Here is a 288,358-nt window from a genome sequence, read left to right on the forward strand (position 1 = left end):
TCTTTGGGGTGAATAAATCATAAAGAATTATTTATTCAAAAATTTTTTTTTTTTTCAGAACACTCTGAACTTTACTTTAAACAACAGAAAGTTGCTTGGTTTGCAAGTGACTTATGTGTGAGTTGTGCTTTATATGTCACAACATGACTGACAATAGACAATTGACCTTTTTTGCCTGGGAAAGTTTCCAAGTGAGACCACACCTGCGTGTTTCATAGATGGACATGGAAATATCCAAGAGTTTAAATTTCCCTTTTCTGGCCCAGTGTGTTCCAGTTAAAGGATTAGTCCACTCCTGAATTAAAATGTCATGATAATTTACTCACCCCCACGTCATCCAAGATGTTCATGTCTTTCTTTCTTTAGTCGAAAAGAAAAGGTTTTTGAAGAAAACATTCTAGAATTTTTTTCTCCATATAGTGGACTTCATTGGTGGCCAACAGGTTGAAGGTCCAAACTGCAGTTTCAATGCAGCTTCAAAGGGCTCTACACAATCCCAGACAAGGAATAAGGGTCTTATCTAACAAAAAATACAAATGTATATACTTTTTAAGCACAAATGGTGGTCTTGCACTAGCTCTTCACAGATTACGTGATCACACATGCGTCACGTAGGCGTAGAACTGACCCAGTGTTTACAAAGCAAATGTGCAAAGAAAGTCAAACGCAGAGATGAAAATGAGAGTCTTTCACTCTACCCTACCTTTTTGGACCAAAGTACACAGACAAAGAACTACCCGTGCCTGACCTTTCCAACGTGATTATGTAATGCGTTAAAGGTCCACTGAAGTGCCTTGAAACACGCAGTGTTATTCTATGTGGTGACGTACTTTTAACTGAAACAAAAATATATCGCCCAGCCCCGCCCACTTATTTTGAATAGCCAATAGCGTTCCATTTATATCTGCTCAGGCCATAGCCGGAGAGCTCGGTAAAGCCGCATTTGTAAGCTTATGACAGCCGCAGAATAATAAATTACCCCACAGATTCAATATGAAACTCTTGCTAAAACAAAATAGTGATCATAATCATGCTGAGGCTGTGTAGTTTAATACATGCCGATCACACATATGAGCGCATATGATCTGCTCCGTGTTATTGCGTCTCTGTGTAGGGGGCGGGACACTACGGACTCTAGAGAGCATTTGATTGGACAGAACGTTTGATGAGAAACTGAAGTGCACAGTGATATCATCAAAATCGTTGATTCATATTGGCGGAAGTGACGAGATTGTAAGTTTTGAATGCCCTTATCTTGTAAACGCAAATTTTGTTGTTGTTTTGAAGCACACTAGCTTATAGATCATCTTAAGGCTAATACATTCATACTAAAAGCCAAAAAACTTTAATTTTGATTTCAGGGGGACTTTAAGACATGCATGTGCAAAGCTAGTGCAAGATGAGCATTTGTGGGTAAAAAAAGTATCTAATTTTTATTTTTTAAAGAAAATGACAGCTTGTTTTTGCTAGATAAGACTCTTCTTGCTCGGCTGGGATCGTGTAGAGCCCTTTGAAGCTGAATTGAAACTGCAATTTGGACCTTCAACCCACTGAACCCCAAGTCCACTATATAGAGAAAAATCCTTAATCAAAAACAAATCTAAATCCAAAACCTTAATTTCTTTTCGACTGAGGAAAGAAAGACATGAACATCTTGAATGACATTGGGTTAAAACATTGTCAGGAAGTATTCATTCTGGAAGTGAACTTTTCCTTTAACCAACAGAAAGTTGCTTGATTTGAATTGAAATTTCCTGATAATTTACCCCCATCTCATCCAAGATGTTCATGTCTTTCTTAGGTTTTAGAGGAAAACATTCCAGGTTTTTTTCCGTACAGTGGACTTCAATGGGGGTCAGCGCGTTGAAGGTCCAGATTGCAGTTTCTATGCAGCTTCAAATGGCTCTACACAATCCCAGCCAAGGAATAAGGGTCTTATCTAGTGAAACGCTCTGTCATTAATACAAATTTATATACTTTTTAACCTCAAATGCTTGTTTTGCACTACTTCAAATTCACCCATTACGTAATCACGTTGGTCACGCTCCATTTCTCCTCCAACTTCAAAATCCTCAAAATCGTTGTTTTACCTTTTTTTGTAAAGGGTGTTTGACTTTCTTTGCACGTTCTACATCATGCGTGACACTCCAACATTACTTTGTAATGCGTGAAGTCAAACTAGTGCTAGACGAGCATTTGTGGTTAAAAAGTATACACATTCATATTTTTTTTAGAAAACGATCATTCATTTCACACGATAAGACTCTTATTCCTCAGCTGGGATTGTGTAGAGCCCTTTAAAGCTGCATTGAAACTGCAATTTGGACCTTTAACCCATTGAAGTCCATTATATGGAGAACAATCCTGGAATGTTTTCCTCAAAAACATTAATTTCTTTTCGACTGAAGAAAGACATAAACATCTTGGAAGACATGAGGGTGAATAAATAATCAAGAAATTTTAAAAAAATCATTGGAAAATAGAAAATGTTTATCAATTTTATATAGTGCAGTTTTGAACGCAGTGTTTAAATACCATGATTATCCTAAAAAGTACTTTTTTTTTTTTTTTTTTACACAGGATGGTTTTGCACCACCAGAAGATGAAGAAATAGATGAGCAGGCCCACTTGGACCAGGACGAATTCTGAGCATCCTTCTCTTCCACATCGACATGACCCTTCACCATTTCCTCTCCCCACCACTTTGAATGACTCCCCCTCTATCGCACGTTGTTAATACCCTCTCAGTTTCCTACAAATTTATGGGCTCACCATATATATCTCTTTGTCCTCCAGCGCTGGTTTATGCACTACATTAGATACAGTACACATCAACAAACACTTGCCGTCCTCATCCCCATCCAGACAGTAGCACCAACAACTACACATCCTAGCTGTCACAGCATGTTTTACATATCGACATAGAGAATGAACAAAAGAAAAGGTATCATAGATTGTGGGTAGCACAACGGACTGAAAAAAATGTAAATATCGTGTTGAGAAAGACATTTTTAAAGAAAAAAAAAAAGAAAATGAAGAAAAATGCCTGGAATGCAGTTATTCGTCGTGAGATTTTCATACACATTTCTTTAAGGTCTGTCTCGGCTCCATTCAGACTGAAATGCTCAGAAGCATGCCATCCATCTGTGTCTCCAGCTTCAGTCTGCCTCTCTCACTGACTGTACGCTTTTAAAAGGATAGTTCACACAGAAATAACTACTTTGTTATCACTTTCTCACCCCCATGTCTTTCCAAACCTGTTTGAATTTCTTCCAAGGAACAAATAATGAACAATAATGTTTCAACTGGGGCGAATAGGGACTGAAGCTTTCAAACTTCCAAAATACACCACAAATGTACCATTCATTCTACAACCAAAATATCATACGATTGATGACATGAAGGTGAGTAAATAATGACAGAATGAATTTTCTAGGTGAACTATCACTTTAAATGACTCCAAACAGCAGACACTATCAGGAAGAATCCCAGTAATATCCAACTTATGAATCTTTTGTATCTGCAAAGGTGTTGATGTCAAGTTAGTCAGTGATATGTCAGAAATAAATGCTGAGCTGTAGAGAGGACTTTTATACTTTTAAATGTGGATGAGCCAGTGACAGGGTAAATACAATTAAATTAAAAAAAAAAAAAAAAAAAAACGACATGAAAAAATGTCAGCAAGGCTTTAAAAATGTGTAAGACAACAGTAACCTATGGCACAGGTTGTTTTGCTTATACCCAGGGAGCATGTGAATGTTATACATTGACAACTGATGAGTGATTGTTTGAAAATCATATTTTTTTTTTCTGTTGTGCTTGATTGTGACATTATTCTGACACCTCATAGACTGCAACATAGAAACTCACCAAATGGATGGAAGGTCGAATCTCGTCGTATTCAATTAGTGTTCATGACACCATTGAGCATGAGGGACAGTACTCATTGTTACTGTGTAGATTTTATTTTAGTGGCAATCAAACATGTGATACTACTGATCAGATGATGTCATGTCGAATTGAACTGACGTTTGCTGCTAGTGTTGCTGCATTCACGTGTTTTGTTTTGTATTTATTTCGCTCAGCTATTGAATAGCATATGGGCTGTGCATTCATATCAGATTTGTAAAAGGCCCTGATCAAATTAAACAGAGGTTGCTAGATGTCATCGGTTTTGAATCTACTTCTTTCTGTGTTTGAGAAGCTGAGTCATCTTGTTTTGTCTCAGTATGGCCATAATTGTGTTTGCATAAATTGTTTTGACTAAATAAACTTTCGTGAAAATAGATTTTGTCTATGCATTTCATGAAAATGTGCTTAATTGCATTTAAACAAGTCAGGACATCTGCAAGAGTACAACAGACTATTGACCTGCAATGGCACTTACCACCTGTTACCTTCAATTCCAAAGTCAGTCAACCCAAAAACCAGATCAGAGGAACCAGGAGGTCACGCACATGAAAGCAGAGTAGCTGTGGAAAACTAGAAACTTCAGAGGTCACTGACCTCACAGGTGATAAACGCTCACTCTCTGATACTATATAGCAGATGGGACCCCTGTCTGTGAACTAACCTGTATGGCTGCCCTAAATAGTGACACTACATTGAGAAAGCCATTCCTTGTTTTGAGCGAATCATTAAAGTGAAACATGTCAGTGCCTTTGTTTTGTCTAATTGAACTATGGCCTAATCCTGGCTTAGTCTAAACCCTGTCTGTAAAACCAGGCATTTAAGTCATAATTAGGAGATAAAAAAATTGAAATTATGACTTTAAAAGTCAGAATCATGACTTAAGTCAGTTACAAGATAAAAAGTAGAAATTATGACTTATAAAGTCAAAAATTATGAGTTAAAAAGCAGAAATTATGACTTAAGTCAGTTACAAGATAAAAAGTAGAAATTATGACTTATAAAGTCAAAAATAATGAGTTAAAAAGCAGAAATTATGACTTAAGTCATAATTACGAGATAAAAACTCTAAATTATGGCTTACTTAAGTCACAATTACTAGATAAAAAGTAGAAATTATGATTTATAAAGTCAAAATTTTGACTAAAAGTCGTAATTATAAGACAAAAAGTTGAAATTATGAATTCTAAAGTTAAATTTATGACTTCAGTCAAATACAAAATAAAAACTCGAAATTATGGGTTATAAAGTCGAAAATATTAGATAAAAAGTATAAATTATGATGTACTTAAGTCACAATTACTAGATAAAAAGTTGAAATTATGACCTATATAGTCGAAATTATTCGATAAAAAGCAGAAATTATAACTTTAAAAAAGTCGAAATTATGAGATAAAAAGTCAAAATTATGGCTTATAAAGTCAGAATTATAACTTTAAAAGTCAAAATTATGACTTAAGTCAATTACAAGATAAAAAGTAGAAATTATGACTTATAAGGTCAAAATTATTAGATAAAAGGCAGAAATTATGACTTTAAAGAAGTCGAAATTATGAGATAAAAAGTCAAAATTATGGCTTATAAAGTCAGAATTATAACTTTAAAAGTCAAAATTATGACTTAAGTCAATTACAAGATAAAAAGTAGAAATTATGACTTATAAGGTCAAAATTATTAGATAAAAGGCAGAAATTATGACTTTAAAGAAGTCGAAATTATGAGATAAAAAGTCAAAATTATGGCTTATAAAGTCAGAATTATAACTTTAAAAGTCAAAATTATGACTTAAGTCAATTACAAGATAAAAAGTAGAAATTATGACTTATAAGGTCAAAATTATTGGATAAAAGGCAGAAATTATGACTTTAAAGAAGTCGAAATTATGAGATAAAAAGTCAAAATTATGACTAAAAGCTGTAATTACGAGATAAAAAGTTGAAATTATGACTTATAAAGTTGAAATTATGACTTATGAAGTCGAAATTATGAGATAAAAAGCAGAAATTACGACTTATGAAGTCAAATATATGACTAAAAATCATAATAATGCGATAAAAAGTCAAAATTCACGTATGAAGTTGAAATTATGACAGGCCTACTAAGTAAATAATAAAAAGGTTGAAATTATGACTTTAAAAAAGTTGAAATTATGAGATAAAAAGGTCAAAATTATGACTTGAAAAGTCACAATTACAAGATAAAAAGTCGAAATTTAGACATAAAGTCAAAATTATGACTTGATAAATCTAAATTATGACTTAAGTCAATTACGAGATAAAGATTCAAAATTATGACTAATAAAGTTGAAATTATCAGATAAAGAGTAAAAATTATGACTTAAGTCATAATTACGAGATAAAAAGTAAAAATTATGACTTATAAATTTGAAATTATTGATATAAAAGTCTAAATTATGACTTTAAAAAAGATGACATTTTGAGATAATGACATAAACATAAACATTCATAAGTCATAAACATTTTCTATCCATTTAAAAAAAAGTCAGTGAAACGGGCTTCCATAGATTGTAGCCTATTTGTGAATTTGTAAATAAACTAAATAATAAAAAAATAAAAAAATAATAAGATAAACGAAAACACTACCTTTACTAAACGAGTAGCTGTTTTATTGTAGGTCTAAACGAGAATCTGCTAACTTAACTTGTCTTAAGTATTTTATAAAAGTCATGCACAGCAGTTGACAAAACGAAGAAAAATTGCATAAAGGAAATAAATCATGCTTGTCGCCACAAAAGATTCGAAATGCATCAAGTGACGTTAAATGATTCAATGAATCTTTCATTACCTTGCCGCCAAAGCTTCGATTCACTGAATCAAATTTCTCACCGAGCCGCTACAAAAAACACCTGTCAGCTATCAGAGCAGATGATGGATACGTTTGCGTTACGTAAAGCTTGAGATTTTTTTAAATTAATTTCTAGGTGACAGGGCTAACTCTAAAATGGTGAGTGATAGAAAAATAACGTTAAAAACGTGTAAATGAACGTTACTGTTTGCCAATTGGCGTTGTCTGGCGAATCGCTGAAGCTACAGGGCAAACAACGACATGTTACGTTATTTGATTAAAGTTAGCTTCATATTCACTCTAGCCATTGTGAATTGTGCTATTTCTTTTTTGGACAAGGTTCGTTCATTCGGCCAAGATCGAAAAAACATTTTGAAAATCAAACCGCTGAAGAGAAACGCTGTACTCGGAATGCGAACAATACTGAAGTACGTGCGTGTGTTTGGAACTATTTCAAAATAACCTACGTAGATTAAACTTGATAAATTGTTATATTAATTCCATATATGTTTATTTTAGTGTCCGGTCTGACTCAGAGGTCAAGACTGAGAGCAAAGCTACACCATTCAAACGCTTCAGCTACGCTCTGCAGTCCACTTGGAGGAGTGACACAAGGTTTGACATCACTAAAAATGGTCAAGGTAATGAAATACATGAATTGGCTAATGAAAATGGAATAAAGTAACTATTGATTCTTTGTCTATGTAGGAAACATCTTGCCAACAATCCTGTAGGTAAGGCCGTTTTATGTATTCTAACAGGCAAGTCATTGGTTATTATACAGTATATTTAGCTGTTTGTTGTGGTAATTTGGCATCTCTACAGATGTGTTGTCAAGCATTGAGGAAAAGGAAACCAGAGATGAGCTGGACACCCAATATGAAGACATTTTTTCATTTGCTGACACAGGTAACTTGCATAAAGTTAATATAAAAGGGCTAACACAGATGAATAACAATGCACTGTGTCAAATGATAAAACCTTTTTTTTGTTTACAAGTAAAAGGCCTTTTAGTATAATTAGAAAAATATCCTCCTTCAGGTTGTGGTACATGTCTTATTACTTTGAAATGTGTTCTAAATTAAATGTAAGAATAGCTTATTCTAGTAATATTTAGATGGACTGAATCAACTCAGTCCATCTAGATCAGGGGTGCCCAACCCTGTTCCTGAAGATCTACTATCCTACAAAGTTCAGCTTCAGCCCTGAACAAACACACCTGAACCAGCTAGTTAATCTCTTAAGTAGCACTTGATAATTACAGACAGCTGTGTTGGAGCAGGGCTGGAGCAAAAATCTGCAGGTAGGTAGATCTTCAGGAACAGGGTTGAGCAGCCCTGATCTAGATCCATCAGAATTGCAAGATATAAACACAATTGCGAGATATGAAGTCGGAGTTGCTAGATATAAACTCACAGTTCTGATTTTTTTTTTGCAGAATTGCATGATATAAACAGTTGAGAGAAATAAAGTCAGAATTTCTGGGATATAAACTTACAATTGTGAGAAATAAAGTCAGAATTTCTGGGATATAAACTTACAATTGTGAGAAATACAGTCAGAATTGCGAGATGAACTCACAATTGCGAGAAATAAAGTCAGAATTGTGAGAGAAACTCACAGTTCTGACTTTTTTGCAGAATTGCATGATATAAACACAATTGTGAGAAATAAAGTCAGAATTGCGAGATGAACTCACAACTGCGAGAAATAAAGTCAGAATTGCAAGATAAACTCACAATTGCGAGAAATAAAGTCAGAATTGCGAGATAAACTCACAATTGTGAGAGTCAGAATTGTGAGAAACTCTTAGTTCTGACTATTTTTCAGAATTGCATGATATAAACACAATTGCAAGAAATAAAGTCAGAAATGCAAGATATAAACACAATTGTGAGAAATAAAGTCAGAATTGCGAGATGAACTCACAACTGCAAGAAATAAAGTCAGAAATGCAAGATATAAACACAATTGAGAGAAATAAAGTCAGAATTTCTAGGATATAAACTCACAATTGCAAGAAATAAAGTCAGAATTGCAAAATTAACTCACAATTGAAAGATAAACTCAAAATTGCGAGAAATAAAGTCAGAATTTCTAAGATATAAACTCACAATTGCGGGAAATAAACTCACAATCGCACGATAAATTCACAATTGCAAGATAAACTTACAATTGCGAGAAATGAAGTCGGAGTTGTGAGATATAAACTCACAGTTCTGATTTTTTTTTTGCAGAATTGCATGATATAAACACAATATAAAGAAATACAATTGCAAAAGATAAAGTCAGAATTGTGAGTGTTAAAGTCAGAATTTCAACTATAAACTTGGGTTGACTGTAAGAGCCATAAAAGTATAATGTTTATTTTAAAACATTTCTTCTGTTTCAACTGTTTTGATTTTTCTGATTAGTATTTTATGTCAGGCTTTAAAGGGCTAAACTTTTTTTTTTTTTTGTCATCGTCTATAACAGACATATTCATGGGTGAGAAGAAAATCACTTTTCCTGATGAAACATCTGCGACAAAGCCGTTTCTGCGAAAATATCGAATGAGAGATGAGGTAAAAAAAAAAAGGAAAGTAAAATATACTCATAATATTGGATTCAATTTAAAACTGATGCATTTTTTTTTTCTAACACAGTTTGGAAACATCATCCGTCGTGTCAGAATGAAAAATCCAATTTTCAAAAAGGCCACGTTGCCAAAAAGCCCAAAGAGACGTGTTGTACAGAGACTAAACAGTCTTACGCTCAACATCAGATGTTTTAAAGTTGGAATGTTGACCAAGACCTTCAGAAGATCTGACACTCTGACTGCGCAATGCACCGTAAATATTGATTACAAGTTTACTGAATTCATGTAGTATAGTTCAACACCTTATATACTCAGATATACTGTGTGTGTTTCATTTACAGTTTACATTGGATTACATCGAGATCGCAAATAAAGGTAAAGCTTGCGCACATTTCTAAACAACAGGCTTTCAGACACTCACAACTGATTCCTCAAGATTTAACATTTGGAATATGGTTTAAAGAATTAGTTTACTTTTAAAAAAAAATACATTTTCTGAAAATCTAATCCATTATGTAGGTGAGTTTGTTTCTTATAGAAACTGAAACTGTTTCCCACCACTGAATAAAAATTGTACCTTTTTATCTTACAGTTCTGACTTTTTTTTAGAATTGCATGATACAAACTTGCAATTCCGACTTTTTCCTCAGAATTGTGTAACATAAACTCTGAGACTGCGAGAAATCTAGTCAGAGTACCCAGTTATAAAGTTAGAATTGCAAGATATAAATTCACAATTCTGACTTTTTTCGCAGAATTGCGTGATTAAAAACTAAATTTAGATTTTTTTTTTAGACAGAATTGTGCATGATAAACTCACAATTCTGACTTTTTGAACAGAATTGCAAGATACAAACTACAATTGTGAAAAATAAAGTCAGAATTGTGATATAAACTCTCAATTGTGAGAAATAAAGTCAGAATTTCGAGATATAAACTCAATTCTGATTTTTTTCCACAGAATTGCAAGATATAAACTCACAATTGTGAGAAATAAAGTCAGAATTATGAGATAAACTGACAGTTGCAAGAAATAAAGTCAGAATTGTGGGAAATAAACACTTGTGAGAATATAGTCAGAATTGCAAGATATAAACTCAATGCTGACATTTTTTTCCCTTGTGAATTGTGTGATATAAACTCACAATTGCAAGAAATAAAGTCAGAATTGAAAGACATAAACTCACAATTCTGACTTTTTTCACAGAATTGCAAGATATAAACTCAATTGCGAGAAATAAAGTCAGAATTGGGAGTTATAAAGTCAGAATTGAAAGTCAAACTCACAATTCTAACTTTTTTGCAGAATTGTGAGAAACTGACAGTTGTGAGAGATAAAGTCAGAATTGTGTGATAAACGCTCAATTGTGAGAAAGTCAGAATTGGGCGTTATAAATTCAGAATTGAAAAACAAACTCACAATTCTAACTTTTTTTGCAGAACTGTGTGATTAAAAATTCACAATTGCGAGAAATAACGTCAGAATTGCAAGATATAAACTCAAGATTGCGAGAAATAGTCAGAACTGCGAGATAAAAAGTCAGAATTGCAAGATGTAAACTCAGTTCTGACTTTTCAGCAGAATTGTGAGATATAAACTCTCAATTGTGAAAAATAAAGTCAGAATTACGAGTATAAACTCACAATTCTGACTTATTACGCAGAATTGCATGACAAACTCATAGTTGCGAGAAATAAAGTCAGAATTGTGAGATATATGCACAATTCTGCCCTTTTTGCAAGATATAAACTTTTAAAGTTTAAAGAGATGAAGTTTGTATCTTGCAATTTAGAATTTTGTTTCTAAGACTATATGAGATATGAACTCGTAATTGTGATTAAAACATTCATTCTGAATGTGCAGTGAACATATGTTAACGATGTTAAAACAATTACAGGACGAATAGAAGCATCAGATTTGATCGGGTGTGAATGGTGCACCGTGCAAAAGCTGCCTGCCATGTTTCTACAGACGACACCTGAGATGTGCCTTCATCTGCAGTTCCAGCTTGACATGTTTAAAGATGATTCAAAAATGTGGTGTGACTGCCAGAACAGAAGTGAGTCGCAAATGCACCTTTTCTAGCGGTTGCTATGTGATAAAGTGTGACTGATGTTCTTGCTTTGAGAGTTAAATCATGTAAAATGGTTTCTGTTGTTCCCGCAGATGAAAACGAGAAATATGTTGTCCTTATCTTTGAGAAGGAGCTCACACTCCCAGAGCAAATCACACTTGAGGAAATATTCACAGAGATGGGCGAGCGGAATCATATCAGCTGTTTTCCAACTAAGCTGTCATTTGAAGAAGCCAGTAACAGACTGAAGACACATCAGTGTGGCCGAAAACACGAGGTGGGTCTTGATGGCATGCGGTTAAAATGTTTGTCACCTTCATTATAAAAGTCATGTGCTTTCCAGTTACCTTGCATTAGCTGATCGTTGACCAAGTAAATGTAAATGACTATTGATTATGGTGATTAACGGTGCACTAGAAATTACAATTTCTGTGTAAAAATGACTTTTTGCATTGACCTATCTGAACGTAAAAATGACAAGTACACTTCAGTCTTCATGCAATGTATAGCACAGTTTCTTTTTTTTATGTCCTTTCCTATAACATCAATTTTATTTTGCTCTGTTTAGTTCACTGTGCCTCACCCTGAAGAAGATGAACTTCCTGTCATGAGTCAGGTTTTTCAAACTTTTCTTTTAATTTTTATTTTTCCATTCTTTTCCTTTCCTATCCTGTCCTTTTAATTCCATTTCCTTTTTCTTTTTTTCTGTCCTTTTACTTCCTTTTCCCTTTCCTTTTCCTTATTTCCTTTGCTTTTCCAGTATGTCTCTTTACATCCAGTTTTCTTTCCTTTCACTTCCGTTTTCCCCTTTCCTTTAATTTTAATTCTGTCCTTTTACTTTCCCTTTTCTAGTTCTTTTTACTTCCATTTTTCTTTTTCCTTTCCTTGTCCATTTTTCCTTTTCCTTTTCACCTTCGTACTCATTTTCATTTCCTTTTACTTTCCTTTTGCCTGTCCCTTTACTTTTTTCTTACCATTCCTTTTCTTTCCTGTCCTGTCCCTTTACTTCCATTTCCTTTTTCTTTTTTTCTTGTTCTTTTATTCCTTTTCCCTTTTCTTTTTTATTTCCTTTGCTTTTCCTATCTTTGTCTCTTTACATCCATTTTCCCCTCCTTTTCTATTTTCATTCTTTTCACTTCCATTTTCCCTTTTTTGTTTACTTTTTTCTGTCCTTTTCTGGTTCTTTTTATTTCCATGTTTCGTTTTCCTTATTTTGTCCCGTTCACTTCCTCTTATTTCCTTTCCTCTTGCTTCCTCTCCTTTGTCTCTTTACCTTCTTTTCCCTGTTCTTTTTACCTTTCCTTTCCTTGTCAGTTTTTCTTTTTCTGTCTCTTATTTTCCCTATACTTTTTCCCGTTCTGTTCCTTTCCTGTCCTGTCCTTTTACCTCTACTTTTTCCCTCTCCTTTGCTTTCCCTACCTTTGTTTTTCTACATCCATTTCCTTTCCTTTTTTTCCCCTTTCCTTTTACTTTCCTTTTTCTGGTTCTTTTTTTTCCATGATTCTTTTTTGCTTTTACTTCCTTTTCACTTCCTTTTATTACCTTTCCTCTTGCTTCCTCCTCTTTGTCCCTTTACTTTCTGTTCCCTTTCCTTGTCAATTTTTTCTTTCTTTTAATTTTTCCGTCTCTTTTTAATTTCCTTGTACTATTCTTTTCTCTGTCCCTGTACGTTTTCCGTTCTGTTCCTTTCATTTCCTTTCCCTTTCCTCCTTATTTCCTTTGCTTTCTCTAACTTTGTCCCTTTACATCCATTTCCTTTTGCTTCCATTTTCTCTTTCCTTTTTGTTAATTTTTTATCTGTCCTTTTACTTTCCCTTTTTCTGATTCTTTTTATTTCCATGCTGCTTTTTTTCTTTTCTTGTCCTTGTACTTCCCTTTCACTTCCTTTTTCCAATTTCCTTTCCTCTTGCTTCCTCTCTTTTGACCCTTTACTTTTACCATTTTCCCTTTCTTTTCAACTTTCTTTCCTCTTCATTTTGCTTTTTTTTCCTTTACTTACCTTTTCAGTGTTTTTATTTCCTTTTCTCTTTCTTCCTTTGCCTGTCACTTTACAACCTTTTCCTTTCTTTTACAACCCTTACCCCTGTCCATTTACCTTTTCCTTTTTCACTTTTTACCTCTTTATGTCTCATTTTTCTTTCTTTTTTTCACTTCATTTTTATTTCCTTGTCCATTTTTCCCTTTCCTTTTTCATTTTCCTTTCCTCTTTCTATCTCATTTTCCTTTACTTTGTCCCTTTACTTGTCCCTTCCTTTTAATTCCCCTTTCTTTCCTTTTTCCCTTTGGATTTTACAAACCTTTTTTCTTATCCTTCCCCTTTCCTTGTCCTTTTACTTTTTCTTTTCTTACCTTTCATTTTCCTTTCATATTATCACAGAATCAATTAAATATAAACCTCTGAGCACCAGTTATATAAGAGAGCAAAATAAATCTGCCTTTGACATGTAACTTTCAGTTGTTTAGCTCTTTCTCTCAATGTTTAGCAGGGCTTTGTGCCATTTTCAGTCTCTCCTGATCCGCATCGATGTGAAATTGCAGCCCTCAGTGTCTCAGACAGTGATGAGGACGATTTAATAGAGCTTCCTTCATCCTCCAAACAGGATATCAAAAAGTCAGTTGGCTGGCCTAAACTGAGCTGATCAGTTCTTGTGATATTATTTTCTAAAAGTGCTCTTCTCACCATCTCTTTGCAGACTGGTGGTGTACCCACCTCCTCCAGCCAAAGGGGGTTTAACCATCACAGAGGAGGACCTCAACTGTCTTGAGGAAGGAGAATTCCTTAACGATGTGATAATAGACTTCTATCTAAGGTTAAAGAGATAGTAGAAGTGACTATGTTCTTCAGTCCATTGGCACTGTAAATGACACACATCTTGTTTTTTGGCAGGTATTTGATCTGTGAGCAGCAGGAAAAGGAGGATGCCTCCAAGTACCATGTGTTCAGCTCTTTCTTCTTCAAGCGCCTTACTCAGAAAGATCATAGAAGGCTTCCAGGAACTACAGGTTTATCGTATGTATGGAATATGGTCTCATAAAAAAAGTACATAAACATAATAGGTGTTAGCACTGCACTATATTACAGTATTCAAGAGCGCCGGCACAGTCGGGTGAAAACGTGGACCAGGAGTGTCAACCTTTTTGAGAAGGACTTTATATTTGTCCCAATTAATCAAATGTGAGTCGCTCAACAAAGCTGCACATCTTGCTCCGTGGTGATCTTTTAAAAATGTTCTTGCAAACTTTCAAGTTGTGTAGGTTAGGTAACATAAATAGCATATCTTAATAAGAGCCCCTCCTGTGTAATGTGTCCTCAGGGCTCACTGGTACCTGGCTGTCATCTGTTTTCCTGGCAAGATTTCACAGACCAGTGATTTGGACCTTAGCCTCAATGGGCGAAGGTATTCAGTGGAGTATCTTTGCGATCAATCTCCACCCAATCCCATGTCCCTCTTCTACTCTCCAGAATCCTCAAAGCAGCTCTCCAGATGGAGCCAATCCATAGGTAATTTAGAAAACCGAAGTGGTGCCAGAGCAAAATGGTGGTGTAAGATAAAGGACAAAGTCTGTTAGCTTAATTATTTTGCTTCTGCTGTTTTTGAGTGAGATAATATGCTAATCAAAACTGCTCCATGATGCAGGACTAAAGAATAAAGCATTTTTTATTTATTTATTTTTTTTAATAAATTTCTGTGTATTTGTTTTTTTTTTTTTGGTCACTGATTTTGTAGTGACTTAAAACACATTCAATGCAAGTTAAGATGTGTGTCATACTGTTGATTTGAACTTTTAGTTTGTAAAAGCAAATGTAAAAAATGAATGCAACTCTGTGGGTCATGGCCAGAATATTATATATTAATATAATACTAAATTCTGTTTCGAAAGTATTTGCGGCTATACTTAATACAAGCTAAAAGATTTTTAGAGCATTTATTGTCACAGTTCTTTTAAAATAAATAACAAAATGATTACTGTAACATGCATATAATAGAAAGTACACTGGACCAACATTCTGGAGGGTGTAAAAGCTGAAATACATGAAATATTCAGTAAAACACCATTTTAACGATAATATTTGTAAAATTTTTTGAAGTGTCATACTCACCATTGAGTATGAAAAAATGCCATAAAACCTGTAAAATTGTGAAATGTTATTACAATTTAAAAATTCTATTTAAATATGTTTTAAAATGTAATTTATTTCTTTTTTTTTTCTTTTCTTTTTTTTTATTATTGACGGCGTTTCAGTGCCATGTTAATTATTATTATTTTTTTTTAAATCTAATACTACGAGATTAAAGTCGTAATATTTCAACAAAGTACAAATTATTATAATAAAGTTGAAATGCTATGAACTTTAAAAAAAGAGGAAAAACACATTTATAATTGCATTTTGAGATAAATGGACAGAATTTGAAAGCTGAGCTGTTATTTTAAAAGCAACAAAGCAATTTCTCTCGGTGCTCCCAATCCAGGCCATTTGCATGCATAGGTTATACTCTCAAAATATTTCAAACTTGCTACGATTTTCTCTGAACATCTCAAATTTATTCTTTATTCTGGAAACATTTTTTTTTAATGTGGTATTTTCAGTATGCTTAAGAAACATTTCTTCTTATTGTCAATGTTAAAGACAGTTATTCTGCCTATATATGCTTAATATTTTAGCGGAAACCTTTAATATTTTAATTGGAATTCTTTGATTAAAAGTTAGAACAGAATTTGTTTGAAATAGAAATCTTTTGTAAAATTATAAATGTCTTTACTGTTAATTTTGATTAAGTTGAGTTGATGCATCCTTCCTGAAGAAAGCTCTTCATTTCTTTTAAACTTCCATTTTTCTTTTAACTGAGGGATAAGTGAAAATGATTTTCTGTTACAATTATGCCTCATTATGCATGTTTTCTCCCACAGATGACTTGGACAAGAGTTACTGCTTCCTTTCAGATGATGATGTTTCTGAATTACAGACCGTCAAGAACAGATCTGTCCTTAACAGTGAAAGCAATGTCTCTGAACAGTGAGTCAAGTGTTTTCCCCCATGTTTTCCTATTTACCCGTCACTAGATGGCAGTAACAAGTCGATAAAATGCTTCATTGCAGCCAGTCATTTGATGGACTGTCTGTGTTTGTAGGCCATGCATACTCATCATGGACTCCCTCACCTGCAGTGGAAGATCATCAGTGGTGCAGATACTCCAAGAGTAATTATCGTCTTCTGTTTCAAGTGCTTGATTATTTTTTGCACCTGTGCGTTAATAGCGAGCACACATTTTCTCTTGTGATTCTGGATACTGCATTAGGCAGCAAATGTCACCAATTAACGACTGTTTCCTATGAGACGCTCTCTTCCTCAAGAGGGAGTTTGGCAGCTCAGAAAGCCGAGTCCTTCACTGGACCACATTCAAATCTCATTGGAGACGTTTGTTTGCTTGAAAGAGTCATTTGTTTAAATCAATTCCAAGGACTCGTTGCTGACACACAAATGGAAATCTGCCCCCAAACTGAGCAAAACTCATGCATGTCAGCCGGCTAGTTAAATTTACCTTGGTGGCATATTTAAAACGGTGGACCTCGCAATAAAATTTAGCACTTCACAAACAAAAATTATGATCAATAAGCGTAAGACAACATTGCCATTCTAGCCACTTATTTTCTAAAAATCCAAGGTACTTACAAGAGGAATGGAAGGTCAAAATGGGCTCTGAACAGAGTTTTGGAAACAGAGTGATAAATGGATGGAGTCCCCACGTCCCACAGCAGGATAACTATACAGACTGTGGCATCTACCTTCTGCAATATGTGGAGAGCTTTCTCAAGGTATGTTGATTAGCAAATGTTTCATTCTAAAGTTTAGTTACAATTTTTTTTTCTTCTGTATTTAAAAACTGTTCTTACTCATTGTTTTAGGACCCACCACAAACTTTCCATCGCAAAATGGACCTGAAGGGCTGGTTTTCGCAGAGGACCGTCAAGAGGAAGAGAAAGCAAATCAAACGGCTCATTCTCAGACTTCACAGACAGCAAAATGCGTAATTGTTTAGGGCATACGCTGTTACTACAACCTCAACCTCTTCCCATAGGATTTTTTCATGGAATGAAATTAAATTAGCAAAAAAAAGGCTTGCTTTATTAAATTAAAAATATAAAAGTAATATATCATTTGCTTTGGAAATGGATTTGTTGTTGAAATTCAATAAAATAATAGCTGTAAATAGAATCTATCAAAATAAAATGGCCAATAAGATGCTGAACCCAAGTACAAGTTATTTTTAGGGCCCGAACACCGGTGGTGAGAGGACCCTATTGGAATTGCTCCGTTTATTATTATTATTATTATTTTTCCAAATGAATCGCATTTTTGAGGGCCTAAACATGCTCGAAAACTCATAAAAACTTTGCACACATCAGAACTGATGAAAATTTACACCTGATAACGGTGTGCACGAAAATCAGTACACACGTCGCACACCAATGCCTACAAAAAAGTCTCTTGGACCAAAATCCCAAACTAAACAGGAAGTCGGATATTTTTAATTTTCATTTTTTCAGGTGTCGTACTTAAATGAACACCTCCTAGAGAATTATTCAGATCAACACCAAATTTGGTCAGTCTAATCTAAACTCCTTTGCGATGTTAGATTGCAAAGATCTTGAGTTTTTGTTTAAGGGTGTGTTCGTGGCGGCGTGATAAAGTTTGATGTTTCGCCATGGAAATAGAAGTTGTTATAACTCAGCCATAAAATGTCCAATCTGCCTCGAACTTCACATGTGTGATAAGAGTCCTGGTCTGAACACATCTGAACGCCAATATTCTTCATAAGCATAGCGCCACCTGTTGGCAACAGGAAATAACTTGTTTTACACTAACTTAAACATGCAATGTCCAATCTGCAAACTTCATATGTTTGATGAAAGTGCTGGCCTGAACACATCTACATGCCAATGATCAGTTATAGGCATAGCGCCACCAGCTGGCAGCAGGAAGTTTGGCACATATAAATGACTTTGGCATATTTCTCCTATAATTACTGTATTAAAAGCATACTGCCCACAGTTCGCTGTTTTCCTAAAGCCACCGGTTGGCATTGAGCCCAGGTGTGAGGGCCTGTTCATTGCCGTTTGCAGCTTTAATTAAAAATGTTATTTGTTGTGAAAGACTCAGGGAAAGTTCACCTTACCCATAAGACCTTAGTTCATCTTTGAAAGACAAATTAAGATATTTTGATGAAATCCGAGAGCTTTCTTACCTTTCTGTGCATAGAGAGCATGTTTAGAGTCATGTTTAAGAACCAGAAAAGGACATTGTTAAAGTAGTCCATGTGACATCAAGCTACGACAATACCTTTTTGTGTGCAAAGAAAACAAATGACAGTATTATTCAATAATTTCTTCTCTTTTCTGTCAGTCTTTGACTGGTACTCTTGTGAATGTGTGGTGGAGACTGACATGGAAGAGAATAAATAGTTGAAGTCTTTATTTTTGGTTTTCTTTGCAATGAAAAGTATTCTTGAAGCTTCACAACATTACTGTTGAACCACTGATGTCACATTGACTATTCTATCAATGTCCTTACTACCTTTCCAAATATTAAACGTGTCAGTTGTGTTACTGTCAATGCAGGGTCAGAAAGCTCTCGTATTTCATCAAAAATATATTAATTTGTTTTTCCAAGATAAACAAAGGTCTTATGGTTTGAAATGACACGAGGTTGAGTAATTAATAACATCATTTTTATTTTGGGTGAACTAACCCTTTTAGATAAGCACTAGGCCCAAATTTAGGTACACATGCAATGAATAAATACTTTTTGTCCCCCAAGTACATGGCTTATACATATTCTAAACTCATAAGTTCCTCCAGACTCGCTTCTGTCTCTGCTGGAGGGCAGAGTTTTTGTCTGTTCATGCAGATGATCAGATTGGCATCTCGCACGATCAAGACAGATGACCGTCTGCCTCCCAATACTCAAATTGAAATGCTTGATGTATTTCTGTGTTTCATCCTGGGCAGGAATATTCGGGAGATAATGAACCACCTGATCCCTGAACACTTCAGAGTATAATATTCAAGACTGGGGAAATCAAATGTAGAAAAACAAGAATAATTTGTTTAAAATCTGTTGGCTGACCCAGCCTAATATTGCTATACAGTCATTCTTCAAAGAGTTAATGTGCACACTGTAGCAAGTGTGAGAATTACAAGCAAATAACTAAGATTTGTAAGACCAGAAAGTTAATTAAATTCTAGTTCAAAAGAAACGCCTAATAGCCTGTATCATTTGATCAACTTTGCAACCTTGAAAACGACCACCTGTGATGGCCTCACCTTCTTCCCCTCTCTTGAGATTGCATCCCTGCTGTGTTCTCCATATGAGAAACTTCCTTTATCTCCTTTACTTCTGAAGTGTTAGAGCTAATGAGACTCTTTGAGTGGATCATGCACTCAACGCTCAGTTATTACTTCAGTGCTTTGTGGAATTACCCATCTGCCAGCAGGCCAGCAGCATATGGAATGAGCTGTAATTTAAGCTGAAATGTTTTGAGGGATTGGTTACCACTGAGGGTACAAGGAGGGCAAACCCAAATACTGAATTTGCTGTTTGTGTTTAATTTTTTATTATTGATTTGTTGAAGCCAAAAGTTTACACACCCCTTTTAGAATCTGCAAAATGGTATTTTTTTTAGCAAAATGAGGGGCATCATACAAAATGCATGCTATTTTTTTATTTAGTACTGACCTTTACATATAGTCTACAAGAGAAAATAAGTTGAATTTATAAAAATGACCCTGTTACCTGAATGATTCACACCCCCTTTTTTTTGTTTAGTTATAGTTCATGAGTCCCTTGTTTCTCCTGAACAGTTAAACTGTTCTTCAGAAAAACCTGCCAGTCACAAATTATTTTTTTCACCATTTTTGTGCATTTGAACCCTTTCCAACAATGACTGTATGATTTTGATGTCCATCTTTTCTCACTGAGGACAGCTGAGGGACTCATATGCAACTATTACACAAGGTTCAAACACTCACTGATGCTTCAGAAGGAAACACGATGCATCAAGAGCCCCTTTCGAAGCTACAGGAGATACATGTTTCCTAGAAGACAAAATAAGTTAAATTTACCCTGATCTTCAAATTCAAAAAGTTTTCACCTCGGCTCTTAATGCATTTTTTCCTTCTGAAGCATAGTGAGCATTGAAATTATTGAAACTGAAATTATTGTTATTATTATTGGGCCTTTCCAAATCATACCCATTCTTAAAGTGTAGTAACATCTAACAAGTGATATGAATGCTCCTGCACTAAATTAGCTAAATGCAATGTACAAATCAGTTTTTTGCTTTGTCATTATGGTATATGGAGTGTAGATTGATGTGGGGGGAAAAGTTATTTAAAAGCAATTTAATATAAGGCTGCAACATCACAAAATTTGAAAAAAAAAAAAAATTAAGGAGTTTGAATACTTTCGCAAGGCACTGTATATAGTCGTTTCAGTACTTTGATTTATTTCAGTTTTATTTTCTCTCTCTCTCTCTATATATATTTAAAACAACAAAAACTATTTTTAATTTCACTAATATGTGTACATCTGTTTAATTAGTCAGCTTTTTTGGTGCTTGTTTACCTTATAAATTCACTGTGCTACTTCCAGGAATTGTTTGAAATTGCATATTCCGACTCGAGTTATGCATTATACTTTCTTGTAAATGTGGAAAACAACCAGAATATCTCCCAACCAGTATAACACTCCTCCTCGCCTCAGAGTTTTTCATTAGACTCAGTGTTTAACTAAACATTCTAAGGCAACAATATCATTAAGATGAGTCACAGTGTCTGGAAACCAAGCTGTTCTTCTGTTATATGTTCGCCTATGTTGTGTTACTGGCATATGTGCTCTGGAGCACAGCGTACGATTGTTTTTATCTCCGCAAAGCTCCTGGGAAATGCAAAAGTCAGTGTGGCATTAAATCTAATTAATGGTGTTTCTTCATGCTCCCCAGATGACAACTGTAAAACTCCTGTTTTGAAACACTTTAGTTGTTTCTGAAGAAATTGATGTTTAATATTAGTAAATACAAGATATCATTTTGTCAAACCTGGTCAGATATTACAATACTTCATAACTATGTGAGACTACTTTAACCCAAGCTGCTAGTTAAACTGCATAAACACCCTAAGCAACATTTCAGCATGAAGTCCTATAGAAAAAAACCTAAAAATTGTTTTTCTCATAGCTGCTTTCCTCAGAAATTTGATACAGTGCCACGTAGTGAGATATCAGGTGTCCTAATTAGATTTACAAACACAAAGTCTGCTTTCAATGAGGTATTACATTTCAACTTAGGAATACTTCTATAAGTTTTGAATTACAAGCCAATAAAATATTAACGAGTCTCCAGTTTGTATCAGTTGCGCACCTTTTAGTAACCATGACAATCCAGAAGGCAACTCTTCTTGACTTTCTCCTCATTTCTCAAACGACACATTTTCATCTTAAAACACTTTATCAACAATAAATTGAGATTTCTTATTAGAATATCATTTAATCATTTAATACATTGAGGCTTGGTTCATATCTGTAGGCCATTTTCCAATAGGAACGTGAGATATTCTTTGTAGTGTGTATATTTGTAAAGCCCCTGTTGAGAGAAATGTGCTTTTGTTAAGTCCCACAATGTAACGATAAAACGAAACATTTCTTTTGATTAAACTCAATTTATGTGTATTTTCTCGTTTATATACTACACACTCAATAAAACAGTCGTGATATTTCACGTATAACACATTACTTTCAAAGCAAACACTGTTAACAAGTGTTAAAAGTCATGTTATTTTAGTTATTAGACCGATTAGGCGAATGTAGAGGCTGTGTCTCAAAACCCTAGTGAGCTCCCTACCTAGGCCGCTTTTTGCGCCGTCGTGTAAGATGTAAACTTAAAAACGAACCAATGAGATGCAAACGCACTGCGCGTTCCTGTAACAACCAATGACTGTATGACGCCCACATGAGCTGTATAGATAGTCCGCTCCTTGTGTTTTGAGACACAGCCTGGGTCTGTCACAGCTACCGTGTCACCACTGAGGTCGCTGTTATTCCTGTAGACTTCAGTCTGAAGCCGGACACACTTAGAGGAAGGACAGCGGCTTTGAAAAAGGGAATATTTAACATCGAGGGAATCTGTCACCGCTAACCGGGACAGTCTGTCGCTTCTCTGTCCACAAAGACAGCTGCTCTTACCGGACTTAAAGATAATGTAAGTGACTTTAATGACTTTATTTATTGCGTGGTTTCTATTTAGAGCAGATAAAGGCTTGTTGTTTGTGTTAAGTTGTGTTTAATTGCTTTTACATTGGCGAGCTAGCATACTGCTAATGAATGAGTCTATATTATTAACAGTCGTAAGATAATTTTCAAGCATCATTTGTTTTAGTAACAAGCAAAATTGTGTTTAAATACTGGATTTTTGATACTTTTGTTTGGTATTTGCAAATATTACATGTAATAATGCTTTTAGTGTATCGGAGATAGTTATATTTACTCATAGTTTTGCATTTGCTTGTCTTTAGTTAAATTATTTAGTTTTTCAACAAAGACATTTGCTTTGTTTTGATAAGTTAAGTGTGTGAGCAAAGTTTTCCAGAAGATGAATAAAGGCTATATGTCATGGAAACTCGACTGGTTTTATGATTTGTTAAGGAGTTTTAACTTTTGTGTTGTGATGGGCCGAGTTATCGCATTTAATTGTGTTTCATTCACATGAATGATGGATGCTTTGAATACTGTTTTAGGTGATTGTAAACTTCGGTGTCTGCGCATGCGCGACTGCTCTGGTTAAATGTCGCAATGGTTCCACCTTTATAATCCCTCTTCGGTCTTTCCACGAAATGTGTGTAAACACTGACTTTAAAATTGCTATTTGCTATAATTGCTATAAAAATGCATACTTTTTATATATAAACTCATATCTGAGTTTAGATTATTATTAAAATGTATTATTTAATAAAATGCACTCTTAAATGTTCATTTTATTTAATTTTAATATTAAGCAATCATGAAATTAATTAAACAAAACATATATTATTTAATAAAATACAAACGTCTATTGATATATTTTATTAAAATATATAACTCATATCTGAGTTTACAGATATGGTAAACTCAAAAAGTTGCTTATTTGAGCTTCCATGTTTATTAATAATAAATTATAAATAACATTATTTCTTTAATAAAATGCAGTCTTGAAACTTATCAATAAATAAATTAAAATGTTTTTTATGTAAACTTTTATGTATTTTATTAAAACAGTATTTTTTTATATATAAACTCATATCTGAGTTTGTAAACTCAGACGTTTTTTGCTTCTATTATGATTAAGAATGATTAATAAATGATAAAATATATATTTTAATTAAATGCAATCTTAAAACTTTTTAATATAAATAAATAAATAAATAAATAAATGAAAAAATATACTATATATTTAAATATACTATATATTTAATGAAATGCAATCTTAACTTTTTAATATAAATAAATAAATAAAACAAATAAAATATATTGTGTAATAAAATGCAAACTTGTATTTATGTATCTTATTAAAATATATTTTAAAAAATGCATATTTTTATATATGAACTTATATAAACGAGTTTACAGATATGGTAAACTCCAAAGGTTGCACATTTGCGTTTTCATGTTTGTTAATTATTATTAATAAATGTTTAGTAAAATATTTAATAAAATGCAATCTTCTCTTATTGCAAATAAATAATGAAATAAAATGCATTATTTCATAAAAAAAAAAAAAGAGTGCAAGTATATTTGTCTGTATAATTCTGTATTTTTAGCTAAGCAGAATTATGAATATTTTTTATTCTGGTGTCATATAGAAGAAATAGAGAGAAATAGTAATTATTTAAAAATAAATATCATTTTAACTCTTTTTTGGGCTTTTTTTTAAGTATTATGAGAGTATTGTACCATATATCAAAAATGAATTGTGACATAAGTGTATTATTACACCCCTAATATGTGACCCTGGACCACAAAACCAGTCTTAAGTAACATGGGTATATTTGTAGCAATAGCCAAAAATACATTGTATGGGTCAAAATTATCGATTTTTCTTTTGTGCCAAAAATCATTAGCATATTAATTAAAGATCATGTTCCATGAAGATATTTTGTACATTTTCTACCATAAATATATAAAAAGTTGGTTTTTGATTTAGTAATATGCATCGCTAAGAACTTCATTTGGACAACTTTTAAGGTGATTTTCTCAATATTTAGATTTTTTTCCCACCCTCAGATTCCAGGTTTTCAAATACTTGTATCTCAGACAAACATTGTCCTATTTTAACAAACAATATATCAAAGGAAAGCTTATTTACCCAGCTTTCAGATTCAGAAATTTTGACTGATTTACAAATTTACACTTATGACTGGTTTTGTGGTCCTGTTTCCAACTGTTTTTTTCTAAACTGTTTTTTTAAAAATCAGAACTTTTTACAGGTGCTTTTCTTGTATTCTGAATTTTGCACATCATTGTGTTTTAAGGTTTTAAGGTTAACAGAAGTGTCTTGTTTTAACCAGTAATTTTATGAACATTTAAGATTTCAACTATTTAAACATTTTAAAATGGAAAAGGAATCTGTTTCACAAATGACATTTATAGGAAAAAAACACACTCAGCTGCCCTGTATTTCTATAAATGACATCCCTGCCTTTTTACAAAATAGAAATGTCCTTCCATCCCTGCTGAGGACACACAGTTATGCAAAATAAATTTTAACCGATCATCAAAGTAATACCTTTCAAAAAATTATACATAATCATGATTTTGATGCTTGAAAGACATATGTGACCCTGGACCACAAAACCAGTCATAAGTTTAAATTTGACAAAACTGAGATTTATACATCATATGAAAGCTCAATAAATAAGCTTTCTATTGATGTATGGTTTGTTAGGATAGGACAATATTTGGCTGAGATACATCTATTTAAATCAGAAATCTGAGGATGCAAAAAAATCAAAAAGACTGAGAAAATCACCTTTAAAGTTGTCCAAATTAGGTTCTTAACAATGCATATTACAAATCAAAAATTACATTTTGATATGTTTACAGAAGGAATTTTACAAAAAATCTTCATGGAACATGAACTTTACTTAATTTCTTAATGATTTTTGGCATAAAAGAAAAATAAAAAAATTTGACCCATGCAATGTATTTTTGGCTATTGCTACAAATATACCCCAGCGACTTAAGACTGGTTTTGTGGTCCAGGGTCACATATTAGTTTTCTTTACCAACTAGAACATGCATGCCAGCTAATAAACATTTGGCTTGATAAGAGTAGTTTTTTTTCAGGTCTTGCATATTAAAACACTCATTTGAATATTTATAGAACCCAGCAAGAGCAGAGTAAAATGTTGGCTTTGGAAGTCCCAACGACACTGGCCTCTTTGCATCCTGTTGCGTCCTGTTTTCCATATCCTCTCTGGCTATAAAGGGAGCAGGAGTGGAGGAAGGAGGGGGGAGGGATACAATATGTGTGCTACAGGAAACTCACACAGCACTTTGACCCCGAACCATTGCATATGACAGTGTCTGTACTGCTGTCATAATTATGTGCAATTACTCATCTCTCTATGACTGCCTCACTGCAAACATGTAGCTTCAAATAGACGGATGTTTATTCGATGAAGGAGCGATGCGCCAAAAAAATGTGGGAAAATAAATATCTGTTGTTGACTATCACATAATGCAGACGTGGAGTGTTTCTCACAGTTTCGCTGTTATTTTGGATCTGTTGATTCTTGTGGAATAGACTGTATCTGAGCCAGGCTTACATTGCCAAGATTGCTTTGAAAGGAGATGTGTGACAGATTTAACCTTTTTATTATATTACATTTGTATTATTTTATTAGATTTTTCATTACAAAAAGTGTATGCATCCTGTTTTTGCACCAATATTTGCATGTTGCTAGGCAACTTTTGTTTGGAGGTCCTAAGTTAATTTTCTCTTTTATCGCCATATCACTTATTTCAGTGTCTCTCAGGGATTTCCAACAAAGCCTTCTTCATTTTCGATGGCTATCTGCACAGAATATAGCCATAAAACATTTTTATTGTGCGTCTAATACAGCCCTGTTGTTGTGACGCGTAATTATTAAGCTTTTATCTAAATTAAATGTTGTGTAAGCTTATTATGATTAGGTAATTGTTATAACAGATATACAGATTTACAGGAAGACTCTGCATCTAGGTTACCCACAGTTCATCCTGATAAACATTACACCTTTTTTGGTAAATATGGAACTTCCTTCTTTGGAACTGGTGGAGCTATTGAGTTTACATGGTTATCTGGTAGCTGAAATGATTAACCATGTAGACTATAATACTGTATAGCTGTTGGCTCTTATTATATCATATTTGAATCCTGCATGGAAAATCTAAGTGTAGGGCATTGTGCTACATGAACTTTGGACTCATTTTGTTTTTAAGTACTTTTAAATTTCCTTTTTTCCACTGGATCGCTCATAATAGGGTCACATCTAATAAATAGTGTGTTACTGTGTTAAAGTCACAAGCAAGAGCTCGGATGAGTTGTAGCATGTATCGATCTATCAATGAGTAATCAGGCTGGTCGGATGGTAGCTTTCAAAATAACTAAGGAACAACATTTAATTATATGGAAATTAGCAACAACAACAAAAGGAGCTGTCTTTAATTAGAGCAACCTTCCTGAAGAGTTAATGCTGCGTTCAATCAAGTCCTCCTGGGACTTTCATAATTACGAGTTGACACTCGTGAACAAGATGGCAATTTACTTTTTCTACATAAAATTCAACTATTTTTAACTCTGCATCTACAAAATGACAAATAAGTGTGCGTCAATGTGTTTTTGCTTTTTTCTGTTTTTATTCAATGTATGAAGGTGATGTACTGCATCACTATACGGCGCCTTGCAAAAGTATTCATATTTTTTCACATTTTGTTTTGTCGCAGCATTATGTTAAACTGCTTTAAATTAGTTTTTCCCCACATCAATTTACACTCCATACACCATAATAATGACAAAGCAAAAACCAGATTTGCAAATTTTACAAATTTATTAAAAATAAAACACTGAAATAAGTACATTGCATAAGTATTCATACCCTTAACTCAGTACATATTTGAAGCAACTTTACAGCCTTAAGTCTTTTTGGGTATGATATGACAAGTCCTAGTTGTTCCAATCGTCTTCCATTATGGAGGATAATGGAGGCTACATGCTTCTGTGAACCTTCAATGCAGCAGATTTTTTTCTGAACTCTTCCCTAGGTCATTGCCTTAACACAAGTCTGTCCCTGAGCTCTACAGGCAGTGATCTTGACCTCAGGACTTGGTTTTTGCTCTGATATGCATTTTCAGCTGTTAGACCTTTTCTGAGAAGTGTGTGCTTTTCTAAATCATACTCATTCAAATGAATTTGCCACAGTTTAACTCCACTCCAAGTGTAGTAACATCTAGAAGCAGTATAAATGCTCCTGAGCTAAATTTCGAGTTTCCCAGAAAAGGTTATGAATACTTATGCAAAGGGATCTTTTCAGAGTTTTATTTCTAATAAATTTGCAAAGTTGTTACAAACCTGTTTTGTGCTTTATCATTATGGCGTATGAGATGTAGATTGATGTGGAAAAAAAAGTAATCTAAAGCAGTTTAACATAAGGCTGCAACATAACAAAACGTTCCAAAAAAAAGGAGTATGAATACTTTCGCAAGGCACTGTATATTATATGGTAATTATACAATAATATACAATTTTGTATATGATACTTATAATAAAATAATCATTTGATTAATTTGAACAAATTTACCATCAATAGAGACAATCTATTATCTTTGGCTTCATCCATTGCATCCAACACAATTTTTCACTGACACGCCCTCAACTCTGAAACTCTGTGCTTAAAGAAAATTTCACGTTTTTACTCATAATAACAACGTTGTGGTGACGTTCATGCGTGTTCAACTCGTAAATATGATCTATCCGACATGACTTGAACGCACCATAAGTTACAACCTTTTTTCAGCACACCTGTCTGCAATTAAGTAGCCCTGAAAACCTTGATTTGTTGATCCAGGTGTGTTGGATTAAGGTTGAAGTTGAACTCTGCAGTATGGCAGCTCTCCAGTAGCAGGGTTGTAGACCTTTGTTGATACAAAATTTTCCTACAAAACTCAAAATGGCCAACACCCAAGAAGGCCAAAATAGGTTTAGATACTGTTCTATTGGTCATGTCATTCTGAATCTAACAAGGCCAGTCTTTTGATTTTTGGCCAAACTGTTTTATATCTTTTGACCAGTAGGTGGTGTTGTGGCTAAACTACCTATGCACTTATACCAAGTTTGGTCAGAATTGTCAAATTTGTTGGATTGCTTTACAAAAATGGTTCAGTATATCAAAAAGCTTTTGATAGCTTTTTTTGATAACAACTTTTGATAACCAGAATACTTTAAAGGAAAACTGGACAAACTGTCTAGGACAAGTTTGATATAAGAGATGAGTAGATATTTCTGAAAAATCTTGAAATTAAACAATTTGTATGCATTCAACTCTGTATCATCCAAGGAATCAGAAAAAAAAGAGTTTTTAGATGTTACAGTTCAAAAGTTATTAGCAGAAACATTAATGTAAGTTTGGCCTGTTGGTGGCACTAAAAAAGTTTGAGTAGAGACTCCAAATTTGCTGTGATTAATTATGATACTGTCTTCTATCCGTGTGCCAAATTTCAGAACTTTCTCACAAATGATTCTGTAAGATTTATAACAAAATGTTAAAGCATTTAAAAAATACGGCATTGTACTACAAAATTCAAAATGGTCCACGTTTAAAATGTCTGATGTAGGAAAATTTGGTATCGTTTCATTCGCTACTCTGAATCTAACCAAATCACTCTTGCGATTTTTGGTAAAAGTGTTCAGAAAATATAAACAAAAATGTCACATTTTTATGTTTTTACCCGTAAGCTGTGCCAAAACTGCTTGTGACCTCAAGACACTTGGTATAACACCTACCAAGTTTGGTCAGAATCAGCCTCTTGTCCATTTTTCAACTTTGTTAAATTCGTTATGGTTTGGTATATCAAAAAGCTTTTGATAACTTTTTGCCAGCATTGTATGAAGATGATGTAAGCCAATTTTGGTAAAAATCAGATAAACTGTCTAGGACGAGTTTGAAAAAGTAGATTAACTCAAAAAATTGTGAGAAGTTTTTATATGCATTTGACTCAGCATGAGCCAAATAATCAGAGAAAAAAATTGCTTATAGACCTCACAGTTCAAAAGTTATTAGCAGAAAAATAAGTGCTAATTTAGCCTATTGCTAGAGAGTTTGAGTTAAAGACTCTTTGAAATATATGAATTTTGTTGTGGTTATTGATGAGACTGTCCTCTATTCATGTGCCAAATTTCATAATTTTCCTGCAAGCGATTCTGTAAGATTCATAACAATACTTTAAAGCATTCAAAAATACAGCATTTTACTACAGAATTCGAAATTGTCCATGTTCAAAATAGCTGACATAGGAAAATTTGGTATCATTTGATTTGGTATGCTACTCCAAATCTATCAAGATCACTCTTATAAATGGTCAGAAAATAAAAACAAAAATGTCAAATATAAATAAAAATGTCAAATCTCTTGACCAGTAGGTGGCACTGTGTTGAAACTACTCATGTGTACCATGTTTGGTCTGAATCTGCTAAAGCGTTGTGACAGCCTCATCCATTTTTTTTGTGAATTTCATCAAATTCGTTAACACACTTTATGAAAACAGTTTATTGTATCAGAAAGCTTTTGATAACATTTTACCAGCATTGTCTGAAGATGATCTAAACCAATTTTTGGTCTAGGACAAATTTGGAAAAGAAGTTTTCTGAGAAGTTTTTATATGCATGTGAGTCGGCATGAGCCACGAAATCAGATGAAAAAAAGACTTTTGCTTCTTATTCACTGTTCAAAGGTTATTTGGCCTATTGGTGATGCTAGAGAGTTTGAGTTAGAGACTCCAAATTTGCTATGGTTAATATTAAGACTGTCCTCTATCAGTGTGCCAAATTTCATAACTTTAGTGCAAATGGTTCTATGGACTGCCATAGACTCCCAGAGCGGGAGGAAAACCAACAGATACATAATTAATTCACTCACATGGATCTCAAGTTGGAGTTCACAAATGTTGGTTCACAACACCTCACCAAAAATAGTCATGAAATGTCAGGGTTGTTTTTTTTATGCTTATCCATTACTCATGGAAAAGTCAAGAAAATCCATTACTTGTGGAAAAGTCAAGTCATGGAAAAGTCTAACAGCTCCACAGTTAAATATATGTTGACATGAGTCCATGTTGGATAGACACACATTGCAAAGATGAACATAATCAACAGATCATTATGTTTTAGTGCATCTCATCTCAAACTCGAGCATTCTGTGAGAACTAACATGCCAGATAGTTTTCTGATGAGTAATGCTCCAGAACAGAAGCATATACCCAAGCCTTGTTCTAAAGTCTTTGTTCCTTTCAAAAGACTCATGTGAGACTCGAGTGATGGCACAGATACACTTCTGAGCATATAATGAGGTTAGTTAGCATGCTTGACAATTGATAATTGCGCCGTGGGGAACTCTTGGGACTGGGCCATCACCAGAGTGCCAGAGAATGGGAAATGTTGCCCTGGACCAAATCTGCAACAGTTATCACGTCGCACAGCAGACGTCTGTGATGTGAAGTCAGTGCTGTAATCTTGTCAGGTATAATAGTGCCCTTGTGATTGGCCATTATTGCTTTTGTAGACTTTGACAGCAGTTCAGTTACAGGTCATGTAGTCTGTGGCCCTCAGTGGATCTTGTGGATCTCATGGATGTCATCCACTGCTTCAGATAAATCACCTGAACTTAATAGGGAATTATATTGAACACTGTAAGAATGTCCGATCAGAGAGAGATCAGATAGGGCCACCAACTGTTCTCTCAAGAGGAGAGCCTCTGCAGATAAAGATGGCTCAGAGAGAAGAAGCGTCAATCCTCTATTACAGGATAAGCCCATACCTGAAGGGAATAACAAGATCATTGAAAAAACATATGGAGCAACAAGCCAGGAGACTAAAATACCTCAACAGAGCTGTTGTTGAAATGACAAGTCCTTGAACCACAGTAGATGGCACATTTATCTGAGAATGGACTCATTTTCCAAAACATCATTAGATGGCATAAAAGAACACAATTTTTACTTTTCGTAATAACATAAGACCAGTCAAACCATAGTGGTGTTTACTAAGGCATGCATCACAGTTAAAATTGTTTATACTTATGGAATTTGAACAAACTGCATGATTTTCAATAGGGGTCGATCAATTATCGGTGCCGATATTGGTCATCTTTAGGGATGTAACAATATCAAAATCTCACGATACGATAATATCGCAGTATGAAGTTAAAGGCATAGTTCACCCAAAAATGAAAATTTGATGTTTATCTGCTTATCCCCAATGCATCCAAGATGTAGGTGACTTGTCTGCAGTCTGCCAGCCTTATCATGGCAGTGGATGGGCACCAAACCTTTAAAAGTAAACAAAAACATGCACAGACAAATCCAAATTACACCCTGCGGCTCGTGACGATACACTGATGTCCTAAGACACGAAACGATCGGTTTTTGCGAGAAACTGAACAGTATTTATATCATTTTTTACCTTTGATACACAGCCACGTCCATCTGTCATGAGCACGAGTTTGGCATCAGTCACGTCACATGTGCACGCGCTTCTGGCCTAGCATCACAATATGAGGTCCGCGATACAATATTTATTGCAATATTTAAAAAGGCAAATGAAGAATTGGAAAGTTTTTGTACATTTTGTACATTTTAAAGTTACATTTTTCTAATTAATGCACTTTGACAGTTAATAATTAAGAGCTCAGATACGTTTTTAACTAAGAAAGCTTAAGCCTAAGAATTGACTTGTACCTAAACTTGAAAGAGGACTCAACCCTCTTTTTATTTGTGCTATTCTGTCTCAGTCTAAATTACATTCATACTGTTTTCATTCAAATGTTACCTATTTAAACTGCTAGCTGTCAGCAATTCATACTGCACTTTTAAGCTTTTATTATGACGAAAATGGCAGTAGAGCTTTTATTTAAATGGAGAACTCCAGCTTCAGTGAAAGCAGGCTTACAATAAGGCGTCTCACTACAAATCGAGTGAAATGCTGTAATCATCTGCTGTGAAAATAAAGCATAACTGGTGGTTGCATTCCCAAATGGTGCTAAACTCACAGTACATGCAATAAACAATCATTTCACAGTAAACTGATCCGTTCTGAGGTGTGGAAAACACTGGATCACGAGCTGATTGCCTGAATGAAGTGGACGCTTTACTTTTAAACGAGCAGCGAAAACAGACTTGATGAAGAGATTAAGCCATATTGTGCTTTTGTTTTTAGTTCATTTGACAGATACTGTGCCAAAGCATAATGGCCCAAAACACAACTTAAAAGACCTTTTATGTTAGAATAAGAAGTTTAAATGTATTTGTGGCGGGAGGAGCAAACGACAGACACAGTGGGTGTGGCATCAGGCCTCGGAGAGGCTTTTATTAAACATAATAAAATAAAACAAGTGTCCGAGGGGTAAAAGTGTCCAAAATAAAAAGGGGATCTGGTGTCCTCGAGTGCTGGGGGCAGTTTTCGGTAGGGAAGCGCTCCCCGCTCAGGTCCGGGGCGCGAGGGGCGGAGGCTTCTCTAGCGGCATCGTCCTCCTCTGCCTACGCGGCACTTCTGGGGGAAGATCCTCACGGGTGCGATCCTCACCCGGACCCGTGGGGTCCGGCAGCTCATCCTTCGGCGGCGCTGGTTCCCTCTTCACCCCTTCCTGGACCCACGAGGACACCAGCGTGCATGCACGGGGGAGAGACCGGTCTCCTGAGAAGAGGCGCGCTCAGCATTTAAACAGCGGCGGTGATGAGGCTTCGTTCAGTTCACGTGATCCTCATCACACGCCACCAGTCCGGGATGTTTTCCCGCCCCTCCTCTCCAATACACACCCACTCCCATCGGGAGCCTGGAGAAGGGCGGCGAATAAGGGACGGGGTGTTGATGATAATTAGGGGGGAGGCAGCCGATTGCCAAATTGCAGATAGAATCATTTAAAAGCATTTAAAGAAAGTTTTAGTCAGAGCCTTTGTTATTCTTAATTTTGACATTAATTTTCATTTTTACACCAGACATATCGGTTCAAAACATCGGTTATCGGTCTACTTGAGCTTCAATAATCGGTATCGGCATCGGCCCAGAAAAACATGTATCAGTCAATCTCTTACTTTTAACTCACAGATGATTAAAAAAGGATATAATTCCCATATGCTTTTGTTTAAGGGCTTGCTTAGTTGATTGTAGGGATCCCAGAGTTCTTTATGCTGACTTATTTCACTTAATTTAAGAGTCAAGTTAGCATATGTGGCCTGAATAACCAGATGTATTTCCAATCGATTAAACTGAATCTTGTTTATATCTCAAACCAGCTCTTGAGTTTAAAGTTTGAGTCATCAGATTGAGATCTCTCTCACAGGCATCTTGGAGGGTGTTTACACCTGGTATTTCATGATTGTACACATCCAATCAGTAAAGATGCATGAAGTGATGAAATCTAAGTACTTCTATAAGACTTGATTTTTCTATGAAGCATTGATTTAGGCCAGTAAGCAACTACCTGAAAAGGCCCAGCAACCAACCATAAAACCCTAGAAATTCCTTAGCAACCACTCAGAAAGCACTAAAGCCTTGTTTTTAATTTCTGACAGATGACAGAGGTTATTCATTTACTATGAGAATTAGTACAGGAGCTTTGTGACATTCCGACCAAATGGATACAATTTAAGCTTCAGATGCATTGAAATATTTCAAGTTTTTCAGCTTTCAGACCATATGTGACCACCTGACAGGGTGTCATGTATTCTAATCAAAACTGTAAGTGTGAGGTGAGAATTACCAACACTTTTGCACTAAAATAGTCATTTTCAAACACACTTTCTGTAAGTAGCCTTACTGTAGCTTCTCTAGAGAATGTTGCTAGAAATTGTCAAAGGGTTAGTTCACCCAAAAATGAAAATTCTGTCATTAATTACTCACCCTCATGTTTAATGAAATCCAGGAACTTTCCTCTAAATGTAAACAATGTACGACACACAGGCTTTTTTACATGAGCAGCATGCATTCACTTCAGAAGGCCTTTATTAATGGACTAGTTCACTTCCAGAACAAAAATTTACAGATAATATTCATGTCTTTCTTTCTTCAGTCATAAAGAAATAGTTTTTTGAGGAAAACATTTCAGGATTTCTCTCCATATAATGGACTTCTATGGTGCCGCAAGTTTAAACTTTCAAAATGCAGTTTAAATGCACCTTCAAAGGGCTCTAAACGATCCCAGCCAAGAAAGAATGGTCTTATCTAGTGAAATGATCGGTTATTTTCTAAAAATAATTTACAATTTATACACTTTTTAAACACAATGCTTGTCTTGTCTAGCTCTGCGATGCACATTCATACTCAGCACTCTGCTTCAAGACAGTTAGGGTAGGTCAAAAAACTCTCAAACTTCAAAATCATCCTACAATGCTGTTTTACCTTTTTATGTGAAGGGCTTTTGACCACCTTTTCACGTTCACTTAGTAAACTCTGTGTCAGTACTTCTGTAGCGAGTTTGATTTATTTTGATTTATGTGGGTGGGGCGATTTTGAAGTTTGAGGAGAAAATAAGATGGGAGTTTTTGGACATACCCTCAAACTCGCGGGTCCCATAGAAGTCCACCATATGGAGAAAATTCCTGAAATGTTTTCCTCAAAAAACATAATTTGGTCATACTTTATTTTAAGGACCAATTCTTACTATTAACTATTAGCTAAAACTTTTCCCTCAAAAAACTCCTAACTTGCTGCTTATTAATAGTTTAGTAAGGTTAGCAAGTTTAGGGTTGGGGGATCTAACATATGGTCATGCAGAATAAAGCCTTAATATGTGCTTTGTAAGTAACTAGATAAAAAAGTTTAATAAGTTTAAAAGTTAAAGTTTAAAAGTTAAAAGTTTTACATTTGTAGATGGATGGATGGACAGACAGACAGACAGACAGACAGACTGATTGATTGATTGATTGATTGATTGATTGATTGATTGATTGATTGATTGATTGATGTGGCTAATGTAACAAGTTGTTTTGTTATTATCATTACCATTTTCTGTACTAGAGACAACCTTGTCGACCTTCACTTGCAGGATTCTAAAAGACATTTTGTTTACAGTCACGTGGTTTGAGTTAAACAAAACAATTACGTTTCTGTTGGACAAGCTTTGCATACTGCCAGCTGGTGAGTGTTTAAACTTGTGTACGTGTCTTCCAGAGCTGCGGTGTAGCTGCGGGGTGCAATGGAGGATGGGAAACCTGTGTGGGCGCCCCACCCAACCGACGGGTTCCAGCTGGGCATGATAGTGGACATCGGTGCGGATGCGCTCACCATAGAACCTCTCAATCAGAGAGGAAAGGTAAGACGACAGCTTTACTGCACTTGAAATGCATTTAACCAGTGACCAAGCAGGCCATTGATTTTACGCCACGTTATCATGCTTTATGCGTACATAAGAGGGAAAACTTAGCTTAGTTGCTAAGCACCTTCGATGCCCTATCGCTCCACTGAGACCAGAGTACCTCAGGCGATCACGTGATCAGGGTTTCTGCTGACGTGCTGAGTTTTTCCCACCACACGCTTGATTAACTTCATGATGTGTATAAAAGGCCTCCAGGTATCTGAGCAATAGGTAAAATGTGAGAACATGTGTATGTGGAATAGTGCTGTGCCATGTAAGGGTGTCACTTTCAGGGGCTTTGAATAAGTAAAAAGCTCTACCTACTGCAGGTGTGCAGATCACATTACACTCAGGGCAGGTTCATTAGACCAAAAAAGCCACCTGTGTCTTAACTGCTTACACACTCCCTTAGAGACTGTGGCACTGTGTGGGATATTTCTGAAAATGAAAAGCCTCACAAAATCACATTGTGAGGACATTCTCATTATTAAATAATGTAATATCTTTTGTCTAAAAGTGGTGCAAGGTGTGTTTTGGGGTTAGGGCTCATCGATTCATTTAGATTAAACTTCCCTAATTTATTCAGAAATGTGTTAAAAATACAATTTCTACCAATAGACCAATAGACCTAGACCCAGTCCTGGCTATTGTTGGTGTCAGAAATGACAATGTGGAGCTCTCTAAACATGAGTGTAGGATAGTTGGCACGCAGATAAATTTTGCTCAATTAGAATAAAAAAATCCACCTCTCTGCTCTGATCTGATAAAAGATGTTATGCAGCACCTTCAACTCAAACAGATTATTTTTTATTAAAAAAAGACATAATTTATTGAGACCTTTTATTAATTATTTTAATAAGACAGAAATAATTGAACTCAAACCTTACTGTCATCATGTTTTTTCCCTCTTTTTTAGTCTTTCTTTTCTTTTTTTTGTTAAAACATGTTAACGTACACTACTGTTCAAAAGTTTTGCATCAGGGAGATTTTTAATTGCATTTATTTTATAAAAAAAAAAATAGTGAAATATTATATTTTAAAAATGTGATTTATTCATGTGATGCAAAGCTGAATTTTCAGCGTCTTCTGTATTACATGATCCTACAGAAATCATTCCAATATGCTGATTTATTATCAGTGTTAAACAGTTGTGCTGCTTAATGTTTTTCAGTATTCTTTGTTGAATAAAACGTTATGAGAACAGCATTTATGAAAATAGGAATCTTTTGTAACAATATACACTACCGTTTAAAAGTTTGTGATCAGTGAATTTTTATTCTCACTTTTTTGGAAAAAAATGTATACTTTTATTCAGCAAGGATGTGTTAAATTGATAAAAAGTACTAGCAAATACTTATATTGTTAGGGAAGGGTTGTATTTTGAATAAATGCTGTTGATCTTCACTTTTTATTCATCAAAGAATCCTGAAAAATATGAAGAAGCACAACTGTTTCCAACATTGATAATAAAATAAATAAATTAGCATATAAAAATGATTTCTAAAGAATCATATGACACTGAAGACTGAATTAATGGCTGCTGAAAATGCAGCTTTGCTTTTGAAATCAATTATATAATGTTGATTACATTCATTTAAACTGTAATAATATTTCACAATATTACAGATTTTTCTGTATTTTTGATTAAAGTAAATGCAGCATAAGAGAATTCTTTAAAAAACATTAGAAATCTTATTGATCCCAAACATTTGAACAGCAGTTAAAATGGTAAAATATTATTTATTGTACACGGTAACATGATATTCGCTAAGGGAAACAAATTTAGTTGGAATTTTCTGTGCTAATTTGGAAAACCTAATAAAGACAATGCTTAAATTATGCATCTGTCTTGATGAGCATGGTCCCATTTTATTTATAATTAAAATAACATAATATTGTATTAACATTACATTTAATATTAGTTCTTAATAATCCTTTGATATTATAAAAAAAAATGCTCAATAAAGTTGGCGTGAAGCAAAAGTTGCGATTTGTCTTTTCTTCCAGTATATCCAGGAATCGATTAGATTGTGGTCATTTGTTGATTGCTAAACTCATGCGAGTGACAGATTGCTGGGGGTGATTAATAATAATGTGTTTAATTTTTATAGCGCCTTTCAAGAACCCAAGGTCACTTTTACAAAATAATACAAGCAAAAAACAAATAATACAAGCAATTGGCAAACATTTGATTGATTTTTGTCCTGTCCTGTCCCTCATGCTGGTGCTCATGTCATTAAAAAAGAGAAGAGATGTTGTTGTGAGCGGGAAGGGAGGTTATTTTGATTAAAGATTACAAGGGCACATGAATAGGAAAAAGTGTGCCTGGATAAATGATTTATAATAATCACTGCAAGTCTCTGAAAATATCAGTTTTTTTCACATGTTTATGACAAAGTCAGTTTAAGTTGTAAACTGTCATGTGGTCCAACTCCTCAAAATATATGAAAAATAAATTATGTAGTTATTAAAATAAATAATTTTTATGAATTAATAAATTTTACTATTCATAAAACATACGTTTGCCTTAAAGAAAGCATTTTTAAATGGCACATTGTAATTATAAAAAAAAAAAAAAATTAAACCTTATGAAACCAACATGAATACGAAGAGTACATTTCGAAGAACTGCTTAAAGTGATAGATTTAATTTTTTATTATTATTGACTCTCTTATTTGTCATTAGCTATGTTTTTAATGTGCATTTTAAAGTATCGCATCAGAGTGAAGGAGACATAAAAAAAAAAACAACAACAAAAAAACAACAACCTTAATTTGCAAAAAAGGTTGGACGCTCGCTTGAGGTGGTTTTTGACTTGGCTGAAAAAGTGTTAATGCGAATAATGGGAGATGGAACAGTGTTTGCTGAATAATTTCCTCCATGCGCATCAAAATGGACCAGGATGGGATAACCTGACTAACCAGCAGACCGTTCTCGTTGCACAGCATCTCAAATGTTGTTTTGGTCATTTTGCAATGCCTGAGCCAGAGTCTGTCATCAAAGGCATCCACCTCTGAAAGTAAATGACCCCATTTATTGCATTTCATCTACTCGCTCTGAGGTGCAAGTCATTTATTATATATAAAAACTATTATATTCAGTGGCTTCTCATACTTTTCTTAGTGATATTTAGTGGCAGTTTATCAAGTGAGATTTTTCACTTTTTGGATGGAAAAGGTGCTTATTCGCAAATGTTTCATGCAATAAGGTAAAGTCACATCTTTGGATGGAAACCGTTATTGGCACATTAGCTTTTATTAAACAAAGGAAAACAATGTGTGAGAAGTTCCCACTTGAATATATTAAGGTTGTTTGTGTTTTTTAGGTCAAATGGGTAGATGAAATCCTTGACATTGAGGTAGATAATAACTTACCTAATGTAAATGGCTTGTATAAATGTGAGAGAGTTGAATAATGTAAAGCAGGAAAGTCAGCAGGGCTGAGATGGGTTTTCTGGGAAAGGTCATCCTGTCTCATCTCGCTCTGAATAACGCACCGGCGTAATGGGCAGTTTTGGGTTTTTCATAATGTGTCATGTAATGGATTTCGCAGCTTATGTTCTCACCTTTCACATTAACATGACTTTACTGTTTCTTCTCCGCATTATGGCCGCCATTAGACACAATCAATCATGGCTGACCTACCACCGCTCTTCGATGTCATTTGCACAGTTGTAATGTATGAAGACCTTGAGTGTTTATAGCTTTACACCTCACTGAAAGTAACCAGACAGAGTCTGAAATGAGAGAACAAACGGCTGCCATCATCTACTTGTTTTTTGTCCCATTAATCATCTGTGTGGCTGTAAATGATGTGCGCTTTTAATAATATGGATAAATAGTGAAACAGGTCAATGTGGGGAGTTACTGTTAGGCCAGGTTTTTCATTTGACCAGAGGTCACAAAGTTGACAACGCTCATTTTGACTTTGCAGACATTCCTGGCTCCCATCAGTCAAGTCTTTCCTGCTGAGGATGATGTGAACAAACATGTTGAAGACAACTGTAAGTATATAACCTAGTTGGAGTGCATTAGCTATTAGTGTCATGTTAAATACTTACGTTTATGGTCTTCAATGACACTGTCGTATTTTCTTGGAATGTATTTACCTACAGATTTACATATTTACTTCCAGGTTCTCTTATGTATTTAAATGAGGCCACTCTTCTGAACAACATCCGTATCCGTTACAGCAAAGACTTGATCTATGTAAGTCAAACTCCTTTTCTGAATTGTTGTTTTCTATCATTTCTGTGACATTTTCCAAATACTTGGCTAACTCATAACATAAGCACAGTCTTATTTTACAGACTTAAAAGGGATAGTTCACCCAAAAATGAAAATTTGATGTTTATCTGCTTACCCCCAATGCATCCAAGATGTAGGTGACTTTGTTTCCTCAGAAAAATACAAACGAAGATTTTTAATGAAAACCGGTGCAGTCTGCCAGCCTTATCATAGACGTGGATGGGCACCAAACCTTTAAAAGTAAACAAAAACATGCACAGACAAATCCAAATTACACCCTGCGGCTCGTGATGATACATTGATGTCTTAAGACACGAAACGATCGGTTTTTGTGAGAAACTGAACAGTATTTATATCATATTTTACCTTTGATACACAGCCACGTCCATCTGTCATGAGCACGAGTTTGACATCAGTCACGTCACATGTGCACGCGCTCTAGCGTAGAATACGCAAACGCCGGAAGCCATCTGTCGCATGTATACGACACTCATTGTTTACACAGTGCACAGAGATTGTGGGTATAGTGGCTATACACAATGGTAATTACTTGCGCGTATCCTGGTTGTTTAAACCGATTTAAAGCTAAAAGATTACGTTTGCTTGCGCAAACTCATCCGGGACTTTTCGCTGATTTCCCCTTACGGCGTTTGCGTATACTACGCCAGAAGCGCGTGCACATGTGATGTGACTGATGCCAAACTCGTGCTCATGACAGATGGACGTGGCTGTTTATCAAAGGTAAAAAATGATATAAATACTGTTCAGTTTCCCGCAAAAACCGATCGTTTCGTGTCTTAAGACATCAATGTATCGTCACGAGCCGCAGAGTGTAATTTGGATTTGTCTGTGCATGTTTTTGTTTACTTTTAAAGGTTTGGTGCCCATCCACGTCTATGATAAGGCTGGCCGACTGCACCGGTTTTCATTAAAAATCTTTGTTTGTGTTTTTCTGAGGAAAACAAGTCACCTACATCTTGGATACATTGGGGGTAAGCAGATAAACATCAAATTTTCATTTTTGGGTGAACTATCCCTTTAAGGTGTGGTTACATTTGCAAAATTTTGCACATGAAAAAGGTTCATTATGTACTGTCAGTAGTGGAGTGATGAATTAAAATCTATCACCTAAACCAACCAAAAATTTTATTGATATTCAACATAGGGTAAATTGATTTTTAATGATTGCTTACAAACCCTTAAAAACTTAATCGATGGTATATGCTTTTGTTGAAGCCATCAGCCTGCATTATTTCAACCATGACCCATGATCAGTGTTGGATGTAACTACGTATCAAGTAATCAGTTACTGTAGTTTAATTACTTTTCCCTTGAGTAACGGATTACTCTTATTTTTTTTCTGTAATTTAATTACACTTACATCTTATGTAATCGAACTTAAGACTGTGTGTAGACTGTAGAACTTTTCTATACAATACACTAGTGGATTTAATGTCAAAATTTAAAGTCTAACCTTAAAATGCATGCTTTTATGTACCCTTCTCACTTTAAATACTGGTGAGTTAATAAGAATATTGGTAACACTTTAGTGTCCAATTCTCACTATTAACTAGTTGGTTATTAGCATGAATATTCCTGGGATATTGGCTGTTTATTATTACTTAAAGCACATATTAAATTCCTTATTTTGTGACACCTTATTCTAAATCCTTAATCCTACCCAATTCCTACTCAGTTCTTAGAATTAACAACTACTTTAAGTATTAATAAGCAGTAATTAGGAATATATTGAGACAAAAATCATAGTTAATAGTTAGTAAATAATGAGAATTGTATCAGCATGGCTGTGATTCGGCTGCTGATAAACAGCCATATTGCACTGCTACAAGTGAGATATTGCGTTTATACAATAGTTCAACAGCACACGTTTGTAAATAAAAAAAGATACAACAATGCAGTGTCTCTAAAAACCCTCTTTTGTGCAGAACTACTTCCTTCCGGGTTCCCTCCACAGATTAATATATAAGTTTGACAGTTTAACATGCCCCGTTACTAATTTGAAAACATCACTTTAGAACTAGTAATGAAGGAATATTGAGTTGCTTCATTAAAGGTTATTGTATTACTGTATTAAAAGCTTACTGTATTATGACAGAGAGATGGACTAAGCAAGTGTAATTACCTGCATCTGATACAGCATTCATTCTTCAGATCAATCTCATATTCAAAATAAAACATTAGTTGGAATGTCCGCTGAAGACAGCGATATCTTTGTCATAGTATTCTTTGATCTGTTAAGGGTGATTTCTGATGACAGCGCTGCTAAGTGCATTTGTTGGCTGCGTCTTACAAGGTGTTGTTGAAACTAAAAAAAAATAAAAATGACTGGAATGAATAATATATTAATGAGACCAAAGACTGTCATTAGATTTACCGAAAAAATTAATTATATCTCATGTTTAACCACCATAGAGACATCAGAGCCAGTGGCAAATTCCATAAAAGCTGGCCGAGGTACATCTGCCAGTTCGTAAAACTACATTCCGTGACACAAAAACAGTATTATTTATGAAATTAGTAAGGATTTGGGTGTCCGCCATGACACTTGCTGTGAGAAATACCGCAAATTATGTTATCACTAGAATATTGCACACCTGTAAAAGGCTTTCAGCCAATCAGGTTCGAAAACCAGAAAGAACAGTTGAAAAAAAGATTTTAATGCACTCTGAAATTGTTTAATGCACTACTAATGGTGCATTTGTCCTTACTAGGGATGTAACGGTATTGTAAATACCGTCGTACCGCAATAGCAAATTTTTTCGATACTACCGTGGTCGCATGACTCGATAAAACGATAGGTCTTCTGAGAAAAGTTTGCTCAGGCGAATGGAGTGAACGGGAGGTAGCGGGAACTACAATTCCCATCAGCCCAGGCGTGGCCATCATCATCCTTTGCGGTCTGTTGCCCACCGCCCTTGAACGTCAAATTCATTTTATTTTCGATATAGCGCCAGATCACAATAGAACTCATTTAAGGTTATCTTTCCTATAGAACAGGTCTATACATTGTTCTTTTATTAAACAAACTAAATTGCCTTATGTTATTTATCTTATTTACACGAAGGCATGTCATTTCTGTCTCTACATGGTCGCGCGTTTATAATGTCTCCTCTGCGAAAACACGCAGGACTCCATTCATAAAAACGGAATTTACTATAGCGCGAAATTCCACGGAATTCGTTGATTTTTGGATGAATAAATCAAAAGTTGGTCTGTCACTTAATTCAAATCGCGATATGGACTAGTGTCTGTGAAAACTGAAATGCAAAAGGACCGTTTTAATATGAATCCTGCATGTTCCGTTTGCCTTTGTATGTATGAATGGTGGAGACGCGTTTTTTACTACAGGCATCCTGAAGCAAGCGTGATGCTCCCGCTAATTTTTGGCATTTGCATCTCACATGAACAGATAAACTCAATCTCCAAACCTGCTGTGAGTGTCACTTTTACCATTTCATTTGAGAAAACTAGCATCATATCAAACTGTACACACAGAAACTTCACGGCAACCTGTCAAAATAAAAGTACGGTTTAACATGAAACAGAACAATATTAGTCTTGCATTACTTTTGTACAGTATAATGTAGGTGTTTATATATTCCTATTTAAATAATTTACATAAAACAATATATATAATAAAAAATAAATATTACAACAAGATTAACCACTTAATTGTAGAAAAAAATACTACAATTATTATTTAAACATGTGTTGATTTTAACAGTAAACCTCTTTTTGTTTGCCAAAAATTAAAAGGGTTTATTTTTCATTTGATTAAAAATAAATAAATGTTTATGCTTTCATTTGATTATCAGAAAAATTAAAACACATTTCAAAAATTTCTAAAAAAAAAAAAAAAAGAAAAAAAAAAAAGATTGTAGAGCCCTATTGTTCAAAATGTTAAAATAGAGAGTTTTGGACTTATTTTTCCACTGAAATTAATGTTTTCGTTATTACACAAAGTAGGCTAAAGTACTGCGAAAAAAAATTAACGTGGTTACATGGTTTAATAATTTTTTGTTATTAAAATTGAAAAATTGAAGTTCCTGTTTCAAAGTTTACAGATAGATGGCTAATTTGTATGCCATTGATATGTTCAGTGTTCATGTAAACTGTTTAATAAACACTTCTGGCACTTTTTTCGAGTCTCTTCATTAGTTTTGTTTTTCCTGTAAATGATTCAATAAATACCGTACCGTGCCATTCATACCGAGGTATTAATTCCGTACCGTGAAGTTTTGATACAGTTACATCCCTAGTCCTTACTTAGTGAAGACTTTTTAAAAATCTCTATAGAAAAAAATTATGTAAAAAATATACTACCAGATCCAAATTAAAGTCCATTTCCAGAACAGAAATGTACAGATAATTTACTTACTCCCTTGTCATCCTAGATGTTTGTGACTTCCTTTCTTCAGTTGATAAGAAATTATGTTTCTTGAGGAAAAAAATTCAGGAATTATCTCTATATAATAGATGTCAGTGGTGCCCCCAAGTTTGAACATCGAAAATGCAGTTTAAATGCTCTCAGCCGAGGAAGAAGGGTCTTATCTAGTGAAACGATCGGTTATTTTTAAAACAAATTGACAATTTATATACATTTTAACCTCAAGCGTTCATGTTGTCTAAGTCTGCGTGAACTCTATTTTTTTCCAGTTAGTGTATGTTGATAAGCTCCATCTCCTTTTTTCCCCCAACTTCAAAATTGTTCTAAATTGCTGCAGAAGTAGCGTCCCAGTGTTTATAATGTGAACATGCAAAGAAGATAAAACATTGATGTAGGACAATTTTGACGTTGAAGAAGAAAACTAGACAGGAGTTTTTTGACATGCCCTAACTGTATTGATGGTTTTCAAACACACAGTTCACATAGACTTAGACTAGATGAGTGTTTGAGGTTAAAAAGTATATAAATTGTCAATTTGGTTTGAAAATGGCAGATTGTTTTGCTAGATAAGACACTTCTTCATTGGCCGGGATCGTTTAGAGCCATTTGAAGCTGCGTTTAAACTGCATTTTGGAAGTTCAAACTTGGGGGCACCATTGAAATTCATTATATGGAGATAATTCTTGACATGTTTACCTCAAGAAGTGGAAGTGGACTTCTTTACTGTTGCTTGCTGTCTCTCATTGGTTGGACAAACGGATAGTCCCACCCTAAGCTTGTGATGCTCAAATTAAATGATTCATGTTTTTCAAGCAGCATCGAGTCTACTTGAGTTGTCTCTGCATATTAAGCTAAGCACTTAAATTACATCCATAACAAATTAATTTTCTGATTAATTAAAGCCTAATAAAATGGCATTTTAAATGTTAACACATTTGGATCATTAAATCTAAAATTTTTTTTTGCTTAACAATCACCTCAGGGCAGTATAGGACTTCCAGATTCACGCTAAACCCCTTAGATCTCATTGGCAGGCACGCCTGCAGGTACGGAGCTGATGGGCATGTTATTGTCGTGCTCCAGTAGCCCTTATTAGCCTCTCATCTGAGAGACGCCGGTCCCGCTGTCAGCGTACGCTCGTCAGCGCAGCGCCCGAGCCTGTCAGGAGACGGCCCAGGCCCTGCCCTAGTGTGACTGCCCGTCTCAGATGACCCAGCTAATCCTGCCCAGACGCTATCAAGTTGCCCAATGCACTTAATTAGGTCCTGTGAGGTAGTGCTGCTCCACACAGCACAGCTAACCTGAAAGTGTGAGGCTTTGAATGACATTGTTGGGACTGATATGTTGACAATCAGACACTTGACAATGAGCATGTGTGTGTTTTATTTCAGACGTCTGTGGCTAACATCCTGATTGCTGTGAACCCGTATTTCGACATCCCTAAACTCTACTCCCCAGAGACCATTAAAAGCTATCAGGGACGCTCTTTGGGGACTCTTCCTCCTCATGTCTATGCTATTGGTGGGTGGGCGTTTGAACATCTGTCTAATAGGACACTTGAGGATTCAGTTCTTTTGTAGTTATTTTTTTAGATTGCAACAATGTTGACAGCGATTTCAACAAATGTTTGTCTCTTTCTGTCTCTGTCTCAGCGGATAAAGCCTACAGAGACATGAAGGTTCTGAAGATGAGTCAGTCCATTATTGTGTCTGGTGAATCGGGTGCTGGAAAAACAGAAAACACAAAGTTTGTTCTCAGGTATGATAACTGCCTATTCATGGAATGACGAAAACACTTCAATTAATATTTCTCACATGCATACAGGGTCCAAATTTAGTCATTTTTGTCGTACCTGGATGAATTAGGACAATATTTCTTAAAACAGAGTTCGTGCTTGAAGTACTTGAATTTGACTTTTTGAAATTTAAGGCCTGGAAAACCATTGAAAATAGCCATATTCCATAAGAGGTACTTGAAAAGTGCTTGAATTATTTAAAGACAATGTACATATGAAATAAGTATTTAATTTCGTCAATAAGCACATCTTTTCATGCAAAATTCACGAAATTCAAAAAACATCATACCTTATTTGTTTTTTTCCGTTAATGTCAGAAATCTAGCGAGCTAAGCAAGTAGTAGTACTGATAATTTCGTGTAAACATGGCTAAAGAGGAACAGATGGACCAAATCAATTGAGTCACTTACACTGGAACTGGCAAAAAAAACTGATCATATTAAATGAGTCATTCACTTTCGAATTTTGACATCGCTTTTAAAATTTTTAAAAAGCACGTAGTGATGGGTGAAACGGAGCTTTTCAAAACTAAAATTATTTACCGTTTGGAAAAGTTCCAATCGAATCATTTGTTTCAGATCAGCACTTTAAATCTTATGTGAACCCGTGAATAATTTGATTTAGATCTTTGTGTATTGCCAATCATTTGATTCAGATGGGAATGGGTTCATGAATCATTTCGAGAATTGAATGATTTATTTGTGCCATTTTTTATTAGTTTATTTTTATTTATATTCTCTCTTTCTAGAATTTGAAATAGAAGAAATTGTTTAATAAGTGAGATCTGATCAAACCAGATCTGAAGTTCTTGAAAATCAAAAAAGTAGAGCTTGAAAAGTCCTTGTAAGTCCTGGAATTTCATTTTACAGTATCTGTACGAACCCTTAAAAAGATATTGAAAACCCATTGTGGTTTTCATTTTTGTGACTTGATATGAGGCTTACTCCACATGTTTCACTAAATCTTGAAAAAAAATGAATCACACATTAATATATAATAAGCAAGGGCACATTAAAGGGATAGTTCATTAATTACTCACCCTCATGTCATTTTAAACCTGTAAGACCTCTGTTCATCTTCAGAACGCAAATTAAGATATTTTTGATGAAATCCGAGAGCTTTCTGTCCTTACATAGACTGACACTGAATAGAGGAAATTGTTGAATTAAGTTGTATTTTGGTTGAATAAAGGTTGAACCACTGATGTCACATGGAATATTTTAATGATGTCTGACTTTTTACTACCTTCTGGGCCTTGAACGTGTCAGTTGCACTGGTCAAAAGTCAGTTTTTAATCCAAAAAATGCACATTGCTCCATTGATTCAATGTTTTTTTTTACCATGTCTTAATACTGTATCTGTTTAATTTCAGGTATTTAACCTCAACCTATGGAACAGGTCAAGATATAGATGAGAGGATTGTTGAGGGTAGGTTCTCTAAAGACAATTTGAACTGGTGGTGTCTAGTAGTGTTTGGTTTTTGCATACGATGCAAAATGCGTTTGTAAATATGTCTGTTCCGTGCAGCCAACCCCTTGCTTGAAGCTTTTGGAAATGCAAAGACGGTCAGGAACAACAACAGCAGCCGTTTTGGAAAGTTTGTGGAAATTCACTTTAATGACAAGGTAAACTTTCTCTTATTTTGACGACTAGAGCGTGATGGCTGTAAGAGTTACTAATCGTGTTCATCGTGTCTTCAGAATGCGGTTGTGGGTGGATTTGTCTCGCACTATCTGCTGGAGAAGTCTCGGATTTGCATGCAGAGCACAGAAGAGCGAAACTATCATATATTTTACAGACTTTGTGCTGGGGCATCGGAGGACGTCAGGAACATGCTTCATCTCAACTCTCCAGACAACTTCCGGGTCAGTTTCCTGTGTAATTGTGTGTGTCAGGAAACTGGAAAGCATTTTACAAAACTTCGACACACTGTTTTACAGGAAACTTTGAGACTCATTGTTATAATTGGTTCAAAGTGGAAAGCAATCTGACAACCGTGACCATAGCAAACAGACTGTATCAAAGCACACAACTGCTGAAGAAAGAGCATTTTGTCAAAACAAATAAAATCCAATAATTCCTTTAGGAATTTAGGTTATATGATTTCAGGCCCTTGTATACAGTGAAATGTTGATGCACCACTAGATGGCATATTTGCTTTACAATGAGTATTAATGTATTTTAACTTCCCTCATTGTGTGTTTGTGTTTCCCTCAGTATTTGAATCGTGGCTGCACCAGATACTTTGCAAACAAGGACTCAGATAAACAGATCATGCAAAACAGGAAAAGTCCTGAGGTACGTAGAATCATTGATTTATGGTTTAGTGACATGATGAGTCTGTTTTCTCCTTCCTAAACATTTGTGGCGAATCTGAAGTAATAAACAGCCCGAAGCTGAGGTGTAGTAAAGATTTCAGATTCATTTTTGATGTGTAATCAAATCCCTGCTATTTTCTTTGTTCGTGTAGTAAAATTTAAGACTAGAGGACATCTTGAATTAACAGACCTTGACCACAGTCAGAATCTCTAAAGTTGCAAAATAACCGTTTTGCCTCAAAAAGAATTAGTTTCCCTCAGAAATTAGTTCACATCTTTGATGAATTATGTAAAGTGTAATAAATTCCAGCGATGTTGTGTTGTGTTTGCACACGGCCCTCTCTGGAGACCGAGCCCATCAATTGATGTTATTGTTATCAAGGGCCATTATTATAAATCACCTTTGTGTTGAATCCCTCTGGAGGTGATGAGATATTCATTAGCTGCTGTTTCTGTTGGTGCAGGAGTTCATTTGCTAGCTCAACGCCGTCTGTTTCACTACAGTTTCAGATCTGAGATTAGTTTCATACCCCAAATTCGCAGATGGTACTTTTGTTGTTGTTTTTTCTCTCTTTTTTATCATCCTCGAACACTTGAATATCATGACGATGAGTTTGGGTCGGTATTTGGATATTTATGCGATCCATTTTTTATTCAGAATACACGGAGATTTGTCTTCGCTCTGGCTCTGGTCCAAAACCTATTGAGCAGTCTAGTGCCTATATAGGCAACAGCCTTTTAGGAATGCATCCTAACATTATAAGTGACTGATTTTAAACTCTTTACAAAGACAGGAAGTCTGCGCCACACAAACAGAACTCAAATTGACTTGACTTACAGATTTTAATCTATCCAGGTTCAAATCTACAGTCGTGGCCAAAAGTTTTGAGAATTACATAAATATTGGATATTGGAAAAGTTGCTGCTTAAATTTTTATAATAGCAATTTGCATATACTCCAGAATGTTATGAAGAGTGATCAGATGAATTGCATAGTCCTTCTTTGCCATGAAAATTAACTTAATCCCGAAAAAAACTTTCCATTGCATTTCATTGCTGTCATTAAAGGACCTGCTGAGATCATTTCAATAATCGTCTTGTTAACTCAGTTGAGAATGTTGACGAGCACAAGGCTGGAGATCATTTTGTCAGGCTGATTGGGTTAGAATGGCAGACTTGACATGTTAAAAGGAGGGTGATGCTTGAAATCATTGTTCTTCCATTGTTAACCATGGTGACCTGCAAAGAAACGCGTGCAGCCATCATTGTGTTGCATAAAAATGGCTTCACAGGCAAGGATATTGTGGCTACTAAGATTGCACCTAAATTAACAATTTATAGGATCATCAAGAACTTCAAGGAAAGAGGTTCAATTCTTGTTAAGAAGGCTTCAGGGCGTCCAAGAAAGTCCAGCAAGCGCCAGGATCGTCTCCTAAAGAGGATTCAGCTGCGGGATCGGAGTGCCACCAGTGCAGAGCTTGCTCAGGAATGGCAGCAGGCAGGTGTGAGCGCATCTGCACACACAGTGAGGCCAAGACTTTTGGAAGATGGCCTGGTGTCAAGAAGGGCAGCAAAGAAGCCACTTCTCTCCAAAATAAACATCAGGGACAGATTGATCTTCTGCAAAGAGTATGGCGAATGGACTGCTGAGGACTGGGGCAAAGTCATATTCGCCGATGAAGCCTCTTTCCGATTGTTTGGGGCATCTGGAAAAAGGCTTGTCCGGAGAGGAAAAGGTGAGCGCTACCATCAGTCCTGTGTCATGCCAACAGTAAAGCATCCTGAGACCATTCATGTGTGGGGTTGCTTCTCATCCAAGGGAGTGGGCTCACTCACAATTTTGCCCAAAAACACAGCCATGAATAAAGAATGGTACCAAAACACCCTCCAACAGCAACTTCTTCCAACAATCCAACAACAGTTTGGTGAAGAACAATGCATTTTCCAGCACTATGGAGCACTGTGCCATAAGGCAAACGTGATAACTAAGTGGCTCTAATGTTGAAATTTTGGGTCCATGGCCTGGAAACTCCCCAGATCTTAATCCCATTGAGAACTTGTGGTCAATCCTCAGGAGGCGGGTGGACAAACAAAAACCCACTAATTCTGACAAACTCCAAGAAGTGATTATGAAAGAATGGGTTGCTATCAGTCAGGATTTGGCCCAGAAGTTGATTGAGAGCATGCCCAGTCGAATTGCAGAGGTCCTGAAAAAGAAGGGCCAACACTGCAAATACTGACTCTTTGCATAAATGTCATGTAATTGTCGATAAAAGCCTTTGAAACGTATGAAGTGCTTGTAATTATATTTCAGTACATCACAGAAACAACTGAAACAAAGATCTAAAAGCAGTTGAGCAGCAAACTTTGTGAAAACTAATATTTGTATCATTCTCAAAACTTTTGGCCACGACTGTAGTTCCAATCTGTTTAAGTCGAGACATAAGGAATACTTAAAATTCACAGGTCCAAATCTCCTCTGTTGAAAAAAAAAAAACAGCATATGCTGATTAGGAATGTTTTGAAGCATGGCAGCTGGTCCTGAACTGGTTATAAGATGGTTATGAGCTGGTTTAAGCTGGTCATGTGCTGGTCCTAAAATGGTCCTTAACTCAGGACCAAAACATACCTAACTTGCATGTGCTGCTTTTTTCAACAGGGTCTACTCTTTGAATTGAGATTACTATCCTATCTCAACAGCCATTTATGAGTAATGTATGTTTATATTAAACATTTAAGATAAGCTTTTAAAGTCTCAGTGTCCTGGACACCAATATTTTAACGACTCATAAAAGATGAATCACTGTATGGCTATCTGAGATTTCGGTTAGTATTTTTGTATTAGTATTTTTCAGTAGTATTACAGCACACCGCGAGTGTATTTTCGTACCATTTATTCTTTGCTTTTTGCTTCTGATGGAGCATCTATACCCAGAAATGGTCACATGTGGCCTAAACAAGCATATAGTTTTGTAAATTTGTAAAATTTTTTGTGATAATTTTCAGATTCGAGTAAGAATTCAGGGTATATATGATTTTTGTTCAAGAGTGCATTCTGGGATTACTTTCTGAACAAAATTCATGATATACAACAAAGGTTGCCTTATACCATGTTTTTAAAGTGCCCAGTGGTTCTCAACCTTTTTTGACTTCAAAGCCTCCCCTTTTCAAAGACAATAAAGGCCCCCCAAGATATTTTTCGTACCTACTGTGACAAAATTGTCATGACAAAACTGCTCAATTGCATATTTACAGAAGAAAGTAAAACTATATTAAAGTATTTTTATTAAATAATTATAAATAACTTAATTACATAATTACAGACATGTTTCTAGTTTTCAGACTGTACACAAGACCCTTGGTTCATGATTAATATTATTACAGTTTATGAGGGTTCAAATTATAAATGCAATGTAACCTTATTTAGTATTATTATTATTTTTTTTATCTTTTTTAACATTTGTTTTGACATTAAAATGCTACCTGTGTAGACTTTGGAACAGAGCACTACTTTTCTATCCATTTTGTTTATATTAGTAGTTTTCTAACCAAATATTATGTGTCTTTGCCTTCCCTGATCTTTTTAAAATTCAGGATCACAAGGTGATGTTTTACCAGTTGGCCTTTCTGAATGCTTTTTTATGCTTTACATTCTTCGCTTTTCTGGGTTTCTGTGCATGAAATTGGTTATTAGTATGTGGATGGGTCTGCAGGCTAATATGCATGAGGCTTTCTGTGTGTGGGGGGGGGGGGTATTTTTGTGAGGTGTGCTTGTTGTTATGGGTATCAAACAGCATTTAAGGTTTATTGTGGTCAGAGTTGTGTGATCTGCTTCATCATCAGACTGCAGATTATCAGTACATCAGTGAATAAAAAATTGTCATCATTTACTCACCCTTGTTTCCTTTAAACACACACATTTTTTAAAAATGTTTATGCTGTTCTTTTCCACATAAGATGAGCATGAATGCTTTATTCATCAAAAAGAAAATAATTTAAGCTTAGAACAAAGGGTGATTAGTTGATGAAAAGATTAAATTTTTTTGGAAAGTGACAGTAATTGAGAGCAAAAAAAAAAGAAGTGCTGGCACACTCTGACCCTCAGGTGTGGTTTGTTTTCTTTTCCTCCTCCTTTTAATCAGAGATCTACAGTATGTCACAAAAGTGACGACACCCCTCACATTTCAGCAACCATTTTAGTGTATCTTCTCAAGCGCCAATACTATAGAAATTAAACTTGGTTATTTTAGAGTAGTCAATGTGCAGCTTGTATAGCAGTATAGATTTACTGCCCCCTGAAAAATTACTCAACATACAGCCATTGTGGTCAAAATTGCTGGCAACAAAAGGGAGTACACCCTAAGTGAACTTGTCCAAAGTGTCAATAATTTGTGTTAGCACCATTGTTATCTGGCACTGCCTTAATCATCCTAGGCATGGAATTGACCAGAGCTGCACAGGTTGTTGCTGGGATCCTCTTCCACTCCTCTATAATGACATCTCAGAGCTGCTGGATGTTAAACACATGGTGCTTCTCCACCTTACACTTGAGGATGCCCCACAGGTGCTTAATAGGGTTCAAGGTTCAAGGTATTCTTTATTATCCCAGAGGGGCAAATTTTTTATGCAGCCAGCAGAGAGAGTAATAAAAGTAGACAAAATACATAAACATAACAACAACGTAAAGGCACGCCAACAACAATGGACATAAACATAAAACCATAATAATAAAAAAAACAACATAAAAAATATAATAATAATAAAAGGCATCATGTTTTGCCTCTGAATGTACATCCTTGAATCTCATGCAGCACTCATGCAGCACCTTGACTTTAGCAAGACACAGTTTTCTTGGTACTCCTCACCAGGGCACCGTCACACATGCTGGACACCATCTGAGCCAAACATGTTTCTCTTATAGTCTCATCAGACCGCAGGACATGGTTCCAGTAATTCATGCTCTTGGACAGGTTGTCTTCAGCAAACTGTTTGCGGGCTTTCTTGTGAGCCAGCTTCAGATGAGGCTTCCCTCTGGGACAATGCCTATGCTAACCGACTTGTTGCAGTGTGCTGCTCATAGTCTGAGCACTGCCAAACTGACCTTCTGCAACCTTTAAAGCAATGCTGGCAGCACTCATGCATCTGTTTTTTGAAGCCAGGTTCTGCATCTGAGGCACAGAACGAGTGCTCAATGAGTGCTCAACCTCTGTATGACCCTGGCTACTGTACCACTCATTTTCAGGGTGTTACTGAACCTCTAATAGCCTTGGCCATCTTTTTGGAGAGCAACAATTCTAACTCTCAAATCCTCAGAGAGTTCTTTGCCATGAGATGCCATGTTGAACATCCAGTGGTCAGTATGAGAGAATTGTACTTAAAGCACCTGATTTTAGCTGGTTTAATACAAGATACACAACTTTGTATGGTCTTCTCAAGCAAACAAAAACATAAACATGATGAATAGGACATGTGGCTTTGTATGGTTAAACAACATATTGCTGTTATCACTTTTTTTTTGTTACCAGCTATTTTGACAATAATGGTTGTATGTTGAGTAATTTTCAGAGGCCAGTATATCCATACTGCTATACAAGCTGCATATAGACTACTCTAAAATATATCGACGTTTCATTTCTATAGTATTGTCCCTTGAGAAGATATACTAAAATTGTTGCTGAAATGTGAGGGGTGTACTCACATTGGTGAGATACTGTAGATCTGTAAGCCCTCCAGTATACATTTCTTATCTCTAATTTCAGCTGCAGTGTATGTATGGATAGTGTTGATTCTGCAAGCATGTGTCTTGATGGTCCATTGTGTCTGTAGCATGGGAAAGTGGGTGCCCTGAAGGACCCTCTGCTGGATGACCTAGGAGACTTCAACAGGATGGTGACGGCCATGAAGAAAATCGGCCTGGATGACACAGAGAAGCTCAATCTCTTCAGAGTGGTGGCTGGTGTCCTTCATCTCGGCAATATCGACTTTGAAGAGACAGGAAGCACCTCTGGTACCAAGAAAAAATACTTTCATGAAAGATTTAATGTCCTAACCCAGCATGATGCGACAAATTTCAAGCAATTTGTATCCTGCATAAAGTGACAAAATCACAACTAATCAGAACATATTTGATGTTTCATATGCAACCAGTGAGATTTCACTCTGTAACTATTGCTTTAAAGCAGAACTAGAAACCAAACGGCTGATAAAATGTCTCGTGTTGGTTGCAGTTAGGCTGGTTAGGACAAAAAAGGGATGGGATTTATCGATCGTTGCTTTGTCATGTCATGCTTGGTTTAGAAGTATTTGGTTTCTTTCAGGTTAGGAGACTTCAAAATACTAGCAATTTTGCTTTTATACAGAATTTGCACCATCTGCGTTCAGTCAGGGAAGAAATTTTCACTGATGTCTGAAGTGTTATTTTATTATTTTTCGAGCTCACGCTCATGTTCTCCTCATTAAACTCGCTCACACACACACACACACACACACCACACCCACCCCTCCTCCAGCTCAAAAGACCTCATTAGAGAGCTGCTGTGGGGGTAACAGGGCTCTTTCTAGTGTTGCCAGACATGCATCCAGGATTTGTTTTCCTCTTCTGATGAAGGTACAACACCTTTTACCGCTCTGGCCTGCTCCAGTTCTTTGCTCACAATGGAGCTGGTGTCCTGAGATACCATTCAGCTGGAAAAGACGCAGCCTGATGTTACAGAGGTCTTTCAGGAGACCTGAAGACTATTATGTATGAGCACATATTTTTGAAAAGGGCTGATATATGATAGGAGATTGAAGTGGTGTGCTTTTATACATTTGTTTGCACACTTTGAGCTCTTAGATGAGTCAAAGGCACTTTTTTGGTATCTTTTATTTTTAATCTTCTTTCAGGAGCATATTTTTAATGTATTAACTAAAATTCTTTTTGATTTTTGTTTTTGGAGGCATAAATTAAAAAAATGGCACAGTGATACAACTGTCATGATATAAAGAAAAAAGCCTAAAATAATGAGATTCTTGTAAAGAGCTTGGCATAATCTTTTATTATGTGGAGAAGAGGGGGGAAACCGTGAAACCGTTTTATATAAAATATAAATATTTTAAAAAATCATTTTATGAGACCAAATTGCAAAAACATGCTGATAATAAAATAAAATAATCAAAAATAAAACAACAACTTAATAATATGAAGGACTTCTTGTCTGTGTCAAAATCAGTGTCAAAAACACCTTTTAGTACATGACAAGGTTAGGTCAGCTTTTAAAATGTCATGTGGTACACATTATATACCTATACATTTAAATTATATTAAAACCTTTTTGAATAATAGCTAAATAAATGATGAGAAGAGTCATTTTTTATTTAGGTGGAAAAACTGAAACTATTTTATATAAAATAGTATAATATTTAAAAAAACCTGAAAGTCGTGTTATGAGACCAAATTGCAGAACCATGCTGAAATTGAATTTAATTTAATTTGACATTTAATTTAATAATAAAAAAATAAAATAGAAAAAAATAAACAACATAACATCATAAAGGAATTCTGTGGACATTTTTAGAACATAAGGTTACTTTAGCTTTTACAATGTCATGTGGTAAAAATTATATATATATACACATACATACATACATACATACCTTTTTTAAGTAGCTTGGCATAATTATTTATTATGTGGAGAAAAGTAATGTTTTATTAAGTGTTTTATGAAACAATTTAATATAAAATATAAATATTTTAAAAAAAAACTTGAAATTCATGTTGTGAGACCAAATTGCAGAAACATGCAGATAATTAAATAATAAAAAATACATTAAATTAAAAATAAATTTAATAAAATTTAATCTAAAATAAATTAAATTAAATAAAAAAACAGCAATATCATAAAGGACTTCTGTGGACTGTAATGTCTGTCAAAATCAGTTCTTCAAATATCGGATATTTTGACCTTTTAGGACATGAAAAGGTTAGTGCAGCTTTTAAAATGTCGTGTGGTACAAATGATAACATTTATTTATATATATATATATATATATATATATATATACACACACATATATATATATATACATGTATATATATTTCAATTATATGTAAATCCGTTTTGAAAAATAGCTAAATAAATTATGGCACAGTGATACAACTGTCCTAATATAAAGAAAAACGCCTCCTTAAAATAATGAAATTCATGTAAAGGAAACTTTTTTTTTTTGTAGCTTGGCATAATCTTTTATGTGGAGAAGAGGGGAAAAAACAATGAAACGGTTTTCTATAAAATATATGAAATATTTAAACAACCTGAAATCCATGTTATGGGACCAAATTGAAGAAACATGCTGCAAAAAAAACAAAACAAAAATTACTTTAAATTAAATTAAAAAAACTGCGTAATATAAAGGATAAACTATTTTTAAACCAAATGAAACCAACATAAATGCAACAACAAAATTAAACCCTTTGTCTTAGTGTATAATTGACCCTGATATATTTTGATTGAATTATTCAACAGGGGAATAGGTTAACAGCTTTGAAAGCATCAAAACATTGAAACATTAAGAAACCTCTGCTGTCTAGACGCAGCACGAGAAACATGATGAGCCACAGTTTAAAGATGACCATTAAAAATTTGCATCTGGTTTCAGGTGGCTGCATTTTAAAAAAACAGACCAGTCAGACTCTGGAATACTGCGCAGAGCTCCTAGGCCTGGATGAAGACGACCTTAGAGTCAGTCTTACCACCAGGGTCATGCTCACCACTGCAGGGGGCGCCAAAGGCACAGTCATCAAGTAAGTGACCCCGCATGATCACATCTGCTCAGCCGCTGACCCTCGGCAACCTGATTTGTTTTATTTCTCTGTTCGCGTCCAAATGATGATCAAAACATGACCATAAAAAATCACCTGCTTGGTATTTTCTGCACTCCCTTCACATCTCAATCATTCCCTCAATGCGAAACGTCTTCTAGTATTACATTTCATCATTTCACCCCATTCGCATTGGCATAACTGTTAAATGAATCCTCCGCTCGCCTGCTCGCAGACGAGAGGAGCGCTGAAAATAGCTAATCGCAGCTTTTCCATTAGAGATATGGTCAGTATAATCAAATGTGGCATAGACTAAATTGGCTGAGTCTAGTTGCCATCCAAAGTCTTCTGCATTTAAACGGACGTATTTCTTTTTATTGATTACGTAAGAGAGAAGGCCTTTCACGACTAGGCTTGAGGTATCAAGCAGCTTTTCCCACACTGCTGGTTAAAGATAAGACTCAGGTTTGCAATTTTGTGAAACAAAAGCCCAATTCTTCTCAGCTTTCACCATGCAAAACCCACAGTCCAATTACTGCTCATGCCAGGAGAGAGGAATTGGAAAAACTCGATTGCCTTCATTGAATCGTACCCTGGGTTCTTCGTCGCCCAGGTGGGGTTTTATATTCTGCGGTGTCTGAATGATAGGCCAGCGCTCGGTGGATTAATATTTAACCAAGCACAGATGCTGGACTGGGAGTGTTTGCACTGCATGAATAATGGATGTTTGTCTGAGGGAGTGGCCTGGGGTCTTTTAGGTATGATGAGAATCAAAGTCGCGAGAGGTTTCGCTGCCCTCCTCATTTGACTGCGAACAGATGCACGACCACGTACATATGCAATATGCGTTTTATGGAAAATTATGGAGACTGTATTCAAACAAGGCTAGGCTGACCCTTGCAATTCACACCGCTAGACATCGGAGAGGGCAGCAGCTTGTGCTTGACAGAGCTTCATTTCAACGGCGTATTGTGATTCCTAAAAATCTGTTAAACGTAACAAAGCAGGTGACATTGAGAAGGAAGAGCGCCACAGCCTCTCGACACGCACACTACGGAGGGAATACACTAATAGCATAAAAGCGAGTTAATGAAAAGCAATCTCGCAGACTGGAGATCGTAGAGATTATTGTGAGCCAGGTCCAGCTTTTATTAACTGCGCAGGCAATAAGAGTCACACAGCAGGTATTCCCACAGCGGGACGGTGCCGTCGAGAGAGAGCGAGAAGGTTTTATCATCCAGTTCTGGAGTTTCAGTTCGCCGGTATCCGTACGCCTCCTGAGGATAGTGGGGGAGCCGCTGTGTCTTGTGATTATGAGCTGCTTTGCTTTAATAAGCGTGTGTTATAGAGATTTATTGTGTTTTCGTGTAATATCGCCGGGCTGCTGCATTTCAAGCCCTTTAAGCTTCACCGGGATTTCAAGCGCTGTTTGTTTTGCGTGTATACATTTATCAAAGTTACCACTGCAAAATAAGTATGAATGGAACCTTTTCCCTGTACTGTTTTCAGTTTAATTATGCAATTAATCTACAGGAGGACCATTAAGTCGTTTTATACACTTTTAAAAGTCGACTAGGCCTTTTAGACCCAGTTATTTGCATACTATAAACATATTTTCTTGCATACACTACCAGTCAAAAGTTTTTGGACAGTAAGATTTTTAATGTTTTTTAACCTTTTAACTGTCACCACCTAACTATTACAATCCTAATATAATCATGACAAACTATATATCATTGAAAAGGTCTAAGACTCCTAAATACAGTGCCCTCCACTAATATTGGCACCCTTGGTAAATATGAACAAAGGTGGCTGTGAAAATAAATATGTATAATTTATCCTTTAGATCTTTAATAAAAAAAAAAATCACAAAATTCTTACCTTTCATTGAAGTAAAACAATGGAATCTGGGGGGTGATCTCATTATGAAATATTTTTTTTCCTCTAGTTCTCTCTAGTGGCCACAATTATTGGCACCCCTGGAAATTTGTAAAATGAAATAAAATATCTCTGAAGTATATTCCTATTCATATTACATTTTTTTTAGCACACCAGGGTGGCTAGGAGTATAAAATTGTCCAGCCGTGACTTTCTGTTCCACTGGATTGTAAATATGAGGAACACAAAGGCCAAGTTCCCTTAATTATCCATCACAAGGAGTAAAACCAAAGAATGTAGTTCTGATGTGGAGAACAACTTTGTTGAGCTTCACAAAATAGAAAGTGTCCAAAATCCCTATTTCCACCATTAGGGCAATAATTAAGAAGTTCCAATCAACTGAAGATATTACAAATCTGGCTGGAAGAGGACATGTGTCTATATCGTCCTAATACACAGTGAGGAGAAGATGTTGAGGGGCCAAAGACTCTCCAAGGATCACAGCTGGAGAGTTGCAGAGATTAGTTGAGTCTTGGGGTCAGACAAACAGCCCCTACATCACCACATGTTGTTCCAGAGGGTTTCAAGAAAAATCTTCCTCACTCACCCATAAACAATCTCCAGCATATTCAGTTGTCAGACACGACTGCAACTTCAAACAGGACTGGCTTCTATGGTCAGATGAAACTATAAAATTTGCTTTTTGGCAACAAACCCACCAGATGGGTTTGGTGCAAACAGGGATAAAAAAAGCTGCTGGGTCTTTAATGTTGTGGGCCGATTTTTCTGCTGGAGGTCCTGGACATTTTATTCAGATACATAGCATTATGGATTCTGTCAAATACCAATGGGTAAAAAAAATCTAAACCTGACTGCCTCTGTTAGAAATCTTATATGGGCTGTGATTCGATCTTCCAGCAGGACAGTGTTCTAAAACAAACATTAAAATCAACACAAAAATGGATCTTGATGGATCTGGAGAGATTCTGTATGAAGAAATAGTCTCTCTCTTGTCTCATTAGACATTGTTAGAGAAAACTCAGAGCTGTTATCTTGGGAAAAGGGTGTTGCAATAATTGGGTGCCAATAATTGTGGCCAACGTGAAGTAGAGAAAAACATTTATTTCCTAATGAGATTTCCCCCACAGCTTCCATTGTTTTACTTCAGTGAAAGGTTAGAAGTTTGTGAATTTTTTGAATGAAAGATCAAAAGGACTTATTTATTTTCACAGCCACCTTTGCTCATATTTACCAAGGGTGCCAATATTAGCGGAGGGAACTGTAGATATTTTACCACAGGTTTTTTGTTACAAATTATGAAGGAACAGTAATAGATTCATTTATAAAAAAGAGTGCACCTCAAAAATCTACATCATAAAAGGAGTTCTGACCTTTCTGTCCCACCAAAAGTCTTTTTCCGTTGCCTTTTTTTCTATTCTGTTTTAGAAATTATCATAAATGAAATATCAAATGAAAGTTTAAAGTTCTTTAAGTTCTTTTGAAACCCATTTTAAAATCTGACATTACATTACCATGGAAATTGTATGTCAAAATCATATTAGAACATTAATTTGTTGATGAATTCTTGCAATTAAAGTTTGGATAGTGCGCTTACACGTTTATGTTTCAAAAGTAGGGATGACAGATAAAGGGTTAAAGAAGCCTTTCTGCTCACCAAGAGTACAGCAAAAGCAGTAATATTGTGAAGTATTTTTACTTTTTAATAGAACTGCTTTCTACTTAAATACATTTTAAAATGTAATTTATTCCTGTATTTAAACCTGAAAAAAAAAATGTGCTCAGCAGTTTTCAACATAATAATATTAATAAATGTTTTTGAGCAGCAAATCAGAATATTAGAATGATTTCTGATCACAGGAATAAATTACAGTACAACAAAAGTCTTAGTGAGCAGAGGAGACTTACTGTCCAAAAACTTTTGACTGGTAGTGTTGTTTTAGAAATTTTAGTCCTTAGGGAACTTATGTAATTGTCATTTTTGAAATCAAACTTCTTTTCAGGTCTCAGCAAAGCAGAAAATTGTCCCAATTTACCTTTGTCCCCAAAATTACCTTTTTCCCCTCGAAAAACTAATTTTCTCTCATATATCGTTACCAAACATTTTCAGTGATGCTTAAATTTAGACTGTAACGGTTGTAATTATATTCGTTTGTCCTCTGTATAACTGTAGAAACACACTATTGTCAGGTTACATAAAGTCAGAGGAGATTTTTTAGCAGCCTTGAGCATTGCAATCATAATGGAATTGGGAGGAAAATAAATTAAATTTCGACTCAAATTATTTCTCGCTGGTGTCCTGCTTTCCCCTCAAGTGTTTTTTGCACATTTTGCTTAGAGTGGTAAAACGGCAACTGTCTTCTGAGTGCAAAGTTGGATGGAGTAAAAGAGAATGGACATGTATTGATGAGGCGGCATTAGCAGAAGCCCTGGCCCAGATTTTGACTCCTCCTGTCCCACTTTGCTCCTCTCCAGGGTGCCTCTGAAGGTGGAACAGGCCAACAATGCCCGCGATGCCCTCGCCAAAGCCATTTACAGCCGGCTCTTTGATCATGTGGTCAAACGGGTCAACCAGTGCTTCCCCTTTGATACGTCCTCCAACTTCATCGGCGTGCTGGACATCGCTGGCTTCGGTGAGCCCGAGTGATTGCCACAATGGACGGGTCACGTTGGTTTAACACTGAATGTCCTCGTTTACCTGTTTTCAGAGGCTCTTACATTTTCAAACATGTCAACCAGATGCATATGAGAAATCAGTCAACCCAGTCGAAATTTCTATCATACATATTTTTGTGACTACAAATTATATGTGACCCTGGACCACAAAACCAGTCACAAGGGTAATTTTTGTTAAATAAAATAGGCTTTCCATTGATGTATGGTTTGTTAGGATAGGACAATGTTTGGCCAAGATACAGCTATTGGAAAATCTGGAATCTGACGGTGTAACAAAATCAAAATATTGTGAAAATAGCCTTTAAAGTTGTCCAAATGAAGTTCTTAGCAATTCATATTACTAATCAAAAATTAAGTTTTGATATATTTTTACGGTTGAAAATGTACAAAATATCAGAACATGATCTTTTCTTAATATCCTAATGATTTTTGGCATAAAATAGAAATCAAGAATTTTGACCCATACAATGTATTTTTTGCTAATGCTACAAATATACTGTACTTGTGCTACTTATGACTGGTTTTGTGGTCCAAGGTCACAAATTACAAGCTTAACAATTTGAGTGATATATATTTAAGTGATATATATACTTTTTTTTTTTTTTTATTAACATGAATTTCATGGTGTTTGAATGTACTTATTTGATTAGACACATAGATATAGTGCAGAATCTTAAATATTACTTATTTATTTAATGTTTTAATGATGATCAGTTTTAATTATTTTTTTTTTTTACATTTATGTAATTTTTTTAAATGTTTTATTTTTTAATTGCCACTGTATGTTGCGTACAAAACTTTTTCTGAGCTATTTTGACTAGTCTAAAGCTCTTAGATTCTTCTGAAATATTATTTTTTTAATAATAATAATAATAATAAATATTCAGAAAGATGTAAAAAAAAACGGCCTGACAATATTGTTTTTACATATTACTGTGTGATCTAATTCTTGTTTAATATTGACTAAACTACTTTTCTTTTAAATGTCCACTTAATCTTTAATATTTGGCCATTTCTTTATGACAGAAATGCTACAGCCACTGTAATTCCTTGTATATGTGGACATTGAAACATGTAAATTTAGACTTAGGTTAGCATATTTAGAAAGATATTGATGTATACTCTATTTGCATAGGTTTATAATATGCTGAGATGGAGTTTGAGACACTCCACACATGTAAATTATAACAGTTTGTGCGGAGCAGCATTTATTTATTTTTTTTAATCAAGTACTCGAAATGAATCGAGGAATCGTGACAGCCCTACTAAATATAATAATGATATACAAAAAATGCTAACAAATAAAGATAAAGAAATACACTTGCAATTAAAGTCCGTACCGTAACCCTGAAATACAGTGCATAGCTGTAATTTTTTTGGGGTCTTTATAAACCGAAATTATTTACCATGGTAATTGACTGCAACAGATGCTGACTGTCATTAGAGGTTAACTTATATGTAACCTGAAATATTCCATTAATGTTAAACTCTAAAATAACACATTGTGGGATATGACTCATTGAATATATAGACGATGAAATGATTCACTAGCTATTAGCTTGTCTTACGCAGAATAAAGTTTGAGAATCTGCAGTAGGATTAACGATAATTGGCTCTCGCTAACTCTCTATAAAACTATTTCTCTATAAAAGTGTAACTGTTAAATGCATTTAGAGATATACCTTGCACATGAATCATTAAATCCTTTTTTTTATATTCCCGTTCAGAGTATTTTGAGCACAACAGCTTTGAGCAGTTCTGCATCAACTATTGTAACGAAAAGCTGCAGCAGTTTTTTAATGAACGCATACTGAAAGAGGTGAGTCATCAGTGCTATCGGGATTTTTAGTATCGATCAGTGACTCATAACTATGCCCTTCTTTAAACTGACGCATGAAACCATTTCATGTATATTCTTCTTTCATTGCAAGCGCACGACAGTTCCGATTTAACGATTCCTGTTTAACTTCTTTTGCAACGCTCTTGTTCCAGCAGAATAAGATAAGCATTTTCCCACTTTCAGCAAAAATGATGCACTCTTATCTTGCGTTGTGTTTTTTTTTTTTTTCTCTTCTCAGGAGCAAGAGCTGTATCAGAGAGAAGGCCTCGGAGTGAATGAAGTTCATTATGTTGATAATCAGGACTGCATAGGTCAGTGTCCCTTTGGCTGTGAATAACAACGACCTTCCTCCATTCCATTCATTACGGGATGCACTATGGCCCATAGACGCCACCTTAAATATAATGAAGTCCTCCGCACATGGAAAGGCACTCTAAACCCAGCGTGAATGTAATTTCGTCTCAAATTGTGACCTTCAAGTTCACCTTCAAAAACTGTTCTAGTTATTTGTATACATCGCCATGTGTGTTAGTCTCCCGACAAAACATGGCAGAGATGAATATTCCAGCAGAAATCCATGCTGGGTGCCTGAGATAACACAGGAATGAATCCTGGGAGGAAACTCTCCCACTCTTGAAGTCTCTGGAGAGGGTTTAAGAGATAAGATGAAGAGCTTGCACTGTTTTAGTTTTTTGATGCCGGTTGAGCAGTGCAGTCTGACCCAACTCACCCTGTCAGAAACAGAAAGTCGGTTCAATCTCAGGACACGCGGTTAAATCTTCACCCGGTTCACTGAATGCAAATTCAGGTATCAGAACCAATGCCTTTAATCTTTTATTTTAACTCCTAAAGACTTATTCAAGATCTTCCTCATATGCATTGGAAAAGAAAGCACCTCGCCTTGTGTAAGTTTGCACAGTATGCTGGTGGCTTAACATAACATCTCGCATCTGATGCGGCGCAGAAAGTAGGCACACAACACCTGCATCGCAGATGTCACTTCTTTTCCGAAGGGAAAGCCTCGCTTTCCTTCCGCCAGCTCTGCTTTTCCTAATTCTCTCGATAGTGATGCAACACATGTCCTTGTGACTTCCAAATGGACTCGCAGGTCCTTTCCCTGCATGTCTCCTAATCAATCACCTCACATTTATACTCTGGTGTCTGCTCATGCAAATACATGACTGCGCTTGCGTCCGCACCTCTCTCACCTGTGCGTCTCAGATGAATTATGCATATGACGGAAGCCTTCGCACTGATTATCAAAAAGGTCCATGTGTGCCTTCAGACTTTGCATGCGCCCATTAAACTTGCTGAGTTCTACTTCACTTTGGATAATACCTTCTGCGAGGGGGATTGAATATATTAATTTACTATTCAGCTTGAATTCATTCACATGAAAAGTTTCTGTCGTCAGTCCCCAACTTCTCTTTGCTTTGCAGATCTGGTCGAGGCAAAGCTGGTGGGTATCTTGGATATTCTGGATGAGGAGAACCGTCTTCCCCAGGCCAGTGATCAGCACTTTGCAGAGGCGGTTCACAGCAAGCACAAAGATCACTTCCGTCTCACTGTAAGAAATGATTCGCTTCTTTTCCACAGCCACTACAGTTTAGCGATGAAAAGCTTGAACTACCATCCTGCGGGATAGTTTCATACAGGCCCTCAGTAGTTCATAGTTTATCCTTGGTTCATTATATCTTGAAAGATTGTCAAAGAGTAGCTTAATATTTAGAGGAAGATAGAGGAAGATGCCCCTCCACCTTTAATTTTCTTATTAACCGTACATGTCACTGAATCTTGTGCTCTTATTCATCTTGAACATCAATATTTGAAATTTATTCTATCTGCGGAATTTCGAGGGCAAATGTAATTCATTTAGATTTTATTGTTAAAGTGTATATACAGGTCCTTCTAAAAAAATTAGCATATTGTGATAAAGTTCATTATTTTCTCTAATGTACTGATAAACATTAGACTTTCATATATTTTAGATTCATTACAGACATTTGAAAGTAGTTCTAGCCTTTTATTGTTTTAATATTGATGATTTTGGCATACAGCTCATGAAAACCCAAAATTCCTATCTCAAAAAATTAGCATATTTCATCCGACCAATAAAAGAAAAGTGTTTTTAATACAAAAAAAGTCAACCTTCAAATAATTATGTTCAGTTATGCACTCAATACTTGGTCGGGAATCCTTTTGCAGAAATGACTGCTTCAATGCGGCGTGGCATGGAGGCAATCAGCCTGTGGCACTGCTGAGGTGTTATGGAGGCCCAGGATGCTTCGATAGCGGCCTTAAGCTCATCCAGAGTGTTGGGTCTTGCGTCTCTCAACTTTCTCTTCACAATATCCCACAGATTCTCTATGGGGTTCAGGTCAGGAGAGTTGGCAGGCCAATTGAGCACAGTAATACCATGGTCAGTAAACCATTTACCAGTGGTTTTGGCACTGTGAGCAGGTGCCAGGTCGTGCTGAAAAATGAAATCTTCATCTCCATAAAGCTTTTCAGCAGATGGAAGCATGAAGTGCTCCCAAATCTCCTGATAGCTAGCTGCATTGACCCTGCCCTTGATTAAAACACAGTGGACCAACACCAGCAGCTGACATGGCACCCCAGACCATCACTGACTGTGGGTACTTGACACTGGACTTCAGGCATTTTGGCATTTCCCTCTCCCCAGTCTTCCTCCAGACTCTGGCACCTTGATTTCCGAATGACATTCAAAATTTGCTTTCATCCGAAAAAAGTACTTTGGACCACTGAGTAAATAAGCTTTCCATTGATATATTGTTTGTTAAAATAGGACAATGTTTGTCTGAGATACAACTATTTGAAAACCTGGAGTCTGAGTGTGCAAAAAAATCTAAATATTGAGAAAATTGCCTTTAAAGTTGTCCAAATGAAGATCTTAGCGATGCATATTACTAATCAAAAATCAAGTTTTTATATATTTATGGTAGAAAATTTACAAAATATCTTTATGGAACATGATCTTTACTTAATATGCTAACGATTTTTGGCATAGAAGAAAAATCGATCATTTTGACCTATACATGGTATTTTTGGCTATTGCTACAAATATACCCGTGCTACTTAAGACTAAGATTAAGGTTTTGTGGTCTAGGGTCACGTATATGGTTCCATTGCTCTGCTGGTCCATAAATCTGGCACGATCAAAGTACTACTCTTTCAATATTCAAAGTGCAAATAGAGACCTAATTTTTTAAGCATGATACAGAGCTATCTACACAACTTATTATAGCACACATACTAATAACAGCCTAGATATTATGTAGCCTAATTTGCGCTCGGAGTCGCTCTCTAAACGCAGGGTATTAAAATTCCTTTTGAATGCGCGTGTGTGTTTTACTTTTGGTTTCGTTTTAACTATCGCGCGAAACTCTCGGCGACGCGGCGCGATTTTACAATACAAGAGATTACTTTAACAAAACCATTTGAAAGTGGGAGGACACAAACAGGATTTTGAAAAGCGTGTCCCCAGTGGAAATTATGCCCCTTTGTGAGTGGAATTCTGTCGCTGAGTTATCATCTGATCTGATGTGTTGGACAGTACATTGAGACAGAGCCGCCATGAATTGCATCTGACAGAATGTGCGCTGTGGCACCAAATATAGGATATTTCTTCAAAAGCAGATTGTAAAGACATTTTAATTGTCCAACATCAAAAATCGTCATATCACACACCAGTAACTGCAATGCAGTTTGTGCAGATCCGGAACAGAGTTTGGTTGAGAGAAAAAAAACGGCCGGTTCCTAGTTCAACGGAGCGCAGTGTCAGTGACGGGGAGCGATTGACGGTTAAAATCTCAAATCTTTATTAAATGTAATAAAGTGAAGATGAAGTTTAAATGGTTATGTAATGTTGGAGAGAACGGCTAACCTGTCACTGCATCAGCTCACAGCAGTCTGTGCAGTAATTAGGCTAGCAAAAGTTTTGTAAAATATAAATAAAATATAATTGGCTGAATCGTATAAATGCTGGATTAAGATCGTTTGGGGGGTCGAATCGAGATCGCGATCTTTTAACGATTAATTGTGCAGCTCTAAGCATAAGCCAACAATACATTGTGTGGTTCAAAGTTATCAATTTTTCTTATATGCCAAAAATCATTAGGTTATTAAGTAAAGATCGTGTTCCATGAAGATATTAAGTGAATTTCCTGCAGTAAAAATATCAAAATGTAATTTTTGATTTGAAAGATGCATGGCTAAGAACTTCATTTGGACATCTTTAAACGTGATATTTTCTTCTAATTTTTTTTAAGATTTTTTTTGCACCCTCTGATTCCAGATTTTCAAGTAGTCGTATCTGGACCAAATGTTGTCCTATCATAATAAACCACATACCAATAGCTTATCTATTTAGCTTTCAGATGATGTTTAAAACTCAGTTTCAAGAAATGTATCCTTATGACTGGTTTTGTGGTCCAGGGTCACATATGTATTTAACATATTATGCAAAAATCAGATGACAGTTGTGATAAGTTTACATAGGAGGGCAGTTTTGCCCAAGATAGGGAGTCATCTTACCCCAGTAGTGGGGAAAGATGGCCCCTTTTCATGATTTTCAATTTTGTATTATAAGAATTAAATTAGCAATTATTTCCATTAATTTCCCTTAATAATATATTTGAAGCATCATTATCTTGTATGCTAATGCATTTGTAAATATGTTGCAATTTAGCAATATATTCATTCCGTTCCTAAGGGAGGCATTTTTCCCCCATTGTGCTTTAATTATTCCACATTATTACAATAAACATGTTTTAGTGCTATAATTAAATAATGCATTAACTAACTATAAATTACAAATATGCTTACTTTTGGCATTATATTAGGCTACTAAAACTTGAGAAGAAGAAATGTGCTCATGTTTAACGAAAATACAGTGTTGCAATGCATAATTAGGTTATGTTTTCTTTATGTGAAATTATATTTGTTACTTTATTTCTTTTGATTTGATGACCTGGGCATTTCTTGACGTTTTTTTGTGTGTTTCACCCTGATGCTCCATCAATGTCAAGACCCAAATATGAAGGAAGTCATAAAAGCTGCAAAGATGGATTTTGCTGAAAGTTTAATTCTGTGTGGGCTGTTATTTTTCAGGTGCCCAGGAAGTCAAAGCTTACAATCCACCGGAATCTGAGAGACGATGAAGGTTTCATGATAAGACATTTTGCTGGCGCCGTGTGCTACGAGACTGTAAGGTCCCAATTCACTCAGTTCATTCTGAATCCTTTTATGTATGGAAGCCATCTTATTGTTTTAGTTCTGTAATGTGACAATGTTTAACATAAGTTAATTAATTTCTGCCACATTGTAAAAACAACTGGGGCTTGGGGGAATCCCTTTGGTAAAGTTGTTGGTTTTTTTGTGCGATTGACTTTGTGTTTATTTCTATACCCTGTGGGTTTTGTATGTGTGTGTGTGTGTGTGTGTGTGTGTGTGTATGGTGTATGTGTGTGAGCAGACCCAGTTTGTGGAGAAGAATAATGACGCCCTCCACATGTCTTTGGAGAGCCTGGTGTGCGAGTCGAAGGACAAGTTTGTCCGGAATCTCTTTGAGAACAGCTCCAATTCCAAGGACTCAAAGCAGAAGGCTGGCAAACTCAGCTTTATCAGTGTGGGAAACAAATTCAAGGTGAATCTGTCCTTTAGCTTTACATTTCTATTCTCCTGATAGCAAGGAAGCACATTTTGTCAAAGGTGTTAGCAGGCCTGAAGATATGACAAAAAAAGTTAAGCTTTCAAGATTACAGGCTTTCCTCAGATTAGAAGTTCCTCAAGGCTCTGTCTTTGGACCGATGCAGATTTTGTTTTGTGGGGCTAGATATTCATTAAGTTGTTTTCTTTTGGTTCCTCTTGTAGTTGTACAGTGGGGAAAATAATTATTTGATCCTCTGCTGATTGTACATTTGCCCACTGGCAAAGAAATGATCAGTCTATAATAATGGTAGGTTTCTTTAACAGTAAGAGACACAATAACAAAAAAAAAAAAAAGAAAATCCAGAAAAATGCATTTTAAAAAAATTATAAATTGATTTGCATTTTAATGAGTGAAATGAGTATTTGATTCCCTATCAATCAGCAAGATTTCTGGCTCCCAGATGTCTTTTACACAGATAAAAAGCTGAGATCTCAGTTTGTTACCTGTATAAAATACCTGTCCACAGAAGCAATCAATCATATTCCAAACTCTCCAGCACGGTCAAAATCAAAGAGCTGTCCAAGGATGTCAGGGACAAGATTGTAGACTTACACAAGGCTGGAATGGGCTACAAGACCATCGCCAAGTAGCTTGGTGAGAAGGTGACAACAGTTGGTGCGATTATTCGCAAGTAAAAGAAACACAAAATAACTGTCAATCTCCCTTGGCCTGGGGCTTCATGCAAGGTCTCACCTCATGGAGTTTCAATGATCATAAGAAAGGTGTGGAATCATCCCAGAACTACACGGGAGGATCTTGTCAATGATCTCAAGGCAGCTGGGACCATAGTCACCAAGAGAACAATTGGTAGCACACTACGCCATGAAGGACTGAAATCCTGCAGTGCCCGCAAGGTCCCCCTGCTCAAGAAAGCACATACAGACCCATCTGAAGTTTGTTAATGAACATCTAAATGATTCAGAGGTGCATCTAAATGAATGCTGCATATGACCTCAAAAACAACATCCCCAGAGTCAAACATGGAGGTGGAAACATTATGCTTTGGGGATGTTTTCCTGCTAAGGGGGCAGGACAACTACACTGCATCAAAGGGACGATGGACGGGGCCACATACCATCAAATCTTGGCGGGAACCTCCTTCCCTTATTGAAAATGGGTCGTGGATGGGTATTCCAGCATGACAATGACCCAAAACACACGGCCAAGGCAACAAAGGAGTGGCTCAAGAAGAAGCACATTAAGGTCCTGGAGTGGCCTAGCCAGTCTTCAGACCATAATCCCATAGAAAATCTGTGGAGGGAGCTTAAGGTTTGAGTTGCCAAACGTCAGCCTCGAAACCATAATGAATGAGAGGATCTGCAAAGAAGAGTGGGACAATGTGTGCAAACCTGGTGGCCAACTACAAGAAACATCTGACCTCAAACATCTGTGATTGCCAAAAAGGGTTTTGCCATCAAGTACTAAGTCATGTTTTGCAAAGGGGTAAAATACCTATTTCACTCATTAAAATGCAAATCAATTTATAACTTTTTTTGAAATGCATTTTTTTTTTTTTTTTTTTTGTTATTCTGTCTCTCACTTATAGACTGATCATTTCCATGGGAAAATGTACAAAATCAGCAGGGGATCAAATAATTATTTTACTCACTGTAGGTTTTAAAAGCTACCATAAAAGACATTTTACCTTTTACCTGGTGATCTAATTCCTTTCCTTCTAACTTTTGCCCTTTCTCCATCCTCCTCTCTTAGACCTTCTCCTGTTTCTTCAGCCTTTCCCTGTGAAAAGTTCTGGGCCCGAAATAAATATGTAAAGAGAAACAAGGAAAAAAAACTGAAGCTTTTGTAGGGTAAGCCTGGCTGAAATATTCAGTGCTGGCACCACAGGGTAACCTGCAACCTCATAAACAAATGCAGATCTTAGTTTGCTCCCACCCTTTTCCTCCCACCTCTATCACCCACTTGGTCCATTGCCATGTTTTTGTGCGAATGTGGCTGCTACATTTTTGGTCTCTGTTGTAGTTGTTTGTCATGAAATCATACACAAGGAAGAGAACTTTCATCACCATGTTATTTTTCACCATTATATATTGAATTTGTAGAAAAGATCTTCATAGTTGGATCAGTCACTGGCATAATGCATGTCTGTTAACTTTCTGTATGTGTCAAAACGTGTGAAAACATTTGCATGGCAGCGCAACTCTACAACTGTGTGTGTCAACAGATTTGTTTTAATGAAAGGATATTCTTAATTAAAATTTACAGGACTCACTCTCACATTTCATTTCTGATTAACTTTCATAGACCCAACTGAACCTTCTACTGGAAAAGCTACGCAGTACAGTGAGTAATGTGTTATTTATTCATTTTAAAAAACGTTGGCCACTTGTTTTGGTTATTACTGAGTGTGTCTAATGCATGCCGCAAACCAGGCGGCACAGCAAATGATGCAACGTGACAGTTGCTGATTTATGGCACTAGTAAATGGCACATTAAAATGAGCAAAATGTGCTTGTTTGCTTTGAATGTCAGGGAGATGGGATCTTCCTGTCTAAGTAGGCCGTTCTTGGCTAGAATATTCTGTATGGATCCTTTTCACAGACTGATAATGCAAAAAATTAATTAATTAAATGAGTTAATGCATATTTTTTTATCATCTTAAGTTATTTAATGCTGGCATTTAATAAAACAAAAAAAAGTCAATGCTGCTGCAATTTAAATACATATAGATCAGTAAGATTTTTAATGTTTTTTAAAGAAGTTTCTTATGCTCATTAAGGCTGCATTTGTTTGATCAAAAATACAGAAAAAATATTGAATATTGTGAAATATGTGAATATATTTTAAAGTGTGATTTATTTCTGTGATGAATTCTCAGCATCAATACTCTAGTCTTTAGTGTCACACGATCCTTCCGAAATTATTATAATATGCTGATTTATTATCAATGTTGAAAACTGTTTTGCTGCTTAATATTTTGTTGGAACATGTGATACTTTTTCAGGATTCTTTAATAAATAAAAAGTTAAAAAGAACAGAATTTATTTAAAATAGAAATGTAACAATATAAACTAAGTTTGTGGTCAGTACACTTTCTTTTTTTTTTAAACTGATTCATACTTTTATTCACTTTAATTCACCAAGGAGGTGTTAAATTGATAAGAAGTGAATAGCAAAGATTTCTATTTTGAAGAAATACTGTTGTTTTTATCTTTTCTTCGTCAAAGAATCTTGAAAAAAGAACCAGAGGTTCCAAAAAATTAATAAGCAGCACAACTGTTTCCAACCTTGATTAAAAAAAGTAATAAATCAGCATATTAAAAATGATTTCTAAAGAAGCATGTGACACTGAAGACTTGAGTAATGACTGCTTAAAATTTAGTTTTGCCATCACAGGAATAAATTACATTTTAAAATGACTTAAATTAAAAAACTGATTTTAAATTGCAATAATATTTTCAATATTACTGTTTTACGGCATTTTTTGCTGAGCAAAAAAGAAAAAACTCAAATATGTCATAGCTATAAATAATATAATAATTTCCCATGTGTATGTGTTGTGAAGGGCTCCAGTTTTATCCGTTGTGTGAAGCCTAATCTGAAGATGGTGAGCCACCAGTTCGAAGGAGCTCAGATTCTTTCTCAGCTTCAGTGCTCGGGTATGTATATAATTATATAGGTTTATTTTTTTTCACTTCCCCATTCATCTCACAACACTTGTGGTAATGCTTCAAATATTTCAATTTAAGCAAACCCATCACAAATACACAGCGCTCATCAGTCGCAAGCTCCCTTTTAAAACAAATCCCGATATTGCCTATGGAGCGGCCATATTAAATGTGAGCTCCACTGATTTTTCATTATCTTTTGGAAGTGGCGTTACCACAAGAGTGTTTTGAGGGTTGCTGTTGTTGCATTTTATAGGCTGTTAGCAAAGTTTTAGAAATAAACTTTCAGGCAAGAGGTTTAAGAAAAGTATAGGCGAAAGCATTCCTTGAGACCTTTTTTGACTAGTTCTAAGGAAGTACTAAGTGTCCTAGTTTATTCTCAGTTCTGCTGTCAAAGGCAAGCACATATAGTATTCAAGTACAGGCTGAGTGCACATTACAAAGAATAAGATGTTGAATCTTCCTTCAAACTTGCTTCATGCTTCAGCTCCAGGCTGTAATGCAGCAAATCCTGTATCTTCACTGACTGCATGATCTGTACTTCTCTTCTCCTCTCAGGCATGGTATCAGTGCTGGACCTGATGCAGGGTGGCTTCCCCTCCCGAGCTGCGTTTCACGAGCTTTACAACATGTACAAGCAGTACATGCCCAGCAAGCTCGCAAGGCTGGATCCTCGACTCTTTTGCAAAGTAAACCTCTATTGTTTGCATCTAAAATGAATATTCTTACTGTTGTTCACCTGATGTTCTTGTGTACATAATCCGGATTAATATGATAGATGGTGGCTAGCTGGATTATTTTTAGAAAAGGCTATATGACCTTTCATATCCATGTGCCAAAGCACGCACGGAGTAATCCCTCATTGATTTCCATGATAAATGATAGTGGTTTATCATTGGTAGTTACAGATGCATTTGAAAGTCAAATTGCGTTTTAATCATACATATAAAGTATTTACTTCATCATAAAATGTACAATTAGGTTCCACACTAATACAGTACATGATTAGGCTGCAATTAATGATTGATTGCAATTATTTAAAAATTACGGCTTTATTCTGATGATCGCTGCCTGCATGTAATGCAACGTCTAGGCTCTAGAGTATAATCAAGGTTTAACAATAAGGGCTTTTTCATGCTGTCTCTGTTAGACCTTTATTTTGGATTTTCACTGAAGCATATGTTGTTTTTCCCCAAAAACCCAAAAAGCTATTTAGACAATTTATGTTTTTCATTTGCAATTTTACCACTGTAATATAACTCTTTGACAGCTTTAAACTTCATAAACATAGATGGAAAGTGTTATAAGTTGCAAAACATTATTGATTTTGTTACAGTGTGATCATAATGTTTGCCTCTTTTTAGCTTTTTTTGAAAAGCTGTCAGTGACAAATTTAAATCATGTTTTGGATCAATGACAGGGTGTCCGTGGGTCCCTAAAAAGTCTTAAAATGTGTTAAATAATGTTTTCCTAATAAAAGGCTTTAAAAAGTCTTCAAATGTGTTAAATTCAGATTCAATGGGTCTTAAATATTTTTGGTCACATTTGTTTTATACATGTTATTTTGTCCCCGTAAAATACTGTTTACAGCAATTTGTTTTTCATTTGCGATGCCATCAGCAAAGAATATAACTTTTTGACAGCTACAAACTTCATAAACACTTCAGCTGCGAAGTGGCAGAAGTCTTAAATAATGTTTTCCTATTAAAAGGCCTTAAAAAGTCTTCAAATGTCTTAAATTCAGATTTAATATTTTTGTTCACATTACCGCAAAAATATCTTCAGTCTAACAGACCTAATGACTGTTTACAGCCATTAGACAAAGCAAAGATTCCCCAAAACATTTCTTGTTTGTAAATTCATAAATGTACTTAACATTAATCTTATAACATTATTTATATTTTTCTGCCTGGTAACAGCCCTATAGAATTTATTGTTTAATAGTAATAATTTGAAATGAAAGGTAATGCATACAGTACATTAAAAAGGTTAAAAAAGGCCTTTATAAAGGTAAATAAAAAAATATGCAGATTGTTGAACACTGATGAAAATATTGCTTAAAAAAAATTGTGTTCAATATTTTCTGCTGATATGGAAAGTTCACTGTATATTGTTGTAATAAATATCAAATGACATAGTAATAGTTATCAAATGTCACTTTAGTTTTGAAATTTAGTTTTCTTTTTACATTAAACACATTAAATACATACATAAACTGTATGTATGTAATATAATGTGCATTTCCATTACAGGTTTAGGTCTTAAATTTCATATAAGGTGGTATTAAAAAGGTCTTAAAGGACCAGTTCACTTACAAAACAGAAATTTACAGATAATGTACTCACCCACATATCATCCAAGATGTTCATGTCTTTTTTTTTTTCTTCAGTCGTAAAGAAATTATGTTTTTAGAAGAAAACATTTCAGGATTTCTCTCCATATAATGGACTTCTATGGTGCCCCTGAGTTTGAACTTTCAAAATGCAGTTTAAATGCAGCTTTAAAGGGCTCTAAATGATCCCAGCTGAGGAAGAAGGCTCTTATGTAGCGAAACGATCAGTTATTGTCTTTTAAAATTACAATTAAATACTTTTAACCTCAAATGCTCATTTTGTCTAGCTCTGTGTGAACTCTGTGTATTCCAGTTCGTGACAGTTAGGGTATGTTGAAAAACTCTCATCTTATTTTCTCTTCCAACTTCAAAATTGTCCTTTATCACTGCAGAAGTACCGACCCAGTGTTTACATGCAACATGCAAAGAAGGTCAAACGCCCTTTACAAAAAAGATAAAACAGCTATGTAGGATGATTGTGAAGTTAGAGGAGAAATGAGATGGGCGTTTTTTGACATACCCTAACTGTCATGAACCGGAATATACAGATTTGATGTAGAGCTAGAACAAGATGAGCGTTTGAGGTTAAAAAGTATATAAACTGTACATATTTTTCGAAAATAACCGATAGTTTGCTAGATTCAAACTCCAGGGCACCATAGAAGTCCATTATATGGAGAAAAATCCTTTTTCCTCAAAAAACATAATTTCTTTACGACTGAAGAAAGAAAGACACAAACAGCTTGGATGGCAAGGGGGTGAGTACATTATCTGTAAATTTTTGTTTGTTGTCTGGAAGTGAACTACTCCTTTAAAAAGTCTTAAATTTCACTTGTTCATATCTGTAGAAATCCTGAATAAAAGTCTAGTTTAAAATTCTTAGAAATGTGTTACTTAGAAAAGAACAAATAAGCTCTTTAGTTTGGATTTTGACTATTTTAGAAGCATATTTGTTTTATAAATGTTATTTTGTCCCTGTAAAATACTGTTTACAACAATTTGTTTTTCATTTGCGATACCATCTGCAAATAATAACTTTTTGACAGCTACAAACTTCATAAACACTTCAGCTGTGAAGTGGCAGAAGTCGGAAAACATTACTGACTTGCTTATTGCTTTCAAATTATTCTGAGTCTAACTCACAAGTCATTCTGGCAGTTATGTTCAAAACTGCACGAAAACCAAATGTTTAAGTTTCCAAGCCATAAAAACATCAAATGTAACACCCAAAAGAGCTTGTTTGTCTCTGCTGGACATTTAATAAGTACACAGTCACTGTCTGATTCTATTGTCTCCTGTCTCCTTCTGCAGGCTCTGTTTAAAGCACTTGGCCTCAACGAGAACGATTACAAGTTTGGCTTGACCAGGGTTTTCTTCCGCCCGGGGAAGGTGATAAATCCTTCTAATATTTCGCATGAGGGTTGAAATAATACAAGATTGTTAAAACCACTATACTGTTTCATTAACCTAGCGCACATGAGGACCTCATAAATGCAGCTGTATAAATCTCAACGTGTTTCTGTGTTTGCCTCAGTTTGCAGAATTTGACCAGATCATGAAGTCTGATCCGGAGCACCTGGCCGAGCTTGTAAAACGGGTCAATAAGTGGCTGGTGTGCAGCCGCTGGAAAAAGGTCCAGTGGTGCACACTGTCAGTTATTAAATGTACGTCACCCTTCATAACCTCAATAAACTGCCTTTTACAAAAGCAATTAGAAGCATCCCACGCCCTCCCATTCACCTTTGCGGTTTTACAGTTTGATGCTGTTGATGAGTAAGCATCTTCTTCCTCTTTCTTTTTCTTGCCACAGTGAGGAACAAAATGAGCTTCAGGGCCAGTGCCTGCATCAAGATTCAGAAGACCGTTCGCATGTGGCTATGCAAAAGAAGACACAAGCCTCGGTATGTACACACGCACCAGCATGCCTCCATTAGTGACCGTGATTTCTCATGCATTGCAAACTCAGTGTGAGGATCTGTTTTCCAACACTTATGTCAGTGTGGTGTCACTGTGTTGCTCGCATCTATTTGGTGTTTTTGAAAAGCTGTCAGTGACAAATCAGAATTGCGTATTGGATCAATGAAATGGAAAAAGCTTTTAAAAATCTAGTTTAACATTGTATTTTTGTATTCGTGTTTGTTTCTTATGGTTTTGAAAACCTTTTATACTTTTTTTTCCAAGAAAAGTCATATTTTTATTACCTTGAAACAATCTTAAAGGAACAGTTTAACCATAAATGAACATTTGCTGAAAGTTTACTCACCCTCAGGCCATCTAAGATGAGTAGATGAGTTTCTGTTTGTTCATCAAAACAGATTTGGAGAAGTTGAGCATTACATCACTTGCACACCAGTGGATCTTCTGCTGTAAATATGTGGTGAATCAGGAGAAAAATATGCTCAGATCAAGCACTGTTTACAAGTAAAAACAGTCCAAACAGTTTTAAACAAAAATGTGACCTTGGACCATAAAAACAAAGACTACAAAGTCATAAGTGTATTTTTTTTTATTTATTTGAGATCTATCCACCATCTGAAAGCTGAATAAATGAGCTTTTCATTGATGTGTGGTTTGTTAGGTTAGGGCAATATTTGGTTGAGACTATTCGGAAGTCTGGAATCTGAGGATGTAAAAAAATCGAAATATTAAGAAAATCGCCTTTTAAAGTTGTCCAAATGAAGTTCTTTGCAATGTACTGTATATTACTAATCCAAACTTAGGTTTTGATATATTTATAGTTGGAAATTTACAAAATATCTTCATGGAACATGATCTTTAGTTAATATCCTAATGATTTTTGGCATTTAAGAAAAATCAATAATTTTGATTATTGCAACAAATATATTCATGTTGCTGACTGGTTTTCTGGTCCATGGTCACATATGTTGATGGATTTTGATGTGAGAGTATGACAGGGGATACAGTTTTCACTGCAGGAAATGGTATTATGGACTTGTTATAAAGCCTTAATGATGGATTTGTTTATTGCAAACACACTGCATTACACTCAAGATGTAAATTTAAAGGGTTAGTTCACCCAAAAATGAAGATTAGTCCATGATTTACTAACCCTCAAGCCATTCTAGGTGTATATGACTTTTTTCTTTCAGTTGAATCCAATCAGTGTTATATTAAAAAGTGTCCTAGCTCTTATAAGCTTTATAAGAGCAGGGGGTTGGAGTTTCTGTTCAACAAGTCCAAAAGAAGTCCAAAAAAGTGCATCCATCCATGATAAAAAAGTTGTCCACACTCCATATTTATCCATATCCATAATAATCACTTTTCTCTAGTTTGCGCTAGCTGTCGTACACTGAAGTTGTTCCTAGGCGGATGACGTAGAATGTATCCTTTGCGAATGTGCCGCTGAGAAGAGACAAATGCGGAAGTGGAGAGGAGAGAGCAAAACAAAGGTCACGAATTAGAAGTAAAATAAGAAGTAGATTTGTTTTATTAAACAAACTAAATTAAAAAAAAAAGTACCGTTGGCTACTGGCACCCCCCACCGCCCCCAAAGCTGTAAACCTAGGGGAAACAGTGCTACGTCATCTACCCGGAGCATGACAGTTAGCACAATCTAGAGAAAAGCAATTATTACGTTTTAAATATGGATATTTTTCTTACGAAAAGGCATTGATTCGCTATAGGAGGCCTTCATTCACCCCCTGGAGCCGTGTAGAGCACTTTTTATTATAAATGCATGCGCTTTATTGGACTTCTTTTGGACTATTGAACAGAAACATCCACCCACTGCCATTATAAAGCTTGGAAGAGCTAGGACAATTTTTAATATAACTCTGATTGGATTTGTCTGAAAGAATAAAGTCATATACACCTAGGATGTCTTGAGGGTGAGTAAATCATGGGCTATCTTTTATTTTTGGGTGAACAAAACCCTTAAGAACTGGAACTGTGTGCATTACTTGTGGATTATTGTGATGCTTTTATCAGCTGTTTGGATTCTCATTCTGACAGCACCCATTCACTGCATGTAATGCTACATTTTCCAAATATGTTCCAATGAAGAAATAAACTCGTCAACATCTTGTTTTCAATTTTTAATTTTTGCCTCTCAAAAATGACCCAAAATGAGATCTAATATAGAAGATCATTAAAGAGGTGTATAAATGATGTATTTTTGAATAAAGTAATGAACTAGACATAAAAGTAAGCACTATTGTCTCTGTTCTCATGGCAGCATTGATGGCATGGTGAAGGTGAAAAATTTGAAAAATAGGATGGAGAAATTTACCGAAGCTGTGAATGGCCTCAAAGAGGGAAAACCAGAAATGAGCAAACAGGTCGAGGAACTGGCGTCCTCCACCGACGCCCTCATGGCCAAGATCAAGGTGAGGTTTTCCACTGGACAAGCGCCCAAGGTTGACAAACCCCCTTTCACCTCCTCCAGCTTACAAAGCACAATGATGTTACGCGGTGTAGCTCTTTTCTTAGTCTGCCGTCGTGTATCGGTTTCCATGCATAATTCAACAGGTGTGTGTTTTTCCATGTCCTGATGAAGGCGGACTAAAGCTGTGGCTAGAATTGTCTGCCAGCTTCGAGTGTCTCTCTTTTTAGGGCCTGGAGAAAGAGAGCAGAAGCTTTTCATCTCATTCAGCAGAAAATCTAGCACTCAACAGCAGAGTAAATAAATACAAAGTATGCAAATCGACAGTCGACAATGAGATTTCTGTCTGCAGATCATCATTGACATTCGCACCACACGCTGTCAAGTCGATTTTCAAGGCTTTGCCGCATTATGCCGTTTCTAGTGTTGATTTCTTGCCTTCCTCCGAACTTTCAGCTGCGGCTGATTGAATGCAGCGTATGCATTGTTGTATTCTCTACGTGGAGCCCAACCTCATCTGTCAGACTCGGAGTGCATTATTGACAGGGAGCTCGAGAGACATTGCGCCCTCTCCCTGATAGATAGCTGGCACCGCAGCTGAAACTTTTCTACCTGAACATTCCGTTCCTCCCTCTAAATGAGATGCGCTCTGCACTTCTGCACCCGCTATAGCCCTCTTTGTTATTAGCATAGCACGTTTTGATTAGCATCTGGTTTTTGATTGGCAATGCCTCCTATTACCTTACCATCTGGACTGGAGATTACTGTGGCCTCCCTGGCTAATAACGTAGATTGTGTCAATGGCTGTCATTCAACACACTAGCGCTAACCCGTCTAGCGTTAGGGGGTGAGACGGACCCTGTCATTGAGTCCCCACCCCTCTGCGGTACAATGATCATCCACAATGCTTGCACCCCTCCAAGCTCCTCTGGTGCTCTGCCAGATGGCACCAAATCCACATCCAGGTTTAATGAATATCTGCAGGATATTAATACAACCGCGGTGCATGTGGCCCAGCGTTACCGCTGTTGCCGAGCTGACGAGTAACCACTGAGTTGCTGACATTTTTTGCAAATCTTCTTCAAATTTGTTTAATGAAGCACAGGAGGAAAAGCTACTGTAGAGTGCAACCGAGTGGCCTGTCCTGTCATTGTTTGTCAGCATTGACTCACCCTATTCCGGCGTTTTATTATTACAAAGGGAGATACTTGGAGTGAATGTGCAAGCTTTTGTTTTCCATACAGCAAAAGTTGGTTGTGATTTATTCTGTCGAGCTTTAAAAAGTATATACAGTTGAAGTCAAAAGTTTACGTACACTTTGCAGAATCTGCAAAATGTGAATTATTTTCTCAAAATAAGAGGGATCATACAGAATGCATGCTATATTTTATGTAGTGCTGACATGAATAAGATATTTCAGATAAAAGATGCTTACATATAGTCCACAAGAGAAAATAATCGATGAATTTATAAAAATGACACCGTTCAAAAGTTTACATACACTTGGTTCACTTGGCTGTGTTTTTTTGTTTAGTGATAGTTGTTCATGAGTCCCTTGTTTGTCCTGAACAGTTAAACTGCCTGCTAGTCTTCAGAAAAATCCTTCAGGTCCCACAAATTCTTTCCAATGACTGGATGATTTTGAGATCCATCTTTTCACACTGAGGACAACTGAGGGACTCGTATGCAACTATGACAGAAGGTTCACACCTTTACTGATCCTCCAGAAGGAAAACACAATACATTAAGAGGCAGGGGTGTAAACTTTTGAACAGAATGAATATGGGTACACTTAGTTAGCCTAAATCATTTTTTTTTTCTTTAAGTTAGACGCTACAGAAGATAGCTTATATGTTTCCCAAAATGTCCCTGATCTTCAAATTTTAAAAGTTTTCACCCTCTGGCTCTTAATGCATTGTGTTTCCTTCTGAAGCATCAGCATTTGAACTTTCTGTAATAGTTGCATATGAGTCCATCAGGTGTCTTCAGTGTCAGTCATTGTTTAAAAGGGTTCAAATACACAAAAATGCTGAAAAACCAAATTTGTGGGACCTGAAGAATTTTTTTAAAGAACAGTGGGCAGTTTAACTGTTCATGACAAACAAGGCACTCATGAACAATTATCACTAAACAAATAAACTGTGAAGAAGCTGTGGATCATTCAGGTAACAACACAGCATTAAGAATCAGGGTCATTTTTATAAATTCAACTATTATTTTCTCTTGTGGACTATAAAATAATTGACATTTTGCAGATTCTGCAAGGTGTATGTAAACTTTTGACTTTAACTGTAAATGAGCAATATGTGATGTTGCGTTTATACAACAGCTTGACTTTTAAAAGTTTGTCTTTAAAAACCCTCTTCTGTGCAAAACTGCTTCCTTCCGCCACAGATTCAAACCTTAGTTTGACAGTTAAACAGCTGAGCCCAAGCCTCTGTTACTAATTTGAAAATGTCACTTTAGAACTAGTATCGAAGAAATGTTGAGTTGTTTCATTAAATGCTTATTGTAGCAATCTGTATTACATAGAGTATTATGAGAGAGAGAGATGGACGGCCTCCATCTGATACAGAATTCATTCCTCAGCTAATTTTTTCCAAAAGCATATTGCGCATCAGTGAGCAAGCTGGCTCGCTCTTGTAAAACTGTGGTTGTGTTTAAGTAATCACTGTCATTGTTGTAAAGTCAGTTGTGTAGAACACTTTTAAGATACTTTAATGGAGCTTTTTGCCATTTTTGGAGCTTGGCGGTATAAATAATCATTTATTGTACTGAAAGCTGAAGCTCTCATTCTGTGTTTCACAGAAGAAAGGAAGTCACACAGGTTTTTCTATTGAGCTCAGCATACAACTCAACCAAGTGTAGTCTGAATAAGAGCCTCTTCTTTTTAGTGACTGAAAAACATAAAGCGTAACCAGTGTTGCCTGATTAAAACAAATTACTCTTATGAGCCAGTTCTTTTAATGAATTGCTCAAAAAGATTAGTTACCAGTTTTAATAATTGATTTTAAAACACTGCCCTTTAAAAATTTAATTTAGTTTATTTTCATTCATACAGCAAAGCAGACATGATAACTAAAATATAGCCAAATAAGTGAAATCAAATCCATTTTAACACTCTCTTTTTGACTTTACTGTCAGTCTACGGTGATGAGCCGTAAGGAGATCGACCAGGAGTATGAGGGCCTGGTGAAACGCTCGGAACAGCTCCTGTCCTCAATGCAGAAGAAGAAGCAGGAGCAGGAGGAGACGGAGAGACTCAAGCGCATCCAGGAGGAGATGGAGAGAGAGCGCAAGAGACGTGAAGAAGAGGAGCAGTTACGCCAACAGGAGGAAGAAGACCGCCGCATGTGAGTCACGTCGCAACTTTTGAATAGGATGAACCGTACATTAGGTCACAGTCCCAGCACATTTGAAAGAAGAACAGGAGCTGAAAAAAGGGCGTGGGAGGGGATTGGCAGAGAGATTAATACATCACTGGAGGGTTCGGCTTGACCTGCTATCTCTTATGCATTCTCCAGAGCCTGCTGTCATGGACAGCATCTGTCATCGTTTCACGAATCAGGCCATGATGATATTTCTATGTTTATAGTCTTGTCAAAGAATATTTAGTTCCACACTTGATACGCCACAACAGCAACTTTTATGCTGCTTGTTTTATGTTTGGTGCAGGCCTTGCAACCTTGGGACCCTCATGGGTTACTAAATAATCTGGATTTAATTATTTATGAATTTACACATTCCTAAATTGTTTATAAGCTCATCGCACACTTGTCATTTAAGGAGCAGGTCAGACATTTGTTTTATTGTCTCATGAGGTTTTATGGAACGTAAATATGATTAGATCACGCATTGTAAGCAGTTGCTGCTCTGTTTATACTAAAAGCACCATATGCAAGCTTTTAATTATAATGCTACATAACAATATTATGTAATATAACTATATATAGAATAGTATAGTATATAATATATTAATAATATATATACCATTACCATTTGCTGTATAACTCCAGTCGACGCACATGAACAACATTACCCTTAAGTTATTTGCACTCTCTACATAAGGAACTTAAAAAAAAAAAAAAAATCTTTGTTTCCTGGCCAGATTGCAATACAAGCTTTTAAAACTAACTTTTGTTTACAGTAGCATTACTATGGAAGCCCTTTTTTTGCCACTGAATAAAAATAAAACAAAGGCGTAATTGCAGTTATAAAGTCAGAATTGCAAAATATTAAATCACAATTATTTTTTCTTTCTCAGAATTTTGAGTTTCTATCTCAGAGCTGTGACTTTTTTTTCCTCAGAACTGCAAGTTAAGTCAATCTTTTATATCAGTCTTTTTCCTTTCAAAATTGGACTTTATGACTCGCAATTCTGAGAAAAAAAAAGTCAAGAGTTGTGACTATATCTCAAAACTTTATATTTTATAACTCGCAATTGCAAGTTTATATCTTGCAATTCTGACTTTATAACACACAATTGCAAATTTATATCTCTCAATTCTGAGAAAAAAGTCAAAATTGTGACTATATGTCAAAACTTCTTAATTTTTAATTTTCTAAATGTATTTGTATGTAAACTCTTAAAAATTACAAAAAAAACCAATATTTTATTTAACAAGGACACATTAAATATTTTCATTTTACACAAAAATATTACAGAGCTTATCATTGATAATAATAAAGATTGTTCCTTGTGCACCAAATTAACATATTAAAACATTTTCTAATGATTTTTAGTGACAATAGCCCCTTTCACACAGCAATCCTGGTAAATTGCCATAAAATTACCAGTATGACTTTACCGTTAAATACAGAAAAATGCTGTTCACAGACACAGGCAACGGCGTTCTGGCTTTTTAGCACACAACAGCATCAAAATGCCGGTATATTCTGTAATATCAGCAAAAGCACTTTAGATTCACTATCTGTCTAATTTGGCAACAAAGTATGAGTGAAATGCAAAAGGCAATGATCAAACAGAACTTGATTTTGCTCTTATAAACCAGAGACATGCATTAATAGTATCCAACTGAAGAGCTGCAGCGCTGATAAATGAGAAAGAAGGCTGGGTCTTGAGCGCAACACTTAAAACAGCTGCGAGACAAGACGCAATGGTCAAAGATATCAATCAAGCGCATATTTAGAAAAGCGAATTTAAAAAAGCAGTGGAGCTTTGTAAACAGCTGAGAGTAATAACGTCATCACCATAAGAACGCTATGGTTGGCCAATTTGAACCAAAGTCGACTTTATTCATTAGTGTATTCTATGTGGTCTTACCTGTAATCTTCATTCTGCGTTCACACACAGCATCATTCCGGCAATTTACTGGTAATGTTACAACTGCCCTTACTAGTAAATTGCCGGAACGAATTTACCGGTATTTTTGAAAAGGTCCTTTTCACACATGATCTATTAACTGTAATTTACCGGTAATTTACCAGTAAAGATTGTATGTGTGAAAGGGGCTAATGAAGACTAGTAATGGCTGCTGAACAGATTTGCCATTACAGGACCAAAAAAAAGTGTTAAACTATATATTTACATAGAAACATACACTATAAGATGACCTTTCAGTTTTGTTCATGTCAGCTAAAGCAAAGCATTAAAGCAGAGAGGGACATACAAAGGGGAGACAACTACAACAACTAGTGCTTTAAGACTTTTGGACCCACTGTACCCCTCTATCACGCCCCTCATGTTTATTTTTTAAGAAATCTCCCTTTTTTCAAGGTCTAAGGTTTGGCAGGGATGCATATATCAATACCCACATGCATGATCAACAAAATACAAAGAAAGACGCAACAGATTTTGTTTGCAGTTTGTGACCTGTGTAACAGACCTGTGTAACTCATTAATGTCCATGAGTTCCAGACTTAAGACAGTCATTGCCTGCAAAGGATTCTCAACAAAATATTAAAAATGAACATTTTGTTTATGATTATATTTATTTGTCCAATTACTTTTGAGCCCCTGAAAATGGGGGGTCTGTGTATAAAAATGGTTGTAATTCCTTAGCATTTTATGTTATATTTTTGTTCAGCCCCTTGAATTAAAGCTTAAAGTCTGCACTTCAATTTCATTTTGATTGTATCATTTTAAAACTATTCTAGTGGCATACAGAGCCGAAATTATGAAAAGTGTGTCAGTGTCCAAATATATATGGACCTGACTGTGTATAGATCTTTTGATATGAAAATACTAACACTTGGTAACAACACTCTCCAACAATGCTAGATCTCGCACTATTCAATTTCAGCTGCTATTGAAGGGGCTCGCTTGAACTACAAAGATGAGATGCAGTCCACGTTTCTCTTTGTGACAGTTGTGAATCCAGCTGTGGGTGTTTTCACGTCCCTTCCTGTGGGTCATTGATCAGGAGGAATAATTCTCCCGCAGGCCGGAATAACTCATTAACGGTCCACCCTCGATCTCTCTCCCATCAGGAAATCCGAGATGGAGCAGAAGAGGAAACAGGAGGAAGAGGAGAGAAAGAAAAGAGAAGAGGAAGAGCGAGTCATGCAGGTGTGTATGTGTATACGCGCTCCCTCTGTGTATTGATTCCTCTCCTCCGCCGCCTCCTTCGGCAAACCAAATGCCCACTCCGTCTCACGCTGGCATGTTCAGAGCTGGCCGGGACTGGCTGTTCTGCAGGCATAATCATGACTGTATTGAGCTGCCACAGCGGCCTGTGGGTTTATTCATCAGCCTCTGCCTACCTCCTGGGGCTGGATTATGCTGCGTCTGCGGAGTGAAAGTTCTATGTCCCCTCTCTCCCGATGGTGATGCTGTGTTTGGGGGCTTGGCTGACTTCCCTTGCGCTACTCCTTCTAGATGCATCACCCTGCAGAGACGCTTTGTGCCCATACTGGCCCAAAATTGTTGCACACTCTTCAAAGGCTTCTATTCTATTCTATTCTATTATATTCTATTCTAGGGCTAAATCCTGTTTTTTCTATTTTCTGATTCTGTTTTCTGTTTTGAGGCACCTTCCCAGTTCTGTCTTTCTTCTGTGCCATTTTTATTAACACTATTCCATTTTAAATGCTCTATTATTTATTAAAACATTTTATTTTATTTTATTTAATTTTTTATTGTACTTTATTTTATTCCAGGGCTAAATCCTGTTAGAACTATTTTCAATCCACCCCCAATTCTTTATTATTAGGGGCCAAGCACCGAAGGTGCGATGGCGCCTATTGTATCCGTTGGTGTTATTATTCTTCTTCTTCCTCTTCCGCCGCAAGTCTATGGCAGCCCATAGAACCGCTTGCGGGAAAGTTGTATAATTTTGCACACTGTTAGAAGACAGTACCAACATTAACCATAGCTGGTTTGGAGTCTCTAACTCAAACTCTCTATCGCCACCACTTGTCGGAAATTTCACTTTCTTTTTTGCTAATAACTTTTGAACCGTAAGCCAGAAAATTCAAAATTCCAATTTTCTCTGAATCCTTGGGTCATGCCGAGTCGAATGAACACCAAAATTCAAAAATCGTAGGGATTAGTTTTTTTTCTATAATTAATTGTTTGTAAAACCTACTTTTTCGAACTCGTCCTAGATGGTTTGTCCGATTTTCACCAAAATTGGCTCAGATCATCTTCAGACCATGCTGGCTATGAGTTATGGAATTTAAGTTGATTGGACAACCTGTTCTCGAATAACGCGCTAATTAATTCTACGAAAAGCGCGCAAAAATGGATGTGAACCAGCAGCCATATCACCCTGTAGCCCAAGACTGGTTGCCCACTGAAGCTAAGCAGGGTTGAGCTTGGTCAGTACCTGGATGGGAGACCTCCTGGGGAAACTAGGTTGCTGCTGGAAGAGGTGCTAGTGAGGCCAGCAGGGGGTGCTCACCCTGAGGTCTGTGTGGGTCCTAGCACCCCAGTATAGTGACGGGGACACTATACTGCTAAAAAGCACCGTCCTTCGGATGAGACGTTAAACCGAGGTCCTGACTCTCTGTGGTCATTAAAAAAATCCCAGGATGTCTTTCGAAAAGAGTAGAGGTGTGACCTCGGCATCCTGGCCAAATTTGCCCATTGGCCTCTGACCATCATGGCCTCCGAATCATCCCCATATTCCAATTGGCTTCATCACTCGGTCTCCTATCCACCAGTAAGCTGGTGTGTGGTGGGCGTTCTGGCGCACTATGGCTGCCGTCGCATCATCCAGGTGGATGCTGCACACTGGTGGTGGATGAGGAGATACCCCTGACACTGTAAAGCGCTTTGAGTGCCTAGAAAAGCGCTATATAAATGTAACGAATTATTATTATTATTATTATTATGTGAGGCCATATCTCCGCAACGCTTTGGAATATTGAGACCAAACTTGGTGTGTGTTATAACAAGCATGACCTGAGGCTACCTGCAGTGTTTCGTCACAGTGCCACCTAGTGGTCAGGAGATATGTAAAATGGCTATTTTTGCTTATAACTTCTCAGTGGTTTGACCAAAAATCTCAAAACTGGTCTTGTTAGATTTGGAGGTGCATGCCGAGTCGAACCATGTCCAATTTTCCCATGTCAGCCGTTTTGGGTGTCGGCCATTTTGAATTTAGCTTTAAAATGCTGTATCTTGAGAACGGATTAGCGTATCGTTTCGACAATAATTACAAAAATGTTCGGCACCATGCCCTGAATGTACATACAAATTTTGGGGCCAGCGCCACCTTGTGGTCAAAAGTTATAACGAAATTTCTAAAAATGCTAATAACTTCTGAAAAAAATGGCTTATTGTAATAAAAGTGATCTCAAAATATTCCTTGGGTCAGGCCGAGAACATTGATACCAATTATGCCAAAATTGGCCTAACTTTATGTTCGCCATTTTGATTAATGGAGAAAACCTACTTTTTCGAACTCGTCCTAGACCGTTAGTCAGATTTTCACCAAATTTGACTCGGATCATCTTCAGACCATGCTGACAAAAAGTTATGGATTTTGTGTCGATATTCCAAACCGTTTTCATTTAACGCATCAACGAATTTGCTGGAAAGATGCCAAAGCGCATCGGAAGCTTTATCTCTGCAAAGCTTTGAGATATTTGCACCAAATTTGGTATGAGGCATTACCACCTCACACTGATGACACCACATCAATTTGGTAACAGCCACCTATTGGTCAAGAGTAATGAACCATTCATTAACCGTTAGTTTTAAAATGATCAAAAATGCTAATAACTGTAGATTAGCCTATTGTAATGAAACTGGTCTCAAAATATTCCTTGGGTCATGCCGACAACATGGATACCAATTATGGCACAGTTGGCCAAACTTCCTGTCCGCCATTTTGATCTATGTTGAAAACCTACTTTTTCGAACTAGTCCTAGACCATTCGTCTGATTTTCACCAAAATCGAGTCAGATCATCTTCAGACTGTGCTGACAAAAGGTTATGGATTTCATGTTGATAGATGAAACCGTTTTCGTACAGCGCCTCTATAAATTTTAGGCTTGATGTGAAAATGACTCTAAGGCTATATCTTTGGAAAACTTTGACATAATGACACCAAACTTTGTGTGTACGTTTGTCACCTCACACTAAACACACCACATCGATTTGATAACAGCGCCACCTGTTGGTCAAACCTAATAAGCCATTAAATCATATCAGTAGGCGTTCTACATCATTTTTCTGTCATTTTGACTAAAATCATCCTCAAATGGCTTCTTTTTACTTATTGTTGCAGTTGGTCTGCTGTTCTTGCCATCCTTAGCTCCTCATTTTGCCCTTTGAATGCTTGGCCCTGTAATTGCTGCTTGCAGCTATATTTTTATTTAGATTCTATTTTCTGTTCTGAGACACCTTCCCTGTTCTATTTTTCTTCTGTTTCCTATTTTTATTAACACTGTCATACTTTAATTGCTCTATTATTTATTAAACATTCTATTCTATTCTATTCTATTCTATTCTATTCTATTCTATTCTATTCTATTCTATTCTATTCCATCCATTCCAGGACAAAATTCGGGTTGATCTTTTTTCAGTCTACCCCATTTTATATTAAGATGTTCTGTTGTTTTATAACAATTTATTTATTTTATTTATTAAATATTGTCTATTTTATTCATATTCTATTCTGTTCTGAGGTACCTTCTCTGTGCAAAAGTTTATTTTAAAATTATACATATATTTAGTTTGTGCCATTTTCTATTAACATGACTATTTTATATTAAAATATAGCTGCAAGCAGCAATTACAGGGCCAGGCACTCATAGGGGAAAATGAGGAGCTAAGGATGGCAGGAACAGCAGACCAACTGCAACAATGAGTAAAAGGAAGCCATTTTAAGACGATTTTAGCCAGAATGATGTAGAACGCCTACTGATATGATTTAACGGCTTATTATGTTTGACCAACAGGTGGTGCTGTTATCAAATCGATGTAGTGCGTTTAGTGTGAGGTGACAAAGTCATTATGTCAAAGCTTTGCAGAGATAAAGCCTTAGAATCATTTTGGCATCAAGCCTAATATTTGTAAAGGCGCTGTACGAAAACGGTTTCATCTATCAACATGAAATCCGTAACTTTTTGTCAGCACCATCTGAAGATGATCTGACTCGATTTTGGTGAAAAGCGGACGAATGGTCTAGGACTAGTTAAAAAAAGTAGGTTTTCAACATAAACCAAAATGGCAGACATGAAGATTGACCAACTGTGCCATAATTGGTATCTCTGTTGTCGGCATGACCCAAGGAATATTTTGAGACCAGTTTAATTACAATTGGCTAATGCTATCTACAGTTATTAGCATTTTTGGAAATTTCATAATTAATGGTTAAAGGTGCAATGTGTAATATTTACGATGATCTCTAGACAGAAATGCAATATAGTATACATAACTATGTTTTCAGGGGTGTATAAAGACCTTACTTAATGAACCATTATGTTTTTATTACCTTAGAATTATCAGTGTATATCTACATACACCGCGGGTCCCCTCACATGGAAGTCGCCGTATTGTTTCTACAGTAGCCCTAAACGGACAAACTGCTCTACAGATCGCGTTTCATCACTGTTGTTCTAGCGGAAAAACACTGACACAATGATGAACAAGTAACTGTAATATTCACAATAACATCGTTTTATTGAATTATTAAGTAAATATAATTCCTTAATTTACGTTTTAAAAGAAACCTCATTACTCTTTACTGTCTAAAACGACGACATCTTAATCCTGTGTGGGCCACCGTAGCTTCTGTAAAGGGAGGGGTGAGCGGTGGACCGGAGCCGTTGGTTGCAATTCACAACATCACCACTAGATGCCGCAAAAATCTACACACTGCACCTTTAATGAATGGTTCATTACTCTTGACCAATAGGTGGCGCTGTTACCAAATTGATGTGGTGTAATCACTGTGAGGTGACAATGCCACATACAAAATTTGGTGCAAATATCTCAAAGCTTTGCAGAGACACAGCTTGAGATGCACTTTGGCATCTTCCCAGCCAATTTGTAGATGCGTTAAATGATAACGGTTTCGATTATTAACACGAAATCCATAACTTTTTGTTAGCATGGTCTGAAGATCATCTGAGTCAAATTTGGTAAAAATCCGAAGAACAGTCAAGGAGGAGTTTGAAAAAGTAGGATTTCTACAATAATCAAAATGGCGGACAGGAAGTTCGGCCAATTTTGGCATAATTGGTATCTATGTTGTCGGCATGACCCAAGGAATTTTTTGAAACCAGTTTCATTATAATAGGCTAATGCAATCAAGAATTATTAGCATTTTTGGAAATTTTATAATTTAAGGTTAATGAATGGTTTACTACTCTTGACCAATAGGTGGCACTGTTATCAAATTGATGTGGCGTAGTCAGAGTGACATAGCACATACAAAGTTTAGTGCAAATATGTCAAAGCTTTGCAGAGATACAGCCTCAGATGCAGTTTGGCATCTTTTCAGCAAATTTGTTGATGCACTAAACGAAAACCGTTTCCTACTGGGCATCGACACGAAATCGATGATTTTTTGTCAGCACAGTCTGAAGATGATCCGAGCCAAAACCTATGGCTCCTCCAAACCTAATGAGTCCAGTTTCAAGATTTTTGGGCAAACCCTTGAGAAGTTATAAGCAAAAAAAGCCATTTTTCATAACTCCTGGCCACTAGGTGGCACTGTGCCGAAACACTGCAGGTAGCCTCAGGTCATGCTTGTTATAACTCACAGCAAGTTTGGTCTCAATAAGCCAAACAGTTACGGAGATATAGCCTTACATCCATTTTTGTGTCTTTTTCGTAGAATTTGTTCACACATTATTCGAGAACGGTATAACTAAAAATCTTGAATTCCATAACTTTTTGCCAGCGTGGTCTGAAGATGATCTGTGCCAATTTTGGTGAAAATCAGACAAACAGTCTAGGACGAGTTCGAAAAAGTAGGTTTTTCAATCAATTAATTATAGAAAAAAACTAAACCTTACGATTTTTGAAATTTGGTGTACATTTGACTCAGCATGAGCCAATGATTCAGAAAAAAGAAATTTGAATTCTGTGGCTTACGGTTCAAAAGTTATTAACAAAAACAAAGTAAAAATTTGGACAAGTGGTGGCGCTAGAGAGTTTGAGTTAGAGACTCCAAACTTGCTATGGTTAATGTTGAGACTGTCCTCTATCAGTTTGCCAAATTACACAACTTTCCCGCAAGCGGTTCTATGGGCTGCCATAGACTTCCAGAGCGGAAGAAAAAGAACGCTAACGGATACAATAGGTGCCTACGCACCTTCGGTGCTTGGCCGCTAAATACTCTTATTCTATTCTATTCTATTCTATTCTATTCTATTCTATTCTATTCCAGGGCTAAATCCTGTTTGGTCTATTTTCATCTACCTCATTTTATGTTAAATTATTCTATTGTGTTACTAAAATTCTCTATTTTCTTCTTTTCTATTCTATTCTATTCTATTTCACAGGGCTAAATCTTGTTTGATCTGTTTTCAGTCTACTTTTTTATTTATTCAGTCTACTCTTTTATTTATTAAAACATTCTATTCTATTCTATTCTATTCTATTCTATTCTATTCCACAGGACTTAATCTTGTTTGATATATTTTCAGTCTACTCTTTTAATTATTCAGTCTACTCTTTTATTTATTAAAACATTCTATTCTATTCTACTCCTATTCTATTCTATTCTATTCTATTCTATTCTATTCTATTCTATGCCAGGGCTAAATCCTGTTTGATCTTTTTTCAATCTACCTCATTTTATGTTAAATTATTCTGTTGTCTTATTAAAATTCTCTAATTTATTCCGATTCTAATTTCTGATCTGATACTTCTATTCTATTCTATTCTATTCTATTCTATTCTATTCTATGCCAGGGCTAAATCCTGTTTGATCTTTTTTCAATCTACCTCATTTTATGTTAAATTATTCTGTTGTCTTATTAAAATTCTCTAATTTATTCCGATTCTAATTTCTGATCTGATACTTCTATTCTATTCTATTCTATTCTATTCTATTCTATTCTATTCTATTCCACAAATCTGGTATGATCTATTTTCAGTCTACTCCTTTATTTATTCACTCTACTCTTTTATTTATTAAAACATTCTCTTCTCTTCTCTTCTCTTCTCTTCTCTTCTCTTCTCTTCTCTTCTCTTCTCTTCTCTTCTCTTCTCTTCTCTTCTCTTCTCTTCTCTTCTCTTCTCTTCTCTTCTCTTCTCTTCTCTTCTCTTCTCTTCTCTTATTCTATTCTATTCTATTATGTTATATTCCAGGGCTAAATCATGTTTAATCTATTTTCAGTCTACTCTATTTTATATTCAATTATTCTATTGTGTTATTAAAATTCTCCATTTTATTCTGATTCTGTTTTCTGTTCTGGAAACCTTCCCTGTTCTATTTTTCTAATGTGCCATTTTTATTAACACTATTCCATTGTTTAAATGCTCTATTATTTATTAAAACATTCTATTCTATTGTATTCTATTCTATTCTAGAGATTACCTGTTTCTGTGACCTTTTCTATTACTATTACTAAAATTCTCTGTTCTGTTCTATTGTATTCCATTCTTTTCTGTTCTATTCTTACGATTCATTTTGGTAATAATAAAAGTCTGAATTATGAATGAGCAATTATATTATATCTGTATTGTGCCATTTCTATTGTGCCAAGTCTTCATCTGTCTTTCCCCTTATATAAAAATGATCAATGTTTATTCTATCACCTTGACTTGAAAATTATAAATTGAAGACCTTCACAAAAGAAAGGAAAAAACATTTGCGATTCACTCAAAGACTGCTGTCACACTGTTTATAAAATCTTTATCACTGTCATTTTCGGACATAATACATCACTCTGTTTTGCACCAAGTCTCTCCTGCTTTTAGCAGTTTTATTCATAGCTCAGATTTATCATGACCAGTGTGTGCTGTAACCCTCCCTCTCTATACATGTCTTTGTATATATGGGTATTCAACCTCAGATGCCTTACTTTTTTCCTCCTATCAGAAAAGCGCCTGCACCATTCTTCTTTCTGTCCAAGGTTTTCTCTGTGAAAATGTTCCATCTAAGCTTTTCTCTTCAATCACTCCTTTGCTCTGTTTTGACCTATGCTTTTGGACCACGCTTCTGGACTCTGTCCCAGACTGTCCTCACACATCTAAAACCATTCTGTTCATTTCATTTGTTTTTATCCTTTTTTCTTTTTTTCATTTAGCACAGTCTAGACGTAGAATCCCAAGCCGGCTGGCTGCGGTACAGCCTCGATTATACACCTAATCAGACTTTAGCACACAGCAGGAGCGTAATGGCTTAATATCTTTTCAGTGGGCAGTGCTATAGATGGGTTATGGCGCGTCTATGGCAGGGCCACCCTGCTAATCTCTCTCCCCTCAGATGTACCAGACGCCACTGGATGGGGAGATTGAGGGAATTCTGTAGCCTGCTTTAAACAGCATCATGGTGATTGCGCCACAACCTTCCTTAAAGTCAGCAAAATCAGGTGTTAGCAGGTATACGCTTTTAAATTGAACTTTCTTTTTTAGGAGAACCGATCAAAATATTCTTCATCTGGCACTTGTGGGCATATCAAAATTATTGTCCAGTCAAATGCTCTCCAGATTGACAACGTCTTCCCCCGACCTCAGACTAGCAAGTAGCACATTATATTTCAAGGCTATGATGTAAACTAAAAGCTCCTGGCTATTTTAAGAAAAGGGACAAGTCCTGCCCTGTTTTCGGTTGAGGTGTACATTTACATTTACATTTATTCATTTAGCAGACGCTTTTATCCAAAGCGACTTACAATTGGGAATACAACAAATGATTCATCCTAAGGAGGCAGATCGACATAGGAAGTGCTCAAAAATACCATATGTCAGGCGTTGTTAGATGAGTACGGGCTAGAAAGGGAAGATCAGGAAAGAGAGGAGAAGAATTTTTTTTTTTTTTTTTTTTTTTTATTGAGTCAGATAGTGTCGAAAAAGATGGGTTTTCAGCAGTCGCTTGAAGACAGTAATGGAGTCAGCGTTTCGGATGGGGGTGTAGAAATTTGTTAACTGATAGAGATTTTGGACTACACTGCAAAAAATGCTTTTCTTGCTTTTTTGTCTTGTTTCCAGCCAAAATATCTAAAAATTCTTAAATCAAGAAGAATTTCTTCTCTGATTTTGTTTGTCTTGTTTTTAGCAAAAATAAGTTAAAATTAAGTGCTTTTTTGGTTGAAACGAGCTAAATAATCTGCCGATGGGCTAAGCAAAAAATTCTTATTTCAAACAAGATTACTTTTCTTTCCCCACTGGCAGATTATTTAGCTTGTTTCAACCAAAAAAGCACTTAATTTTAACTTATTTTTTTCTGAAAACAAGAAAATGATTTTTACTTGTCTAGAGAATCTTTCTTAATTTAAGAATTGTTTGATATTTTGGATTGAAACAAGACAAAAAAAATCTAAGTAAGAAAAGCATTTTTTGCAGTGTATTGTTTCTAGATTAAATATGTTATCTAGCAAATGCATCTTAATTTAAGACATTTTAGATATTTTGACTAGAAACAAGACAAAAATACTAAGTAAACTAAGAAAGCGTATCGTTTGCACGCATTTTTTGAACATTACAATTTATAAGCAAGTGATTTTAAGCTGTTAAAGCAAAATCAGAAGCGAAATGGAATTTGCTATATGTGCGCACTGTATGAGAAACTGTTTCTGAGCTTTGTCAGAGAGGTGCGCGCATGCGAAGACGGTGCTCACAGAGCATGGGAGTATTGAACATAGTTATGTTTGACGCTTTATAGGCCTTAAACGGTTAAATACACACCTGTATTTGTCAAAATGCCTGTGTTTGCAAGTATCCTCTTAAACACAATAATTTAGGTTGTAAGTGAAAGCAAACGGATGAGAAAGAAAACACATGTAACAGTATATTGGATATGGGCAGCTCTTAAAGTGACGGCAGTCTTATATTCTTGCTGTATTCATGTTAATCAAAGCAACAAAAGAAAGAAAATCTCTCACTGCTCTTGACTGAATCACTTTGTTACCTTTAGAAAGAAGAAATATATATTCCATTTACACAGTGAAGAATATAGTGTTTTGAGAATTATATACTATTAACAATTTTGATGATATAAAGACCTTATTTAAAGCAAAAATAACTATATTGTGATAAATATTGTTACCGTTATTGTTTTGTCATATCACCCACTTCAAGTGCTTATCGCTAATTAAGCTTTTTTTATAATTAATTATTTTACACATTTATTGAACTGAACTGAACCAACATTGAACCAACATTGTTTGGAGCTGAATAATGCTAATAACACTATTGTCTTGCTACAGCTGCATAATTTTGGATTTGCCTCATTTTTGAAGTTTGTATAATTGATTGTTACTTTCTTGTTTAATACTTACTTTCTTACTTAGATTTTTTGTCTTGTTTCCAAGACAAAATATCTAAAAATTCTTAAATCTAAAATTAGACAAGTAAAAATTATTTTCTTGTTTTCAGAAAAAACAAGTCAAAATTAAGTGATTTTTTTGCTTAGAACAACCTAAATAATCTGCCAATGGGGTAAGCAAAAAAAATCTGTTATTTCATACAGAAAAACAAGATTATATTTCTTACCTGATTGGCAGATTATTTTGCTTTTTTCACACAAAAAAAACACACTTAATTTTTACTTGTTTTTTCTGAAAACATGACTAATTTTTATTTGTCTAGAAAATCCTTTTTGATTTAAGAATTTTGATATTTTGGCTGGAAACAAGACAAAAAAATTAAGCAAGAAAAGCACTTTTGCAGTGCTGCTTGACTGCGGGAACTGTGTATGTCAAACCATTTAATGGGCTCCAGACTGGGTTTTACTGGTTAATTCTGGTTTGGAACTAGTCTAGCTAGCTGCTCACCAACAAAATTGAGCAAATCAATCAGCATCTGTGTAGTGAGAATTGTCCACAAAGACAGTTTTGCTTGAGGACACCAGCAAATAAGCATCCAAAAGTCTTTTTTTTTTTTAAAGGGATAGTCTCAAACTCATTGGGATTCTTCTTTGGCCCACCACAGTTCAGTGCTCTGAGCTCAAATATGTAGTCATTACTGTCGGCACCCCCGCCGGCACCCATTTGTATGCTTGGGTCTCTGTGTGTTGCCATCCACTTGGAACTGAAAGAAGGCACAGGTGTGGCAAGTGCCGAAGGTGTTGAGGTTGTGTGTGTGTGCGTATTATTGATTTGTGGGAATGTATGTTTGTTCCAGGCTGAACTTGAGATGCAGCTGGCATTGGAGCGGGAGGAAGAGACTCAGAGGCAGACCATGTTGGAGCAGGAGAGGAGGGACAGAGAGTTGGCCATGAGGATTGCTCAGAGCGAGGCAGAACTCATCCAAGATGAAGCTCAAATGGACCCCAGCTTGCGCAGGTACGCACTCAAGCACACTCACAGACCATAATAAAATAATAAAGTCGACGTCTCAAACAGCGTCACCGGGTGAAATCAAACAAAGGAAGACTCCACGCCGGGTTGTGCCCTGGTTACCATTCATAAAACGCACATAAATCGCAGATATTTTTATATGGAGATTTCCATCTGAAAAGAGCCTGTATGGCGACAGAACAACAAACAAAGAACAAGGTTCTGCCAGACAGCGTTACATAAATGCCATGAATCATTTTTACAGCGGCCAACTCGTGTGTCTACAAAAGCAGGTAAACAGAAACACGAGACGCCTGCGGTGCAGCACTGAGAGTCATATTTCATTTAGTTAATGGAAGTGGACAAAGAAGTGTCGCCTGTTCCTACTTTATGTATAATAAAATAAAAGGCTGTTCTGCTGTTATTACACATGCTAACTGGGTGCTGAGAAGACCGTGTTGTCATCCAAGCCTCTTTTTTTTTTGTGCTTCCTCTCTCCTCCAGTGACGGTACCGCAGGTGTTTGGTTCTTCACAGAGATGTAAGACCTAGAAAAGGCCTCTCTTTTTCCCCCTTGATTTTCCACTTCATTTAATCTAACCACACTCACCCACAATCACATCCTGTTCCGCTAATCTCACCACAACCTAGATTGAGGATTACTCATAGAAAGTCACAGTAAACAATAGGCTAATTCTTAGTTTTGATATTTACCTAAATACTTCATAGAGTACATGAATACATTCTTTTCTTGGAGCTCTTAGATTGAATAGAGACCAAGCACGTGGTTTATTTGTAGATTTGTATTTTCCAACAGAAATGGAGCGTGAACCAGTGAAACTGAGGACACAGAACTTCTTTTTTCAGGGATGTGATTTTTCCGTCTTAATCCGGAATTCCGTATTTTTCAACCCGGAAAATGTGACCTATGTCACGTATTTGCGACCGTTCTCAAATGGCATACGGCGAAGTATGATTGGTCAGATCACCTGTCAATCAAGCTCCCTGCTGCGCAGTGTAAGTTACCTCAGTCGCTCTCGCGCTACAGTGGTATCGTGACAAGAACATTTTTGTGTCAAATTATTGATTTATTTTGTAGGTACCCATGTAATAAGCGGGATAATGTAGAGTTTGTCTTACATGTGCTTCATGAGGCACACACGCGCGGTCTCTTGCTCTCTCTCCCTCTGTCATGCACGCGCTACGCGGTCTCGCACTCACTCCCTCGCTCTAGATTCCGGGAGAAACTATTTGCGGCCATCAGATTCAGTGAGCTATATATTTAATATAATAATTAAAATAGAATTATTGATTTTTCATTAGACTATTTTTTGGTGCCCCCTCAGCACTCGGTACCCTACACACAGTGCGTGGTGGGAGCGACAGCGCTGAATGAACCTTATTGAAAAGTGTTAACTTACCATCTTATCAGTTAACGGTTAATAATCGGATAATGACTTGCGGTTGTCAGTTGGGAAAATTAACCGAAATGAGCATCCGTAATAGCTAGCAAATACAAGTAAGTTAATGTTAATGCAGCTTAAACATCCTGCCATTGTGGAAAATCACTCAAAATCGATCATCTAATCAATCGACAACAAAGTCAAATTAGTAACTTATAGGTTATATATAGACACAAGCAATAATACATACCCAGATCATCCGATCCGGCGATGTTCTTGTCATGATACCACTGTAGCGCGAGAGCGACTGAGGTAACTTACACTGCGCAGCAGGGAGCTTGATTGACAGGTGATCTGACCAATCATACTTCGCCATATGCCATTTGCGAACGGTCGCAAATACGTGACATAGGTCACATTTTCAGGTCGAAAAATCCGGAATTCCGGATTAAGCCGGAAAAATCACATCCCTGTTTTTTTCCTGCAAGGCGTTGTCCAATTTCAGTTTTATTAAAGGGATAGCTCACCCAAAAATGACCTTCGTTCATCTTCGAAACTTGAATTAAGATATTTTTGATTAAATCTGAGACTTTTCTTGACCTTGCACAGAGAACAAAGCAACTGACACATTCAAGGCCCAGTAAAGTTTTTTTTTTTAAAGTGTCCTAATATTGTGTTGGAGACCCCTACAACAGGTTTAAATGCATCTAAGGTCAGAAAATGTTGTGATGTTCTCAGAATACACGTTTATCATTGAGTAATTTGTCAATGATTTCGAAAGAGTTCTTTTGAACCAGCTTTGAGCATAATATCTGTAAACCGCTCCGTTCCATAAGCCTACTCTGCTCTGATTGGTCAGCTGTCCAAGCCTATAGAGACAGAGCGACATGTGTCATAATCTAAAAACCATGCTTACGAGAGGGGGAAACAGAGATATATTAAGAAACTAAATTGTATTGGTCTATGTCAGTGCTCCTTTTCCTTACCTTCCTTTTGTTGGAGAAATGATCCAACTGAATGGCCCAACGTGAAATAACCTGACATCTATTTATGCCCTTAAACACACATTTTTTGGGGGTCGACAGCTTAAATGTAGTTTTGTGTTTTTTATCTTGTTTAATGTACACCTTGTGACATAACAGCTTTTAGACATTGTTCTGTTTTTTGTTATAAATCAGAAATGACAAGGAGTCAGCATCCCACAATACAAAGTCTGTGCTCTGTCTCTATTGTGATTGCGTTGCCAAATCTGTGCTGGTTTATGACGTCTCGGGTTGAAGCGACCCCAGTAGCGTCATATTTAGCCCAGGAATGCGAATTAACCAGGGGAACCCTGACAAAAAGCATGTATTTTAGACCCCAGAATGCAATTTTTAATGGGTGACCGCCCTCGAAATGTCATTGGGCTAGTTTTTGGTAGCAATTCTGTGTGTTTTGTTGTAAAAACTTGGCAACCCTGAGCATGCACTTTTACACAAAACAATAATATAGTGCTCCAATCTGTTCTTAAAATAATGACAAAAACATTTTGTTGAACACTTATGCAAGCGAATCATGCCCACAGCTAAAGTTTAGCTGCTAAACTGTAAACACTTAACAAAACAATAATGGTGGATATGTTAAGCGAGTGCTGTCGGAAACTGATGAAACAATACAGTTTTAAACCAAAGAATTTCTAAGTTACTTTCTTTGTTATTCAACAAAGTACTTATAACCACGCCAGTCTACGTTAATTGAAACATTCTTAGGAAATAGTGGGTTCACAGAGAATTATCAGAACTATTTCAGTAAAAGTAATTTTGTGGTTTACCTGGAAACCTAAAGCTGCACTATGTATACATCACATATTAGCACAAAAAATTTGATACTTGAAAATGTACACATAACGTATCAGTCGTACTTACAAACATATGACCTGCTCTTTAAAATGGTTCATGTGACATCAGTGGTTCAACCATAATTTTATGAAGCTGTGAGAATACTTTTTGTACGCAAAGAAAACTTTTAAAGCACTTAAGGTAGAACACAATATACAATGTATATGCCACTCAGAACACTCAAGTGTTGTGGCATCAATTTTTCTTTACACTCAAGCACCACTCATGTTTTCCTCAGAAAATGTAAAAGTTTTAGGAGTCTCTTATAGGTATTGATCCATTTCGTTTTTATTTCCTTTTTCTGTTTGTGCTTGGAGCTCAACAACCCTATTTCCATTTACTTATGTTGCCTCGCAATATATATTAGATTTATGCATGTCTCAAGCTCTCACCATGAACATTTTCAACTCTGGATGATGGTACTTGAGAAAGAAACTAGGTTTACGTCTTAGTGTTTACTGAAAAGGGTCGCTTTAAAGGGAGAGAGAATTTTGTTGCAGCATGTTAATGATTCTCCTTGTGCTGTCATCTGGAGTCATCAGTTTCAATTAGCTTATAGCAGAAGGAAATCTGTCACAATAAAAAATCAGCCTGTTTGGTTTTCTCTGCACATCACTTAGGAAATGCCCCATATGGCAGTTTACCAGTTCTGTGGAGTAAGCCAGCGAGTAAGCAGAAGCAATGGTCCTACTAACTCTACTTATATTTATATAATAATAATTTTAGAGATTTAGTTTGCACAGTTCAGTTGCAGAATTTTACATATTCTATTTTCTGCTGAATGCTGTAGTTGCTGAAAGCTTTAAGCAGTGCTTAAAATGTATGAATGTCATTGCTTTGCATAAAATATCAAACCAAATGACAACGGCAAACAGATTATGGCAAAATGCAGCCTCAGACACTTTTGTTTACTTATCAGTCTAGAAAATGGTGGCACTTATTAATATTTTTGTAGAAACAGCATTTATATGAAATTAGAAATCTTTTGTAACAATATACAGTTGAGGTCAAAAGTTTACATACACCTGTGTATGCAATTCTTGTGTTAAATGTTCATTATTTTACCAAAATATAAAGGATCATACAAAATGCATGTTATTTTTTATTTAGTACTGAACTGAATAAGATATTTCACATAAAAGACATTCACATAATAGTTGAATTTATAAATATGACCCCGTTCAAAAATTTACATACGCTTGATTCTTAACACTGTTGTTACCTGAATGATTCACAGCTGTTTTGTTTTTTTTTTTGTTTAGTGATAGTTGTTCATTTCTTCTGAAAAATTCAGGTCCCACAATTTTTTTGTTTTTTCAGCATTTTTGTGTATTTGAACTCTTACCAACAATGACTGTATGATTTGACATCAATCTTTTCACATTGAGGACAACTGAAGGACTCATATGCAACTTACAGAAGGTTCAAACGCTCACTGATACTTCAGAAGGAAAAACAATGCATTAAGAGCTGGGGGTGAAAACTTTTTAAATTTGAATATTAGGGTAAATTTAACTTAATTTAACTCCTGGGAAACATGTAACTATATTCTGTAGCTTCTAAAGGGCAGGGCTAAAAAAAAAAAAAAAGATATTTAGGCAAAATAAGAAAAATGTACACATCTCCATTCTGTGCAAACGTTTTCACCCCCAGCTCTTAATGCATGGTTTTCCTTCTGGAGCATTTGAACCTTCTGTAATAGTTGCATATGAGTCCATCAGTTATCCTCAGTATAAAAAGATGGATCTCAAAATACAGTCATTGTTGGAAAGGTTTCAAATACAAAAGAATGTGTGGGACCTGAAGGATTTTTCTTAAGAATGGCAGGCAGTTTAACTGTTCAGGACAAACAAGGGACTCGTGAACTATTGTTAAATAAAAAAATTAAAAAAAACACAGCTGTGGATTACTCAGGTATAAACACAGTATTAAGAATCAAGGGGATGTAAGCTTTTGAACGGGTCATTTTTCTAAATTCAACTGTTGTTTTCTCTTGTGGACTGTATGTAAACATCTTTTATGTGAAATATCTTATTCAGGTCAGTACTACATAAACAATAACATGCATTTTGTATTATCCCTCCTATTTTGGTAAAATAATTAACATTTTGCAGATTCTGAAAGGGGAATGTAAACTTTTGACCTCAACTGTTAGTTCAGTACTTTTTGGTATTAGTTTGTAATGTAGTAATTACTTTTTTTAATGCTTGCTTGATTGTAGTTATGAGTAGCTTCCCCAGCACTAGTGTAGACATTTCTTTTCTGTTCCTCTGTGTGTTTGTGTTAGCACTCCGCTTACACCTGTATGAGTGGGTTAATCAGCAGGGTTGCTGGTTCAGTGACTTCTCTCGCAGGGTCTACGTTAAGCAGCTTTGCTCTTCACAGCTGTCAGAGTCGACAGAGTGTCCCTACATCCAGTGTCACCATGTTCAGCCATGCAAGAGCTCCTCCCAGACACACACTCACCGCTCACACTGACAGCCCTCCGTCTCTTCTGGGACTCCTGTCACTGCTTTTATATGAGAAAGTTTGCTTTAAGGCTGTGGGGTGACATCACTTTATGACTTTAGAATCTTGGCCTCGGGTACTAGAATAATTGTCTTCTGTGGAAGTGATTTGGCTCGGTAGATTGCAGGTCTTTCTTAAGTAGGATGGGAATTATGAGCCTGTTATTGAAGTCACCTAATCAAACAACAATCTCACGTAAGGTTATCAGAGTTCTTCATTAGCAGTGCTTATCATAGCATCGTTATTATTCCTCACACCAGTATACTTGGGGTTTGAGGTTTAGGACGAATTCAGATCAGGCTGTAAAAGAAAATCACATAGAAGGGACCTGAGTCACAGAAAGTCACAGCAACTACCCAGAACACCCCAATAACACGCTAATAGAATGAAAATGCTGTCATTAATTACTCACCCTCAAGTCATTCCAAACCTGTAAGACCTTCGTTCATATTCCGAACACAAATTAAGGTATATTTGATGAAATCCGAGAGCTTTCTGAGCCTGCATAGACGGCAACACAACTGACACATTCAAGGTCCAGAAAGGACTAAAATAGTCATTAAAATAGTCCATGTGACATCAGTGGTTCAACCGTAATGTTATAAATTTAAGAGAATACTTTTTGTGTGCAAAGAAAAGAAAAATAATGACTTTGTTCAACAATTTCTTCTCTTCCGTGTCAGTCGTAGATGCGTGATAATGAGAGTACCATGACACATCTGTACTTTAGTTTTTTTTTGTGCACAAAAAGTATTCTGGTTGCTTCATAACATTACGGTTGAACCACTGATGACACATGGACTGTTTTAACAATGTCTATACTACCTACTATTAAGACTTGTATGTTGCTATTTTTACCACACACATGGACTGTTTTAACAATGTCTATACTACCTACTATTAAGACTTGTATGTTGCTATTTTTACCACATTGTGTGGCTTTTGGTTGTAAGATTCAGCCTAAGGGCAACAAGAGTAGCGATGTAAGTCTTCACTGCTTTCCTAGCGACAAGAGGAGAAAAGAATGGGAAAATTCCTGTGGGCAAAAAAAAAAAAAACTTCCTAAAGACCTGCGTCTTTGTTCTCTCCACTTTAGCCCTGATGCCTTTGAAGCTTTTAGTAGACCACAGCTACTGAATGAGCTTACAAATGACAGAGACAAGAAATGCTAGAAGCCATCCTGGCAGGATGTAAACATGCCGATGCTTGTCATGACACCACAGCCATTGAAGAGTTTCTCAGTGTGGATTTCACTCAGTATCTAGGGGCGTTTAGACTCCATGTGGAGAAAATTGATAGTTTAGCATTTGGTTTAAGCCTACACTTATATCCATCACCATCTGTTGGCTCTTTCGGTAGCTGTGGGCATCGCATCAGTATTTTATTTTCCGAGTTAATAGCAACATGTAGTAGCAGTAGCTCACAGAGTGCAACCATTTCACGTCATCGCAATAATGGTGCCCCCATAGTCCAAAATATGTACAAAACATGGATTGTGGATTAAATCTTTAACGTAAATCTTTCATGGTTTTCTACTACGTATTTCAGTAAGAGCCACTATTTACATTTATATTACAAGTCTTACAAGGCCATACAAGTCTTAATACCTGGGATTCCCTTTAGAAACTTCTCAGAACACCTTAGCAAACACATATTGCCCTGGAAACTACTCACAACCAGTTTGTCACAAGCAAACAGCACTGACATTTTCTTAAAACACATCTAGTTTGTATCCACTTAAATGGTTGAATATTTCTCTCCTCATGCACAGGCTTGTTTGCACTAGCACAGCTTCGCACGTAAAATGTTACCTCATTAAATTGGATTTACTTTGAATTTCTATTTTCAATTGTCTACTTTTAAAACAGCTAAATTTGGATGCGTTTGGTCAGTTTAAATAACAAACTCTATAGCAGTGTTGTTTTTGACAACCATCTTAGATTTAGTCTTAGTCTTTTGGACTAAAATGCTTATTAGTTTTAGTCAAATTTTAGTCAATTCTATATGTGATAGTTTTAGTCCAATTTTAGTCGACGAAAAGTCAAAAAGGTTTTAGTCTAGTTTTAGTCAAAAAAGGGGGAAAAAGTAGTCTTTTAACAAATTAATGTAGGTTCAGTAAGTATTTTGCTGTTGGGTAGTGTCACTTATAAGTTGTGAAAATAGCAGATCTGTAGTTCCAACACAATGTGAGCTTCCGGATCGACTATTTTCACCAATAATTACAATAATGAAGGAATGGTTTTAGACATAAAAGACATATATTTGAAATACACCCATAGGTCCTCTCGCCGTTTGTGATCACCCTGTGTGCAAACTGCCGCCATCATGGTTAATCGTCTGTCTGTCTGAGTGACAACAATGTGACGTGTTGAGCACGTTGTGCGCTGCACGCCAGGTGGTGGGCGTAACCAAACATGGATAGAATGCTAAAACGCTTGCCATACAAGTATGACAAAGAGTATTTAATGTTAAAATGGCTTGCCATAGTGGCAGATACTTTTTAGGTTTTAATTGGCATGCACAATAAGCAGAAATGTCATGCATTTTAAACATCTGACGGACCACCCACTAACATTTTCGTCTATTCTCATCTCGTCAACGAAAACTCACACACGTCTCGTCATGTTTTAGTCATCAACGAGCCATTTTTATCTCGTCATCGTCTCGTTATCGTCATGAAAAAAAAGTGGCGTCAACGAAATGATTTCGTCATCGTCATCGTTGACGAAAACAACACTGCTCTATAGCTCTCTGCACAAAAAGACTAGTTAGACTGTGACAGTGGTATTACCAAATGTACATCCCAGTTTTTAATTTTTTTATTTGTTTATTTCTTCAGCCATCCAGGACCACCTAAAACCATATCAGAAATCCACATGCTAACAGTCGTGATCACATTGTACCCAAGCCTTGTAATTGTATTGTATTTAGTGGTGCTATTAGGATCACAATCAGGGTGGTGATGTTTTTGCCATTGCTCTACAGACTCCTCACAAATCTTGTGCGTGTTTAGTAAAGAAGAAGACAATCCATGCTCTGATTGGCTTAGAGCTCTCTGCACTGTGGGAGTCAAGATTGCAAAAACCCTCGCAGAGCTCACGTGTGGCCTCTCCCTCGCTCACCATTAACCATCGTTAACCGCCATTAACCACCCTCACTGTTACAGCTCAGTGTTGCCAAGGCTGCATCTAATTTGCTCAGTGAGGTGTTAATTTGGCATGATCCGTGCTATTTCCATGTCATTACACGTTTCTGAGAGAATGTATCTCCACATAAGCAGAAGGCCAATTAATCATCTGATTGTGCTGTGGCCTAGGGAACGTTTAGCAGCTGGTAGCAGGAGCTTAGGAGATGGATCAGAACCTTTGCCTACGAAGAAATATGATACTAAGAAAAACTCAAAATTGTTCCTCCTCTGTGCAATTTCAGGGGTGCGCAGGTGCAGGCCAACAAGGTAGCAGCTGGGGTGAAGAAGTACGACCTGAGCAAGTGGAAGTACGCTGAGCTGCGAGACGCCATCAACACCTCCTGTGGTAAGAGCAATCAGCTCCCTCGATCTGATCGCAGAACTTCCTGCTCACCTGAAGCTGTTCATGTCAAAAAGCATGTCATTTTGGAAATTGGAGACTGATATGTAATATTTTTGAAGATCGAGGGAGTAGCATGTAATATTTTGAAGATGGAAAACTACTATGATGGGGATGATGAGAGTGCAGCTTTTTCAGAGTGACTGATTTTGTAGCTTGCTTTTTATTTGCAGATATATTTATTTGTCTTTTATGCAGGTTGAACCATTAATCACAAAGACTTCACTCCTTTTTGTGCTTTACTGGCTTTCTGGTCTGTCATGTTGGTTTAATTTTTGTCTTGACTCAAAGGAATAATTCACGCCAAAATGAATTATGTCATAATTAACTAATAATCAGATGCTTGGCAGAATGTTCTGTCTGCTCTTTTCCACAGAACAACGAAATACTAGGGCTGCCCTCGACTAAAGATTTTTCTAGTCAACATTTTAAGCATTAATCAACTGTTAGTCATATGTTTATTAATAAACCATATAAATCATAATAATAATCATTTAATTGCCTACATAGCCTAATAAGCGCTCAAGCACACAACAAAGCTTGCCAGCAGTGGCAGATATTAAAAGTATGAATGTGTCAGGGAAAAACAGCAAGGAGACTACATTAACATTTTATTAATTTATTGATAAACTAGTGCTTTCTTTGTTTTCGGCTTAAAAGAGACCAAGTCAGCAGAAACCGCATCCTGCTTGCTTTCATTTTTTTTTGCAAAAGCGCAACATTTTATTGCTATTCAGAGCACACACAAATTTCGAATCTTTACAGATTCGAAAGATGTATTACTTATCTGTATGACCAAAAATGACAGAGTATTTTAAGAGCAAGTGACTGCACCAGCGCCTCCATCTGTCATGCAATGAGCACACTACTATTTAGTTTCCACACTCCATACAAACACTTGAATAGCACACATTTTTCTAGGTTAACATTAGCAATGTAAAGTTGCTACTACTTGCATATTTCAGATTAAAATCCATATTTGAGGTCAGTGAAGGATAGGTGAGCGTTTGGATTACCACATAGACCAGCCATTAACAATCTGTCCATCAAGGACTGCGTGACTTTACAAATTCCTTTGGATTTTTTTTTCTGCAACTAAGTGGCTAATGAAATTTTGGTTGACCAAACCTCTTCTCATTGTATTTTGTAGGGCTGCCCCCTAGTAGTCAGTGATTATGGGCCATAAGGACCAAAAAGTACGATATAAGACTATTCTTTGTTGTTGTTCAATGATTACCCTTCTGAAGTAGCTCTACTTTGTGGTCATGAATATTCAAAGCTTGAATATGCACGTTCACTAAAGAGATTTGAGGATCTGCCTGAGGGCATTACTCAAAGCTGCCGTATAACTTGAATAATAACTATAGTGAATATAGTGCACAAGTCATGTGGACTGCTTTTATTATAATACTTTTTGGGAACTTGACATTCCCTATAAATATTCACTTTATTGTATGAAAAACAGCAGCTGTGACAGGGGTGTTCAATCCTGCTCTTGGAGAGTTTTGCTCCAACACATTTGAGTCTGAAGACTTTGGTTATTTTGATTCAGTTGTGTTTAATCAGATTGGAGCTAAACTCTGCAGAGCAGTGGCTTGCCAGGAACATGTTTGGACACCCCTGAGCTAAGACATTCTGATAAACCTCTAATTTTGTATTCTATTGGAGATGGAAAGACATACTGTACAGATTTTAAAAGCTTAAAACTTCCTGATAATTTACTCACCCCCATGTCATCCAAGGTGTTCATGTCTTTCATTCTTCAGTTGAAAAGATATTAAGGTTTTTGAGGAAAACATTCCAGGATTTTTCTCCATATACACTCTTGGTGCTTTAAAAGGTTATTCACAGCGATGCCATAGAAGAACCATTTTGGTTTCACAAAGAACCATTCAGTCAAAGGTTTTTAAAGAACTATCTCTTTCTTCCTTTTTATAACCTGAAGAACCTTCTTTCACCACAAAGAACCTTTTGTGAAACAGAAAGGTTCTTCAGATGTTTAAGTTGTTTATTGAAACATTTAAACTAGAGGTCGTAAACTCAATTCCTGGAGGGCCTCAGCTCTACAGAGTTTAACTCCAACCAGCTCCAACTCACAACCTGCTCGGAAGTTTTTAGTAATCCCGAAGACCTTGATTAGCTGGATCAGGTGTCTTTGATTAGGTTTGGAGCTAAACTGTGCAAAGCTGTGGCCCTCCAGGAATTGAGTTTGAGACCAGTGATTTAAACAAAAAAGGCTCTTCTATGGCATCGTAAAGCACCTTTATTTGAGTGTAGTGGACTTCAATGGGAACCAATGGGTTGAAGGTCCAAATTAGAGTTTCAATGCAGCTTTGAAGGGCTCTACACAATCCTAACCTAGGAATTAGGGTCTGATCTACCAAAACGGTTGGTCATTTTCTAAAGGAAAATAAAAATGTATATACTTTTTAACCACAAATGCTCATCTTGCACTAACTTGACTTCATGTTGGAAAGGTCAAGGGTGACGTAGACGGAAGTACCGACCCAGTGTTTACAAAGCAAAGGTGCAAGGGAAGTCAACGATGTTGTAGGTAAAAAACATAGTTGATGTTGGGCGATTTTGAAGTTGGAGAAGAAAATGAACCAAAATACACAGATGAAGAACAAACTATGTGTGACCTTTCCAACATGATTGTGTAATACATAAAGTTGTATATGAGAATTGCTGAGCTAGTGCAAAACATGCATTTTAGAAAATGACAGATTGTTTCGCTAAATAAGACCCTTATTCCTCGGCTAGGATTGGGTAGAGACTTTTGAAGCTGCAATTGGACCTTCAACACACTGATCCCCTTTGAAGTCCACGATATGGAGAAAAATCCTGGAATATTTTCCTCAAAAACCTGAAGAAAGGCATGAGTATTTTAAATTTTAGAGTAAATTATCAGGACATTTTAATTCAGGAGAGAATTAATCCTTTAAGCTAGCAATATCTTATTGTCTACTTTTAATTAAACATAGACAAGCTTTAAAGCAGTTGTTCCTTGTTTATGGTTCATGAGCCTGACCACTTAAAAATGAAGAATCATGTGAAACTCTAAACATGACAGTGCAGTATTGACTATGTAATCTCTCACCCTTGTAGATATAGAGTTGTTGGCGGCGTGCCGAGAAGAATTTCATCGTCGCCTGAAGGTGTACCACGCCTGGAAATCAAAGAACAAGAAGCGAAATACAGACACAGAGATGAGGGCCCCCAAATCGGTCACTGACTATGGTAAGATATGACCTGTTTCCCCAAGAGAACGGCCTGCGCGGTGGCGGGACAACAGAATACAAATTGCTCCGAGCAGTCGTGTCTAGCTGATGATTTCATTTGTAATGGTGAAAGGTGATTCAGCATAATATTTATTCTGGAACGATACTCATCTGAACTTCTTTCTTATGCGAAATATGTGCGTCGCAGCAGTTTCTCAAGGTTGAACGTGCGCTTTTTGTTTGTTGTTCTTTTCAAGAACCTTGCGGCTCGTTTTGTGATCAGCGTTAGCATTGTCATGCGCATAATGCAGACAGCTAAAAGCACATCTAAAGGCACTTGCTGCCGTTCCAAGGAAATCAAACCTCTCGTTGATTTTCCTACTTGAAAGGCACGTCACAGTGTTTGGTTGCTGGAAGACTTTAGTGCTTTTTTTAAGTGTTTGCCTGTGCAGAACAAACAGGAGATTTAGAGTTGCGTGACCTGCAGGTCCTCTTCAAACTCCCAGGCTCTGTTGTTGTGAAATCCTCAGATGTGTCTTACCTTCAAACAGTGGAGTGTTTGTATCAGGGGCACGGGGGCTTATGCCGCTTCTCTCTGAGAGATGAAATCAGGCTTCTGGCTTTGCAAAGTCAATATTGAAGTGCTGAGAACTACTCTGAGAACTTTCCTGACATTATGCCGACCTCCGGAGCTGTTTGATCTTTAGGGATGACGGATTTAAAACGCGTGTTTTTATTTATGACGTCATTTGTGTCTGGTTGATGTATTTTGAGCATTTGTCAGCTGCTTTGGTGTTTTTTTTTTTTATCTCATACTGTACTGTTTGTGCTACAGACATGAATGACACCTCAAATCGTACAGCGTGTTGAGAGGTGTGAAAAGAGTCCTGAATAAGAATGACATAAATGATAGAAACCACAATATCATATGCATCCTAGTCTTCACAGGAGAACTTTAAAAAAAAAAGAGACTACTTGGCAATATGGTGTCGATATGCTGAATTTCAGGTTGATTTGGACGATCTACCAAAGCCATGTTACACTGAACGGCTTTTAATTTTTTCTGAAAATGAAATTCATTTTTTCTCCCAGATTAGTCCAACCAAGCTCTGGCACAAGAACCAAACCATTGTGGTGGGCAGGGGGTAATAAAGACTTTTGAGTTGGACATGAGTGTCCGCAGCATGGCACAACTTTTGAATTGCTAAGTGTGGGAGGGAAAATGTGTGTGTGTGGAGAGGGGGATAATAGGAAAAAATATACTATGGCACCAGACTGGAACAGAATCTTACAGGAGAGGTACTGAAAATTCAAGTAGACCTCTACCTGCTGTTTTTTGTGAGTCGGACAAAATGTGAAAGTCACAGGTGGGACAAATTATAGCAGTTTTTTTCCTGGAGTGGGCAGGAGAGGAACAAAATCTTATGGAAGGCCATTTCCGCCACTGGATTAAAAATGAAAAAAAGGTAATTGCGACTTTTTATCTCACAATTCTGAATTATTTTTTTCAGAATTGTGAGATATAAACTTGCAATTGTAAGTAATAAAGTCAGAATTGCGAGATATATTATAAACTCACAATACTGACTTTTTCTCAGAACTGCATGTTTGTACCTAGCAATTCTGACCTTTTTTCACAATTGCTTTTATATATAAACTTGCAATTACGAGAAATGAAGTCAAAATTGCTGGATATAATCTCACAATTGCGAGTTACAGAAAGTCAGAATTGCTAAATATAAACTTGCAATTGTGAGAAATTCTAGCCTGAAACATAAAGTGTCAAATTCAGCTGACCTTTCATCACGATCCGCTTGCTGCCTGCCCCATAAATTGTCTGTGAAAAAAACGCATCTCTCTGGTCAGCCTAGGGTCCGAGATATGCCAAAAAAACAATCGGCACTACCAACCTTTCCACAGATAAACAAACAGTGTTCCAACCAATCAGCGTCAGGGGTTTGGTGTTGTGGACTTTCGCTCCGCCTCCCTCACATCCCTGCACCAGTAGGAAAGTCCACAACACCAAACCCCTGACGCTGATTGGTTGGAACACTGTTTGTTTATCTGTGGAAAGGTTGGTAGTGCCGATTGTTTTTTTTGGCATATCTCGGACCCTAGGCTGACCAGAGAGACGCGTTTTTTTCACAGACAATTTATGGGGCAAGCAGCGAGCGGATCGTAAAGAAAGGTCAGCTGAAATTTACACTTTATGTTTTAGGCTAGAAATCGCTGATACAACCTTTAAGTCAGAATTGCATGATATAATCGAAGTTTATATCTCGCAATTCTGACTTTTTTCTCAGAATTGTAAGATATAAACTTGCAGTTGCATGTAAAAAAAGTCAGAATTGCTGCATATAGATTTTCAAGTTATAAAGTCAGAATTATAAACTTAAAAACTCACAATTGGGAGTTACAAAGTCAGATTTGCAATTGTGAGAAATTAAGTCAGAATTGCCTGATGTAAAACTTGCAATTGCGAGATACAAATGAGAAATAAAGTCAAAATTGTGAGATATAAACTCACAATGGCAAGAAGTAAAGTCAGAATTGTGAGTTATAAACTCGCAATTGCGATAAATAAAATGTAAAATTGTGAGATATAAACTCACAATTGTGAGAAATAAAGTCAGAATTGCAAGATATAAGCTCACAATTGCAAGATCTAAAACTGCAATTGTGAGATACAAATGAGAAATTAAGTCAGAATTGCGAGATCTAAACTTGCAACTGCAAGAAATAAAGTCAGAATTGTGAGAAACTTGCAATTGCAAGAAATTAAGTCAAAATTGCAAGATATAAACACAATTGCGAGAAATAAAGTAAGAAGTGTGTGATATAAACTCACAATTGTGATATAAACTTGCAATTGTGAGATACAAATGAGAAATAAAGTCAAAATTGTGAGATATAAACTCGCAATTGCAAAAAATAGTCAGAATTGCGTGATATAAACTCACACTTACGAGATATAAACCTCCAGTTGTGAGAAATAAAGTCAGAATTTCAAGACATAAACTCAAATGCAAGAATTAAAGAATTGCGAGACCTAAACTCATAATTGTGAGAAATGAAGTCAGAGTTGTGAGATATAAACTCGCAATTGTGAGAAATAAAGTCGGGATTGCGAGATATAAACTTGCAATTGTGAGAAATAAAGTCAAAATTGCAAGATATAAACTCGCAGTTGTGAAAAAAAAGTCAGAATTGCGAGATATAAACTCAATTGCATGAAATAAAGTCAGAATTGCGAGATATAAACGTACAATTGTAAGAAATAAAGTCTGAATTGCGAGATATGAACGTACAATTGTGAGAAATAGTCAGAATTGCGAGATATAAACTTGCAATTGTGAGAAATAAAGTCAGAATTGCGAGATATGAACGTACAATTGTGAGAAATAGTCAGAATTGCGAGATATGAACGTACAATTGTGAGAAATAGTCAGAATTGCGAGATATGAACGTACAATTGTGAGAAATAGTCAGAATTGCGAGATATGAACGTACAATTGTGAGAAATAGTCAGAATTGCGAGATATAAACTTGCAATTGTGAGAAATAAAGTCAGAATTGCGAGATATAAACTTGCAATTGTGAGAAATAAAGTCAGAATTGCGAGATATAAACGTACAATTGTGAGAAATAAAGTCAGAATTGCGAGATATGAACGTACAATTGTGAGAAATAGTCAGAATTGCGAGATATAAACTTGCAATTGTGAGAAATAAAGTCAGAATTGCGAGATATAAACTTGCAATTGTGAGAAATAGTCAGAATTGCGAGATATAAACTTGCAATTGTGAGAAATAGTCAGAATTGCGAGATATAAACTTGCAATTGTGAGAAATAGTCAGAATTGCGAGATATAAACTTGCAATTGTGAGAAATAGTCAGAATTGCGAGATATAAACGCACAATTGTGAGAAATAAAGTCAGAATTGCGAGATATAAACTTGCAATTGTGAAATAAAGTCAGAATTGCGAGATATAAATGTACAATTGTGAGAAATAGTCAGAATTGCGAGATATAAACTTGCAATTGTGAAAAAAAAGTCAGAATTGTGAGATATGAACCTACAATTGTGAGAAATAAAGTCAAAATTGTGAGATATAAACTCACAATGGCAAGAAGTAAAGTCAGAATTGTGAGTTATAAACTCGCAATTGCGATAAATAAAATGTAAAATTGTGAGATATAAACTCACAATTGTGAGGAATAAAGTCAGAATTGCAAGATATAAGCTCACAATTGCAAGATCTAAAACTGCAATTGTGAGATACAAATGAGAAATTAAGTCAGAATTGCGAGATCTAAACTTGCAACTGCAAGAAATAAAGTCAGAATTGTGAGAAACTTGCAATTGCAAGAAATTAAGTCAAAATTGCAAGATATAAACACAATTGCGAGAAATAAAGTAAGAAGTGTGTGATATAAACTCACAATTGTGATATAAACTTGCAATTGTGAGATACAAATGAGAAATTAGGTCAGAATTGCGAGATATAAACTGGCATTTGCGATAAATAAAGTCAAAATTGTGAGATATAAACTCGCAATTGCAAAAAATAGTCAGAATTGTGTGATATAAACTCACACTTACGAGATATAAACCTCCAGTTGTGAGAAATAAAGTCAGAATTTCAAGACATAAACTCAAATGCAAGAATTAAAGAATTGCGAGACCTAAACTCACAATTGTGAGAAATGAAGTCAGAGTTGTGAGATATAAACTCGCAATTGTGAGAAATAAAGTCGGGATTGCGAGATATAAACTTGCAATTGTGAGAAATAAAGTCAAAATTGCAAGATATAAACTCGCAGTTGTGAGAAACAAAGTCAAAATTGCAAGATATAAACTTGCAATTGTGAAAAAAAAGTCAGAATTGCGAGATATAAACTCAATTGCATGAAATAAAGTCAGAATTGCGAGATATAAACGTACAATTGTAAGAAATAAAGTCTGAATTGCGAGATATGAACGTACAATTGTGAGAAATAGTCAGAATTGCAAGATATAAACTTGCAATTGTGAGAAATAAAGTCAGAATTGCGAGATATGAACGTACAATTGTGAGAAATAGTCAGAATTGCGAGATATGAACGTACAATTGTGAGAAATAGTCAGAATTGCGAGATATGAACGTACAATTGTGAGAAATAGTCAGAATTGCGAGATATGAACGTACAATTGTGAGAAATAAAGTCAGAATTGCGAGATATGAACGTACAATTGTGAGAAATAGTCAGAATTGCGAGATATGAACGTACAATTGTGAGAAATAGTCAGAATTGCGAGATATAAACTTGCAATTGTGAGAAATAAAGTCAGAATTGCGAGATATAAACTTGCAATTGTGAGAAATAAAGTCAGAATTGCGAGATATAAACGCACAATTGTGAGAAATAAAGTCAGAATTGCGAGATATAAACTTGCAATTGTGAGAAATAAAGTCAGAATTGCGAGATATGAACGTACAATTGTGAGAAATAGTCAGAATTGCGAGATATAAACTTGCAATTGTGAGAAATAAAGTCAGAATTGCGAGATATAAACTTGCAATTGTGAGAAATAAAGTCAGAATTGCGAGATATAAACTTGCAATTGTGAGAAATAGTCAGAATTGCGAGATATAAACTTGCAATTGTGAGAAATAGTCAGAATTGCGAGATATAAACTTGCAATTGTGAGAAATAGTCAGAATTGCGATATATAAACGCACAATTGTGAGAAATAAAGTCAGAATTGCGAGATATAAACTTGCAATTGTGAAATAAAGTCAGAATTGCGAGATATAAATGTACAATTGTGAGAAATAGTCAGAATTGCGAGATATAAACTTGCAATTGTGAAAAAAAGTCAGAATTGTGAGATATGAACCTACAATTGTGAGAAATAAAGTCAGAATTGCGAGATATAAACTTGCAATTGTGAAAATAAGTCAGAATTGCGAGATATAAACTCAATTGTATGAAATAAAGTCAGAATTGTGAGATATGAACCTACAATTGTGAGAAATAAAGTCAGAATTGCGAGATATAAACGTACAATTGTGAGAAATATTCAGAATTGCGAGACCTAAACTCACAATTGTGAGAAATTAAGTCAGAGTTGTGAGATATAAACTCGCAGTTGTGAGAAATAGTCAAAATTGCAAGATATAAACTCAATTGTATGAAATAAAGTCAGAATTGCGAGATATAAACTTGCATTTGTGAGAAATAAAGACAGAATTGCGAGATATAAACTTGCATTTGTGAGAAATAAAGTCAGAATTGCGAGATATAAACTTACAGTTGTGAGAAATAAAGGCAGAATTGCAAGATATAAACTTGCAATTGTGAAAAAAAAGTCAGAATTGCGAGATATAAACTCAATTGTATGAAATAAAGTCAGAATTGCGAGATATGAACGTACAATTGTGAGAAATAGTCAGAATTGCGAGATATAAACTTGCAATTGTGAGAAATAGTCAGAATTGCGAGATATGAACGTACAATTGTGAGAAATAGTCAGAATTGCGAGATATGAACGTACAGTTGTGAGAAATAAAGTCAGAATTGCGAGATATAAACTTGCAATTGTGAGAAATAAAGTCAGAATTGCGAGATATAAACGTACAATTGTGAGAAATATTCAGAATTGCGAGATATGAACGTACAATTGTGAGAAATATTCAGAATTGCGAGATATGAACGTACAATTGTGAGAAATAGTCAGAATTGCGAGATATGAACGTACAGTTGTGAGAAATAAAGTCAGAATTGCGAGATATAAACTTGCAATTGTGAGAAATAAAGTCAGAATTGCGAGATATAAACTTGCAATTGTGAGAAATAAAGTCAGAATTGCGAGATATGAACGTACAATTGTGAGAAATAAAGTCAGAATTGCGAGATATGAACGTACAATTGTGAGAAATAGTCAGAATTGCGAGATATGAACGTACAATTGTGAGAAATAGTCAGAATTGCGAGATATGAACGTACAATTGTGAGAAATAGTCAGAATTGCGAGATATAAACTTGCAATTGTGAAAATAAGTCAGAATTGCGAGATATAAACTTGCAGTTGTGAAAAAAAGTCAGAATTGTGAGATATGAACCTACAATTGTGAGAAATAAAGTCAGAATTGCGAGATATAAACTTGCAATTGTGAAAATAAGTCAGAATTGCGAGATATAAACTCAATTGTGAGAAATAAAGTCAGAATTGCGAGATATAAACGTACAATTGTGAGAAATATTCAGAATTGCGAGACCTAAACTCACAATTGTGAGAAATTAAGTCAGAGTTGTGAGATATAAACTCGCAGTTGTGAGAAATAGTCAAAATTGCAAGATATAAACTCAATTGTATGAAATAAAGTCAGAATTGCGAGATATAAACTTACAGTTGTGAGAAATAAAGTCAGAATTGCGAGATATAAACTTACAGTTGTGAGAAATAAAGGCAGAATTGCAAGATATAAACTTGCAATTGTGAAAAAAAAGTCAGAATTGCGAGATATAAACTCAATTGTATGAAATAAAGTCAGAATTGCGAGATATAAACGTACAATTGTAAGAAATAAAGTCTGAATTGCGAGATATGAACGTACAATTGTGAGAAATAGTCAGAATTGCGAGATATAAACTTGCAATTGTGAGAAATAAAGTCAGAATTGCGAGATATAAACGTACAATTGTGAGAAATAGTCAGAATTGCGAGATATGAACGTACAATTGTGAGAAATAGTCAGAATTGCGAGATATAAACTTGCAATTGTGAGAAATAAAGTCAGAATTGCGAGATATGAACGTACAATTGTGAGAAATAGTCAGAATTGCGAGATATGAACGTACAATTGTGAGAAATAGTCAGAATTGCGAGATATGAACGTACAATTGTGAGAAATAGTCAGAATTGCGAGATATGAACGTACAATTGTGAGAAATAGTCAGAATTGCGAGATATAAACGTACAATTGTGAGAAATAGTCAGAATTGCGAGATATGAACTTGCAATTGTGAGAAATAAAGTCAGAATTGCGAGATATGAACGTACAATTGTGAGAAATAGTCAGAATTGCGAGATATAAACTTGCAATTGTGAGAAATAAAGTCAGAATTGCGAGATATGAACGTACAATTGTGAGAAATAGTCAGAATTGCGAGATATAAACTTGCAATTGTGAGAAATAAAGTCAGAATTGCGAGATATAAACTTGCAATTGTGAGAAATAAAGTCAGAATTGCGAGATATGAACGTACAATTGTGAGAAATAAAGTCAGAATTGCGAGATATGAACGTACAATTGTGAGAAATAGTCAGAATTGCGAGATATGAACGTACAATTGTGAGAAATAGTCAGAATTGCGAGATATAAACTTGCAATTGTGAGAAATAAAGTCAGAATTGCGAGATATAAACTTGCAATTGTGAGAAATAAAGTCAGAATTGCGAGATATAAACGCACAATTGTGAGAAATAAAGTCAGAATTGCGAGATATAAACTTGCAATTGTGAAATAAAGTCAGAATTGCGAGATATAAACTTGCAATTGTGAAATAAAGTCAGAATTGCGAGATATAAATGTACAATTGTGAGAAATAGTCAGAATTGCGAGATATAAACTTGCAATTGTGAGAAATAAAGTCAGAATTGCGAGATATAAACTTGCAATTGTGAGAAATAGTCAGAATTGCGAGATATAAACTTGCAATTGTGAAATAAAGTCAGAATTGCGAGATATAAACGCACAATTGTGAGAAATAAAGTCAGAATTGCGAGATATAAATGTACAATTGTGAGAAATAGTCAGAATTGCGAGATATAAACTTGCAATTGTGAAAAAAAAGTCAGAATTGCGAGATATAAACTCAATTGTATGAAATAAAGTCAGAATTGCGAGATATAAACGTACAATTGTGAAAAAAAAGTTAGAATTGCGAGATATAAACTCAATTGTATGAAATAAAGTCAGAATTGCGAGATATAAACGTACAATTGTGAGAAATATTCAGAATTGCGAGACCTAAACTCACAATTGTGAGAAATTAAGTCAGAGTTGTGAGATATAAACTCGCAGTTGTGAGAAATAGTCAAAATTGCAAGATATAAACTCAATTGTATGAAATAAAGTCAGAATTGCGAGATATAAACTTACAGTTGTGAGAAATAAAGTCAGAATTGCGAGATATAAACTTGCATTTGTGAGAAATAAAGACAGAATTGCGAGATATAAACTTGCATTTGTGAGAAATAAAGTCAGAATTGCGAGATATGAACGTACAATTGTGAGAAATAAAGTCAGAATTGCGAGATATAAACTTGCATTTGTGAGAAATAAAGACAGAATTGCGAGATATAAACTTGCATTTGTGAGAAATAAAGTCAGAATTGCGAGATATAAACTTGCATTTGTGAGAAATAAAGACAGAATTGCGAGATATGAACGTACAATTGTGAGAAATAAAGTCAGAATTGCGAGATATAAACTTGCATTTGTGAGAAATAAAGTCAGAATTGCGAGATATGAACGTACAATTGTGAGAAATAAAGTCAGAATTGCGAGATATAAACTTGCATTTGTGAGAAATAAAGACAGAATTGCGAGATATAAACTTGCATTTGTGAGAAATAAAGTCAGAACTGCGAGATATAAACTTACAATTGTAAGAAATAAAGTCCAAATTCTGACTTTCTCAAAATTGCGAGTTTATGTTTTGCAATAATGACTTTTTTCCCTCAAAATAGTGAGATATAAACTCAATTGTGAGTTAAAGTTAAGTCCAGTTCTGAAGTGAAAGAATGAGATTTTTTTCTTAGAATTGGACGTTTATATCACTCAATTCTGAGGAAAAAAAGTCAGAATTGCAAGTTTGTATCACGCAATTCTGAGAAAACCAAAGTCAGAACTGAGAGATATAAATATGTTGCAATTACCTTTTTTTTTTTCAATTCAGTAACAGGCTTCCATAGAATCTTGCAGGTGTGGAACTAAAAAATCCATCCTGTGCAGACCTCTAGTTGGACCATTCAGAACACCCACAATGTTTTTGTTTTACTCAGAACATTTTAGCAGTTTCATTGCAACCACCCTAAACAACCTAGAGTTATGGTGGCAGGTTTTACATTTTTAATTGTCACTAATGTAATTTTCTGTTATGTTTCTTCAGCACAACAGAACCCCGCTCCACCCGTCCCAGCTCGGCAGCAAGAGATTGCGATGAACCGACAGCAACGTTACTTCCGCATTCCCTTCATACGACCCGCGGACCAATACAAAGACCCGCAGAACAAGAAAAAAGGCTGGTGGTACGCTCACTTTGATGGGCCTTGGATCGCCAGGCAGATGGAGCTTCATCCAGACAAGCAGCCGATCCTCTTGGTAGCAGGTACCAAAGGCTTTCTTTAGCACTACCTAATGTTTTGATAAGATAAAACAATAATTTTCCTCTATTGTGAACAATGAATTCTTCAGAATAGAAGCAGGATTTGAAAGATAAAACAGTTGAAAGAGTTACTGAAAAATACGGCTCTTATCTGCGGATGTGAGGTGTGTACCCAGGCATACCGTGATGCCTTTTATCCTTTGCTGTACCCAGGTAAGGACGACATGGAGATGTGTGAGCTAAGTCTGGAGGAGACCGGGCTCACGCGAAAACGTGGAGCGGAGATCCTCCCACGCCAGTTTGAGGAGATCTGGGAGCGCTGCGGCGGAATCCAGTACCTGAGGAACGCCATCGAAAGCAAGCAGGCCCGACCCACCTATGCGACTGCCATGCTCCAGAATCTTCTCAAGTGAATGTCCACCGTTTCTCCTATTGGTTTACATTATCTATGCACGTGTAGATGTAGACAGTAACGTGGTGTAGCTAAAACAAAGGGCTGTACAACTCTAGTGGAAGCAATTGCTGTCTAATTTACTTTTTGTTTGTAGTTTGTTCTTCATTTTGCTGTGAACTTAGAAACCATACAAAACTGAGCCTTGCTTGAACTTGTTGCTCAGAGATGCCTTAAGATTTTCAGACCTAATTCATAGTTCAAAGGGATGTTATTGAAATGCACACACACACACGTGTAAACCTGTTCATAAATCTAAAATACTCTAGGTGTAATCTGCATAAAAGGATTGTAGCGATTGACAGTTCTGTAAAACTACACAACGTAGTCCACTTTTAGTCACATTATTGGTAAAGGTGATGCGTGTCATTCGATGCATGTTAACAATGCGATAATGATAAGTCATTATGCTAAAAATGGTGTTCTCAATGTACATTTAAGCATCATGACCAGCCCAAGCAACATTGGCTCAACCAATGGTGTGGGTTTGGTATGGAAGCCCCTATTCTGCCACTGAATAATAAAAAAAATTTATTGCAATGTTTTATCTCACAATTCTGACTTTTGCATCATAAACTTGCAATTGTGAGTTATAAAGTCAGAATTGCGACGCAATTTGCAGTGCAGTTCTGATGTTTTTCTCACAATTGCGAATTTATACCTCGCAATTCTGACTTTTTTTAATTTTGAGATATAAACTTCCTATTATGAGTTATAAAGTCCAATTTTGAGGGGAAAAAAGACTTATGTTCTCTATATCTTACAATTCTGACTTAACTCATAGTTGTAAGTTATAAAGCCAGAATTGGGAGATATAAACTCACAATTGCAAATAATTCTCACAAATGTGAGTTTATATCTGATAATTCTGACTTTTTTGCAATTTTGAGATATAAACTTGTTATTGTGGGTTATAAAGTCCAATTTTGAGGGGAAAAAGACTATGTTCTCAGAATTGTGAGTTTATATCTTACAATTCTGACTCAACTTGTAGTTCTAAGTTATAAAGTCAGAATTGCGAGATATAAACTCACAATTGAGAGTTTATATCTGGTAATTCTGACTTTCTTGCAATTTTGAGATATAAAATCGCTATTGTGAGTTACAAAGTCCAATTTTGAGGGGGAAAAAGACTGATATGTTCTCAGAATTGTGAGTTTATATCTTGCAATTCTGACTTAACTCGTGGTTGTAAGTTATAAAGTCAGAATTGCGAGATATAAACTCACAATTGCGAATTTTTCTTACAAATGCGAATTTGTATCTTGCAAGTCTAATGGTTTTCTCGCAATTGCGAGTTTGTCACAATTCTGACTTTTTTTTCTTGTAATTTTGAGACAAACTCATTATTGTTAGTTAGAAAGTCATACTTTGTGGGGAAAAAAAGACTGATATGTTCTCAGGATTGTGAGTTTATATCACACGTGACTTAACTCGCAGTTGCGTGTTATAAACTCACGATTCAGACTTTTTTTCTCAGAATTGTGATATAAACTTACAATTGTATGTTATAAAGTCAGAATTGATAGATTAGATAACTCACAATTCTCACTTTTTTCATGCAAATGCGAGTTTGTATCTATTGTGAGTTATAAAGTCCAATTTTAAGACTGATATGTTCTCATAATTGCGAATTTATATCTCACAATTTTAACTTAACTCTTAGTTTTGTGTTATAAAGTCAGAATTGTGAGAGATAAACTCAAGATCCTAATTTTTTTTCTCAGTACTGCGATATGAACTCGCAATTGTGATTTATTTTTTCTTGCAGATGCGAGTTTGTATTTCGCAATTCTGACTGTTTCTCAAAAATGCGAGTTTGTATCTCACAGTTCTGACTTTCTTGCAATTTTCAGATATAAACTCGCTATTGTGAGTTATAAAGTCCAACTTTGAGGGGGGAAAAAAGACTAATATGTTCTCTAAATTGCGAGTTTATATCTCACAATTTGACCTAACTTGCAGTTGTCATAAAGTCAGAATTGCGAGATATAAACTCAAGATTCTGAAATTTTTCTCAAAATTGTGTGAGATAAACTCACCATTTTAAGTTGTAAAGTCAGAATTGCAAAATAAAAACGTGCAATTCTGACTTTTTCTCGCAAATGCGATTTTTAAATTTTTCTTGCTTGTTCTCAGAATTACAATTTATAACTATTTCTCTGAATTCTGAGTTTATATCACAATTTATACGAACAAAAAAAATCTGAATTACGTTATGTAAATTCACAAAAAAGCAGAATTATGAGATAAAAAGTCCTTTTTTCAGTGGTGGAAAAGAGCTTCCATAGTTTGGGGATGGGACTATCTGTTTATTAGTCAAAAATTTGTCAATTTATTGCATTTCTGTTAGCTAATGCCTCAGAAATGACACACTTCAACTTTTAAAAATAAAATTCTCTTAAAATAAAATAAAATAAAATAGTGTTATCTTAAGACTTAAACGGTTATTATTCTGAAAAAAACATTTAATACTTTAATACACTGAATAACTATTCAAAGTATCCTTAATTTAATCAAATGATGGTGGTGAAGGCTAATGAGGACATGCTGTGGAATACGTTAGGTTATAATATTTTGTCTCACCTTTGTAGAAATGCACCATCTGAAATTGCCTTTACATATATTTGATAATGAATTTTTTAGATGCACTTAAAAGCAGCTTCAATTTATAGAAAGGGATAGTTACTGCTGTAGTGCATGGTTTTGCGCAGCAATTTTGTACTTAAATCATGGTGATATGCTAAAGGGCATATTCATTTCTTTTCAGTGAAGTGATAATGGCACCTTTGTTAATGATTTGCTGTGAATTGTGTCAGGGTGTGTGGTAGATTTCTCTCATTTTTACATTTATTTATGTACCAACTCAAGGAAATATTTTGTTTTAAATGAGCTTGTACTCTGGAGTGTCTCGTTATGCGCTTCTCTGGCCCTTTCTTATCTCATTTGGTTATAATAACTGCCGGAAGAGCAGAAGTAATGGAAACAGAAATGACATTCTAAACATTCTGCTAACTTGGCACAGACCAAATTGCTGCATTTGATCAATTTGCTGTCATTATCCAGACTTTGTTTATTCATATGCTAATGTTTTTTCTCCATTGAGCCCTTTCCAAATGAAATAGTGTCATCTCAAACTATCAGCTTATGCATATTATAATTGTTAAGTTTTCATTTCTTGTCTGTCAGTTTATCTTTGATGTGTCTTAAATATACTCTGATTTTCTTATTTTTGACTGGCCACTGTTGCTCACTTTGCTAGACCAAAATAAACACATTCCATATGAAATCTGGGTTATGTTTAGATCTTTGCATTTATAGTCATAAATATTTTTAGCTTTAATCAGAGACTCTTTTCTGAACAATTCCTCGGTGCACATGACTGTACTTTATCTGCCACTGAAAGATACCTTCAGAAATACCTTTTCTGTTTAATGTAGAAACAAAGAAGCCACAGAAATACTTTACATTCATTTTCTTTGTTTGAAACACTCCGGATAGACTAGAAGAGATGACTAGAATCTATTTGAGATACAACCCAGTATATCAATTTGTAAATAAATACCTCATTGTGAGGAAGAAAACAACCTTTGACAAGGTTTCAAAGCATCCAGCACATTACATGTCTCATATGCAGTTTACAATATTTGCAGGTACAATTAAAAATAAGTTCAGGATGGACCTGAAACGTAAGTCCTCATTCCTGGAGGTGTTGTCCAAGAGTATAGCAGATCCTTGAGTATAGTGGTTGTATCATACATTCACCAAATTTCTATAAGAAACAGCAGAGTTGAGTTGCTTGACTAGCGCTGAAGAGCTTTGGTGCCACGCATAACTTAAAAAAAGTGTCTGGACATCATAAAACAGTCACTTCAAAGCTGTCACTATCAGGACTCCTCAAAAAACAGCAAGACGTCCTGCTGGACCGTCGCCACGTCTGTAATACAGCATGAGGAAAAACAACATAATCATGCACAAAATCATCAGCAGTTGGGTAATGTATAATTCATACAACACACCCTTATACATTAAAACATCATGCATGAGGCACCGTTTGCCTGAGGCTATGAATTACAGCAAGGTCAGAAATTAACTTCCATATGGGAATATATTTTATACATTTGTGATGGCAATGTTTATAATCAAATCAATTATTATAAAAACCATATGTTGTCTTTAATGTCACATACTTACATTTATCCAGTTACTTTAATCAGTGTTTTAAACGGTTGTCAATAACAATAATAGACTTTAACAGTTTTAAATTGTATCTAAAGTATACAGGAGTTCATAGGAATGCAATATTATAAAAAAATATTATTGTAGATTGTAGCTCCTTATAATAATATCGATACAGGAGACAACACAAAACGTTTTTGTTTCGTTTTGGTCACGTCACTTACTGGATTCACAGACAAACATGGAGATTCATCACATTAGTCAAATCTAGCACAAGTTATGCAAACGAAATTAATATTTTATTTACATTGTATCTTATGTTTACGATGAGGCAATTTGCGAGTGTACACGATCACCAACAGCTCTAGTGTTTTCAGCGCTGGCTAATCTAAGCGCCTCTGATTGGCCAATGCATTCCAAAATTCAACAGAAACGCGTTTGATTGGTTGTAAGGCTCACCGCTCTGATGCAGTGTGAGCAAATCTAAATGTAATTCCGCGAATTGACACTTTTTATTCTCACATTTCCTTTTAATCACATTAATCCTTTTAATCTAACTGCGCAGTGGCATATTTTGCCCCTTTGTCTTAAATTTATGGGGCATTTTTGTTTATTTTGGTGCATTTTTGCCACAAGCCCTTAATTTTCTACCCTGAATTAGTTAATAATGTAAATAATCTTAATTTTCTTCCACAGAACCATTGTATTACTTCTTCAGACCTCGATATATCGTCAGGAGCCATGGGTATTTATTTTGTGTTGCCTGATATGCTTTTTTTTTTTACTCTTAAAGTGATAGCCACAGCCAGTGTTGCCAAGTCCCGCGGAATTGAGCTACTTTAACACTGTTGCCGCGGGTTGAAACGACCCCAATAACGTTATATTTATACCCTGGAATGCAAACTGTACCGGAGAACCCCTCCAAAAAACGTGTATTTTACCCCCTGGAATGCGATTTTTACTGGGGGACCCCCCCTCAAAATGCCTTTGGGCTAGTTTTGAGTAGCAATTGGGCGGGTTTTGTTGTGAAAACCTGGCAACCCTGACCATCGCTTGCATTTTAAGAATCACCAAGGGTTTCATCTTTTAAAAAAAAAAACATTTCCTGTTCTTCTGAAGAAAAAAAGAGAAAAAGTCAACTACATCTTGAATGGCCTGAGGGTGAGTAAATTAAGAGAAAATGTTCATGTTTGGGCAAACTATCCCTTCAAAGGGAAACTAAGCAGCCAACTAGCATTGCTAAAATGTCCATATTAGATCAATTCTAAACAAGCTGTGAATAGATAACTTTGGGTAATTGGTACTTTTCATTCATTTTCACATTTCCTTTTAATCACGACAGACGCAATATGTTTACTGCGCAGTGGCATATTTTGCCCATTTGTCTTGAATTTATGGGGCATTTTTGTTTATTTTGATGACATTTTTGCCACAAGCCCTTCATTTTCGACCCTGAATTACAGTTAATAATAAGAACCATTGTATTACTTCTTAAGACCTCAATATATTGTCAGGAGCCATGGGTATTTGTTTTGTGTTACCTGATATGTTTTTTTTACTCTTAAATTGATAGCCATGGCCAGTGTTGCCAAGTCCTGCGAATTGGGCTACTTTAACACTGTTGCTGCAGGTGGTCTTTCATGTCCGCGGGTTGACACGACCCCAATAACGTTATATTTATTGCCTGGAATGCGAACTCCCCTCCAAAAAACATGTATTTTACCCCCGGGACGCAATTTTTACTGGGGGACCCCCTCAAAATGCCTTTGAGCTAGTTTTGAGTGGCTTGCATTTTTGCATTTTAAGAATCACCAAGGACTGGGTTTCATCTTAAAAAATTATTTCCTGTTCTTCTGAAGAAAAAAAGAGAAAAAGTCAACTAAATCTTGAATGGCCTGAGGGTGAGTAAATTAAGAGAAAATGTTCACGTTTGGGAAAACTATCCCTTCAGAGGGAAACTGTCCATGTTAGATCAATTCTAAGTGAGCTGTCAGTCAATAGATAACTTTGGGGATTTCAAAGATGCTCCAGACATTACTAAAAACATATATAAATAACATAAAACTATGATTTATAGATGTAATATAAAAACACTAGGTTTCAAATATGCATGTTCCTCATTTATGTTCTCTGAACCTTAAATACAAAAAACCTTTTCATGAATCTCATCAATGACAGCAATAACTTAAGTAATATGTTGATTCAGTAAACGCTCTGACAGATTCAGTTTATTCAGTGGCGGATTCATTTCAAAACGGAATTTCATTAACCTTTCAAAGAATGTATTAATAGAACAAACTCATAAGAGTCAGTTGTTCGTAAATCTAATTACACGCGCTGTGTTTGTTTTTGCGTCAGCCCACGACGACAGTAGGAAGAAGTGTTGTCTTGCCTTTATTTTGTGGTAGATGTTTTAATTTAAAAATGTTTTTAAGAGCATACGAGCTCCCACAGTGCATTGCGGGTTGAGCCGCGAGCGTCAAGGAAATGTTGAGTATGAATATCGATTTGCTCGGTACAGGTACACATAAATATGAAATGTTTGTGTATAATTTAAAAGGCATAACTTAAAAAAGAATTTGTTAGTTTTGGGCTGAATATACTATCGATTACTGAGCTAATCAAACATACTAATGTCAGAATCCTCTATGAAATTCATTACTCAGGTCACCTTGTGAGCGCATTGATTTTGAAACACAACCATTGCATTCATATTTTAGTTGTCAAGCTCATGCCTTGTTGATATCCTATTGTTTACACATTCTTCATACTATTTACCAACTCCACTGGAGGACCAACATAAAAGAGGATTACTTTCAGTAATAATCAATGTATTATATTAAGTCACACTTCAGTGAATAAACATCTTCAGTCAACTCTCATCCTTCCTGCCTATAAACAATGGCAGGTATTTAAGCCTACTAGACCAAATAATGCTGCTTATGTGTATAATTAATAACTAGTTTAAATACATACATATTTATCTGCATTCTAAGATTAGTGCAGTTTTCAGATTTTAAACAGAACTGAGCAGTGGCAGGACGCAAGGTTCCCAAAAACATCTAGTTTAATAGCATTATTTCCTCTTCTGTATGATGGTTGACATTTTGATGGGTAAGATTTATCATCTTGACATGATAAATCAGGCTGTCGAGATTATTTACGGTCACTTGTAACATCAAATTGGTTGTTTTCACACCAGCTTACCTCGTTATGTGGTATACACTGATGGAAGTCAACCATTTCTGACATTAACTTTTCTGATCTTCTGGTGTAGAGCTGTCTGGGGATCTGGAAAAGAAATGACAGACCGCCATCAATCTTGAGCGGTTTTAAGTGGAGTCAAGGTCTTGCCAAGCAAAGAAGCAAGGTACATTTTTGGCACTCTATGATAATCCAGACTGTCAATATTTTGAAGAGCAAAACATCTGTTGCTGGGAAAAAAATGACTGATTATTATTCATAATACCATTAGATTAGACAACTACAGATGCACTAGTCTAAATGAGATGCAAAACCCATGCATGCTGTCAATTGTTTCTAGTATCCTCTTAGGAAAATCGTTTTTTAATGTTGCATCTTTGAAGGTCTCAGAATAATGTTTGGCATTATTTTGTTTGTGCAAATACATTGGGTCTGTAACTTGTTTATAGAAGAAAATACATTTCTGTTTTGAATCTATTTTATTATGAATATGTTCTATTGTGCTAACACTGGTGAGGATACTGATGCATGGATTTTGCTGATGCGTTCTCTTTAGTCTTTAGTTTCTTCTAGACGAAGAAACACTCAACACACAGCTGATTCACCAAAAGCAACATATTTTTTACTGAAGTTACTGACTATTCTGTACAGTCCTGCCCTTTGCATTAAAATACAGTGGTCTATTTCCTGTTACTTGAGTGCAATGTCTAAAGTCTGATTTTGAAGTAATTTGATTTTTTTATATGTTTGTTTATTTGTTATCAGTACACATAATAGTTACTACTACGGTGGCAGAGAGAGCTCAACATGCTGCAACTTAAGCAAACACATGCAAACAGAAAAAGCGCCAGCAAATTAAGAAAACAACTTCATCAGTTTGACAACACATGTTTCTGCATTTGGTTGTATTGCAAGTATATTCAGGACATTTTTGTATTTGGATGTGTTGCGAGTATTTGCAGTCTGTTTCTGTATCTGATTGTGTTGAGTATTTGGAGTGTGTTTCTGTTTTTGCAGCACATTTTTTGTATTTGGTTGTGTTGCAAGTATTTGCACGTTTCTGTATTTGGTTATGGTGTTAGTATTTGCTGCACGTTTCTGTATTTGGTTGTGTTGCGAGTATTTGCAGCATGTTTACATTTTTGCAGCATGTTTCTGTATTTGGTTGTTTTGTGAGTATTTGCAGCATGTTTCTGTTTTTGCATTGCATTTTTGTATTTGGTTGTGAGTACTTGCAGTGTGTTTCTGTATCTGGTTGTGTTGTGAGTATTTGGAGTGTGTTTCTGTTTTTGCAGCGCATTTTTTGTATTTGGTTGTGTTGCAAGTATTTGCACGTTTCTGTGTTTGGTTATGGTGTTAGTATTTGCTGCACGTTTCTGTATTTGGTTGTGTTGCGAGTATTTGCTGCACATTTCTGTATTTGATTATGGTGTTAGTATTTGCAACACGTTTCTGTATTTGGTTGTGTTGCAAGTATTTGCACGTTTCTGTGTTTGGTTATGGTGTTAGTATTTGCAACGCGTTTCTGTATTTGGTTGTGTTGTGAGTATTTGCTGCACATTTCTGTATTTGGTTATGGTGTTAGTATTTGCAACGCGTTTCTGTATTTGGTTGTGTTGTGAGTATTTGGATTATGTTTACGTTTTTGCAGCATGTTTCTGTATTTGGTTGTTTTGTGAGTATTTGCAGCATGTTTCTGTTTTTGCAGTGCATTTTTGTATTTGGTTGTGAGTACTTTCAGTGTTTTTCTGTATTTGGTTATGGTGTTAGTATTTGCAGCATGTTTCTGTTTTTACAGTGCATTTAAGTATTTGGTTGTGAGTGTTTGCAGTGTATTTCTGTATCTGGTTGTGTTGTGAGTATTTAGAGCATGTTTCTGTTTTGCAGCACATTTTTTGTATTTGGTTGTGTTGCAAATGTTTGCTGCACGTTTCTGTATTTGATTATGGTGTTAGTATTTGCAACGCGTTTCTGTATTTGGTTATGGTGTTGTGAGTATTTGGATTATGTTTACGTTTTTGCAGCATGTTTCTGTATTTGGTTGTTTTGTTAGTATTTGCAGCATGTTTCTGTTTTTGCAGTGCATTTTTGTATTTGGTTGTGAGTACTTGCAGTGTGTTTCTGTATTTGGTTATGGTGTTAGTATTTGCAGCATGTTTCTGTTTTTGCAGTGCATTTTTGTATTTGGTTGTGAGTACTTGCAGTGTGTTTCTGTATTTGGTTATGGTGTTAGTATTTGCAGCATGTTTCTGTTTTTGCAGCACATTTTTTTGTATTTGGTTGTGTTGCAAGTAGGGCTGGGCGATTAATCGAAAAGTAATCGAAATCGACATTCAGAACCTATAATCGATCAAATTTTTCCAGGTCAATTATTTCAATTACTTTCCCTTTAAAAACACTACTGCGTGTGGAGTCACGTGACCCCGCTCCGTTACGTTACGTTATTCTGCCAACATGTCGATGGAGAGCTTAAGCAGTATTTATACAGTAAAAAGTATTTACAAGATATACAAGAGTAATTTTATTTAGAAGAGATACTGCTTATTTTCTACTTTTAATATTTATTATTGTTTTATAAATAATTTATTTTGTTTCCAAAAGTGCAAGTTATTTATTTTCACTAATTTAAGAAAAATGTGACTTTTTGTTTTAAGCAATGTGTGCTTTAATTTCAGTTGTTCAACACTGATGTTCAATAAATAATCATAGATAGTAGATAGTGTGTGCACCCTTCATTCAAATAGCTCTCACTTGTAATATGTGCGCATATTTACGGTACAAAACTTGTCAGTGAACTATGACGGCAAATAAATAAATATTATTTAAATATAATTAAATATAATTTTATTAATGAATAAAATAATCGTTCATTAATCGTAATCGGGTTAAAATGTTCAATTAATCGAGATTTTGATTTTAGGCCAAATCGCCCAGCCCTAGTTGCAGGTGTTTGCTGAACGTTTCTGTATTTGGTTGTGTTGTGAGTATTTGCAGCGTGTTTCTGTTTTTGCAGCATGGTTTTTGTATTTGGTTGTGTTGCAAGTATTTGCTGAACGTTTCTGTATTTGGTTGTGTTGTGTGTATTTGCAGCGCATTTCTGTTTTTGCAATGCATTTCTGCATTTGGTAGTGTTGTGAGTATTTGCAGCACGTTTACGCATTTGGTTGTGTTGCGAGTAGTTCCAGTGCATTTCTGCAGTTGGTTGTGTTACAAATATTTCCAGCGCGTTTCTGCATTTGGTTGTGTCACAAGTATTTACAGCATGTTTCTGCATTTGGTTGTGTCATGAGTATTTACAGCACATTTCTGCATTTGGTTATGTTTCGAGTATTTGCAGAACATTAATGCATTTGCTTGCGTTGTGAGTATTTGCAGCGCGTTTCTGTGATTGATTGTAGTGCGTATTCACAGTGCATTTCTGCATTTGGTTGCTTTGCGAGTATTCACAGTGCGTGAGTATTCACAGTGCATAAGTATTCACAGCACGTTACTGCATTTGGTTGCGTTGTGAATATTGGCAGCGTGTTTCTGCATTTGGTTGTGTCGCGAGTTTTCTTAATTTGCAGGTGTGTTTTTTTTCTGTTTGCATGTGTTTTTTTTCCTTTGCAGTGCATTAAGCTCTCTTGGCCACCGTATACTACAATAAATATTACACATTCTCGTTACGTAGCTAATACGAATCCCAGAATGAATATTCTGTACAGGTTGTGCATCTTATATCAATCTATAGCACTATATTACTCTAATCCCTCAACAATCTTTTGAGGCACACTTTAGGTAAATGTCCCTTTAGCTGGTTTATGCTAAGAATATTGCTACGATATTTAAAACAAAATATATTGCTCCATACATTTTTAATAAATAGGAATACAAATACTAATGTTCAAAAGTTTGGGTTCAGTAAGATTTATTTTAAAAGAAATGTGAAAGGATGTGTTAATTTGATCAAATGTGACATTTAGAATGTTCAAGCAAATGCTGTTCTTTTGAACATTTATATTCGTCATTAAAATCCTAAGAAGAAATGTTTCACAACAGAAGAAAGCAGCAGAACTGTTCTCAACTGATCAAAAATGTTTCTAGAGCACCAGATCAGCATATTATAATGATTTCTGAAGAATCATATGACACTGAAGATTGAAGCAATGGATGCTGAAAATTCAGCTTTGAAGTTGCAGGAATAAGTTGCGCTTTAAGATATGTTTAAATTGAAAACAAATTGTATTAAAATATTCAAATTTCACAACATTACTATTTTACTCTATTTTAGATAAATAAAGCCTTTGTGAGCATTAAAAACTTTCAAAAACATTAAAAAATCTTAACAACCCCAAACATTTGAATAGCTTGGTATTTTTGATGATGTTTCAGCTGTACGGTTAGGTAGCATATTGTAGGTTCTCAGGCTACTAGACTTTGTTCACACTGCACACAAATTCAGTTTGGTTTTCAAATCCTAAAAATTCAAAAGCAGCTGTGTATTCTGACAAAATAAAAATTCAGCTGAGTGAAATAGGTACAGATAACTTTTTCTAGGCATTACTGTACATTAGACCTTCAAATCATGTTTTCATGTGTTTTTGCTGTTCTGACACAAAAAACTAAATCGATTTGAGGCAGATATGCCAGTCTGAACAAAGCCTACTGTAAATGTGAGTCTTGTTATTGCACAGTTTTTTATAATAGGAAAAGTTAGTCCATCCTCTCCACAAAATCTCTAACGAAGGACATGATTTAATGATAAATGGTTTGATTATGGATGTTAGTAGCGGTTATGGTATTGATTTAAATAGATCATGAAGACTACCGTCTTGGCTGTACACTTTACCTCAATACTAAGCTGTAAACTTTCAAGTGATCGAAATGTGCCTTGGCCTGAGTGTTGTGAGGAGGCTGAGTCAGGGCTCATGGGACAGAGCATGCTTGACACATGTGTTAAGACCCCATCGTCATTCTCAAAAACGGGATTTACTCTCGTAGTATTACCAAATGGAAATGCAGATTGTGAACGCCTACAATACAAAGCAGATCAGGTCTTAACACCAGCATGATTCAAACGGGTCACCACTGCAAATCCATTCTGTGAAGAAAAATCAAATGTCTAAGTAAAAAGAAAAAGGGGAAAAGAAAACCCTGCTTACACAAGTCTCATGGTCTTTCTGGTCCTTATACATTTCTTGTTAATGAAAATCAAGATGCCTATCACAGCACAAACCACTGAGAGGCTTCCCACCAGGCAGGCTACGAAAAGGAGAGGGTCAACTGGCACAGACACCAATTCGTTGCAGCGTTCTCCATGGTAGTGCCAGAATTTACCTACAGGACATCTAAAAGTGGTTGAGAAATAGCATGTTAGAAAAAATGTGGAATGGACAGAGTAAGATTCCTATCCGTATGACTCGCCTGTCTAGACATTTTTTTCGTTTGTTCACATTTTTCTAATTTTCTTAACAAGGGGTCAAGGTTTTGGCACTTAGTATGGTTTGCCCGTCAGGTTGATGCTTTAACAACACAATTTTCAATCAATAGTAGCCACATGCTCTGATTAAAAACAAAAAACATTTGGATCACTCTTAGAAAAAATAAATAATATCTTCTAACTTAAAACATTTTTATAATTCAGTTAACCTTGGTTACTGATCAAACTAAAACTGAAAAAAATTGTAATTGATTTTTTGTGACCTTGGAATTACTTATTTAAATTCCACTATTTAACAATAAATGGTAACAATGGCCAAAAAAATAAATAAAAATAAAATAAATAAATGCAAATAAATAAATAAAGTTTAGGAATTTATAGTAATAATTACTTATTTTGTTTAACGTTTTACATACTTGTTAGACCTTGCACTGCTTATTATCCTGGAAAACAAATAACTATAAATGTCATAAAAAGTGAAGGGGACAAGGTATTCCAGGAGCTTGACAAATATAAACACCAACAAGATGTTGAATCATTATAGAGTCAAACCATATAACAAAACAGAATAAACTGTTTCTTGACTATTTAAAAACTTTTTAATGACTGAAACATAAATGTTTATAATCATATTTTGACATGTACAGTTGAGGTCAAAAGTTTACATACACCTTGCAGAATCTGCAAAATATTAATTATTTTACCAAAATAAGATGTTATTTTGTTTAGTACTGACCTAAATAAGATATTTCACATAAATTATGTTTCCACAAGAGAAAATAATAGTTGAATTTATAAAAATTACCCTGTTTAATAGTTTAACATACACTTGATTCTTAATAATGTGTTGTTACCTGAATGATCCACAGCTGTGTTTTTTTAGTGATAGTTGTTCTGAGTCGTTTGTTTGTCCTGAACAGTTAAACTGCCTGTAGCAGCTGAATTTTTCTTCTGAAAATTTCTTCAGGTTCCACAAATTCTTCGGTGTTTCAGCATTTGTGTGTTTTTGAGCCCTTTCTAACAATGACTGTATGATTTGAGATCCACCTTTTCACACTGAAGACTGAGGGACTCATTACAACTATTACAGAAGGTTATAGTTGAAGGTTGTAGTAGAGTCCCTCAGTTGTCCTCAGTGTGAAAAGATGGATTTCAAAATCATGCAGTCATTGTTGGAAAGGTTTCAAATACACAAAAAGGCCGAATAACCAAAGAACTTGTCGGACCTGAAGGATTTTTCTAAAGAACAGCAAGCAGTTTCACTGTTCAGGACAAACAAGGGACTCATGAGCAACTATCAATAAACAAACAAAAAACACAGCTGTGGCTCATTCAGATAACAACACAGTATTAAGAATCAAGTGTATGTAAACTTTTGAACAGGGTCATTTTTATAAATTCTACTATTATTTTCTCTTGTGGATTATATGTATATTGTTTTTTACGTGAAATATCGTATTCAGGTCAGTACTAAATACAAAATAACATGCATTTTGCATGATCCCTCTGATTTGGGTAAAATAATTTTGCAGGGGGCTGTAAACCTTTGACCTAAATGTACATTATGTTGCAAGTTGCAAAACATTTTATTATATTGTATTATATTATAGAAAAAGACAAGACATTTTGTTTACATAACAGCTCAGAAAAATCACCCAAAATGGTACCTGTGTCACTGTGAAGCAGTACCTTATTTGACCTTGTATTCTTACCTTAAGGGTGCATACACGGTTTAGAGTTAAATAAGGTAAAAATTTGTACCTTTATGGGTACTTCCTCAGTGACAAGCTGTTGTACCCCTAAAGGGACAGTTTTCACACACTTATGTGAGTGATAGTTCAGGTGAAGGACTTGAGGGTGTATGCTCAGATGATTTAGATTTTTTCTTGCGCCCTTATAATCTCCATTGAAATTAACGGATTTGCAGTCTTTTTTAAAATCTGCTTTCTCATGTTAACATACCTGCAGGCAGCTCCATGTCCCGATATGATTTCACATAGGCCACCATTCAGGCAGTATTCAGGCTGAAGGTCACAGATGCTGGTGCAGGGATTTCCGTCCACTGTGTTGTAGCCCGGATCGCACAGACACTCGGGCTCCGTGGTTAATGTGTTCACCACACAGCGGGAGAACTCGTTACACGCCATGAACTTACATGGATCGGCGTGATCGGCTAGATTAAACAATGAGAGCTAATTGGCTTTGAATACTTGTCGCCAGACACACACAGATGCTTAAAGACTTAATACAGGTGTGGTTATCCCTTTACGTTAATGTGGATGCTTTTGTTTACTGTTCTGCCCATTTAAACTGACAGTTGCATTGCTAATAATTAACATATGGGCTGATGAAATTGCCAAGTCACATCGAAATTGAATGAATTCTCGTTGCTTTTTCACTGTGTGAACACAGCTTTCTTAACCTTGATAATGCATTCAAGTCTGTTTTGACTTGGAAGAGCTACATAAAATGTTCTAATAACTGCATAGTTTTAGTAAGGACCATTAAGCGATATAACCATTTATATATATATATATATATATATATATATATATATATATATATATATATATATATATATATATATATGTGTGTATATATGTGTATATATATATATATATATATATATATTTATATTTATATATAAATATATATATATATGTGTGTGTGTGTGTGTGTGTGTGTGTGTGTGTGTGTGTGTGTGACCCTAGACCACTAAACCAGACTTAAGTGCCATATTTGTAGCAATAGCCAACAATACTGCCCTCCAAAGGCAAAGCGCAGTAACTACACATTTGGTCAAAATTGAGTTAAGGCTTAAAATGGACTTTGTGACAACTGTTTTGTCTCATGGCAAAGTCTCCTGGTTCAATTTTGTCCCGTTTCAGAGAAACGAGAGTGTTTGAATAGCTGTCAAAAAACTTTAAAGGCATTTTTTTCAGTTTCAGTGTTCGCGTAGTTACTGCACTTTGCCTTTGGAGGGCAGAATACATTGGATGGGTCAAAATTATCGATTTTTCTTTTATGCCAAAAATCGTTAGGATATTAAGTAAAGATCATGTTCCATGAAAATATTTAGTAAATTTTCTTCCATAAATATATCAAAACCTAATTTTTGATTAGTAATATTCATCGCTAAGAACTTCATTTGGACAACTTTAAAGGCAATTTCCTCATTATTTAGATTTTTTTGCGCACTCAGATTCCATATTATTAACAAACCATACATCAATGGAAAGCTTATTTATTGAGCTTTCAGATGGTGTATAAATCTCTGTTTAAAAAAATGGACCAGGGTCCAGGGTCGCATATATGTTACATGTTGCGTGTTTGAATCATTTTCGGCCCAGGTATGTACAGTGCTGCTTGAAAGTTTATGAACTCTTCAAAATGTTCTATATTTCTGCGTAAATATGACACAAAAGATCATCAGATTTTCAAAGTTGACAAAGAAAGTCCAATCAAACAAATGAGATATATACTTTGTCATTTATTAATTCTGGAAAACCCATAATACATATCTATGAGTGGCAAAAATATGTGAATCTCTAGGATTAGCAGTTAATTGGAAGATGAAATTAGAGTCTATCCTTTCAGAGGTGTTTTTAATCACTGAGATGACTATCAGGTGTCAGTGCCTGCCGTGTTTTATTTAAAGAACAGGGATCTATCAAAGTCTGATCATGTTTGTGGAAATGAATCATGTCATGAACAAAGGAGATCTCTGAGGGCCTTTAAAAAATGATGTTGTTGCTCATCAGGCTAGAAAAGGTTACAAAATCATCTCTAAAGAGTTTGGATTCTACAAATCCCACAATTAGACAGATTGTTTACAAAAGGAGGAAATTCAAGACCACTTTTACCCTCCCCAAGAGTGGTTCACCAACAAAGATCACTGCAAAGCCGACGTGTAATAGTCTGCGAGGTTGCAAAGGAAACTTAGGTTCTTCTTCTAAGCAACTAAAGGCCTTTCTCACATTGGCTAATGTTAATATTCATGAGTCCACCATCAGGAGAGCACTGAACAACCATGGTGTACGTGGCAGAGTGGCAAGACGAAAGCCACTGCTCTCCAGAAAGAACATTTTGCCCATCTGCAGTTTGATAAAGATCATGTGTACAAGCCAGAGGACTATTGTAGAAATGTTTTGTGGATGGATGGGACCAAAATAGAACTTTCTGGTTTAAATAGGAAGTGTTACGTTTGGAGAAAAGAACACATTGCATTCCAGCATAAGAACTTTATCCCATCTGTGAAACATGGTGGTGGTAATATCATGGTTTGGGCCTGTTTTGCTGCATCTTGGCCAAGACAGCTTGCCATCATTGGTGGAACAATGAATTCTGAATTATACCAGCGCATTCTAAAGGAAAATGTCAGGACATCTGTCCAAGAACTGAATATTAAGAGAAAATGGGTCATGCAGCAAGACAACCACCCCAAGCACACAAGTTGTTCTACCACAGAATGGTTAAAGAAGAGCAAAGTTAATGTTTTGGAACGGACGAGTCAAAGTTCAGACCTTAATCCAATTGAAATGTTGTAAAAAGGACCTGAAGCAAGTGGGTTCATAAGAGGAAACCCACCAACCACAGAGTTGAAGTGGTTCTGCACTGAGGAATGGCCTAAAATTCTAACAACCTGACAAGAAAATGTTACCTGCAGTTATTGCTGGAAAGGGGGTCACACCAGATACTGAAAGCAAAGATTGACATACTTTTGCCACTCACTGCATGTAACACTGGATCATTTTTCTCAAGAAATAAATGAGAAAGTATATTTTTTGTCTAATTTGTTTGATGGGATCCCCCTTTTTTTTTTTTTTTTTTTTTTACAACTTTCAGGACTTCTTTTGGGTCATATGAATGGAGAAATATAAAAAAAAAAAATCAAAAAGGTTCACAAACTTTCAAACAGCACTGTATGTAGTAACATTCGGTGTCAAAAGTACTTTTTGTTAAGTGATCTACAAAGTTAAAACCTTATAAAAATATCTATAAAACTTTTGTAGAATATATTTAGCCTGTTCTCACACTTTATTTAAAGATAAACATGAATGCATCTATTGACGTACCACTGTAGTATGAAAAATGTATCACTTTTTCATCAGAAAGTGAAAGTTTATACAATGTATTTTATTATTTAGTTTGTTTGAAAATGTTTAATATTTATGTTGTTTAGATGTTGCGTTGTTAGAAATAAATATGTAGGTTTCATAAATTTGGACTATTTTTGAGCAGTCATGAGTAATAAAGTCAAAGAAATGTAATACAATTCTGTTCATTCCAGAAGAGTTGAATACTGGTAATTCTCAGATTATATGCTCTTATATTTAAAAAAAAAAGAAAAAAAAAATTGTATACAGATTTTGAATGCGTTATTAAGGTTAACGGGATACTTTACTCAAATATGAAAATTCAGTCATTTACTCACCCATATGTCCCTCCAACCTATAAAAGAAATTTGGGTAACACTTTATTTTAAGGATCAGGAATTAGACAGTAATTAATGACTAATAACTGCATTTGTAAATGACTAGTTATGGACTTGTATGCCATTACAAGCTATTTATAAGGCCTTTATTGGTTGTTGCCTTATTTTTGTCTTATAGACCCTTTATACTTGTTTCTGTCCTAACAGTGTATTAATTAGCTAAACATAAAACAAACGAATAGCTTGTATTGTGTGAATTACACACTTTATAAGTTCTCAATACACTATGTGAATGTGTAGCTTATAAGTATAAAATAAATATAGAATAGGCATTTCATCACAGACATTTCAATTAACAGAAAAACACTTTTACACAAAAGCACAGTCTTTCTAGCAGTTGTTCCATACTAACAAATGATTTAAAAACTAAATATTCCCCATTCCCTGAATTTATTAATAGCTAACAAGCAAATTTCTCACTAATACATTCAGTATTACTTCAGATTATGTTCCCTATTCTAAAGTAGAAAAGCGACATGAAAGTTTTTAAATGTGTCTCATCTGTCGTTTGTTCTCTTGTTGAGCCATCAAACAATAAAGACTTTTCTTAATTCTTCACTGCAATCTTTCATGTGTCTTTTCTACTTTAGAATAGGGAACATAATCTGAAGTAATACAGCATTTATTAGTGAGAAATGTGCTTGTTAGCTGTTAATAAATTAAGGGAATGGGGAATATTTTGTTTATTAATCATTTATTAGTATGGAACAACTGCTAGAAGACTGCTTTTGTGTAACTGTTTTTCAGCTAATTTAAATGTCTGATGAAATGCCTATTCTATATTTATTTCATACATATAAGCTACACATTCGCATAGTGTACTGAGAACTTATAAAGTTTGTAATTCGCACAATACAAGCTATTAGTTTGTTTTATGTTTAGCTAATTAGTACACCGTTAGGACAGAAACAAATATAAAGGGTCTATAAGACCAACATAAGACAACAGCCAATAAAGGCCTTATAAATAGGTTGTAATGGCATACAAGTCCATAACTAGTCATTTACAAATGCAGTTATTAGTCATTAATTACTGTCTAATTCCTGATCCTTAAAATAAAGTGTTACCGAAATTTGTATGGACGAAACTTTATTTATTTATTTTTTAAATAACTTAATTGTAATCCGCAGATAAAAAGAAAGCCATACAGGTTTGGAACAACATGATGGGGTAAGTAAATGATGATAGAAGTTAATTTTTTTGGTTAAATATTTCTTTTATTAAGGAACTTTTTGATCTGTTTTTTTTTTTTTTCCCAAGACATTCTTACCTGCTTCCACATCCACTGATTGGGAGTCGATATCCAAATCCAATCTCTTAGATGCCGCATTGCAGAAGTCCTCGAGCACGCACTGCACCGTCTCCGTAACATTGTATGGAACCGGTTTGTTTAATTTAATCTTGCTGTTTACCACCACACTGCCGTTCTTGAAGTTCAGAATCTCCAGCTCCTTAAAGCCAGTCAGGTTGGTCTGTAGATATGGCAGAAGCTGCGGGAAAGCAGAGATAAAAGTCAAATGAGCGAGTTGCGACTTCTCTTTCATCATTGCTGACTAGTGCAGACTGGTTAATTGTGCATGAATGTAATGCAGCGCATATGCGAAACTTTTGGGATTGTCAATTCTGAAGCAATTCTCCTCAATTGCTAGAAACTGAACGATTTCGGCCAGTGTCTGTCTCTCATCCTATTACAATATGCAAAACCTTCTCAGTGCTCATTTCATTCTGCATGAGGAGGGCCAGTTAGAGATAAAGACGGCTGTTCAGGAGAAATAGGGCGTAGCAGCTCAGTCATTCATCTCGGCTCAAGATTTCAAGAGCTTGATTGCACCAGTCACACAAAAGATTGAAGACTCGAGGATATGATATATTCGCATTAGAGTCACAGAGATTATTAGAGTTTTCAAAATCTCTCAAATTAGATTTGCATACTACTTGTTAATCCACCATTTCAACTTTACAATGTGTTTAATGTGATAATGAAAACAAAAATGTTTTAATTATTTAATAATGAGTGGATAATCAGGAATTAAGATTTGAAATCTGAAAGTCAAAAAAATATTGTCTTTTTTATTTTTACTTAACGTGAAGATATTATTCAAATTATATTTAATATTTTAAGTTTTTTGAGGAAAACATACCAGGATTTTTCTCCATATAGTAGACTTCAATGGGTTGAAGGTCCAAATTGCAGTTTCAATGCAGCTTTAAAGGGCTCTACATGACCCCAGCCGATGCAATGAAGGTCTTATCTAGCTACACGATCTGTCATTTTCTAAAAAAAAAAAAAAAAGTACATACTTTTTTTTAATCATAAATGCTTGTTTTGCACTAGCTCAACTTCACGCATTACGTTGGAAAGGTCACATATGATGTAGGCGGAAGTACGGAAAGTAAACTTGCAAAGACAGTTAAACACCCTTTACAAACAAAGGTAAAACAACAATGTTGGGCATTTTTAAAATTGGAGGAAAAAATGAGATTGTCACAATACTGTGAAGAAAGGAACGACAGAGATGTAGATCAAAGGAACAGAATTTATTATAGTCTAAAATAGGGTAATCCACACTGAGAATGATTAAGACACGTATAGAACAATAGACACCCGAGAGAGACAGAATGCAAGGATTTGAACATGGGATAATTGGGGAACACAGAATGACTAATTAGACTAAACACAGGAACAGAACTGGGGCAAAAACACAACAAAACAGGTCCATATTCCTGACATATCACCCCCCTCCCGGAAGGCACGTCCTCGCGCCATAGAAACAACAGAGGGAGGGATGGGTGGGAACTTGGGAGGAGGCTCGGGAGGAAGATGACTAACAGGGTGGAGATGATGGAGGGAGGAGCCAGGGAGACGACGGAAGGGACTTGGAGCAGGCGGGATCCAGGTCACAGCCATGATGACGACCCACAGTGGAGCCAATGGAGGGAGGAGCCATGGAGGAGGAAGGGCTGACGGCTCCAGGGGGCTGACCAACGGGAACGGAGTAGCCCAAGGCGGAGACGGAGAGACGATGAGCCACGGTGATGTGGAGGATCCGGAGGGCCAAGGTGGAACTAATGACCTGAAAGGCCGCTGTGAAGCCTGAGCATCAGAGGACCAAGGTGGAGCTGAAGGGATGGAGGAGCCTGACGGAGCCAAAGGGATGAGGAGTGGAGTCCTAAGGTGCAGGATGGTCGATGCCAGACCAAGGTGGAGCCGGAGGGATGAGGGAGCCCGGGTGGAGCCAGTTGACTGCCGGGCCAAGGCAGAGAGGAGGGAGCTAGGAGCCATGGTGGAGCCACTGGGTCGACAGGCCGAGGCGGAGTCCTGGACTCTGAGGCTGGAGGCAGAGACAGGGGATCCTCCAGCTAAGACACCAATGAAGACTGGCAGACCCGCAGTAAGCCCACCACACAGATAGTGGGCTGAAGGTGAGCAGAGGTGCTGACAGACAACAGCGGAGGAGGAGGCAGGAGCAGGAGAGTCTCTCTTTGAGCTGGACTTGGAAGCAGGAACCCTCTCTGGGCTAAATGGAAAAACAGGAGCCCTCTCTGGTCTAAACTTAGGAACGGGAGACCCCATTGGGCTCTCTGTCATCTGTGGGCTTGGGCTGATGCTCCGCACCGCGGGGAGATGGTGGGCTGGGCTGGGCTCTGGGTAGGGAGTGGGACTGGCGAGATCCTTCTTGGAACAGACAGTGAACGGAGATCCGTTTCTTGACAGTGTCCACTCTACGAATGCAGCAAAGTCCTCTCGAGGGCCATCTTCCAACGACGCCGCTCTGCAAGCGGAGATTAAACTGCCGTCGTAGAACGCACACAATGCTTCGTTCGGGTATCTGGTGAGGTGAGCGAGGACCAGGAGCAGTCTGGTATGATCATCAAGAGATCTATCCCCCTGCTCCAGCAGGGGAGGAGGTATTCGAGAGGGGAAAGCACACAGTCAAACTGTTTTAGGTTGGGCCTTTGCATAATACTGTAAAGGAAGGAACGACGGAAAATGTAGATCAAGGGAACAGAGTTTATTATACTCCAAAACACAGGGTAATCCACACTGGGAACGATGAAGACACACGTATAAGACGATAAAGACCTGACAGAGACAGAATGCAGTAACTTGAACTTAAGTACATGGGATAATTAGGGGACACAGGTGCACTGAATGACTAATTAGACTAAACGTGGACAGGAACAGGACCAAATAAGGGCACACAGGAACAGACACAGGGGCGAGAACACAACAAAACAAGCCCCTATTCCTGACAAAGATGGAGTTTTTTGCCCTACCCTACCTTTCTGAACCGAAGTAGAGACGAAGAACTAACCACACGTTAAGCAAGACAAGCATTTATGGTTAAAAAGTATATAAATTGTTATTTTGATGATGGATTGTTTCGCTAGATAAGACCCTTATTCCTCGGCTGGGATCGTGTAGAGCCCTGCAATTTGGACCTTCAACCCACTGGCCACCATTTAAGTCCACTTAATTTCTTTTCGACTGTAGAAAGAAAGACATTCATCTTGGAAGACATGGGGGTGAGTAAATTATCAGAAAATTTGAATTCAGCAGTGAACTAATCCTTTAAATGAAATTACTATGTTAAATATTTGAAATGTAAACATTACAATTTTGAACATTTTAATTGAATTGAATTAAAGTAACATGTTTATTTAAACATAATAATTGTTTACAATAGTGAATGGAGAGTGAACATGAGGAGTGAGAAGGCTGGGCCTGGGACGATGTCGTATTAACTAAGTAAGTGCATGTCTACATAACAGGAGGTAATCTGTATTTGGAGGTAGACCTGATCTGCCAGTCATGATCAACCTCTCACCTCTCAGCTAAGTGCCAGGGCAGAGCAGGTGTTATTCTTCCCCACAGGGCAGGCTGTGACTCAGAGCTCAGCCTCAATCAATGTTACTGTCTAGCTCATGCCAGTGTTGTGACCTTTGATTGCCGTCACAGGACAGAAGGAATCATCTAATACATACAGTAGCGCTCATTTCCAAATAGGTTAATGAATGAATTATCACAGACAGCAGCATTGTAGCGTATCCCTACTCTCACACTCTTTCTAGCACGGTGCTTACACTTGTATCTACTGGTTCATAGGGATCTCTTTCAGTGCTGTTCTGTTCTATAATTTTTAATGATATTAAATGCTTAATAAAAATATATTTTTAAAATGTTATTGTATTTTAATGACAAAATTAAATATGTTTTGTTCTCCATGTCCAGTCGAAATGGTTGCTACACAAACCAGTAGAGACAGGAGTAAATGAGCATCCTACAAGGTTGAGAGGCAGAAATCAATGCAAACCTAGTATAGGACTAAAATATTACAGCTGTCTCTACAAAAGCTACCAAAACGTTGAATTATAAATGGGCACAATTGATGAGTATGGTGGAAAATCAATGTTCTTTTTGCAGACTTTAGCAAGAACATAAATATCTAGAGGTTATGAGATTATCCTTTAAAAGCCCATTTATGAATCAATGAACTAATTTTATGGCCATTTTACCTAGATACTTACCAGAGTAGCTCCTGGACAGATTTTAAGTAGTTCATATGATAATCCAAAAGGTCTCATAGCACTGGTGTTAGTCTGGTGTCTGGTGAAACTACAACGCAGTACAAGTTTGGGCAACCACTTGTTATTGGAAATGGAGGTTTTCTATCTTGAGATTCTTACAGAACAGAACAACAGATGTTGTAAGTTGTACAAGAGTCCCTAAATCCTTAAGAGCTGTGTTAAGTAATTAATAAAGATAATAAAAGAGCACACAGTACCATTAGGAAAAGCAATCATTAACACACATATACAGTTGAAGTCAAAAGTTTACATTCACCTTGCAGAATTTGTAAAATGTTTATTATTTTACCAAAATTCAAGTACCATACAAAATGCATGTTTTTTCTTTATTTAGTACTGACCTGAATAAGATATTTCACATAAGAGACGTTTACATGTAATCCACAAGAAAAAATAATAGTTGAATTTATAAAAAATAACCCTGTTCAAAAGTTTACATACACTTGATTCTTAATACTGGGTTGTTACCTGAATGATCCACATTTTTGTTTAGTTATAGTTGTTAATGAGTTCCTTGTTTGTCCTGAACAGTTAAACTGCCTGTTGTTCCTTCAGGTCCCACAAATTCTTTGGTTTTTCAGCATTTTTGTGTATTTGACCTCTTTCCAACAATGACTGTATGAATTTGAGATCCATCTTTTCACACTGAGGACAACCAAGGGACTTGTATGTAACTATTACAGAAGGTTCAAACGCTCACTCAAAAGTGCTTCAGAAGGAAAAACGATGCATTAAAAGGTGAAAACATTTGAAACTTTTAAATTTGAAGATCAGGGTAAATTTAACTTGTTTCGTTTTTTGGGAAACATGTAAGTAGCTTCTGAAGGGCAATACTAATTGATAAAAAATATACTATTTAGGCAAAATAAAATGTACACATCCTCGTTCCTTTCAAAAGTTTACACCCTTGGCTCTTAATGCATAATTTTTCTTTCTGAAACATCTGTATGGTGTATGTAAACTTTTGTTTCATGATTTTCAATTTTAATTAGACATACTTTTTGATTAATATTTTTTAAACTCTCAAAAAAGAAGAAGAATATAAACAAAAATAAATAAAAATAAAACAGATTTCATAGGGCCCTACACATGAAAACCAGTCTGAACCAGTCTAGATGAACTATTTATTTGATATGTATCTAACAAGAAATTGCATTCGCCCAGAATCATTCAAAATCAAGCCACAAAGCAGCTACTACATCTCTTTGAGTTGCTTTTATTATGAATAATTAATTGAGCTGTTAATTTCAAAATCAAGAAAAAGTGCTTTGTCATTGATGTAACAATCTAACCAACTATTTGGAGACTGATTACATTCAAGGACATGTGTCTCACCGAAGAACAATTCAAAATCATTTGGCTGCCTAACCAACTAAAAGCAGATTTAGAGAAACAAAACTAGACAGCAAGTCCCTGAGGTAGTTTTTGGCATGCTGTGTGTTTTTGGTCTTTTAATCCAACAAGACTGTGAAATTGGTTCCTCTGTGTTTTACACAAATAAGAAAAACAAGATTATTTACGGATATACAGTTGTAACATTTAATTTGAGCACATATTCTATGAACATATTAATGTTAGTGTGCACTGAGATCCTGGGAAACCAAAATTTGCTATAAGGCCACATTCACGCTATTAAGAATAAAACGAAAATATATTGCAGGTTGAGCAGATGGTTAATGCTGGTTAGAGAGCTCATTGATCAACATTATTAAAGACAGTTTTTGATCAGTAAGATCAGAAGTGGGAAGTTGTTAGACAAAAGTGCAGAATTTAGTGCCAAAAGTGATTAATTATGCTTTTTCAAGTTTGGATATAGATGTACCGGTATTGAGGCTAATGTCTTCTGTTCTCTCTCAGTCACTTGACTAGAAGCCTCAGGATTTGGTGAGTCGCTTGGTTGAGAGAATTGCCTCTAGTTGAAAAAACAGGATATTACAAAATATAATCTGAATTATTACAACAACACTTAGTTGGGAAACTGTAACATGATTGGTGGTCTGAAAGCTTCATGTTTGTAGCACTCTTGTACACACCGTATATGTGAGTGTATATGAGTGGTGCAGAGTGGAAAGGGAGTGTTTTTTTCTTGGATGAGAACCAGATTTTTTGAAAGTTGAAGCATTTGTGTTTTCTCTTGTATTAGAATTGTTCAGGGCAGATTTCTCTCCAGTGAGCGTGGAGTGACCAAAGAGCAGGAAATGGGAAAAAAGCAAGTCGAGCTGGAATGGAGTGATTATGCATCACTTTGAACAGGGAGGAAAAATTTCTCCACTCATACGCAGTTCAAGTCTATGTTGCTTGGTGACATAAAAAGCTTGACGGTTTGTTTTTTTCCCGAACAATTTTTGTTGGCGGAACAAAACAAACATGAAACATGATCTTTACTTAATATCCTAATGACTTTTGACATAAAAGTAAAAACCAACAATTTTGACCCATACAATGTATTTTTGACTATTGCTACAAATAAACCTGTGCTACTTAAGACTGGTTTTGTGGTCCAGGGTCACATATTTTGAAGAATTTGGAAGATCTAAACAGTTGTTGGTCCCTATTGACTTTCATAGTTAGGGAAATAATATGGAAGTCAATGGGCACTATCAAATGTTTTGATTACAAATATATTATTTTATGTTCAGTATAAGAAAGAAACACATCCAGGTTTGGAATGATGTGATGGTGAGTAAATGATAACATTTTCATTTTTGGGTAAACTGTTCATTTAAGGTACAAAATGTAAACTTTTTTTTATATTGAACTGTTTTGCTTGTGATTGTGATGTTGCTTTCTTTCATATGTTGAACACAAAAGCAGATATGTGACCCAGGACCAGTCATAAGGGTACATTTTTTATTTAAGGGTACATTATTTTGATTGAGATACATCATCTGAAAGCTGAAAAAACAAGTTTTCCGTTAATGTATGGTTTGTTGGTATAGTACAATATTTGGCTGAGATACAACTTTTTGAAAATCAGGGATCTGAGGATGCAAAAAACTGAAAATAATGAGAAAATCGCCTTTAAAGTTGTCCAAATGAAGTTGGCCTAATCAAAAATGAAGTTTTAACATATTTACTGTAGGAAATTTACAAAATATATTCATGGAACATGATCTTTACTTAATATTCTAATGACTTTTGACGTAAAAGAAAAATCGACAATTTTGACCCATACGCTTTTTTGACTATTGCTACATATATACCCGTGCTACTTTTGTTTTGTGGTCCAGGATCACATATTTTGAAGAATTTGGAAGACAGTTGTTGGTCCCTAATTTCTAAAGTTGGGAAATACTATGGAGGTCAATGGGGTCCTAAAACCATCAACTTTTTTCATTATAAAATATTTGTCTTTTATGTTCAGTATAAGAAAGAAACTCATGCAGGGTTGGAACTGACGTGATGGTGGGTGAACTATTCCTTTAAGGTACTAAATTTTCACTTTTGAAACTGCGAAAACTGAATTGAACTGTTTTGATTGCAATTGTGATGCAGCTTTATGCCAACGAATGAACTGCAACCATGCCGATATTCACCCCTACACCACTCTTGCTCGTGTGAGATTGCTTAATTTTGTTTTGAAATGGCCATACAGGGTTTCATTTTGTGTTTTCCTTTCTAAATCAAAATGGTAAGGTAAACATAGTTCAGGGCAAAACGTGAAGTGACATAATAAGTATCCCTACTCAAAATGTACAGAAATGTAATTCACTTTTCTGTCAGTCACCCAAACCCTTTATACAAAGGCTTTATAGAAAAATGTATATTACGTTTTGAACAACACTGTTCTCATATGCCATCTGTCAAATCCCAGCAGACAAATGACACACTTTATCTATTCAGTGTTCCCAGCATGCACTGCGCACAAAAAAAAAAAAAAGTAGAGCTAACAACAAATGGAGGATAGAAAGACATGCAGCAAGATAAAGTCAAAGACAAAAGTGTGTTTACCTACCAGTTCAAGAAACGTGTTCTCCAGTGATTTGTACTCGGGGGAACTCTTGTTGAAAAGATCCTCTGAAAACATCATATTAGTCACACGTAAACTAAAAAACACCACTAACTCTTTGGCCTGGTTAGAAGCCATCATTGACGGAGTGGTAACGTAACCTAGAGGCTGAGCAGAGGATTGTGGGTTCTCTGAGTCCAAAGTGTCCTCCTCCTCATCAGATTGTTCAACATCTCTGTCAATATCTGTACTACCTTCATGTGGGGGAGGTGAAATTGTCCAGAGAGTCTGTCCCTCTTCATCCAGGAAATTGTCCGGGGTCAGGTGTGAAATGAGGTCTTCTGTAGGCGTTAGCTCAGAGGGAATTGCCGCAGGGACAATTGGTTCTGCAGTGGTAAGTCCAAGTGGAGGCACCTTTCGGTGGAGTGTGTCTATGGTGGCACTGACAGATGGAGACCCCACATGGTCACTAAGGTCAATTGAAGTGGCCGACTCAGCTGGACCTTTAGGGTATGAAGGAAGACCTTCAGTAGAAGTCTCTAAAGGTTCGGATGGGCCAATTGTGTCATCTTCATGAAATATAGCATCTTGAGCTCGCTCTGTAGGGGTTAGGGATGTCAAGATTGATGATGTTGCCTCTGCAGGAGTGGCCTCTGGTGTTATATCAAAATCCATTTCAGGTTGTGTTGAAGAAGATGCTTTTGCTACTTCAAAAGACTGCAAGTCCAGTGGTGCAGCTGTGGCAACAATTTCATTTCCCACATCCGACCTCTTTGATAGGTAATCCATTGTAGTGGTTCTTGGCAAACCTTGAAAACAAAGAACAGGTTTTAGAGAGTGTCTTTGAAAAACTGCCTAATTACAATTAATTCTTTCATTCGTATGTTGCCTAAGGAAGCAAGTGCTCTTGTACACTACTCACTAGAAATTTGAAAGACTTACCTTTGGTCACTATAGTACCTTCAGTGGTTAGACCTGCTGTCTTTGAACCCTCAATATGGGAGCTGTTAATTAGCTCAGTGGCTACTGGTTGCGTGGGAACAGGTAATATCTGTATATCACTGCTTTCTGTCCCTTCACCCAAATCTGTTTGAGTCCTAACAGTGCCTAGATCTCCAAAAGAGATGCCTGAGTACTCCAAGTTGTCTTTTGTAGACTGTGTAGTCATTTCCCCAGGTAAAAATCTTGATTCTTTGCTGATTTCAGTACTGGATCTCACGCTCTCCTGCGTGCCTGCTGTTAAAGATTCTGTATGGGCCAAATCAGGTAAGGTTAAATATTTGCAGTCTATCTAAGACTCTTATATTGATTGTATTGATTTTGTGTACCTGGTTCGAAAGTAAGGGAAAGCACGTCCACAGGAAGTGTTGTGTCCTCACTTAGCGCCTTTACCACCATGCCCTTTATTACTCCCTCGATGCCATATTCATCAGTGGAGTCTGTGTCACCTATGGCCCGTGTCCCATCAGTCTCAAACACTACAGCATAGCTTGCTGCAGCAGCTTCAGGGCTGTTGTGAATGGAATTGGTTTGCATTAGGTTTGCATTAACCTTATTGTCTGTCTTAGCCCTCATGTTCCCTTTGGGACTGAAGAACCCCAAGGGTGTTTTAACAGCTCAACAATCATACTTATCATTGGCCTGTTAGGTTAATACTTAATGACTTTTTAAATCTTATGAGAACTGATTGATGAACATATTGTAGAGATTCCCTTTTGGGCAACTATCTAAAAAATTTAAGTCAAATAATATAGATTCATTTAGAAGGATTTAAGATTTTTTTGGGGAATATAAAGTCATTCTTATCATTACATTAGGGTTAACTACTATCATAATGTAGTATGCAAGCATGTTGTGTTATGAGTAAATTACACAGTCTACAGTACAACAGAACATAATGGTACAGTAATTGCAACACAGTTGCAACGCAATTTGCCAACTATTTCTTCAAATACATACCTCAAGATGCCCCTGTGAGAGAATTACCCGTCCAAAAATACAATTTTCAAGTTCAATGGGCTGTAATATCTTGGTGAATCCCACAGTTCCAGCATCAACTTACCGAAATCCCAGCAGGCGAATCTCTTTAAACCCAGGAAGTTTGTCAAACACATGCAGCATCTGCAAAAGTGTAAATGGCATATTTGTTATAACTTTATTTCAATAACTGCATAATTCAATCAATTATACACAGTTCGTTACATAACCTCAGAATTTGGATTGTCCAACATCATGTGCCATGGCTCTGGTCTTATTTTTGCTAATCTTATGCCGGCTTTTGTAGTTACCCAAGTCTTGTTTGGCTTTTCTGTTTTTTGATCTTTTACGGTAAGCTACTTTCAAACCCACTGTAGTAATTTGAATTTCCACTTCTCTAGAATATTCTTAACTCAAATGCATTTCTTTTATTACAGTTATCACTCACTATCCCTATAGGTTTCATAACCACATTCCTGCTTATTATCAGTGTTCCTGCTTCCATACCTTCTGTGAGCTCAACATCATCACAGACTCAGTTGAGGTGTAAATTGTCTGTTGTCTTGAAACAGCTTGAATCTGTGTAAACGTGGCATATGTTTAATCGCTGATTTCACCTAACCTTCTCATGAAGATTACGAGTGAAGTCTTCGTATTGAGGGCTGCCTGGATCTCTCAGTAGTGTGGGGTCTGCTATAGTCACACTGAACTCCACAATGTGCTCCTCCAGCCTCTGAGGGACAACATCTGGTGCCCCAGTTTCCTATCAGATCAGAGAATAGTCAATTTGTTTGTCTCTAACTCCATCAGTATGTTTAGTGCGTATTCTAAAAAGCACGAGTTAGTGGCCGTACGCTGTCAGATTCCATGATGAAAAGCTCTGCGGGACTCTTTGAACCTGAAGGATAAAAAGCCATCAATCAGTCACGTTTTTATAAGATCAACCAGTATTTCTTTCTCATTCGGGTGGTGAGGACTTACATTTCTCGCCCGGTGCAGGTGTGAGAGCCCTAAAAATAATTGAAAACATGTCGAGAAGGGATGAATCAATCCGAGAATGATAAACGCAATAAAATTCATTGTCCCCGATAAAGGGGTTGACTGCATATAAGCCCGGGTATGTTTGTGTGGCTCTAACACCCAAGCGTAATATGTCTGGGCACAGATCCCTCTTATTAAAGTGGATCAGGTCAGAGAGCAGTGTTTAGCTAGGCCACCAAATATGAACAAACTTTGTTTTTTAAAGGACAAGCTGAGATTTTCTCATCTCCCACTAGTCAGGTGACCTCATTCTAGATATTCTGAAGGGTTTGGGCCCAAAATGAAGATGAAGATGAAGTGAATCACCATACCATGTATACTGAAACCTTTGTATTCAAGATCATCTTCGGGATTCTTACCTCGCCTGTTCATCTTCAGCTTTCACTCTCTGTAAATGAGAATTGACAAACCTTTTTCAGTTTGATAATATTGGCACATTTAGGCTGTATTGGCAAGACAAATAGACTATTGGCAGCTACTCACACTGGCTACCATGTCAAGATGCTCCTGTGTGCTACTAAAATTTCGGGCCAGATCCTCCATGCAAAGCGAGTCTCTTTGACAGGCGTACACCCACTGCTGGTACTCCATGGTGTCAGGAACTCTGTCAAGAAAGATCCGGAAGGCCTCCCACACAGCTTCTTGACAAACTGGTAAATATCACAGGAATTATTTAGAGAAACCCGTTAGAGAATTGAGCGTAGATGGTGAGGACAGCAAAGACCAGATAAAACGGGACACTTAAAATTAATTATCTGCACCGCTGACAGAGTTGTAACACACTTAATAGTGTTTAGCATGCAGTCATTTGCTGCCATTATCTCATTTTGCCGACACGGCTATTATGGACATTTAATTAGGAGTATCTCTTAACTACATCTGACGGCTAAATGTGCCTCACCTTTAGCTTGTTTGTACCAGTAATTTAATATTGTGCTATCTGCTTCAGCGTAAAAATGTTTTGCCAGGTGACCTCAAAAAAGTGCCTTGTGGTATTAAAGTAATTGGCTTTATTCAAGCTAAAAATATTATTTAAAGTGGATACACCATTAGGATACACCAGTGAAAGCCATTTTTTTGAAGGTCTGATTAGGTAGGTCATTAAAGGGAGTAATATTATGATACTTTTTTAAGCTTGAGAATTTCTGTTCACATTCATTGTAACTGCATGGCAAAAGTGACTAGGAAATTATGTATCCACCTTATTCTTCAATGTGGAAGTAAGCCTATGAGCGAGACTATGGGTTCATTAGCCGCTATAGGGAAATAACGAGAAGAATAACAATGTGCAGTAAATGGTAAAACAGTTTGCTCTACAAACCAATATGCTCATAATAAAGATAATACATTAAAATAAGATGGTAAGACACCAATTTGCAATATCAAGCAGCTGAACAAGCTGTTTTGTACAGCTAAAATAGCTGGACTCGGATGCACCTGTTCTTCAGGAAAAATAATAGGTGGATAATTTCAAGTTTTGTGTTGTAGCGAAGTCATAAGTTTTTTTTTCACTTTATTTGTTGTAGAGCAGCACCCACAACAGGGGTGTTCCCGAAGTGTGAATCCATATGCACCTTTTTCCTCACATAAGAGTGGGCACAGCCATTTGTAAATTGTATAGATGTTATGGTTGTCTCATTCGCGTCAAGCAATTTTTTATTTTTATTTTTTTTTTGCTGCTGAATATTGCAAATGGGCGTCTTAACATGCTATTTTAATGTATTTTCTAAAATTATGAAAACACTGGTTTGTAGTACAAACAGTTTTACCACTTACTGCACGGTTATTTTTCTCGTTATTTCTCTATTGCGGCTAATCAACTGGAAATCTCATCCATAAGCTTACTTCCGCGTTGAAGAAAAAGGTTGATATGGAAAGGCAAAAAAAGGAATAACGCGTTCTGCAGAGCCACTAAAAGGACATGGTTAGCCGCTTGCTAGCGGTAGTCTGTTACATTACAGTATATAAAAATTTCACTTAATAAATTGAGTAAATTTGACGTTTACATTTACATCTGTAAGACATATTTTGAGTGTTTGCTCACCTGCAATACGCCTATAGGATGTTTCCAATCAGATGTCAAATAAACATCTATTAGATGTCTTTTAGATGTTTATGATACAGATGATACATGTAAAACTGACATCTTACAAACGTCTGTCAGATATTTGTACAGGGCAGATGCTTTCCAGATCAAGTGATCTTTAACAGACATCTTGCAGACGTACGTGTGCTATCTGGGTGAGGACCACTGACAAACATCTAATCATGTAAAATGTGTGGTAAGTACTGCCACTCTGTAGTAAACACAGAGTACCTGCCCAGATAGCACACATGCGTCTGCAAGATGTCTGTTAAAGATCTCTTGATTTGGAAAGCATCTGCTGTGTACAAACATCTGACAGACATCTGTAAGAGGTCAGTTTTATATGCATTCTAAACCATAAATATCTTAAAGACATCAAACAGATGTCTATTTGACGTGTTCTAAAAAAAATACAATGTTTTCTGACCTTAGATTTTTTAAAATACCATATGACCTGCTCTTTAACTCTCTTATACTTTCCTGGGCTTAAAAAAGTAATATTGTGAAATATTTTTACCATCAACCATTTAACATCAACCATTTTAATTTCATTACTACACGTAGAAACAGAAAAATCCATACTATAAGACTAAAGGAAGTAAAGCCTAAAAAAGTACACTACTTTTATCTATACTTGGCTCAGAGCCGCTTCTTTTTTTTTGGCTTGGTGTGATCTTTCATCTCTCAGAAGGCTTCGAATGATTGGGAAGTTAATTATGATTTATGAGGATCTGAGGTGTTGTTGCCAAATTTGGCACTGATGCTCAAGGCTCTGTCCCTTGTGGTGTGTAGGGTAGAAGTTGTCCTACCTCTTAGTTTGTAGTAGGCTTTATGGCTGGTGATGACCTCAGCCATGCTCTCCTGAGGACATACTTTCACCCCCGTACTAAACAGTGCTGATCTCTTTGCTCGATGCGTGTCTAGAGAAAGCGAATCTCTGCCATCTGTCAACTGTTTGATTGGCTGTGGAGTCTCCAGGAAGTGCCTGTACTTCACATTTCTGATCCCGAGAATCAAGTCGTCAGCAATGAGTTCTGCAAATGTCACAACAACAGCATGTTTTCATTGTTTCAGAAGAGCAGGATTGACTTTACCTGAGAACAGTAAGCCGATGGATCATATAATTACACTTCATGTAATTACGTTCGCTCAGAGACCATTTGAAACCCTTTAAGTCTATGATTAGTATGCTGAATGAACATTTAATTGGATTAGGCCCTAAGTCAAGCAGTTGGTTATAACACCATCCCAGCAGATGTTAAGCGCACTCACTAGATAAGAGTTGCAAAGGTCTGCTCTCCAGCTGTAGTAATCTTAATTGTGTTTGATTTAAATCACAGAATTTTTACATAAAGGCCAAGCTGAAAGAAAGTCTTCAAGATTGTTGAAATGGAAAAGTCATGCTTATAAGTATCAGCTTGCCATACAAAATGTGTCATTACTATTGCATTTAAGTTTTTATATTGTAACTTTTTACGTCAATACATAGGATAGTTCAAATGTTTTTGTTTATACAAAAAAAAAAAACCTTGTTCAAAACATCTCCTTTTGTGTTCCACAGAAGGAAGAAAGAACTTACATACATACATTTCTGGAACGACATGAAGGTCAGTAAATTTTTGCATGAACTAGCCCTTTAAAGGGGTAATCGGCTGCCCACTTTCCACAACTTGATATGATTCTTTAGGGTCTTAAATGAGAAGTCTGTAACATACTTTGGTTAAAATTTCTCAATGGTAGTGTAAAAAACACTCTTTTTACCTTGTCAAAATCAGCCCTTTTTAAAGCAAGCTATTCTGTTGCATGTTCCTTTAAATGCTAATGAGCTCTGCTCGCCTCGCCCCACCCCTCTCTGCAGTGGGATGATGAGCCGTAATGTTTACTTTAGCTGAATTTAGCCACGTTTAGCGGTGAAACTTGCTAACAAGCACATTATTAAGAAAGGCCATTTGCAAAGATGCATAAAAAACCCTTATACATACTTCTGCTGTGGGTGAAGCTGCATCACTAATGATTTGCACGAACATAGACGCATATGTAGATCGCGATCGGCACTTTCCTTTCAAAAACGAAAGTAACGTTAATCCTCTGGAACTTCAGTGGCTCAGCTGTTGGTAGTAAATGTCTGCTGTGTTCATTATAACATCCAACAACAGAACACCTCAATCACTCAATCGGAGACATTCTTGTCTTCCCCTGCACCTGAGTCGACACAATGGTGGTCAGAGTCGGACTTTTTCAGCTCGGTGAGGGCAGGTTTAAGGTTTGACGCTCATGTCAATCAATTATCATGGGAGCGGACACACTGACAGGAAACTGAGAATGACCTGATTTTAAAAAGGAGATATTACTTTTAAAGATTAAAAAAATACCACTGGGTGGATTTTTATCATTGTAGGGTGGTTGTGTACACAAACTGCCAACTCACATTAATGCTCAAACAACATGTAAAAGCTTTTGCAGCCGATGACCCCTTTAAATTATCAATTTTTGTGGTTAAATTCTTACAGTGAAAGTTCTTACTTGCCATAGACCCTAAAACTAACCCATGCTGACATCTTAAGAGTATTTATACTCAAGATGGCCCACCTTCTGACCTGTTACCTAATCAGTTGTGGCCAGAGATAGATGTTTGAGTTAACCAGCGCTTACGGTCATTGGCGTAATAGACTTACACCTGGTGTTTACTGGTATTTACAGACTAGTGAAGTTCAGAATGAACTGTCCAGATATTAGAATGACAGCTGAGCTCACTTCATTAACTTGAGTTCATGTCATTGTCATAGTGAACATATGTACTGCAAAATGACAGCGATGCATTTAATTACCTACTTCAGTAATGAAGCATCAAACAATTATACAGTTAATAGCTCATATCAAAGTACATCTGGGTGTTTTTACGTCAAATGACATCGGTTCTGACTAGTTTAATAGCTTATCTCTTGTGCCGTTGTGGTGTAGTTTTTTATAATTTCCTCTTAGTTGCAATACTCACAGATCCATTAAAAAATGACAAATTGTTTTTCCCCTTCAAGTAAGATCTTAGCCACTTCAATGCCTCTTTTAGAGATTGTTTGAAAGATCATATTAGGGCTGTACTTTAAATCAAAGCAATGTCGTACCTTGATGTTTTTGAAAAAGTAGAGTACAGTGCCTACATTAAAATAGGCTAAATGTTTTGTAAATGGAGTATTGTGTATTGTGACCAGCTGGTAAACTTCAGAGAGCTTCTTAAAACATTAAGCCTGGCTCAGATAGGGGGTCCCTTGGACTTCACCAGACCTCTGTTGACCACGCGCAGATTAGCTTAAGCTTAGTTAGTAGACAAGTAGTTGCATTAGCGTTATACAGTAAGTCCAGCTACAGTGGAGGCTGAACACATACCTTTGTTTTTAATGTTCTACTGGTAACTTTTAAAGCCAAATCTTGCTTAACAGAATCTCATAAAACATGTGGGCAGACCACACTAAGACAAGATTTCCTAGTATATGATTGTGTACATGAGCAGATTTCTCTGCATAGCATAGCTGTTCATAAGTTATATTGTGTTTTGGATGCTGTTGTCCTTTGTTGACCAGGCATATCTGCTGGTTAATTGCATAACCACTAACTACACCAGCACTTAACTAGCATAAAACAGCTTGGGCTAAACAAATTTAGATACCAACAAAACAAATTGCACTCAGTAACTAACAATCTCAACTCAGACTCAGGACATGCCTGTGGTGACATTTTTGGCAAAATGCTATTAAGTTACAACACTTTCAAAGCGATGTCTAGTGGTTGCTACTAAATGTGCATTCTCTTTATCAAAAAAAAAAAAAAAAAAAAAAAAACTTATAACATGGGTTGTTGTACATATTAATGCAGTTCGGAAATAGAATGACATTAAATGGTTACTGCTTTATCACATTATCAAATAACGTACTGCCTACACTAAACTTTACAGTAAACTTAACCAGTAGTGTAACAAAAGCAGATGTGAGATAAAAACCCATTTGCTGATGCAACCTTATGCAATTAGAGTTTTTTTTCTAGATTTCTATCATGACTGTTTTATAAGACTCTGAGATAAGATAACAGGTGCGCTACTGAGCAAGTTTACTACAGCAGAAAAGTCATTCATACAGAGTCGGTTATCTGATGAAACCATGAAAATGTAGTAGTTTGTACATCATGAACTATGGTAAAAGTGTTTTGGGATCATAGCATAGTATTGTGCAAGAATCAGTGCAAAAATAATTGTTAATTGACAATCTGCCCTTGTAATAATAATTTATGTAAAAAGAAATAAAAGCTAGTGTTTTAGTGTTCATATCAACTGGAAACTGCTGTAAAATGTTTTTTTCTAATGGGCAATAGGCACCTGGGGCCATTTTCCTGGTTGCTTTCACACTGGCAGCAGGAACTCTGGAGCAGCCAATAATTAAGAGAATTATTCATGGCATTTACAAACATCAGCAATCGGTCAATGGATTACGCTGTGATCGGAACTGTTTTTGTTGTGTGTTGTGGGTTTCGTGATAATAAAGATTGAAAATAAACACAATTTATTAGGGCTGCCCTCGACTAGATTTTTCTGGTCGACTAGTAGTTGTACATTATAAGCATTAGTCGACTCTTAGTTGAAAGGTTATTAATAAACCATATAAATCATAATAATGAGCCTTTAATAAATCATAATAATAGCCTAATAAGAGCTCAAGCGCACGCAAAAAAAGCTTGCCACATTGCACTGGCAGATGTAATAATTATGAATGTGTCAGGGAAAAACAGCAAAGATACTGCATTAATGTTGTAATAATTTATTAATAGACTAGTGCTTTCTTTGTTTTCGGCTTAAGAGTTGAAGTCTTCGACACTGACTTGTCATCTCCGCAGTAGTGGACGCACCTGTATATGCCTGTCATATGGATTACATAATGCAATATTTGTTTTCTATTTTGTCTATTTGTCTATTTGTATTTGTTTATTTAAAAGTAGACAGTTTACTCCCTCTATAAATATATTTTTCATGATTGTAAGGCAAGTATACACAGAGTTTCAAAGTTTTGCGCCTAAGTTTACAGAGACGGAGATGGCAGAAAGCACATCCTGTTTTCTTTTGTTATTTTACAAAAACACAACGTTTCGTTGTTATTCTGAGCACACACACAAATAAACGTAGAGTCTTTACAGATTCGAAAGATGTATTACTTTTATCTGTATGACCAAAAATGACTAGTGTTTTAAGATATTTTTAAGTGACTAGTATTTTAAGTATTTTAAGAGCAAGTGACTGCACCCCACGCCTCCATTTGTCATGCAGTATGCATGCTACTATGACAGTCAAGACTCATGCCACTGTAAGCTTTTCTTTTTCTTTTGTTTTCAGTCGCGTTGTTCTAACATCACAACAAATATTACATTAAGTGTTTCTATGCACAGTTGTTTTATGCGGATTTGGTGCCACCTACAGTTGTGGGTGTATTATTGACATGTCAAAGTCTAGACCCTGAATATAAGATGAATGCGTTTTTTCAGATGTATTTCCAAGATAAAAATATTGTCTTATATTCGGGTCAATACGGTAGTTCCCCTAAACAGAGTTCCTAGAACTAAATATGTTCCTAGTTCCTATGGTGCAAATGCGCCAAAAAGCGGAAACCTCCAATAGTTCGAGAAACTATGAAAAGGTTCCTCCGGTGTGAAAGCGCCTTGATTACCAAAATCTACCAGTAATTGCATTATAATGGTAATGCCTTAATTAGCATAGTAAGCAGTTTACTATAGATTCATGCAAACTACTACATGGCTATCAGTGCTGAATCTGTAACAATTTCACCATTGTTGTAATTCTTCTGAAACCCTGTTGTCAAATCAGATTGGACCTTCAGTCTAATTATTTTGATCACACACAAAAGGCGCCCTGTTCTAGAGCCACATGTGGCCCTATTTAGAGATGTTTGCAGTGGCAGACAGTGAGCTGATCACTCAGAGATACAGGGGTCTCAACAATATGTTTCTGGGTCACAGAACATCTGACCACATGTGTTAATTAGCAAACGAGCAGATGTAGGGCCAGTGGTGCAATTTCTCGAAGATAAAACAGGGTGACTGATTTGATCATGCGTCCCGCTGCAGTCTATGAGCCTGTCGAGCACATGTGCAGACATGAGGGGCGGCGATGCTAATTGAGCTGTACTTCTGAAGCGATGAGCGAGGCCCCACAGCAAAGCTACAAGCCAAAAAAGATTAGCGTTCCACACGGCCACAAACAGAATGCCTTTTGTTTCTCTCTGCTAATGAATGGAGCTTCTGAACACTGTAGCCAGACTAGAGGCATTCAGAACTCGCATGAAATGTTAGCGAAACACGTTTTTCGAACATATTGAACCAAAAAGGAAGCGCTAATGGCATGCTTGCCACAAAAATGTTATCAAATGATTTGTCATCAGGCTTTGTTTTGCATAAGAACAATCTTTGGGTTTCTTTTATGTCCTCGCAAATTGGCTCCTAAAATATTTAAAAGCTCATTCGATCAGTGAGGGTGGAAAGATGCTATTGTGTGAGGAATCGCACAGGCTGAAGTCGCTCTGAGGCGTTGTACATTACCAGAAGTCCTGTTTTTGTTGAATTATAAGACTTTGTTTAAATAAAACAGCATCAGAATGGCATTCAAACGCAGGCTTACCTTTGATTCTAGTGGCTTGGAGGGTAAACAAGAACAGAATGAGGAATAATCCTGTTTTCAATGGCATGTTGCAGTAGATTATGTCCTTTTGGATGTAAAGTCGCTCATTTGGAAAGAAAATTACAGTCCGTATCGATTTATCTCACATCCGAGGGCGAAGGAGTTAATTTCCATCGACTATGTGTCCAGGCTTCCATGGAGGGGGTTGTTTGTGGGCACTACTGTAGGTTGGGTGGTATTCCTAACAGATGGTGCAGATTCTTGGGTACAGATTTGATCTCAAGTGTGCGAGTGGGTGGAAGATGCTCTGCTGGGTGTAAGGGGAGTGATGAGGTTAAAAACTCTGCCTCTTTTTCTGGACTAATCTGTTAACCTCTCACTGACTCCTAATCCCCGTAGGCCCACGTGGTGGACTATCCTCATCCTGTTAGTAGCCTTCTGGACCAGCATCTGCTAGCCTCCTTGATTCGGTCACAAACCACTTGCTCCGGCGCCCTTTTCTCTCGGTCTGGCCCACTCGACACAAGTTTCTCAGCCCTCTGCCAGCTTTTGTGGCTGCCAAGCCGAAATGCTGTATTCTACTCCCCCTGTTTGGGACAGCAAGCTCTGCCCTTTCTCTGATCATGGGGCCAGATCTGTGTACTGAGCGCGTGTTGTCGTACCCTTGTGGTGCATGTTAGTCCCCAGGCCTACTGCTTGAGCTGGGAAGAGGATTACACACACCCTACTTATTAAATTTCACAGCCATAAATAAGTCTCCACTGCTCGAAATCCATTCTAGACCTTCCACGGCACTGGACTCTGCACATTGAACTTCCAACTTTCAAGAGATAATGAGAACAGGCTGATGGCCGTTTGTAACCAGCAGAAACCCCTCTGGCAATGAGAATTTTAATTATTTTTTACCCAGTTTGGGCTTTGAATAAAGCTGCTCATTTCGCTTGTGGCCTGAAAAAAAAAAACTCTCTTCTGCACTGCATCTTGAAGTGTGGCTTTAAAGGGATAGTTCACCCAAATGAAAATTCTGTCAATAATTACTCACCCTCATGTCATTCCAAACATGTAAGACCTTCATTTATCTTTGGAGCACAAATTAAGATATTTTGGATGAAATCCAAGAGCTTTCTGACCCTGCATAGATAGCAACGCAACTGACTTCAAGACCCAGAAAGGTAGTAAGGACATTGTTAAAATAGTTCATGTGATATCTGTGGTTTAACTGTAATGTTATGAAGCTACGAGAATACTTTTTGTGCGCAAAGAAAATGAAATGTGTGTTCACAAGAGTGTCATGATGCATGCGTTGTGATACTCTGTTGAACGTGCGTCAAAGACTGACGCATAAGAGAAGAAATTGTTGAATAAATTTGTTATTACAAAAAGTATTCTCATAGCTTCATAAAATTACTGTTGAACCACTGATGTCATATGGACCATTTTAACGATGTCCTTACCTTTCTGTGTCTTGAAGGTGTCAGTTGCATTGCTGTTTATGCAGGGTCAGAAAGCTCTTGAATTTCATATAAAAAAAATTGTGTTCTGAAGAAGAATAAAGGTCTTGCAGGTTTGGAATGACATGAGGGTCAGTAATTAATGACAGATGGATAAACTATGCTTTTAATTTATATAAGGACTTACATTAAAAAAAAATGTTGATAATCATGATAATTGTAAATGGCACAGACTACAACTACAATTACTATTAATTTTATAAACGTTTATGTTAAATTTAAAGACAAACAAACAAAACCATAAACAAACAACCACAAATAGGAACATTTTCAATATCTGTATTTAAGCCGTATTTATAAGATCTAGGTTGAGAAATATTTAAATTTACCATGGTAAAAAGGCTTTGCGAGTATTTTATAAATGTTGATTAAAAAACCCATTGCAAAATTCCAGCATTTACGCAGTTATAATATAATTTCATTTTAACATAACATTTTTTCTCTTGCAATAAGTCATGGTGACAGATGTTGGTAGGTTTACGTATATACCAGCCTTCACACTGGCTATTATCTTTAATTGAAGGGAAAGCTCTTGAAACATGCTGTGGCGCAGCTGGTATAAACTCAAGCCTTGATTAGAGTGGCCTCGATCAGCTCCGGTGGCCATGTCAGGGCCACAATTTGCCACAGACCTAAATAAGTGGTTATCCCGGCCACATATTAAGTGTTTCTGACACTTCAGACAATGGGCCGTTGAATATAATGCACACCCTAGGAGGTGATGCAGCCACGACACTAGGCAGTATGCATTATTTTTTAAGAATTGACCTAAGTCAGTTATTCTGCTTATATTATGGTTATCACACGTCAACACATCGATCAAATTATATATTTCAAGCCATTCGTCCGGTTTTTGTCATTAAAATGCTATTGTGAGTAGAATTAATTTCTTATGCAGTTCATCTAACGCCTCCGTTGCTAATTCCAAAACATAATTTAGACCTAGTAACGACACTTTAGCCGTTTATAGCAGACTAATGCAGTTAATAATGAAGTTTAGACAGACAGACAGAAATAGATAGAGATTAAGCTGGTGATTTATTTTTCTGAGTCTGTGCATGTCTCAAAAGTGATTGGCAGCAACGTCTCTACTAATAGTTAAACTAGTTGACCTGTAAATGGGAATAAACAGTTTCCATTGCAGTTTTGCGATATATTAGTTTTTGGAAAAAACACCTCATGTGAGCGTAAAGTTTTGAGATATATGAGAATTTTTGCTAAATTTATGTTTCCATTGGGTGTATTTTTAATTTGCAATGTCAGTTTGTGCAATTTGAAGGGTAATGAAAACACGTCTTATGGCACTATAGTGGACACTTTGGTAACCATGGTACATTTTTATCATTCTTATTGTTAATTTTTAGTTTCCTTATGGTAGGCCTAGGCTATAATTTTTGTGCCAAAATTATTCTTTTGCTATCAAGATATTCTAGTAATGGTTGCAGTTCCAAAAGTCTGAGACCACTAATTTTAATTTTCAGATTTTCCACAGCAAATTGTATATTCAGCAAAATAATATGAAATGTATATCTCTCTTTTTCTTTAATAACAGCATGAACTCCACCATGACCTCCCCAAGTTAAGGTATAAAACCTGATGTTCCAAAATGATTTGAGAATGATTTATAGAACATATTGGACTTCAATGGAAGTAGGGACAATACATCAATCAGTGTCACAAACTACCTAATTTGATTAGTGACCTATGAATAGTGCAGAATCTTGAATATAAATTTTTATGTCAAGGTGTTTTTTCTAAATATTTAAAAATCCTATCAGCTTTTTCCTAGCTTTGGAATTCATTTAATTTTTAAATTATACCCTGAATTTTCAATACGGTCTGTGACTTATTAGTCAGTTGGACGCCATTGAACATTCAGGACACTCCAACTAGCTGCTTTCATTTTCTGCTTTTAAAATGGAATCAGAGGAAAATCCTACTCTGACTAATAACCACGGTTCAAATGGCAGATCTCTGCAATGCGGCTTTCAACTTCACCTATCCAGTAGTAGAGTTAATACATCTATCTTGATGGCAGGAAAAGTCCAGGGATATAGTACCGGCAATGCTTAGGCGGTAATGCAAGGAAGTCAGGAAAATCAGTGGGCCGACCTTTCTACGTTTAATTGTCTTCGGGAGCCTGATTCTATTAAGAGTGGTAAAAATGAGCTCCAATGCAAAGCAGGCTGACCTTCTCACCTATGCTAATGAGTTCCATCACTGACCAATCAAAAGGGTGAACTTCAATTAACCTGGAGTGAGTGACTGTCCAGGCAGCTGTCTGGAGTCAACACATCTCTACTGCGACAGAACACTCTCCTCCGCGTGTCCTCTGACAGAGCTTTATATTGATGGATGACAGCGACTGACTGAATTGTCACTGTCATAATCCCGGGATACAGCTCTCATTATTTCGCCCCATGCTGCATGATATACATGTGATCCGGTCATCTTTGCATGTGAGATCTTTCAGAGTTGTTCTACACAAATCCCTTAGATGAAATCATTCTTGCATAGATAACCTTCTAGGCTTGGCTTGGCTTGGCTTATTGCGCAGAAAAAAAGATACACATTTCACTGTTCACATGTTGTACCAACATTAGAAAACAATCCCCTATATGTATATATATGTATTGATCAAGTGCTGCCTGTAACTATGTTCGCTGTGCGTTTCCCTGAAAATACTGTACTAAAGCACTGTAGTATAATTTTATATAAAAGACTTAAAGTTTTTTTTTTAGCTATTTTTAGAAACATTTCACAATTTCTTTTAGTTTAACTTAATACTAAAACAACTGAAATTAAAATGTAAAAAAAATAAAAGTTGTTATATTTGACATTATTTTATTTTATTCATGTATATGGAGTTTTGACTCTTTCTCGCTTATGTGTTTGACATATATTTTGACAATTTGTTTATTTTTTATTTTATTTTGACTTCAACCCTAACTATGTTGACTTCAACCCTTTAACCCTGTTAACCCTTTAACCCTGTTTTTATTTTTGACAATCTTTGACATAGTATCGTACCGAAGTCAAAATTGTGGTATCGAGCCATCCCTACTTTGACAACATTTTATTTTATTTTATTTTATTTTATTTTGACTTCAATCCCACCATTTTGATTTCAACCCCAATCTTTTTTTGACAACTTTTAATTTTATTTTATTTTTAATTTCAACCCCACTATTTTGACTTCAACCCTTCAACCCCAACGCTATTTTTATTTTTGACAACTTTGACAACTTTTCATTTTATTTTGATTTCAACCCCAACTATGTTGACTTCAACCCTGTTATTTTAATTTTTTTGGCAATGTTTGACAACTTTTTATTTTATTTTATTTTATTTTATTTTGACTTTTTTTTGACAACTTCGACAATCTTTGACAACTTTTTATTTTATTTTATTTTGATTTCAACCCCAACTATGTTGTCTTCAACCCTTCAACCCTGTTTTTTACTTTTGACAATCTTTGACAACTTTTTATTTATTTGACTTTGACTTCAACCCCACTATTTTGACTTCAGCACTTCAACCCTGTTTTTTATATTTTTGACAAACTTTTTATTTTATTTTATTTTATTTTATTCTATTTTGATTTCAACCCCAGCTATGTTGACTTCAACCCTTGAACCCTGTTATTTTTTTGTCAATTTTTGACAACTTTTAAGTTCATTTATTTTTTGTTTTGTTTTATTTTATTTTATTTTGAATTCAACCCCTAGTATTTTGACTTCAACCCTTCAACCCCAACATTATTTTTTTATTTTTGACAACTTTGTCAACTTTTTATTTTATTTTATTTTGACTTCAACCCCAACTATGTTGACTTCAACCCTGTTCATTTTATTTTTGACTATTTTTATTTTATTTTGAATTCAACCCCAGTATTTTGACTTCAATTCTTCAACCCCAGCACTATTCTTTTTATTTTTGACAACATTGACAATCTTTGACAATTATTTTTTCATTTCATTAATTTTTTTTATTTTATTTTAACTTCAAGCTTTCAACCCCAGCACAATTTTTTATTTTTCAAAACTTTGACAACTTTTAATTAATTTTTTTTATTTTGACTTCAACCCCAGTCTTATTAACTCTGACAATCTTTGACAACTTTTTATTTTATTTTATCATTTTATATTATTTTCACTTTAACCCTTGCCTCAGTCTCTTTTATCTATTTGACAACTTGTTTTCAACCTTTTTATTTTGTTTTATTTTTAAGTGAAAGTTGAAGCTCTTAATCCTCTGCTTAGGATTTAAGGTAATGTGTGCATAACTGTGGTAATTATGATCTCCAGCTGTGGTTTAATCTAAAAAGAAAACAGTACCATATGAGAAAAGCTCCTCCAGGCTTATTTTAGGAAAAATGATTACATTATGATTGTGTTATATTGCGTGATGGGCAGCTTCTCTTGACAGATGTGGCCGATTCTTAGACAACACCGGGCAGATCCTGTCATAAGTTAAGCTTTTGCAGCTCCAGGCTTCTCCTATGGGTGATGGTGGGTATTGCTTTGGCTGGAGATTGAGCTCATGTCATGACTGAGCTATCAAACTCAACCTACTTATTTTGCAATGCGCATTCGAACAGCGTTTTCAGATACTCTGTGATTGATTGAGCCCTTCTTGTCGGCAAAAGTGGGTGAGACGAAGAAGATCAATCATGTTATTGAGCTCAATATTTCATACATGCAATGAAAAGACCACACAAACTAAACACAAGATTGTGAGATTTATATAGATCTGGCTTTATTAATCGGCTCTGCTTTAAAACCACCAGGGGGCAAACTTTAATTAAATTAAACCTTTCGTGTATGTCTATGAAAATGTGACAAAAACAAATGCTTCAGCATACATTCCTGCCTGCTGTATATCTCCATTATGGAACTAGGTTGATTCATGGTGCTCAGTTTAGGTAAACACATCACATATACATTCATATAAGCAGATGTGTATAAGCATACAGTGAATACAGTGCATATGTAATATATTATGTTCTATCTCATGTCATATCTGAGGAAAGAAGTCATTGAAATGCACTTTCACTTGAGCCATTAGTGAATAGCAACTCTGATTGCTTAGATAAATGACCGGCTGTCTAGAGTACATGCAAGGTGAATTGTAAACAGTGGAAATTGCCCTGAATATGGCCATCTGTTCTGAAAATGAGAGGCATAATAGATGCTGTTACAGTGACCATAGGCTGACATCGGCATGACTCAAACGTAGGCACTGAAATCACCGAAATCCCCTGTTTTCAAACAAGCCATCACACGGCCTTGCGAAATGCTTTTTCCAGCGGTATATTTATGGCTGTGCCCAGTGAAGCTACTCTAAATCTATATGTGCTATGAAGAGCCGAGATGTGCTGCCCCCAGGAAACTTCAGCAGACCAGAGTAATGACTCTGTGCTATGGAGAGAAGAATTTCAAATTTGACTTTCCCTCCTAGCAGACCGAATTCAGCATCCTTGAAGATTTGATGTCATGTTGAAATGAAAGCATTTTTACCAAACTAATGCAGAGTCATTGACCAAATAACATTTCCATATGCTGGTGTGACATAATGACAGTTGAGCGTTTACAGAAGCCAATCATATTTAATTTATTTTAATGCCATCGTTCCGCTTGCTTAGCCATTGCGGTTTTCTGTGTTATAAACAGAACGTTAGACTGAACTGACATCGTTTTTCCAAAAAGTAAATCTGGGGGGAAATAAAAAGTCTCAGTATCTAGCTGAAACATACTTGAGTAAAAGTAAAAAAAGTTTTAGAGTTTTGTTGTATGTTGGTATTTAAAAGTAAAAAGCAGTTTGAAATCGAATGATGAAATTAAGAGACAGTAGAGATTTTCACATTAAAGTAGCTTTGATGCACCAAAAGGAACCTGTTCAATCATTTCAATCTCTTCTGTGTAAAGCTCAAGGGCAAACCACCTGTCTGCTCAATGTTAAAATCAGCTTTATAGTAGTCTGACTGTTTAATATAGTAGTTAAATATAGTAGTGGCAAGATAAATCTTTTTACAAGGACAAATTGCCATAGTTGTGGCTGCTTGCATTTTACATTTAAAGATTTTGAAATGACATATAATGATTTGTATACTACCTTTCAAAAAAAAAAAAAAAAAAAAGGGTCATTAAGATTTTTTTTTATTTTTTTAAAGGAAGTCTCTTATGCACACATTGGCTGCATTTATTAAATCAAAGATATAATAAAGTAAAAGAGTATGCAATATTATTATAATTTTACATTCCTATTTTATTATATTTTAAAATGTAATTTATTCCTGTGATGGAAAGCTGAATTTTCAGCATCATTACTCCAGTCTTCAGTGTCTTTCAGAAATCATATTTATATACTGATTTAGTACTGAATCAATGTTGATCAATATTGAAAACAGCTGTGGACAAACTGTGAATACATTTTTTTTTTACGCATTTTCTTAAAAAGAAAAATAAATATTTTTTGTTTAAAATTTTTATATATTTATAATATTTATATATATATATTATATATATATATATATAAATAAATGAATCTTATCAAGTTAGTATTTTAAAGCTTTTTACATTTATTAGAATAATAACTTAAGGCTTACAGTGAGGAAAAAAAAAAATTGATCCCCTGCTGATTTTGCACGTTTGCCCACTGACAAAGATAGTAGGTTTATTTGAACAGTGAAAGACAGAATAACAACAAAAAATCCAGAAAAACGAATTTCAAGAAAGTTATAAATTGATTTGCATTTTAATGAGTATATTAGACCCCTTCGCAAAACATGACTTAGCAAATCTTGTTGGCAATCACAGAGGTCAGACATTTCTTTTAGTTGTAGTTGCATACATCTCAGGAGTGATTTTGTACCATTCCTCTTTGCAGATCTTCTCCAAGTCATTAAGGTTTTGAGGCTGATGTTTGGCAACTCAAACCTTCAGCTCCTTCCACAGATTTTCTTTGGGATTAAGGTCTGAAGACTGGCTAGGCCACTCCAGGACCTTAATGTGTTTTTTGGGTCATACCCATCCACAACCCATTTTCAATGCCCTGGCTGTCTTCAATGCCCTGGCCCTGATGTTACATGGCCCTGTCCATCGTCCCTTTGATGCGGTGTAGTTGTCCTGTCCCCTTAGCAGAAAAACATCCCCAAAGCATAATGTTTCCACCTTCATGTTTGATGGTGGGGATGGTGTTCTTGAGATCATAGGCAGCATTCATCCTCCTCCATAAACGGCAAGATGAGTTGATTCCAAAGAGCTCAATTTTGGTCTCATTTGACCTCAACAGTTTCACTCAGTTCTCCTCTGAATCATTCAGATGTTCGTTGGCAAACTTCAGACGGGCCTACATGTGCTTTGTTGAGCAGGGGGACCTTGCGGGTGCTGCAGGATTTCAGTCCTTCAAGGTGTAGTGCGCTACCAATTGTTTTCTTGGTCACTATAGTTTCTATAGATCCTCCCATGTAGTTCTGGGCTGATTTCTCACCATTCTATTGATCATTGAAACTCCACGAGGTGAGATCTTGCACGGAGCACCCGACCAAGGGAGATTGACAGTTATTTTGTGTTTCTTCCACTTGAGAATAATCGCACCAGCCGTTGTCACCTTCTTACTAAGCTGCTTGGCGATGGTTTTGTAGCCCATTCCAGCCTTGTGTAGGTCTACAATCTTGTCCCTGACATCCTTGGACAGCTCTTTGGTCTTGTCCATAATGGAGATTTTGGAATCTGATTGATTGATTGCTTCTGTGGAAAATAGTCTTATATACAGGTAACAAACTGAATTTAGGAGCACCCTTTAAGAGATTGCACCTAATCTCAGTTTGTGATCTGTATAAAAGACACCTGGTGGGCAAACATACAAAATCTGCAGAAGAAATAAATAATTTGTTTTTCCTCACTGTATGTTCAGATATTCTTTTTAATAATTGACTTTGAACAATTTTCGAATTTTTCATATCATCAGTCATCAAAACTCAGTAAATATTGGTCACAGACACTGAGATTTACTTTAAATTTGACCAAGCTGATTACTCACTAAAAACTCCAACAGATCATGTTTTTATCCCATTTTAAGTCTTATTTTGACTTGAAGTGGTTATATCTAAGTGTGTGAGTTGTTTACTTGCATTTGTTCACCTTTTTTAATTAGTCTTCCCATTATTGTCATTATATTGTTCATTCAGACTGATTCGCGAACACGGAACACGCACAAACACAAAATCATTTATCGCATGAACCAGTCATAGAGATCATAACCAGTCGTATCCAAACAAATCGCAATGGAGGCATTGCCTCTTCTCATGTGAGTTCCCCCTATTCATTCTCAATTACATCAAACTCACGGCATACTTTAGGGGGTCTGTTAAACCTCAATGGGCTCAGGGGAGGCAAGAGAGATGTGGACTCCTGCTGTAATTTTACCTGCTGGTGTCACTGTTTCTTTAGGACAATGTTTCTTTAGAAAAACAAGTGGTTTATACATTTTTGTGTATGTTGTATTTTGTAATTTGCCATTGTTTTATGCTAGTACTACGAATCATTTTTTTTTCAGTAGTTTAAAGGAGGCACTTTCTCCTCAGAGGAAACACCCCTGATATATTTATAAATTTACATGATGTAGTGTAATACATACTTTCTACTCTTGATGAAAAAAAAATTTAAAGTATAAATTCCCCTTGAATAAAACATACATGGTTATTATTCTAATAGCGCTTGTTTGTATTTGTCCTGCAAGCGCTTCTTATCTAGCTAATGGCATTCCAAATTGTTTGCTTGCCATCTGTTGATCACAATGGTCTCATATGCGACGGCGAAGCACTTTTGCAAGTCACTCTGCGTAAGAGCATCTGCTAAATGCCTTAATGTAAAAGTATAGAAATGAAGTGCAATTACTCAAGTACTTACACCCCTGCATAAGAGTCAGTTCTCTCAGAATAGCAGTGCTGGTTTGCTGGTTATGTTGCAGCACTGAAACTGCTACACATCATACGTTTAATGGAGGAATATATTTCCCCTGGTACTGCATGCCAAAAACCTAGCTTTCCATAAATGAGCATGCTTCAAATTTGTGAGACATTATATGTGGTTATATCTATTAATGTCAAATCATTTGTTCCGATAAGCGAAAGAAAAATATCCCCATGGACATGATTTGTGGAAGCGCTTATTGAGATGTATTAGGGCACTTTTTTTCCTGCCATACAATGCAAGTATAGACATTTATTTTATAGATTTATGTAACAAATAACCCGGCTGAAAAATTTTTACGCTATCTCACGAATAAATTGACCATTTACAAAAACCATTCCTCTTTAGTTACTGTTGCTATGTCCGACAAACAATGCCGCTCTCACAACACACATCATGTTCTCACACAATGAAACAGAGTTTGAACTTCCAAAATGCAGTTTAAATGCAGCTTCAAAGGGCTCTAAACTGAGGAAGAAGGGTCTTATCTAGTGAAACGATCGGTTATTTTCCAAAAAAATTGAAAATTGATTTATATACTTTTTAACCTCAAGTGCTCGTCTCTGCGATGCACGTACATAGTCTGTGAGATCCAGGTCAATACAGTTAGGGTATGTCAAAAAACTCCCATCTCGTTTTTATCCCCAACTTCAAAATCATCCTACACCGCTGCAGAAGTACCAACCCAGTGTTTACAAAGTGAACATACTAAGAAGATCTAACGCCCTCTACAAAAAAAAAGGGTAAAACAGTGTTGTAGGACGATTTTGAAGTTGAAGACGAAAACAAGATGATTTTTCAACATACCCTAACTGTATTGACCAGGATTACACAGACTACACATGCGCATCACAGAGACGAGACAAGACAAGCATTTGAGTTTAAAAAGTGTATAAATTGTCAATTGTTTTTGAAAATAACCAATCATTTCGCTAGATAAGATCTTCCTCGGCTGGGATCGTTTAGAGCCCTTTGAAGCTGCATTTAAACTGCATTTTGGAAGTTCAAACTCGGGGGACTATAGAAGTCCACTATATGGAGAGAAATCCTGAAATATTTTCCTCAAAAAACATAATTACTTTACAACTGAAGTAAGACAGACATGAACATCTTGGATGACAAGGGGGTGAGTACATTATCGGTAAATTTATGTTCTGAAAGTGAACTAATCCTTTAATACTTGTTCAAAACAATCCCTTTAGCAAAGTTTGTACTATTTTCTGCTTATTTTGATAAATAAAATAATACATTTTTGTTCAATAAATATGCTGTCATTAAAATATGTTAAAATAAAATATATATTTTAAAATACAGAAAAAAAAAACATTTAAAAATGTAATTCTGAAAGCATTGAAGCAGATCCCACAGCAATTTATTTTAGATATACAGTAGTAACAACAAATGATATGACATATGATTTGATTAATACATGTTTTTAAATATTATTTAATTCTAAACATGGTGATTACCATGAACACCCAACATTATGGTATTTACCATCTGAATAACAATGTCATGTCAACAAATAGAAAAGTCAGCCTTCTATTAATTACCATGTTAATTATTGTGCCTTTTAACACCAACAGCAGGGGTGCTTTTTACCCCAAATACCATACTTTTACATATTCTTTAGTTATTTAAAACTCTCATTCGTTTCTCATATGCTACTTAAATCTACATTTTTTTTTAGATAAGATCACATTTTACCGTGGGGTGCCTTTAGGCCCGTCGTACTCTACCATTTTGTGGCTCTTTATTGTGTCGTGCTAGATCACTGTATTGCCTTGTTACATCAATCGGCATGTGAACCTATCATCTTCTTTACTTAAAGCACAAAAAAAGACGTCAATACACAAAGTTTTATGTTTAAGTCCACCGAAGTTAAAGGAGTAGTTCACTTTCAGAACAAAAATTTAAAGATAATGTACTCACCCCCTTGCCATCCAAGATGTTCATGTCTTTCTTTCTTCAGTCGTAAAGAAATTATGTTTTTTAAGGAAAACATTTCAGGATTTCTCTCCATATAATGGACTTCTATGGTGCCCCAGAGTTTGAACTTCCAAAATGCAGCTTCAAAGGGCTCTAAATGATCCCAGCCGAAGAAGAAGGGTCTTATCTAGCGAAACGATCGGTTATTTTCTAAAAACATTTATAATTTATATACTTTTTAATCTCTACACAGAGTACACACAGAGCTAGACAAGATGAGCATTTGAGTTTTTTTTTTTTTTTTTTTTTTTTTAGAAAATAACCGATCATTTTGCTATACAAGACCCTCCTTTCCTCGGCTGTGATCGTTTAGAGCCATTTGAAGCTGCATTTTGTAAGTTCAAACACGGGGGCACCATAGAAGTCCATTATATGGAGAGAAATCCTGAAATGTTTTCCTCAAAAAACATAATTTCCTTACGACATGAACATCTTGGATGCCAAAGGGGTAAGTACATTATCTGTACATTTTTATTCTGAAAGAGTAACTCTTTAATCTACTCTCCTGTCTGATTTGGTTGTCAGACAAAATGGCAGATTTGTCGTTATGATTGATCAGATCGCCTGTCAATCAAGGTGTTTGCGATGCTAATTCTTGGTTTAGTGGCAGCGTTGTCATTCATACAAATGTCTATGAATTAGCCACCTTGTAAAAATATGTTCAAGCTGCCATGAGATCGGGCTGGTCAAACTCTATTCCAGTGGTTCCCAACCACGTTCCTGGAGGCCCCCCAACACTGCACATTTTGCATCTCTCCTTTGTCTGACACACCCATTTCAGGTCTTGGGGTCTCTACTAATGATCTGATCATGTGTGTTTGATTAGGGAGACATGGAAAACATGCAGTGTTAGGGGGCCTCCGGGAACATGGTTGGGAACCACTGCTCCAATCTGAATATCGACTATGGCTCTGACTACAACCATTTCACATTTGATACAATCCATTATGCTAGCCACGTTGAAAGTCAAGTCTCTTTGATATGCAGCGACACACAGGCACAATCAGAATCGCTGACGCCGCTAAACCGCCAATGTGAAGGGATTATAGTGTGATTATAAGGATGACCTTTACATTTTAAATGTAAATGTTTGTAAATGAATAGCAGATATTAATTTACCCATCATGTTGACTTTCTGTGTGATCATTTTCCCCAGCAGATTTGATCTCGTATGTACTTTTACTTTGTGTCTTCAACTGTTAATTAACGGAAGAAAGAAAGCGCTAATTCGTTAATAGAGCTGAAACGCCTTTAAAATCTCTCTAAACAGTGAGACGGCAGACAGGCTAGACTCTCGCAGATTATATAACGCATTATTTGCAAAGCCTCTGCTCCTTTGAGACAAGATTGTGCCATTTCAAATGTCAAAATATCCTTGAGAAAGATAAGATGCATGCTATACTGAATGCTTAAAAGTGGAATTGTCATTAAAAGCATCTGAATAACGTGGCATTCACGACGTGTGGCTTCAAAGATGCCGACGCTACGGAGCGGACTTCCTCCCGAAAGCGTATGAATGTCAGCCGTCAAGATGAAGACCTCTTTCAGGGAGGTGTGTTTCCTCTGAATCTGAGCGAGTGTTTGGATCAAAATTAATGACTTTTTGTCTTGACATTTACTGAACTGATGATTGCTGTCTGTTATGGACCATGTAGAAATATAATGCATTAATGGCCTGTGCCAAACTCATTATCTGGATAGCGAGTTAAATGTTTCCTGACGTAAAGTCTTGTTTTTGAACATACTAAATATATTTCCATACTTCATGTGAAGTTAATAATCCTGAGGTAAATAATGCAGAGGCGCTGCAAAGATATAAAGCGATAAAATAGTATAAGGCTGATAATAACCTACTGCGACAAGTAAACACAGGTATCTGTCAATCTCAAGGAATGGCATTTGAAGAAAAAAGAGAGGCTTTTTGGCATTAATATTACCTCAGCGAGCAGAAAATGAGCCGTGCGGCACAGTATTTTGCAAAGGATCATCTCAGACATTGATTTCATGTATAAATGCATGCAGCATTGTTCTTTTCACAGGGTTCAGATATTTGAAAGAGGAACCAGGTTTGTGAACTATATCTAGATGTCTCATTTCATGAACCGTAAGTGCATATTCTGTGCATATAGATATGCTAAGGGAAAAATACATATTTATTCAAGAGTGCAATGGGCATGACGTATGATTGACGTACAGACATGATGTATAGCTGTGGATGAACAGATAGTATGACATATGGAGAGTGATATGTGTTCTTAAAGAGACAGTTCACCCAAAAATGACAATTTTGTTGTCATTTCACTCTAAAAATATAATCGTTTCAAGCTGTATGCTATCTTTGTGTAAGGAACCAACCTACATTCATGGTTCATGGTGTAATTTGAAACTAGTGTCTTGATACTTTTTGTGAATATGAATGAGATTTTAAGAAATGTTTAGAAAAATATTTAGTTCAGTTCATGACACAAAGCTATTTCAGGGCTTCAGATAACTTGGAACGTAGTGCACGAGTCGTATGGACATCTGTTTTGGGAAGTTAAGTATTATCCATTTCTATTATATAAAAAAGAGCTGCCAGGACATTCTGCAAAACGTCTCCTTTATTGTTTAGGAAATTCCAACACATTCATAAAATTAAGGTTGAACCACTGATGTCACATGCACTATTTTAACGTTGTCCTTTCCACCTTTCTAGGCCTTGAACGTGTCAGTTGTTGCTGTCTACGCAGGGTCAGAAAGTTCTCGGATTTCATCAAAATTATCTTAATTTGTCTTTCGAAGATGAACGAAGGACTTGCGGGTTTGGAACGTCATGAGGGTGAGTAATCAATGACAGAATTTTCATTTTTGGGTGAACTATTCTTTTAACTGTGCATTACCAGTAACATTGAGCCGCTCATAATCCGACTCATTTGAACAATAAACTGTGATATCTGAGAAAACATGTTAACATCATTACAAAGATACATATGGTCCATTTAACACATTTAAGGTGAAGTGTAATTGCAAAGCAGGTTGACATGTTTTCAGCTGCGAAGGAACAGTTGGTGTTTAATAGCAGACGAGGAAGAGTATCTCCCATAAATAAAGACTTTAGAATGTGAATGTGATGAAAGTTAATGTCCAGCAAATCTAAAAATGTAAGTTCAAAGATTAATGACAGCTTGCAGCAATACCGCATGGATTTTAGCAAGACTACATTTTCAGGCATACTGTATATGCAGGCCATGTGTGCAATATCCCTGAGTGATTTGTATGTTGATTATATCAAGGTCATATGTTATCAAAGACAAGAGGTAATCATATGCCTGCAAATGAGTGCTTCTCTGTTTGCTCATGATTAATGTTCCATCCATAGAGGACATTAAGGATAAAGAGGGAAAAAAAGAACTTTATTTGAGATGAGTCATGTGCTATAACCAAATATATATATATATATATATATAAAACATCAAACGAAAAAACATTTAACAACAACAACGGCTTATGACAGAAATGCAAGATTTATTTTGCATAGTAATAAATCTACTACTTTTAATGGGTTCAGAAGAAAAAGATTAATGGCGAAGACAAGAGATTAAGTTTGAATTAATTAAACCCACAAACAAATAATTAACAGCTCCCCGAGCCTGTCCGAATCATTTAATACTAATACTACACATGATGAAAGACATATTAATCAGCATACTCCAAAAAGACCAATATGGTAAGGAAAAAAACACATTTATGCCATCATGTTGCTTGCTTTCCCAGCACCGTCGCTTTCTAAGAGCTAATTTGTGATTCGCTGTTAAGCGGTTCTGACAGGACAGCTTACACTTATTGCGGGTGTTTGCATGGCGTTAAGCATTCAAGCTGTAATAGTATAAAATTAGGTCTTTAAAACCCGCTTCACATCAAACTCGTAGGCATTAAAAGGGTCTGCGCTCTGGATGTCCAAAAAGCTAAAATATCAGCATGATTTTCATTTTCATGATGATTTTCATGTCAGTTTCTAGTCCATTGGCCCCCTGCTTAAAAATGTCCCCAATTTCACTGCCTGCTGCAGGAGGTTTTGAGGCATGATAACTAAATCAATATCCACCATGGCTACACATGGAAAGACGGGTTTGAAGGAAACACAGGCTCATTGTTGAAAAGCAGAATTGTGGGAAATATCAAACGTGCCTTTTCACGATATGCTGCGGCTTTGCAGTGATCCTTCTCTGTCACCTCCATATGGGCTTGATAGGTTGATATCTCCCCCTCAGCCCTTTTCTGGTGCGTCTTTGACGTATTACTCACCTCCTGCGGTAGACGTGTCATTCTCAGTTACTCAGCGATCTCTCATACTGCCAAGTGACAGATAATATGACTTATGAGTGTATAGAGCACAGTTTGGGTTAGACGTAGGTCCTAATTCGCATCTAAATCTTTAGGACCTCGGGTTGGTCAGTTTAACTCTGAGGTACTTTGTATAGTGAGTACTTGACCTCGGTATGTAATTCCTATCAAACAAGGACTTGTCACCAAATCACCCACATTTTTGGGAGCTTGGACAAGGAGAGCCACACCAATAATAGATTTAGGTACAAGAATTTATCATCAATAGATCTCTTTTCATTATTCAAGCATAAGATTAAGCATGCACTGCTAAGACACATATAGCTACATATTTGCACCGTAAGACATGAAGAAAGACGTACTGGATGTGAGCACAAGCAAATGGATTACCCATCTTATTTATTAAGTTTAGGATCAGTCATCAGCTATAAGCAGTGATCATAGAAGTGCAATTTAATTGCACATTTTAAAAAGACAATGAAGCTTTTTACACACTTTTGCATTATTAATTAGCGACTGGTCGACCACAAGCTGTCAAAGCACTATTACGAAATCCAGAGTCATTGTACATTCTGCTCAGTTCTGAAGGAGTAGCCTATGTCTACCATGTCAAACCAGGCCAACATAACAGAGGCTGTCTGGTATTTTTGATTTTGATTGGTCAGACCCTGTTTTGTCTCTACAAGTAAACTAATAAATGATCAACTCAATAATCATTTTATGTCCATTTACTTATTTGTTTATGTATTGATGTATTTATTTATTTATTTTTTAAGCAGTCATGTGATATAATGTGCAGTCAGACGGTCATTATCACCCCTAAACATAACCATCACTGAATTAGCCATCAATTCGTAAAAAATAAATTGCTAGGCTACTAATTGTCATGAGACTATGTTGATATCATATTTTTAAATACATTTTAATAGTACCCTTGACTAAGTGTGCAGACACATGTTTGTTTTCCCATCTAATAATAGGCTACGCCAAGATGTGAATCTGGAGTCAATGGCTTATACAATGGCTACCATGTTACCTCAGCACATTTTTCAGGATTTCATCCTTAAAACACTCACTTTTTCATTTCTTCTTGCTTTGAAACAGTGGTTATTAATTCGAAAGTGTCACTTTTTTAACTGGTAACTAAGCCTTGGGCTGTTTCTAAGCAGTTATTGGAGTAACCAAGGTTGTGTGTGTGTATATGTGTGTGACAAAAAAGTGAGAGGGCGGGAGCGCACGTGTGATTATCTGCGTCTGCTGCAGCTCACGGCAATGTTAATAGGCAGTAGCATAATTACAAACAGCTAGGCTATTAGATTAATTAGTTTAGACAAAATCGAAATAATTTGTCATTTTGATCCCGTTGTATCTCATTTATTTGATTGGTCGTGTATTTGTTTGCTTCATTCGTGCTATGCTTAAAAACAGCCCTGAAATAATAATATGTGACTGTAATGAACTGGAACCGCTTCAAATCCCTGCAGGTGCAGAACAACAATCAACACCTTACAATGTCTGTCAACCAATCAGAATTGAGCATTCAACAGCGCATATCACTTGCGATAATGACCGACTGACTGACCATTATTCCTTACTTAATGATCTATTGTACTATCGTCTGCAACATCTAAAGCTTATGAGTTTATGAAAAGCTTTTTTAAAGTCATCATTCGACATGGTGTATATTATTGGATTGATCAGTGAGTTGATATACCCAAGCCAATTGAAAAAGTCAAAGAGTTCTGCGTAAAAGCAGGATGGACAGAGGGGAACCAGCAGTGTGTAAATGAAAAACGGCAACCAGCACACGATATAGGCTCCTAAAATAACACCCAGGGTTTTGGTGGCTTTCCTTTCCCGCGCAGCCGAGATTCTCTTTTTCTCAAGAAGTGAATCGGACACGGTTACTCTAATTTGATTGTCACTGCTCAGAGAGCAACTGTCCGAGCAAAGGTCTTGCCTTCCACAATGCAAAGGAGAAGTCGAAGCCACCGAAGCAGGAGAATTAGTGCTCAGATGTGCCGAAGTGAGTCTTTTGCCCGCTTTTTTGGGCGACTGCTTCAAAATGCGCTTACGCGCCTCCACATAAATCCGCCCGTACAGGGCGATGAGCAGCAGCGTAGGGATGTAGAAAGCTCCGAAAGTGGAGTAGATGGTGTAGAAGATGTGGTCCGTGTTGACCGAGCAGGTGGTGAGCTCCCCTGCCTTCACCTGTCGCCAGAAGAAAGGCGGCAGGGAGATGGAGATGGCGATGATCCAGGCGGTCGCCACCATCCCCGCGGCGCGCTTTTGGGTGCGTTTCTTGGCGTACTCGACCGCGTCCGTTATAGCCCAGTATCGATCCAAGGCGATTACGCAGAGGTGAAGGATGGACGCGGTGCAACAGGTAATATCTGAGGACAGCCAGATGTCGCAGATAACCTGCCCGAGTGACCACACGTGAGTGACCGTGTACAGCACGCAAATGGGCATCACGAGCACCGACACCAGAAGGTCCGTGACGGCCAGGGACGCGATTAAGAAGTTCGCCGGTGTCTGGAGTTTTCTAGACTGGGAAATCGTGGCGATGACAAACGCATTGCTTAATATAGTTGCAAGAGTGATTAGACCGAGAACTGACGCTAAGGTGACTTGGAACGCGAAACTTTCTGGTTTTTCGTCCGTTTTAGGCGTTAAAGTCACATTGGTGCCGGTCGAGCTGTTCAAAACCTCGAAATGGCCAGGTGTTGGTTTGAAATGACCGCTGCGCTCCATCCCAGCAGACATACGTTTTTCATATTTTGAAAATAAAACAATATTTTCTGCGCTTCATGATTTCGGTCAGCTCCAGCATCAGGTGCAGACAAACGTTCCTGGATGTTTTGGTTTTGTAACGTGCAAAGATATCTTTCTGCTTCATTCTAATTCTCTAACTTCGGTCTCGAAGAAAAATAAAAATCAGCTGCGGGCATACCGGTTGCAAAATTGCACAATCCCAGAAGTTGTGTGAGAACATCCCTGCATCCTTCTTCAGTGCCCCTCTTGCTTCATGTCCACAAACGAGTCATCTTTAAAAGGTAGATACTTTGCCCGCAAGCAGCGGCAATTTTTCATAGGTTTCACTGATAGGCGGTCGCAGGGTTCTTGCTTTTTATAGGGCTCTGATGCAAAAGTTGCAGCTTTGATAAGCATGATCTTCTAGTTTGCGAGAGGATGCTGTCCTCTGGGTCTTAGTGCCTCCTTAGCTTTTTATCACCCTTTTAATTCGTCAAAAAATAAATGCACCCTTACATTGTTCCAAACCCTTAAACTGTTAAACTTATTTTTTATTTTGTTTGTCAAATCTTTACAAAACATAAGTAACAAAAAAAGACAACATAAATGCACTATGCTGTTCTCCCTTGTGTTAAATTAACCATATGAGTCAGTTGTAGTTATAGTAAAATTATTTTAGTTAATATTACATTGCATAATAGTTATGTTTGAGTTAATGAAACAGAAGATATTTTGAGAAATGTCTGTTTTGTCCTTATAGTGGAAGTCAAAGGTCACCAGAATTGTTTAGTTACCAACATTCATCAACATATTTTGTGTTCAGCAAAGTCATACAGGCTTGGAATGCCATAGTAAGTGATCTTTAGGTGAACTATTGCTGTAAGAGTTAGTTTAGTGAAGATTCACTTTAGACTCTTGTTTAGTAAATTGAAACATAAAGAGTTAGATTCCTGAATGAATGATTTAGATGTGTTTAGTGAATTTAATTATACATCTCAGTTAAATGTGAGAGAATAAATCAATTACTAATGTAATTACTGTCTAGATGTTTATATGACAATGTGTGGGATAGCTCACCCAAAAATGAAAATTCTGTCATTAATTACTCGCACTTATGTCGTTCCAAACCCTGAAGACCTTCATTCGTCTTCAGAAGACAAATTAAGACATTTTAAATGAAATCCTTTCTGAATAAAATTAAGGTTGAACCACTGATGTTACATGGACTATTTGTGCCTTGAGCTTCCTTTGATGTCTGTGGAGGGTCAGAAAGCTCTCAGATTTGATCAAAAATGTCTCAATTTGTGTTTTAAAGATGAACAAAGTTCTTACGGGTTTTAGAAAAACATGTGGGTGGGGAGTGTTAATGCCACCCCTAAAAACATAAAAAGTGAACAAAACACCTTAGCAAATATACCTTTTAAAAAAATTGTTTAAATGTATTTATTGTTTTAAATTATGCTATCATTTGCCAATGGAGTACTGTTTCTTACACAAATATTTATTCCTAACAAGCCCTTAACAATGACTAATTGAACCATTAAGGAACTGGAATTGTTCAAATGAATCACATGGCCTCAGAAGACACACATGCCATATGGACCACTTTTATGCATTTACAGTTTCTTTTTTGTGTATTTTTTAGAGCTTGACAGAAGTCTCAGTAAAAAAATAGCAGTGTGAAGATTCTTAAAAAAACAAAAACAAATTGGTATCGGAACGACATGAGGGTGAGTAGATGCTTTTATCCTTAATGGTTAGGGTTAAGATTTTTTAAATTTAGTTTCACCAGAACTGGTATTGTGCTTGCATTTTGTTTTATATATGTCATGATCTGGGCTGTGGGGCTTCCCTCAGCCACCTGAGGTCGCTGTTTTCCCTTCCCTGCACTGCACTTCCCTGATTGTAACACCTGACTTGTCATTAGCACTCATCAAAGCTCTCACCTGTTCACAATTATCTGGTCTATAAGAACTCTCATTTCCCACTACTCATTCTGGCCGCATTGTCTCCGTATGTCTGTCTCTGTGTTCCTGACCCGTGCTCTAGATCGTGTTTCCTGTTTTGTTCAGTTTTTGTGTTTAAAGTCGTGTTGTGCCGTGTTGGCCTTTTGGTTTTGGTTTTGTTTATTTGTATTTAATTAAAATATTCTTCCCTGCATTTTGGACCCAGATCTCCTCCATCCCTAACGTGACAATTTAAGCACATAAATATAGCTTTCTTCAAGTGAAAAAGTGTGTAGTGCTTGCCACTTAAGTGAATGCTTTAAATTTCCTAGATCAGTTTATTGATTTTCAAGTAGTTATGTACACCTACACACATCTTGAGTAAATTATCTTCGACAGAGCAAGTATTAAGCGTGAGTCGAAACACTAATCAATTTTTTTAAATTATAGTAAATGCGTTTGACTTCTCTGATAATGACTGATAATAAAAGGTGTAACTATAAACTGTCAAACCAGTCGCTCGTGAGCGACAACTGTCTGTCATCAGACGTGAACTTTACAGTAGAAGTGAACCTAAACAATTAAGTGACCTTCATTATGTAATCACTGAGTAAGCAGGAGGGTACTGGAGTGAATTATAATGTATTGAGCGCTTTTGTCAATACAGTTTCTCCTCCATCCCTGCTGATGCTATTATGTTGCACTAATTTCCCCTCATTTAGTGATTTAATCACGTGACACGCACTTTATTCCCACATGAAAGGACTTTCAGGAGACACAATTATGACTTTCTTTTATATACATATATAGCTCCTTGTGTTCTTTTCATCGCTTTCCACAATGCCCTGTTGAGCACAGTGGCAGTTCATCAAAAAATTCATTTTGGTTTCCCTAGTACAAAACCTAATGCGGCCAATTATCCTCAGGAAAACCACATTTGTCGCAACTCGAGTGATTTGAACACTTCATATTGGAATGTATGCCTATATGTGGGCGCAAGTTAAGTATACTATAAAACTGAGGCAAAGGTTGTCTGGTTATATAACGTCTGCATGTAGAAAAAGTGAAGAGAGGAGGGAATCTAAATATATGCTTACCAAACCAACTAAATATTTTGATACCAAACTATTGATGTCTTACTCAGCAGCAGTACACTGTAGGCTCATAAACACATCTAAAATGATGTATTACTAAGAAGCCAATAGTAATTGGTATGCTATTGCTAAAAACCACTAAATGGCTAATATTTCAATTCTACACTATTTTGTCTGAAGTTAAAAATGAAAAAATAAATCAGTCATACTTTAAAGGATTAGTTTACTTCCAAAACAAAAATTTACAGATAATTACCCCCTTGTAATCCAATATTTTAATGACTTTCTTTCTTCACTTGTAAAGAAATTATGTTTTTTGAGGAAAACATTTCAGGATTTCTCTTCATATAATTGATATGTATGGTGCCTCCATGTTTGAACTTCCAAAATGCAGTTTAAACGCAGCTTCAAAGGGCTCAAAACGATCCCAGCCGAGGAAGAAGGGTCTTATCTAGCAAAACGATTGGTTATTTTCGAAACAAATTGACAATTTATATACTTTTTAACCTCAAATGCTCATCTTGTCTCATCTCTGTGTAGTCTGTGTAATCCAGGTCACTAGGGTCTTCAACTTTAAAATCGTCCTACAACACTATTTTACCTGGGTCAGTTTTTCTGCAGCGATGCAGAACGATTTTGAAGTTGGGGAAGAAAACGAGATGGGAGTTTTTTGACATACCCTAACTGTATTGACCTGGATCACAGACGCATGCGCATCGTAGAGTTAAGACGAGCATTTGAGGTTAGAAAGTATATAAATTGTCAATTTGTTTAGAAAATAACCAAACGTTTCGCTAGAAAAGACCCTTCTTTCTTGGCTGGGAGATCGTTTAGAGCCCTTTTGAAGCATTTAAACTGCATTTTGGAAGTTCAAACTTGGGGGGCACCATAAATATCCATTAGATGGAGAGAAATCCTGAAATGTTTAATTTTCATCATTTACTCAAGTCATTCTAAACCTGTATGCATTTCTTTCTTCAACTGAACACAAAATCAGATATTTTAAAGAATTTTGATAATGGTTATGGTTCCCATTGACTGTACAATGGAAGTCAATGGGAACCGTTTTAACCTGAAATTGGTTTAGTTGCCAATATACTTTAACCCCTTAACTGTCACCCGTCCACTCTGTGGGACACCTAAGTTTCTTGACCATTTTACAAATAAATCCTAATCTAATCATGACAAACTATATATTGTTGGAAAGGTCTAAGGCTCCTAAATACATATTTTAAATTTTTTGTGTGTTACAAATTATGTAGGAAAAATAATAGCTTCATTTATGACAAGAGTGCACCTCGAAAATCTACTTCATAACAGGAGTTCTGACCTTTGTCACAAACAGACTTCCCTGTTGCCTTTTTCTCTATCACACTTTAGAAATCATAAGAAATGATATATCAGTTGAAAACTCAAAATATCAAAATTCACCCTTTGAAAGCCATTTTAAAATCAGACAATGAATTTACATGGAAAAAGTACATTAAATTCATATTACAAAATGTTTTTGTTCATGAATTTTAAAAAATTAGGTTTGAATTCTTCATTTTCATGTCTCTGTTCAAAAATGGAAGTGACAGTTAAGGGGTTAAAATAGCTTCTTTTGTCGTCATGCAGAAGAAAGAAATGCGTACAGGTTTGGAAAAAATATTAGGGTGAGTAAATGATGACAGAATTTTTGAGTGACTATTGTTTTAAATGATGGTAATGCAATCTAAATTTTAATTATGACCATATATATACACACATAAATATTGGCCAATATATATAAAAAAATCGAACAATATTAATTAAATAAAATAATAAATATGATTTAATATAATTGATATAAAAACATAATATCAAACAAAACTTGAATGAACAAAATTTTAATTCTGGACAAATATTGCCCAATATATATCAAATATTGAACAATATTAAATAAATAAAAGAATAAATATATAATAATATAAAGTCACTTGTACTCTGTATGTTGTGGAAAGTCCCAGCTGTAATTTAAAAGCTTTATGACTCACTTGTTCCTATTTCCAAGGATTAACCTTTACAGTCATCCGATTAAAGGGATAGATCACCCAAAAATTAAATTTCTGTCATCATTTTCTCACACTTATGTCATTCTAAACCTGTATGCATTTCTTTGTTCTGCTGAACGCAAAAGAGGATATTTAGAAAAGGTTGGTAACTAAACAGTTTAATTCCCATTGACTTTAACTGCAATTACAAGTTATAAAGTCAGAATTGCGAGATATGAACTCTCAATTCTGACTTTTTTCTCCCAAATGTGAGTTTCTGTCTTGCAATTCTGACTATAAACTCACAATTCTGAGAAAAAAGTCACAATTGCAAGATATAAACTCGCAATTCGTACTCTTTTTCTCAGAATTTCATGATATAAACTCATAATTCTGACCTTTTCCCCCAGTGATATTAAGTCAAAATTGTAAGATGAAAATGCAATTCTGACTTTGTCAGTTTGTATCTCACAATTCTTACTATAAACTTGCAATTCACGAGTTCCCACTTACTGATAATAAACAGAGTAAAAAGATAAGCGTGTTTGGCGTGCTGTCTGGGAGAGGGCTCCGAGCTCAAAATTCGTTCCCGAGCCCGGGGCACTCCCCCTGCCCGGGGAGAGGGTCTGAGCTCAGCAATCGGCCCGAACCCAAGAGCTCCCCCAAAAGGCTAAACAATTGCAGGACAGCAGCCAAGGTAAACCGCTGTAACCCCCAAAAGGTGCTTCGTTTTTGGCTGCAGGCATGCTGGATGATTGTAGCAGCGGGTAGGGGAACAGGAGTGGGAGGAGCTCCAGCGGGGGCTGCTAAGGCAGAAATATGAGAAAAAGTCTCCTGCGGGAGCGGGTACTGCTGCGGCAGTGAGAAGGAGGGGGCTCCTGCGGGAGTGGGTACTGCTGCGGCAGTGAGAAGGAGGGGGCTCCTGCGGGAGTGGGTACTGCTGCGGCAGTGAGAAGGGGGGGCTCCTGCGGGAGCGGGTACTGCTGCGGCAGTGAGAAGGAGGGGGCTCTTGCGGGAGCGGGAACTGCTGCGGCAGTGAGAAGGAGGGGGCTCCTGCGGGAGCGGGTACTGCTGCGGCAGTGGGAAGGTGGGGGGGGGGGGGGTGCTCCTGCGGGAGCTGCTGGGGCAGTCGCCCGACTGCAGGGAAGCAAAGAGGTCGAGGAGCTCCGCTTTAGTGGCTCGGCGCTGAAAGGTGGCTCTTGCGCTGGTGAGCGCTTGGCGCAATCCGGCCACGGTCCACTTCCCTGCAGCTGGGATGGAGGAAAGGGCTGAGGCGAAGGAAGACGCCGGCGAAGGCGGCTGATGCCTCGAGGGTGAAGGTGATGGTGGGGTTCGGCGAGCGTGGATGGCTGAACGGGAGGGCTTACGGCCCCATTTTGCAGCCGCGGGCTCGCTTTGAAGATCCTGTGGGACGGCGTTTGCCTGCATCATGGCAGGTGATGTTGGCGAGGCAGCAGCCTCAAAAAGATTCTCCTCATGGAGTTCGATCTCGGACATTTCTTCTGGCTTGGTTGGACCAAAGTCTGTTGAAAAATGTGAGATAGGAAAGGTAAGGCTGCCTTGGTTATTTATAGAGATTCCCTTTAACACCGATTGGATAGGGAGTGATTACTGATGATGCGCTGGCCGTGTTAATTATCTGTGCGTGCTCCTCCCGAAATTTGTTAATAAAACATCACTTCTGAGAAAAAAGGCGCAATTGTGAGATATAAACTCCTGAATTTATGTCTCACAATTCTGACTTTATAACTCACAATTGCTAGTTTACGTTACGCAATTCTGAGACGAAACCAGAATTGCGAGAGAAAAAGTCACAATTGCCTTTTTTATTTATTATTTAGTGATGGAAACAGGCTTCATATTAGGGTGAGTAAATGATGACAATTTTTGAGTGACTATCCCTTTAAATGATGGCAAGGCAGTCTAAATTTTAATTATGTACAAATATTGGCCAATACATACTATAATATAAAAAGTACACACATTTTCACAAGTTATCACATTAAGTCACATGTACTCAAATGGAAAGTCCCAGCTGTAATTTGAAAGCTTTATGACTCACTCCACGAAAAAAGACTTTGTTCACATTTCCAAGGATTTGCCTTCACAGTCACCCTGTTACGCACCTCCTCATCGGAAGATCGTTTCATATTTTTTTACAGTCTTTTAATGTTAAACACTGAGACGGTAATTCAGTGAGGTTTTTGAAGATGTTGGATGTTTTATACGAATCCTAAAGCACAAGTCACAGCTAAAAGCTGCACTCTTTTAAATAAATACACAGCGTAACTGAAGAGAATCCTATTTCTGAAAGGCTTCAGCTGACTTTTAATATGTTGCCTTTCAGTAGCCGTGATAAAAATGTCTACTTTCCTACCTCTGGTTAACATGACTGCATCTTCACATGTCCATATGGCGTCACTGAATATGAAATATGATTATTAGTCATCAAAGACCGCATTCTACCCTATGGCCTATTGAAACTCTGCTCCTGAAGGCCAAGTATTATATACCATAGTTAAAACCCAGGCAATCACGTATGTATTTATGGGACAGTTGGAGTGGGTTGAAGGCTAGGCTTGGAGCTGAAGCATTATCAGTTTATTGTCCTAGATTCTAGCTGAAGCAACACTGTGAATTTGAACAACGCATCTGTGTTTTTCCCTTGACAGTCTTATGGACAAAATTGAATAAGAAGTTTCAGAATCTGTGTGCAGATATGTGTTTTTCCCAAACATCTATTTGACTTAACGTCTTCACACTCCCCTCACCCTTTTTTTCTACTGTTCTAACACTTCTTATAATTTGTCTGCAGCCTGCTAGAGATGTAATAGTAGGTTTGAAGGATTGAAATTGCTATGTGATGTTCAATCACAAAAACACCTTTGAAGATCTATAAAATGCATAAACGTATGAGTCTTGAGAGTGGAAAACACAGTAAGAGCCTTGTGTATTTCAGACTTATAGTTTTCCCAAGGTCACGGAAGTACATAAAGTCCAAGTTGAAAATCAATTTGTTGATGTGCCCTTCAACATCTGACCCACTGCAGTCATTCGCTTCAACAAAAATAAACTCTTCCATGTCAATGATTTTCTTTCCTCCCTATCTAATTTAGGCCTTTGTCATTTTCATTTGTTTCCCCACCAGCCGTCTGCCATCATATACAACAGGAAGTACAGTAATAACATTATGCCATTTGACACTATGAAGGCACCCTAAAACCTTTGTCCTTTGTAGTCAAATATCAAGTAGTCTGCAGTGAAACTTGTATATCCTATTGATTCATACTCGTCTAGACCAGTGGTTCTCAATCCTGGTCCTGGGGGACCCCTGCTCTGCACATTTTGCATGTTTCCCTTATTTAACACCTGATTGAGATCATCAGCTCATGAGGAGAGAGATCCATGAACTGAACTAATCAACTAATGATCTCAGTCAGGTGTGTTAAATAAGGGAGACATGCAAAATGTGCAGAGCACTATATACAGTGAAAAACTTTACAGGACATTAAATGTAATTTTATGGTAGTATACCGTTTTTGGAAGTGGAAAAAGAATAAATAACCGTAAATTGACAGAGTTTCACATTTGATATTTTTTCATTGAAATAACAGTTTCTTCTTAGTTTTTTTTTATTATCAGCTGTGTACATTAGAGTTGTATGTTCTATTTAATGTTTTTAAATTAATGTTTATTGCACTACTTCTGTTTCATGTGTTATAACATGGTGTTTAGTGTTTGTGTGAATGACACTGTGCACCTACCATATGTGTCACGGATCAGGCAGGAACACACAAACAACGACGTAATAAAAAGACGTACATTTAATAAATCCAATGGGAAACATGCAGACACAGGAACACGGAGTGGTAACATTAAAGACCGACAAGAATACAGGGGAAAACACACACCTTAAATAGACAGACTGATTACAAACATCCAGGTGACAACAATGAGGGAGAAACCAAAACACTCAGAACTGCGGGGGAAAATGGGAGAAACCAACATGAAAGTCCGGGGGTGTGACATTACCTCCCCCTCCAGGAAGGCGTGTCCTCGCGCCGACAAACGGGAAACATCAAACAGTCTCAGGAGGGGGTTTCGGCGGAGGACGGACTCCCGGGAGGAGGGCAAAAGATGGAGTCCAGGGTGGTGACTGAATAGTCCATGGAGGTGATGACGGAGGGAGGAGCCAAGGAGGTGACAGGAAGGGGCTGGAGCAGGAGGAGCCAGGTGGGACCCAGAACACAGCCATGTAATCCCACGGTGGAGCCGATGAAGGGACGAGCCATGGTGGAGGAGAGGCTGACGACTCCATGGGTCCGACCGATGGAGGCGGAGCAGGTGGTGGGAGAGCCCGATGCGGAGACGGAAAGCCGAAGATCTTGGGTGACACCGCGGATCCGGAGGGCCAAGGCGGAACCCAAGGCTCTGGCGACCAAGGTGGAGATGGAGATCCGGAGGTCCGCGGCGGAGCCGGAGCGACAGAGGGCCGAGGCTGTGCCCGCGAGAGGGAGGAGGTCCAACGAGCCGGTGGGACGGAGCGACGAGGCACAGCCGGAGGAGTATAGTCCAGAGGCGAAGGTGGGGCGACGACTGACCAGGGCGGAGCCGGAGGGACGATGGAGCCCGGTGGAGCTGGTGGACCGACGGGCGACAGCGGAGACGAGGGAGCAGAGAGCCGGGGTGGAGCCGCAGGGTCGGAGGGCCGAGGCGGAGTCCAAGACTCTTGAGGCTGGAGGCGATGGTGAGGGATCCTCCAGCCATGACACCGATGGAGATTGGCAGACCCGCGGCGAACCCACCGCACAGATAGTGGGCTGAGGGTGAGCAAGGGGACAGACAGCAGACAACGGGGATTCATGAAGGCTGGGCGGAACCAGCGGTGACTCTGGACGGCTGGGCGGAACCAGCGGAGATTCAGGCTTAGGCAGAAGAGGGAGGGTGGGAGGGAAATCCAGGCAGATGGGTATTTCCGTGAAACAGTCAATTAAGTCCCCAGAGTTGTGCTCTTGCTCACCCCCAGTGGTGGTGCAGTGGACGGGGCTCTCTACAGCCCTCTCTTGCTCCACGAAGCACTCCACCGTCGCGGATGTAATGGCCGGCTCACGCACCTGATCAGCAGATTTGACCCCGTCGGCACTCCATACTGCTGTCGCTCCGGGCTCGGGCTTTCCGTCTATGAAGGGCTCATAATCCGCGGGTCGGGGTGGCTGGCTGGGCTCTGGGTCCGGAGTGGCACCACAAATGCGGCGAAATCCGCTCGAGGGCCATCCTCGGACGACGGCGCTCTGCACGGGTAGCTGGTGGTGTTTGCTACAAGCTGGAACATTTGAGTGTAACCCTCGAGCGGTAAATCCCCCTGCTTCAGCCGGAGGAGGATGAATTCTGGACGTAGGAAGGAATCCATGGGGGAAACACAACGGAAACAAAAAGACTGGGAAAAACGAACGGGAAACAAAACGGAGGAGAACACACCAAAAAAATAAACTGTATGGGTCGGTCTTTCTGTCACAGATCAGGCAGGAACACACGAACAACGACGTAATAAAAAGACGTACATTTAATAAATCCAATGGGAAACAGGCAGACACAGGAACACGGAGTGGTAACATTAAAGACCGACAAGAATACAGGGGAAAACACACACCTTAAATAGACAGACTGATTACAAACATCCAGGTGACAACAAGGGAGAAACCAAAACACTCAGAACTGCGGGGGAAAATGGGAGAAACCAACATGAAAGTCCGGGGGTGTGAGAATATGTTGGTATTTAGTATAAGTCATATGAATTTCTCATCACCACCTGCTTTTGGTGGTTATCAGTGTATTACAAAGGTACTAAACAGATTTCAGTACTTAGGTTGATATGTTAACATTATATTAGTTAATAAAATTACAGTTTTTAAATGTAGATTTGAGTTAAATCTGTTTGAGTTAACAAAAACAAAATGTTGCTACCATATTTTTATGGTTAAATTCTGGCAACCACAGCTGCCCGTTTTTTACCATAGATTTTACGGATTTTACGTTTTTTTTTTTTTTTTTTTACCGGTAGTGTATGTATGTCTTTTTTAGTAAATAATGTTCTTTCTTGTGATCTCTTGGGTGTCCCTAGGCTCTAGTTGAAAGCCTGACTAGAAAGTACATAGAAAATAAGTCTGTCTTTGTCCAATAGAAGCAGAAATGTGTCTGGGAGGTCCAACTTTACTGGCCTCCCATCAGTAGTTTACACCATATAATGACTTGAGCTGAGAGATTCATAAATCATCAGACAGTGGTAATTCTTTGGACATTAATGGGCTGTGATGAATTATGAAAATAGCCTCTGTTTAGTTTACTGTCAGCGCAGGCAATTAAGTCTGCTCGATATGGCTTGATTGATGCATTTTTGTCAGCACAACTGTAATGGGTAACGACGCTCTCAGAATCTCAGCTCAAAGGGTGAGATAGACGCATCTGAACACTAGTATTCAATGACTTCTACTTCGTTCTGAAGATGCCAATAAGGTATTATGTGACTAGACAATGTGGGCCAATTTCCCAGACACAGATTAAGCCTGGATCCTGCACTGAAAACCATGAATGAAGAACCACTATTGTCAGTGAAACTTAACCTAGGGCATTGGCTAATTTGCATCTGGGAAAACAGCCATGAAAGTTTCCCAAACACAGATTAAATCTGGCCTGCGTTAGGGAAACCATCCCAAAGTCATCTTCAGCAAAGATCAGTGGCTGTACTTTGCATTTAATGCATGAAGTTAATCAAAATTCAACAGCTCATCCAGACACCTCGAAGACCATTTTAAATTGCCTACAGCTAACTGACCCGAGCACTTTCATCACAAGCCCGTTGCCATTCGGTCTTAATCGAAGTGAGCAAGAAGCCGGTGTCAGGACATTTATGTACGAATGTGATTTTTATTCAAATGATTGGGAATCTTATCACGAGGAAGCACAAATCTGCTTTTCCCAACACCTTCGCAAAGTGTCATATTGTTTTCAGCAGGTGTTTCGCTATGAATATATTGAGGGCAAAGGTATGTGACACACTGTTGGCGGTTCTCGGAGTAGTATAGGTAAACACCAAAATGTAAGGTTCAATGAGAGTCACTTGAAGTCCAGCAAATTTAAATGGACAGATAACAACCGGAGTGGCAGGAAAGAGGATGTCAAAATTGGGATCCATTATAAACTCTTCCAGACATCCTGTGCTTGGAGCTCCTTTAACTGCCACATTATTCCACCATGGTGGTGTAAGAATGATGCCATCAGACAATGCAGTGTCTACTTCTTCATCCTCCTCGTGCCATTTTCACCTTCAGGCTGTTTCCTCAGTCAGAACTAACAACATTGCACTCACACAGGTTTTTTTTTTTTTTTTTGGCACACATGGACTTCACACCCGTTCGTCTGTCTGCTATATGAAATGTAGAGATATCGACCCGAGGCAGAACAGTTCTCCATATTGATATATTCCCATATTCCCATTTTTAGTACATTTACTTTGTTAAATGAATAATACACTAGGGGTGGGCGATATGACAAAAATATCATATCACAATATTATCACGATTCTTGGTCATGTTGGTTTTACTATTTTGCAAGTTGTCTGAGCAGTACAACCAAACTAATTGCCTTCCAAGGTAACAAAATTTAAAGTAAAGAATGGCAGATGTTTAGACCAAAGTGGGCGAAGATAAAAATCCTTGTTATTATTTATTTGTTATTAAAAAAATAAGAACAAAGATAGGCTACATGTTACAAATACACACATAATATACAAATAAAACAAACAGTGCTTTAATTTTGAGGTACAGTAGGTGTGTTTAGCAGTAGCATTTAAGAAATTGAATGAACAAATATGAAAATATGAAAAAAAAACCACTATATACAATATACTCTTATTAAAGTAACTATATTAAAGTTCTTCAGTCAAGAGCAGTGAGTGATTTTTCTTTGTGTTTAGTTTCATTAGCCTACCATCACTCAAAAATTACAATTCTGTCTTCATTCACTCACTCTTGAGTGTTTTTTAAACCTAAATGAGTTTCTTTCTTCTGTTGAACATAAAACTTATTTTGAAGAATGTAGGTAACCAAACAGTTGCTGGTCCCCAGTTACCCAGTCCCCAGTTACCATTTTATTTATTTTTTCCCACTGTCAAAGTCAGTGGGAACCAACTACTGTTAGCCACATTCTTCAAAATATCTTCTTTTGTGTTCAGCACAAGACATTTTTTTACATGTGAGTACATTTTTGGGTAAACTGTCCCTTTAATAACTATTGGCAGCATGTTTAGTTCTGTCGCTTTAAGAACACATCTAATATACAGGTGCGCATTCGTTTTTCTCTCAACTGTTTATTTTCACATTAGACATAACCAGCGGTGTTTATATGTAATCGTTGTGTGTTTTTGACAGTATTAGCAGATCCGATGCAAAAGATAGCTTAGTGTAGTAATCAGGCGCTGTTTGACAGGCTTTTAGAACGCGAAAATACAAAATAACGTTATTTAACCGGCAAGGCTTTAAAGCACATGCAAATAGTGTACTTTTGTGATTGCGAATAAGTGCAGTGTCCTGTGAGTAAATGTATGTTGTGGTATACAGTATATTGAGACGGAGGCACATTGTAGCACGATACTATGATATTTTTTCAAAAGCAGATCGTGAAGACATTTTAATCGTCCTCAATCAAAATATCGCACACCCCTCACGCCCATGTTCCATGACTTTTCATGCATGGAAAATAATTAATAATTTCATTATTTCATTCAATAATAGCTCATATTGACCATGTCTGTAAGCATCAATGCTACCTAGTTTTTTTCGGTGCATTGTGGGATTTTTCTGGGAGTGAATGTTCCAGTTCACTGGAAGTATTTTGTGATTGAAACAGCCCTTAAAGGGGTCATGAACTGAGAAATCAAAATTCCCTTGGTCTTTTGACATCTGAGGTCAGTGTGCTATAAAAACATCTTTCAGAACTCAAAACTTTCTTTAAGTCTAAAAACCTCTTCTATTGAAGCCAGTCTGCCAAAATGACACTTGCCACTTGATGATGTAATAGTGTGGCTAAACACCACCTCCGCAGAAGAGATTAACGCATGCCAGTGCGAAAAATGCTTTTCTTACTTAGATTTTTTGTCTTGTTTCCAGCCAAAATATCTAAAAATTCTTAAATCAAGAAGGATTTTCTAGACGAGTAAAAATTGTCTTGTTTTCAGAAAAAACAAGTCAAAATTAAGTGTGTTTTTGCTTGAAACAAGCAAAATAATCTGCCAATGGGGCAAGAAAAGTAATTTTGTTTTCTGTTTGAAATATGATTTTTTTTTTTGCTTACCCCATAGCCAGACTCCCTGATCAGTATCCTGACTACTGAACTATGGAATGGATTGAAACACACTCAGTGTATAGCAGTAATTTTCCTAATTCTTGGTCAACCAAACTGTTTGGTCTTAAAATATTTACTTGAGGTACCCCCTGGCATTTTAAGTTAATACTTCAATAATTTTTATAACACATTTGCATGTTCACGGCTCTTTGATGTTTGTTAATTATCAAATGACATGCATGTAAACAAATGCCATTCCGTTACAAAACCCAGTGTTGGGAAATCCTGTTGTACGAGAAAGAGCTAAAATATATATATTTTTGTGTTCCTCAGAAATAAAGACATGGAAATGACCTGAGGGTGAATAAATAATGACAGCGTTTTCATTTTTGCATATAATATTGCTTTATCCAATCTTCATGACAGCTCAGTGCCACAAACCCTCTGGGTGACCTCAGGCTACTCCGTTTTCAAAGCAGTTTATTTTCCAGAAGTTATGTGTGAATACGAGTGATGTTTATGAACAAATCCACGACAAAATCCATATGGCAGAATGCGACTGCTGAGAAATAAGCATCTTTGCCAATTGCAGTATTTAGACGGTTGAACAGCTTGTTGTGACAGTTTGTTTCTTTAATAACTCATAGTGTGGATTAGCTCTAAACATATCTCATGGTTTGGAGAGAAAGATTATTCATATCTGATGATGTACAGTGTATTTTATTAGTTTTGTTTTATTCTTCAGGGAAACTGCTTTGAAGCCTTTTTTAGGGATTAGTTCATGTGTTTCGTTCTTTAGTTGAAAAGAAATTAAGGTTTCTGTGGAAAACATTCTTGGATTTTTCTCCATATAGTGGACTTCAATGTGGATCAATGGGTTGAAGGTCCAAATTGCAGTTTCAATGCAGCTTCAAGTTGCACTACACAATCCTAGCTAAGGAATAAGGGTCATTGTGGGATTTTCAGGAAGTGAATGTTCCAGTTCACTGGAAGTATTTCGTTATTGAAACAGTGGGATTTTTCAAATGGCACTACACAATCCCAGCCAAGGAATAAGGGTCTTGTGGGATTTTTCAGGGAGTGAATGTTCCAGTTCACTAGAAGTATTTTGTGATTGAAACAGCCCTTAAAGGGGTCATGAACTGAGAAATCAAAATTCCCTAGGTCTTTTGACACCTGAGGTCAGTGTAATATAAAAACATCTTTCAGAACTCAAAACTTTCTTTAAGTCTAAAAACATATTTTAAACATATTTCCACAGTCTATATAGTGGACTTCAATGTGGATCAATGGGTTGAAGGTCCAAATTGCAGTTTCAATGCAGCTTTAAATGGCACTACACAATCCCAGCCAAGGAATAAGGGTCTTGACTAGTGAAACGATTGGCCATTTTCTAAAACAAAAAAAAAAAAACTACACAATCCACAATCCCAGAAATCACAAATTCCTTGGTCTTTTGACATCTGAGGTCAGTGTACTATAAAACATCTTTCAGAACTCAAAACTTTCTTTAAGTCTAAAAACATCTTATAAACATATCTCCATAGTTCATATAGTAGACTTCAGTGAGGATCAATAGGTTGAAGGTCCAAATTGCAGTTTCAGTGCAGCTTCAAATGGCACTACACAATCCCAACCAAGGAATAAGGGTCTTGAAACAACTGGCCATTTTATTAAAAAATAAAAATTAATATACTTTTTAGAGACAAATACTCTTCTTGCACTAACTCTGCAATGTACGTCTAGGACTTCACGCATTGCGTAATCATTTGGAAAGGTCACTTGCAGTTAGTTCTTTGTCTGTGTACTTCATTTCAAAAAGCTAGGGTATGGTGAAAAACTCCATGTCAATCTCCTCCAACTTCTAAATTGTCACGCATGACTTTTCCAACATGACTAATATGTAAAGTATTTATATTTTACTTTTTTAAAGCAAATGACAGGTCGTTTCACTACATAAGACCCTTCCTCGGCTGGCATTGTGTAGAGCCCATCGAAGCTGCACTGAGACTGCAGTTTGGACCTTCAAACCGTTGATCCTAGAATGTTTTCAACAAAAAACAAAAAAAAATATTTTTGACTAAACAAAGAAAGACACGTACATCTTAAATGACATGGGAATGAGTGAATTATTTGGAAATTTTAATTCTGGAATGAACTAATCCTTTAAAGTCTACACAAAGTCTTGTCAAGCTACGTTTTGTTATAGACCTTTTTTCCTGAACACGGAAGTAAGTCCGGCTCTTAACTGAAAGAATGCTTTGCATTTCCGGTCTGCATTGTTTCTAGTCAAATTAGGGTATATTCCGAGCTAATAAACTAATGTTAAACCTATTCAAATGTTTTTAAAAAGCACATGGCTCTATAGCGCTATCATTTGGCAATGTCGCAATGACCGTCATTTGTCAGTGCCTCACTTTAATGAGTGTGTAGATGACACGAAGTAGCGGACGTTAGCTACATTAAAAACAGATGGACGCTATTTGAATGAGTTCCTATGGAAACCGGAACAGAAAAGCATTCAATCTGACGTTAGAATTCGTAATGGCGGCGCTCATCGTTTACTCAGGAAAAAGGTCTATAAAAAGTTTATTTGTAAAACAGCAGAGCTTAACTATAATCTTGCTGCACATACAGTACATTTAGTTTAGTTCTGTGTTTGGAAAATAGGCTATCAGCACACGTCTGATCCATCATGTCAAAGCACTCTCAGATGGATGCATTAGCAGAAGAACTCTCTCCACAGACTGAGTAAAGCTCCACGGGACGGGACAGACTTAAATGAATTACGCGTTAACTGATCAGATGGAATTCTGATCTGTTCCTGGCTTTAATGTTGTTCAGAGAGTAGAATTCAATTTGGAAGTATTAGTTAACCCATCGAGGAGCGGGAGCAGGGCTCTTCCACTGGCCCTTGGCTTTGACAGATTCTCCACAAATCTGATAAAGCTGTTTTGTGAAAAACTAAACACTTAGATATTGAATCATTTCACTGCGTTGGATACGAACAGCGTTTTGTGAGCCACTGGCGCTGCCCGCATTCTCCACCATACGACGTGAAAGGTTTCACTCCTGCTCGTGTTTGTGAGTCAGTCCTAGATCTGTTAGATTGTAGATTCGATGCCTACACCGAGCTCAGAGCATTGCCAGCCTTCTGGAGCTGATAATATTCCACTGCCACCCAACCAGCCTCAAGCTAAGGAGAGAAATCCCAAGCTCCCACAAGCCATTGAACAGATTCCAGTGTCCACCCCCCTCCGTCTCTGCTTCTTTCCGCTGAGAGCTTGCAAACGAAGGGCCAGAGGAGCCATATTATCTGGCTTCAGTTTGCACTGGAAAATCTTGAAGCCCTGTGAAGCGCAATGTCCTTTGGCAAAAAAGTCAATTGTTTCGATTTTCTCATTCATACGCTTGTAAACTTCTTTAATAGCACCACATTATTTCATCTGCCGATAGTCTTCTTAGGCAATAATGTTGTTGCTTGCAACTGCAGAATCTCAGTTGGAAGTGGTTACATAAGCCAAAGTTTTTTTAAAGCAGTGTACTTTCGGATGACCCTTGTGATACTGTATATATTTCCCCCAATTGTAAAAGCCATCCTCAGGGTGGTGACCTATATAACTACGAAGAGTTCTGCATCACTGCGCCCTCCCTGCCGATCCATTACGATATGTTTTCTCCGTCAAAGGAGTGATGTCTAACTAGACTGCATCTGAGATATTTTTCTCTATTTCTGGGTTGAAGCATGTGCCCACATTTAGAATGTTGGTGCGAAGTAACCTGGCAACCGTAATCTGCAATATGTGCCGCTCCGTGAGAGAAATGATCTCTCGCAGTTGGAGCGGTGATGCACGACGCTGGAAAGATTCATGTTAATAGAGCGCTGGTCGCTGCTTTGACACGTGAGTGAAGGAAAGACATGGAGGACAGCCGATACTGGGTCAGCCACTCATATCCAATCCTCTTGCTAAAATTGTTACCTCTGGAGGGGAGATTACAGATGTAAGAGCCAATGATAGGGTTTGGGGTTCGGATAGCACTCGATTGGATGCCAGATGATGATCTAGTTAAACCCCTTCCAGGTGACAAGAGAGTAGAAGCAAGTTTTTATTTACACTGTGCTCTCATTTTGACTTTATAATTATGTTTATTCACCTCTGTGGCACTTAGGGTTCCTAAAGGTCTGTTTTCCTGGTACTTGTCAGTGGTGATTGATGAGGGTTGGTCTGGTTACTTTCTGATTGAGATGTCACACCTGCTGATTTAAAGGCTATTTGAGTTTGGAAGTGGACATTTGCCTGTTAAAATATTTAAGGTTCAGTAGAAGTTGAGCTCAGTCAATAGAATGAGTGATGGTAACAAAAATTCATTTCCACTTGTCCCTCCTGCAAAAATCTGTCTTTCAACGAAAGTGCATGGGAGCCCATTTTAATTCACTGTTACAACATTAAATTTGAATGCCTTTGGGTTTGCTTTACATTTGTATTGCGTTCCTCCAAGAAATTTAGCATTTCCCCTATGTTGTGTTCCTCTAAGAAACTCTGTACTCTCGGAAAAGCATTGCATTCCCAAAAAACTTGGCGTTTTCTCACAAAACTACTGTGTACCCTGAGAAACTTTGTGTTCGCTAGTGAAAGCACTTCTTTTGCGAAAAACTTCAAAAGTTTTGTGAAGAATACAAAGAATACAAAAAAAAAAATACAAAGTTTCTCAGGAAAACACAAACAATTTGTGAATGAATGTAAGTTTTACAAGAGAACATAAAAGCATTTAAATTACGGCTGTCAAATGATTAATTGCAATGAATCACATTCAAAATAAAAGTTTGTTTTTACACATATTAAATGTGTGTGAACTGTGTATATTTAGTTTAAAGAATGTATGTTTAGTTTGAGTTTAATGAAAGGCTAATAATAATTTAAACCATAAAAATGTTAAATAAAACAAGTAATCTTAAAATGAATCAAAATAAAACACTTACTGAAAAAATTTAATATTTTATTCGTTAACCTGTGACCATAATTGTAATATCTCAGGGGTATATTAAATAAAAATATATTAGGTGAAAGAGGATCAGATGACAAAAAAGTTGGTGAATTTCTGCATTTTAATGTGTTTGAAAGACAGACGCCTTCCAAAGTAATGTAAAATGGTAAAATAACCAACTGGGTGATAATTTAAAAAAGTGAATGCTTATCAGTAGTTGAAAACCTGGAATTATTTTTGTAAATCCAGTGTTCAAATGCTGTTAATCCACCTAAAGAAAGTGACTGGTCTTTGTGTGAATGTCCTCAAAACTGGAAGACTTTCTGAGTGTATAAAAGCAGTAGGCTATTTTAGAAGATGAAAAAGAGCACTTGTGAGAATCAATAAATTATTAATAGATTTTTGCTATTGTAATCATGTTATAATATGTAATCATGTTATCCATAAAAAAGTAACTGTAGTCTGATTATGATTATTTTAAAATGTAATTTAATCTAATTACAAGTACTTAATTCACATAATCCAGATTACATGTAGTCAGTTATCTCCTATAGCTCTGCCCAAACCGTACCCGATACTTTTTCAACGTTCCGATTATTTAAATTTTCCGTCCATTTCATTTTTTTCATCCCTTTATGTCTATAGTATAGACACAAGATGTAAACAAATATGTTATGTTTTTAGTGTGGAAAACAAATTGATGACTAACTTTTTCCGTGTAGTTCTATCCAATTTATGACTTTGTTGCCATGACAACACAATGACTATAACACTAAAATGGCCGTGAAAACAGCTTTGCAGCTCAAATAATACACAAGTTTTAACAGATGAATTAATGTAAGTGCTTTTTCAAAATTATATGCTTCACATTTCTGCTGTTAAATTATCCATAAATTGGCCCCATTTGCTTCCATTGTAAGTGCTTCATCGTGACCTTGCGTTACAAGGGAACATTATGCCGCAAATGCTGCTGATTGAGCGTAACTCGTATTGAACCCAGAATCTGAAAGTCATCTTTTCCATATGTTCACGGTCCCTGCTGTTTGCCCTCTTTCTCTTTCTATCCCTCTCCCTCGTTCTTTCTCTATTCTTTATTTATATGATGACTCATCAAGGCACAGCTTCACCTGAAGGTTTTTGCAGAAATGATATATCAAACGCACGGTCCCCCAGATCTGTCAGCGGCTCACCAGCAGCTAATATCCTGACTCTAGATTTAGGTACTGTGTCTACACCGCAAAGTAATTTTGTGTAGAGTCATCAGATGCAAGATAAGTGCTAAGGTCTCTATGAAAAGTTTACAATGCAACAATAAAGCACCATTATCGTGTCAGAGGGAAATAAACTTGGAGCTGATGAGCAGTTCCTCAAGGCATCAAAATTCACCGCATGCCTTTTTTTATGAACGGGAGGGCATGCCTCTGAGGTAACACTTTCAGATGAAAGAGTCCTTTCCGTTCCTTCAAATAAATGGACGTTTCTGTGTGAGCATGTAATGGCTCGTGGTGCGCATTGTGGCTGGCGTGGGGTTGTAGGACTCTGACTTCATTGATATTCTGATGATTTTTCCGCTGCGTCTGAGTAATATGAAAATGCAGTCAGTGAGTAATCATGTTTTATATCAAGACCCAATACAGTGCTGTCAGTGGGCACACACAACACAGTGACCAGACACACATACACATGTCATAAAGTGTTTCACGTGCCACTGCACATCATAGCGATGCATCAATATAAAAAAAAGGACTGAAGAAAAAAGCATATATTTATAGGTAGTTTTATTGATAGTTGACAAGACAATGTGGATTTGTAGTGGATGTGAAAATACCTGTGTAATACTGCAAAAACATTCATTACTGAATAAGGAAAAATATGAGACACACACACACACACACACACACACACACACACACACACACACACACGCACACGCATTGTAGAGATCAAGATTAGAAAACAAATACTTGATTTTTCTTAAATATTGTTAATCTTCATCGCTCAAAATTTGAAGGAGTATTAGCTGTTGGTATACCACTATTCTACTAACATGTTTGACAAAATATCCAAGGCATTTCAACAAAAACCTTTATTTTGTGGAAAACACAGTGATTAAAATTAGAAAACAGTAACCGCTGTTGCACAAAAGAAGATTACAACTCAAATTCTGGAGGGTTACAGCTGTCAGAAATTAGTAGGAAATGTAGAGGCTCTTGCTTTGAATGACTTCAGGACATCTCTGGCTGCATCACTAGTTTCTAAAACTGTGCTGGTGTGATCTTGGTCCACTCTTCTTCCACTCTCTCATAGTTCGGTAACTGTAGTGGGTTTCTTAGCCATAACATTATCGCCAGAGATTCTCAATTGGGTTTAGATCAGGACTCCGGACTGGCCATTTCATTGTTTCAGTGTTCTTAGCTTCACGGGGCATTGTCTTGGATGAAAATTGCAGGCTGATTGGGAGGTGCTTGCAGGGAGAGAACTGCATGTTGCTGAAGGAGCTTCTAAACATTTGCATTCACCCAAGATTCCTGCAGAACCTTTTGCTGCAGAAAACATCCCCCAAACCATGACGCTTCCTCCTCTACCTTTTACTGACTTCTTCACACACTTGGGCTTCAGTCTTTCTTCATTTTGATGCCAAACTAAATGTTTACCATCAGACTCAAATAAATTAAACCTGCTCTCATCACTAAAGTGAACTTTTTTAAATTTCTCCTCTCGCCATACAACATGCTCTTCAGCAAATGTGATCTTAGACTTTTGATTCTTTCTGCTGATGAGATGTTACTTCTTTTAAACATGCCAAGACAAATCCTTACCCTGTTCAGCACTGAACTGGCAAGCAATTCCAGCTGTAGTGTTGAACCGATTCCCCATTGAGAGTCTCTGTATTATCCTGTCTTCTCTTGCATTTCTCTTACGTGGGAGACCGGCTTTTTTGAAGGGACTTGAATTAATTAGTGTCATTGTAAACCTGCAATATTTGAAAAATCACAGACTTTTAAGGGGTCCTATTATGCTCTTTTACAAAGTCTTCATTTAGTTTTGTGGCTGCACTAGAGCATGCTCTCATGTTTGGTGGGTCGAAAAACGTGCTATTTTTCACATAATTTACATTACAATAATAGCTTTCTCCCCAGGCTGGCACAAATGGCTCTATTAGTTCCGGGTCTGTTGAAGGTCCGCCTTCTGAAAAACAAAATGTGTTGTGATTGGTTAGCAGTCCCACGGCATTGCAATTGGCGAACAGCTTAGATGGCGTTTCAGCCCCTTCCCAAAGCAGCAAGTGCCGTGTGCAAATGCGCAAGCTAGATTAAAGTGATTCTTACTTAAAATATGGATATTTTTCTTACCAAAACTCATCAGATCGCTAAAAGAGGCTTTAAGTGACCCCCTCGGAGCCATGTGAGGCACTTTTTATTATGGATTAACTTGTTTTGGACTGATGGAGAGAAACACTTCAATCGATGTTGATCTAAAGCTTGGGAGAGCCAGGATTATTTTTAATATAACTCTGATTGCATTTGTCGAAAAGAAGGAAGACATATACACCTAGGATGCATGGAGGGTGAGTAAATAATACGCAACAGTAGTGTTGGTCCTATCGTCAACCTTTGAGATCGCCAATACATGATATTATCATTATTGTGCTAATTTATTAAATTATTTACATGCCCGAAACCAGCTCCAGCATAAGGCTAGTGAAGCTATCTACACTGTATGATGAATAAATCTCTTACCACACACTACGCGGCCACTGATGATCATCACTCTAGTCAATGCTTGTGTTTGCATCAGCTGCGGCTCCGCATGTGTTTCGACCCTCTGTACAGAACACGTCAACGGCTCAGCTCCAGCACAGCTACCGGTGCAGTGCGCGGACACTTTAGTCAATGCTTGCGTTTATAGGCAGCTCACTGAAGCATTCCAGAAGCGGCTGTCCATGCTACATCGTAGTGTTGTCAAAAGTCCCGGTACTTCGGTACCAAGTCGGTACTAAAAAAATTAAAACGTTACGGTACCTGGTTTTCTTAAGTACCGGTGGTACCGACTATCCGGTCAACCCGGTTCTTGATACGCTATACAAAAGGTGCGCACATACGCACTGCGCAGTTGCGCTCTCTTCATTAAAGCACCTGTGGTGCTGCTGATGCCGCGGCTCTGAATCCACTTGTTGACAAACAAGAGCCAGACTTACTCCAAATATTTTGGATTTGCGGCTGAACAAAGCGAACATCATAGATCATCAAAAAACTATTTGCAAAGATGTCGTCTAGGTTCTCTCGAAAGGACAAACACCTCAAAGACCGACTCCGCGATCAAATGAAAGAGTTCAAGCAAGGTAAGTTTCATTTTAATTTCATATTTAGAGCTTCTGTCACGAACATTACTGCATATTTTAATTTGAATGTCAGACTGAAATAAACATCACCGTTTGTGTAGTGAATCGTTAGCATAAGCGCGGCTAACGCTAATATGCTGGCCTTAATGAATCTGAAACAACGCTCCTATAACATTTGTTAGAGTAAAAAAATAAGGACATGATGTATTTACTATTTTTTACACAAATGACTTGTGTATCCAAAATATATGTGTTAGAGAAAGAACAAATGTGTCGTTAACAATGTTTATGTCCTTAATATCAGTCTGTCAGAAAACGTTCTAGACTTATTCTTGGCTGGATAACTCTAGCAGGTTTAAAAAGCTTTTTAATAATAAATATGAATGCAGTTTGGATTAAATAAAAGTACAATCAAATAAAACACGTTTTATCCCCTGTTTAGTTTGGTAATACTTTACAATAAGATCAAATTCATGCATCATCTAATATAAACTTAGAGTAAGTGAACAATATATTTTTACAACATTAATTCATGTTTGTTCATGTTTAACAGATTAACATGATTTTATGCATTAGTAAATGTTGAAATTAGCTTAACCTCACGAATAATAATTGCCATATAACTACTGTTTATTGTTAGGCAATGTTATCTAATAAATGAAAATTGTAAAGTGTTTTTAATACTGCAGTTTTCATCTGTGATAGACACTTGTCTTAATATATGTAATCTTATCTAAATTTATTATAACAGCTGAGGTTTGTTATTTACTGAAAATTCATATATTTTTGTAGCCTGGCTATCACCAGACCACGTTATGACTTCGTCATGATTCGTGGTCTGGGAACCACATGTTCATTTTCTCGTATTTGAGGCGTGGTTTACGAATGCCCAGAGCCGTTTATTGGGCGATACGAATGTCTATCAAATGCGCTGTGCGTAGCTCATAGCCAATCGTTTCAATTATACCGGATGACGTATGTAGAGCGAACGCCAAAAGTTGCTCTTTTTTCAAAATAAACTTGCGTTCTAATGTAATAATTGTCGCGTCGGGTCGCGCCGCTCGCGTCCAGTGACAGACACGAAAGATAACTTTGCGTCTGCTGCTATGCTGGATCCTTCGGTGAGTCGCATAGAAGGCGTCATCGTCTTGCTGCTCCCTCCCCGTTCTGTGATTGGTTCCCTATCTTAGGTGAAAATTAGGTCCATGGTTTCCAGACTGACTAGAAGCGTGAATAAAATCGCGCTGCGCAAGGCAGTATGGGGACACCCAGGCTAATATTTTTGCTGGTGTCAATGATCTAATGTCGCATCTGGTCAGACTTAGCCCACTGCTTTACTTAAGTATATTATATTTTCTTTTTACAGCTGCAGATTGAGGAAGATCATGAAAGACCCCAGCGAACTCCAAAACAGACAACAGTACAGATGTTTTTCAGCAGAAGCAGAAATATGACAAAAACTTTTGGGTGAAACTTGTTTACATTTTTTATTCCTGTAATTTATTTAGATGTTATTTAATTACTAAAATGTTTACAATCCTTGAAATATTTTTAACCTGTGGAAAAAATGTTAACAAAATTTTATGTAAGTATAAAGAATGGCACTGTTTTTTTGTTTTTTTTTTGTACATTTTATTTTTGTTCAACTTTATTAATAAAAAATTGTGTGTTGCTCAATTAATATGCTATTGTGTTTTGCATTGGTACCGAAATTGGTACCGAGAACCGTGGATTTTCAATGGTATTGGTACCGAATACTGAAATTTTGGTACCGTGACAACACTACTACATCGCTAAAGTTAGGCGAGTCCCCCACCGCCAATGATTTGAATTTCTATAGGTGGGATTTTCTATATGGACCGCATTGTGCCATCATAGCATCCAGAAAACAAACACTGTAGTCCAAAGGAGCCATTTGTTGTAGTTCTTAAAAAGGAATTTTTTAACTAAATATCTCCCTTTGGAGTGGACTTTAAGATTTGTAACTTTGTAGATGTTTTTTAATGCCCAAACATACACACCACACACTGATTAAAATTCAAAAAGTGAAAAAGCATAATAGGACCCCTCTAAACGACCAGCTTCTCTTGCAATTGCTGAAAGTCCCTTTGGCCTTCATCTGGACAATCTCCTGTTTCAGTTTCAGTTTCAGTCACCCTTTGCAGTCCGCTATCTTGCAATCTCAGCGAAAATGGGAGGAATGCTGCTAGTTAAATAGGGCTTGTCATATAATTAAGGAAATTAGCACCAGGTGCCAGATTAACACCAATAACTCAGAGGTATCTGGAAGTGTCCTCTAATTTTGATCAGAGGTCTTTTTTAAATATCTCATTTAAGTTACTGTGCTTCAGAATAGAATTAATTTATGAAATATTCTTAAAAATTTCCCTTCTACTCCTGTTAGGATAACCAATTATAGGTTGTTATAGGTTGTAATTTTGTGCACAATATTTATTAGTATTTATAATTTATAAAAGTTTTACCCCAATTGAACCCTAGACATATTATGGAATGACTAGTCTTATGTAAAAATTAACCTACTTCAATTTGACTCATCTGGGACAATAGGATCTCATATATTAATATCTTTAAGAGTTATTGTGTTACTGCTCACTGTCTTTCTTAATGGCTTTTGTTTCCCTCTTGTGCTTGAAATAGCCCTCATAGCACGTATAACATACACGTCTGACTGTGAACACGAGGCATATTGTGATGAAGGGACCTGCGTAATGTGGAGGTGTAGGAAAGAGAAACATGCAGATGAGCCAAGAAACTTAATGATACTCATATCTATGGGTTTAATAATGTTTTATTAATGATTTATTTATTTGTTCAGCATCATGCCATACATTTGTATTAGAATATAATGTAAAAATTTTAAAAAATAAACACAATATATTGATGATAAATAATTGATTGTATAAGAAAAATATTTCTCGTCCTGCTTCTATGAATACAGGGCTTCTAAAAGCACAATGTCCGGGTCACTGGTATTTATGTCAACCATCCCTTGATTAACAAGTAGAAGTTGGCACCCTTGCACGGCGTGATTTATTCACTCATCTTTCAAGAAAATAAGTGGCTTTAATGAGCTGAGATGGTTGAATGGGCGTTACCTTCCAACGGCTGAGCCGCCTGCCAACCTCCTGATCCTGACACAGCACAAAGTGCCATCTTTCTGAAGGTGCCCTTAAGTCAGACAGGCCTCTATGGCTGTCATGCTCCGGTGGTCAAGGCTTCGTCCTCTCCGGGCTCTGATCCACAGAGGGCTTTTAGCCTTAGTGGAGCAGAATGCAGAAGCAAAACATCCAACAGCACACTTTTTAAATTCACACTTTATCCTCGTCCTCTCCGGTTCAGAGACAGGACAATGTCAGGCAAAACAGGGGGTTAAGCTATCTTTGAAAGTTAACCATTTTTTATTCCATTTACTCTGAGAATTTAAATTTGTTTTCAGGATTTAGAGATATAACAGTACATTTCTTTCTTTAACTGTTTTCACATATGTACATTATACACATATTATGTCAGCAATACCATAGAAGAGCATTCTCTAAATTTTACAGTCTACTGAAACAGTGATGATTTGAATCCACTTTTGAAATAATAATAATAATAATAATAATAGTAATAATAATAATAATAATTAGTTGTTAAAAGTATTGATTCAAAAATAATCTTGGTTGATGATATTATTATTAGGTATTTTAAATTTAAGTTGATAATAATAATAATAATAATAATTATTATTATTATTATTATTATTATTATTATTATTAGGTGATTTATCATGAGAGATAGACATTAACATTGACAAGTTTGGGGTCAGTAAGTTTTAATAATAATAATAACAGTAATAATAATAATTAGTGTTGTTAAAAGTATTGATTCACAAGTGGGCTTAAATAATTTAAAAAATCTATAACAATTATTATAATAATATAAATATTAGTATTATTATACTTATTATTATTATTAGGTGTTTTATGACAAATAAACACTAACGTTCACAGCTTTAGGGTTAATAAGTTAATAATAATAATAATAAGTGCTGTTAAAAGTGTTGATTCTAAAGTGGGCTTAAATAATCTTAAAAATCCTAGTTTATAACAATAACAATATAATTAGTATTGCTAAAAGTATTGATTTAAAAGTGGTCTTAAATAATTTTAAAAATCAGAGTTAATAATAATAATAATAAATATATTATTATTAATAATATTATTTTTATTATTACCTGTTTTATCATGGCAAATGTACACTATCGTTTACAAGTTTTGAGTCAGGCAGTTTTAATAATAATAATTATAATAAGTCTTATTAAAAAGATTCAAAATCTTAAAAAAGAGTTGATGATAATAATAATAAGAAGAATTATTATTATTATTATTATTATTATTATTATTATCATTATTATGTGTTTTATCATGACAAATATACACTACCGTTCACAAGTTTGGGGTCAGTAAGATTTTTTTTTAAATAAATTAATACTTTTATTTAGCAAGTATTAAACTCTTAAATTAAAAGTGGCAGTAAATACTTGTATAATATAGCAAAAGATTATATTTTAAGTAAATGCTGTTCCTGAAATAATGTTAAATAACAAAATAATAAATCCTGAAATAATGCGTCATGGTTTTGCCCAAAATATTAAAAAGCACATGTAATTTTTGCCGCTAGAGGGCGCACGTTCAAAACAAACAAAGAAACAAAGGCGTAGTTTGATGATGCCGTGATTAAGTGTAGAATTATGGGAGTTGTAGTTTTCATCCCCACACACACAAGTCAACCTGTCTAATAATACACATAACATATTAAAGCGTATTTGGTGTTTCCATGTTTTCGACAAAATAAAAACAGAAATCGAGAGTGTATGACGTCATTGGCGGGTGACGTGGTCCGTTACACTAGTTAAATAGCTTATTTCTCAAGATTTAAACATTCTTAGAAACATTTGGGATAATGTAACTACACAAGTCAACAAAATATAATATATAAAATATAATATTTCACAATATTGCTGTTTTTATTTCATGTTTGTTCAACTAAATGCAACTCTAAGCATAAGAGGCTTTTTTTTTCAAAAACATTACCCGATCCATCATTTTTGAACAGTAGTGTATATGCAGTTTATTTAGTCAGTATGGGGCATTTTGTCACATTTAAGAGCAGAGTGTACTATATGTGACCCCATACATGCAGAAATAAGATCATTGTCTCGGGCATGCCGTGTCACTGCTGAAGTGCTGTGAGTCAGAGTGAGAACTGCGCTGCAGCACAATTTCAATTTCAAGGAATTGATTTTTTTCTCATCGCGTTATCATGTTAGTTTTTGTTACCAAGGGAAGGATATTCCTTAGCAACACACAAGAAGAGCACCGCAGCTCTGGAGATGAATGACACCTTAATGGTTTTATTAAGCTTGTTTATTACTGTGAATATAAATAGCAGTGCATGTAGAGCTGATCCTCATTGTCAGTTACTGGCATGTGACTCATTTGTAAGTACAATGCAATTATGGAAAATGAATTGTGGGGTTTCTAGAGCAACAGAGACAAACATTTCATAATGTAGGTTGTTTCATTGAAATCCAAACAACTAAAAAAAATCGATTAAATGCAGTTAAAAACAAACAAATAAAAAACAAATGAAACATCAGAACTAATATTATATTATATTAAATTAACACTTTATGATAAGGTCTCAGTAGTTAACATTTGTTAATGCATTAATAATTAGCAATGCATTTGTTACAATATTTATTCTAATTTGTTCATGTTAATTAATAAATTAATTAACTTTTCTTTGTTAGTTAATGTCAGCTCAAATCCATTAAATAATAGTAGTAAATATAGTAATATACAGTTAAAGTCAAAAGTTCACATACACCTTGCAGAATCTGTAAAATGTTAATAATTTTAAATTATTTTAAAATAAGAGGGATCATACAAAATTGTTTATTTAGTACTGACCTGAAAAAGATATTCTTGATATTAGAGACATTTACATATTGTCCACAAGAGAAACTAATAGATTAATTTATTAAAAAAATGACTCCGTTTACATACACTTGATTCTTAATACTATGTTGTTACCTGAATGATCCACAGTTGTGTTTTTGTTCAGTGATAGTTTTTCATGAGTCCCTTGTTTGTCCTAAACAGTTAAACTGCCCACTGTTCTTCAGAAAAGTCCTTCAGGCCCCACATTTTTTTTTTTCATTTAGCCCTGCCCTTCAGAAGATACAGAAGATGTGTTTCCCAGAAGACAGAATAAGTTAAATATACCCTGATCTTCGAATTCAAAAAGTTTTCACACCCCGATTTATAGTGCATTGTGTTTCTTTCTGAAGCATCAGTGAGCATTTGAACCTTCTCTAATAGTTGCATATGAGTCCCTCAGTTGTCCTCAGTGTGAAAAGATGGATCTCAATATCACACAGTCATTGTTGGAAAGGGTTCAAATATACATAAATGCTGAAAAACCAAATAATCTGTGGGACCTTAAAAAAGGGACTCATGAACAACTATCACTAAACAAAAAACACAGCTGTGGATCATTCAGGTAACAACAAATTATGAAGAATCAAGTGTATGTAAACTTTTGACTGGGTCATTTTTATAAATTCAACTATTAATAACATGCATTTTGTATGATCCCTCTTATTTTGGTAAAATAATTACCATTTTGCGGATTCTGCAAGGTGTATGTAAACTTTTGACTTCAACTGTAATATTCTGATAATGGCTTCACTATTGCATTTTTTTTTTCTTAGCAAAGCAGCTTTAATTTTTTTTCTTAGCCAAACAACATTCATTACATTAAGAAAATGCAAAGCATTTTCTGGATTTTTCCAGAAGAAATTCTGGCAAATGATTACTGCCACCCTGTGCAACAGTGCACAAACTGCAGCATTTCTGTTCCCAAGTTTTCCTCATTCTGGTTGACCTGGTTGATTAAATGAGCTTCTATCTTGTAACTTCCAGGTTTTCTCATTTATGTCACAGTACATTACAGCATGTGAAGATAAAATCATTTAAAATTTGTTTTGGCATCTAAAACCTATATTTAACATATTCATTTTCCTTTCTACCTCAGCTCTTCAATACTATCTTAACCCTAACTTGTGAATGTTGGGAATGCTTTTGATGCGTTATAGTGAGGAATGTGCTAAGAATCGTGCTGTCACTGACCCTGATGTTTCCCATGGAGTTATCAGAGAGGAGTGTTGCAGAGCCGCTCTTATCTTTGTGTTTACGCGTACTTGCTCACACTCAGGCCTGTTTCTTGCAGGGCGTGTGAGATAAAAAATTTCAGAGAGACCACCAGTGAGAAAACCTCCATTAACTCACTTGGACCCATATACAGGCTGAATCTGCTGCATGTAGTAGGCTTTGAAATTCAACACAAGGTAAGTCCATTTCATAAGCAATACGGTATCCGGCAGGTGGCACAGACAATGAGACGACTCAAATGTTACCTTTAAAGTTGGTGGTTATAGGAGACGTCACGGTGTGACTGTTTACTCTCTAGTATCGACTTTGAAATGAAGGTGGATGGTGAGATAGTTTGGGAGAAAGATGGATACAAACTGATGTGTTCTTTTGTGTATTTGCTTTGCAAATGATGTTGACTATGATTGCTTGTGCTTGTATGTCACAGGACCAGTTGACTGTGAAGACGTTTCTGTCACTGAATCCCCTAATATGTTTTTTTTGTTCCATTTTACCAGCACTGAAGCCTTTGCTTATCCACTAGCTTCTACTATGTTTTCTGTTCAACGTTGCGTTAACATATGTTGGTATTTGATTGTTTTTGTTGTGTTTCCAGTATGGGTCAAGAAAAGCTGGTGGCTTGCATGTTGGTCACTATGTTAAGTCTGACACTAATGAAGTCAGTTTATGGTCAGCACATGCCAGAAGAACCGTGCTCCGTCCAGATCCTCGTCCCTGGACTCAAAGGTACTGCAAATAAACTACACCACATTATGTCATCTACACTAATGATTAATGATTTTAATCTTATGCTCACCAAGGCTCTATTTTTTTTTTTTTTGAATACAGTAAAAATATGAATTATTTTGAATGAATTAGTATTACAATTTAAACAAACTATTTTAATATATTTTAAAATGTAATTTATTCCTGTGACTTTCAGCATCATTGCTTCAGTCTTCAGTGTCACGTGATCCTGTAGAAATCATTATAATATGCTGATTATGTTTGTTTGGAAACTGTGATAACTTTATTTTCATTTAAGACTTGTATGGCTTAATATAACGTAAATGATGTCTCTTACTGAAATATGTAGTAGAAAACCAATGAAAGATTTACGTTATTTAAAAAAAATCCACATTGTTTTATACATATTTGGACTATGGGGGCACTATTATTTCAATGATGTGAATGATGTGATGCGATGTGTGAGTTATTGGCGCTACCTGTTGCTATTTTTACCCCAACACAACTCTGAAAATAAAATACTGATACTATGCCACATTGTGCGGCTTTTGGTTGCAATTTTCAGTGGGAGGGCAACAAGAGACTTGATGTAAGTCTTCTTTGCTTTCCTAGCAGTGATGCGCGGGTTAATCCAAAATGAGCGGTTACCCGCGGTTACGAGTCATCCAAAAATATTTTAATGATATTCGGGTCGCGGTCGGTCGGGTCGTTTAAAATATAGATGCCAATTAAACCTTTGTAATTTATATAGTACTAGACACAATTTTCTATGAAATACACAGACCTACACTTTATTGGCTGAATAATATTTACCTTTTGAATGTTGAGCGTTATTAACTGTTGAATAAATGCTGACGCGGGACAAAATGCCCGATTTCCCAACACGTTGAACTGAGCAATGCCATTGTACCATTTTAATAGGCTACTTTTAAACGCATATAGCTCAGTAATGACACCTTTATGTATTTTCTGAGAGGGGTGGGATTTTTGTTGGGAAATTCGGGGGAGAGACGCACACTTCGATTAGACTGGATAAACACGCAGCATCTTAATTGTTAAGAAAATGGTATTCTAATAAATGTCTCGGATATTTTGATTATGTCCAATGCTTCTCTTTTTTTTTGGAATTATTAGACACATTTCACTGTCTTTTCAAATGCCTAGGTCTGTTTAATTTCCTAAATTATAAAATTTCTAGCACGATTTTTAAACGTTTATTTAAGCAATAATATATAAATTATCTCATGTATATGCTTGTTTAAAACCAGGGATTAAAAACGAATTCCAAGTAAAAACTGTATATTTCTTTACATTTCCAGACAGCGAAACGAACGAAATTAAACATCACTTAATAAATTCAAAGCACTATAATTTCCTTATTCATTTGATACAACTATTATAGCTATACAAAAAATATATATTTAAAATAATATTATTTTGTCATATTCGTGATTCCTGAATTTATATATGAAAACTTCGTTTTGAAGTGCATTCCTTATGTTTGTATAAGAAAATTCGTTAACCTAGCCTATTAAGTTGATTTAATATTCTTGATAATTTTTAGAAGAAGTTAAAAAAAAAGGAATTAGCTTGTAGTCTATATATGTTTAGGGCTATAGGCTAATCTTTTTCTTAACTCTTATTACACTGTAGATCGAAATAAAATAATTCTTGATCATATTTAACATCGGAGAATCACTGACATAATTTAGAGTACTTCGAAAATGAAACTATTTAAATTTGTACAAAGGAAAGACAAAATAAATCACAACAAGAACAATCTGTAGACAAAATTACCTAATTAATGCCGAATGATGTTTGACAGTGAACGCATCTCCACCGCATAGCCGCATATAATCGCTGGTGTCAGTCGCAAATATTAAACATGCGGGTCAGGAAGCAGGTCGGATGCAAGATTTTCTCTTTATTTTTTTGCGGTCCGAGTTGCGGGCGGGTTAGTTAAAAACGTCGGTAGGGTTCGGGTTGTTTATAGATTGACCCGCGCATTAGTGATGCGCGGGTCGGGGTTTTTTTCAACCCGCGGGTCCCGCAATTATGAAATTATTTGGCCCGCCCCAGCCCGCCCCGCAGTACTGTGTCTATTTTTACAACCCGCCCCGCCCCGCACCGCACCCGCGACAATTAAATAGACATACTATGCATTGTAATGCAAATGAAAACCGAAAGTGCTTTTCGCCCTTTAAACTGGCAACAATACTGTACGATTATGAATATGAACCATAAATCAAATCATATTAATAACAAGATAATCAGTGGTGTAACGTTAGTGGTGCCGGAAGAAATGTGGGTATATATGCTTCATTTATGAATATCGTTTTGAACTTTCTGTTTGAACGCATTCGTTTACTGGATCCTTGGACTGAAAGGTTTAAAGGTTCACTGGTTTAAGGAAGTTCTGATCATGAAAATCTGCTTCTTTTTATTTGTAAGATATTGTTTTCGTTATTATGTACTGTTTAAAATGACTAGGGTGCAGGAAACGCAGCGGGCGCAATCACCAAATACATTTCAAAGCAAGCCGGCGCCACAGTCCTGACTACATCATTGCTGTCTTTATTGTGTGTTTTTAGCGAATATTTACATTCATTCACATATGACTGGATGTGGTTGACTGTCATGATTTTGGCTAATGCAGGATAATGCGCATCAGAGGAGATTTAAATACGCATAGCACCAGGCCTGCAGAGCCGAATGAGCGTTCGCTTGATGCGCTTGTGGCTGGCAGCGGGAGCTGCTTGGCGCTTTCGTGACGTGTTGATAACCTTATTAAAGAACTTAATAAAATATGAAAATAGATATGCCCAAATATGTAATATAGGCTATAGGGAATTGCACGCAACATACATTGATTTTTTTATTTTATTTTGTATTTAATGACCCGCCCCAACCCGCCCCGCAAATAAAGTGACAGTTTCTTTACCCGCCCCAACCCGACCCGCGGGTTACCCGCGGGGCCCGCGGGTTATGAGACGACCCGCGCATCACTACCGCGCATCACTGTTTCCTAACGATAAGAAGAGGAGAAAAGAATGCCTGTGAATAAAGAAAACTTCCTAAAGACCTGCATCTTTGAGGCTTTTAGTCAACCACAGCAACTGAAAGAGCTTACAAATGGCAGAGACAAGAAATGCTAGGATGTAAACATGCCGACGCTTGTCATGACGCCGCAGCCACTGAAGGAGTTTCTCAGTCAGGATTTCCATCAATATCCAGGGCGTTTAGACTCCTTGAGAGGAAAAATCAACGGTACGGCATTTGGTCTAAGCCAACACTTATATCCATCGCAACCTATAAGCTCTTTCAGTAGCTGTGGTCATCGTACCATCGTATTTTATTTTCAGTTGTGTTGCAGTAAAAATTCGCAACAGGTTGCGCTGGTAGCTCACCCAGTGCAACCATTTCACGTTATCGAAATAATGACACCATAGTCCAAAATATGTATAAATCAATGTGGATTTTTAAAATAATGTAAATATTTCATGGGTTTTCTAGTACATATGTCAGTAAGAGACATAATTGACTTTGTATTAAGCCATACAAGTCTTAATAGCATTACTTATACCATTTATTTAAAATAGTTTTTGCAACATTATAAATGTTGTTACTGTCAATGTTGATAATTACAATGGCAGTGTGTGTATATATTGTAATTTGATATATAACGCTTTATTTAAATTTGAAAATACTACAGAAAATCCTATAAACAAAATATATCCTATATGCACAGTGTATTTACACTGCAGCAATAGTAAAACATACATGTAATTCTAAACAGCTTTGTCTGTGCTGGTCTATGACATTGTTCCTGTATTCCTGTAGGTGAAGCAGGAGAGAAAGGAGAGAAAGGAGCACCTGGGAGACCTGGGAGAGTAGGGCCACCTGGAGAGCCAGGTAACACTAAACCATCTTTTGAGAGCTTAATCGAATTCCATCAGTGCTTTTTAATTACTATCCACTTACATGATGAAACAAGACTCAAGTTCTTTATGAACCTGTCTAGAAGTTTCAGGTGTTAAAAGAATTACGAAACTTTCAAACCAAGTAACTAAACAGGGAGCTGCCAAATGTATACACTTTTAAAGATTAGTTTACTCAAATTAAAATTTCCTAATAATTTACTCACCCCTATTAGCCTGGGTTTCCCCATCCTGCCTTGCGCAGCGTGATTTTATTCACGCTTCTAGTCTAGTCTGGAAACCATGGACCTAATTTTCACCTAAGATAGGGAACCAATCACAGAACGGGGAGGGAGCACCAAGATGATGACGCCTTCTATGCGACTCACCGAAGCAGTTTGTTACTATGGATCCAGCATGGCAGCAGACGCAAAGTTATCTTTCGTGTCTACACCGGACGCGAGCGGCGTGACCCGACGCGACAAATGACATTAGAACCTATTATGCTGTCTACACTGGATGCGGCGCGACACGGCAAATCCCCCACAGTAATCTGCTGCCGCGTTCTATTTATGACGTGCTCACACAAAGTTTAAATGATTTGCAACGGTCGCCTTGTCGCGTCCAGTGTAGACAGACTTTAGCTGTTGCGACGTGGCAACTGTCGCGTCCGGTGTAGACACGGTATAGTGTTCTTCTAAGTAGTCTAGAACGCAAGTTTATTTTGAAAAAAGAGCAACTTTATGCGTTCGCTCTATATACGTCATCCGGTATAAGTGAAACGATTGGCTATGAGCTACGCACAGGCGCATTTGATAGACATTCGTATCGCCCAATAAACGGCTCTGGGCATTCGTAAACCACGCCTCAAATACGAGAAAATGAACATGTGGTTCCCAGACCACGAATCATGACGAAGTCATAACGTGGTCTGGCGTTAGCCAGGCTACACCCCTATGTCATCCAATATGGATGTCTTTCTGTCTTCAGTCGAAAAGAAATTGAAGTTTTTGAGGAAAACATTCCAGGATTTTTTTCCATATACTGGACTTCAAAGGGGATCAATGGGCTGAAGGTCCAAATAGCAGTTTCTATGCAGCTTCAAAGAGCTCTACCCCATCCCAGCCAAGGAATAAAGGTCTGAGTTTTTCGAGACCTTTCCAACGTGATTACGTAATGGGTGAATATACATTTTGTGGTTAAAAAGTATATAAATGTATTTTTTTATTTGACAGATCATTTCGCTAGATAAGACCTTTATTCCTCAGCTGGGATCGTGTAGAGCCCTTTAAAGCTGCATTGCAATTTGGACATTTAACCCGAATTCTATTCAAGTCCACTATATGGCGAACAATCCTGCATATTTTCCTCAAAAACCTTAATTTCTTGGATGACATAGGGGTGAGTAAATTATCAGGAAATTTTAATTCAGGAGTGAACTAATCCTTTAGAGGGCCTCTAAAACTTCCCTTATCTTGCTTTTAGTTAGTTGACCCAGTGTTGACCCATCATTGTGTTTATAAAAGCTTTAACATACTGATAAACAAGGGAATCCAACTCCATTCTGAGAATTACTACATTCTTTAGTTCATATCTGGGCTTATTTTTTGCACATATTAAGTTTATACCTTATTTTCCAGGTCCCCCCGGAGTCAAAGGCCAAAAAGGTAGTGCTGGACGTTATGGGAAGATGGGTCCCGCCGGACTCAAAGGTAAGCTTGAGAACGAAATTTGCAATTCTGAAAGTAATCAGGCTTGTTTTGTCTAACTGCTTAATAATGTAATAGGCGTCGTTTTTTCTAGGTATAAAAGGTGATATGGGAGATCCCGGACCTAGGGGCCCAAATGGAGAGCCAGGTATAGGCCTTGCCGAAATAGAATTCAGTTCATATCAGTAGATAATTGGATTGAACTCATTAGGAACCGGTTTAATGCTTGGACTGCTCATGTGAATGGTCTCATATTTAATTTCTCTTCTCAGGCGTCCCCTGCGAGTGCGCACCCTTACGGAAAATGATTGGCGAAATGGATATTCAAGTGGCGCAATTAACCAGTGAGCTGAAGTTCATTAAAAATGGTATGTCCAAAAGAACGAATGAACCAGTTGCGCTGTCTAGCAATGTTTATGAGATTACAATAATGTGATGTTGTCAAGTTGATTCATACAGTTGTTCCTTTTGATGTGCAGGGTGAATGCACATAGACAAAAGTATTTAGCCATTAGCCAGAAGTTCTTTTGTTGGACTGTCAGAATGCACTTGTGTGAACGCTGGCTGCTGCGGTGTGATTATAGAAATTCAGATCCTCATTTTTCAGCACTGCCCTCCCCCGCAGCTGTCGCCGGCATCAAAGAGACAGACAGCAAGGTCTATCTGCTGGTAAAGGAGGAAAAACGCTACAGGGATGCAGAGGTGTTCTGTCAGGGGCGAGGTGGACACCTGGCTATGCCTAAAGACGCGGCGGCTAACAGAGCCATCGCTGGCTACGTCACTGATGCCGGCCTCACTAGAGTGTATATCGGCATCAATGACCTGGAGCGAGAAGGCCACTTTGTGTATGTGGAGCGTTCACCTATGACCACCTTTAGCAAGTGGAGGGAGGGCGAGCCAAACAACGCTTACGACGACGAGGACTGCGTCGAGATGGTGTCTTCAGGCGAGTGGATTGATGTGGCTTGTCACCTCACTATGTACTTCGTGTGTGAGTTTGACAAAGACACAGTATGAGCTTTAATGCCAATCTATAAGGGGGAAAGTCAATTTAGACATGCTTAAAACACTCCGGTATTAAAGAAGGCTGAAATTTCAATGAAAAAGGTACAGTGCTTCTACATTTTGTCAACTTTTTAAGCAGGGTCATTCCGTGTCAACTCAACCAGAGGTCCCCGGCTCAAATTTCTGATTTTGCTTATATTTATTCTGAAGAAAGATATACATGTATAGTGAAAGCCAAAATATTAAATATCATGGATAAATAATTACTGAGTAATCCACTATTATGTAGAGGGAGGTTTCTCGATTCTCACTTTTGATTCAGAGTCAAGTTACAGCGGGTTAAAAATTACTTCAGAAAGATGGCAGCATCATTATCTTATTTTTGCGCAGAGGTTGGTAGTTATATTAGTAAAATATGTTGACTTTAGCAGTCTTTGTTGCATTACGTGCCAATGGTGACCATTCGAAAATGGAGAAACGGCACTTTCAAGTTTTTCTCCAAAGTTTGAATGCCTCAAGCAGTATTAAAGATTTGAATGCCCTTAACAAACTTTCTATTTGGCATCTTAATTTTTAATGCCCTATGAGATTCGGGTTCCAGAGATATTGGAACTTCAATATGGCTCCAGGAGTAAATCATTAAAATGTACACATTTTCAGTGGTCAAAAACCAAATGTGGGTCAGTCTAAAAAAATATGATACTTCTTTTAAAGAGGAATGTCTGAGGAAGAAATAATGTTAAAACTGGAGATGTATCTCATTTCTTTCTGTAAAGACTGGATTGAACATATCAGTCTGAGTGCCATAAATGTTCTTTTTCCAAAGTTTGCGTAAAGGCCCTTCATCATTCAGTCCCTGAGATATGAGAATCTCAATGAGGCTTAATGTCCGGATTGTTGAATGTTACTCATTTTCAGTGGTCGATATCCAAATGTTGGTCACTTTGTATACAGCTGATACAACAATGTTGTATGAAATAATGCTGAAATTAGAATTGTATCTTGTCAATCAAAATTTTAAATTTCAAAAAGCCGCGGAAGTTTTTGAAATTTGGTTGATTTGACACGGAATGACACAGCAGTGACAGCAGGGAAATTGTTGAATAAAGTCATTTTTCCCGTAGCTTCGTAAAATTAAGGTTGAACCACTGATGTCACAATTCGGTCTTTTCTACCTTTCTGGGTCTTGAACATGTCAGTTGCATTGCTGTCTATGCAGGGTCAGAAAGCTCTCGGACTTCACCAAAAATAGTGAGTAATTAATGACAGAATTTTCATTTTTAGGTGAACTTTCTCTTAAAGCTTCTGATGCTCAGCAAAGCTGCATTTATTTGATCAGCAAAATCAGATGTTGTATCAGTGTTCTCAATTAAGTGCTGCTTAATGTTTTTGTTTTCAGTGATACTTTGGTGAACAGAAAATTCAAAAGTACTTTTTTAATAATAAATCTTTTGTAACATTATAAATATATTTTCTTTAGCTTTCGATCAATCTGATGTGTGTTGGCTGAATAAAAGTAAGTTAATTTATTTTAAGAATAGTAGTAAAACGGTTTACTGACCCCAAATTTATCAAAAAGGGACTGTACATGCTGTTTAAAACCTTATATAAATTGAGAGACTGTATGGAATATATGTACTTTTGAAATGTATTTTTTTTTATCACAATGCAAGAATATAATGTAATCATGTAATCAGTTAAATAAATGAACAATAAGACTTGTTATCAATAAGACTTGTTACCCTGTTATCTTATTATAGTTACAATTTCAGATACCACTGATTTGACCTTTTTCATTTTGTGTTTCTCTTTTACTAACTTTTCTCCCTGCCATTCGAATTTGAATTACATGGTTTATTATTAATATACTGAATAGGTCAGCATACTCATAGAACTAGCTAACAAGAGCAGATTTACATAACACGTAGTCTTCTAGACTGAACTGAGGTTAGGAATTGTATTTTTAATAGTCAAACACAATTTATTCTCACCAGTAAAATGACTGAAATGGCTGTCCCATTTCACCAGTAGTACATCATCCCATTTATTTAATACATTATTGGCAGACTGGGGCAGCATCAAGGTCACATAAGAAAAAATAAGATCAATGGGTGGGATATTTTGTATACCATATCACCAACTACACATTGTACATTGCACATACACAAAGTCATTTTATAACCTTAACATGATTTAAGGTTATTAAAGTATAATATACACATTCCCATATTGCTGTAATTATGATAATATACACTCTAAAAAGTGCTGGGTTATTTTTGTAAACACATTGCTGGGTTAATTGTGCTGGGTCAAAATATTGGGTTGTTTGAGGCACTGTAAACACACAGTTGGGTTGATCATGCTGGGTCAAATGGACTATGAGGGGTTCTTTCACTATGAACACCTGGGTTGGGTTATTTTGACCCAACCGGTTTGTTTATTTTTTTCACTTCATCGAACATTCTGGATTCTTCACTCGTCTCCTCCCCAGGCGGTCACGCACCTCGCAGCAAGCAGGATTATAAGGTAAATTAATAATATAATTATATAATTATTTACCTTTATTTTTAATAAGTTGTGTTTTAGAGCACACTTATTTCACTGTTTAATGCCAAATTTGATATGTCGCTGTGCGGGGTTGGCATTTTATTCCGTGAATGACGACCGTTGTAACTTAAGCAGCCTAGCGATGTACTTTTTTGCCTCAACAATCGCTTTATTGTTATATAAAGTGTGTGTGTGTGTGTGTGTGTGTGTGTGTGTGTGTGTGTGTGTGTGTGTGTGTGTGTGTGTGTGTGTGTGTGTGTGTGTAGTGTTATTTGTATAACTTACAGTATACATATGGCCTTTATTTTAACGCCTTATGGATAGAGTAGGTCAGAAATACGGGGGTAAGTTCCTTTACTGTCTGCATACTGTATGTATGGCTTTGTAATGTTTTGTCAAAATTAGATAATTTCATACAAAAATTGTTCTTTTAAGGGCATATTTTTTTCAAGTAAATGTCTGCGACGTGCCGAATCCAACGATAGATCCATATGTTTTATGTTGAGCATTTTCGCGCTTTTTTCCTTGAGGTAACTTGCATTAGCTAAAACGCTATGTCCCTTACTTTAATAATGTTAAACCACAATATGACTGGTATGTACTATTGTTTATTACTTAAATGTAATGTTGTCTTAGCTACAGTATGTAAAGTTAGACTGAATCTCTCGTGGTGTATGTGGCCGTTCACATGTCGCGTTTTTTGCGCACTTAAGTTAGTTATTTCAAATGTAGATGCCAATATACGCTCATAATGGAAGCTCGTTTTTTCCAGGCGCGGGACATGGTTGCTTAGCAACGGCAGACGCCATGTGAGAGCAAGCTGCGTTTTGGAAAGAATGAGAAACTGATGAGAAAGCAACGCGTCTTGCGTTTTCACGCGTTTTTAGGCGCGGCATGTGAACGGCCCCTTACTCTTCCTCTGTTTTAGTGAATGCCTGTGTTGCATTACAAACTAGGAGACCAGTATAAACCTTAAACTAATTGAACCACATTTGTTTTTCAGATTTGATCAGATTTCACAAGACTTTAGGAAGCTATATCCAGAGGCAGACTTTTTGAAGACTGGGCTACAGTTGCAGACCTAATTCTTGCCAGCGCTCAGCAAGGGCCATTCCTGGGTGACATGAATTAAGGTAAGCTTTTTCTTATAATATGTCAATCTATAAAAACAATATGCAACTGTATTTGACACACATCAACTGGTAAATACAATGGTACAGTAACACTTAACTAGTTGCTTATTAGCTTGTATATTGGCTGTTAATTAGTACTTATGAAGCACATACTGATGCCTTATTCTGCATGTGCATATTCTACATCCCTGAATCTGACCCCATACCTATACTTAACCTGCAGTAGTTGAATGAGGGTGGGAATTAATTTGCATTATTTAAAGGAATGAAGAAATCTTCATATGAAAGTGTTTCAGTTTGTTGTTTTGATTATAAAATATGTTTCACAGTTTGCATATTATTCCTATGGTTTAGATGCTAACGGGGAAAGTGCTTTCAAAGTCCTGCCCACTCTGGAGAAAAGGTCTTCAGACCCACAACCACGGAATCCCGGAGGCCATTCATTGACGTACAACCTGTAAGTTTTGTTTTACGTTTTCTGCTCTAATAAGGGTGTATATATATATATATATATATAAACACAGTGGTGGCCAAAATTATTATAACTGTTGTATTTTCAGTGTTTGTTATCTTTTGCTGTAGTGTGTCAGTAAGAAATATCAGTTTACATTTCCAAACATTCATTTTGCCTTTAATTGTGATAATCCAGTGAGGTTTTTGTTTTTGCAAGTGCACCTAGTGTAGGGCAAAAGTTGCTTTAAACGCAAAAGGATGGTCAAACCAAATGTTGATTTAATTTAGTTTAGTTAATCAAGGTTAATTGATAAAGAACATTTATTTATGGCATTATTTTTGACAGCATCATTTTATGACATTTTTAGACAAGTGCTTAAAACTTTGCAGTTAGGTCTCTTGGAGCATCTTGGAGACGCTGTCACAGTTCTTCTGGATGATGATGAGATCAGATCTCTGTGTGGAGCACTGGCTGTTGTGCAAACAAAAATGTCACTGGATTATCACAATTAATGGCAAAATGAATGGAAATGTAAACCGATATTTCCTACTGACACACTACAGCAAAAGAGAAATCACTGACTTAAAACCTTATTTAGCAGGTGAAAATACTAGTGTTCTAATAATTTTGACCACAACTGTATGAAAAGTTGAGAAGCAAAATGAGCATTTATTTCATGCCTCTGTGTTTATGTTCATAAAATACACTTAACTTAAAATGTTAGTTATGTTGCAAGACTAAATGCCGTATAATTAACAGGTGGGGACCAACATGGTGGATTTGAGCCTTGGGATGAGACAACAACATTTCTAGACCTTCGCCATTGTTCCAGGCCATGCCATTGAAGCGGACTTGTTGCCTGGGAATTTCTCCAGCTTGCAGTATATCATATTGATGGACATAAGTCTTCATGTGTGAAGTTTTTGAGGGCAAAAGTTTTTTTTCTTGGCCACTTGTAACATGTTTTAAATTGTAAGAATTGTCTGGTGGACTCTTTGTTTGGCTTAGTTTTAATGGCACGATGTTTGGAATGATTCTAATGTGGTAATAATTCATTTTTGAGTGTTCTGCTGCTGCAATGTTGACATAAAGAATAGGAATATATTGTGCCTTGTTTACAGTTTTGTGTTTAAAATAAACTGATCTACTAAAACCGTTATTTGTGTCTGTAAGGGTTGGACAAAATGTGTGACAGCTGCACCTATTTGAAAACTATTAAAAAGAAATATGAAAACTCATTAAATTGACATTTACAGATGCATTTTTTTGTGTTGTGTAACTGTATTACAGGAAAACAATAATAATTTTACATTCTTTTGTGATTTATATATTATTATTGGTAAATATTAAGGTAGCAAGGCAATTAGACAACAAATAACCCAATATTTAGGTAGTGTTTAACCCAGCAACACAGTTAATCTGACCCACTGGTTGGGTCAAATAAACAACCCAGCATTTTGGGTCAAATGATTTAACCCAGCACTTGGGTCAAAACAACCCAACGCGTGTTCTGTCCCATAGTTACCCAGCAGCTGGGTTATGGTTGGGTTATTTTTTAACCCAGCACTTTTTAGAGTGTACCATAAATAATGTCACTGATTACTTTAAAAAAAACTTTTGATACAAATTCTGTGTAATGGTAATAAATCATTTCTAAAACATAATAGATAAGGATTCATTATAAAATTAATTCATTTGATGTGTATTTTCTCAGCACTAATAAAATTCTATTACTCTTGGCAAGGTTTCATTCATTGTTAAAGTAGTGATCTGTCGCACTCTCGTGGTCACGTATAGCTCTGCACACTGTGATTATTTTGCGCTCATTGTCGTTCTGCACATACTGTATGTGCTAATGACAAGGTCAAGCCGTCCTGGAATTAACTATGCATGAAAATATAACAGCAGGCAGGAAATCAGATTAATTTGGGGGCAAAGTGGCAATCTGTACACCTCTGTTGCACGTATGTGTTTTCCCTCATAAATCTTTAAAGATGGAGGGTGCTTGAATTTCATAATAGGTCTTTACAATGAACTTTACAAACATAATCAGGAGACCTGCTTGTGTAAACTGATCTGTTACTCAACACTGGCCATCACACCAAACAGACAATGGCATATGGAACCTATCCTGCCATAGACTATATATTGAGGCCATAAATTTGCTAATCAGTTTTAAATCAGCTTGACAACTGGCAATCTTTCTTAAAATACGGTAATAAACATTTTTGTGTGACTTTTCGGTAACACTTTACAATAAGGTTCATTAGTTAACATTAGTTAACTACATTACTTAACATGAACTAGGAATGAACAATACTTCTATAACTTTTATTAATCTTAGTTGATGTTAATTTGTGCATTTACTAATACATTATTAAAATCACAAATTATGTTTGTTTACATTAGTTAATGTACTGTGAACTAACATAAACATGAACAACTGTATTTTTATTAACTAACATTAACATAGATTATATAATAGTGTAAGTAGTGTAATAGTGTAGTATAGGAAATAGTGTAAAAAATTAATTGTTCATTGTTCGTAATGTTAGTTAATACATTAACTAATGTTACCAAATGACATCTTATTGTAAAGTGTCACCAAAATATCTAAGAATAAACTTTATGAATAAATAAATACATTTTTTAAATCAATCGATCAATCAATAAATAGGCCTACAAAATGCGTCATCCCACTCTGTAAAAAGTGTGAAACATTGTTACCTTGATGCTTGATGAGCTATTTCTACCTGATTTAATCCATAAAAAATAGTTTTGTTTATATAAATTTATATTTTTAGGGTGATTCAGTTATATTAAATAATGTTTGACTTCATGTTTGACTGTTTAACATTTTCAGGTTACTATCTTTTCAGTGTATTTTTATTAAATAATAATAATTTTAATGAATGTAATTCGCCCTATAACATTCATAACATAACATACCCCTTTTAGTTTATGTATCTATTTTGTAATTCATTCACAACTATTTTAAGTCATTTTTAGCGTTAGCATTTTGCTAATAATACATTTTGAAAAGTTTATGGAAAAGGTAAGTTTTTTTCGTCGCTCATCGCCACTGTCACATTGTATAATGTTCTTTAAAAAAAAAGTGCAAAATAGCTTGTTTTATGCCTCATTTCTATACCACGTGAAGCATTAGTGAATTCATAATAAAACAAAATAAATTAAAATAAAGTATTTAATATTAACCCCTAAAACAAAACCGGAAAGAAATCACGTTGACACCTAGGCTATGGATGAAATTGATATTTTTGAAAAGCTGACCTACACTGTCTCCGACGACAGGAGTAAGTAATACACTGATTAAAATTTAATCTATTGTTTGGCGGTTGTCTAAGCTAGGCTAATTGGATGCGGGCGCTAAATCTCCAGTTACCTCTGAGCAGCACAGACTAAATTAGAACAAACCACATTTTTTAAGACCAACTATCAAAATAGAAAGAATCAGCTACGACGAGTTCGCATGCTATCATTTTGTTTGTTCAAGGAAAGTTGAGGAATTGTAGTATTCTGGACATTTCTTCCTATTTTCTTAGCATTTTCACTCCGTTACTATGGAAAGTCGTCGAAACAACATCTGGCTGCCTCAAGGACGCGGAAGACAACGATTCAAACTACTTTTAACAACTTTCCGTTGTGGTTACTAAAATTGCGTTTATATATTTAATTTGGGTTTGTCAGCACCTCCCAGTGGATTACCGCAGAGTTGTTTTAGTTCATGATGTCTACTAGTCAGGGGTCTTATGCGCATCCTCCGCCAACCAAAACGGTTATTGTGTTCAGGAACGGAGATGCTTTTTACCCTGGCCGAAAGTTTGTTATCAGCCAACGCCAGTCATCCACTTTTGACAGCTTTCTGAACACTGTCACTCGAGGCATCACAGCTCACTTTGGGGCAGTGCGAAATATTTACACCCCTAACAAGGGTCACAGGGTGGCGAATCTGGAGCAGCTGGTGCATGGAGAAATATATGTGGCAGCTGGAGCAGAGAGACTGAAAAAGATGGAGTAAGTTCATTTACACACATGATGGTAATGGTACAGTTATTTTCAAGAGAGTACAGTAAGTAAACTAAATTGTTGTGGTATTGTGTTGAATGTCTTTTAGTTTTTGAAGAAAGAAGTACATTTTATTGACTATAAATAAAAGTAATATAAAATAATGTTAGAATTTTTTTTTTACATTGAACTGCAAAAGCCATTAAAATAATATACTTGTTATATTAACTATATATTTTCTCTCCTTAATTTTTTTGATAGCTATCGTCACATAACAACACAGAAACCTCCAAAAAAGACAAGTGAACTGGTAAGAGTCATGGTAGCTTCACTATTCCTGATAGAGAGATAAAAAATGATAAAACAAATTTTCTGACAGATATTTACAGTGTGTTTGAAATATACTTTTTCAGTTTATGAGTTACAGTTGAAGTCAGAAGTTTACATACACCTTGTAGAATCTGCAAAATGTTAATTATTTTACCAAAATAAGAGGGACCATACAAAATGCATGTTATTTTATATTTAGTACTGGCCTGAATAAGACATTTTTACATTAAAGATGTTCACATATAGTCCACAAGAGAAAATAATAGTTAAATTTATAAAAATGACCCCGTTCAACAGTTTACATACACTTGATTCTTAATACTGTGTTGTTGAACAGTTAAGGAAAAATCCTTCAGGTCCCACAAATTCTTTGGTTTTTCAGCATTTTTGCTTAATAGGCTATATGCCGAACGTCACCTGACCAACCCCGGAAAACAGGTCTCATTACTTCCGCTTGTCTGAGAACGTGTTAATAGCCGTAATAAATAATGGCGATATCGACGGACTTTTAAGGTAATCAGTTAAACAAGCCAGCTGTTTATTGTGGACGTTTCATTCGATATTTATATATAAATGTTAGTGAAAAGAATAAAAATTTAAAACTTTTATATATCAATCCACATATGTGATGGACATTGGTTATGATCATTTTTAGTGTCTACTTTGAATGAATCTTGAGTAAATCATGTTCATATTTAAAGAGGGATATGCAAAACGCGTGAACCGGAAGCAACGAGACCTGTTTAGCAGAAAACGGAAGCCTGTTGGGCATAACCCCTATTGAACCCTTTCCAACAATGACTGTATGATTTTGAGATCCACCTTTTCACACTGAGGACAACTGAGGGACTCATATGCAACTGTTACATAAGGTTCAAACGCTCACTGATGCTTCAGAAGGAAACACACAGAAAAATGTACAAAAAAAAGTTTTCACCCCTGGCTCTTAATGCATCGTTTTTCCTGCTGGAGCATCAGTGAGGGTTTGAACCTTCTGTGATAGTTGCAATTAGTTGTTCTCAGTGTGAAAAGATGGATCTCAACATCATACAGTCATTGTTGGAAAGGGTTCAAATACACAAAAATGTTGAAAAACCAACAAATTTGTGGGACCTGAAGAATTTTTCTGAAGAGCAGTGGACAGTTTAACTGTTCAGGAAAAACAAGACTCGTAAACAACTATCACTAAAAAAAACACACACAGCTGTGGATCATTCAAACTTTTGAACAGGGTCATTTTTATAAATTCAACTATTATTTTCTCTTGGGGACTATATGTGAATGACTTTTATGTGATTATTCAGGTCAGTACTAAATAAGAAATAACATGCATTTTGTATGATCCCTCTTGTTTTGGTAAAATAATTAACATTTTGCAGAATCTGAAAACTTTTGACTTTAACTGTACGTATATCAGAAATGTAAAGAGGAGACAGATATCCAAGGGAAATCATAACATGTTTGCAGTATGATTATTATTTGTGTTCCACATCCTACATTTTTCTGTTATTGAATGATACAGCTCTCTGGCAGAACATCAGTGCAATGTTTCCCCAGGCTGATTTCATTCCCCTTGTTGCTGAAAAACATGAAGTGCACATGTGTATTGATTTCACTATGAAATGTCCATTTGAGTCAGCTGTTTCTCTTCATTTCAAACTATCAGGTAGCCTATGTGTAGAACAGTCTCTGAATGCTGGGGCAGCATTTTGACTACTCATAAAGTCATTTAAGGTTATTAATCAGCAATGCTGCCTAGTGAGAAATTAGTATAAATTGTACATTTACATTTAATCATTTAGCAGACGCTTTCATCCACTTTCAAGCTTTAAAGGTATAGTTCACCCCAAAATGAAAATGCTGTCATTAATTACTCGCCTTCATGTCGTTCCAAACCCGTAAGACCTTCGTTCATCTTTGGGACACAAGTTAAGATATTTTTGATGAAATACAGTACAAGAGCTTTCTGACCCTGCATAGACAGCAATGCAACTACCACATTCAAGGCCCAGTTAGTAATAGAAGCAATCAAACCAACAAAACAGCAACAATATGTACTGTAAGTTTTGACAAGTTCTGTTTTTTTCTAATAAATAAAAAGAAAATAGATAGAATAGAAATTCAATAGAGAGTGCTGCTTGCAAAGCTATTGCCTAAGTTTTTGAACGCAGCCATGTTGTTCTTTTCATTTGCATACCCTGTTGGTCCAAATGTGGTGACCATTTACAGTCAAACCAAAAATTTTTCAGACACCAGATATAATTTTTGATATTTTTTTAGTAGTGGTTGCAGGACCCTAGTTCAGTTATGCAAAATCATGTAAACTGTGACATATTATACCCAAAACTTCATACAGTGGACTACCAGTAAAACAGTTCAAATTTGTTACATACCTTTCTATCAGTTATCTAATATTATCAAGATGAATTTGTTCTGACACAGTTTAACTCTCGAGTTCTTGTCATTACCATTTTCTAAACTATAGCAAATAAACTGTGCTAATGTGAGAAATGTTGAAGGTGTCTTGTTGAAGCCATTTCTATGGAAGTAATAATATTTTGAGTTTATTTAGTAAAATCTGAGAAAAAGCCTGTGTTGCAAATGAGACATAGAAATTGGAATGTAAACAATTAACCAGTGATGTAGCATAACGTAATTTGATTGGCTGTTAGATTTAGTATGAAAGAAATAGAACCCCGCGAATCAGTCAGAAGCCACTGGACTTTTGAGCAACACAGTCTTTTGACCTATGCAAAACTGAAAGTTAATTTGTTAGAAAAGTAAATATCCTAAGTTTTTGTTTTAAGATTTATAATTAAACAGTCAAACGAAGAACTTTGGATTCAAGACTTTTATTCACTGACTTTTTTGCTTTGAGTACGAAAGAACTCGGAAGTCCTAGGCTAGTGAGTTGGCTTAACGCACTCACAATAAAGTCAAAAGACTGCTCGACATTGTCATATCGAGTGAATTCGGAGGAAGATTGTTCGACGAAGTCGAAAGAAGAGAAGATCGCTGAAGAAAAGAGACGCTCGTTAAGCCAGCGAGGGAGCGTTGATCGAACGGGCCGATCTGAGGGAAACCTGCTTGCGGCTGCTAACAAATACGTGGCAGCAAAAGAAAGCCAGAGGTAGCTTACCTAGAGAGATAGTCGTCGGCTAAATGAGACATTCCCTGGAACAGGTCTGAAATTTTCTTCATGACTCTATTAGCCATCGTCTAAAAGTGATAGTGTCACTGGATATTGCATCCTGAAAGTAATAGAACTTGACATAGATAAATCCTGCACATCAGTGACTCTTTTAAACGAGTGTTTATAAGAAGATTAGAAGCTGAGAATTGTGATAGTTTTCCGTAAAGAGTATAAAGTAACATGGCAGATGAAAGCGCAGCTTTGTGTGTTGACCAAAAGAGGGCGTCAAAGCCCACAGAAAAGGCTGTAGAGGAGAAAATACGCAGGCTCAAAGGAGAACGCAAGGGAAAGTTGGCACAAATAACCAAACAGAAGAATGATTTAGCCAAATTGAAGGAAAATGAACACAATGTTAATTTCATTAAAGATGAAGAATTGCTACGGTTCGAAAGATTCTTAAAACAATACGAACGGATTAATGAAGAGTTGTGTGAGTTAATAGATGAAGATGATAAGAAAGCGGATCAAGAGGCTTATGAGAACAGATTTTCGGAATTTCAGCAGTTTATAGAAGACACAAACAAATGGATTGCAGATGTCCTAAAAGATGAGGAAGATGATATTAGGCCACATGAAAGTGTATCCAGAGCTAACTCCGTGGTAAGCCGGACTTCCAGTACTACTTCTGCAATACTGAGAATTAAAGCTGAACGTGAAGCACTGTTAGCAAAAGCTGCAGCAATAAAAAAGAGAGAAGCAATAGAACAGGAAGAAACTCGCTTGAGAATTAGAAAAGAGCAATTGGAGCTTGAAACTGAGCTTGCTGCTTCAGACGCCAAACTGAAGGTGTACGAAGAATTTGAAGATTTTCATGAATCTAAACGTGATTTATCAGAGCTACCTTCAGGACCCAGATTTGAACCCCTGATCTGTAGACAAGAAAAACACAAGGTAGATGATCATGTGTGTCGTGGAGCTGGTAAGACATCCCTTACATTCAATCCAGAGCCAGCCACTGAAGTTGGCGCTTCAGATAGAAGAAAGTCATCGTCAAGGTTTGATGCTGTCAGCAGCACGCCACATCTTAATCAGCATGATCACACTGATTTTTCTACAGATAGCCTGCACGAAGTGCTACAGCGTCAAAATGAAGTCACTGAGATGCTCATTAAACAACAGAATTTGTCTCAACTCCCTCAAAGAGACATATCCACATTTACAGGAGATCCTCTGACTTACAGATCTTTTATAAGGGCTTTCGAGCATGCTATCGACAGTAAGACAGACAGTCATCAGGACCGACTGTACTATCTTGAACAGTTCACGAGTGGAGAGCCACTTGATCTCATTCGGAGCTGTGAGCATATGAAACCCGACAGAGCTTATAAAGAAGCCAGGGAACTGCTTGATCGTCACTATGGAGATGAAATGACCATCGCTACAGCTTACATCAAGAAGGCTATGGAATGGCCTCAGATTAAGCCGGAAGACAGAAAAGGATTGAATGCTTTTGCTTTGTTCTTGGTTGGATGTTGTAACACAATAAATGATGTGGATTACATGGACGAAATGAACAATCCTACCAATATGAAGTCCATTTTATCCAAACTTCCATTCAAACTGAAAGAAAGATGGAGAAGTTATGCTTATGACATTCAAGAAAGAACAAGAAAAAGAGCCAGGTTTCCTGATTTAGTGGAATATGTGTACCGACAAGCAAAGGTAGCCAATGACCCGCTGTTTGGAGATATCCTGGACTCCACTTCAAGTAGTCGGAACAGCTTAAAAAAGCAACCAAGCATTAGAAAAAGTGAGTTTAAAAGAAGTAGCTTTGCTGTGAATGTGTCTACTACCGAAAATAATGTCAGTAAAAGCCAACCTGAAAAGAAACCTTTCGCAGCCAAGTCAACAAGTGTATTTCAAAGTCCCTGTCTTTACTGTCAGAAGAACCATGCACTGAGTGCGTGCAACAAGATTCGAGAGCAGCCTCTGAAAGAAAGAATTCAGTTCTTGAAAAATAACGGCCTTTGTTTTGGGTGTCTGACAGCAGGTCATATGTCCAAGGACTGTAGAAAAAAGACATCTTGTCCAGATTGTTCATTCAAGCACCCAGCTATCTTGCATGTTGTTAAGGAAGATGCTTCATCGAAGAACAACAGTGCAGACGACAGGTCACAAAGCACGAGTGAAGTCACAAGTGCTCTTGTGTCTGCAGGGTGCAGAAAAGGTGACCATACTGGGGCCGGGAACAGTGAGCGTATTCTTCCCATTGTACCTGTGCAGATAAAACACAAGAAAGACACAAAGATAATCAAGACCTATGCTTTCCTGGATCAAGGAAGTACAGCGACTTTCTGCACTGAAGAGTTGGCGAAGAAGTTGAATATACGGGGCAGAAAGACAGAGCTCCTGCTTCGTACTCTATCACAAGAACAGAAAGTGAATAGCTATGAACTTACAGATCTGGAGGTGTGTGGCTTAGAGGAGCAAGATTACATTCAGCTTCCCACTGTGTATACTCAGCCAGATATACCTGCAAAAAAGGCCAACATCCCACAGAAAAAAGATTTGGAGAAGTGGTCTTACCTGAGTCGAGTCCATCTCCCAACATTTGAATCAGAAGTTGGTCTGCTCATCGGTGTCAACGCATACAAAGCCATGGAGCCATGGGAGATTATTAATAGCCAGAACAACGGGCCATATGCTGTTAAGACAGCTCTTGGCTGGGTTGTCAATGGGCCAATCAGCAGATGCCAAGAAAAGGAATTAGATGATGACAAAAGACAAAGTTTCCTTGTCAATCGTATCTCTGTGATAAGCGTCGAAGACATGCTGATGAAGCACTACAATGCAGATTTTCCAGAAAGAAGATGCGACGACAGACAAGAACAGTCGCAACATGACAAACAGTTCATGCATACGGTGACAACATCAGCTCAGCTCATTGATGGTCACTTCTGCATTAAGTTGCCTTTGAAGAAGGACAAGGTGAAGATGCCATGCAACCGTGGTATTGCTGAACAGAGGCTTAACTCTTTGAAGAGGAAGTTCAGTAAGAATACAGATTTCTTTCAAGAGTACAAGGCTTTTATGGACAACATACTGGAAAAGGGCTACGCAGTAAGGATTCCAAAAGAACAATTGATTCGCAGTGATGGAAGAGTATGGTTCATTCCACACCATGGAGTTTACCATCCAAAAAAGAGGAAACTCAGAGTCGTCTTTGACTGTGCGGCAACTTACCAAGGTGTGTCGCTAAATGACCAGTTGTTGCAGGGGCCTGACTTAACTAACACTCTTATCGGAGTATTGTTGAGATTCAGACAGGAGCCTGTAGCCATGATGGCGGATATAGAGTCCATGTTTTACCAGGTACGGATTCCAGACACTGACGCGGATATGTTACGCTTTCTCTGGTGGCCAGGTGGTAATCTGAATGTGGAAGCAGAAGAGTACAGAATGTGTGTGCATTTGTTCGGTGCTACATCATCTCCTAGTTGTGCGTCATATGCATTAAGAAGAACAGCGGAAGATGCAGCATCAAATAGTACCCCAGAAGCCACACAGACAGTCCTCAAGAACTTCTATGTGGATGACTGCTTAAAGTCAGTAGCCACAGAAGATAAAGCCGTTGCTCTTGTGAGGGAGCTGATGACGTTGTGCGCCAGTGGTGGCTTCCATTTAACCAAGTGGGTCAGCAACAGCAGAGCCCTGCTGGGCTCCATTCCTGACCACGAACGAGCAGCTAAAGTCAAAGATCTTGTTTTGGAGCATGATGAGTTACCAGTGGAACGGGCATTAGGTATGCAGTGGTGCACAAGTTCTGACAGCTTCAGGTACAAAATAAATCTGCCGGACAAGCCATGCACAAGACGGGGTATTTTATCTGTAGTCAGTTCGGTGTATGACCCAATGGGTTTTTTGGCACCACTCCTACTACCCATCAAGCTCATCTTAAGAGATCTCTGTCAAGAGAAGAAAGGTTGGGACGAAGAGATCCATGAAAAGGAATGTCGGACATGGAGGAAGTGGTTGACAGACTTAGACAAGCTTTCAGAACTCCGTCTTAGCAGATGTTTCAAACCCCCTGAATTTGGGCCCACAAATGCTGCTCAAATTCACACTTTCTCAGACGCTAGTCAAGATGGATATGGTGTTGTGTCATATCTCTTGCTGACAAATGACCGGGGTGAGAAACATGTATCATTCTTGATGGGAAAGTCCAGAGTCGCTCCACTCAAACAGATCACGATCCCGAGAATGGAGTTGACAGCAGCAATGGTTGCAGTCAAGATCGATCGGATGTTGAAAGAAGAACTTGAAATTCCCCTGTTGGAGTCGGTCTTCTGGACGGATAGTACAACAGTACTAAAGTACATTGTAAATGATGCCCTTCGTTTCAAGACATTTGTAGCCAACCGTGTCTCTTTCATTAGAGAAGCGACTACCTCTTCTCAGTGGAAGTATGTCAACACCTCACAAAACCCAGCAGATCAGGCTTCCAGAGGTTTGAAGATCCAGAGCTTCATGGAAAGTAAGAGCTGGTTTCAGGGGCCTAGTTTCCTGCAAAAAGAAGTTGAATGGCCGAAACAACCTGAACAGTGGCCTTACCTGACTGAAGAAGATGTTGAGGTGAAGACCTCTGCTGCAGTGACATGCACAAACTCAAACGAGTGCACAGATCCACTGAATCAGCTTTTTGAATATTACTCCAGTTGGCATAAGTTAAAAAAGGCGGCAGCCTGGATTTTGCAATTGAGAAGGACATTGAGGCACCTGAGCGAGAAAAGAAAAGAATTTGAGGAGAACATGCAGCAGAATGAGAATGATCCAGAAAAATGCAGATCTATAGTTGAGCAGCAAATGGTGATGTACAAGAAAACCCTAGAAAAAAGAATACTTACCTTGAAAGATCTATCCAGAGCTGAAATTGAACTGGTTAAATACAGTCAGAAACAAACTTACAAGGAAGAGATACAAGCCTTGCAGTTGGCAGGCTCCCGTGTGAAAAAGAACAGTTCTATCTTCAAACTGGATCCATACTTGCAAGAGGATGTGTTGAGAGTAGGAGGACGTTTGAACAGATCGGCGATGCCTGAAGAGGCTAAGCATCCTGCCATTCTGCATAAACAGCACAGAATAGCTCACCTCATTCTCCACCACATTCATCAAGAGTGTGGACATGGAGGTAGGAACCACGTCTTAGCCATATTGCGACAACGGTATTGGATACCAAGAGCCAATGCAGCAGCAAGAAAAGTGATTTCAGAGTGCAACCTCTGCAGAAGACTGCATGCCAAGGCAGGAGAACAGAAAATGGCAGATTTGCCTCAAGACCGTCTGCTCCCTGACAAACCACCCTTCACCAACACGGGTGTAGATTATTTTGGACCTTTCGAGGTCAGAAGAGGACGTGCAAAGGTTAAGCGTTATGGAGTGCTCTTCACATGTTTAACTGTCAGGGCAGTGCATATAGAAGTAGCCCATTCTCTTGACACTGATTCATGTATTAATTCCATACGGCGCTTTCAAGCCAGAAGAGGTCAAGTGTCAATTATTCGTTCCGACAATGGCACCAACTTTGTCGGCGCTGAACGAGAGCTGCGTGAGGCATTGGCAAAACTGGATCAGTCTCGCATCAATGAAGTCATGATGAGAAAGGGTGTGCAATGGATCTTTAACCCACCTGCTGCATCTCACCACGGCGGTATCTGGGAGCGTCAGATCCGTACAGTGAGAAAAGTGCTGAACTCTGTTCTGAAGCAACAGCTCTTAGAAGATGAAGGACTACACACTCTCTTATGCGAAGTTGAGAGCATCATCAATGGGAGACCTTTAACCACGAACACCGATCACCCCAATGACCTCGAACCGCTGACACCGAACCATCTGCTCGCGTTGAAAACACAGCCTAGTTTTCCACCTGGTGTGTTCACTAAGGATGATGTCTATGCCCGCCGGCGCTGGAGACAAATACAATATATGGCGGATCTGTTCTGGCGAAGGTGGACTCACGAATACCTACCGCTTCTTCAAGAACGACAAAAATGGCTCAGCTTAAAGAGAAGTTTCAAGGTTGGAGATGTTGTCCTCGTCGCAGATTCGTTCCTGCCAAGAAACTCCTGGATGTTAGGCAGAATTATGAGGGTGATGCCCGACTCCAAAGGCATTGTCAGAAGTGCTGAAGTTCGGACGAAGACCAGCATCATTCAAAGACCCATAAATAAACTTTGTTTATTGCAGGGAGAAGACTGAAGATAGAAGAGAAAGACTTTAATAGAATAGAGACTATCAGTTGAATAGTCTGTGAGAAGTATTTAGTTGTTAATACTTACCAGTTAATGTTTACCTTTAAATACTTTCCTGTGAAGAGAAGAAGGTTCTTGCTAAAAAAAAAAAAAAATTAAGAAAGTGTTAAATGTAAGCGTGTAAATGACTTCTGTTTAAATTTAAGTTGATAATTGATATGTTAAGGCCTAGTCAATTAGGGACCGGGATATGTTGAAGCCATTTCTATGGAAGTAATAATATTTTGAGTTTATTTAGTAAAATCTGAGAAAAAGCCTGTGTTGCAAATGAGACATAGAAATTGGAATGTAAACAATTAACCAGTGATGTAGCATAACGTAATTTGATTGGCTGTTAGATTTAGTATGAAAGAAATAGAACCCCGCGAATCAGTCAGAAGCCACTGGACTTTTGAGCAACACAGTCTTTTGACCTATGCAAAACTGAAAGTTAATTTGTTAGAAAAGTAAATATCCTAAGTTTTTGTTTTAAGATTTATAATTAAACAGTCAAACGAAGAACTTTGGATTCAAGACTTTTATTCACTGACTTTTTTGCTTTGAGTACGAAAGAACTCGGAAGTCCTAGGCTAGTGAGTTGGCTTAACGCACTCACATGTCTGAATAAATGTTGATTTGACTATATATATCATGTATTAAAATATTATAAATGCAGCTGCTTAACTGTTTACAATAAACTGTTGAATAATTACAAAAGATGTTATTTTGCCATAATTTAGCACAAGGGTGCTCAACCCTGCTCTGTAGTTCTATCTTCCTGCAGAGTTCAGTTCCACTCTTGTTCACACACCTGTCTGTAATTTTCACACAAACCCCAAAACCTTGATTAGCTGCTTCAGGTGTTTTTCATTAAAGCTGGAACTAAGCTCAGCAGGAATGTGAACTATAGTCAACAGTAGCACAATATAAGCACCACAATACCAAAATACTATTAAAGGGATAGTTCACCCAAAAATGTAAGTTCTGTCATTAATTACTCACCCTCATGTTGTTCCAAACCTGTAAGACCTTTGTTCATCTTCAGAACACCAATTAAGATATTTTGGATGAAATCCAAGAGCTTTCTGACGCTCCATAGACAGCAAGAGTCTTTCCACTTTCAAGGCCCAGAAAGGTATTAAGGACATTGTCAAAATAGTCCATGTGACATCAGTGGTTCAACCGTAATGTTATAAAGCTATGAGAACCTACATGATCTGTTTTGCATAGGATTCAAATTTTGGACTAAAGTTTGGACTATTTGAAGTGAATTATTAAGCTAATAGTTTTTACAACCTTCCTCAGAGACCAACATGCAATGGACCATAATAGAGCAATAATCATAAAAATGCCCACTTAGAGTGACTTTGCTTGAGGTTATGGCCATATATGTCACTGTCTGCCACCCTTTTAGCCCCTTGTTTCCATCTGAACAACAACCAACATAGCATTTAAGACGGCTGATTGAAGAAAACCAGATGTGTAAGTGCCCTAAATGAGCAGGAGAACAGTTATTGTCGGTGATGCTCAGCGGGGTCCTGTTCATTTGTCTCCACTGCAGATCCAACCTGTAGTTCACAGCAGAATAATTGTCCCAGCTCGATGGAAGAGAATCGGTAATGAGTCGTGCATCATCAAGTGAGCCCTGCTTTTAATGTGTCCCTATTGGAAGTCTTCAATGGCAAAGCCTCAGGCTACGGCAAAGTCTAATTCTTTAAAACTGTAATACTGTCTAATGGTATAAAATCAGACCGATGTACTTTGCTTTATTTAATTATTTATCTCTAATGGCATCTCATTTCCTCATGTTGTTAAATATTAGTGGATTTCGTCTTTCTGTTTTGATAACAAAACATATTTGTAAGCATAAATGTGTGGGTTGGGGTTCTAAGTGGCAAATTTGATTATATCTTGTAGTGTTTTTACCAATGGAGATATCTTGGTTCCTCCAGCACGGGTGCTGATTCCAAAACACACGCTTGCGAGCTGGGAAAACGTATTGGCCATGGTGACCGAGAGAGTTCATCTTCGGACTGGAGCTGTGCACAGGTATGAGCTACATCTATGTTCATGTGTAAAATGGACATATAGATAATGTTGATCTCACTCCTTTCAGATTGTACATGCTGAATGGGAGGCCTTTACGTGGATCGTATGAGCTACAGAACAACCACTTTTATGTTGCTGTAGGGACAGAGAGGTTCCGGTCTTTGCCATATCATCTGGCTCCAAGCAGAGGAGTAATCCACAATGTCACTGATGTGTAAGAAATATTATTCTTTTTATTTTCTTTTATTGAACCTTCTTACAGTAAAATTGGCCATCAATAACCACCTTTTGCCACATGAAGATTTTGCTAATAGAGCGCAGGAGTATTATATGGAGTTATTTTTGTAGACTTTTTAGGTCTTTAAATAGACACACATCCGTCTTTGCAAGTATCCTCAGGAACACAGTAATTTAGGTTGTAAGTGAAAGCAAACAGCTGAGAAAGAAAAAACATGTAACAGTATATTGGATCCGGGTAGCTCTTAAAGTGACAGCAGTCTAATATTCCTACTGTCTGTTATTTCATGGTAATCAAACAACAAAAGAGAGAAAATCTCTCACCTCCTTTGACTAAATCATTTTTGTAATTTAAATTTCTATATATATATAGCTATATATATATATATATATATATATATATATATATATTTACACAGCAAAAAATATGCAGTAGATTTATACATTTTATTACTTTATACAGTGTATAACATTTATTATTTATTTGTTCTGCTGTAGTTTTTTGTCCTATTGCAATTAGTTTCTTATTCTTATTTAATTGCTGATTGTTTACTTGTCTTCGGAAACCTTGAATTTTTTTTTCTTTTTTAGATTAGTATTAGTTTCTGTTGGTGAAATTTCTGTGGTATCAAAAATATTTAAAGCAAAAATAACTATATTGTGATATATTTTTGCTGTGAGATAAAATTACTTATATCACGATAGATGATTTTGGACATATCGCCCACCCCTTTTAATTAGAAAATATTTTTTAATGGAGTGTAATTTATTTTAAAATGTAATTTATTCCTGTGATAGCAAAGCTGAATTCAGCAGACATTACTCCAGTCTCTGATCTTTCAGAAAAAGATGCATTTTTTTTGGATTCTTTAATCAATAAAAAGTTATCTATATATCTTTGCTGTCACTTTTGCTAAATAAAAGTACTGTATTTAAACCTTAAAAAAATCTGACTAACCCTAACATTTTGGTTATTAGGGAATATAAATAGAAAATAAATATATGTGACCCTGGACCACAAAACCAGGTTCATTTTTTATTTAATTGAGATTTATACATCATCTGAAAGCTGAATAAATAAGCTTTCCATTGATGTATGGTTTGTTAGGATAGAATATTTGGCTGAGATACAACTATTTAAAAATCTTGAATCTGAAAAAACAAAAAAACAAAATATTGAGAAAATCGCCTTTAAATTTGTCCAAATTAAGTTCTTAGCATTATATATTACTAATCAAAAATTAAGTTTTGTAATACTAACGGTAGAAAATTAAAATATCTTCATGGAACATGATCTTTACTTAATATCCGAATGATTTTTGGCATAAAAGAAAAATCAATAATTTTGACCTATAAAATGTATTGTTGGCTATTGCTACAAATATACCCGTGCTACTTACGACTGATTTTCAAAATATCATAGTTTTTCACAAAATAAAGAAAGCAGATTTGGAACAACTAGAGTACAAGTAAATAATAACAAATTATTTTCTTTCTTTTTTTTTTTTGTTTTTGGTTAATTATTTATTTATCTTCCTCTTTTAATAGGATCAACAATGGCATTCTTCCAGTACTAAAAAAAGAAAAACAGGACAAAACTTTGGTAAGGATAATGAAATATATATATTTTTTTAATGGATAACATATTCATATTATAGATGGCATTGGTGTGTTTATATTATCTAAATATTTAATGAAAATGCTGGTATTGATTTTGCATAGTCAAAGAGTAATAGGCAAATTTTCAGAAGGCAGGGATGAACACAAGCAAATGAGCCTGTTTTGGCAGTGTAGAATGCCATATTAATCTTATTTGCTCTCTTCTTGAACTGTAGTATGGAGATTAAACATAGAGCAGAGCTAGTTTACAAGACAATGATCTTGATCAGCACCCATCCCTTTCCCCTCAGACCGAAACCAGTTAGCGAGAAAATTTCAATTTGGGCCAGATATAAATTGGCTACTGTTCATTAGTGTTGAAGATCAGATAGTTGAGAAAAATGTTACTGTCACAGGATCTCAATGTCTCCAATCAGGCTGATATGTGGCAGTGCGAGTTGGGAGTGAGTACATTCCCCTCATCAATCACTGTCTGTAGGAGGTATTGAGTTCTTCTCACCTCTCCTTTTTCAAACTGTCCCAACGCTCAGAGTTTGTGTTACTTGATCAAGTGAGAGCCGAACTCCCTCACCAGGGGAAGGCGCTGAAACCCTCCCCTGTACCCGCAGAATGAGGATAAATTGTTTTGTGATAGTGTGCGTGTTCACTTGATGCTCTGGGATGGTCCAGACTACAATAAGAGCTAGACCTGGCAAATAAGTGATGGGGAAAAAATACACACTTAGTGGACTGGGAACCGGAGTTCTCCAAAGTGAAGTTTGAGACATCTGGTTATTGTGAATAAGAAAAATGACGGCAAGCCGTTTGCCCGTTGATGTTAGAAGGGAAAGCTCTTGTGGTTGCTCCATGTGTGTTGTTCTCTAATTGATTTCTCATGCTTCATCAGCTTCATTGAGTGGAGGAAATAATTTGAAGAAAGTGGCCAATTATCTTTGATACAACGAAGATGGAATAGCAATCAAAGTCTCATCAAGGTGTCATTAAATTCCAAGGTGCAGTTCCATAATCTGTTTACATTCACCTGTAATCTGTATTTGTTGAGAGGAGAACAAACAATCACATATTTGTTTTCCCTGCAGAGAATCTGTAATATTCATTCAAACCTTTACATTACCAGACAAATGTTTTGACAAAGTATATTAAGTTTGTTTCTCGCCATCTTAAAAACATTTTGATCTGGGGTGATTTAGATCTAAAGGCACATGTTTATGTGTTTGAAATGTTTTTTTTATTTAATATTATATATTTAAAATTCTTTACAAATCAATTACAGTTCAAGTCAAAAGTGTACATACACCTTGCAGAATATGCAAAATGTTAATTATTTTATCAAAATAAGAGGGATCATACAAAATGTTTTTGTTTAGTGATAGTTGTTAATGAGTCCCTTTGTCCTAAACAATTAAACTGGCCACTTTCTTCAAATTATTTCCTCCACTCATTGAAGCTGATGAAGCATGAGAAATCAAATTTTTCCAGCAGTTTGTGGATTTGAAGTGAACTCTTTATAACAATGACTGTATGATTTTGAGATCAATCTTTTCACACTGAGGACAACTGAGGGACAACTATTACAGAAAGTTCAAACTCTCACTGATGCTTCAGAAAGAAAACATGATGCGTTAAGAGCCAAGGGTGTAAACTTTTGAAAAGAATAAAGATGTGTACATTTTTAAGTACTGCCCTTCAGAAGCTACAGAAGATACTTACATGTTTCCCAAAAGACAAAATAAGTCAAATTTACCCTGATCTTTAAATTAAAAAAGTTTTCACCCCTGGCTCTTAATGCGTCTTTCTGGAGCATCAGTGAGTATTTGAACCTTCTGTAATAGCTGCATATGAGTCCCTCAGTTGTCTTCTGTGTGAAAAGATGGATCTCAAAACCATACTGTCATTGTTGGAAAGGGTTCAAATACACAACATTTTGTTAAAATGATTTCTTTTTCAAATAAATGTTTTTCTTCAGTTCTATTCTTCACAATTCGGGGAAAAATTTTTGTCGCTTGTGGAACTGTCTTTAATTTTAGTAATAACAAATAATGTTTCTTGAGCACCAAATCAGAATGTTTGAATGATTTGTGAAGGATCATGTGACACTGAAGACTTGGGCAATGACTACCAAAAACGTTATTATTAAAATATTAGTATTAGAGACAGTTGATTTTCATTTGTAATCAGTCCAATAAATCCAGCCTTGGTGAACATAGAAGACTTCTCTCAAATAACTTTAAAATCTTAACCTAAACTTTTGAATGATGTAGTGTATATAATTAATTGTATAATTTTATTGAATTAAAATAAGTAATATACTATATATACTTACAAAAAAAAATTATAATAATAATTTCCATAATTACATAGCATGCTATGCATGTTTTCTTTTAATCAACAGCATGATATTTTTCCTTCATAGCTTTATTTCTTCAGATCTTGTTTTTACCACATGAGGGAGACAAAGACCCAGCTATGGCTTCCACCAAAACACATTTCTTTTCTCTGCCTGCTGCTTACCTTATCCAATGATGTCATTCCAGTGTAAACATTTTGATAATGAAATTGAATTACAGAAGATTTTATCTCATCTTCCCCTGGAAATCAATACCGTATACTTAAACCTATATTTTATTGTCATGTAAACTGCATAAAGGGGCTTGTGTATTATTAGAAACCTCAGCGTTTTTTTTCCCCCTGCACAGGCTTTTTTTTTTTCATGTGACAGAGCTGGCACTGCACCGGCAGATGAAAGCAGTAGCATTTGGTGTTTATTCTCCTACTGGCCTAACAGATGTTGAGCGAGGTGTCAGCAAAGTTGACACGGGTGGAAAAGTGCAATAGCGACAGAGATGATCACACCCCCTTGTACTAGAGGCCACACATCCATGACTGTGACATGCAGAGGCAGTAAAGCTGTTCAGACCCTCTCCATGCCACTGCAGGGTGAAGCTGTCCCCTCATATCTCCGATGACTTGCTCATGTCAGACCTGCTGCTGTCCCCGCGGTGGCTTCCTGTTTTGGAGTAGCATTGGTTTCTCTAGGGGATTGGTAGAGACACCCATCCAGCTGCTCTCTGTCAGGCCTGTCCTGCGTAGGCAAGGGGAGTGGTTCACTAATACAGCAGGGGGTCTTCCACGCCTGGCTTCAGAGTCATTATCACATCACTCTGGATTGATGCTACCACTGTAAACACTGGGTTGGTACTTCTGCCTACATCATGCATGACCTTTCCAACATAACTACGTAATGCGTGAAGGCAATCTAGTGCATCGAGCATTTGTGGTTATATTACATATAAAGTTTTATTTATTTTTTTTAGAAAATGGCTTTATTCCTCAGCTTATTCCCTTATTCCTCGGCTGGGATCGTGTAGAGCCCTTTGAACCTGCATTGAAACATTGATCCCTATTAAAGTCCACTATATGGAGAAAAATCTGAAATGTTTTTCTCAAAAACCTTAATTTCTTTTTGACTGAAGAAAGGAAGATATGAACATCTTGGAAGATATGAGAGTGAGTAAATTTTTATTTTAGAAGTGTACTAATCCTTTAAAAAATGTAAACAGCATATTTGATACCCGAGTTTCCGATTTCGACGGGTGGGAGAGAGGACTACTGCTCTATTAATTTTTTCCACAAGACTTACATTGATTTCTCTTGCCGACACAGTCATATATATATTTCTATATGTGCATGACCATTTGATGCACATTGTATGTATTTTCCACAGTGGAAATGCATTTATTTGACTGAAATTCCTAGATAGTGCATTGGATGTATACACTAGTGTGGTTAATGTTTATACAGTTGTCAACAAATGGGACCCTACAATTTATTCAATATCCATGTGATATTGACTTTCCATTTTGGCTTTAATAAGATTTCCCCAAGAAATAGGCAAGAATGAACTTGGTGTCCCGCCATAATTCCTATTCTTTCTGACAACAAAACACTTGAACCCGTCAAACTTGTAATTACAACTTGAGAAGTGGAAAGCAGGAAATTTTAGCACATGAAGGCAGCGTTATTCCAGTCAAAAATCACCCACTTAGATGGGAACAGAATCATCAGACTGACATAAAAAGTGTCCAGCGAGAGTTTATTTTGTTTTAATGTGCCATTTAGGAGAGTTTTTATCTGAAATAGATACCTAGATAACACAATAATTGATAGGTGTAGAAAAACACTGAATGTTTTTCAGTGATTGGATGGCATTAACCTGGCATCACATCCAATGATTAGTTCTTCCAGAAGCACTCATTGTATTAACCAGCATCTTTTAAACATGCATTTGTTTAGAGGTGGACTTGTGAACCTCAATGGACTGGTGAAATTGCTAGACCGCCCAATCAGATTGAAACTTTTCGAGTGGTGTTGCCAGTTTTGTGCAACATGAATCAACTGGTTATTGAATGGACTGTGAGTGGTTCACTGGGAGGCTGTCTGAAGCTGGGACTAAATTAAAAGAGATCTTGAACTATTCAAAAACTCTCACTAATATAATAATACATTAAGATTTGGCACGTTCATCCTGAAAGTTTCATTCATGAATTTGAATTCTGAATGAATTCAGACTAACTGAATTGAATATTCCAGCTGAAGTTTTGTCAGTTCTGTTGTTTTATTTCTCCTTGGCCCACCAACGTCTGTTCAAATTCAAAGACACGTCAGGCACAGTTTGCTTTAAAAAAGCAAGCGAGTAGAACAAATATTCCGCTATTCCCCAGGCCCCATGTTAGTGGGCTTGCAAACACCATTGCCCGAAGTGTGTACCAGTGGAAGACGGAGATCAGTGAAGTACCCCCAAGCTGCCTCTCTATGGAGCCAACTAACAGTGGCAAGAGCTGGAGAAAAATGTATTAAGCCTTCTCTTTCCCTCACTGCGCCAGAAATGGCTCACCTTGCTCCCAATGGTAGATCGGGTATGCACTGACTGCTAGAAGAAAATTACCTTTTGTGGGAGTATTAATTCAGACATGCATCCTGCTGTCAAAGCATCACTCTAAACTCCTCTTCCCACTGCTCTGTCTCTCTTTGTGTCTCCAGTGCCCCAGTCTTCTTTTTTCATCATCAATAACTGTCTGCTGTCTGCTGAAGAATAAGTTATTCGCTCCAAGTCTCTTTTTTAAAGCTTGTTTGGATCCTCATTGTTTGATCTGGCTTGATAAATAAGACTATTGTAGTTAGAAATTCATGGCTGCCCTGTTTCATCAATAAATGATTAGTTTGCTGTGCTCTCTGGTGATTGATAGGTTGTGCATGGGATGTATTGGAACCAGATGAATTCAATACCGTGCCGGTCGCTGGGGAGCTACAAAGCATATCAGCTCATGAAAAATTGAGGTCAATGGAAAATGTGAAAAAGAGAGTAAAAGAGGAAGAACGGGCTGTGTTCGAAACACAGTTGTTTCTTGTTATCAAAGGATTGTAGACACACTTTAAGCATCAGATCGAATCAAAGCCATGTATGGTCTTTATTTGAAGACTGCTTTTTTAACTCTTGTAGTTTGCAAAGCCTGGAGTGGACAGCGCTGGCTCCGTCTTTTACGCCAAACACCACGGGTCGGCCTCGAAAATCCCAGATCTCTTTGCTACGGCGGGTGAGTGTGGCAAGTTGTGATACGATTTTCCTTCTGTCTCCCAGTTCCATTTCCCGCCTCTTCCTTCGGCAGATACAGGCGTTTTACATAATTGCTGATAGGCACTGTGGCTGTTGTTTTTGTAGAAGTCTTATTTTCTCCTCCGTCTTTCTCTTTTACCGTCTCTGCTGTGTGATTGTGATGCATTTATGATTAAGGGAGTGAGAGAGAGTGCCAAAAAAGCGGGATCTTGTACTCTTGCATGTGTGCGGCGCAATACAGCGAGCGCGGGCGTGCGTGTGCGCGTGCCACAAATTGCTTTGAATTGACAGGCTGTTCTCTAAAGCCCACCTACATTAGGGAAATACGCTCTCGTTCTTGGATAGAATGCCGTCCTGTGAGAGGAATATTAAAGCTCAGCATGGATTCAAATGCTGCGGAGGGCTTTAAATCATAGATAAATTCAATCAGGCCGTTTTGTTTAAAATGTATGCAAGTGCCTTGTTAGCTATGCCAGGGAAAACAAAATGTTTCCATTTTTTCTGATAGGTAATCAAAATGTTCATAAGTTATTCATGAGAAATCTCTCTCTCTCTCATTCTCTCAGATTTTTCTCTATTGGTTCTCTATATTGGTTTCTGTTCTTTCGCTTTCATTCACCAAATCTCTCTCACTCTGTTGCATATAGAGGCTTATATCATAAGACTATACAATATAACATTTTCTTAAAAGGGATATGAAATTTCTGTCATTAATTGCTCACCCTCTTGTTGTTCCAAACCCGTAAGACCTTCAGAACACAAATTAAGATATTTTTGGTGAAATCTGAGAGCTTTCTGACCCTGCATAGACAGCTACGCAACTGACACGTTTAAAGGGCGTTTAAAGTTGTTCACTTTCAGAACAAAAATGTACAGATAATGTACCCCCTTGTCATCCAAGATGTTCATGTCTTTCTTTCTTCAGTCGTAAGGAAATTATGTTTTTTGAGTAAGCATTTCAGGATTTCTCTCCATATAATAGACTTCTAGGGCTCTAAACGATCACAGCCAAGGAAAGAAGGGTCTTGTCTAGCAAAACGATGGGTTATTTTCTAAAAAAAAAAAAAAAAAAGCATATACTTTTTAACCTCAAATGCTTGTCTTGTCTAGCTCGGCAAGACAAGCGTTTGAGATTAAAAAGTATATAAGTTGTAAATGTTTTTAGAAAATAACCCATCGTTTTGCTAGATAAGTCCCTTCTTCCTCGGCTGGGATCGTTTAGAGCCCTTTGAAGCTGCATTTAAACTGCATTTTGGAAGTTTAAACTCGGGGGCACCTTAGAAGTCCATTACATGGAGAGAAATCCTGCAATGTTTGCCTTAAAAAACACCATTTCTTTATGACTGAAGAAAGAAAGACATGAACATCTTGGATGACAAGGGGGTGAGTACATTATCTGTAAATTTTTGTTCTGAAAGTGAACTACTCCTTTAAGACCCAGAAAGGTAGTAATGACATTGATAAAATAGTCTATGTAACATCAGTGGTTGAAGACTGAAATGGAAGAGAAGAAATCGTTGAATGAAGTCATTGATTTTGTTTTCTTTGGACACAAAAAGTATTCTCAAAGCTTCATAACATTACGGTTGAACCACTGATGTCACATGGACTATTTTAACAATGTCCTTACTACCTTTCTGGGCACTGAACGTGTCAGTTGTGTTGCTGTCCATGCTGTGTCAGAAAGCTCTTGTATTACATCATAATTATCTTAATTTGTGTTTCGAAGATGAACGAAGTTCATACAGGTTTGGAACGACATGAGGGTGAGAAATCAATGACAGAATTTTCATTTGTGGGTGAATTATCCCTTTAAAAAATGAATACTTTTATTCAGTAATTAGTTATACAAAATACATCTGGCTCACAAATCTGAGAGGGCACATGAGATTGACACTTTTTGTTCACTAGATTAACCAAACAAGACTTTGACTGAGCAAGTGCATTGTGTCTTTTACATGCCATGAGGTCATTCATTGAGTAATTGCAGGCGCTCCGGAGCTGCCATCACTTTGCTCATAAGAGCCGAGCCAGCAGTCCTTGTGATGGAGTTGAGTTTCCCTCACTCATGCAGATCTCACATTAGACTCGGACGGTACAGTATGTCTGCAGCCATGCTTATAAAAGCCCCCAATGAAGGCTCATACCTACTCTGGACACTTGATCATGTCCCATGGGGCAGAAGATCCACATAATGCCATTCCTAATGGCAGAAACCGAAAAAAAATAAAACGAGAAACCTCCTTTTATCTACATCAATCGCTGCAGAGGGGTAATCAAACATGCCATGACTGCGAGAGCCATTCCCATCACCTACTGGAGGAGGAGTGCATCTGCTGTCAGCTTATCATTAGCCAAGATTGTCTTACCTTTGAATGTCAAAGGCACCGACGAATGCAGTTTGCATCTCAGGATCAAGAAAGCCCATTAAATGCTTTGTGAAGTGCTGAGCTCGGACGGACTTGATTTGATGTGAGGTGAAGTGTTCTGGGTAATGCTGAAGAGTGTTTATCACTTTAACCCTCATGTCTTGTCTGCTGAAACAAGACGTTTCATCTCCAGACAGGTTTTTTTCCTTTGTCTGTGTTAATAGTCTGTGTTTTGAGAGAAGATATTGAGCGTTTTGTAACAAACATTAATTGATTTGTAGTTAGTTGCAACAGGGCCTGTCTATTTACAGTGTCATTTAGCTATTTTCATTGCGAGCAACGAAGCTCATCTGTGAAAAAAACAGGCTCTCAAGGTTCTTACTAATGGACTAACCTGATCCTGCTTCATGCTGCTCTGATTTTAAACATTTTCTATCATGTATGCCCGTCAAATGTTAGAAAAACATGCACCTCCTATTTTGTTATCTTATAAGTTAAAGTAAAATCCTGAATGGTTGCTTTTGATTAAATATTTAGGATGATAGTTAATGCAGTCCTCAACTTTAACATTGTGAATTGTGTGTGTACTAAAGTTTGCATCCAGCATATTATCAGCATGTAATTAGGATTTATCGCCCACTTCAGAAAAAAGCGTCTTCAGAGCCACCAACAAAAGAAAGGAGGCCGTAGTATCATCAGAAGTACTGGAAGATGAAAATATGAAGGTGGATCTTCCCATTGAACAGGTGAAGATGACACGCAATTTACATGATGAGACATTTCAATCATGCAGATTATTGAATACAAAAATTAGGATGCAGCAATATAAAAGTTGAATGTTTTCCTACTCTACAGATGGAAGTAAAAGAAGTTGAGGAGGAACAAGACACCTTCAAAGACCCCAGACCAGGAAGTGGTGGTGATAGCCCTGCCAAAAACTTTACAAACCATCCAAACCATACAAATGCTGATTTTTCACCAAGGTTGTCTGCTTTCAGAACCAATAAGGTAAATGGACTTGAGCATAGAATCTGAATATTCAATCAGCTCATTACTTTTGTCTATTTTACTGGCATTTGACCACAGACCAGTCTCTTAGATCAGATTTTTTTTTTTTTTTTTTCTGTGGATTTGAAACTGTTGACTGAATTTTAAACTTACAAAATAACCATTAGTATTGGTGGTCTCAAAACAATGTGGTTGTTTTGAGACATATATTTTGACAGTCAAACACCTGCAAAAGTAACAAAAACAATGCTATTTTTTTCCTTCAGCGTAACGCAAAGGCCTTTCCCAGCTAACACAAATACATTCTAAGAATGTTTTGTGGTAACACTTTATAATAACTGCACACTATGAATCATTAGTTAAGCATTAGTAGTCAATTCATCATGTATAAAGCATTGTCCCTACATTAATAGATGGTAGTAAGCAGTTTATAAATGCAGCTATAGATGCTTTGTTCTTGATTCATAATAATTGTTTTTTCATAATTTATTAATGATCAATTTATAATTTCTAAATTAAATATTATATTTTTAACAAACCAGTTATTTAGGAGTTGTCAGTGGTTCATAAGATCATTTAGACTAAATGATTGATAAATTTAAATGTATTTATTTTATGCTTTTATACATATTATTTAGGCATAAAGTAATAGCTACTCAGGTAATTCAGGTAATTCACACAAAAAGTATTCTCGTAGCTTCATAACATTACGTTTGAACCACTGAGTATTTTAACGATGTCCTTACTACTATTCTGGGCCTTGAACATGTCAGTTGCATTGCTGTCTATGCAGGGTCAGAAAGCTCTCGGATTTCATAAAAAATATCTTAATTTGTGTCCCGAAGATCAGCAAAGGTCTTACGGGTTTGGAGTGTCATGAGGTTGAGTAATTAATGACTGAATTTTCATTTTTAATGGACTATCTCTTTAACAACATCAGCCAAAATTCCGAGAATGTTACCTGTTAGCTGGGTTATGGCTTTAGTAGAAATGTCCCATCAATTCTGAATGGAACGCAGCACAAGTCTGCCATATTTCCTCTCCATTCTGTTCACACAGAAGAAGAGGTCATGAGGAGAGAGGCAGCGATTTGCTTTTTTTTAGTCTGTGATCTAACCCCATAAAATTAGCCCATTTAGATACAGCAGTTATTGTGGCCAATAGTCCTTGACTCGTTATAGTGTGAATCTCATAACATTGATGAACAGACACAACAATGCTTTGGAATATTACAATGCCATGCAATTTCACAGTGCTTTGAAACAGGAAGATATCGAGTCTTATTTAAACAATCAATAACATGCAGCATTCCATTTAATGAAAACTATAATTTCAGACAAAGGCAATTACACCGCTGGGTATTGTTTTGGTGCTGTGACTTTCTGCTGTAGTCGGCATTTTCATAATAAAGATATTCTTATCGGAATAATTATTGACTGGGGAGCGCGGTTATTACCTTGTTAAGGACCTCATCAATAGTATAATTCATTTCTTATCACATTTAGTCCTGTATGGAGATTGCCAAATCGAGGGTGGCTATAGATCTCGAGAATGGACCATGTGTAATAGTGAGTAGTAATTCTCACCAGTCCAGCCTCAACTAATTGGCAGAATCATCATCACCGCTCAAAACATGATTTGATTTACAAGAGCGGATGAGGGCTCCTTTTTACGACCGTTCGCAGTGTCGGCACTAAAGACATGTAAGTGGTAATCTTGCAGGACTTGCTCAGAAGGACTGCGTAATGTTAACCATTAACCATGTTCCCTAGCACTCAACAATGTCCAATAAATATTCGCACACTGAAGGCTTGTATTCCCATTGCACACATAGCCGCGACACGCTGTTCTTTTCCTGTCCAGCCGTGTTTATTATCCGGCATCGTAAGGCTTGATTATGACCCTCGAATAGATCTATTTCATAAGAATCTGACAGTAACGTGTATATTATGGCATAGATATTTTGTGATAATGAGTTATTATGAAGCTGCCGTGCTTTTCATATCGAGGTGACGGTTTTAATTTGCCGTCACGGAGTTGATATATTTTACAATGGCAGCCGCATTGTGTTCGCATGAGAACAAAGCATAACGAATATGTTGTTGCGCTAGAACCTGAGCTAAGTAGGCAAGCAATCATAATGTAAAAATGCTGCTTTGGTGAGTGCTCATAGACCCTCTGATGTTTAAAAGCATGTAATTTAAGAAGGCTTCTTGAAAGCATGATATATTTGAAAGCTTCTTAAAACATTTCATTCACTATATATGAGTCATGCTTCAAAATAAATATTACCTCATCCGTTGACGCGCCTTTGAATTATATGGCCTGCTACTGTTACTAGAATTACGCTTTTTATTGATGAACAGATTCAATTATATGATAGTGTTTTAGTCAGAACAGCCACCTTAACAGAAATGATGCCATTTTTGATTTACATTAACACACACTGAACCCCAGCGCATAGATAAAAGAAAAGCTAAGCTGCCATGAAGACATCAAGATTGTTTACAGTAATTGTTAGCAAAGCAAGTGCAATAATTTGGTATTTATATAAAATTTACTTAGAGATAAATCACAAACAAATCTGCTAATATGTTCTGTGACCGGTTAAAAAAGTCCTTGTTATGAAATTAATAATTATATTAACTATATAATGTGAATTATATATTTTAGCATTATACTACTGTGCTATTTATTAATATTTTGATTTAGCTTTTGATTTTTTTATAGTTTTCATTTTAAATTTAGTTTTAATACTTTTACTATATTTATTATTTTCAGTTTTAGTATTTTAGCACTTCAACCTTAACTTATGTATTTCTTTTTTTTTTTCAGACAATATTTAAAATGTACATTTTTTTAAGATTTAGTTATTTTTTCGTCTAATATTTATATTTTATGTTATCAATAACAACCCTGGATGTAAAACTCTTTGGTTTTGCACTGTATATTTGTGCTTTCAAATGCTATTTAAAATATGAAAACTTGTTTAGGAACAAATAGCAATAAAATACTTAGACTTGACTTAAACAATAATTTATAACACTTTCTAAAAATGCTGGTTTGAATAAAACCCAGAGCTGGTTGAAATATGGACAAACTTAGCAACTTTTTTTTTGACCCAATATTGGGTTAAATGTTTAACTCAACGTCTGGGTAGTTTTTATTAAACTCAACTACTGTTTAATAATTACTATGTGGCTGGTTTAAAATGAACCTAAAATAGGTTATAAATTATTAAATTATTAAAATTAGACACATAATTTACTAGAGTCATCAGCAATAATCAAGGTGAACACCTTATAAGCAATTTTAAAAAGTGTTTATAGTTTAATTATTATTCATTTAACTTATTAATAAATGTTCATGTATTGAACATATTAATAAATGTCAATTTCCAACCTATTTTGGGTTCATTTAAAGCAAAATAAATAAATAAATAAAATACAGTTTTTTAAGCAATAGTTAAGTTAAAAAAATTGAACTTTTAACCCAGTTGCTGGGCTGTTTTTAACTCATTTTAGTGTAATAATATTTAAAAAGTATTATAACTTCTATTAACTCTTATCATAATAACCATGCCTAAGGACTTATTTAGCATGTTAAGACAATTCCTGTAGTACAAAGCTTACAGGAAAGAATTAGGCTATACATCTGAATGCAGAAATCGTTTGTTTTGATTTTAACAATATTGACTGATTTAGCAATCAGTCAGCTAAGCAGTTTTTCTTAATTAATATTGTTAGATATGCCGATGTGCCCCGGCACGTTTGATCAATCGTCTTCCTCCTCCACAGAGTTTTGTGATAAAAATCAAATAGATATTGATCACGCTATCGATCTCCTTTTGCAGTGTCAATACAGTATCTGTTCATTTATCTTCTGCTTTGCTCTCTGGCTACAGTTCCCCAGCTTAGACTCACTGTTTCAAAGTGCGCCTCACACAAGGTCAACCATAATCAACCCCAGACGATAGTACGGGCTGCAAGCAGCTCTCCCAGGCTTTCAGGGCCTCTGCAATAGACCATTCAATTACTGTTTATTAGACAGTGGATAGTCATTAATCAGATGAAGATGCACAGGTTTTGTCCAGTGGGCCCTTGGACCACTTAAGAAAACACTGCTTTTCTATCTTGAGACCCCGTTACAGAAATACTGAAGTGTTGGTACAATATTCACAAGTTTCTCCAGGTTCTTTCACTATATACTCACCCTCATATCTTATGAAACCTGTTTATGCTTCTTTCCTGCGTAAAACACAGAAGAAGGTGTTTTGAAGAATGTTGAAGCTGTTCCTTTCCATACAAAGAAAGTGAATGGTGACCAAAAGATATTTTTGATGAAATCCAAAAGCATTCTGACCCTGCATAAACAGCAATGCAACTGACAAGTTCAAGACCCAGAAAGGTAGTAAGGACATGGTTAAAATAGTCAATGTGACAGTGGTTCAACCGTAACATTATAAAGCTATGAGAACACTTTGAATGGCCTGAGGGTGAGTAAATTTTCAGCAGAACTATTCCTTTAGCTCGTGTAATTTTAGTTACAAGCATACAATCTATGCTTAGCTCTACACTTAGTCTCTAAAGATCTTGTTTTAATGCATTCAATTCAAATAGAAGAAATGCAAACCACTTTGTTAAGCATCCTAATTGAGCTGATTATCATTTATATAGTACTCATGTGGTAGTGCATGAGTAAAAGCCATATTTCTTTCTTTTCACTTCAAAAGAGGCATTAGCTTGACTTTAATATATCATTTTAAGGCGTAACTTGACAGCTTCACTAAATGAGGATCGTACTGCATTGAAATGTAATTAGATCAAAGGATGAGATTCTGATTTATGTTTTTAGGACACCAAGGGGGAGGAGATGTCCTCAAAGAAGTGTGGAATACGATCGCATATGTCTAAGTTTTTAAAGGGTAAGTTCCTAAATGCCTGCTAAAACCACAGCCAAAATTCCTGGGATGCAAGTGCACGTGATACAGTTATAAAGAGACCACTTACACAATATTAACTAATGTTCTTCATATATCACCATCATCTTGATCACAAAATAACAGGTTAGACACCATACAGCTCCTGATACCTATGGAAGTTCGTTTCCACAATGAATAAAAAAAAAAAGGTTGTTGTGACATTTGTTCTCAGAATTGCGTGATACAAACTCACAATTCTGGCTTTTTTTCTCAGAATTGTGAGATGTAAACTCACAAATAAGAGTTCTAAAGTCAGAATTGCAAGATATACTGTAAACTTGCAATTGCGAGTTATAAAGTCAGAATTCTGAGATATAAACTCACAAATCTGAGAAATGAAGTCAGAATTGTGATATATAAATTCGCAATTCTGATAAATAAAATCAGAAATGCATGATATAAACTCGCAATTGTGAGTTATAAAGTCAGAATTCTGAGATATAAACTCGCAAATCTGAGAAATGAAGTCAGAATTGTGATATATAAATTCGCAATTCTAAGAAAAAAGTCAGAATTGCAAAATGTAAACTCGAAAATAGCAAGAAAAAGTCAGAATTGAGAGATAAAAATTCGCATTTACCTTTTTTATTATTTATTTAGTGGTGGAAGCAGGCTTCTATAGATACCATATAAAATCATCACAGTGAATATTAATTGAATATTTAATATTTAGAATGTAACATTGATGTCATTGTGACGTTCATAAAACTAAAACTCTATCTACTTTTTTATTTGAAATAAAATAATAATAAATTAATTAATATTAACCTTATTTTAAACTGTATTTTAAAGCTCTCGGATTTCATCAAAAGTATGTTCATCGAAGATAAACAACGGTCTTATGTGTTTGGAACAACATGCGGATGAGCAATTTATGAGAGAATTTTATGAGTAAACTATCCCTTTAAGTAGGATGTTCATAAACTCAGGATTCAACAATACTAAGATGACATGCTGCATTGTCTGCATCTGCAAGACACTTTGTTATCCCATGATTCCATGGGAGCTGAGGAGCCGTCAAAATTCAGCCGGTTCCATTCTAGAACTGTATAGGTTGAAGCCATAAGCTTAACAAATGCAGACACGGCCTCCTGGGTGAATATAACCACACCATTATCCTGCATATGATGGACACCAAACACCATCTCAGCATGCTTTCTTTACTCTCTATGTAAATTTAGCATTTAAAGCTTCAATTTGTTTCCCATTCTCTTAATAGCTTCATCTCTCATGCAATAACTCAGAGATATAAAGTCATTTAGATGTTTTCATGCCAAGTTCTCCACTAGATATGGGGGTGTAAACATCTGAATGACACTGTAGCAGTGAGATGTTTTGTTTGCGCGCTGCATTTCACAACTGTGGTATATAAGATTTGTGGTATATAAATTTGCAATTCTCTAAATTTGTATCTCACGTTCTGTAATCTTTTTAAAGGATTTTTCACACAAATATGAAAATGTACCCTCTCTCATGTTGTTTCAAACCTATATTGGCCACACTTTTTTAAATATAATGTTATGAATGAGCACTGGGGCTGATTTTTTTTTCGATTAACAAATAAATAATTAGTGTTGCTTTCGTCAACTAAAATTATTACTAAATATCATCGTCAACGAACCTTTATCACGTAACGAAAACAAGACGAGACGAAGCGTAAATACTGGTCATGTGACGATGACTATAATAAAATTTATATTTCAATATCGTTGACGAATAAAAACGAGACTAAATGTGGTTTACAAAATAAAAACTATGCTAAAATGTCTCTTCATTTTCGGCGACGAAAACGAGATGAAACGAAATGTTATAACGTTAGATTGATGTGCGCATGCCCAGTAGCCAGAGCTGTATCCCTTCTAGTCTAAACCGCAGGCGATGTCACTTTCTCAAGCCACACTCGTAGCATTATCTAGATTCTAGAAGACGACTACAAAGAAAGTTAAGTTTGACACAGAGAAAGGGACCGATGGCTGGTCAGCTGTGGTTTGTCTTTGGGAGAAAAAGAAGAAACGACACATTCGTGTTTTCCTACTTTTTAGTAGTGATGGGAAAATGAAGCTTTTCGAAGCACCAAAGCGTTCCCCTCAATTGTATCGTAAAAAGCTTCATTACTCGAAGCTTTTCAACACGTTGTACACTAATGACATCTTGTGGTCAAAACGTTTCTTTTACGTCCCAGATGTCAAAGCGATTTTTGGACAGTGTCTTAAAATGAATCAATTTGTGCTACGAAAACCATAAGAAATATTTTACGTACACTAATTAATTAATCTGTAAATAAACTTATAAAAGTACAAGCATGATTTGTGTAGCCATAGATGATCAAAGTAAATTAAGAATATTGTTAAATTGACTAATATTATTATTAATTAGAAGTGCTTTTGAAGCTGGAATCACTACAAAATGAACATGCACAAAACTACACGTACATGTTTATTTGTATTATGATTTATTCTTAATAAAGAAGTGAATGACACTTGAAACCTGCGCAAGGGGTTCGTGTTGTTTGAATCAGAATACGAAGCAGTCACGTTTGTTAAACTTGAATGTATAATTTTTTTCTGCCGTTGTCATGTGATGCTATTTTATTTTATTTATTGTTTTTATTTATTTTATTTCAATTTATGTGTGTGTACTTCTAACATGTTTGGTAGGTAAAATAAATGTTTTAATTTCAAATTAGAGCATCTTCCATGTCTGGAATGGATGTATTTTTGAGCTTATAAGGTAGCAATAATATAATAAGATAACCTTGTTTGAAATGGGTTTGGCTAAAAGAAAACTTTAGAAAACTATACTACTAGGTAGTTATACTATATTGACTGGGTTAAATAAAATTGCATTACTAAAAATAGCCTAAAATAAATTTTCATTGACTAAAAATTGACTAAATGTCATCAGTTTTCGTCGACTAAAACTAGACTAAAATGTCATCAGGTTTCGTCGACTAAAACTAGACGAAAATAGTCATGGGTAATTCTGACTAAAATAAGACTAAAATGCTCAGACTTTTAGTTGACTAAAACTTGACTAGACTAAAAAGAGTATGAACGTGACTAAAACTAATAAAAACCAAAATGACAGCTTCACACAAAGACTAGACTAAAACTAAAATTAAAATCGGCCGCCAAAAACAACACTATAAATAATGATTACAAAATTATATTTACAAAAGACTTAATAAGCTTTTAGAATTGTTTTCCCCCCAAGCTATACTAAAATCTAGTATTCTACTCAAGAGGAAGACTTCTGAAACCTGCCTGTTTAATATCAAAATGTCTAATCCATACCAGACCTCAGAATGGATGGCAGCCCTCCAGTGTCCATTGGAAACAGGAAACTCTTCACAGATGTAAAAGTACATCCATGTTTTCTTTGGATTTTGATTGGAGCTGGGGCCTAGTGCTCATTTCGTGTAGTATTACATGATCTGCAATGTGTACCACACTACTTTGTATCTCCTTTCATAGAACAGGAATAATGAACACCAATCATGTAATATGCAGTAGTCATGTTATGTGTGGGTGTATCATATGTTATGGTGTCACTTTTAATGTCCAACAGTCCCCACAAAATGATTTTTGAATGGTTTTTTATTTCCATTTAAGACAAGACACTAGGCAGAACATAGTTTTTTTTTCATATATACTTTAACAAAAAAAACAAAAAAACATCTTAACACCAAAATGCTGAGTTCAGCTTGTTGGGTCATTTGATTAGGTTTTTTTTATTATTATTTTTACCTAGTTGCTGGGTTGGTTTTCTGTAAATAAGCTGCTCTCTTCAACGAAACAACCCAGCTGCTGAGTTATAATAAGAGGACATGGTGGTAGGAAAAAAATTGTGATGCGAGGAAAAAAATATTTTTCACATTTTTTGTGTTCTCTCGCAAAACTTCTGCTTTCCCTCAAGAAACTTTTTGTTACCTTGCAAAACTTTTGTGTTCTTTCACAAAGATATTTGTGTTCCCTCGCAAAACTTTTGCATTCTCTTGCAAAACTTTTGCGTTTTCTTGCAAAACTTTTGTGTTTTCTTGCAAAGATATTTGCGTTCCCTCACAAAGATATTTTGCGTTCTTTCGCAAAACCAGTTGAGTTCGGACAAACACTTCCTGTTTACTTTACAGCTTGTAAGTTAGTCATTCATACAGCTTTGTATGTTCACAACGGAGCAGTTCATAGAGTTTTATTTCGAACTTGGACTCAAGTATAAAGAAATACAGTCATTGCTTAGTTCAAGATACAGTTTTGGGACATTCTAAAAGTACTAGTCAGATTTGTGATTTGAAATTTAAAAATAAAGGTTCTTCACAATACCATAGAAGAACCTTTTTGTCTAAATGATACCATAAAGAATCTTTAACGTCTAACAAACCTTTCAGTTTCACAAAAGGTTCTTTGTGGCGAAAGAAGGCTCTTCAGATTATAATAAGGAAAGAAAGATGTTTTTTAAGAACCTTTGAATGAATGGTTCTTTGTGGAACCAAAAATGGTTCTTCTATGGGACCGCTGTGAAGAACCTTTTAAAGCACCTTTATTTTTAAGAGTTGTGTCAGACTAGTTGAAAGAAAACATCCAAAATATTATTTTACCGCACTTGGTCTTTGCATCTGCACTGTAAAAAGTTTTCACCAGTTTCAACTTAAAAACTAGTTTTGCAGCTGCCTTAAAATTTTAAGTTAAATCAACTTAAGTCATTTCAACTCACAAGCTAAATCAACTCATTTTTATTGTAATATGTTAAAATGACTTGTAGTTTTAAGCTGATTTAACTTCAAATTTTAAGGCAGCTTAGGTTTTTAAGTTGAATCTGGTGAAAAAGTTTTTACAATGTGCAGATTTCAAATCTGTAGATGCAATCTTTATATTTAAAGGATTTGCTCAAAATAAGTTTTTTTTTCTTCTGCACTGAGCCACAAATCATCACTTTAGTAGCGCTTACGCCAGAATTTACAGAATTTTATCTATATTCTATAAGATTTTTACAGAGGGGTTTGTTCATATATCACATTGTATGCTTGACATTTTAATCCTAAATTTTTGAGTGATAAAGTATTCAGGCTGATATTGTGACAGTTAACAGTATTTTCAGATTTAGTGATAGTGATAAAGACCTTTAATATGTCAAGAAAATAAAGAATTTTGAATCTTGTTTTATCCACTGTTCAGATTTATGTTCTGGAAATTGATGCAGATTAGTGCATATTTAATTAGGTATATTTGCATATTTAAACATAACATTTTTTAAACCTTGTAATACAAAAAATGTTTGCAATTCTTAATGTATTTAACTGAGGAAGTATGCTGGCGTATATTAGTTGAATTCTTTATTCATCTGAGGTGTCTTGCTTTAAAAAGTTTCACATTTATATAAATGAATAATTTTTCAAATAAATTAATAAATAATGCACTTTTAGTTATATCAGTAGCCTATGGAGTGGGTTGCCATGTCAAGCTCGCTCTGAATTAATAATACTGTATTTTCTAATTTACACATATTTCTCGCATTTATTCAGAAAAGAAGAAAGTAACCTTGAACTGCGGACCCATGGGCTTTAAGTAACAGGTATGTGCTGAATGAAAAGTTGTTGAACATTTACAAGTATATTCTGTTTGTTGAATTTCATGAGAGTTTAGATGTGAACATAAAGTAATATCAAAGAGGTATGTGCTGTCCTTACAAATCAGAAATCCAAGATGAAGATTTACACAAGAAGCAGGAGTTACACTGAAGCTTTCTGTTTTATTCATATATATGAAGATTTCTGCTCGAGGAGGATGTTCGCTCGCAGGCCACGAGCAAGACATTAAAGATTTTCAAAGCATCTCGCCATAGCTTCTAACACGGAAATATCACATGTTCGGAAAACCTTGTATGAGAAGACGGCGCCGTCTCTGTGTGATCTCAGCTGCTGTTCTAATGATGGGCTTTGTGAAGTGCACAACTGCCCGGTTACACATTAGTGTGATTGCCAGTTTGCTCTGTTCGAAGCAAGCTTTGAAGCATATCTCGAGATGAAAGCCAAACTTCTCCAGCGAGTCCATTGTAGATGGGGTTCCATATTTGCTTCAGGCACCATGAAGACCTTCAATAATCTTCCGATACTGGCATGAACATGATATATAATTTATCACACAATGCACTGTGTTCTACAGCCTAATTTAGGGGTTCTATTTGTTGACAGACTCTGCAGTTCATCCATATTTTTTTTCTTTAAGGTAAGCCTTTGATGCATTCTGTGCACTTTGATAGCAAGACTGCCTGTTGTGTTGAATACTTTCCTAATGTTCGTGTGTCGCGATCATATGGAAGGTCACTAAAACCCCTGCAGTTGTGGCTCTTTTATCCACCAAGACCTTCTTGGAGATGAAACAATCTTACAAAGCAAATAAAAATGTCTTTATCTTGACAAGCCCACTGTGGATATATAGCTTCTTATGTCTGGAATGTATTACATAATTATGCATCGCTTTGAATATTGCATGGGCCCTCACACTCAGTACATAGTAAGTTGCCTAATTGCAGGAATTAATAATTAAGAACTAAAGGTCTTGAGTGGGAACCATCGTGGCACTTTTGATAAATTATTTTACGCAATTAGTTTTTAATCGCATGAACTTTTGTGGAGGTTGGGAGGTTATAAGTCTATAAAACCAGTATTTTAATATCAGGGTTAATGCTTGAGGTTTTAATCCCTTGGATGGACTTCCGCAATGCCATGAATCAACAAATTAAACATGCGGCTCGCAAAGTATCAGACGAGTATAGAACAGAGACTAATGATTGACCTTCAGGTCATGGTTTATATCTTTGTTCACAATGGGGAATGCAAAATAATTTCTCAGGCCGCCTCGGCTCTCGGCTTTGTAATTGTACAGTATGTAAATGTGGCACTTTTAGAAGGACAATGCTTGGCCTTCAAGCGAATGCTCTTATTAAAAGCACTTTGATCAAGTGTAGGAATACACATCCTTCCTAAATCCTTGGGTTCACCCCTGTGTTAATGGAGCAGAAGCTGAGGTTTAATTCACTTTGTTCATTTGTGAAATGGGCGTATGGATAACTTACTCTGTGATTGATAAAACATAGCGACACATCATTGTCAGAGTGGCCGATGACATCATACAAGCTCTGCTTTGGCATTGCAAGGACAACATACCATATATTTATGTCACATGCTATAGTCTGCCCTCTGCTCTAAGATCAATGGTTATTGAGCATGATATCATAATGCACACAGACATATTTAATTTAACTTGACATGCATGTCTTAAAAAATTATTGGGTCTTTAAGACATAAAAATAGCTTTCGCATCAAGTTATTGTTCTGTTGCTTATAGTATTTTGAACATCATACTATGAGGCTCTCAGATAATGTACAGTCGTGGCCAAAAGTTTTGAGAAATACATAAATATTGGAAATTGGAAAAGTTGCTGCTTAATTTTTTATAATAGCAATTTGCATATACTCCAGAATGTTATGAAGAGTGAGCAGATGAATTGCATAGTCCTTCTTTGCCATGAAAATTAACTTAATCCGAAAAAACTTTCCACTGCATTTCATTGCTGTCATTAAAGGACCTGCTGAGATCATTTCAGTAATCGTCTTGTTAACTCAGGTGAGAATGTTGACGAGCACAAGGCTGGAGATCATTATGTCCGGCTGATTGGGTTAGAATGGCAGACTTGACATGTTAAAAGGAGGGTGCTGCTTGAAATCATTGTTCTTCCATTGTTAACCATGGTGACCTGCAAAGAAACGCGTGCAGCCATCATTGCGTTGCATAAAAATGGCTTCACAGGCAAGGATATTGTGGCTACTAAGATTGCACCTAAATCAACAATTTATAGAATCATCAAGAACTTCAAGGAAAGAGGTTCAATTCTTGTTAAGAAGGCTTCAGGGCGTCCAAGAAAGTCCAGCAAGCGCCAGGATCGTCTCCTAAAGAGGATTCAGCTGCGGGATCGGAGTGCCACCAGTGCAGAGCTTGCTCAGGAATGGCAGCAGGCAGGGTCTGAGGGCATATGCACGCACAGTGAGGCGAAGACTTTTGGATGATGGCCTGGTGTCAAGAAGGGCAGCCACTTCTCTCAAAAAAAAACCCATCAGGGACAGATTTATCTTCTGCAAAAAGTATAGCGAATGGACTGCTCAGGACTGGGGCAAAGTCATATTCTCCGATGAAGCCTCTTTCCGATTGTTTGGGGCATCTGGAAAAAGGCTTGTCCGGAGAAGAAAAGGTGAGCGCTACCATCAGTCCTGTGTCATGCCAACAGTAAAGCATCCTGAGACCATTCATGTGTGGGGTTGCTTCTCATCCAAGGGAGTGGGCTCTCTCACAATTTTGCCCCAAAACACAGCCATGAATAAAGAATGGTACCAAAACACCCTCCAACAGCAACTTCTTCCAACAATCCAACAACAGTTTGGTGAAGAACAATGCATTTTCCAGCACGATGGAGCACCGTGCCATAAGGCAAAAGTGATAACTAAGTGGCACAGGGACCAAAACGTTGACATTTTGGGTCCATGGCCTGGAAACTCCCCAGATCTTAAAACTTGTGGTCAATCCTCAAGAGGCGGGTGGACAAACAAAAACCCACAAATTCTGATAAACTCCAAGAAGTGATTATGAAAGAATGGGTTGCTATTAGGGTTGGGTCGATAGACGATGCCATCGCCCATCGCCGATGGCCGATAGACATCACGATGCTGAGCCGGCATTGCGATCCGCTGCCCCACCCCCGCTGCAGCAGCAGGAACCCGCTTGTGAAAAACACACACTTAATCACGCTATATAGCCAAATTAAATGCATGCTTTCAATTTCCGCATCTTTACTTATTTTATTATTATTATTATTATGAGGAAATAATAACAAGGAAGTTGTTAGCCATCACAATAAACTCCAAACGAATTACACGAACTAGTTCGTTTACATTAATAAATGAGGCATACAAAAACAGCAGAAAAAAAAAATCAAAATAATTTTTATTAAATTAGATTAAATAAACTACACCAAATATGCCTTTTTCATGGTTTTACCATAACGAACAGAGCTTGGAACAAAAAGAGAATATATATTTTTTCCAACGAAAGAACCATCGAAATAGGAACGCACAATACAAAGCCTACATTATAAATAACAGTTTATCATTCAGATACATTGGGAATATGGAAACACTTGGATTTGTGCCGAATTACAGAGGTACGTGAGCCCAACGCCTGCTATTTTTAGTTTCACTTTGTTTTGGTTTTTTACCTTAATATATTTTGTTTCATTGATGTCCTGTTCTGAATACCGTTACATTTAAATGATTCGTTCTGGAGTCAGGGTAACTAACTTATAGCTGTGTTTATAGTGTTTATAATGTTAATACATAATAATATTTTGGTTGATTTGGTATTATTTCTGATATTACACTTTCTCTCTAAACATTCCGCTGCTCATTAAATACGTTTGGAGAAAGTGGGTTAAGCAGTAAGCCATCAATGAGAGCGATTTTGAACTTAAAAAAGCTGACTGGTCGAAAATATGTTAAGGACCAACACACATCCTCCAAATACATCTACATAAACCCACGCTTGCTCTGTCTTGTATGCACGCACACACTGTCACGATCTAATGCACTTGTTAATGCCGGATCTTTCAAAACAAATACTGGAAAGCAAAAAACCAAAATCTGACATTTTCCGGAACAGGATCCGGCTCAAATTAAGCACTGGTGGAAACGGTAGGCAACAATTCATTAATTCGTTATGAATTAATTATTTAACAACAACCATCCCTCACCCCCGCCCCCTGCTGACGATGCCATCGTCCATCGCGATGTTTCACATTAGACATCGTACGATGCCAAATGGGTCGACATCGCCCAACCCTAGTTGCTATCAGTCAGGATTTGGCCCAGAAGTTGATTGAGAGCATGCCCAGTCGAATTGCAGAGGTCCTGAAAAAGAAGGGCCAACACTGCAAATACTGACTCTTTGCATAAATGTCATGTAATTGTCGATAATGTAAGTGTCATGTAAGTGCCTTTGAAACGTATGAAGTGCTTGTAATTATATTTCAGTACATCACAGAAACAACTGAAACAAAGATCTAAAAGCAATTTAGCAACAAACTTTGTGAAAACTAATATTTGTGTCATTCTCAAAACTTTTGGCCATGACTGTATATTTAAAGAGATATCTAAGCCATCCTAGATGTATATAACTTTCTTCTTTCAGACGAATACAACTGGAGTTATCTTAAAAATGTCCTGGCTCTTTCAATCTTTATAATGACAGTGAATCGGGTTTAAGATTTTAAAGCAAAATAAAGTGCAACCATCCATCCATCACAAAAAGTGATCACAGCTTCAGGGGTTAATAAAGGCCTTCTTAAGTGAACCAATGTGTGTTTGTAAGAAAAATACCTACATTAAAATATTTTTAAACCATGCATATTTGAGAGCATTGCAAGTTTTAAATATGGATATTTTTTAATATGGCCTTTATTAACCCCCAGAGCTGTGTGGAGCCCTTTTTATAATGGATGGATGCACTTTATCACACTTCAAAATCTCAACCACAATTCACTGCTATTATAAAGTTTGGAAGAGCCAGGGCATTTTTTAATAGAACTCCAAATGTATTCACTTGAAAGAAGAAAGTCATATACACCAAGAATGGCTTGAGAATGAGTAAATCATGGGGTCATTTTAATTTTTGGTTGAACAATTCCTTTAAGAAAATGGAATACCATAGTTCTTGGTTAATGAGTGTTTTCAAACTGGTTTCCTCAAATACTGCCAATGCCATTGGTTGGACAACAGGTCCCAAACTTATTCCATTGATTGAGTTAATGTTATGCCAGGCTGGCCAAAAAGTTGAAGGTCTGGCATGTTAGCATGGCCTTGTTAGCCCTTGTTGGCTAACCATCTGGCAGCCAAAAGCATCTTTCTACATTGATGGCCATTCAGAAGTAGCCCTAATATTTAACAAAAAATGTTGTCAGTAATGAAATAAAAAAATACCTGACATTTAGAAATTCTAACTTTATAAGTTTGCCTAAAAAGTTGTATTATGATGACTGCCAGATGGTACAGGATCATGTCACACACCTTTGGGATATATTCGCCACTTATTAGCAGGAGTTCAGGCAACCTGTCTCAGAGCATTGTGTAGCTGTCATCTTAAACCTACTTTACAGCTTCACTTTCAGTTAATTAAATGCCTAACCAAAAGTATCAAAACCCAGTTTATGTTCCTTCACCTTGAGCAGAGTCTTTGAAACTACTAATGCAGACATTTAAGAGTTATGCAAGTCCTTAAATTGATCCCAGCTGAACTAAAAGCACCCTGTTCCTTTGGTTAACAGAATCTCTTTCATGATTGAAATACCATGAGTTTCGGAACGGTTGGAAACATACAGGTCTCTCTCTCTCTGAAAATGCTTTTTAGCACTGACATCATGCAGAACCGCTAGAATAGCTTTGTTTTTTTCCAGACTGCCATCCGCTTATTCCTTGTTAATCACTGAAAGAAGGGATAAAAGCCCCTAGTGTATGATAAGATGCCAGGCAGGGAGACGTTGGTGTTGCTGGGGTTCGTGCACTGATTAGATGCTCTGAGGAAATATTCTAAAAATAAAAGAGAACAGATTGGTCTGCGGTGATATCATTCTTAGCTTGGTCTGGTAAGGTTTACCGCATCATTCTCAAGTAGACATTAGGTATGGAACATGTTGAATCCCTTAAAAAATAAATGTATTTAAATTATATTTATAAATATAAGTTATATTTGTATAAATATTTATATAATTTTAGTTATTAATTTATTTATTTGACTATTTTTGGCCAGTTTGAAAAATTATGGGATACAGGTACAAAAATAGGAAGATGAATTCTAATTCACATGATCCTTATTTATACAACAGTTCTTTCTGGTCCTCGAATCTGATTGGTTGATAAGTTAGTGATATTAGAGCCATATCAGAACTCCAACAGCTGTTTTACAGTTTGTAATCGTATCACTCCGCTTGCGGTACTTCTTACCAGTATCATTTTATACATTTTACTGTTTCTGTGTCACGGAATGTAGTTTTAAGAGATTTTCAGACAAGAATGTACTTGTTTATAGTTCAAATATGCAGTTTGTTAATACATTTGTGTCAGTGGTTTTGGACATGTGAGCTCCTCACCTTGGCCAGATCTTATGGAATTTACCGCTGGCTCTGATGTCTCAGTAGTGGTTACACATGAAATATTAGTTATGGGTAAATTTAACGGTAGTCTTTGGTCTCATTAATCTATTATTTGTTCCAGAGAAGATAGTTTTGGCAAAGTCTCATGTTTATGTAAATTCAATGCTGTATATCAGAGCGCTGCCTTTGTACTTTTGACTGAATTGCCTAGCACCTTTTAAGATGGTTGTTTATTAAGTTTTAATAATATTTTATATAAATAATATTATTTAGTAATAGTGTATAGTATTGAGAAAAGATTATAGTTACATTGTTCTGGCATTAGATGGTGACAAGAGACTGTTTTTTATGAGTCAGCAGTAAAGACTTTTACATAAAAAGTTGACGCTATAAACTAAAGTTAGTTTTAGTTTCAACAACAGCTTGATGCAGCAGACAAATGCACTAAGCAGCAAAATCACAGATGAAAGGATATTAACGTTACAACAAAGATAACGCTTTCCTCAGCAGATATTCAAATGTTTATAATGTTTATTGTGAATACGAGACCGATCTGAAGAATAAATGCTGTATCAGATTCAGGTAATCACATTTGAACAGCCCATCTCTCTGTCATAATGCTCAACAGAATACAGTGAGCTTTTAATACAGTAATACAATAAGCTTTCAATGAAGCAACTCAATGTTCTTTTGTTACTAGTTTTAAAGTGACACTTTCGACTTAGTAACAGAGGCTTGGGCTCAGCTGTTAAACTGTCAACTTTAGATTTGAATTTGTGGCGGAAGGAAGAGGGCTTTTAAAGACACTCCATTGTTATTTTGTTTATGTATTTACACACTTATGCCGTTGAAATGTTGTATAAACACAATATCACACGAGTAGACATGAGATATGGCTGTATATCGGCACGCTGTGATTACCTATGGCCAAATCACAGCAGTGGCGATATACATCCATATCTCACGTCTACTTGTGTGATAGTTTATTTATGGAATACCCATAAAACAATTATGTTGTGATTTTTTTGTTGTTGTTGTTGTTGTTGTTGTTTGTTTGTTTTTGGTTAATTGTATTGCTGTAGGTGTATTTGTTTTGTTAAGATTTTTTCTTTCATTGTTGTATTTGTTTAGTTTTTTGTCTGTTTTTGTTAATTGTTTTTTGTACTTGATTTGTTTTGTTTGTTTTTATGTTTGTTGTATTGTTATAACTGTGTTTGTTTTATGATTGCTTGTTTTATTTTTGTATTTTGTTTTTTTGTCAGTTTTTGTTCAATTTTTTTGTTTTGTTCTGTTTTCATAACAGAATTGTTGGGCTGGTCAGGAAGGATGCTCATACAAACAGAGACATATTTTGAAAGTGCTACAGAGCCAAAATGTTTACACTTTTCAGAAGATCAACCCACAAACATCTGATTTATATTTATCGGTCCATATTTAACATCACAAAAAAGACATCACATAATGGACATCAAACAGTTTTGTTGTATTTGTATAGTTTTTTTGTTTGTTTGTTTGTTTTTGTTTTGTGTTTTATTTAATTGTTGATTTGTTTTATTTTTGTTTGTTTAATTGTTGTAATTGTATTTTTTCATTACAAATAACATTTTGTGTGTTTTGTTTTTGTCTTTTTGCATTTGTATTGTTTTGTTTGTTTTAATTTTTTGTTTTGTTTTATTTGATTTGTTTAATTTTTTGTAAAATGTATTTGTTTATTTGCTTCGTAAGTATTTTTTCTGCTTTATTTTTGTATTTGTTTAGTTTTTGTCTGTTTTTATTTTGTTTTGTGTTTTGTTTTTGTGTTTACCTTTAGTACATTTAGTACTGGGCTGATGTCTCTACATTTCTCACTTGTATAGGCTGCAGATGGTGCTTGCTATCTTTCTTTGAATCGAGTCCATGAGTTAAACTTGACTGGATCAGTAAACAAGTCATTATTTTGGGCCAATTGAGGGTCTCTCTTTGGAGCTGATTCACCAATCAGATTGAATGATTTGTTAAATCTAACAAAGCCATGTTATGGCTTCAGCAGACTTGACATAAAGCACAAAAGTCATATGGACAAGTTTTGTAGTGCTTTTTTGGTGTTTATATGTCATTTTTAACTTTTGATGTACTGTATAGAGTTGCATGATGGTTCTTCAGCATGTCAAATTTTGTGTTCCACAGAAGAATGAAAAGTCACATGGGTTTGGAATGACATAAGAGTGAGTAAATAATAACAGAATTTAATTTTGAATTGAACTATACATTTAATTCTTGGCTTTGATTGTTAATTGTTATTACTGACGAATATTTAGCACAGTAGAGGGAGCCAGTGGTATTCAAACACACTGTCCTGTTTTGTCTTTCTCACCCTCTCAACATGCTCCGGACCTACATGTACACAAACCTGTATCCTCAGGAAGATGGATGCGTGTGTTCCCAGGGCAGATGGCCATGATGCTTTGCTATGCATATGGCTCACAGATTACCACTCCAGCAGGGTGTCAGAACTGATGAGGCAGCACTGGAGCAGAGTGTTGTGCCATTTGCATTTGAGCTTCACTGCTTAGCTGCATGGATGGCCACGCCGCTTTTAATGCTGAATGTCAGAGGGTGAATCCTGAACACAAACATGTGTCGGAATGCAACCTTTAGGACTGGTTTCAATACAGTTTTCCTATAGGAACATGCATTTTGATGCATTTCACACATTTGAATGTTTATGCATTTTAAATTTAAATTATGACGTTTTTAAGTTCTGTTACAAATGTTAGCATATAATTTTAATGGAATACTGATTTGAAATGTAAACATTTTGCTGATTACTTTGACAGAGTTTGAGAACTGTAAGCATCGCAAGCAGTGTCTTGAAATCACACATAAAATCACCCAACAGCGTCCAGTACTATTTGCTAGAAAATTCCCTTTAAATAGTTGAACTAGCTTTGGAATCATTTTCATCTATTATTTAAGTGAAGTGGAATGCCACTGTCATACTAAATATTTCTAAATATTAAGACATTTTATTTTTGTTTAGTTTTTGTTTAGTTTTGTTTTATTGTTGTACTTGGTTTGTTTTATTTTTGTTTGTTTTGAGGTTCGGTTTATTGTTGTAATAGTATTTTTTCGTTACAAATAACATTTTGTTTGTTTTGTTTTTGTATTTGTTTTTTTATTTTTTTGTTTTGTTTTATTTTTTTAATTTTCAGTTTGTTTTATTGTTGTTATTGTATTTGTTTTACTTTTTTATCTGTTTAATGTTTTCTGTTGTTTTGTGTTTTTTTGTTTTATGTATTTATTTTTTGTTTTTTTTGTTGTAACTGTATTTACTTTTTTAAGTTTATGTTTAGTTTTAGATAAAGAAGTAAAACAAATACAATAACAACAATAAAACAAACTGAAAACTAAACAAAAAATAAAATAAAACAAATCAAACAAAACAAAACAAAATATAAAAATAAACAAATCAATACAAATACAAAAAGACAAAAACAAAACAAACAAAATGTTATTTGTATTGAAAAAATACAATTACAACAATAAAACAAACCTAAAAACAAACAAAAGTAAAACAAATCAAGTAGTTTTAGTTTAGTGTATTTTTTTTTAGTTTAATTTTGTATTTGTTTAGTTTTTTGTCTTTTTTTGTTTTTGTTTTGATGTATTAGTTTTGTTTTTTGTCTTTTCTGTTTTTTGTGTTTGTATAGTTTTGTTTGTTTTTATTTCATTTTATTTGTATTTTTGGTTTGTTTTATTGTTGTAATTGTGTTTGTTTTGTTAAAATTTTTATGTTTTGTTTTTTGTGTTTGTATTGTTTTGCTTGTTTTATTTTATTGTTCTGTTTGTTTTGTTGTGTGTTTTGTTTTGGTTTGTTTGTTTTTATTCTGTTTTATTTTATTGTTTGATTTTCAGTTAGTTTTTTATTGTATTTGTTTTGTTAAGATTTTGAGTTTTTTTTTCAGTTTTTTTTTTTCATTTTTTTTTTTGTTTCGTTTTGTATTTGTATTTTATTTATTTTTTTGTTTAATTTAAAAAAAAATAATGTTTTGTTTGTTTTTCGGTTTGTTTTATTGTTTGTTTTAACTGTATTTGTTTGCTTTTTTTCTAGAGATGCACCGATTGACCGGCTAGGGATCGGAATAGGACGTTTTTTCGCATGATTTTGAGCCAATTTTTTTAAAAAATCCAGCGGGGCATGCAATGGAGTCACAGCCACGCACACACTCACGGTCGCGTGTAAACATGTCGTTGGTGTGGAAGCGTTCGGAACAACAAACCTAATAAGACACTTAAAACACCATTACTCAGCTGAATATGCCCAATTTTAAAAGGGGAAAGCGGCTAAAGCTAGCACTCCGAGTCTACATAGTTCGGAGCAATCGTTTATGTCCCATTTGAAGGTCATTTAAGCGTGCAAAACGTAAATTTACATTGGATTTTATTTACAGATGCATTTGTCACACTTTACACTTCTCTAGTAAGTTTCATGTGTGTGTGAAGACGCTGTATGCGGTGGCTAATATGTGAATGAATGTTCAGAAGTGTAGTACCGCTGGATTACAGTAACTGGTGATAAGGCAGAAATGCTTCTCTTTATCAAAAAATAAAAATGCCATTAGTGCTCAAGTAATAGAATTGAATGCTAGCATTGTTATTTCTACCTGTTTGAGGACACAGTGCACTTTTTGTTATTAAAGTTTTTATTGTGTGACGATCCTGTAATTAATGTTAAAAAATTCTTCCATAATAAAATTCATTGAAGAAAAGTAGATTTTTGTTAGTAAGCCTACTTTGTTAGTTATATTTTATTTCTAACGTTTTCAAGGTGCAGAGCAATTTATTTTGTTAAAGTTATTTTATTGTGAGAAGATCATGTAATGTTTATTATAAACATTAGTAATTTTATTATAAAATAAAACAATACATTGAGGAAAAGATTTTAGTTAACTATAGTTACAGGAACTCATTTTATACCTTTTTCGAGGCACAAAGCACTTTATTTTGTTGTTAAAGTTATTTTGTTGTAAGAAGATCCTGTAATGTTTAATACTTTCTTTTATTATAAAATAAAACATTTAATTGAAGAAAATATTTCTATATATGCTTTCATTACAGTTCTTTTTTTTTTTTTTTAAATCGGAATCGGCAAAAATCGGAATCGGCAGGTCACACTTACTGAAAAATCGGAAATCGGAATCGGCCAAGAAAGTTCTCTATTTTTTTCTCTTTTATTGTTGCTACAGAGCCAAATCAACCCACAAACAAATGATTTATAATTATCTGTCCATATTTACCATTATAAACAGGATAGTACATTTGGTACAGGCTGATGTCTCTACATACCCATGTCCTGCCCTTAATCTGAAAATCCTGCCAGAGTGAAATCTGTTTTGCATATAACAATGACCCATGTTATGAAAGATTTATGCGATTTCATTGCAGCAATATAATGTTTTATGAAGGCCATCATTTACCTGCCACGCATACTGCCCTGTTTCCCAGATCTGTCAGAATCAAGCAAATGACAGACTAATAAATATCATCAAACAGCAGCGATGTCAATAATTGCGACATGTACTTTACTTATGCATATGTAAATCTACTCAAGGTATGTTTTGGTCTATAAAATCACAGTCTTAGTCGCCCTGCAACATTACCCAATGCCTCAACCTAATCTTGACAAGGGGAAGGACATTGTCTTTTATCTGTTCCTATCGCATTTAATGAATGTACTGCCCCAAGGGACGAACACTGTATCTGATGAAAGAGAGTACAATGTTTTGCTCCCAGGTTCACGGGTGTCGGAAAACATCAAAGTCCTCTACGGCTATAGAGCTTAATTTCTGTCTGCGTAATGAGGAGAGTTAGCGAGTGCTCTCGGGTCACTTCAAAGACAGGCTAATAATGGAATAAGTGTAAATCAAAGATGTATTTTAGTCACAGCCTTACAATACACGGTCACCTGCCATTTTATGAAGAGGTGTATTATCATCAGATGAAAAACCCTGTCTATTTGCAATGCATTACAGGGTGAATGAGGACAGGGGTTATTTTACCCTAATTGCATCAAATTACTTATTTTGTGGTGACTCACTTAAAATGTTTTCATCTTTATCAAAATGTACTTGATGCTATGATTGGGATCATACAATACCATAAGTAATAGCCTATGATAAAGTACGAAGTAGCTTATAGTAAATATAAATAATATAAAACATAGCATTTATGTAATCTTTGGACGACTATCTCAGCATTCAAATATGCCTACTTCTGTACTATGGACAAATAACAGCATGTGAGTCGAGAGAAATTCAATCTTGATATTTTCTGGAATTTCATTGATGAGATAATCAAACATTTAGATAATTACACTCTATGGATGTGTTTTTTGTTTGGTTTTTACGACATACTCGATAATGTCAAATCACATATTGTTTAAACTACAATTACACTGTGTGCATAATTATTAAGCATGTTGATATTCTGGTCATATTTTTTTCCAAGCACATTTTACCAGTCCCAAACCACATCAATCCAAATAACTACTATTCATTTTGTATTTAATCATTTATATGTGATATATAATTGTCCATGAAGGCTGGAAGTGAAAAACTTCTTATATTCAGGTGTGCATAATTATTAGGCACATTTTCTTTTACAGATAAAATGAGCCAAAAAAAGAGATTTAACTGAGACTGAAAAGTCAGAAACTATTAAATGCCCACGAGAAGGATGCTACAATAGAATTTGCAAAGTTAAGGCATGACCATTGGACAGCGAAATGCTCGTTGGGTCAGCACGGTCAGAAAAAAACAGGTGGAGAAGAAAAGACACACGTTAACTGCAAAATAATTAAGAATTAAGGTGAAGAATTAGGTGTAAAAACCATCAAGAACTATTTAGTCTCCAGCACCACCATTTTCCAGAACTGCAACCTAGTCTCCAGAAGTGTAGTGAGTCAGGTTCTCAGAGAGTTTGTTCCTAAAAAATTACTTTCACTTAATAAGAATAACATGCTGAAGTGTTGAAAAATACATGAAGACTGTTTTTTATAGGCTTTATAGACAGATGAGTTAAGAGTGATTCTTGAAGGACCAGCATCACATCCTCTTACACTCTTTTAAGAATGTATCTTCCAGAATCTGGCAGTAAGTTCTGGAAGTTTTAGTCCATTTTAGTCCATCTCTGCAAGACAGATAGACTAAAACTGAAGTTCCAAAACTTACTGCCAGATTCTGGTGAATAAAAGAGTGCTTCTCGATGTTATTCTTAATAAATGAGGGTCATTTTTTAGGATTTTTTGCCCAAGCAAAGTCTCTGTCTCACTTCTGGAGATTCCAGGTTGGTTGCTGCTCTGGAAAATGGAGGCGCTAGAGACTAAATGGTTCCTGATGGTTTCACACCTAATACTTCACCTTAATTCTTATTTTTTATTTTTGCAGTTAACATACATATTTTCTTCTCCTCCTTTTTTTCTGACCATGCAGACCCAACGAGTGTTTTGCTGTCCAGTGGTCATGCCTTAACTTTGCAAATTCTAGTATTGCAGTAGTATTGCATCCTTCTCATGGGCATTTAATAGTTTCTGACTTTTCAGTCAGAGTTAAATCTCTTTTTTTTTTGGCTCATTTTATCTGTAAAAGAAAACATGCCTCACTTCCAGCCTTCATGGACAATTATATATCACTTATAAATAATTAAATACAATAGTAATAGTAGTTATTAGGATTGATGTGGTTTGGATTTGGTAAAATGTGCATAAAAAAAAGTATGACCACGTCGTGGTCGTATTCAATGTATAATGAAAACGTTGTTCTGCTAATTTATACTGTCTAAATCACGGAAAATAACGTGAAAGCTACTAAATCATACAGAGAAGGACTTAGTAAGAAGAAAATGGCACAATATTTTGACAAACTAAATTTAATAGGTGGTAAAGATATGTACAAGCAGTACTAATTAAGATATTAGGCTAATATTTCACCTACCGGAAATGATAAAAACAAACAGAAATGTTGTAAAGATTCTTGCCCTGGGAATTCTTGTTCAATTTGGCCAACCACAAACGCCTTAAGTTACTCAGTTTTTTGCAGTCTTCTCCTTGATTTGTTATAACTTTTGGCAATCTATAGTACTCCAAATGTTTTTCACGGTCTGCTCAATTAGTATATAGACCAAAACATGACAATAATTGACCATTTTCATCAAATAATCAGCAAAATATGCAAGTTCCATTGGTTCAGTGGCATTGTTTACGCTCAGTGTCAATATGGTCGATTGATGATGCATCCTAAAAAACTATTATAGTAGATGATATACTGTGTATCGTGACACCCCTAGAGGCAAGTAATGTGTCCGAATTCATAGTATTAAAAAACAGTAGGCAAAATGTAATGTTACCTGGATGACCTTCTAATAACTTCCATTATAATCTGAAGCATTAATCCATTGGAAACTTTACTATCCTATGAGGCCACAGGAGAGTATTTGTGAGTGGAAATGAAGGGACACAAAATATGCTCTTAGAAAACTCAATAGCGAAAGAGTATTTAAACATGGTATATAGTTTTTTTTTTTGGACATAGCACTGTAGTAATACCATGTTTGTACCATGGTAAACATTCATTAGGCTATAATATATCAACTTTTTGTGAAAGCTGTACCATGGTACCTTCATCCAGTAGTTCTTTGTTCTTTTTGTGATATAAATGTAAAAAGCATTTCAGGTGCTGTTAGCCTACTCTAGCTTGTTATGCACTAAATCAAACTTGACTTTCTACTTAAAATACAGCAAGCAAGGCAGAATGATTTGACATAGGTAAACATAAAAAAAAAAAAACGTAACGGAAAAAAATCTGTTTTTGTTTAGATTTTAACGTTTGCTTAGCGCAAGTATTCAGCACAGGTCTTTTAAAATACTGGAAGGTTTGAGTGATGATAACCATGTGTTGCTTTTTTATGTCTGATTTGTGGCCTGAAGGCCCATACTTGCACTAAACACACTGGCATATCCTATTACTGCTGCTTAGGAGCTTTATTTGAATGACCTAAGTGGGTCGTTCTTGGTTGTGGGGCAGATAACAGAGAAGACCCCACTGTAGTCCTCTTGCCCAGAGAGAGAAATCAGACTCATTTGCTGCAGGCTCAGAGGTGGCACTCATTACACCTGAGCTCTCCATGTTTAATTGGCCTCATTAAGTGATTAACTTCACAAATTTACCTTTCCCCTCAAGGGCGCAATGCTGAGCACTCTATCTCAGGGCTTCCCGGAGCCACTCCATTAAAATAACCCCCTGTCAGCGTCGAACCCCTTCCGGACCTGTTATAGGATAGTGTTTTAGGGTGCAGAGTGTTTCTTTCCAGCAATATTATGAGAAACGATTCATTTGGATTGAGGGAAACGCTTCCTCTGATGCCTGGCTGAAACCAAAGGCTTTTTGGTTATTATTTCTGTGGATGCGATCATTGACTCATCATATTCCGCTACGGTCCCTCTGACAGCCTGATAAAATTGGAGGTAAAGTGGCAATTCAAGTAGTTAACTTGTTAGACAACTCTACGGGTCGCGTTATTGGTTCTCTTCCTCCTCTAAAGACTGTTCGGGCAGCCTTGCGCCAAGGCTGCGGGAAGGGAGCAGAGAAGCGGACAAATTGAACCCATCATTTTTCATGCACGCAGTGACATCCCCGTCAGCCAATTTCACTCCAATAGCCTCTCTCAGGGATCATTGATATCTGCATTAGAGACCTTTGTTAAAGGTCTCATCTAAATGCATTGAAAAATGCCTCGCTCTCCTGTGTACTTCCAGCTGAAAAGGCGAGGGGGGTCTGGCTGTGTGTACTCACTGAGATTTGCCGACTTGGCTCTGTCTACATTAAGGTTTGTTTGTGGCCAGACAATGTAGTGTCCCTGAACTCTGGAGAAAACAACGGGAGAAAAACAACTGCCGCAGAAGCAAATGGCAGGGCTTCTGGAGGGGCATTTGCACAGTGAGTTCTTATTGGAACATATGACAAGTCCTCCATCATGTCTATGGCACTGGTCCATCAATCTCAGTTTGACTTGAATGTTCACTATTTCGTTGTTAGAAAAAAGAAAACAGTGGAAGTAAATCTCCAGCTCTCTGCAATAAAGTCTAGTAAAGTAGGCAATTGGATGGGGAGTGCCCTTCAGCTAAGTCTTAAAAGACACATTTTGAGTTTTGGAATCCTTTTTCCATCCCACAACAAGCCAACACAGGGGACCATACAAAAAACAATGGATTTCTTTAATTCTTACATGTTTGGGAAGTTGAATTACAAGCTTTGATTGAAAGAGGCACAAGATCCTTAAATAAGAATGTTTCATGATTTTTTAAAGACAAATTTAGATGTCACCTGTGTGCTGGACTTGTTTCACAGCTGATCATCGCCTACATTGCTCAGTTTCCACTTTAATCAAAAGTCTGGTGTTGAGTGTCTCTCAACCTTTTGACTCCAGGATGCCCCATTGTCCACAATAATAGGCGAAGGACCCATAACTTTTTCATCTGTGTGTGATTTACTAGATAATGATTAAGGGTAGGATTTATTCATTGGCTATAGAGGTATTTTTTTTAGTTTCATTACTCACTTTTCTAGGTCTAGAAATCATGATTTTACAACAACTTACATATCCAAGTTTTTGGAACATGGAATCTCTGAATATAAATAAATAAAAAAAAGTAATTGCGACTTTTTATATCACAATTCAGATTTTTTTTTCTCAGAATGATGAAAAATAAACTCACAATTGTGAGTTATAAAGTCAGAATTGTGAGACAAAGTCAGTTCTGACTTTTTTTTTTTTTTTTAGAAATGTGGGATGTAAATTTGCAGTTGCGGGTTATGTAGTCAGAATTGAGAAAAAATTCCCAATTGCGAGATACAAACTTGCTATTGTGAGAAATAAAGTAAGAATTGCACAATACAAACTCGTAATTCTGAGAAAAAGTAACAACTGTGAGATTAAAACTTTCTATAAAATTCTATAACAAAAAGAGACAACTGCGAGAAATAAAATCTGAATTGCGGAATATAAACTCACAATTCTGAGAAAAAAAAGTAAAAATTGCGAGATATAAACTCATTTCTATGAAAAACGTCACTATTATGGGATATAAACTTGCAATTCTGTGAAATAAAGTCAAAATTGCAGAATATAAACTCGCAATTCTGAGAAAAAAGTAAAAATTGCGAGATATAAACTCATTTCTATGAAAAACGTCACCGTTATGGGATATAAACTTGCAATTCTGTGAAATAAAGTCAAAATTGCAGAATATAAACTCGCAATTCTGAGAAAAAAAGTAAAAATTGCGAGATATAAACTCATTTCTATGAAAAACGTCACCATTATGGGATATAAACTTGCAATTCTGTGAAATAAAGTCAAAATTGCAGAATATAAACTCGCAATTCTGAGAAAAAAGTAAAAATTGCGAGATATAAACTCATTTCTATGAAAAAAGTCACAATTATGGGATATAAACTTGAAATTCTGTCAAATAAAGTCAAAATTGCAGAATATAAACTCGCAATTCTGAGCAAAAAGTCACAATTCTATGAAGAAAGACAATTCTGAGAAAAAAAGTAAAAATTGCAAAATATAAACTCACAACTCTATGAAAAACAGTCAAATTTGCGGGACATAAACTCGCAATTCTGAAAAAAAAAATCACAATTGCAAGATATAAACTCATAATTCTATGAAAAAAGTCACAATTGCAAGACAACAAGTCAAAATTGCAGGATATGAACTTGCAATTCTGAGAATAAAGTCACAATTGTTAATTGTGAGAAATAAAATCGCAATTGCGAGAAATAATGTCAGAGTTTATTTACCGCATTTCTGACTTTATAACTCACAACTGTGAGTTTATATCACACAATTTGTAGAAAAAAAGCCAGAATTGTGACATAAAAATCAATTTTTTTGCAAAGTTCTTTTTTTACTTCCATTAATTTTTTTCTTATTATTAAAAAATAAAATAAAATAAAATAAAATATAACTTTGAGAAAATTAATTAAAATAAATATTTTAAATTTTTGTTTTATTTGCTGATTTAAATCGTTGTTTTATATTCATTTCATCATCTTTAGGGCTTAGAAATTACGCTAGACACTCTCAGAAACAATATTGACAGTTATCTATAAATAAATTGTACACGTTTGCTTCTGTTTGTCTGTTGTATGCTATTATTCCATGTCTGTGTGCAATTTAAAGTAAAAATGTTTTATAAATCACCCTGTGAAATGTCTCAACCTTTGCCGGACGACAACTGCCAGACCCTACCGCCATGCACAAGCCCATAACTTTAATATGACACCGAACTCTGGAATCACTCTGAATGAAAAATCAGCCCAAGGGGGTCAGTGACGGAAAGAAATAGGGTTTCAGACCGGGTCAAGCAAAGCATACAACACTCCATACAGAAGTATGGGCAAGGCTTTCGACTATTTTCAACCCATCGTTATTCCTCATAAATTCCAAACTAGCCTCTGACAGCATGACTGATGAGCCTGCCATTGTGAATGTCAAGAGAAATGGTCTCTCAACCTATACCTCGCCGTTTCTCATTGTGTATGAGACTTAAGGTTTATGGAGGAATACGGCCATTTTGATGAGCATTACTCGCTGGGTACCAAGGGCACGCTGATCCACTGTCAGAAGAGACAAGCGCCAAGGTACAATTCTTCTACCCTTGTTTTATTCTTATTCACGAGTCACAAAAAAAAAGAAATGTCCAATAATATCATTCTACAGTAAAAATAGAATTTATATTCACGGTTAGGTTTATTACTTTTATGTCTTTGTTAATTTATATAGAATAAAAGTATCAGTCAGAATAAGTTCACTACACGTTCTACTCAGTTCTGTGTGCAATGATCTGTTGATGCACGACCCATAGAGCCCCACTGCACTGAAGTTGTGTTTCACTGGGTAACTATTGATTTGAATGAAGCAAGATCAATGTTCATTGGACAACAGACTCTAGACACGTCATTGTGCTTCCTGCTTGGATGTAAGAGTGCTGTAAGAGCATAATAAGTGGTATTTGCATTGAAAAACAGCTTTTCAATTATTCACTGGACAGCTGGCTATCAATCACTGGTTGGTCCGCCTTCTTTATATGATGATTGGGTGAGTTTACAAATGGGCGGAGCTTGGTTACAAAGGACCAGTAATTGAACTGTTGACAGGCAGACAAACAGGTAATGAACATCTGTTGCACCTTTAAATTTAGGATTTAATTTGTTTTTAATTGCCATTTGTTGTAAACATAATTATTTTGGTTTATGTTTTAAGCTGGGATATACTACATCATGCAGTCTAGAGTCAACATTAGTCATCATTAATTAGTGTGCAGATTTTAGAGTTTAAATTTTATGTGTAAGATGAAAATCATATAGCCTAGTGTATGATTGTCACAGACACTGATTTAGTAGCTTCAGACTATGACTGCCTCTAGTTAGAAGATATCAAATGTGTTTTTACTGATCATGTGTCTCCCAGCAACAAAGCACATGTTTCTTTGTGAGTTTGTGTTTGGAACAACTTGAAAGTAACCATTTACTAAGTCAGGAAATGTATGCTGCCTTGTGTTTTCAAATCTATTCAGATTGTAAATCATAAAGTGTGTTCTAGTCTTAAGTAATTTTGCAAAATATTGTTGATCTCGATTTTACTACATAGTTGTTGTCAAAAGTATTGACGTGTATTCCGCCACTGAATTAAAAAAAGCTTATTGGTTAAAGGTTTTTTCTTAAAATTGAGATATAAGCTCACATTTTTTTCTCAGAATTGTGTGATATAAACTCACAATTGTGAGAAATAAAGAATTGCAAGATAAAACAGTTCTGAGAAAAAAGTCAGAATTGCTACTATATTTCCTTATTTTTACACAATTTTGACTTTTTTCTCAGAATTGTGAGATATAAACCTGCAATTGTGAGTTATAAAATCCAGTTTTAAAGAGGAAAAAAGACTATTTCTCACAATTCTGAGAAAAAAAGTCACAATTGTGAGATATAAACCCACAGTTCTGAGAAAAGTCAGAATTGTGAGTTTATATCCCACATTTCTAAGTTTATATCTCGCAATTCTGACTTTTTTTCTCAGAATTGTGACTTTATTTCTCAGAATTGCAACTGATTTGCAAATATGACTTTAGAACTCAAAATTGCAAGTTTATATCATGCAATTCTGAGAAATTAAAGTCAGAATTGTAAGATATAAACTCAAAGTTTTAAGAAATAAAAAAAGAACTGCTAGTTTATATCTCACAATTCTGGCTTTCCCCTGGTTTCACAAACAAGGCTTAAGCCTAGTCCTAGTCTAAAATAAGTCTGAGCTGTTTCAACTGAAAGAAACTTGCACTGACTGATCTTAAAATATATCAGTGCCTTTGTTTTGTCTTTACATGCATACCAGTATGATTTTTTTCTAAGACACTATATAACAATTACTTAAATGTCCTAATTGAACAATGGCCTAATCCTGACTTAGTCTAAGATCTGTCTGTGAAACTGGGCCCAAATTTATCAGAATTGTGACTTTATTTCTCAGATTTGCAATTCTGACTTTATAACTCACAACTGCAAGTTTATATCACACAATTCCGACTTTTTTCTTAGAATTGCAGGTTTATCTCATAATTCTGAGAAAAAAAGTTTGAAATGTTAATTTGTATCAGACAATTCTAAAAAAAAAAAAAAAAAAAGTCAGAATTGAGATAAGTCACAATTACCTTGTTTTATTTTTTATTCAGTGGCGGGAACGGGCTTCCATAGATGTGGGTACCATTCGGAACTGAAATGTTAAAAATGTGACGATATCAGCATTTCCCGCTAACATTTTTAATGCTGTTGATCAGTGGATCTGCTGACAGATGTGGCTTTTAAACGCTCCCATGGATATCTGTATAAAAGCTCGGTGTACAGTGTGAAGCGATGATCATTAGAGCCATTCACAGACATATCTGTTGAGCGTGCTAACACAATGGCCAATCAGAGGTGTTAAGAATCTGCCCAACAGTGCTCAAAATGCTAGCAGGAAATACTTGTATCATCACATGTTTGAAACTTCAGTATTAACATTGGTACTTTTGACAAAACTACTTGGCGCTAATGTGTGAGACGTTTTGTGTGCTTAAGGTTTAGTTATTTAGACTCTGCTGAAATAGTAACTACACCACCTGAACCCAAAAAGTGTCTTTCTCCAGTTGTGGTGTCAAACATACAGTTTAACAATCATTATTACTTCAGAATGTTGCAACTGACCAATCAGAATCAAGTGTTTCAAAGACCTGTGTAATAAAATACGGTTAAATTACAACTGCCTTTTGGGTAACTGTATACTGAACTTATTATGTATTAAAAGTGCAAGTCTTGCAGTGTTTCACCATAACTGGCACAGTTTCTTGAAAATACGTCGTCTCTTGCTATGACTTGGTTACCAGATCAAAAGGAATTTGTTAAGGGGAGCTGAATTCAGCAGGGGCAAATGCAAAACATATTCCCCTGTACCTTGCACCACAGAGGCTCCCAACGGGCTCCCAGTGGATAATGAGGGCTGAGGCAGGTTTTAGCAACAGCTATTAGCCCACCGATTGCATATTTATGAAAGCTTTATGAAGCATTTAAGCCTCAATTCCACTAGAGCGTTATGTGCACGGACTTGACAGCCTTCCTTAGAGATTAGTTTTCAGCTTCACAGCTAGATTGCAGTCTGCACAGATCGCTTTTTTTTCGCCGCCTGCACTCAAAGTCTCGGCATTAACGGCTGGGTCCCGTACATGATGCGTACATGGATATCAGGCTAGTTGCTCTTGTTTGCTATGCACTGTGGGAGGAAGGAGAACGCAGCGGCAGGCGCTGTAGTAAATGTCATGGTTGATGAGGTCAGTAGGCCTGGCATCACTCTCACCATTACGCCAGCCCATGCAAAGCACTGTCTCATGCTCCCCGCTGCAGTGCACGCTACATCAGCAATTCAGTTTTTAGAGCGCTTCCTGAGTTTGAGGAATATTAGATTCATTTCCTTAGCAATCTTCTGGGATATGCATGTTTATCCTCTAACACCAGCATAGCAAAAGGGAGTAAGTCTGCAGTATATAACAGCTCTTATTTCAAGAAAATAATGCTAAAAAACTAGGCATACTAGATTGTGTTTTGTTTATTTTTTTACTATTCTAAAGTTCAGGAGCACATAATGCATCATTTGTGTTATGATATACTCGGATTGTTTTGGCGTCAAACCAACAAGCAAAGTAAGCTTATCGTAGGCATAAAATATTGATAAATGAAAATAAAGGCAATTTGCATTAAACCATTTCAAAATGACACATTATTTAATCTAAATAAATTGTTTCTGTTTAAAAGATTTTTTTTTATGATTATACTCACCAAGGCTGCATTTATTTAATCAAAAATACAGTAAAAATGGTAATACTGTAAAATATTATTGCAATTTAAAGTTTTCTATTTTAATATGCTTTTAAAAAGTAATTTATTCCTGTTAAGCTGAATTTTCAGCATCATTACTTCAGTTTTCAGTGTCACATGATCCTTCAGAAATCATTCTTATATGTTGATTTGGTGCTCAAGAAACATTTCTTATTAATATTATTATGATTGATATTATATATTTAAAAAAATATTATATTAAAATGGTTGTGCCTTAATGTTTTATATTATGTTTTTATGATTATTTGATGAATAGAAAGTTCAAAATAACAGCATTTATTTGAAATATAAAGTTTTGCAACATAAAGATAATTTTGATCAATTTAATGCATTGTTGCTGAATGAAAGTATTACTTTGTTTTATTAAAAAGTCTTGCTGATCCCAGACTTTATAATGATAATGATAGTTACAACAATGACATTTTTTATGTCATGGCATCTCAAACGTTAAGTTTACTGTAATTAAGTAAATCAACATAAGTCAACTAAAAAAGGCCATTTTATTTAATGTTCTACAAGCATCTTGTGTTTTGCTCAAAAATTTTGAATATCGTGAAAAAGTTAATTTTTTTTGTACCCATATCAAAAACTGAAACTTTCATATATTCTAGATTCATTACATGTAAAGTAAAACATTTCAAAAGTTTTTTTTGTTTGTTTTAATTTTTATGATTAGAGCTTACAGATAATGCACGTCAAAAATACAGTATCTCAAAATATTTGAATATTTACATTTGAGTTTCATTAAAGGTGCCATAGAATGCATTTATACAATATTTTAAATTGTTCTCTGTGATCTACCTAGAAGGTATATGGCATAGGAACGGGGAAAAAAAAAATCTCCAGAAACGGTTGTACAAGTCCATTTACAATCCTAGGATTTGTCCCTACAATGAAATCGTCTGTTATTGCCTTATTTGGAACGTTCGTGAATATTAATGATGAGCTCTGCTCTGATTTGCTGTTTCACAGAGCTGCTCATCTCAATAGCTTGCACATGGAGGAAAATATATATTTAATTACGGAGCTCTAGCCGCTTTTATGCGGTTTGTTGAAACTGTCGTTTTGAATCGCGGACATTTTACTCTCACTATTGTGATCGCATGTGCTCTGTGTAACGTTATATTGCAGCGACAGTACTTAATTACCACACCAGTTTAGATGCTTGTTAGTGATGCTCAGGATCTGCAAATAATTCGCCATCATCAGTGCAGTCATCTCTCCGTTTATGTGGTAAGTGAAATCTTATGTACTGCAATGTAACAGGCTACCGCTAGCATTAAGCTAACCATGTCCCTTCAGTGGCTTGCCTTATTTTACTGATGTTACTGATGATTGGACTATGTAAATGTTGGGGGCGTAACTATTAACGATCGCGACTATTGCGTAATAGTCTGTGTTATGTTGGAATTTAACTATTTTTCAGAGGTCTTTTGCAAACACCAGATTTATATAAGAAGGAGGAAACAATGGTGTTTGAGACTCAGGGTATGTCATGTCCATGTACACAACTGTTATTATTCAACTATGCCAAGGTAAATACAGTTTTCCATTCTATGGCACCTTTAAATTAACATCACTAAAGTATAAATTCCAGGTATCTCTTGTTCTTTGAAACCACAATGATAGGGAAAACTGCTGACTTGGCAATGGTCCAGAAGATAATCATTGACACCCTCCACAAAGAGGGTAAGTCACAGAGGGTCTTTACTGAAAGGGGTGGCTGTTTACAAAGTGCTGTATCAAAGCATATTAAATGCAAAGTTGACTGGAAGGAAGAAATTGGGTTTCCTTAAGCTTTCCATTGATGTATGGTTTGTTAGTTAGAAACAACTATTTGAAAATCAGGAATCTGAGGGTGCAAAAAATCTTAAAATTGCCTTTTAAGTTGTCCAAATTAAGTTCTTAGCAATGCATATTTACTAACCAAAAAAGTTTTGATATACTTATATCTTGATATACAAAATATCTTCATGATCTTTACTTAATATCCTAATGATTTTTTGGCCAAAAAAAAAATAAAATAAAAAAATGGACCCATAGAATGTATTTTTGGCTTTTGCTACAAATACCTGTGCTACTTAGGTTTTGGACTTCGGAGTCACATATTTGCTTTATGAAATATCTAAATCTGTGTACAAATTAAGGGAGAGTTTACCACAAATACTTTGACTCCTAAACCAATTTCAAGGCCACCGTTTTTTGCTAAATGAGATTTTAGAGGTGATTTCCACACATTGATTGTGTGACTTGCCTCAAGCATGCATAAAGATGACCTGGAAATATTTCTTTCAGATATGTTAATGAGTTCCAGTCCCAAACAGGTTGAAAACAGTTTCAAAGAGTCGCAATCATGCACATTTATATGCTAAAATGGATTAATTGGACGTCTTCAGAGACCAAAGCCAGAGAAGTCATCGGCGAGTCTGCGTGCTCCATCTAAACCCAGGAGAAAGTGAATGCGAGAGGAGCAGCCTGTCAATCAATGTGCATTTCAATCGCATTGGCCCTTAATTTAATCACTGTTTAATTAGGGGCTTTCCCCGGGGGCCTGCTCCGTGAGGCTCGGTTACAGAGCTTTTCCCTTCCTCTACGGGTGCAAATATTGCCGACGGACAACTGCAGGCCACTGTCTTCACTACAGTATCTCAGCACTATTTAGCTACCTCAGGGCCTCATAAATCTGCTGATAATGTCAAGGGCAAACACATATGCATAGAAATGATGAAAAGTGTCTGCAGGAGGGCAGTTACAACTTCACCTCAAGCGCTGAGGAAAACTTATATCCCTCCCTCGGTCCATCCTGACTGTCATCTGGCACATGAATGAACAAAACGCATGAGAGCTTGGAGATTCTTTAAGGAGTTTATTGCATGACAAACACATTGCACATCTTGTAGTTGGATTACCAGATCACTTCAGACCATATATTGTGACGGCATCTAGGGAATAACTTGAATTTAGCTCTTAAGCTACAGCAATCAATATAAATTTAGCATGGTAATAATCAGGCACTCTGGGTATAGTTCTGCAGCCCCCCTGAGCCCCTGATACAAGCTGCTGCAGGCAGCCAGTGGAGGAGAACAACTACGGCTACTCGGCTCTCTCTTTCGCTCTCTCTAATTTTCTCATTCACGCTCTCGCTCTCTTATGTACTCAATCCTGTCCCATACTGCCACACTTTAAGTCTCACAAAACAAGAAAAACAGAGCACTGCACACCGAGGTCAAGTTTAGCATTAGCATTTCTGTGTAAGAAAGTCAGGCTTGGGGAGAAATGCAAGTCAAACATGCTCATGCTATTTATGCAGTTAACAAACTAAATCCCTGTGATGGCCACTACACTAAAAAAAATTATTTTACTTGTTGGTAACACTGTTTTGTTAGCATACTGAGTCATTTAAATAAAGAGCAAGACTTTTGCCAGTTAAGGCTTAAATGTTGTGTTTTTTAAAGCTTGAAAGCCTCCCAATTCTTTGTAATAGCTTCAAATAAAGTAAATCGAATATAATAAAAAATCTTCTTTGGTGTTCCGCAGGAATCAATTGGCATACGAATTTGAAATGATGTTAAGGTGAGTATATTGAGAAAATATTTTATTAAGTATCTTAAAGTTCATCCAAAAAATGAAAATTACCTCATGATTTACTCATCCTCAAGCCATCTTAGGTGTATATGTCTTTTTTCTTTCAGACAAATACAAACAGAAGAAAAAAATCTTTGTAGCGTAAGCTCTGGTGAGAAGTGATGAGATGAAAAGTGACCCCAATAACATAATATTTAGCCCCTGGAATGCTAATTTTACCAGGGGGACACCACTAAAAGAAATTTGTATTTAACCCCCCAGAATGTGATTTTCACTGTGGGACCACCTTCGAAACGCGATTGGGCTACTTTTAGGCTAGTTTTGAGTAGCAATTAGGCAGGTTTTGTTGTGAAAACCTGGCAACCCTGATGCTTACGTCTTATGTCATTAAATGGAATCATGAGGAATTGGATGCACTTTATTGGACTTCAAAATCTCAACAGCGATTCACTGACATTATAAAGCTTGAATAAGTCAAAACATTTAGTAATACATAGAGTAGTTCACTTGCAGAACAAAAATGTACAGATAATGTACTCCTTTGTCATCTAAGATGTTCATGTCTGTCTTCAGTTGTAATGAAATTATGTTTTTGAGGAAATTTAAGGAATTATCCCCATATGGTGAGTTTGAACTTCCAAAATGCAGTTTCAATGCAGCTTCAAAGGGCTCTAAGACTTCCCAGCCGAGGAATAAGAGTCTTATCTAGCAAAACGATCAGTCATTTACTTAAAAAAATACAAATTAATATACTTTCAAACCTCAAATGCTCACCTTGTCTAGCTCTGTGATGCGCATGCGTACTCTGTGCAGTCCTTTTTAAGACAGTTAGGGTATGTCGAAAAACACCCACTCTCATTTTCTCCTCCAAATTCAAAATCGTCCATGGCTGTTACCTTTTTTTTTTTTTTTGTAAGAGGCGTTTGACCTTCTTTGCATGTTCACTTTGTAAACACTGGGTCGGTACTTTTGCAGCGATGTAGGGCGATTTTAAAGTTGGAGGAGAAATTGAGATGGGAGTTTTTTGACCTACCCTAACTCTCTTGAACCGGAATACACAGATTACACGCAGAGCTAGACAAGACGAGCATTTGAGGTTAAAAAGTATATAAATTGTCAAATTTTTACAAAAAATGACCAATTGTTTTGCTAGATAAAACCCTTCTTCCTCGGCTGGGATCATTTAGAGCCCTTTGAAGATGCATTGAAACTGCATTTTGGAAGTTCAAACTCACGGGCCACATTGAGATCCACTATATAGAGAGAAATCTTGAAATTTTTTCCTCAAAAAACATAATTTCCTTATGACTGAAGAAAGACAGACATGAACATCTTGGATGACAACGGGGTGAACACATTATCTGTACGTTTTTGTTCTGGAAGTGAACTACTCCTTTAATTTAACTCAGATTACTCTGTTATCTTTTTGTTTAACATATATTTGGATATAATACAACATTTACTTTTGTCCCATGGCCCAAGTTTGACTTTGGCCCTCCATATAGTAAAAAAGGTTGGGCTTCTCTGGATTAGATTATTATTTTTATTAATT

The 288,358-nt window shown here is 36.3% G+C and overlaps 6 protein-coding genes across 8 annotated transcripts in view; 4 read left to right on the forward strand and 2 right to left on the reverse strand.

The window, feature by feature from the left end:
* Nucleotides 1–4,288, forward strand: part of mapre3a (microtubule-associated protein, RP/EB family, member 3a) — a 10,739-nt gene extending 6,451 nt beyond the window's left edge. For both annotated transcript variants that reach the window (XM_073826908.1, XM_073826909.1), the window contains exon 6: nucleotides 2,581–4,288. In XM_073826908.1, coding sequence (XP_073683009.1) covers nucleotides 2,581–2,649 — 69 coding nt within the window. In that variant the 3' untranslated portion in view covers nucleotides 2,650–4,288. The remainder of the gene's footprint in view (nucleotides 1–2,580) is intronic.
* An 18,201-nt stretch (nucleotides 4,289–22,489) lies between these two features.
* LOC141295228 (unconventional myosin-VI) lies at nucleotides 22,490–124,573 on the forward strand. The gene is made up of 32 exons (XM_073826441.1): nucleotides 22,490–22,622; nucleotides 35,817–35,958; nucleotides 39,934–40,003; nucleotides 40,135–40,208; nucleotides 46,047–46,176; nucleotides 46,308–46,413; nucleotides 47,823–47,878; nucleotides 47,978–48,075; nucleotides 48,151–48,315; nucleotides 48,668–48,748; nucleotides 54,595–54,775; nucleotides 57,406–57,550; nucleotides 61,940–62,097; nucleotides 63,868–63,959; nucleotides 64,219–64,291; nucleotides 65,420–65,547; nucleotides 69,111–69,206; nucleotides 69,475–69,645; nucleotides 71,974–72,012; nucleotides 73,235–73,328; nucleotides 73,896–74,026; nucleotides 76,981–77,058; nucleotides 77,204–77,333; nucleotides 77,480–77,570; nucleotides 79,865–80,015; nucleotides 83,156–83,364; nucleotides 86,462–86,540; nucleotides 97,723–97,883; nucleotides 107,094–107,197; nucleotides 110,360–110,491; nucleotides 120,635–120,853; nucleotides 121,064–124,573. The coding sequence occupies exons 2-32, from the start codon at nucleotides 35,842–35,844 to the stop codon at nucleotides 121,261–121,263; spliced, it is 3,759 nt and encodes a 1,252-aa protein (XP_073682542.1). The 5' UTR covers nucleotides 22,490–22,622; nucleotides 35,817–35,841; the 3' UTR covers nucleotides 121,264–124,573.
* Nucleotides 124,574–124,763: 190 nt separating this feature from the next.
* Nucleotides 124,764–161,407, reverse strand: impg1b (interphotoreceptor matrix proteoglycan 1b). The gene is made up of 18 exons (XM_073826442.1): nucleotides 160,913–161,407; nucleotides 155,049–155,273; nucleotides 152,637–152,803; nucleotides 152,513–152,541; nucleotides 152,094–152,122; nucleotides 151,967–152,010; nucleotides 151,735–151,875; nucleotides 151,198–151,256; nucleotides 150,464–150,645; nucleotides 150,078–150,383; nucleotides 149,142–149,944; nucleotides 147,009–147,098; nucleotides 140,868–141,087; nucleotides 136,066–136,276; nucleotides 133,826–134,011; nucleotides 133,513–133,696; nucleotides 128,688–128,771; nucleotides 124,764–125,238 (listed from the first exon to the last, which is right to left on the reverse strand). Exons 1-18 carry the CDS (start codon nucleotides 160,977–160,979, stop codon nucleotides 125,158–125,160), a joined length of 3,108 nt encoding a protein of 1,035 aa, XP_073682543.1. The 5' UTR covers nucleotides 160,980–161,407; the 3' UTR covers nucleotides 124,764–125,157.
* Nucleotides 161,408–176,942: 15,535 nt separating this feature from the next.
* On the reverse strand, nucleotides 176,943–180,774 carry htr1b (5-hydroxytryptamine (serotonin) receptor 1B). The gene has a single exon (XM_073827042.1). It carries the CDS (start codon nucleotides 180,474–180,476, stop codon nucleotides 179,322–179,324), a length of 1,155 nt encoding a protein of 384 aa, XP_073683143.1. The 5' UTR covers nucleotides 180,477–180,774; the 3' UTR covers nucleotides 176,943–179,321.
* A 30,649-nt stretch (nucleotides 180,775–211,423) lies between these two features.
* colec11 (collectin sub-family member 11) lies at nucleotides 211,424–220,475 on the forward strand. Of its 2 annotated transcripts, none has more exons than XM_073827181.1 (7): nucleotides 211,424–211,597; nucleotides 212,017–212,147; nucleotides 215,988–216,059; nucleotides 217,705–217,776; nucleotides 217,868–217,921; nucleotides 218,046–218,141; nucleotides 218,381–220,475. In XM_073827181.1, exons 2-7 carry the CDS (start codon nucleotides 212,018–212,020, stop codon nucleotides 218,788–218,790), a joined length of 834 nt encoding a protein of 277 aa, XP_073683282.1. In that variant the 5' UTR covers nucleotides 211,424–211,597; nucleotide 212,017; the 3' UTR covers nucleotides 218,791–220,475. The 2 variants fall into 2 exon arrangements, with proteins under 2 accessions (XP_073683282.1, XP_073683283.1); XM_073827182.1 differs by having other exon boundaries at nucleotides 211,428–211,597; nucleotides 218,399–220,475.
* A 6,185-nt stretch (nucleotides 220,476–226,660) lies between these two features.
* LOC141295399 (doublecortin domain-containing protein 2C) lies at nucleotides 226,661–276,391 on the forward strand. Its single transcript, XM_073826605.1, has 10 exons — nucleotides 226,661–226,947; nucleotides 227,200–227,248; nucleotides 238,250–238,326; nucleotides 238,606–238,737; nucleotides 238,805–238,951; nucleotides 240,523–240,577; nucleotides 246,095–246,188; nucleotides 249,223–249,323; nucleotides 249,433–249,585; nucleotides 276,239–276,391. The coding sequence occupies exons 1-10, from the start codon at nucleotides 226,661–226,663 to the stop codon at nucleotides 276,389–276,391; spliced, it is 1,248 nt and encodes a 415-aa protein (XP_073682706.1).
* Nucleotides 276,392–288,358: the final 11,967 nt, after the last annotated feature.

The sequence above is a fragment of the Garra rufa genome, chromosome 21 (genome assembly GCF_049309525.1).
Source record: "Garra rufa chromosome 21, GarRuf1.0, whole genome shotgun sequence".
Taxonomy (NCBI): domain Eukaryota; kingdom Metazoa; phylum Chordata; class Actinopteri; order Cypriniformes; family Cyprinidae; genus Garra; species Garra rufa.

What these genes read in the sequence shown, in the direction of transcription:
- impg1b (XM_073826442.1), bottom strand. Translation starts at nt 160,979, where the DNA reads ATGCCATTGAAAACAGGATTATTCCTCATTCTGTTCTTGTTTACCCTC. An exon ending in ACCTGCACCGGGCGAGAAAT is followed by an intron (nt 152,011 to 152,093) that starts GTAAGTCCTCAC and finishes TTTATCCTTCAG; the next exon opens with GTTCAAAGAGTCCCGCAGAG. An exon ending in AGAACACGTTTCTTGAACTG is followed by an intron (nt 147,099 to 149,141) that starts GTAGGTAAACAC and finishes TTTTTCAACTAG; the next exon opens with AGGCAATTCTCTCAACCAAG.
- LOC141295228 (XM_073826441.1), top strand. Translation starts at nt 35,842, where the DNA reads ATGGAGGATGGGAAACCTGTGTGGGCGCCCCACCCAACCGACGGGTTC. An exon ending in GAGGAAGAAGACCGCCGCAT is followed by an intron (nt 83,365 to 86,461) that starts GTGAGTCACGTC and finishes CTCTCCCATCAG; the next exon opens with GAAATCCGAGATGGAGCAGA. An exon ending in GCCGATCCTCTTGGTAGCAG is followed by an intron (nt 120,854 to 121,063) that starts GTACCAAAGGCT and finishes TGCTGTACCCAG; the next exon opens with GTAAGGACGACATGGAGATG.
- LOC141295399 (XM_073826605.1), top strand. Translation starts at nt 226,661, where the DNA reads ATGTCTACTAGTCAGGGGTCTTATGCGCATCCTCCGCCAACCAAAACG. An exon ending in CGGACTGGAGCTGTGCACAG is followed by an intron (nt 238,738 to 238,804) that starts GTATGAGCTACA and finishes CACTCCTTTCAG; the next exon opens with ATTGTACATGCTGAATGGGA. An exon ending in CTGCTTTCAGAACCAATAAG is followed by an intron (nt 249,586 to 276,238) that starts GTAAATGGACTT and finishes TCCCTCTGACAG; the next exon opens with CCTGATAAAATTGGAGGTAA.
- colec11 (XM_073827181.1), top strand. Translation starts at nt 212,018, where the DNA reads ATGGGTCAAGAAAAGCTGGTGGCTTGCATGTTGGTCACTATGTTAAGT. An exon ending in GGGTCCCGCCGGACTCAAAG is followed by an intron (nt 217,777 to 217,867) that starts GTAAGCTTGAGA and finishes CGTTTTTTCTAG; the next exon opens with GTATAAAAGGTGATATGGGA. An exon ending in GGGCCCAAATGGAGAGCCAG is followed by an intron (nt 217,922 to 218,045) that starts GTATAGGCCTTG and finishes TTCTCTTCTCAG; the next exon opens with GCGTCCCCTGCGAGTGCGCA.
- htr1b (XM_073827042.1), bottom strand. Translation starts at nt 180,476, where the DNA reads ATGTCTGCTGGGATGGAGCGCAGCGGTCATTTCAAACCAACACCTGGC.